Source organism: Rhopilema esculentum, chromosome 9 (assembly GCF_057945365.1).
Source record: "Rhopilema esculentum isolate cy_ngs chromosome 9, ASM5794536v1, whole genome shotgun sequence".
Classification (NCBI taxonomy): domain Eukaryota; kingdom Metazoa; phylum Cnidaria; class Scyphozoa; order Rhizostomeae; family Rhizostomatidae; genus Rhopilema; species Rhopilema esculentum.
In genome coordinates this window covers 8,992,586-9,256,107 of record NC_142823.1, presented here as the reverse complement: position 1 = coordinate 9,256,107, position 263,522 = coordinate 8,992,586, and the positions used below count along the sequence as shown (strand labels likewise).

Sequence of the window (263,522 nt, the reverse complement as noted above, 5' to 3'; positions counted from 1 at the left end):
TAGGCCATTAGAAGGTTAGGGTTTTAATAAAATTGTTCCTTAGTAGGATAGGACATTAGTAGGTTAGACCATTAGTAGGATAGTTCATTAGTAGGATAGGCCATTAGTAGGATAGGTTTTTAATAAAATTGGTCATTAGTAAGATAGGACATTAGTAGGATAGGTCATTAGTAGGATACGACATTAGTAGGATAGGACATTAGTAGGATAGGCCATTAGTAGGATAGGACTTTAAAAGGTAGGCCTCTAGTAGGATAGGTTTTTAATAAAATTGGTCATTAGTAGGCTAAGACATTAGTAGGAAAGGACATTAGTAGGATAGGACATTAATAGGATAGGCCTCTAGTAGGATAGGTTTTTAATAAAATTGGTCATTAGTAGGAAAGGACATTAGTAGGATAGGACATTAATAGGATAGGCCTCTAGTAGGATAGGTTTTTAATAAAATTGGTCATTAGTAGGATAGGACATTAGTAGGCTAGGACAATAATAGGATAGGCCTCTAGTAGGATAGGTTTTTAATAAAATTGGTCATTAGTAGGCTAAGACATTAGTAGGATAGACCATTAGTAGGATAGGACATTAGTAGGATAGGTCATTAGTAGGTTAGGTTTTTAATGAAATTGGTCATTAGTAGGATAGGACATTAGTAGGATAGGACATTAGTAGAATAGGTCATTAGTAGGATAGGACATTAGTAGGATAGGCCATTAGTAGTTTAGGTTTTTAATAAAATTGGTCATTAGTAGGATAGGACATTAGTAGGATAGGACATTAGTAGGATAGGCCATTAGTAGGTTAGGTTTTTAATAAAATTGGTCATTAGTAGTATAGGACATTAGTAGGATAGACCATTAGTAGGATAGCACATTGATAGGATAGGCCTCTAGTAGGATAGGTTTTTAATAAAATTGGTCATTAGTAGGATAGGACATTAGTAGGATAGGACATTAGTAGGATGGGTCATTAGTAGGATAGGTCATTAGTAGGAAAGGACATTAGTAGGATAGGACATTAATAGGATAGGCCTCTAGTAGGATAGGTTTTTAATAAAATTGGTCATTAGTAGGATAGGACATTAGTAGGCTAGGACATTAATAGGATAGGCCTCTAGTAGGATAGGTTTTCAATAAAATTGGTCATTTGTAGGATAGGACATTAGTAGGCTAGGACATTAATAGGATAGGCCTCTAGTAGGATAGGTTTTTAATAAAATTGGTCATTAGTAGGCTAAGACATTAGTAGGATACACCCTTAGTAGGATAGGACATTAGTAGGATAGGCCATTAGTAGTTTAGGTTTTTAATAAAATTGGTCATTAGTAGGATAGGACATTAGTAGGATAGGACATTAGTAGGATAGGACATTAGTAGGATGGGTCATTAGTAGGATAGGATATTAGTAGGATAGGCCATTAGTAGGTTAGGGTTTTAATAAAATTGTTCCTTAGTAGGATAGGACATTAGTAGGTTAGACCATTAGAAGGATAGTTCATTAGTAGGATAGGCCATTAGTAGGATAGGTTTTTAATAAAATTGGTCATTAGTAAGATAGGACATTAGTAGGATAGGTCATTAGTAGGATACGACATTAGTAGGATAGGACATTAGTAGGATAGGCCATTAGTAGGATAGGACTTTAAAAGGTAGGCCTCTAGTAGGATAGGTTTTTAATAAAATTGGTCATTAGTAGGCTAAGACATTAGTAGGAAAGGACATTAGTAGGATAGGACATTAATAGGATAGGCCTCTAGTAGGATAGGTTTTTAATAAAATTGGTCATTAGTAGGAAAGGACATTAGTAGGATAGGACATTAATAGGATAGGCCTCTAGTAGGATAGGTTTTTAATAAAATTGGTCATTAGTAGGATAGGACATTAGTAGGCTAGGACAATAATAGGATAGGCCTCTAGTAGGATAGGTTTTTAATAAAATTGGTCATTAGTAGGCTAAGACATTAGTAGGATAGACCATTAGTAGGATAGGACATTAGTAGGATAGGTCATTAGTAGGTTAGGTTTTTAATGAAATTGGTCATTAGTAGGATAGGACATTAGTAGGATAGGACATTAGTAGAATAGGTCATTAGTAGGATAGGACATTAGTAGGATAGGCCATTAGTAGTTTAGGTTTTTAATAAAATTGGTCATTAGTAGGATAGGACATTAGTAGGATAGGACATTAGTAGGATAGGCCATTAGTAGGTTAGGTTTTTAATAAAATTGGTCATTAGTAGGATAGGTCATTAGTAGGAAAGGACATTAGTAGGATAGGACATTAATAGGATAGGCCTCTAGTAGGATAGGTTTTTAATAAAATTGGTCATTAGTAGGATAGGACATTAGTAGGATAGGACATTAGTAGGATAGGCCTCTAGTAGGATAGGTTTTCAATAAAATTGGTCATTTGTAGGATAGGACATTAGTAGGCTAGGACATTAATAGGATAGGCCTCTAGTAGGATAGGTTTTTAATAAAATTGGTCATTAGTAGGCTAAGACATTAGTAGGATACACCCTTAGTAGGATAGGACATTAGTAGGATAGGTCATTAGTAGGATAGGTTTTTAATAAAATTGGTCATTAGTAGGCTAAGACATTAGTAGGATAGGTCATTAGTAGGAGAGGACATTAGTAGGATAGGCCATTAGTAGTTTAGGTTTTTAATAAAATTGGTCATTAGTAGGATAGGACATTAGTAGGCTAGGACATTAATAGGATAGGCCTCTAGTAGGATAGGTTTTTAATAAAATTGGTCATTAGTAGGCTAAGACATTAGTAGGATAGGTCATTAGTAGGATAGGACATTAGTAGGATAGGCCATTAGTAGGATAGGTCATTAGTAGGATAGGACATTAGTAGGATAGGCCATTAGTAGGTTAGATTTTTAATAAAATTGGTCATTAGTAGGATAGGACATTATTAGGCTAGGACATTAATAGGATAGGCCTCTAGTAGGATAGGTTTTTAATAAAATTGGTCATTAGTAGGATATGACATTAGTAGGATAGACCATTAGTAGGATAGGACATTAATAGGATTGGCCTCTAGTAGGATAGGTTTTTAATAAAATTGGTCATTAGTAGGATAGGACATTAGTAGGATAGGACATTAATAGGATAGGCCTCTAGTAGGATAGGTTTTTAATAAAATTGGTCATTAGTAGGATAGGACATTAGTAGGCTAGGACATTAATAGGATAGGCCTCTAGTAGGATAGGTTTTTAATAAAATTGGTCATTAGTAGGCTAAGACATTAGGAGGATAGACTATTAGTAGGATAGGACATTAGTAGGATAGGTCATTAGTAAGATAGGACATTAGTAGGATAGGCCATTAGTAGTTTAGGTTTTTAATAAAATTGGTCATTAGTAGGATAGGACATTAGTAGGCTGGGACATTAATAGGATAGGCCTCTAGTAGGATAGATTTTTAATAAAATTGGTCATTAGTAGGCTAAGACATTAGTAGGATAGGTCATTAGTAGGATAGGACATTAGTAGGATAGGCCATTAGTAGGTTAGATTTTTAATAAAATTGGTCATTAGTATGATAGGACATTATTAGGCTAGGACATTAATAGGATAGGCCTCTAGTAGGATAGGTTTTTAATAAAATTGGTCATTAGTAGGCTAAGACATTAGTAGGATAGGTCATTAGTAGGATAGGACATTAGTAGGATAGGCCATTAGTAGGATAGGTCATTAGTAGGATAGGACATTAGTAGGATAGGCCATTAGTATGTTAGATTTTTAATAAAATTGGTCATTAGTAGGATAGGACATTATTAGGCTAGGACATTAATAGGATAGGCCTCTAGTAGGATAGGTTTTTAATAAAATTGGTCATTAGTAGGATATGACATTAGTAGGATAGACCATTAGTAGGATAGGACATTAATAGGATTGGCCTCTAGTAGGATAGGTTTTTAATAAAATTGGTCATTAGTAGGATAGGACATTAGTAGGATAGGACATTAATAGGATAGGCCTCTAGTAGGATAGGTTTTTAATAAAATTGGTCATTAGTAGGATAGGACATTAGTAGGCTAGGACATTAATAGGATAGGCCTCTAGTAGGATAGGTTTTTAATAAAATTGGTCATTAGTAGGCTAAGACATTAGGAGGATAGACTATTAGTAGGATAGGACATTAGTAGGATAGGTCATTAGTAAGATAGGACATTAGTAGGATAGGCCATTAGTAGTTTAGGTTTTTAATAAAATTGGTCATTAGTAGGATAGGACATTAGTAGGCTGGGACATTAATAGGATAGGCCTCTAGTAGGATAGATTTTTAATAAAATTGGTCATTAGTAGGCTAAGACATTAGTAGGATAGGTCATTAGTAGGATAGGACATTAGTAGGATAGGCCATTAGTAGGTTAGATTTTTAATAAAATTGGTCATTAGTATGATAGGACATTATTAGGCTAGGACATTAATAGGATAGGCCTCTAGTAGGATAGGTTTTTATTAAAATTGCTCATTAGTAGGATAGGACATTAGTAGGCTAGTACATTAGTAGGATGGGTCATTAGTAGGATAGGATATTAGTAGGATAGGCCATTAGTAGGTTAGGTTTTTAATAAAATTGTTTCTTAGTAGGATAGGACATTAGTAGGTTAGACCATTAGTAGGATAGTTCATTAGTAGGATAGGACATTAGTAGGATAAGACATTAATAGGATAGGCCTCTAGTAGGATAGGTTTTTAATAAAATTGGTCATTAGTAGGATAGGACATTAGTAGGCTAGGACAATAATAGGATAGGCCTCTAGTAGGATAGGTTTTTAATAAAATTGGTCATTAGTAGGCTAAGACATTAGTAGGATAGACCATTAGTAGGATAGGACATTAGTAGGATAGGTCATTAGTAGGTTAGGTTTTTAATAAAATTGGTCATTAGTAAGATAGGACATTAGTAGGATAGGTCATTAGTAGGATAGGACATTAGTAGGATAGGCCATTAGTAGGTTAGGTTTTTAATAAAATTGGTCATTAGTAGGATAGGACATTAGTAGGATAGAACATTAGTAGGATAGGACATTAGTAGGATAGGCCATTGGTAGGTTAGGTTTTTAATGAAATTGGTTATTAGTAGGATAGGACATTAGTAGGTTAGGACATTAGTAGAATAGGTCATTAGTAGGATAGGACATTAGTAGGATAGGCCATTAGTAGATTAGGTTTTTAATAAAATTGGTCATTAGTAGGATAGGACATTAATAGGATAGGACATTAGTAGGATAGGCCATTAGTAGGTTAGGTTTTTAATAAAATTGGTCATTAGTAGGATAGGACATTAGTAGGATAGACCATTAGTAGGATAGGACATTAATAGGATTGGCCTCTAGTAGGTTAGGTTTTTAATGAAATTGGTCATTAGTAGGATAGGACATTAGTAGGATAGGACATTAGTAGAATAGGTCATTAGTAGGATAGGACATTAGTAGGAAAGGCCATTAGTAGTTTAGGTTTTTAATAAAATTGGTCATTAGTAGGATAGGACATTAGTAGGATAGGACATTAGTAGCATAGTCTATTAGTAGGTTAGGTTTTTAATAAAATTGGTCATTAGTAGGATAGGACATTAGTAGGATAGACCATTAGTAGGATAGGACATTGATAGGATAGGACATTAGTAGGATGGGTCATTAGTAGGCTAGGTCATTAGTAGGATAGGACATTAGTAGGATAGGACATTAATAGGATAGGCCTCTAGTAGGATAGGTTTTTAATAAAATTGGTCATTAGTAGGCTAAGACATTAGTAGGATAGACCATTAGTAGGATAGGACATTAGTAGGATAGGTCATTAGTAGGTTAGGTTTTTAATAAAATTGGTCATTAGTAAGATAGGACATTAGTAGGATAGGTCATTAGTAGGATAGGACATTAGTAGGATAGGCCATTAGTAGGTTAGGTTTTTAATAAAATTGGTCATTAGTAGGATAGGACATTAGTAGGATAGGACATTAGTAGGATAGGACATTAGTAGGATAGGCCATTAGTAGGTTAGGTTTTTAATGAAATTGGTCATTAGTAGGATAGGACATTAGTAGGATAGGACATTAGTAGAATAGGTCATTAGTAGGATAGGACATTAGTAGGATAGGCCATTAGTAGTTTAGGTTTTTAATAAAATTGGTCATTAGTAGGATAGGACATTAGTAGGTTAGGACATTAGTAGAATAGGTCATTAGTAGGATAGGACATTAGTAGGATAGGCCATTAGTAGATTAGGTTTTTAATAAAATTGGTCATTAGTAGGATAGGACATTAATAGGATAGGACATTAGTAGGATAGGCCATTAGTAGGTTAGGTTTTTAATAAAATTGGTCATTAGTAGGATAGGACATTAGTAGGATAGACCATTAGTAGGATAGGACATTAATAGGATTGGCCTCTAGTAGGTTAGGTTTTTAATGAAATTGGTCATTAGTAGGATAGGACATTAGTAGGATAGGACATTAGTAGAATAGGTCATTAGTAGGATAGGACATTAGTAGGAAAGGCCATTAGTAGTTTAGGTTTTTAATAAAATTGGTCATTAGTAGGATAGGACATTAGTAGGATAGGACATTAGTAGCATAGTCCATTAGTAGGTTAGGTTTTTAATAAAATTGGTCATTAGTAGGATAGGACATTAGTAGGATAGACCATTAGTAGGATAGGACATTGATAGGATAGGACATTAGTAGGATGGGTCATTAGTAGGCTAGGTCATTAGTAGGATAGGACATTAGTAGGATAGGACATTAATAGGATAGGCCTCTAGTAGGATAGGTTTTTAATAAAATTGGTCATTAGTAGGCTAAGACATTAGTAGGATAGACCATTAGTAGGATAGGACATTAGTAGGATAGGTCATTAGTAGGTTAGGTTTTTAATAAAATTGGTCATTAGTAAGATAGGACATTAGTAGGATAGGTCATTAGTAGGATAGGACATTAGTAGGATAGGCCATTAGTAGGTTAGGTTTTTAATAAAATTGGTCATTAGTAGGATAGGACATTAGTAGGATAGGACATTAGTAGGATAGGACATTAGTAGGATAGGCCATTGGTAGGTTAGGTTTTTAATGAAATTGGTTATTAGTAGGATAGGACATTAGTAGGTTAGGATATTAGTAGAATAGGTCATTAGTAGGATAGGACATTAGTAGGATAGGCCATTAGTAGATTAGGTTTTTAATAAAATTGGTCATTAGTAGGATAGGACATTAATAGGATAGGACATTAGTAGGATAGGCCATTAGTAGGTTAGGTTTTTAATAAAATTGGTCATTAGTAGGATAGGACATTAGTAGGATAGACCATTAGTAGGATAGGACATTAATAGGATTGGCCTCTAGTAGGTTAGGTTTTTAATGAAATTGGTCATTAGTAGGATAGGACATTAGTAGGATAGGACATTAGTAGAATAGGTCATTAGTAGGATAGGACATTAGTAGGAAAGGCCATTAGTAGTTTAGGTTTTTAATAAAATTGGTCATTAGTAGGATAGGACATTAGTAGGATAGGACATTAGTAGCATAGTCCATTAGTAGGTTAGGTTTTTAATAAAATTGGTCATTAGTAGGATAGGACATTAGTAGGATAGACCATTAGTAGGATAGGACATTGATAGGATAGGACATTAGTAGGATGGGTCATTAGTAGGCTAGGTCATTAGTAGGATAGGACATTAGTAGGATAGGACATTAATAGGATAGGCCTCTAGTAGGATAGGTTTTTAATAAAATTGGTCATTAGTAGGCTAAGACATTAGTAGGATAGACCATTAGTAGGATAGGACATTAGTAGGATAGGTCATTAGTAGGTTAGGTTTTTAATAAAATTGGTCATTAGTAAGATAGGACATTAGTAGGATAGGTCATTAGTAGGATAGGACATTAGTAGGATAGGCCATTAGTAGGTTAGGTTTTTAATAAAATTGGTCATTAGTAGGATAGGACATTAGTAGGATAGGACATTAGTAGGATAGGACATTAGTAGGATAGGCCATTAGTAGGTTAGGTTTTTAATGAAATTGGTCATTAGTAGGATAGGACATTAGTAGGATAGGACATTAGTAGAATAGGTCATTAGTAGGATAGGACATTAGTAGGGTAGGCCATTAGTAGTTTAGGTTTTTAATAAAATTGGTCATTAGTAGGATAGGACATTAGTAGGATAGGACATTAGTAGGATAGGCCATTAGTAGGTTAGGTTTTAAATAAAATTGGTCATTAGTAGGATATGACATTAGTAGGATAGACCATTAGTAGGATAGGACATTAACAGGATTGGCCTCTAGTAGGATAGGTTTTTAATAAAATTGGTCATTAGTAGGATAGGACATTAGTAGGCTAGGACATTAATAGGATAGGCCTCTAGTAGGATAGGTTTTTAATAAAATTGGTCATTAGTAGGCTAAGACATTAGTAGGATAGACCATTAGTAGGATAGGACATTAGTAGGATAGGTCATTAGTAGGATAGGACATTAGTAGGATAGGCCATTAGTAGTTTAGGTTTTTAATAAAATTGGTCATTAGTAGGATAGGACATTAGTAGGCTAGGACATTAATAGGATAGGCCATTAGTAGGTTAGGTTTTTAATAAAATTGGTCATTAGTAGGATAGGACATTAGTAGGATAGACCATTAGTAGGATAGGACATTAATAGGATTGGCCTCTAGTAGGTTAGGTTTTTAATGAAATTGGTCATTAGTAGGATAGGACATTAGTAGGATAGGACATTAGTGGAATAGGTCATTAGTAGGATAGGACATTAGTAGGAAAGGCCATTAGTAGTTTAGGTTTTTAATAAAATTGGTCATTAGTAGGATAGGACATTAGTAGGATAGGACATTAGTAGCATAGTCCATTAGTAGGTTAGGTTTTTAATAAAATTGGTCATTAGTAGGATAGGACATTAGTAGGATAGACCATTAGTAGGATAGGACATTGATAGGATAGGACATTAGTAGGATGGGTCATTAGTAGGCTAGGTCATTAGTAGGATAGGACATTAGTAGGATAAGACATTAATAGGATAGGCCTCTAGTAGGTTAGATTTTTAATGAAATTGGTCATTAGTAGGATAGGACATTAGTAGGATAGGACATTAGTAAAATAGGTCATTAGTAGGATAGGACATTAGTAGGAAAGGCCATTAGTAGTTTAGGTTTTTAATAAAATTGGTCATTAGTAGGATAGGACATTAGTAGGATAGGACATTAATAGGATTGGCCTCTAGTAGGTTAGGTTTTTAATGAAATTGGTCATTAGTAGGATAGGACATTAGTAGGATAGGACATTAGTGGAATAGGTCATTAGTAGGATAGGACATTAGTAGGAAAGGCCATTAGTAGTTTAGGTTTTTAATAAAATTGGTCATTAGTAGGATAGGACATTAGTAGGATAGGACATTAGTAGCATAGTCCATTAGTAGGTTAGGTTTTTAATAAAATTGGTCATTAGTAGGATAGGACATTAGTAGGATAGACCATTAGTAGGATAGGACATTGATAGGATAGGACATTAGTAGGATGGGTCATTAGTAGGCTAGGTCATTAGTAGGATAGGACATTAGTAGGATAAGACATTAATAGGATAGGCCTCTAGTAGGTTAGATTTTTAATGAAATTGGTCATTAGTAGGATAGGACATTAGTAGGATAGGACATTAGTAAAATAGGTCATTAGTAGGATAGGACATTAGTAGGAAAGGCCATTAGTAGTTTAGGTTTTTAATAAAATTGGTCATTAGTAGGATAGGACATTAGTAGGATAGGACATTAGTAGGATAGTCCATTAGTAGGTTAGGTTTTTAATAAAATTGGTCATTAGTAGGATAGGACATTAGTAGGATAGACCATTAGTAGGTTAGGTTTTTAATAAAATTGGTCATTAGTAGGATAGGACATTAGTAGGATAGACCATTAGTAGGATAGGACATTGATAGGATAGGACATTAGTAGGATGGGTCATTAGTAGGCTAGGTCATTAGTAGGATAGGACATTAGTAGGATAAAGCATTAATAGGATAGGCCTCTAGTAGGATAGGTTTTTAATAAAATTGGTCATTAGTAGGCTAGGTCATTAGTAGGATAGGACATTAGTAGGCTAGGACATTAATAGGATAAGCCTCTAGTAGGATAGGTTTTTAATAAAATTGGTCATTAGTAGGATAGGACATTAGTAGGATAGGTGATTAGTAGGATAGAACATTAGTAGGATAGGCCATTAGTAGGTTAGGTTTTTAATAAAATTGGTCATTAGAAGGATAGGACATTAGTAGGCTAGGACATTAATAGGGTAGGCCTGTAGTAGGATAGGTTTTTAATAAAATTGGTCATTAGTAGGCTAAGACATTAGTAGGATAGACCATTAGTAGGATAGGACATTAGTAGGATAGGTCATTAGTAGGTTAGGTTTTTAATAAAATTGGTCATTAGTAAGATAGGACATTAGTAGGATAGGTCATTAGTAGGATAGGACATTAGTAGGATAGGCCATTAGTAGGTTAGGTTTTTAATAAAATTGGTCATTAGTAGGATAGGACATTAGTAGGATAGGACATTAGTAGGATAGGACATTAGTAGGATAGGCCATTAGTAGGTTAGGTTTTTAATGAAATTGGTCATTAGTAGGATAGGACATTAGTAGGATAGGACATTAGTAGAATAGGTCATTAGTAGGATAGGACATTAGTAGGATAGGCCATTAGTAGTTTAGGTTTTTAATAAAATTGGTCATTAGTAGGATAGGACATTAGTAGGATAGGACATTAGTAGGATAGGCCATTAGTAGGTTAGGTTTTTAATAAAATTGGTCATTAGTAGGATATGACATTAGTAGGATAGACCATTAGTAGGATAGGACATTAACAGGATTGGCCTCTAGTAGGATAGGTTTTTAATAAAATTGGTCATTAGTAGGATAGGACATTAGTAGGCTAGGACATTAATAGGATAGGCCTCTAGTAGGATAGGTTTTTAATAAAATTGGTCATTAGTAGGCTAAGACATTAGTAGGATAGGTCATTAGTAGGATAGGACATTAGTAGGATAGGCCATTAGTAGGTTAGATTTTTAATAAAATTGGTCATTAGTAGGATAGGACATTATTAGGCTAGGACATTAATAGGATAGGCCTCTAGTAGGATAGGTTTTTAATAAAATTGGTCATTAGTAGGATAGGACATTAGTAGGCTAGGACATTAATAGGATAGGCCTCTAGTAGGATAGGTTTTTAATAAAATTGGTCATTAGTAGGCTAAGACATTAGTAGGATAGGTCATTAGTAGGATAGGACATTAGTAGGATAGGCCATTAGTAGGTTAGATTTTTAATAAAATTGGTCATTAGTAGGATAGGACATTATTAGGCTAGGACATTAATAGGATAGGCCTCTAGTAGGATAGGTTTTTAATAAAATTGGTCATTAGTAGGATAGGACATTAGTAGGCTAGGACATTAATAGGATAGGCCTCTAGTAGGATAGGTTTTTAATAATATTGGTCATTAGTAGGATAGGACATTAGTAGGCTAGGACATTAATAGGATAGGCCTCTAGTAGGATAGGTTTTTAATAAAATTGGTCATTAGTAGGCTAAGACATTAGTAGGATAGGTCATTAGTAGGATAGGACATTAGTAGGATAGGCCATTAGTAGGTTAGATTTTTAATAAAATTGGTCATTAGTAGGATAGGACATTATTAGGCTAGGACATTAATAGGATAGGCCTCTAGTAGGATAGGTTTTTAATAAAATTGCTCATTAGTAGGATAGGACATTAGTAGGATAGGTCATTAGTAGGATAGGACATTAGTAGGATAGGCCATTAGTAGGTTAGATTTTTAATAAAATTGGTCATTAGTAGGATAGGACATTATTAGGCTAGGACATTAATAGGATAGGCCTCTAGTAGGATAGGTTTTTAATAAAATTGGTCATTAGTAGGATATGACATTAGTAGGATAGGCCATTAGTAGTTTAGGTTTTTAATAAAATTGGTCATTAGTAGGATAGGACATTAGTAGGCTGGGACATTAATAGGATAGGCCTCTAGTAGGATAGATTTTTAATAAAATTGGTCATTAGTAGGCTAAGACATTAGTAGGATAGGTCATTAGTAGGATAGGACATTAGTAGGATAGGCCATTAGTAGGTTAGATTTTTAATAAAATTGGTCATTAGTAGGATAGGACATTATTAGGCTAGGACATTAATAGGATAGGGCTCTAGTAGGATAGGTTTTTAATAAAATTGCTCATTAGTAGGATAGGACATTAGTAGGATAGTACATTAGTAGGATGGGTCATTAGTAGGATAGGATATTAGTAGGATAGGCCATTAGTAGGTTAGGTTTTTAATAAAATTGTTCCTTAGTAGGATAGGACATTAGTAGGTTAGACCATTAGTAGGATAGTTCATTAGTAGGATAGGACATTAGTAGGATAAGACATTAATAGGATAGGCCTCTAGTAGGATAGGTTTTTAATAAAATTGCTCATTAGTAGGATCGGACATTAGTAGGCTAGGACATTAATAGGATAGGCCTCTAGTAGGATAGGTTTTTAATAATATTGGTCATTAGTAGGATAGGAGATTAGTAGGCTAGGACATTAATAGGATAGGCCTGTAGTAGGATAGGTTTTTAATAAAATTGGTCATTAGTAGGCTAAGACATTAGTAGGATAGACCATTAGTAGGATAGGACATTAGTAGGATAGGTCATTAGTAGGTTAGGTTTTTAATAAAATTGGTCATTAGTAAGATAGAACATTAGTAGGATAGGTCATTAGTAGGATAGGACATTAGTAGGATAGGCCATTAGTAGGTTAGGTTTTTAATAAAATTGGTCATTAGTAGGATAGGACATTAGTAGGATAGGACATTAGTAGGATAGGACATTAGTAGGATAGGCCATTGGTAGGTTAGGTTTTTAATGAAATTGGTCATTAGTAGGATAGGACATTAGTAGGATAGGACATTAGTAGAATAGGTCATTAGTAGGATAGGACATTAGTAGGATAGGCCATTAGTAGTTTAGGTTTTTAATAAAATTGGTCATTAGTAGGATAGGACATTAGTAGGATAGGTCATCAGTATGATAGGACATTAGTAGGATAGGTCATTAATAGGATAGGACATTAGTAGGATAGGCCATTAGTAGGTTAGGTTTTTAACAAAATTGGTCATAAGTAGGATAGGACATTAGTAGGATAGGCCATTTGTAGGTTAGGATTTTGATAAAAGTGGTCATTAGTAGGATAGGACATTAGTAGGATAGACCATTAGTAGGATAGGACATTAGTAGGATAGACCATTAGTAGGTTAGGATTTTAATAAAATTTGTCATTAGTAGGTTAGGTTTTTAATAAAATTGGTCATTAGTAGGATAGGACATTAGTAGGATAGGTCATCAGTATGATAGGACATTAGTAGGATAGGTCATTAATAGGATAGGACATTAGTAGGATAGGCCATTAGTAGGTTAGGTTTTTAACAAAATTGGTCATAAGTAGGATAGGACATTAGTAGGATAGGCCATTAGTAGGTTAGGATTTTGATAAAAGTGGTCATTAGTAGGATAGGACATTAGTAGGATAGACCATTAGTAGGATAGGACATTAGTAGGATAGACCATTAGTAGGTTAGGATTTTAATAAAATTTGTCATTAGTAGGTTAGGTTTTTAATAAAATTGGTCATTAGTAGGATAGGACATTAGTAGGATAGGTCATCAGTATGATAGGACATTAGTAGGATAGGTCATTAATAGGATAGGACATTAGTAGGATAGGCCATTAGTAGGTTAGGTTTTTAACAAAATTGGTCATAAGTAGGATAGGACAATAGTAGGATAGACCATTAGTAGGATAGGACATAAGTAGGATAGGCTATTAGTAGGATAGGTTTTTAATAAAATTGGACATTAGTAGGATAGGACATTAGTAGGCTAGGACATTAATAGGATAGGCCTCTAGTAGGATAGGTTTTTAGAAAAATTGGTCATTAGTAGGCTAAGACATTAGTAGGATAGACCATTAGTAGGCTAGCACATAAGTAGGAAAGGCCTTTAGTAGGATAGGTTTTTAATAAAATTGGTTATTAGTAGGTTAAGACATTAGTAGGATAGACCATTAGTAGGCTAAGACATTAGTAGGATAGGCCTTTAGTAGGCTAGGACATTAATAGGATAGGCCTCTAGTAGGATAGGTTTTTAGTAAAATTGGTCATTAGTAGGCTAAGACATTAGTAGGATAGACCATTAGAAGGCTAGCACATAAGTAGGATAGGCCTTTAGTAGGATAGGTTTTTAATAAAATTGGTTATTATTAGGATAGGACATTAGTAGGATAGACCATTAGTAGGTTAGGTTTTGAATAAAATTGGTCATTAGTAGGATAGGATATTAGTAGGATAGGCCATTAGTAGGTTAGGTTTTTAATAAAATTGGTCATAAGTAGGCTAAGACATTAGTAGGATAGGTCATTAGTAGGATGGACATTAGTAGGATAGGCCATTAGTAGTTAAGGTTTTTAATAAAATTGGTCATTAGTAGGATAAGACATTAGTAGGATAGGTCATTAGTAAGATAGGACATTAGTAGGATAGGCCATTAGTAGGTTAGGTTTTTTGATAAAATTGGTCATTAGTAGGATAGGACATTAGTAGGATAGACCATTAGTAGGATAGGACATTAATAGGATAGGCCTCTAATAGGATAGGTTTTTAATAAAATTGGTCATTAGTAGGCTAAGACATTAGTAGGATAGACCATTAGTAGGATAGATCATTTGTAGAATAGGCCATTAGTAGGATAGGTTTTTAATAAAATTGGTCATTAGTAGGATAGGACATTAGTAGGATAGGTCATTAGTAGGATAGGACATTAGTAGGATAGGTCATTAGTAGGTTAGGTTTTGAATAAAATTGGTCATTAGTAGGATAGGATATTAGTAGGATAGGCCATTAGTAGGTTAGGTTTTTAATAAAATTGGCCATTAGTAGGATAGGACATTAGTAGAATAGGGCATTAGTAGGTTAGGTTTTTAATAAAATTGGTCTTTAGTAGGATAGATCATTAGTAAAATAGGCCATTAGTAGGTTAGGTTTTTAATAAAATTGGTCTTTAGTAGGATAGGACATTAGTAGAATAGGGCATTAGTAGGTTAGGTTTTTAATAAAATTGGCCATTAGTAGGATAGGACATTAGTAGAATAGGGCATTAGTAGGTTAGGTTTTTAATAAAATTGGCCATTAGTAGGATAGATCATTAGTAAAATAGGGCATTAGTAGGTTAGGTTTTTAATAAAATTGGTCTTTAGTAGGATAGATCATTAGTAAAATAGGCCATTAGTAGGTTAGGTTTTTAATAAAATTGGTCTTTAGTAGGATAGGACATTAGTAGAATAGGGCATTAGTAGGTTAGGTTTTTAATAAAATTGGTCTTTAGTAGGATAGGACATTAGTAGAATAGGCCATTAGTAGGTTAGGTTTTTAATAAAATTGGTCTTTAGTAGGATAGGACATTAGTAGAATAGGCCATTAGTAGGTTAGGTTTTTAATAAAATTGGCCATTAGTAGGATAGATCATTAGTAAAATAGGCCATTAGTAGGTTAGGTTTTTAATAAAATTGGCCATTAGTAGGATAGGACATTAGTAGAATAGGCCATTAGTAGGTTAGGTTTTTAATAAAATTGGTCTTTAGTAGGATAGGACATTAGTAGGATAGGGCATTAGTAGGTTAGGTTTTTAATAAAATTGGTCTTTAGTAGGATAGGACATTAGTAGAATAGGCCATTAGTAGGTTAGGTTTTTAATAAAATTGGTCTTTAGTAGGATAGGACATTAGTAGAATAGGCCATTAGTAGGTTAGGTTTTTAATAAAATTGGTCTTTAGTAGGATAGGACATTAGTAAGATAGGGCATTAGTAGGTTAGGTTTTTAATAAAATTGGTCTTTAGTAGGATAGGACATTAGTAGAATAGGCCATTAGTAGGTTAGGTTTTTAATAAAATTGGTCTTTAGTAGGATAGGACATTAGTAGGATAGGGCATTAGTAGGTTAGGTTTTTAATAAAATTGGCCATTAGTAGGATAGGACATTAGTAGAATAGGCCATTAGTAGGTTAGGTTTTTAATAAAATTGGCCATTAGTAGGATAGATCATTAGTAGAATAGGCCATTAGTAGGTTAGGTTTTTAATAAAATTGGTCATTAGTAGGATAGGACATTAGTAGAATAGGCCATTAGTAGGTTAGGTTTTTAATAAAATTGGCCATTAGTAGGATAGATCATTAGTAGAATAGGCCATTAGTAGGTTAGGTTTTTATAAAAATTGATCATTAGTAGGATAGGACATTAGTAGGATAGGTCATTCGTAGGATGGTCCATTATTCGGATAGGTCATTAGTAGGATAGGCCATTAGTATGATAGGTTTTTAATAAAATTGGTCATTCGTAGGATAGGACATTAGTAGGATAGGTCATTAGTAAGATAGGACATTAGTAGGATAGGCCATTAGTAGGTTAGGTTTTTAATAAAATTGGTCATTAGTAGGATAGGATATTAGTAGTATAGGTCATTAGTAGGATAGGACATTAGTAGGATAGGCCATTAGTAGGTTAGGTTTTTATAAAAATTGATCATTAGTAGGATAGGACATTAGTAGGATAGGTCATTCGTAGGATGGTCCATTATTCGGATAGGTCATTAGTAGGATAGGCCATTAGTATGATAGGTTTTTAATAAAATTGGTCATTCGTAGGCTAGGACACCAGTAGGATAGGACATAAGTAGGATAGGACATTAGTAGGATAGCTCATAAGTAGGACAGGTTTTTAATAAAATTGGTCATTAGTAGGATAGGACATTAGTAGGATAGGACATTAGTAGGATAGGACATTAGTAGGATAGGCCATTAGTAGGATAGGACATTAGTAGGATAGGACATTAGTAGGATAGGCCATTAGTAGGTTAGGTTTTTAATAAAATTGGTCATTAGTAGGATAGGACATTAGCAGGATAGACCATTAGTAGGATAGGTCATTAGTAGGATAGGCCATTAGTAGGATAGGTTTTTGATAAAATTGGTCATTAGTAGGATAGGACATTAGTAGGATAGGTCATTAGTAGGATAGGATAGTGTTTATTAGGATTTGTCATTAGTATTAGGATAGTCGTTATATCTAACCATCGTCTTGTATCTTTTTCCGTCGATGATTGAGTTTACTTAGATTTGCTTTTAAGCCTATTCATGAATTATTCGTTTGCGACTGACTCTAAACTCTTTTTGTCGTCCTTTGTCGCTTCTCGATTAATTCTTTTACAGGGCTCTCGCTTTTATCTTTGAATATTTGGCTTTTAACATTTGATAGATGCCATGTAAGACGTGTCTGAAGTTCATCACATGTTGATCCATTATATGTTTATATTCATTTTTGAATGTCACTTTGTATATTTTTCCATTTTCGTATGTACTGTTGAATTTTCTGTTTAACAACTCTGATGATGGTTGGTTCCTATTGAAATATTTGTTGTTTACCTCTTTGTTGTTCAGATGAATGCACGCAAATTTGGTCATTCTACTTTGTGAAATATACAATTATTTTCTATCCATAAGGTTTGTATCATATATGTTATATGGTCCATGAAAATTTGAACCTTGATCTTTATAAACGGTTACACAAAAAGCTGGTAGGAAGGATTAAGAAAACATGTTTTCATCAAATCATTCACTATCACCTTAAAACGATTCTTTTGTATTTCCTCTACTTCGAATTCCATTGTATTTAATATATTTTTGTCCTTGATGTTTGTTGTTGTTTTAATTGGTAAATCTTGACATGCCTTGTAAGTTTCCTTTTTTATCATATTTGTTTCATATTTCTTGCCTTGTGTGTATTGGTTACATCATTCAGAATTTACTTTTATTCTTACCCAAGGTTGTTGAGTTCAAGTAACATACTTTCCTATAAAGCGTCTTATCAATAGGTTGCAAGCAGGGGCGGGGACTGGCTAATTTTTTTGGCCCGGGCAAATTTTGATCAAACCGGCCCACAAAAATAGCAATTAAAAAACTCCTCGGAAAATGCAAGTAAATGTTAGTCTGTGAAGAAAAAGTTTTTAAATTCAGTAATTTTCTGCATTGATGAATGCTGGTTAACAGAACATGTTAAATATGTCATTTGCTGATAAAATAGTAAATAAACAAAAATTTTAACTCATTGGTTTGACTTTCTTTCTAAATTCAGTAACTTATATGTTGATAATGTGATCGTTCTAGATGTCATCTAACAGATGTTTTTCTAAGAATATTAACATGAAGGACTCCAGGTTTGGCTGCGAGAAATTACTACGTAATCTGTTCTTTATATATTTAAAGTGGAAAAGTTTCTATCACACTCAACTTGTGACAAATAGTTTTCTAATCCTCCGAAAAACCACAATGATTTTCAGCAGCCCAAAAATATCGATTTGTCAATTTCTGACACCAAAAAGAAAACATGGGCACCCCTGTTGAAATTTTATCGTGTAGCACCATACCCCTGTTGGGCGGGGGTCCATTTGACTTGTGATAGTATATGCCTAATAAATTTACCATCGCTTGTATGAGTTTATTGAAAGGAGCAAGAGCAAGACCATGCTGTTTTTTGTGACGTTTGTGGCTTTTGCTTGATAAAAAAAGCTTTGTACCGTAGCTGAATCCTTTTTTAAGTCTCGCAGCTTTTCCTCACGAAATTTCTGTGCACCACCTTTGGTTGAAGTCTTCTTGCTCTCCCCTTGTTCTACGAATGTCCTCTTAATTGCTTCACATCACAGAGCAAATCGCTTAGTGAACTCTAATTTTTGGACTTTTAAATTTATTGCATTTAGCAATAGCTTGTGCTTAGGGAAAAACATGACCAGCTTCAAGCAAAAGCTAAGTAAAAAGACATCAGGGCAGGTTAAAATCTTAAGCCCCGGCAAAACGACTGGACATTTTCACTGAACAAGCACTGGACAAATGTCCAGCGTAAATGTGTTGCGTCGTTTTGCCATCTTGTCCAGTCTTGTTTTTTAGCGTTGTTCAGTCGATTTTGAAGGCAGCCAAAAATGTTCAGTGGACAGTATTAAATTTCTTTTGTTCACTGATGTTGTACAGAAATTGTTCAGTCGTTTTGCCACTCTACTGAACATTGTCCAGTTCGCGCACGCGCAATTGATTAATGGTTTGGATTTGGCGTCAATTTATTTCCCATATTCAAATCTTCATCAAACTTTCCTAGTAAGCACCGCGAACGAAATTGAAACAACGTTAAAATTCAATTCGACGAATAGCAGAGAAAGACAGTTCATTAGTAACGACGAGTCTTCTGATCAGATTAGCTTAAGTTCCGATAAGGAAAGCGATGTCAGACAGCACGAGGACGGTGATTTTGATGAACCTAGCAGTCCTAGCCACTTTTCAATAATACACTCTAATTCATACGATAATACGGTTAGGGCTATGAAAAGTGTATTTTCAAAGGTAAAGAGATGTCCTGTAGGCAGTTTTCCCACCCGCATTCTTCAACAGGGAAAAAGTTCACTGGACAATGTTCAGTTGTTTTGCCACCACCAATATTTTCTTGATGTCCATACTCTGACCAAGTGAGCAATGTCCAGTGTGTGACCAGTGCAAATGTCCAGTCGTTTTGCTGGGGCTTTATGTATCGCATTGAAACAGGGATGTTACAGTATAATATGTCGCCAAAAAGGAAACACCGTCAAGAGAAAATATAACAGAATGTCAATAACATGTTCCCTGAAGAAGTGTGTTTGGGATGCAGTGACAATAATGAATTCATAATTTTGATGGTTTTGGAGTACTCGCGTGTATATTTATTCTTTCCCACAAAGTCTCTGAAAATTCAAGGCAAACAGATCAACGCGTGGGTATACTTTTTTGCCTCGCATTCACTTTTTAAGCTAATTTTTTTGCACTTTTACGAACCGGCCCTTAAACCGACCGGCCCTACGGGCGATCGCCCGAATAGCCCGACCGGCCAGTCCGCCCCTGGTTGGAAGTATCCTATGTTTAGAAGTATTCTAACAATGTGTGTAACAATTCATGTGTTATTGAGACATGTCTACACGACTTCTCTATGTATTCCATAGTTCACTGACTGTCTTTGACTCCAGTTGCGTGGTGGCAGGGCGCAAATGGAGATAAGGGGCGCAAATGGAGATAAGGGGGTGCCAAAATTGATTGCTTGTAATATTCGGATAGGAACATCAAAAGTGATCGCACACGGATAGAACACTTTGCTGAACTTGCTGTGAACAGTCTAATAAAACGTGTGATTCTACAATCGAAGCACGTTGCGCTGGCATGACTCAATCAACATTTGTGTCATATGTTTTCGTGTTAACTATGTACGTGGCTTCATGTTTAGCACGCCAACTAACGAAGATTTTGCGTATGCCAAAAATTGTTTGTGTTAGTTTGCACTCGGAACGCCAAAAAGCCTGAGTGTATGCCAAAGATCTTCGGGCCAAAGTACATGGAATGCACCCTGGCAATCAATACAGCAGCTTTTTGTTTTTAACATTGATGTGTACCAAAGGTCACCCTTTCTTTCTTTGTCCAAAGCATGAATCCTTTTCTCCCAAATTTTTCCTGATTATAAAAAATCAATGTTTTTTCTGAGCATCGTCGAATTGTCTATTCTGAGCGGGGTAGTAATTTGTTAAATTATAATCTGGGAGATGCATTTTTAGCCATTCTGGAAGGCTTGATTTCAAAAATCTTATTTCTTTCACTGAACTTGTTTTTTTTGCTGTTGAAAGAACTTCTTTTTAATAACTACTAAAGAATAACAAACTTGAACCATGTTTGTATATCATACATCGTAAATATGATGACACTAGGCTGATAAAATCGCCAATAAGCGATGGCGAAATGAACTAAGGTTACTTTTAGTTAGAAAAACTAAGGAGCCCCAAAACAAAAACTTGTTCTATGTTATTTTACTCTAAAGCTGGTATTCTAGATATAATAAACGAGTTCCATTGGCCACCATCCTGTATGAAACATCAGTATTTTATGTTTTGCTTACCGTACTTCCTCCAAAATAGGCAGACCCTCAAAAATAAGCCAATTCAAAATAGGCGGATATTTACTGAACCACGATTGAGAAGGTCAAATGTTAGGATTACATAGCTTTTTGCCATTCTCGCAATTTTTGTCAAAAGCTATTCGCTAAATTTTGAATTCAAGTTGCAAAAATTGATTTCCCTTCTAGAAACACGTGCTTTTATATAACCACGTTATATAGATAGGGCGCAAAAATTGACTTGGCCACCCCAGGGGAAACATAGCCACCCCGCCACTGTTTGACTCTAAGTAGTCATAAAATAACCGACAACCAGCTTGAACAGGTTCACATTGGTTAGGGTCTCCGAACATGTAAATGGTGTTATTGTGCATTGTAAATACATAGTAAATCAACGTTATACATTTATTGGGAATCATACTGAATTCTTCAGAAAATATATTCTTGTTCTTGAGACTTTTGATGCTTGTTTCTATATTAACATTATTGAATTCGTTAAAATAAGAATCGAATGTATAACATATATTATCAACATTGACCTTGTTAAAACCAATTTTAATTTATCTATGTTTCACATTCTCAGTGTATTTATTGGTAAATGAAAAATAATTGGGCTTTCGGCCATCATTCCATTTTACATTGTCCATGAGTTTTCCTAAAACCAGCTTGTCCATTGAAAATACAGCCTTTACCATTCTCTGTTATATAATCTGTTATATCCATGTTTTATCTGTAATGTTTTTCAAAGAATGATTCCACCTTCCACAACATATGCTTTATCTATCCGCTTAGTACTAAATTTGACATTTCTTTTTTTCCTGATTGATTTGATAGGGTTGGTTATGTAGATATCCAGACATACATATCACACCCTATCTTTTCTTTTCATTAACTTATAGATCATCATTTAGAAGTAAGTTTTTCCTGGTTTAGAACAAAAAATTCTAATCAGGGGGCGCAGGGGGTGCGATTTTGCTTTTTATCACGTGACCCTATGACGATAGTAGCAGTAATATCCATACAATACATTTTCCTTACCATGGCATGTTTCTATTATTTGTAGACACTTCAATATAGCCTCAAATACAACAAACCTGCTAATGCTTGTATGGTCTGAAAATAGACAATTTACTATTTATTCTTGTATGAGATAAATACCATAATGGTGATCAATTGTTACATTTTTCATGCTCTCCGATATAAAGCTATTTGCTATTTTCTTAGCCTCACCCTCTCAAAGGGTATCAAAAATTTATTTTATGAAATCACTGAATGTATATGATTTCAATGCTTCTTTAGTTACAATCTTGTATTTTATTTGTATTTTCTTTGACTAATCGGCACATGTAATGTATTTACTAGGTATGATACTAGATTAGTGCTGTAAAACCCGGCTTCGATTTTAATGGGATTGCTATCTACATCGAGTTCTGTTTCATTTACATAGAATTCACCATGTAGTTTTAGATCGTTTTTACTGTCAAATGGTTCAATAAAGTCATGTATACTGCAAATAGGCATTTCATGTTTATTGTTCAATAGGATGCTTGGGTAACATTTAGCTACATCAATATTTACAGCGTCTTCTGGTATATTTACAAAGTCCTTCATTCAACACAATTGAAAATCCCTTGGATGGTATTCATCCAACACTTGCCGTGTATGTACATTGTAACTTGACTCAGTGATATAACCATTAAACTGTTTGAATGAACTTGTAGTAATTGATGTAAAGCTTTGATTTGTCCACTTGTAATCGTGAGTTTTGTATATGTTAAATAGCTTATTGCATATTGCTTTTCTTGTATCATATTCTTCATATAGGAGGTACATATTCTTTTTGTCATCAATAAAACCATCTAGAATACCATTGTTATTCCAATGTAAGTAACCAACATAGAAGTTATTATTCCTACTGTAACAATTCATAGCATCATTCATCTTCACATTTTAAGGTACAACGATAATATTGTTCTCTTTTACTAAATTATATTTTTCTCCTAATGAATTAATTTTTATAACATTCTCATGTCGTCTAGTCCGTTTTAAATCATACATGTTTTATTAAGTCTTACAACTTGCTACAACTTATTAAGTCTTAGACTGGAAAAGTGCTCGAAATCTAAACTGCACGCTGAACTGGAAAAACTCAAAACGATCTTCTTGGACAACGGCTATCCTGAAGACGTCATTTTATCTTATACTAAGGAGAAGATCGCAAGTTTTTCGGCTGTTCAAAAGTTTGGTCCGCAAAAGTGCCCAGTTTATTTGAAACTACCATGGATTGGTAACACTTCCTTGCGATTCGAGAGTCAGATTAGGCAAGCCATAACCAAATGTTTCTTTGTTGTCAATCCTCGGATTGTTTACAGCACTAGGAGAGCCCTTCCATCCATTCAAAAGGATTGCGTTCCTACCAAACAAAAAAGTTCCGTCATTTATGAATTTACGTGCCAGTGTGATTCTGGCTACGTAGGACGCACAACCCAAAGATTGGAGGATAGGATAAAACAGCATGTTCCTTCCAACATACGAAACAAAACTGCCCCTCAAAGAGAACAGCCTCCTCGATCTTGTAGGTCTAGAAACACTGTTAAAACAAGTGATTCTGCCATTGGTCAACATCTTTTAGACAACCCAGATTGTGCAAAACTCTATAATGACGACATGTTTCGGATAATTGGCAGAGCCCGGTCGTCCTTTCATCTAGCAGTTTTGGAGTCAATCTACATAAAAACGAAAAAGCCGCCATTGTGTAGACAAAAGGAGTTCGTTTTCTCTCTTGGACTCCATTGGTAATTTTTCTTTAGGCTCGCGGCACTGATTGGTCAACTATACCGGTCTTGTGCTTGCGTTTTTCTGATTGGCCTATTTCGATCCACAACTGGGTATATATTTTTCCATCGTGTTTTTTCGGAACCTATTCTGACGTTTTATGCTCTGAGGAGTGTCAGACGAAAAAGCTTTTAGTATGTCGTAAAATGTTTGCTTTTTTCAAAGCCACTATCAGATATGAAGAATCTTGGTATTGTTTTATTAATTCACTTTTACTACTACTTTTACAATCACCTTTTAAAGCGTACACATCTATCGCAGTGTTCCAGTTGAGATTCAACTTGGAAAAATGTAAAAAAAATCCTCGCGTAGACCGGGTTTCAGACGTAAATGACGAAAGAGAAGAACGATTTTCATTTCAACGATGTTAGAGACAATCAAGAAGTTAGGTTTGTTAAGATGCGAGAGAAACTAAGGACTAATTTCAGGGTTAGAGCAAACTTTGAAAATACGTTTTAAAATATATGCAGCCAAAGATCGGTAATTGTAAAATATTTCCGTCTATATAAAAAAATTATAACACGAGAATTACCGCGATCTAGATTTTCTTTAGGATGTCTTTCACCCTGTGTGGGACTGTGATGCAGCTCATTTTTCGAGATTTTACGGCCAAGGGGCCCGGAGAAATATATTTCTAAAGACGTATACCACACTCTACGCCACAAGTGTGAAGCAGTTCTTCAACTTCATTCAGCATTTGTTGTCAAATCAAAAAAATGGAAGCATTTGAGACGTTCGTGAAACAGATATAACAAAAACTAATAAACGATACAAGAAGACCATATTAAACGAAATATAGTTCTGAATATACAGTTCTATATACTTTCATTCGTAGCCCCTAAAAGAAAAAGATAATATTTTACTGCTATGTAAAAGCTTATACGAAATCGATTAAAGAATACGTTAGATATTAAAAGGAAAAATTAAATTAAAAGATTGTTAGTAAATAGAATGGAAAGTCGCTTGTTAAATAGAGTGGAAAGTCCCCAAGCCTCACCCGGGAAGATTAAATGAATAATAACTGCAAAGCTTTGTTATATCTTGTTCAATGGCCTTGGCACGGTTAGGTTTTGTACGGATCTTAAAAAGCCTTTTAGCACAGTAATCGCAAAATAAGTGATGCTAGCTTATTTCAAAGGCAAAAGTTGCCGGCTTTTCTCTAGAATTAAAAAACTTTGATGAAATAAGAAATATTTCTACATAAACTCCTTTCAAAAGTGATCTTGTTTATCTAAGTTCTCTGTAGAGTGCACCTCCTCATCAATCTCACCAACTCATCAACGTTTTAAACTCTGAAGTGGGTCAGACGAAAAGCTTTAGTTTACTCAAATGTTTGCTTTTTTCAAAGCCATTTTCAAGTTTTGTACCACCAAAAGATTGTTTGAATATGAAGAGAGCTATTATGAACACCTACTTGACCATGTGAGCAATGTCCCAGTTGGTTTCATTCGTCATACCAGATTCTATCGACACACCAGTCTCATTGACAACTGCAACTTCGAACTAAAAATCGTTGAAAACCAAACAATATCATCAAACAAAAGACGCAACTGAATTCTTCAAAAAACGACATCAAGTTGGTGGGCGGTTTCCACTCTTTAAACAGTAAGCGATTGAAAAACATAACAAACATTAAAAAAATGCAGACGTTTGAGTGATAGTGACCAATGTGTAACACACATAAAGGATTTATAATCTTTGCAAAGAAGGGCAACGTTTTCATACAAGAAATACATCGCTGTAGAAATTTTGGGTCATTCAAATTCAAGTGTTTCTTAATTGTTTTTTGCGTAGTGGAGAACTTTACTGGCTATATATGGTCTAAACAAACAATGGAGCTGCTACACTGCAATATATTATATGTGTGATTATCTATGCGTCTTTATCCTATCTTTATGGGTCTTTATCCCATCCCATTGCGTCTTTATCCCATCTCTATGGGTCTTTATCCCATCCCATTGCGTCTTTATCCCATCTCTACGCGTCTTTATCCCATCTCTATGCATCTTTATGCCATCTCTATCTGTCTTTATCCCATCTCTATGGGCCAACTGATTGGCCTTTTTTAAACCCTAAAGGCGGCAAGCTTGATATTCGTTCTTATCAATGAATGCATTAATTTAGAAGGCTTTCGAAAGTTGAATTTTTGATAGAGAAAACTCAACATGTTGTTTGCATGTGTGTTGTCCTGACCGGCTTCTTACAACTTCTAACAATTGTTTCTATATATTTGAACTGACACTGGACTTTGAAAAACATCTTCATTCCAGCACTTTCAGGAAAGGCTTGAAGTATCGTCCACTTATTTCTCGTCTTTTACCACAGTATTCTGAAATTAGCTTTGTTAATCTCACCATCAGCTATTTTGGCAAATTTGATAAATCGTCCAACTTATTCATCGAAATGCTTGATGATCACGGTCTAGCAACTAGCAACCAAAATCTTAAATTCCCTTAACTCCACAAACATTATTTTATCAAAGAATTTCCTTTTACGTAAATCGATAAATGAATCATGCAAAAAACCAAACCTTGTTAAGACTGCGTGCATCTCTATAATAAAGAACTTTCAAACAGTCCATTAAGAGCTTTACTGCTTCAGCTTGTGACATATTTCCATTCCTTTCAAGAGCGTCGCGTAATAAAGGCTGAAACGATGCATAATCTTAATTACATAAACGATGCATTATATATTTGTAACTGAAAAGTGTTATGAGACATTAGGGTTACTGAACATGGATTGAAAGGGCTAACTACGAAATAGCAGCTTTCAGTCAGTGATGGAAAAGACATCAGGGATGTTGCAACAGAGAGTTCTTGTAGCCTATCTTTAAACTAGCTAAAACTTTCATAGCAGCCAGTGACAAATAAAGCATATACGGTTACTGAACATTTGTATGAAGAACTGATAAGGATATGAGACGCAAAACTGCTGCGATGCTAGGTCTTCTGTTACAGTGATAAAATCACTTTAACAGTTATTACTCTACTATTACAGAAAAATAAGATAAGGAGGACTTTGCAAAATTATAAGATATGAGAAATATCAACAGACAGAAAAGATAAAGAAACATACTCTGGCAATGTAAGCTCCATATCCAGTTGCAATAGAGTTTTCTTGATACGCAGTTCCCAACTTATCAACGTAACCTAACAGACTGATAAAAGAAGACATATCTTACAAAAGACATATCTTACAGACATTTGTAATCACGCAACAGCCGGTAACAGGCATATTTTTTATTTCCGACATTACAACGAGGGCACATGTTGAATTTTGATCGATTGAAGAAAACATTTGTAACAGATTGAGTTATTCTTCAAAACCTCTGCTGAAAGTGAATGAACATGTTATGAAGTCAGTTTCTAATCGAAATGAGCTCATGTAACGACTCAGAGCTGTTTGAGCTCTGGAAAATCACAGCAAAAGATAAATCGTTATTTGCTGTATGTGAAGTGTATCATCAGTAAAGTCGAAGTATATCTATCGTTTGGAAAGAGCACAACAAGAGAAAGATTGCAGTGATCTTAGACAAAGGCAGCTAACAGGTTCTAGCGCTGCCGCCATTACGACTGAGAAATGAACAGAGTTGGTTTGTAACCATTCACGTTAAAATTGAATATTGATTTCTCAGTACAAGTAAGCCATGATGAAGAACAAATTGGACAGATTCTCCAAAGGTACACCTAGTAAGCCATCTAAAACAGGATTAATATTGAAAAAGAAGCATAAGATAAGACTGTGCTTTGTGGAAAAGAAAGTCGAGAGTGAAGTATTTGGATTTAAAACTGCAGCCTACCTTTTTCCCTTTTTGAAGCCAGCAACAACAACAGTATTCCAGAGAGGATTAAACTTACTCCGCCTTAAAACAAATCAGCATCAATTAATCATAAAAAATCAAATTATCTAAACAGCTGATAGATTCTCAGGCAAATTTATAATAATTAAACAAAATCATTACTGTTGCAATTATCCACAGTTGCAAATTAATCTGAAGCTTAAAGGAATAATTTAGCAGAGCAAAAGATGCATAATTAAAAGGGAATATAAGAACTAAGTTGCAAATTTAAAAAGAATTAAGGATTAAACAATAAAAGGCTTGAATACATAATCAGAAATCCAAAGGTTTTCATGAGATTTATATAAAAATAACAGAAAGGAAAACAAAAATTAAGGCTAAATTCAATGTTTTCTACTTTCTAAAATTCACTTTCATAATTTCTGTTTTTAAAATTTGCATCAAAAAAGGAGAGCTGGGTTGCTATTTCATACCGCTGATACATATATCTTGTGATCCATGAAAGAATAGAAGCAGGAGACAGGGAATAACCATCACCAATTACATCATTCTCAATCCTTCAAAAGAAATCACATTCTGAGAATCTGGCAGCATCTGCTCATTGTATTTGGAAACTCGGGAAAAGTATAAACATTTAGAGTATAAAATTAGCACAAGAGTTGAAATAGAATTTAAAGAAAAAATATGCATCCTGACAGAAACATCAACAAACACTTTGGAGCATTTCCTTTGTTCTGACCTACAACCTTTCAATCATCGATCAGCATAACCAGCGTTCTGTCCTACAAAATTTTTCAATATCAACATGATCAAATTTTTCATAAGACAGAAGTCTGACTTGATTCATTACCATGAATAAAAATAAAATGTATTAGATTTACATAACAAAAACTTTAAATAAAGAAAGGATAAATAGAAACATAAATTCTGAATTTTCCATGCTTACATCATCATTTCTAAAAATTCAGATAGAAATTGGAAATCAGCGTAATCCCCTGATGCTCCTATCACAGTTTCATTATTGACTCTAGATATCCTTGAAATTCCAGGAAATCTGGCCAATGAACCATAAGAGCCTAAAATATAAAAATAACTGTTGAAAACAGCGCAATATCTTAAGATCTGAAGGTGAATCTTCAAAAAATCACATCATACTTATCTTTAGCAAGATGGAATTGAATTTTGCTGACAGTGAAATATTTTAACAGGTTTAGCAAGAAACAATTTGAATAAAATATATCAAGATGACCCCATTGATCAAAATGTTGAAGTTCTAAAAATTTTGTCATGTCAAACCTCATAAGATGTGTAGTACAGCTAAAAGTACACAAAAGGGCATATACGGATCTACAGACTGTATGTTTAGCTGTAGAAGGTAGAAATAGGGAGGAATGGTTTGCTTGGTCATGCCCTTTAGGTTGCCTGAAAACACTTGTTTGGCTGTTTCAGTAAAAAGAAAATCGATTAAGATCCTTAAAACCCTAAGAGAGGATGTTGGTATTAGAGCTTCATTATTGAGGTCTACAACAACAATCAAAAATGTGAAACTTTTACACACTCTTTACTAGAAGCTACCAATTTTCAATTGCTCATCTTTTCTTAAACTTTATCAAATAATTTTGAGCAACTAGCTACTGTTTCTTTAGCACCTACATCCTTGCTACTACCAGTTTTCTTCAGGCTTTGCTGTTATATCACACATCTTTCGTACCCTTAGGTGCCTTATAAACAGGTAAACCCACTTCCAAATATTTAAAAATTGCTCAAACCCCCAGTCACTGGTAAGAACCCCCTTCTTATTTTTTGGCCACTGGCCTTGAAGATTGACCGGAAACATAATATCTTTGTTATAAATCCTCCAATCTGTCAAATAATCCTTATTTGCATTTTGCATCTTTATGCCATATTGAGTTTCGGTTGCATATTAAACTAGACTTTCCCAATCCCCTAGCATTACCTTTTCAGATGTTAAGATTTTCAACAAAGATGAAGAAATCCCATTATTATTTGCCAATTTATGAAACCAGCACAAAATCATACTGACATATTGAGTCAATGAAACAGCAATCATGTCGCTTGTAAAAATTTTAAAGCCTAGACATGATTACAACTAACAAAATATAGAAAGACAGCAAAAATGCAGTATAAATGAGGGGGCACTTTAAACTTTTAATCAGTTACATGAATATCATGCATTCTTCGGAAAGTCATGATACTGCAGGCGCACACTCTGGTGCACCCCTTCTGCTTTCCAGGTATGCAAAATATCACACCCCTACTTTTATCATAAGAGCAAAATTCATAATTATTAGTTTTGTGGGTTTTTGAGACAAGTTTAAATGCTTATTCTTCCTTGGTACTATTACTTCATTCCATTTCAAAAAGGCTTAGCACCTTGTCAGGATTGCAGATTAAACCACATTTTTTGAAATAATCATAGGACTAATCAGACAGTAGAGTCCCAGATACAAGTAATTTTATGGTATGACAAAGAATGTCTGGCCCCTTGCATTCTGCCTAGCTCCGTACAAATTCCCTAGGTATAACAAATCTTGTATATAACTAACTCTCTTTATTACAAACCTTATTGTAGGTGCCTTCATCATAATTTTCCTCGATATGATAAATTTTTTTAACCATTATTTTGGTGTACTTAATCATGGTGTCTATTTATCATTTTCTCGGTAGAATCATTATTGTCATTAGCAAAACCTGCCTCTGCTCTAAATCTTGATGTTGGGGAAACAGCATCAAATGATAAGATAACTGAGGGCAACAGGCAAGCGGCACTGATTGGTCAACCTATACAGTCATGTGCTCATGTTTCTGATTGGCCTATTTCGATCCACAACTGGGAATATATATTTCCTAGCGTAGAGTTTTCGATCTATGTTCTGACGTTTTAAACTCTGAAAAGTGTCAGACGAAAAGCTTTAGTTTACTAAATGTTTGCTTTTTTCAAAGCCATTTACAAGTTTTGTACCACCAAAAGATTGTTTGCATAACTTAGGGCATTATTTACCTATTCAGCAAAAACAACAAGCATTACCTAACATATCAGCAGCTATTGCAACTCCTCCATTGAACTTTACACCAAGAACTGATGTACCGGTCACTAGAGGCTGCCTAAAAGGGTAAACAAAAATGCAACAAATCATCATCCCTTTTTTGTAAATGATGTCTTTTTAAAGTTATATCTTTTACTCGTGATGTAATGAACATTTATGTTCATAGCAGGTCTATATCAGCTATTTTTGAGCTCCCATACACTCCAAACTACTTGTGAAATAAAAAATGTATGCATTTATCTATCATTTGAAGTCTCATCTGAAGCATAGAATCATCATAATAACAGTATAGAATCTTGTACAATTTCTGAAAACTATAACTGATTGAACATTCCAGTTTCTAATGTTAAAAATCTTTTGATGTTCCGCGACTGTACAGTTAAGTTTTTATTCAAACATTTAACACGCGCTACAGAACAGTCAGAGGACCTTGGGAGGACGGTTCTCTAAAAGTTGCTACTCCGAGTTTCACGTTTTTATGAATAACTATACTCACATGGTACGAGTAACCCCAAGTTCTGGTCTTGATAGTTGGTGGTGTTCTGCTGACATTTTGCCACCAATATTTGGCTCGAACGACATAAAATCTTCTCTGGACATCATTCTAATTACTATCGCAAGCCTGCAGTGTTCAGACAACACAACAGTAAGGACCCACCTTATAAAGACCTTGCACACCTTAGTCTCACTTCTGTTTGTGCTGACATCATGCTGCCTCCTTTCGAAAGTGTGACGTCATCAAAATTCTATTTAGAATTTTTTAATTTCAATTTCTACTGAATTTCAATTGAATTTCTACATAACATTAAAGATCATTTTAACCAAATAACATGAGATTGGTTGAGATATGGCAAATTAACGATTTGAAGTTTGCTAACGAATCACTGTTATTTTGCTCTGTTGATAAAGTTATGAACAGAGACCAAAATACAGAGGTTTTTGATGGGGAAAGAGCCAATACACATGTGGCCATATCTCTGCAAATTCGTAACATATTTGACTCATTTTTGCAGACAATCTTCTGATGGTAAAAAACTTGAAAATGGCTTTGAAAAAGCAAACATTTAGTCAACTATTCGTTATTTTTAAATGGATTTTTGAACCTTTATCCGTTAGGAACCTGCTATTCTCAGGTCTTCCAGGTTTGACACTTTTTATATTCTTTATTATATCCCAAAGCATTAAATGTTATTTTTATGTCCATCAAAGTATTGATGGTAGTAATTCTTTTACTCTCTCTTATTTCCTTTTCAGTGCAATTTCTAAACTATCAATGTTACTTTGAGAAATTCGGGAATTTCGCTGATTATAATTTCTAGAATAAATAACATTTGATACTTATCTTTCTCCGTATGTGGCAGTTAATCCATGGTTTATTTGCTAACTTTAGAGTTGACGTCATAGTATTGTTTACGATGGTTGGCGGCAAGAAAAGTTTTAGAATTATGGTGTCTTATGAATGGCCAGAAACTGTATCTAAAATTGAATTTGGCTGACGGAAAATCCGTGGCAATATATTTAAGCTTTGTTTTATCAACATGTCTCATAGTCTAGTTTATTGTAATGTTGACTTGAAATAGGAAAGTTCTTGCAAAGTTTTAGAATAACCTTTATAATGTTGCTCGTAATGAAACTTAGTTTTCGATTTCAAAATACCGAAAATAAGACGGAGGAAAAAAATAGATGAAACACGGTTTTATAAAAAACAAATTGAAATATCAACAGAAGAATTTTCAACTAAAAGCAAAATTAAGCATTTTTGTACAGTCGGAAAATTATTTGACAAAATCTGATCTTAAAATTTTTGGAAACAAACTGTTTTTCACAAAAAGACTAGATTTGAAAAACTTTGAAACTGGGCCGATTAAAACTAGTTTCCATGGAATTTATAACTGAATCTAGATTTTCTCTTTTTTAATAGGAATGGATTATCAAATCGATCAAACTTGAAGAACAAATCTGCCCGCTCTTCTCTCTCATATCCTCAAAAAGTTTCTTTGCAGCTCTTTCTTTTCCTTCAACAGCCAGCTGACTTCTCTCTTGTTGTAATGTTTCTGAGAAAGTTTTAATTAACAAAAAGCTAACGAACAAACAGTTACCAAGTTTGGCTATAGAAAAAAACGAAACTCCATCAAATTGTGCTGGCACCAAGTTATTCTGGACCAGGTTTCTTGATCTATTTCCTAAGCCAAATGTTACTCGTTTGACAACTTGGACAATGACCGATTTCTTCGATTAAATTCCAATATTCGATTTTATATATGTTTTCTATGACAAAGTCATAGCAACCAAGCTAAAACTGAGGGCATATTTTAGGGATTACTTATCAGGGTAACTTAGAGAACGATGTAGAACATTTTTTCCACTTTTGCCTCAACAATTTCTTTTGCCCTGCAGAAAATTGGGGGCCCCCCAGTTTCGCCGGCCCTGTTCTTTGAAGGGGGCATTGACAAGGCACCCAGGACGATGAGACGGGCTCACCTACCACCTGCAGGGGTAAAATCTAGCTTTACAAAGGTAAAGTAGATTTTGAATTACTGTTAAAGATTATTATTGACAATTTCGCATATTTTCCCTTCAAAACCTCATTTACACTGACCACTTTGGAGCCCTGTGAAGTACACCATGACGACAATTTGTTTAAAGCTTCTCAAGAGGACAGCCAACTTGAAGAGGAATACAAAAATATCTGATACTCGTCGTGACAATGACAAGACAGTCAAGGATACCCGGTTATGGCAACAAAGGATTCGACTAGCTCAGGTATTATAAACTGAAAAAACCACGGCTAAGAATTGACTAGGGTAGACCATTAAAACCATTAGGCCTGTATCTACCTACAAGACCTTTCTCCAAAACCGACTTCTGATTTGAAATCATCATCTTGAAATTATTTCATACTGAAAGCTTCACGTTGTTTGGACCGTTTGATTGCGAGTTTGTTTTGAATATTTAGATATTTCTTTAAATTTAACCGTGGTTTGCTCCTGTATTGAAATAATTTCACTACAGCAACAAATTAATTCCATTGAAATGTATAGCAAAAGCAAAATGTTGAAAATGGGGTAGCTCACTGTCTGACAGACGAAACAACATGAAATTTTCAGTTCAGTTCAGTTCATTTATTCGTTTTAAATTCCACTACATATAGACTCTAATATTAAACTACCTACAACATTTATAATAAATAGAATATAACAAAGATTTGAAAATACACTAGAGGATTAGCATGAATGGAAATTCTTAAGGAGGAACTCTCTCAGTAGCAAAGCTAATCAAGGAGAGAGCAGCCCCTTTTAAGATAATAATTTCAGAAACTGTATGCATAAATTATGACTGTCTATATTACACTTTCAATAATTATTTTCAAAGAAATCGGTTCTGAGCTTAGAACGAAAGACACTAACAGATGGTGACTTAGAACGAAAGACCTTTCAATATTTACAGGCATAGCCTATTCTAAAGGAAATTTGCTGCCGGAGCAACTCTTTGTTTATATAAAGAGGAGGACACTAGCCTACTGTTTAAAACAATAGAAAGTCACTTTGGCTGGAGGGGCAATTGCCCCCTAGTGAGTATGTTAAAAAAGGCCCTGTTTACAGGAACATCATTCCAGCCCTTTGCTCCATAGTAGCTTACTGATCTGAGGCCGTATTGACTGGTGTTTTTTCAAGTTAGAAAGATATCATCCTTGCCAGCCTGTCTTGTACCATATTGATGAACAGATTCCAAATATTTAAAGAGGTTATGGAGACAAGTGGGAGCGATTTTTGAACAGATTCATATACAAAACACAGCAATTTTAACTGAAAAAGATCATGCAGCTTTAGGATTTTTAAATCGAAAAAGATAGGAGCAGAATGAGAAGTATTCAGAAGAAATTTAAGTGTTCAAAAGAAATTGCCATTATAACCCTTTTCTGTAACAAGAACACTGGATTAATGTTGGATTTTCGCCACAAACCTTATAAAAGTTAGACTTCTCACCTTGCCACACATAGTTTCTGTATTTCCTTTCTTTGTGTATATATTTTTTTCGTAAGATGAGCATTTATTGTCCTCATAAGCAACTGTATTGTTACAAATTGGAAACAAATATTTGCTGTTAATTTCCAGTTTCTTAGTGGTCAAAATTGTCCTGGAAATGTAAAATGACCTGATCACTGTTGAATAATAAGGGTACAATAGAAGCAGACTGCATTGTTTATGATACATAGATATCATCTTGATTATAATTGACTTAAAACCACACAAAAATCTCATTCTCAAACCACAAAATTTAACACCATACCGATAATATGTTAATTTTTTTCTCAAGTTGGTCTTACCCACCATTTCAGTATTCCTCTCAATGATCCTTAGCACACCTCTAAAAACAGGAAGTAAATTGTTTATAATCAGGTGCAAAATTTTATTTCTGTTTGCCAGAGATGGTTCATTCGAAATATTTCCTACAATTGTCATCTTCATTGTGCCATAAACATTAGGGTGGTCAGAGCTGCACCAACATTTTTAGGGCCCCCTTGCCCAAGCATAGACAGGAACATGAAACTGAAATAAAAGAAATTTCATGAATTGTTGAAAATTTGTTGAAAACTGAAGGCTTTGCCTCTGTTGCTGCAAAAAATGTGATTAATCAAATCAAAAAATACATTTCTTGCAATGTATATAATGAAAAATATGATAAATTACAATTTTTTGCTCAATTTTTTTACCGATAGATATATGTTCTTAATCATCACAAAATACCTTGATTTACTTACTACCCGAGGTGGCACCATGATTTCCGCAAAAGGGTGAGAAAATTTTGAAGATTATCAAGTGATTCAAGCTTGGAGGAAAATGCACTCCTTGAACCATTTTTACCTGTATACAACATACATAATTGGATTGGTTTTATAAGTAAGTCAGTAACTTAATTCACTCTTTTAGCTTTATTAGGTGTGAAGTTGTTTTTAAGTGTAAGTTTTCAATGAAGTCACCTATCTGATATTAATAGATTTTCATCTGTCTTCAACAGGCGAAGACTGTAATGTTATTGATGTTACTGACAATAGTTTGGTAAGTAAGAAAATTTTGCATGTACCCAATTTTCCTATCATAGAGAGGCCTGTGTGTCTATCAGAAGAAAATCACATTCCTCAGATTTGTAAACACTTATCTACATAATGAGTAGTCTACTCAAATTGATGTGCATGCGCCTGTGTAATTTACTGAGGACATCCATAATCCTCAAGCGTTAGGTGTTTTTAAAGATGGTTGGTTGGTCCATCACATGAAAACGTAAGTTCAAGTACGAGTTAGTTAACGATTTAAGTTACTAGAAAAGACAATGATTGCTTATTATTGACCAAATACATGATCAGGCCTTCTTTATTGTCGATGAGATGCATTATCAGCTTTGCATGTGATTCTTTAAACAGTGAGTGTTCATTGTTTTTGGAAAGTAAAGTTAGCTGACCTTAATCAACAGGCCATCTTTTAATGGGAAGCTTAATCAGGACATGAAAACCCACCAGACCATGTGACCGGGCGGTCGCAGGAAATTTTTCACGAATACAATTCTACCGGAATTTTTTAAAATACACAATTTTGCAAAAAGGCACCTTTGTTTCTTTCATGTTCATCAAAAGAACAAATATTAAAACAAAACAAATGTAATTTATGCATGATTTTTGTCTTGTCGCAAAAAGGACAATTTTTTCGTGCCCTGAGCTCAATTTTCTGCCTTTTAATGTTTTCTTTTTGGTTTTTTTAATATATTCTCTTTCAACTTTGAAAGTTTCATAGTTGTGTATTTGTCTCTATGCCCTAAAACACTCATGCTATTCCCTACAATATTAAATCACATAAAGTCTAGCGCAAACAAGACATTAAAATTTACAGATAAAGATTTGAGGACTTTGAAGGTGACAGCTACTACATTGTTGCCATTAAAGCTCAAAGCTGCCATGATATCTTGATTCTATGTTTTTGCTTTGGCCCTTTGACACACACCCGTTGACATCGCAATGGTTTTCGTTTATTTTTCAGCCTCCAAACTTTTTGTATTACTCCTCTATAAATATACCATGTTCCTTTGCATGTTGCTGTTCCCACTCCTTATACAATGTTTTCACAGTTTTTATGTTCACGTTTTTTGCAGGAGCTTCTTTTAGATGAAGACGCCACGTTCATCGACTTTTTCAATGCATTTTTGGCCCTACCGGTAATGATTTTGATATAGCAGGAAATCATTGCACTTTTTTTCTCCTTCGTGTCTGAGTATATACGTCCGATAAAGCTGGAGCCAACTTTTCACATTATTGAAGCAGTGAGAACCAGTGGCAGCCCCAAGGAGTAGTACCCCCCCCCCCCCACTTTTGTTAAATTATGGTCTACATAATTCTTCAAAAAACGGATTAAAAAGCGCTGGGTAGGGGTGGATTAAATTTCCTAAGGAAACTTTAACTGGTACAAATCACTAAAACGGGGCAAATGGGGTGTGGTCCCACTGTCTGCGCCCATTACCCTCCCACTATACAATAATTGGCACCGCTACTGGAGAGAACGAAATCTTTCTGTCCACGAAAGTCAAGGGTTTTTTTGTTTAATGAAGAAGTATTCACAAACGCTTTAATGAAAGATACACTTGCTTGCCAAATGCTTTTAGAATCGTCGCCATTATATGTTTTGGTGTGCTGAATGCTCGAGCAAATGTTGACATGTAGCTGAGCTGCATTTATCTGAGTTGCATTCTCGATTTCATTTCCTGTCTGCTCATGGGAATAAGCTGCTTTATTCTATCCTGTCCTGTTTTGTAATTTTTGCAATTTATTCAGCCCAATGGTCCAACAAGATCCCTACACCTAGGAACAATAGTTGAATATAAATGGATATAATCCTGGATTATAAATTTACCTTTGGTCATTATTTATCGAGCGAAACGTTCTTCTGTTTGCTATATTTCGAAACGTTCTTTTGTTACGCCATCTTGAAATGATGATGTTTTGTTCTTATGGATCTTACGAAACATCACAAGCAATTTGTTTATATGCCACTGATTATGTTCCTTGTGTAGACATTCCCTGTTCGATTGCATTATAATGGAGACACTGGATGTTTCGAGGAGTTTAAGCACAAGCTAGCTGACGATGTCATAGACAACAATGCAAAGCAAGCAGCTTTGCTAAAAAGATGTCCTTTTTTCAAGAGTACGATCGACGAAAGAGGATTTAAAATTGGTTATTACGTCAAGGTAATTTTTCATAAGAATCATTTTTCATAATCTTTTTGAAAGAATTTTTTAAACATTACAGAATTTTATTGTGTTTTTCATCATTAAATTTTTTTTTATTTTCCAACATACAAGTTGGTGCTTGATGAGTAGAGGTAAATCACTAACAGCGTGTCTTTTCTTCATTTTAGATAATTTGTATCATTGTCACTTAGTATTATTGTCACTTAGTACCATTGTCACTTAGTATTATTACCACTTAGTGTCATCTTCATTTAATAATATTGTTGTCACTTAGTATTATTGCAAATCTGTATCATTTTCACTTTGTACCATTGTCACTGAGTTTCATCTTCACTTAATACTATTGTTCTTTAGTATTATTGTCACTTTGTACCATTGTCACTTAGTATCATCTTCACTTAGTATTATTGTCCCTTAGTATTATTGCCACTTAGTATCATCTTCATTTAATAATATTGTTGTCACTTAGTATTATTGCAAATCTGTATCATTACACTTTGTACCATTGTCACTGAGTTTCATCTTCACTTAATACTATTGTTCTTTAGTATTATTGTCACTTTGTACCATTGTCACTTAGTATCATCTTCACTTAGTATTATTGTCCCTTAGTATTATTGCCACTTAATATCATCTTCATTTAATAATATTGTTGTCACTTAGTATTATTGCAAATCTGTATCATTACACTTTGTACCATTGTCACTTAGTTTCATCTTCACTTAATACTATTGTTCTTTAGTATTATTGTCACTTTGTACCATTGTCACTTAGTATCATCTTCACTTAGTATTATTGTCCCTTAGTATTATTGCCACTTAATATCATCTTCATTTAATAATATTGTTGTCACTTAGTATTATTGCAAATCTGTATCATTACACTTTGTACCATTGTCACTTAGTATTATTGCCACTTAGTATCATCTTCATTTAATAATATTGTTGTCACTTAGTATTATTGCAAATCTGTATCATTACACTTTGTACCATTGTCACTTAGTATCATCTTCACTTAATACTATTGTTCTTTAGTGTTATTGTCACTTTGTACCATTGTCACTTAGTATCATCTTCACTTAGTATTATTGTCCCTTAGTATTATTGCCACTTAATATCATCTTCATTTAATAATATTGTTGTCACTTAGTATTATTGCAAATCTGTATCATTACACTTTGTACCATTGTCACTTAGTATTATTGCCACTTAGTATCATCTTCATTTAATAATATTGTTGTCACTTAGTATTATTGCAAATCTGTATCATTACACTTTGTACCATTGTCACTTAGTATCATCTTCACTTAATACTATTGTTCTTTAGTGTTATTGTCACTTTGTACCATTGTCACTTAGTATCATCTTCACTTAGTATTATTGTCCCTTAGTATTATTGCCACTTAATATCATCTTCATTTAATAATATTGTTGTCACTTAGTATTATTGCAAATCTGTATCATTACACTTTGTACCATTGTCACTTAGTATTATTGCCACTTAGTATCATCTTCATTTAATAATATTGTTGTCACTTAGTATTATTGCAAATCTGTATCATTACACTTTGTACCATTGTCACTGAGTTTCATCTTCACTTAATACTATTGTTCTTTAGTATTATTGTCACTTTGTACCATTGTCACTTAGTATCATCTTCACTTAGTATTATTGTCCCTTAGTATTATTGCCACTTAATATCATCTTCATTTAATAATATTGTTGTCACTTAGTATTATTGCAAACCTGTATCATTTTCACTTTGTACCATAGTCACTTAGTATCATCTTCACTTGATATCATCTTCACTTGATATCATCTTCGCTTACTATTATTGTTTCTTAGTATCATTGCCACTTAGTATCGTTGTCAGCAATAATAGAAAACCTATGCAGATAATAAAAGTTTACATAAAATTTGCTTCCTAAATTCATTCTGTTTCCCTGCAATGTCGCTAATGAAAACTTGATCAACTCATCACCTCATGATTTTTTGTGTGTGTGCTTTTTTGCATTTTCTTTGAATTCACTTTAAGAGCATCAAAACACTGATTATTTTAATTTTAACGCTGGTTTTTATGTTAATATTCAGTTCCTAGAGCGAGATGAAGGGATTATCTGGATAAAAGAAAACAGACTGCCTCTTTTTCTAAGGAGTGATCTGTATGCAGAATACAAACTGGCGAGGTTTTTGTCGATTGCACAGGTAAACCCACTTTCTCTTCTGCTTTTCCTGCTATTTTAGGTTATCCAGGGGCTGAAACATTCCAGTCCTTGCAATTTTGTTATTGAAAACCCTAGCAGGGCTTTCCTATACTCTGTTCTGTAGCATCCGTTGTTAGTTTTTATCTAACATTGTTAAAGTTTTGAAATTTAATAACCCCGTTTGCTTTTTTATTCAGACGGACTACCTTGTGAATATCCTCGTTGATTGGATGAGTCTACAAAAAGCTGCATTCGACAGCCGATCATTTCCAGCTTACAGGGTCCGTAGAAATCATGGAAGACTCCCAGGTCTGGCTGAATTTCAGAAACAACTGCAGTCTTTGAAAGAAGATCATTGCGATGAAAGCGTAGCCAAGTCTCAAGTATGATTTTTTCTTGATATGTGACTAGGCGCGAAAAATATCTCACTTCCATGGCAAGTGTTTACGACAGTGACAAGTCATTGCTATCAGCGCAGCCCTGAGTGATTTTATTTTATCAAAGAATCAGATTGACGGTAGCTTCACTCTACCTTTTGTCAAAGCCCACTGGCCAACCGTGTTTTGCAATGCCTTAAAGTATTGTCTAAATGATAATATCAGATGCATATGCAAAAATGCTGACGTAGAGTGCTGTCTAACTGAACAGCCATACTCCTATTGAAAATTAAACCAAAAGCGGCAAATTTTCTGGGCCCTCATTTCATTTTCTGGACCTTACCGGGAAATTATATTGAAGTCAGCCTCTTTTGCAGAGTAATCTAGTAGAGTTGGAGGCACTATGGCAGAGCAGCGAATGTTCAACCGGAACATTTATCTACTTATTTAGAGAGAAATTTTAACAAGAGGCCTTCAGTAGTTAGGGTCTGAAATTGTTGTATATAGCGTTCTCTCGTCACCAATTTCTGAAAATTGTTCATCGCCCCCACTACCAACTGCCCCTCCTTCAAATTTGCTATGGAAATTAACACTTCATTGCAAAAAGCTAGCTAATGCCACTCTCTCTGCGAAGGATTTCGTATAATTTATTTTTCTTGTTTGAGCCATTTCTTTTTCCTGGTATGTCTTTTCTGTTTGTCAATATGTTCTGCTAAGACTGGATTGTGTGAGAAGCTGATACCCGGGCTCCGTTCTTTTAGCAGCGCAATTTTGCTCTACTTTTAATAATTTTACCCCCAAACAACAAGAAGAGAAATCAAACCAAGAGAATAAAATTTTAAGCTCATCAAAGCTTTCCTATATATAGTTTTTTTCATTTATTTTATTCTCTAATATATCCTGCTGTGTATTTCAATCTTTTTTTTCTAAGTAATTATTCTTTCTCATATTGTAATTGAGTAGGAACAGACTTCAGGAACAAACTCTCTATGTAAATTTACTGCGAAATTATAGATTTATAGATAAGTGCTCTTTTGATTATCGTATTCATATTCTGCAGGATTCAAGCTGCGATAACGAGTCCGATGTATCTGATCTTGAAGTTCCAGAGGTTCTTGAATCCCACGCAAGAAGTTCTACTTACTTTGAGCGTAAAAGCAACGATGCGATAGAATCAGAAAGTCGCTCAATGTCTCAATCTTTTCATCAAACAGCTTTAGTTGAAAGTAAATCAAATAACGGTGAAGATGTTATCCAGCCAACAGGTGAAAACTCTGGGCTTGTTTGCAAAAACTGCCAGGATGAATCAGAACAGGATGTTTGTGAAAAGGGCGATGCGGAAGGCTGTAATCTGGGAAAATGTGCTCGCGTCACAACGGAATCGGATAATGCATCTTGTGACAAATCTGACAGTGTTCATTTCCTATCAATGTTGTGTTCATTAAGAAAAAGTTACACTGACGTTGCAGGTCAGCCAAAGCTTGCATTTTTGGAAACTGATACACAACCGGAAAGTGATCCACAATCGGAAAGTGGTCCACAACCGGAAAGTGGTCCACAACCGGAAAGTGGTCCACAACCGGAAAATGATCCACAACCGGAAAGTGATCCACAACCGGAAAATTATTCACAACCGGAAAGTACAAACAGAGATTTGGATGCGTTTGAGAACGTTATTGACCAATCTGCAGAAATTTATGGCAATCCACAGAGTATAAAAGCCTGTATAGGATCGGCTAATATGTCTCCTGCTGGTTCAGCATTTGATAATAAATCACTAGCTGATGCTGGCCCATTGATTGGACCAATGGGTACAGAGCATAGAAATTTAAACGTCAAAGTTTCCGAAGCTACCATTGAAACTCGAAATGTAACATTGGAATCTCTCGGTGGAACAGATTATAGTGAATTGCCTGACAATAATTTTGAACATATTGATATAAAAGCCCGTAACGGTTCTTCTGAAAAAAATCAAGTGGAATCCCATACTGCTAAAACAATACTGGAAAAACGATATTCTTTGCCATTCTGTGAAACAAGTAACTTACGCGAGCTTAAAGGAGAGCTTCCAAAGTATGGATTTGAAAATTCACGGCGCCAGTCCTTGCCCTTTGCTTCGTTTTTGCCATTTTTTCGAAAGCAGTCGATAAATTCTATTTCATCAAACGAGTCAAATATGCAACGCTTCAGCAGTTTTCTTGTGCAAAATTCATTCGAACTGTTAGATAAAGACACCCAGGATACCTTGAGGTCGTTTTACGAAGATTCAGGTATTTTTCATTTAATACAAACAATGCTTTTTATTTGGTAATCGAGAGGTTGCTTTATTTTGTCTCTTCTTCCAATGAATGTTTTTATGTTTTCGAAACGTTTAACTTTTTGAGAAGCAACTTAAAGCTAAGCTGTGATTGATAAGTTTTTCACCTTCTGTTTTGAGGCACAAGCAATTCCTGAATCGTTTAACAAACATCGCAACCTACACTGCTTCGTTTCCATCGACAACCTCATCTGTGACTACTGAATTCCTATAAAACACTCTTTTTTGCCAAAGCATCTGAAGAGAATTTCATTAGCAACCATTCAATAGACAAAAGCATTTCTTGAAACTAATTCAACCTGTATTGTTGTCATGAAAAGCCGTTTAGAAAGAAGTCGTTTGGTGTGAGGGGAGCCTTAAAATTAGTTGCTAAGATATAACAATCGATAATCTGAAACTGTCCATCTTACAAGCCACAGGATTGAATATAAAACTTGAGAAGCAAAAATCTCACCGTCTAAAAATGTTCAGATGCATATGGATGTTAGATATTCTTTATTCTCAACCCGTTCTGGCCATTGCAATAAAATCATTGCTCTTTTGACATTCCTCTCAATTATGAAGACAATGTTAATTCCATGGTCAACATTAAATGTTTTCAGATTCTGACGATGGTGATGATCATTGCGCACAAACTGAGAGTAAAAAAAGGAAGCCAATCGATATTGCAACAAAGCTTGGCATGGATGCTTTCAAGTTTTTTCTGGCTAATACACATGGCGAGAAATTGTTTATGCTGTGGATAGAAATTGAAAAGCTTAAATGTTGCGGTGATGCCACCGAGCAACACAGGTTTGGGGCGTTCTTTTGTGGAATCAAAGCCAGCTGTGTAGTGAATTTCCTTTCAATCCGTCAACGTTTTCTTCATTAGTCTTCTTTCTTCGTTTGATCTTAGATGCTTCTTTTCAACTTACAGCATGCTGCAAGAAATCAGACAGCGTTTTTTCAGAAGTGGGTCTGCACATGAAATTACCAATGCAACTTTGAACTCATGGAACATAACCAAAATCAGCGATATTGATCGCACTAAACTATTCAGCATACAGGCTATGGTTCTGACACCTCTCAAGTCCTACTGGTAAGTAATAATTAATAAGTAAAGATTAAAGTTAGAGATTATGAAACAAGGGACTGTGGTACTCCAAACTCAATCTGACTAACAAGGCTCTTTACTGTTAATAATTGTCGATTGTAAATTTCGGCGTTAATGTTGCTGATAGACTTAGTGTAGAATTTTTTAGTTTATTTTGGCGGTTTCTTAAAATCTTTTGATTTATATTAAAAGATTTAACCTAGTCAAAATGAAACATTTCTTACTGAGCTACCCTTTAAAGGGAAGATTGTCTTTTGCTTCAAGGACATTGTTCAGCTGGCTCTAATTTTTAGTCAGATCAACTACAAACGTTTGCTGTGACAACCATAACACGTGCAATGAGAAAAACAGATATCAGCAACTCGCCTCTGCTCCATTGTATACAATAAAATAAAAATCATAAGAAAATGCTATATCGGACATTTGATTTTGTAATTCAGCAGAATAAATTAAAGATCCTGCATTGTTTGCCAGTGTATCATTTTTGTCATTTAATTGATGCAATGATTTTTTTGCATATTATCTTGTTCAGACAATTGTGATGCGCCTCAGAATTTGATAAAATATTGCTTGGTACTTATAGAGGACAAGAAGCTCTGATTTCCGTGGAGTTTCTTACCACATTGTACTCTTTCATAATTTCAATAGTTTAATATCGACTTCTTTGAAAATATTTTTAATGCCCCATCGTGTCTGAAATTTTCTGCATTCACTTCTTTTTGGGTGCTCTAAAGCTTCTGCGTTTATAAGGACGGCCACTCTATCCTTTGATCTTATCTTTAAAACGGGCGGGGTGAGGGGCATTGCTGCATCTTTAAGATTGACCATAGGTTGAAGCTTAGAAACCCCTGACTTAGTTCTTGTCAAGTCTACTTTATGAGATCGTTCTAGCTGACACTTCTGCCACCGCATTTACCCTGAAAATCTGAAGGGTAGATAGAGCTCGGGGATATTCTTTGTCATATTGGGTAGGAGTTCCTTCAATAACAATATTTGGTAGGTGTTTGCTATAAAAACGTTGTTATTATAATTATTAATTTATTTCATTTTCATGGTTAGATGGCATTTTTTGCTGAATATCTAAAATTTCATAGCTGTAATGGAAAGTTTCGTGCATAACTTGACGATGTTTTGTACAATTTCGGTTTTTATACGAGATGTATTCTTTGCAGGTGTGCAAGATTTACACTCCATCAGAAGCACAAGCAGCATTCGCATGAAACTGAATTTATTTCCGAAGATCACAACTGTATGAAGACTAAATGTAAGACACATAACAAAGAAATGACGGATGTACCTCAGCGGCCAAACACCTGCTTCCCAAACATGAGAACAAGGAAAGAAGTGCAAGATACGGTGAGATACTGCATATTTCCTTGTTTCTGGAACGTTTCTAGAACGTTTGGAAACATAGTTTTCCCTCGATATTTTGCTTGTTTATGTTCATTCAAATTTATTTAACTGTACAAGCTCATGGCATGTATAAGAACAAACAATCAGTATTTGAATGGTCATCGATAAATAAATTTGTACTTTGTTCAACTGTTGCAACAATATAAACAAAACCAAAAAATATCTAAAGAGTTCAAGAAACTTCAAAAATATTAGAAGGAACAGAAAAATTAAAAAAAATCGAAAAATTCAGAAAAATCCAAAAAATATAAAAAAAATCAAGAAAATTAAAAAAATTGAGAAAAAACAAAGAAATTCACAAATATCTAAAATAATAAAAATCCCAAAAAAAATCCAAAAAAATCCAAAAAATATCAAAAAAATTCAAGAAAATTCAAAAAATTTAGAAAAATCAGAAAAATTAAAAAAAATCAAAAAATCAAAATCATTCTAAAAAATTGAAAATAGAGTCAACAAAATTTAAAAAAACCAAAAAATAAAAAACATTTAAAAAAAATCAAAAAAATCCCATAAAATTCCAAAAAAATCCCAAGAAGTTTAAAAAATTCAAAAAGTTGGATCTTTTGTATTTTACGTGCTTTTAACTGTAACTCTTTAATTTATAGATATGTCGAGCTTTAGTTCCAACGATTCAGATGTGTAATTCTAATATTTTGTAGGGCACGAGTAGCAAATCCATGTATATCGAAGCTAATCACAACGTCACAACTGGCTCAAGTTCTCACAACAAAAGAACGCGAAGCAAATCAGCGTACTCCCGCCTTGTTACGACTCCTAACCCCAAAGATGTCAACCTCAGCCAAAAGCAATTACAGGTATCTTTCCAAATGGCCTCGTTGTCTTTGAAGCAATTGAACCGACCAATATTGAACATAAACTAGCAACTTTTACATGTAACTTAAATTTTTTTCGAATTCAATTACCTGTTGTCTTTAAAAGTTTAAGAAAAAAGAAAAACTTTTTTTTCGCCATGTTTCGGCCTTGAAAGTCTTTTTGTTGTTTTTTTTGCTTTGCAAGTTTAATTAACATACGACTAACTGTAAAGATAATTATTTTAATTTAGGTTATTTTCTGATTTCTGCTCGCTCAACAAGTAAAGATGTATTGTAAACTTTGACAGATCTGGTGAAAGTTATACTAGAAGCCTACATTTTTCATGTTTTTTTATAAACATTTTAATAGAACTTTGTGAAGCCAACATCTGAAATGTTATGTGCTATCTAGATGTAAATCTGCCTTCTAATTTCTGTTTAAATTCTGTTTAATTTCTGTTAACAGTCATAATATCTTGCATGATCAAATGTCTTGCATGTTTTGTAGATGGTAACAACCATGGACGAGAGCTGTGGCTTCCGTTATAGTCCTTACAGCTCCTTCAAGAACGATGCTTCCAGTTCCAACGACAAGGCCTATATTCGTCTCTATATCCAGCCAATGCCGCCAGCCAATTGCAGAGCCACTACAGTCGTAAGGTATCCTGCAACTATGCGCCTCTTTTAAACAATCAAATTGAAAACGTGCTTCATTGCCAATTTGCTCTAGTCTTAGTCATAATAATAATCATAATAATCATGCTTTGTTATGAGATGTGCTTTAATTACTCCATAGATCATGCAGAAAACTCCAAAATGATGGAGGAAATGGAAATTTGCTTACGGATTCCTTAGTGGATTGCTTGTTGCATGAAAAGCATAGTGGCAGCTATTTTTTCAGACAGTTGCTAAACCAAGATGACGAGGCACGGCTAGATTTTGTTTCATTTTTTCCTTCTTTTAATGATCATTTTTTATTTAATCATCATTAGATCTACTATATATCTTCTGCTTTTTATATAACTTCTTGATGTTGTGTCCATAGTCTGAAGATTTAAATATCAAGAATAGTTTAGTAGACTGCTGCCAACTGCAAACGAAGGCGCTCTACCCTTCTTGGCAATATCATGCTCCCTTTTGTAAATCGTTAGAAAAGAACGTTCTACTCCACACTCTATAACTATTTTAGAACAAAGTTGACTAACGAATGTAAAAAAGGAAGGTATTATCATTTGAGCTTCGGAGTTCAAAAAGGGAACACAAGACATCTCCCTGGCTTTTAAATCCACTCAGATCTGATGGCGCCTTCACATAAAACTATGTTTTGCTTGTTTGTAAGCAACAGCTTTGTAGGCCATAGTTTTCTAATTTTTTCTAAAGTACTTCTTTCAACCGGTTTATCGTACATATATTAAAAACAAATAGTAAGGAGAATTTCTTAGGTACATCAGAATCGTTAATCGTCGTCAAAAATTTAAACTGCATAAAACATTGTATCAGCGAAACACTAAATTAAACCTTGAATGCAAAATAGAAATAACTTGTTCATATTTTGTTGTTTATTTCTAGCATGCCTTGAACTGTTACAACTTCTGGAAAGCAATTCAAGATTACACTGAGCATTTCTTTTCGGAGAGCTTCAGTGCCACGTTGATAAAACAAAAAGCCGGGGTAAGCCCAAAACAAGTTGACATCACCTCCCTTTTTAGCCAATTCTATCAATTTTGCTTTCCCAGCTAATTATTGTAACTATCCTTCCTTCAATTGTTTCGAAAAATTTTTGTGTAGACGTGAGCGTTTACCGCAAGGGAAGCTATAGCGGTGCTACCCTTTGCGTAAGTAAGCTCCGGGGTGCAGTTTAACGCCACAGCCATATCAGCCCACTCAATAATTGGAAAACTGTGGTATGTTCCCTTTATAACAGTGTACTGAATGAAAAGGAAAACGATGGGCACCCCTCCCCCCCCCCCCCGCCCGCTAGGCACTGCAGGCTAGCTTCTAGAAATCGCTAAGAACATCTACTGACCTAACGTGGCCGAAAATATTCCCTAAAAACGAACATAAATGTGTTATCGTGTAGAGGTGCTAGGTCTTCCATATTTTAGAAGGGTTTTACGATAGTATGTATAAATAGGTTTTACATTTTTGTAATATGATATTATTTTGAAAACTTTATAATAGAGGGCCACTTTGAAGTCCTCATTGCTGAAGGGTCACACTCCTAAGACACATGAAATAAAGTTATTTTGTGTAGTGAAATAAACTGATGTCGTTAGTCTTGTTAATCTTGGATCAAATTTTTGTGATATGTACGACCAATTTTCAGAAGTTTTTATACATTTTTTTCTTCCATCGTTTTTACACAAAACCAAGATCATCGCTCTCTCAGAGACATTTGTATTGTTTGTAAAAAAACATTCTATTCTCTAATAATAACAAAGTAAAGCAATCCTTGCCATATATCTATTTTTAGTTTGGTTTTTAATTTGGCTAGTTTGGTTTTCCATGAAGACAGAAATGTTGTATCTTTCATTATTTGAATAAATTTTCTGCAAACGTTGATTTTGAAGCATATCTTTAGCACGGTAATGTTCTCTAGGTAAAACGTTGGAAAATGTTTGCAAAGACGTAAATAGCTATTTTGAGAAACATTTATGTAAACAATAAACGGATTTACTCAACTTTCTTCTTGTAGTTTATATTCAATACATACATTATTGATGGCGGTGAAAAGAGTATTCGATGTGCTCCAGAAATTCGAAAAGAAATTTATGATGCTTTAGATCCACCATATGAAGATTTATTCGACCAAGCAGAGCAATACGCACTTGAAGTCCTTTCGCACGCATACAAAAACATTTTTTCTCATGAAAGCGACAAATACGAACAGGTAAAAACTATGAACACTTAAAGTTAGACATTTAAATATTTTTGGATGGTACATAATTTTAAAATAGCTTTGAAAAAAAAACATTTTCGCACGTACTGTAAGACGTTTTTTGTTTGAAACTTCTTCAGAAAGAATAATACCTAACATATGATACTGTCTTCGGGCAACATTTTACTAGCAAACCAAGATTTTGCAAAAAAATTATTGCAACATTGGCAGAGCAAGGCCATCGTTCCATCTAGCGGTTTATGAAAATGAAAATTAAAATCGCCAATTTGTGAAGATAGGATAAGTTCTTTTGTACCCTTGGATTCTAAAGGCAATATTGTATATAGTCATGCACCCATGTGAGGCAATTTTGCAATATTGCGATGTACTCGCGCTTCTTATCTACCTATATCGACCCACAACTTTGAACTTCTAAACTTCCACGTTCGTTTCGTATTCTGACGTTTTTAAAGTAAACATCGCTAGATGAAAAACATTTATATCTCTTTAAAAGTCTCTGTCTTCTTTAAAGCCATGCAATTTTAGAAAATTCTCACGAAGAGTTGAATTTCTGGAAATGATTCTAATTTCTTTGATAAATCTAGTTTTAAAAGAATTAAATCTTGTCTTAGATTTTATTGTTACATTAAAAATTTTCATATCTACTTTAGACTTTGTTAAATACGAGTTTGTTTTCCAGGTAAAGAAGATTGAGAAGCTCAAGCATCTTGACATCCGGTCAAAATTGAAAAGACCGAAGCACCGGCCCTATGAAAAGGTTTGTTTTGCTTGTTGTTTCTGCAAATGAAATGCGTTTTGCAGCACGATTCTATGTTAACATTTTTTGGACAGGACGGTCGAGACTGGTATTCTTTTTCGAATAGTTGGGCCTAACAACAAATTGCACAAATTGAAAAGTTGCACCGCCGACAGTTTAGCTAATAGCGATGATTATAGTGAGCTGTGAAAATTCTCCACCAAATTCTGATTTTCCTGACAATACAGTAGTTAATAGATACTGAAATGAGCTTGTGATTTCATTTTATCCTTTATAAAAAGTATTCTTATTTACAAGGTATTTATTTCACTCTTTTTTACTACCCTTCCTTTATTTTTTGAGGAACCAAATGAAAATTAAAAGCATATTCTTACCGTATTTTGACACCCTGATTTAGAGACTTCCTTATTCTAATGAAGAAAGCAATAGACCTTTCCCCTAATAACGTCATGACGCAATGCATTCTGGTACTTGTAGTTAAACCCACGAACATTTGTTTTTGATTTGTTTGACTTTTTGCGTTGAATAAAAACAGAACTTCAACCGATCGCCGTACAATACATAAACAAATGTTCGCGGGTTTAACTACAAATACCAGAATGCATTGTGCCATGACGTAATTAGGAGAAAAGAAGAAAAGTCTTTGATTAGAGAAATGGAATTTAAGCCAACGATGGTTTCTATAATTGGGCAAGCAAGGCTGTCTTTCGTTGTTGGTTTTAGGAACATATTTGTATATCTTTGATAAGAATGTCTTTGTTGCGTTGAAACTCATCTTCTAGCTGGGTCTCCACAGCCACCTTAACGGTCAAATGACATTGCTGTGCAGAAAAGGATCAACCAGGCGGATTGTTTCTGTACTACTGTAACGGTCAGGGTTCTTCTCATGAAGGTGAATAACCGGACAATACGAGCGTCACACTACATGTTGAAAGACAAACACATAAGGGGTTCGCTAACACAACAGGACTTAACAGAATATGTGACTTTAACACGCAACGGGAACATTACTAAATTGAATAAATATAAAATTAAAACCGTTAAACTACTGAGCCCGTCTTTATTCTGCTTCATATTTTCGTATACGTAAGGAAAGGAACTGTGGGTTTTTGATCTAATCAGTTTGTCACATTTAGCATAATGAAATGCCAATGTCATTTGAATAGGCTGTTTTGCTATTATTCATATGAAATATTTGTAGATGAAGACCAAAGACGCAGAGGAGGAAGATAGTCTTGAGAAGATTTCAGTTGATGAGGTCAATGTACCACTGCCAATTCCACTGGACGGCATTACGTTTGAATCCTTTGTGCGTAATCGAAACGACCTAGAGAGTTTCAAAGAATTCCTTGAACACGTTCATAGCAAGGGTAAGCTTTTCAATTACAAAATAAGGGTTAGTTTATATGCAGGCACGCACATAGCTACAATCCCGGACAAAAATAGTTGAGACTTTTCAAGAAAACGTTATGTTTCTCTTTCCTTTGAAAAATAGCTCCCCTCCCTTCTCCAATTCAATGTTGAATGCATGATTTTGAAGGAGAAATGATAGAACTACAAATCCAACATTGCTTCGGGAGGAAAGGGGGGATTCGAATTTACAGGGGCAAGGTAAAGTAGAAAATTACAAAAATTGCATTTTCTCTCAACATTTTTGTCCAGGATTATTGATGCTGGAAATAACGGCCCTATTTTTTAGCCAGAATCGCATTAGCATCAACTTTATCCTTCTCTATGAATAGGTCCTTTATGTAGCACAGCAGTTGTAAAAGTGATTTTTCAGTTTAGAAGTGCTACGAAAAAGCAAGTTGTTCTTGAATATTATGAGGTTTGTCTCGCTTGCTTTGTTAGCTAAAACGGAAAAGTTTCCAAGTTTCAATTTAAGCTGTGTTAAGAAAATGGCCCTTTTCATGTTTATTTAGAGTGATGACCTTCCTTGTGCTTTGATGTTCCGTTAGGACAATGATGTTTTTACAATTATTTTTATTAAGGGTAATGGTCTATTTGAACCATGATAATTTTTGAAGGTGAACACAGCTTTCTTTTTACTGTATTTCTGACGGTTTAATTTTGTTAACAAAAAAATATGCTTGATTTTCAGGTTTAAAAGATTTATTAGCGTGGATGGAAATGGAAAACTTTCGAAGGAGTTCCCGTCGAAATAGCCAACGAGACAACTATGCACGGTCGGTCAATTCAAAATGGTTAACAAACGACTACTTTTTTGGCCCAAACAGTCCTGCCACGAAAGAAGCACAGCAAGAGGTATTTTGCGATGAATTATTCTTCTATTAACCATTAGTCTGACAATCCTGTATTTAAAACTGGTTTAATGAGAATTTGAATGCATACGCATAAGGCAAATGAACACTGAAAATGGTATACAATATTTCGTACTGTATTAATCCAGTGAAGAATGTGTGAGGTAAATGGATGCATAAAGTCACTTGGTTTTTCACGCATTTCTGCCACCTAGTTCTTAAAGTTGAACAAACTTTCAACAATAAGGGAGTTCTGGTAAACGGTTCAAAATTTCTATGGAAGCAGCAAATATTAACAAAAATGACTAAGAGTTTTACAACAAAGGGTATTACTACAAAGTGTTTAATAACAAAGAGTATTAAAACAAAGAGTATTGCAACGAAGAGTTTTACAACAAAGTGTTTTACAACGAAGAGTTTTACAACAAAGAGTATTACAACAAAGAGTATTGCAACAAAGAGCATTACTAAATTGCTAGGCTGGCCTTGAAGTCCAGAATTTTTCGAAAGATTTTTTTTTCTCCAAGTCAAACAACTACGGCAGGAAACATTGAAAATGTCTGCATTCGCTTTGAGGAAATTGGTACAAAATACTCATTTTTAACAGAGTCAGTCGAAATCAAAATAAAGCAGTAGATAATCGAACACTGTTGAAGCTCCTCGCTGCGAACCTGCGCTCTGAAAACAAAGAATGCAGCATTTTAAAGGATCTGAAATTTACATTTGCCCTTAGTATGATCTATTTAAATTCCATGTAAGTGGTTTCTAAAAGAAAGGACATCCGTACGAGTTTCCAATTCTGTTAGACCATTTATGCAAACAACGAGTCCTGTTCCTTCATTCTCACCTTATCCAGAGCATCATCATTTGTCAACAGCTTTGTCCGTAATATTTTCATCATTCTTTTCCAGAACCACATTTTTGCAGCTTCAAGTCTTTTTCCCATAGTGTTATTCGTCGTCATTGACTCACATCCATGCAACAACACTGACCATGTATAACACTTTTACAGACACTGTCTAACGCTAAATCTTATCTTCCATGAACGCAAAACATTCTCCCTATTGCACTGTTGCTTTTCCTCTCAATTTCTTCGATAGGTTTTCCTTTTGCCATCTTTTCAACAAAAGCAATTTGTTTTATTTATTGCAGAATTTGTCGTAGCTGGCTTGTATATCCAATGCTCTTTCAAAAACACTTTTTAACTTTCCTGGCAGTTTAAAGAACCGGAGTGAGGAAAATTGATTTGTTTAAGCCAATCTTCGTAAGCAACCTGACCGCGTAAATCATGGCGACGTTGGTTTCCATAGAGAAACAGGCACCAATAATGCTGTAAAAAGATCCCAAATTTTTAAGTGAAATTGTTTCGTTTTTACAAATAAACCCAAGCTGCACTTGACTTTCGTTATTAGGCAAACTGTTTCCCGTTCTTTTAAGGTACAAAAGTTGGCTGGTGAAAAGGAGATTCCAAATCGACCACCATCGCCAATGATTTTAGAAGCACAAAAATACGTCAAAGCAAGAATAGAGAGAAGGTGGTTCGTTCTGTTTAAGGAGTCTTCAAATTTTCAAAGTAAACACAAAGAAAACAACATTACCGAGATGGTAGAAGATTTAATCATGAAAAGGAGGATGCAGCGGAGCGAGGCCGCATGGAAGGTACTCTTTTAGTCAATAAGATTGCTTTTTTAAAAGTTGTAATATTGAATTTTTTTTACTTGGCCAAAGTTATATTTCTACATGCTTATTTTTTTAGATTTTGAACAGTCGGTGGATTTCGGGGTCAAGAGATGTCATTGCGCTGCGTCAGCTTCTCATGGATCCAATCAAATGTCAGCAGTTTCGACAATTTCTTTCTTTAAAAGGTGACCTGATGGAACACAACGTTTATTTTTGGTTGGAAGTTCAAAAGTATAAGGTAGGCAGGTGTTGTAACAAACACCAGTCTTACAATTATCCACGTATTGATTGGAAGTTTCCCGAAATCATGAAACACTATTATGCCATAGCCCCTTTGTAAAATCGTTCTTATGTTTCTTCGTCGATAAGTACAAGCGTGATGAAGTCTCACGGTTAATCGAGATTAGCTTTGACATTATATCGTTTGCCAATTTGTTCAAAATGGTGATAATCGACGGCATGCAGAAGATACGTATTGACATGAGATGATTCACGAAGTCTCCGAGAGCCTTTATTAAGATTATTTGGCATTGATGATATTTTTGTAAAGCTGTATAGCAAGGTCTCATCTTTGCGCCAGCAATTAGTAAAATGGTTTTTGCAAACATGGACATCGATAATATTTATTGGTGTTATATTGCTTTGTGTAATTTTGCAAACTTGCTTAGGCTGTAATTTTCAAAACCTACTTTATGTGAATTATAACTTGTATCTGCTAGAGAGCTAAATAATTTGCTTTTGTAGATTGAATTAATGTTGACCGTGGCTTGAAAGTGGGAAACGTTGATATTTTAGGAGCTGTGTCATCGTCACGTAGAAGATGCTATTATCAAGAGTAAAGTTCAGGCGGTGGTTGATGTGTTTATTAAGTCGGCTGTTCCACCAGAGCTGCAGATTGATGTGCCAATCGAAATTGCAGAACGGTTGCACGAAAAGACAAATTCCAAGACTCAACAGTATGGTCCTTATTTATTTAGAGAAGCCCAGGTACTTATTTTGTCATCCTAATTGTCGATGTTTCCTGCATTTTCAGACGATCTTATTTCAATATACGGCATCGAGCACTTTATGACATACAGTAAACAGGAATTTTTGAAAGGGTTATTGCTAGTCTGTTTTAGATGCTATCGGAGAACAAGGCTTTGGATGTGTAAAATGTTGAAAAGCAGAAATGAAGAATGGAAAGGAAGTAGAGTTAACGTATTTTGTATTGATTGGACGAGTATTATCAGAACAATAAACAATAGCCAAACGCCCAGGGTGCCAGGTCAACACCCCTCCTCCCCCCTTCAAAGAAATATTTCAGCCTCACTTCTAACTAAGGGAATGGCAACAATTGAAAAGTAGGGAAAGACAATCTCGTTAGGTTTAATCACACACTAAGACTAGGCCATACAGGTTTTATTTCACCATACAGGTTGTTCAAAATCAAAGAACCAATCAAACGCGCAGTTCTTTCTCTCATCTGGAAAGAAATTTTTACTTTGGACATTATTTGACGTTTATGTTTTTACTTGTGTGGTACAAAAAGTGCTACAGTATGATTTGATATGTTTCCGCTCATCAGTGCTATTTTTAAATGTCGCGGTTCCACGAGCGCCGTTGCATATGCACGTATATATGAGCGCATAAAAATGATTCATCCGCCTACCTGGATCCGCCCACTTGGATCCGCCCCTGGCTATAACACTCAAAATACATGCATGTTCATTTAATCATCTTATCATTCTTCCCTTTTTAGACCACAGTCTTTCGTATCATGTTCAATCATTGGAAAGAATATGTCTCTTTTCGTGCCTCAATGGAGGAGCACAGGTTTGCACAGCATCTCGAAGAGCTCGTAAAGAAGCGCAAAGCAGAACTGAGGGCAAAACGGATGAATTCGGAGCGGAGAAGGCTGGTCAGGGCGGCCTTTGAAAAAAAGAAAAGGGAGCGAGAAGATAATGACAAGTTTAAAGGAAAAGAACATACCAAAGTTGATTTCTCAAGGTTGGTGATATGTATGTATATCGTGTTATCGTAACATGTTTTTATCCTGGGTAATTTGACTGGTGCCATGACCTTTGTATCCGTTTTAGAGAAAGGATGTGTACAGAAAGATGCAATAATCTTAGTAAGACTTTTCAAACGCTGCACATGTTGGAGTGTACACTTTGCTCAGGTCCGAGCCAAGCTCGTGCTAGATGGATATGCAAAGCTGTGGCTAGATTTCCAGATAAGTAGAAAAGGAATATCTAGAACAGGTAATTTTCTAAGAGAACTTTTGATAACGCAATGTTAAGACCATCAGAGGCAGACTTTGAGAAACTCTAGTGACAACCTTAAATAAAGATATCACCAGAGCAAGAGCAATGGAAAGGTCTTCCCCATTACCGAACATAAAAAACAATGGAGATTTTGAAAAGATACGATCCACAGCAAAGGACCGCAAAAAATGGAGAAGATTATCAGAAGTAGTATGCAGAGCTGCATAAACAGAAACAACATGAAACCTTCATGCCAGGACTGCGCAACTGCAATTTTATATTAATTAAGACCTACGGTAAATAGTTAATCAAAAAGACACGTGTTTGGGAGTAAAAGTCATAGGAGGACACAGCTCAATGGTTCTTAAATCCGTAATGAATGACGTAACCTTTTTTCTGATCTAGATCTTCTGTAGCAAAGTTACAAAGAATGAAATAAGTGGAATTCAAAAACGAGCATTGGAACGGTGTATAGAGAATACGCTTCCAATTTTGGAGAACTTCTAGAGGGAAGGGGTGCGATAAATGCAATACCTAGAAAGAACCTGCAAAATTTGATGTCCTCGACCAAGATTATTTGTAGGAATTTTAAACAAGAAAGATGTATTAGTGTACTTGATTTGTGTATTATCTAAAACTGTTATAATTAAGATCCATGCAAGCTGCCCACGCTGATTTATCGCCACCACAGAGTAAATTCCGTACAGAGGAAGTTTACCGTGGGGTGCCATGATTTACAACTTGCATTTGCCAATGACCATGTTGAATTTTCAAAAATACTTCATGATTATTATCATTCCTTTTGGCTTTGCTAGTTTTAGATTTACAAAAACATTAAAAATTCAAATGGGAATGCTTTTTGATATCGTAATTGATTGATTTTGATGTGCTTTTATTTCCTTGTTTTAGTTATCAAGGTCATGAGAAGGCATTATCCCTAATCAGCGAAGATGAAGAGGCAATCATGCAAGTGACGTCATTTTCCTACTCAAAGTTCACGGCGGAGGAGCAGCTGTCTGACTATGAACAGCGCATGCGCGAAGAGGGTTGTACCCTTGACGAGTATACTGAGGGGGACTTCACAAGTCACTTAAACAGCGAGAGGAAGTGTTACAGACGAACTTCGGGTACATGATCGATTGTAATCACTTTTTATTCGTTATAAATTTCATATTAGCTTTGATTTAAAGCTGACACCCTAGGTAAGGACAACTTTGTTGTGAGAGGAAGATAATATTGATTGGGAAGTCCGGTAGCATTACTTCAAAATAGACTACGTCTTGTCATTTACACGCCCATTGTGTAAGGAGCATTAAACATTGATTTGCTAAAAGATGCTGTAAATTGATAATAGCAATCGAAACTTGTAACAAATAACAAAACTCACACATTATCAATTCGTTAGACTAAAAGGCTTCAAAGGAGCTTAATAGCAGCAAGTAGAGCCAGCTAAAATTATTCTAGGGTTTTCAAAAATGCAAAATGTATTTGCATTTCAAATTTCAATTTTAGGGCTTGCGAGTGATGAAGGAAGAAGTGTTTCAGGTAAGCTTTGCTCAATGCATTCATCAATTTCCAAAATTAAGCACAGTAACTAAGCTTCTTCGTCGAATCATATCACCTTTACTTCGTCCTTTTCCCCTGATTTATTTTCGCTCGTTATATGGAAACTTTTAGAAATTCGATCAATGACCCACTTGTTGCATTTGTGATTTTTATATCGCTACCATATCGAAAAGTTGGAAACATTTTGAACAGATCATAAAGTAAGTTCATGGGAAAAGTGAAGAGATCTGCATCAGGCACCGTCTTATGATATCAATCCTGTTTGGCGCTGTAGCCCCCTCATCACACGCCTCATCACACACCACACGCCACACACCACACACCACACGCCACACACCACACACCACACACACCACACACACCGCACACACCGCACACAACACACCACACACCACACATCATACATCACACGCCACACACCACACGCCACACACCACACGCCACACACCACACACCGCACACAACACACCACACATCACACACCACACACCACACACCACACGCCACACACCACACACACCACACACACTACACGCCACACACCACACGCCACACACCACACACCACACACACCACACACACCACACACCGCACACCGCACACCGCACACAATACACACACCACACACCGCACACAACACACCACACGCCACACACCACACGCCACACACCACACACACCACACACACCACACACCGCACACAACACACCACATGCCACACACCACACGCCACACACCACACACCACACGCCACACACCACACGCCACACACCACACGCCACACACCACACACACCACACACACCACACACCACACACCACACACACCGCACACACCGCACACAACACACCACACGCCACACACCACACGCCACACACCACACACCACACACCACACACCACACACACCACACACACCACACACACCACACACCGCACACAACACACCACACACCACACGCCACACATCACACACCACACACCACACACCACACACCACACGCCACACACCACACACCACACACCACACACACCACACATCACACATCACACATCACACACCACACACCACACACCACACACCACACACACCACACACCACACGCCACACACACCACACACACCACACATCACACACCACACACCACACACCACACACACCACACACCACACACCACACACACCTCACACCGCACACAACACACCACACACCACCCGCCACACACCACACGCCACACACAACACGCCACACACCACACACACCACACACCACACACCACACACACCACACACACCACACACCGCACACACCACACACCACACGCCACACACACCACACACACCACACATCACACACCACACACCACACACCACACGCCACACACCACACACCACACACATCACACATCACACACCACACACCACACACCACACGCCACACACCACACACACCACACACCACACGCCACACACACCACACACACCACACATCACACATCACACACCACACACCACACACCACACGCCACACACCACACACCACACACACCACACACCACACACACCTCACACCGCACACAACACACCACACACCACACACCACCCGCCACACACCACACGCCACACACAACACGCCACACACCACACACACCACACACCACACACCACACACACCACACACACCACACACCGCACACCGCACACAACACACCACACATCACACACCACACACCACACATCACACACGACACACCACACACCACACACACCACACACCACACGCCACACACACCACACACACCACACATCACACATCACACACCACACACCACACACCACACGCCACACACCACACACCACACACCACACACACCACACATCACACACCACACACCACACGCCACACACCACACACACCACACACACCACACACCACACACACCACACACCACACACACCACACACCACACGCCACACACACCACACACACCACACACCACACACCACACACACCACACACCACACACACCACACACCACACGCCACACACAACACACAACACACACCACACACACCACACACCACACACCACACACACCACACACCACACGCCACACACCACACGCCACACACAACACACACCACACACACCACACACACCACACACCACACACACCACACACACCACACACCACACACACCACACACCACACACCACACGCCACACACCACACACCACACACAACACACACCACACACACCACACACCACACACACCACACACCACACACACCACACACCACACACACCACACACCACACACACCACACACCACACACACCACACGCCACACACCACACACCACACACAACACACACCACACACACCACACACCACACACACCACACACCACACGCCACACACACCACACACCACACACACCACACACCACACACCACACACCACACACACCACACACCACACACCACACACACAACACACCACACACCACACATCATACATCACACACCACACACCACACACCACACGCCACACACCACACACCGCACACAACACACCACACATCACACATCACACACCACACACCACACACCACACGCCACACACCACACACACCACACACACTACACGCCACACACCACACGCCACACACCACACACCACACACACCACACACACCACACACCGCACACCGCACACAACACACCACACACCACACACCACACGCCACACACCACACACAACACGCCACACACCACACACACCACACACCACACACCACACACCACACACACCACACACACCACACACCGCACACCGCACACAACACACCACACATCACACACCACACACCACACGCCACACGCCACACACCACACACACTACACGCCACACACCACACGCCACACACCACACACCACACACACCACACACCGCACACAACACACCACACACCACACGCCACACGCCACACACCACACGCCACACACCACACACCACACACCACACACACCACACACACCACACACACCACACACCGCACACCACACACCACACACCACACACCACACGCCACACACCACACACACCACACACCACACGCCACACACCACACACCACACACACCACACACACCACACACACCACACACCACACGCCACACACCACACGCCACACACCACACACCACACACTGTGATATATAAATAGTTATCAGACACAGGGTGATTTTCTCCCGAATCTTCGTGGCTAAGAAAATTCGTTTTTATTTAACTAGAAGACATTTTCTATTATGTTGATTTTTTGGACAGTCATGGACAATTTCACTCAAGATTTGTTCGCTTATGATATCTCGTCATAAATTAGCGTAAAAATATTCCGATTCCCAATCATTGTAAGTTATCTACATCAATAAATATCTCATGTTAATCTTTTTAAAGTAGGCATAGGCCTGATTTCTTTCTGTTTCCCTTAGAATAAAAGTAACATTCCTTTTTTAGGGATAAGTGTCAGAGTAGGAAGGAAAAAAAGTGGAGGCTTTTCCAGAATCAATGTCAAAAATTCTGTTGTGAAAGGTATTCAGTTTTATGATCAATGGTGTATACCCGTATAGATACAAAGTGATTTTTTGGAGAACTAGCATTCGTGATTAAAATTCGCGATTGTGTAGATTAACCCTCGAATAAAAGTGGCGTACAGTACCCTTTACTATACGCATTATTTGAGATCACAAAAGGTTGTGGTACGTTTTCTGCTAAGTCATGCACAGTATTGAATGCGGTAAAGGGCTATTGCTAAACCTGCCATCGGTGATGGTCGACTCTTTATAATAAAAGAAGTTAACTAATACTTGATCATGTTTTTCTTCCGTTATAGAAACCATTTACGAGTCTATCAATGATTCATCAAAACGGAAAACTTGCCGCGATGTTGTTAAAAGGAAGTGTTCTACTAACAGTATAAAGTCATTTTCCTCGAGAGCAAAAAGCAAGAGCCCCTTCAAAAAAGAGACTCCTTTATGTGGTTCAAATATTGATGCGCAGGAAGGGACACTTGCTGCAGGAAAAAATGCTAAGGCCAATGAACAGTCTTGGTACAGTGAAGGAATTTCAGTCGCTTCAAAAATAAATAAATCCCGCTTTGGGCAAAGCTTGATGCCGGGGCCTCGACGTACAGGGGCATCACTCACGATGAAATGCTTAAGAGAATTCGATAAATCGTCTGATGGTATGCTTGTGCGACTTGCTTCGCAATCCAAAGTTATTTCTTTCTATGTTTTTCATAGATTTGATTCATGATGATTTTGCCTCTATTGCAATCATGTGTTTCTTTGTGTTTTGGTTTTTTTCATTGTCTCTTACTTTCATTTTACTTTCATTTTTAAATCCCGTTGGTATTTAGCGTCCCTATTTACTAATAATAGGGGATACGAGACTGAGACTCATACAAGTCCGAGCGAACAGTGATAAGATTGGATCATATCAAAACATGATAAGATTGGATCATATCAAAACATGCATCGTTTTTAGCAATTGTTTATCGAGTAAACATTGCTTGTTTAACATGCGAATCTTCAAAAGACACCAAATTTGAACTTTTTTCAATGTAAGTATAGGTTAATTTCACAATTGAAGATTTGCAAAAGACCAAATTTGCTGCAATAGTGTTAAGAATATAAAGTTAATCAAAACATTCGTCAAAATATCTAACTAGTAAAAAGGTTCTTAACCTAAGAAGATCTTCTAAAGCCAAGTTGGAATTATACTCTAGGGCCAAACTGGTAAGATACACAAGAGCTTAGCTATGAAGATATCTTAGAGCTTAACCAAAAATATTCTCTAGAGCTAAGCTAGAAAGATACACAAGAGCTAAGCTGGGAAGATACACAAGAGCTTAGCTATGAAGATATCTTACAGCTTAGCCAAAAAGATCATCTAGAAGTTAGCAAAGAAGATACTCAAGGGCTCAGCCAAAAAGATTCTCTAGAGCTAAGCTAGGAAGATACTCAAGAGCGTAGCCAAAAAGATCATCTAGAAGTTAGCAAGGAAGATACTCAAGGGCTTAGCCAAAAAGATTCTCTAGAGCTAAGCTAGGAAGATACTCAAGAGCTAAGCTATGAAAATCCTCTATAGCTAAGCTCATATTTTAATATGTCTTGGTCGATTATAGAAACAATTGATATGACCATGATAATTATTTTCCAGGAAGGCCCATTAAAGCCGGCTTGCCCCTTATTCATATCAATGGAATCGACAAAGCAACTCGAGAAAAGGGAAATACCCACCATATTCAGGAGCAAAGGAGGCCATCCAGTGCCATGGTTCATCTTAATTCGGAAAGGTCTTTTCCAGTGCAAGGAAAAAACAAGGCAGGAAGAGAGAGGGCTGCTAATGACATTGTCACCAAGATAATTGTCACTTAAGTAGTAGTACCCTGTTAAATTCTATCAAACTAATATTAATATATTTTCTCTTCTCGAGCAACATTACAACATTGCGAAAAAAATCACAAGATGTTTTTGTTTGTTATTGTATATTGTATATGGGTAATTAAATGACGCAAAGTCAAATATTTTTCTTTTTATAACTATGTAATATATAAGAGAGTGGCTGTTGTATGTGATTTTCATTCGTGCTTTTTCCTTACTTGGCATTTACATTAGAAGAGTTAATCGGCAACCTGGCCTAGATTTGTAGACATAACATTATCTTTTCCCAATGCTCCTCCTCCCTATTATCATATTCCCTGTGATCCATGTGGCAAAGATCTTTTCTATTGTACAAATAAACACTATTTACAAAACTTTAATAACAACGATCGCCAAATGACATCATTATAAAGCCCAATCTCCAGTGAGAAAAAGTCTTACGAAATTTCGCTGCGAAATACTTCACGCGACAAATTCCTTTGAATGCTTTTGTTGACCTTACGACATTGGAATGTAAAGTTTGGAAGCGTGACAAAGGGATACGGAATGTGATTGGCTGCTGAAGGATTTCGCAAGCGAAAAGCGAAAAAATTTAAACTCATTTTAACTTTTTTTCGCAGAGAAATTCTTCGCGAGAAATCCAAGCGAAAGATCACTGCGCATGCCTAAGACGTATTTAACGCGAACTTTTTCGCATTTCGCTGATTTTTTTCTCACTGGGGATTGGGCTTAGCGCTAAAGATCCTTTGCAAAAACGAGCATCTTGCATACTTATCTGCAGCGATTGCTACTTACTAATTTTTAATCAGTGACTGCAAATCGGTGATTTCTTATCAGAGATTGCTCATCAGTGATTCCTAATCAATGATTATTAAGATTGCACTAAAAATTAATGATTCATAATCAGTGATTGGTAATCGATCACTAATCTTCAATTGCTAATCAGTGATTGCTAATCAGTAATGGCTAAGCAGTGATTACTAATCAGTGATTATGAAGTCTGCACTAAAAATCAATGATTCATGATCAGTGATTGGTAATCGATCACTAATCATCAATTGCTAATCAGTTATTGCTAATCAGTAATTGCTAGGCGGTGATTACTAATCAGTGATTATTAACCTTTCATTAAAAATCAAAATGATTCATAATCAGTGATTGGTAATCGATCACTAATCACCAATTGCTAATCAGTTTTTGCTAAACAGACCAATTCTGCATGTAATGACCAAATCCTGCCACTTCAGCGAATACTACAAGCATTTTGTTACTTTTGTTTCGATAAAATAATGACGGTTTCCGAGCCATTAATTACCTGATTGTTCCCAAACCTCTGGCAATTTAATAAGTTTTTTATGCATTTCAGTTTCAATCTTTTCTGCAGTCTTGGCATCAAAAAGGAAAGCAGTTCTTTACCTCGAGTCTGCAAAAGTTCATTGTAGACACCACTCCTTTCTATCGGAAATTTATATTTGCAAGTTATCATGATTTTGAGACACAAAACATTGTCCAATCATGATATCTATATGTCACTTGATTCATTTGCTCTATAAACCAAACAGCGTGTACAGCTTTCCCTATTCGACATCGAGAACTTTATGACAGAGCGGTAAACAGTAATTTTTCATGGAATTGGATCGAAATAGGTATTCTAGTTTTCTTTGTGTTAGTTCACTATGGTTTCCATACGGTCGTGATAATACTGATATTTTGTCTACATTTACTGGGAGAGGTCAGCAAGAGGAATTTCTCATTTTCAAAGGGTTTCCATAACCTTGATCGCTTTTTATATAATTTTTTGATTTTCTTGCTTTGATCAAAATCGTCCCTAAAGAAACGCATCTAGAAATATTGATTAAAAGTCAAAATTCCAATGCCGTTTTGAACTGTCAAAGCTAAAATTAAACCCTTAACGCGTATTTTTCGTTTATATTTGTTTTTTTCATTTTTGCAACGTGCTTTCTTCCGAAATGATTTCTCTAATTAAACGACGTTTTGTGCTGAAAGGCAAACAAAGCTGAATATTCATTATATAAACGGGAGTTATCGCCTGAAATATTGACTTAGACGACTAAGTTCCTTTCGCAAAATTTTCCGCTTTAAACCATCCCACTTTGTGTGATAGCTAAGGGAACGCTGCATTTTGGGAAGTTTTTTTCAAGTTTCCATAACATCAAAGCCGTTGAACAAACAGACACTATAGGCCTGAAATAAAGTAGAGGATTGTGGCAAGTCTCACTGCATTATGCGCTATACGCCTTTTAAATGATTTACTTTAAAAATTTATTGCTAAATCCCAATTCAGGTACAAGAAAAGAAGCTTACCTACTGTTCGCACAACAATAATCGAGTTCTCGTTAGACAGCCAATAGGCTTTTTGCAGCCGATCCTTAGAATGAGCAGTATGATATACGGAATTCGATATCGCTTTGAAACTGGGTTATGCTCAACTTGAATTTGGTCATCCTGAAAATGCATTATGACAGTTTTATATAATTAGGCTATAAAAGTTTTCATTTGTCTCTAGACCTTTAAAAAAAATTCAACCACCATAAAACAAGCGAAAAGTGGTTTAAACAATCTGGCTCAATCTACAAGAGTTGTAGGTTATCGCCAATAAATCATTTGTCAAAAAGACACTTAATTAAAAACTGCACGACGTAAAAACCTTTTCAGTGGAAGATAGTCTAACACGATTGATCCTTATCTTTACTCGTATTCTCTCATCTTGACACCATGTAAACGCTAACTTATTTTCTCAGACTCTTGACTGCTCGACAATAGCCAGGCTTTTTGCTTGTTGTAGAAGCTATTGATTTAGCTTTGGACCTTAATATCAAGAGTTACACTATGCCAGATTGCTATCGGAGCAAAGTAGCTTTCACTCTGCAGTGATAAATGAGATAGCATTACGATGTTCCGCTTGCTCGCACGCATGCATTCCTCTGCACTTCTGGTTCAGAATCGGTGTGCGTTTGCAATCTTACGCCTTAAGTCCACTAGATATAATTATTTTATGACCTTGTCAAACTCTGTGCTTTTAATAGATTCTTTGCCAATAAATGCTGCATAAAAAAGAGAAAAAAGACAAGAAATGGAGCCACAACAATTATCACGATTTTCCATTAGCATTATCCAACAACAAGCCCAAAATCTTTGTTTTTCACAGATGATGGAATTGCGTAAAAGCTGAAGATGCTAGATGAGAAAATGCTAGGTATCGGGACAGGGAAAACACTCTGATGTGGAGTGAGTACGAAATGATTTTCATATCACCTTCAGAGCAGAGCACTCCGCTAATCAGAACGTTGTGTACCATGTTGGTGCGGCAACTAAAATCCCTGTCTGGTTTGAAAACTGCTTCGCTTCGATAGCAATTCAGTATAGTGTATCCGGGATCTGAATTCTGGGAACTTCGATCCTCAATCTTTGCCTCTAAATTCGTCATTTAGATTTTTAGTGAGAGCGTAGCAACTTAGTGCATTAATGATTGACCTGATAAATTTCGATTTCCAGCAACTGCATCCTTTTCCGTGCTCAAGGTCAGCTGAAGCATACTTCACCACTGACAGTCGCAATGTTTAGCCACATTGAATGGAAGGGTACAACAGTTTTTATAATGTTATTAGCTAAAAATTAGAGAGGCGAGCAAGTGCGTGCAGTTTTATTTTGCCTTTTTGCATTAATACTCGACATGTTTTGTGAAACTTAATCTTTATCGAAATGTGTTTTCATAATCACCTTCTTTATTAGTGGAGCAACCAAGGGTGGGTGTTAACATTTGTTTCCAAATATCAAAAGGTGGCATTTTGCTTCCTTAAGTTGAATGTAATTCCCTAGCGTAGAGTTCTTGATCGTTGTTCTGAGGTTTTGAACTCTGAAGAGTGTCAGACGAAAGGTTTTAGTTTACTAAAGTGTTTCCTTTCTCCAAAGTCATTTTTATGTAACTTTCTGAAAACCGTTTTGCAAGCACTGAACTTTAAATTTTCAATGTATTAATTATAGTATTGAGATTTAAATTGAATATATAGATGATGTTTTCGTCGGCATAGTTACGTAAACATTGAATAAAAGTGGTCCTACGATTGATCTTTGCAACACCCGGATGGTAACGACTACTTTATGCTATGAATTGGTATGACATGGCATGGCATGGTGTGGTATGGTTTGGTATGGTATGGTACGGTATGGTATGGTATGGTATGGTATGGTATGGTATGGTAGGGTAGGGTAGGGTATGGTATGGTATGGTATGGTATGGTATGGTATGGTATGGTATGATATGGTATGGTATGGTATGGTATGGTATGGTATGGTAGGGTATGGTATGGTATGGTATGGTATGGTATGGTAGGGTATGGTATGGTATGGTATGGTATGGTATGGTATGGTATGGTATGGTATGGTATGGTATGGTATGGTATGGTATGGTATGGTATGGTATGGTATGGTATGGTATGGTATGGTATGGTATGGTATGGTATGGTATGGTATGGTATGGTATGGTATGGTATGGTATGGTATGGTATGGTATGGTATGGTATGGTATGGTATGGTATGGTATGGTATGGTATGGTATGGTATGGTATGGTATGGTATGGTATGGTATGGTATGGTATGGTATGGTATGGTATGGTATGGTATGGTATGGTATGGTATGGTATGGTATGGTATGGTATGGTATGGTATGGTATGGTATGGTATGGTATGATAAAATATTCTCAATCACGGACACTTTATATTCGGTCTTTCCTGAAGTTCCAGATTTTATCAGTTGACTCCTTGTGGTTTTCCGAATCTTGAACATTGCTAATGAGTCACCGGCAGTTGTTGATGAGTTTCTAGATCATTGCGTCTATATTTATTTTTGCTCTAAGTTTAATCATTATAAAACGGACAGAGCTCTCAGTCTCATGTTTTACTAATTATTCCAACAAATATGAATCAGGTTTTCACCGTTTTTTCCAATGTTTTATTAACAGACTAGCAAACAGGCGTAAAACATAACAGACAAGAACGAGTATCTGCTAATTTCCTCCTTCCTCTTCGATTGTCTTTGGTCAGCATAAAAGCAGTCACCAGGCATCCTCTTTCAGTTAGTTCGAACAAGACCAGATTGATTTCCTTCACTCTGCAGCATCATCTCACAGATAGCAAAATGAAAGCAACTTTGGTTATTCTCTTGCTTGGCTTGATTGTCATCTCACAGGTCGAGTCTCTCACCAGTGGTGGTCTTCAGATGTGGGGAAAAAGAGCTTTACGTGTAAGCATTTTGAGCATTGCATCTGTTTTAGTTTCATTTCAAATAAAACCTACAAATGTTTTTACCTTTAGTGTTGCTTTTAGATCTTCGATTTCCTTCGTTAAGTCAGAATCTAAGCGGCATTTGATATGCATATGTACAACTCGTTAATATAATTTCTTCAAGCCAAGTTAATCAAAGCCTGCGCGCGTTAAACAAATTGGAAACAGGTCAAGTGAAATTGTATATAGGAGAAGCTCGTCCCATTGGCGAAGACACAATGTGAGAAGATGATTGATCGTAGATTTCAAGTAACCGATACTAATGATTTTGAAGCAATCGATTGATTCAAAGTCTTTGGTGGAGGCAATGCTTTAACTTCGTCCATCATCGTGAACCACTGTGCGCTGAGCTGGGATTTCTCAGGTTTGCAGAAACTGTTCACATGATATTCTCTATGCGCAGTTTTATGGGTGAACTGTAAGCTATAAGCTACCTTTATATGTGTCAAATGCCTGTAAGTTTTTAAGGTTTTTTGAAATAACAATGAACTTAATCTCGATATTCAATTTTAGGAGAGGGCCGAACAAGCAGAGACATTGCAGAAAACCGCTTGTGCTTTTTGCAGAATGAACGTACATGTGTGCGAAAACCTCTCGCGAAGATCTGCTGAAAATGCAGAGAAAAAGTAAAGCTTCGAGCTGGCAATAACAACATCAGTGACTTATTTGTAACTAGCAGAATAGACTTGAAAAATGTGTATTTGAATGCATCATATCAATTAAAATGATTGAGTCCTCTATCTAACGCGTCGTTCATTATTTTCTTCCATTTGATGTTAAACCTTGCATCTTAGCCAATCAATGGCCATACAACATTTCTTATCACGAAGCAAATTAATTTCATGTTGTTTGCTCGTTATTCTATTTTGCTTTCGTTGTCCGATTCTCAAAATTTTTCATAGAATTCGTCTGTTTTGATTTCCTTTCATCATTTAATGCTTAAAGTGCTACTGACATGAAAAATCAAAATTTTGCAAAAGGTTTTTTCTTAGGCAGTTAACGTCACTAATTCTTTATCTGCAAATATTTCCTCAAAATAAGGGCCAAATTAAGTTTTTCGAAAAGAGTCTGGGGAGAGTGACGCATTCTGGTGTGGTATTCTATGGTTAACGAAACCCCAACGGAGCCTAGAAAACGTCCAGCAACCTAAGGTCGGGTGGGAATTTTCAGATTCAAACGTTTCAGCTAACGATGAGGAAGTCGTATCGGAAGCGAAAGAACAAATTTTGAAAAGAGGAACGTTGAAATGATGTTACAATACAGGACAACTTCTTATGGTATAGAAACTGTGAGATATTTAGGTCAAAAACTGTGGCAAACACTACCTCACAGTATAAGAGAGTCCCAATCATTGGCAACATTTAAAAAAGAATTAAGAGCACACCCTATAGAATGCGACTGTAGATTGTGTAAAAAATTTATTGCTGGGTTAGGTTTTATTTAGAACATTATACCTTAAACCTTTTTAATATTGTATCATATATTTTTATTTCATACTAACTCTTTATAGATAGTTGGCCTTAATTAGCTTCTTTATAGCTATCAGCCGTTCATTTAGTACGCCAACTTTAAACAAATTATTTATTATTATTATTTATTATTATTATTATTATATACAACCCGATGAGAATGATCCATTACCACCTTCCTCTCTGATGATGGGTGAACATGTGGTGGCGAAGCCGAGCCAAACATTCGGATTATAATTCGGATAAAGATAACAAAAAGTTATTTCACATCAAAAAATCTGGATCGATTTTATGTTGATTGTTTTTCTTTTCTTAACAAGACGCACTTTACATCCAAAGGTGAGCAGACAATTTTTTGACGCGGCCTAAATGTTCCCGTGAATTGACGTTCGACATGAAACATCACAACCTGATATGAACTGATCTTCAACACTAGAGACAAAGCAAGACAACTAAATCGACTCAAAACAACATAAAAACCACCTTTCTTCGAGTGTATACTAAAACAAAGCGAAAAATTACAATAATCGAATTCCCTGTACAACCTCAAGCTCCAAGGAAACTCCTATTTAAATACATAGAAAACCCCTAAAGACATTTGTAAAAATGTTCCGAATCGATTGAAATTTTGTAGAGTTGCTAAAATTAACGTGCATAAAATATATTTAGTTCCTCCTTGTTTTTTCTGGTTTTGTGAGAATATCTGAAACGCCCCTCGTTCGAGCTCCATACTGAAGCCTTATAACAGCGATCTCGTATGTCTGTTTTGTTTCCCCATATTTTATTCCCGTAAAACGATGCAAAATCGATTGGAACTTGGTAGGGTTGTTTTAATTCTTGTACCTAACGCGTGTTTTGGATCACAGGGCGGACGAAGACAATGGATTGAAACCGGCCCTGTGTCTTCTCTCTCATAGATTGTACCCACAATCGACGCTATTTTTTCCATCTTTCGGAAACTTCAGCGATTGATTTTTTGGAATGTGACTGTTATCCAAACAGCCAGTAGAGTTTAGTGCACCAGCACAACAATATTTGCCTTATTTAGGTCGTTTTTTGCTATGCCCGATCTCTGTCATCCTTAACCAGAATACGTCACAAATTCTTGGAATTCCTCTTTGGCCGCGTTTCTTTATTCGAACAAAAACTGGCGAAAACCAGTACTTTGGAGCTTGAAAAAATTATGTTAACGGAAAGTTAAAATTACACCACTCGATTCAGCACTGCAGGCTCTAAACTAAAATATAATAAATGTATTTTATGAAGTTTTTTCATGTCAGTTCCGCTTTAAGGTTACGGTAAACTTTTTCTGGATGAAAAAATCCATTTTTCGATTATTTCACATTCAAGTAGCTGAACTTTTAAGGCACACAATGATACAAATTTGAAACTAACAGAAATCTGAAAAATGGAAAAAGTCCCATTTAAACGAAGGTTTCCATAATTTCTTTATCAAAACTTTTAGTTGAGGCCTGAAATCTCTTGACCTGTTAAGCCGATTATCGTTGCTCTAGATTTCGAGAATAATAGTTTCTAGGTAATTTGTTTTAAATTGCATTCAGTTGAGAATTAGGAACTTTATTTGAAGTAAATGCGAGCAATCTGAAATTGTTTTACGTGTCTTACAAATCGTGAAATCCCTTTGTAGGAAAATAAATAGGAGCTATAATGGAGAAGATAAACCATGCGAATTGAGAGGGTAGAATGATTTTGGAGTCAGTTTGTTATGATTTTTTTTTTAAATTGAGCAAAAGTTGTGATCAATCATACCTTTGTTGGCTGACAAATTGAAAGATTTACTGATAAAGCACTTCTAGATAACGTTCATCAAAAAGTGCTTGATACTCTGGAATGCCAAATCCCTTTGCGATAACAAGCTGCACCAAAAACCAAAACAATCGATATGATCTGTTCTTTTTGGCAAGTGCTCGAAATCCTAAATTCTTTTTCGCTAAATTCTTAAATTATTCTCTTTATGCACAAGTGTGGACCAAAGGCTAAAATTATCATCTGGTTATCATATTGTCTTCAAGAGATATCTCTTTCATAAGAAAATTTGCTCTAGTTTTTGTGCCTATGTGAATGGATTAGAGACGACCTGAGGTTTTGAATGATAAGACACAAGATATGATTTGAATTCTCATTAAACTAGCAGAGAAAGGCTTTTCAAACCATCACTTGTTAAGGAACACGTACCTTTGTCGTTTCTCTCTCCTCCATATAGCCATACCCACAATTGAACAGTGTTTTGGTGGTACAGAACTTGAAAATGGCTTTAAAAAGCAAAGTTTTTATATCATATTGGCTAAAAGCTTTTCCTTCTGACACTCCTCAGAGCATAAAACGTCAAAATAAGGGTCCGAAAGAACACGATGAAAAATATATACCCAGTTGTGGATCGAAATAGGCCAATCAGAAAAACGCAAGCACAAGACCGGTATCGTTTGCTAATCTGTGCTGCATGCTTAAAGAAAAACTAGCAATGGAGAAAAGAGAAAAGAGCAAACGAACTCCTTCTGACTACACAAAGGCGGCTATGTCGTTTGTATGTAGATTGATTACTAGATGTTATAAACTTTCCCAATGTCTGTTTTATGTTAAATCCGTAAAGGCTGATTTTCACGAGGCGAATTTCGCAGCGAATTTGCGGCTACGTCGCTAAAGAAGGGATCAAGGCATGTGCAATTTTGATTTTTGATTTCGCAGCGAATTCGCAAGAAAGTAGAAAATAGCTCTACTTTTTCGCGACGAAATCTTTCGCAGCACCTAATAACCAGTCAAAGCAAAAGAAAATTTGCTTGATTTGTAAGAAGACAGTCTTGGAAGATTCGCCATGCGTGCAGTTCTGAAAATGGACGCCTTAAAGTTGAGTTTTAGGGGAAATCAATATATTGTTTCGCAGCGAATTCGCAGTCCCGTGGAAATCAAAAGATAATTTCGATGCGAAATTCGCCTCGTGGAAATCAGCCTAGAGGCATTCGTACTACTGCGAGGGGACATCTAAATTGCGGAGGAGACGATAGAAGACGAAGGAAAATCTATCGCCTTCTATCGTCTCCTCCGCAGTCTAGATATGCCCTCGCAGTAGTACGAATGCTTTACGGATGTAACATAAAATAAACTTTGGGAAAGTCTATAGATGTTATATTGAATTCTCATTAAACTAGCAGAGAAAGGCTTTTCAAACCATCACTTGTTAAGGAACACGTACCTTTGTCGTTTCTCTCTCCTCCATATAGCCATACCCACAATTGAACAGTGTTTTGGTGGTACAGAACTTGAAAATGGCTTTAAAAAGCAAAGTTTTTATATCATATTGGCTAAAAGCTTTTCCTTCTGACACTCCTCAGAGCATAAAACGTCAAAATAAGGGTCCGAAAGAACACGATGAAAAATATATACCCAGTTGTGGATCGAAATAGGCCAATCAGAAAAACGCAAGCACAAGACCGGTATCGTTTGCTAATCTGTGCTGCATGCTTAAAGAAAAACTAGCAATGGAGAAAAGAGAAAAGAGCAAACGAACTCCTTCTGACTACACAAAGGCGGCTATGTCGTTTGTATGTAGATTGATTACTAGATGTTATAAACTTTCCCAATGTCTGTTTTATGTTAAATCCGTAAAGGCTGATTTTCACGAGGCGAATTTCGCAGCGAATTTGCGGCGACGTCGCTAAAGAAGGGATCAAGGCATGTGCAATTTTGATTTTTGATTTCGCAGCGAATTCGCAAGAAAGTAGAAAATAGCTCTACTTTTTCGCGACGAAATCTTTCGCAGCACCTAATAACCAGTCAAAGCAAAAGAAAATTTGCTTGATTTGTAAGAAGACAGTCTTGGAAGATTCGCCATGCGTGCAGTTCTGAAAATGGACGCCTTAAAGTTGAGTTTTAGGGGAAATCAATATATTGTTTCGCAGCGAATTCGCAGTCCCGTGGAAATCAAAAGATAATTTCGATGCGAAATTCGCCTCGTGGAAATCAGCCTAGAGGCATTCGTACTACTGCGAGGGGACATCTAAATTGCGGAGGAGACGATAGAAGACGAAGGAAAATCTATCGCCTTCTATCGTCTCCTCCGCAGTCTAGATATGCCCTCGCAGTAGTACGAATGCTTTACGGATGTAACATAAAATAAACTTTGGGAAAGTCTATAGATGTTATATATACTAAAGTCTTTTTAGGCGAGTTCTAATGACAAATGATTAGAGTGGGTAAAGATTCAGAACAAGTATATGGCAGCCTCGACGTTTCATTCAGCTCGAATTCAATACTTTGATAAACTTTCAACAACCTTTGCTGCCTTCGTAGACCTTTGCTGACAGCCTTTGCTGACAACCTTTGCTGACAAGAGAAAATGATGAATGTCGGGCTCAGTTGGTTGGTCAAACATATATTATGTGCGTTCCGAAAACTCTAAGAAAGGATGGTCTGAAAGCTAGAATGTTGGGACATAAAATCTTTGAAATATAATGCTACAGATAATTTTTTTGGCAAATCAATGGCTATTGAAGTACCACAGATTTTGCAGTAGCATCTAGTCTCGTCTATTGTTCTAATCCGATGTAAAAAACTTAAGTCTTTGCTCGTTTTCACTCATTGCAAGATATCATTTGGTATTTGACACAACTCTCCAATTCTGCATATTAACATTAAACACAGTTCTGAGAAGTAAGCAATATGTTGCATTTATGGTTTTACAGCTGTCTTACTTTGTTAATTTGTATTAAGAACCATAAGGGACCGTTGTTAAAACCAAATTTAGTGAATTATGCTCTTTATAATGCCTTTCGACAAAAGTATTAAATTATAAATGAGATTATAAGCAAATTATGAGATTGTAAATGAGATTATAAGCAACATGTGATATTATAAATGCTATTTTTCATCATTTCAACCTTAGCACCAAAACCGCAGAGAAGGGCACTCAAATAGGGATATTATGGGGGCCAACGGGGGTCTGCCTTGTCATGGTACCCATTTCGCCTTGACATGCTTTATGAAATATTTATATATTTAGCAACATTAAATCGTTATAAAGGATCTGGGATTATTTTCTAGTTCAGAAATTGTACTCTGATATAAACATGACATGGCAGGGGAGACAGGATAGATTATATAAAAGGCCGCTTTCTAAAATGCAGTTATTGTTTCTAAAGTAAAACATTCGTCCTGAGCTGCAGTACAAGTAGATTATTGGTGCGGTCATTAAGTTTTATAAATTTACATGCGCACTATAGGCGCACAAAGTCGATACCACCAACAACTTATTGCGGGGACTCATAGCATCATTTCCGATGTCAGCACTTTTTAACAGCTAGGTTGAAATGACACAAAACGAGGCCCGACCCCGACACCTCTTCCCCCCTCAGCCTTAGTTGTAGCTATTGAACGAATGTATATATTTCATCTATTTGATAGCATACATAACACGATGACTGTGAAAAAAATGATCATATTTTCATTAGTATAAACGTCATTTAGGATTGTGTTTCAGGTATTCTTTTTTGAAATGGTAGAAATTCCTGTATAAAAGTACGATTTTAACACTCGACTGACGTTAAAAACTGCAGCTTTAGGGGTTTACCCCCTGGACTCCCACAGGGGCGTTGCCTGTTGACCACACCCAACGCCGCATACCGACTTCAACAGCTCAATCTACGCCACTGCTGTCCTCTATTGGTTTTCCGAATCTTGAACATTGCTAATGAGTCACCGGCAGTTGTTGATGAGTTTCTAGATCATTGCGTGTATATTTATTTTTGCTCTAAGTTTAATCATTATAAAACGGACAGAGCTCTCAGTCTCATGTTTTACTAATTATTCCAACAAATATGGATCAGTTTTTCACCGTTTTTTCCAATGTTTTGTTAACAGACTAGCAAACAGGCGTCAAACATAACAGACAAGAACGAGTATCTGCTAATTTCCTCCTTCCTCTTTGATTGTCTTTGGGCAGCATAAAAGCAGTCACCAGGCATCCTCTTTCTGTTAGTTCGAGCAAGACCAGATTGATTTCCTTCACTCTGCAGCATCATCTCACAGATAGCAAAATGAAAGCAACTTTGGTTATTCTCTTGCTTGGCCTGATTGTCATCTCACAGGTCGAGTCTCTCACCAGTGGTGGTCTTCAGATGTGGGGAAAAAGAGCTTTACGTGTAAGCATTTTGAATATTGCATATGTTTTAGTTTCATTTCAAATAAAACCTACAAATGTTTTTACCTTTAGTGTTGCTTTAAGATCTTCGATTTCCTTCGTTAAGTCAGAATCTAAGCGGCATTTGATATGCATATGTACAACTCGTTAAAATAATTCTTCAAGCCAAGTTTATCAAAGCCTGCGCGCGTTAAACAAATTGGAAACAGGTCAAGTGAAACTGTGTCAAGGAAAAACCCCGTCCCATTGGCGAAGACACACTGTGAGAAGATGATTGATCGTAGATTTCAAATAACCGATCTTAATGATTTTAAAGCGATCGATCGATTCAAAGTCTTTGGTGGAGGCATTGCTTTAACTTCGTCCATCATCGTGAACCACTGTGCGCTGAGCTGGGATTTCGCAGGTTTGCAGAAACTGTTCGCACGATATTCGCTATGCGCAGTTTTATGGGTGAACTGTAAGCTATAAGCTACCTTTACGTGTGTCAAATGCCTGTAATTGTTTAAGGTTCTTTGAAATAACAATGAACTTATTCTCGATATTCATTTTTAGGAGAAGGCGGAACAAGCAGAGACATTGCAGAAAACCGCTTGTGCTTTTTGCAGAATGAACGTACATGTGTGCGAAAACCTCTCGCGAAGATCTGCTGAAAATGCAGAGAAAAAGTAAAGCTTCGAGCTGGCAATAACTACATCAGTGACTTATTTGTAACTAGCAGAATAGACTTGAAAAATGTGTATTTGAATGCATCATATCAATTAAAATGATCGAGTCCTCTATCAACGCTTCGTTCATTATTTTCTTCCATTTGATGTTAAACCTTGCATCTTAGCCAATCAATGGCCATACAACATTTCTTATCACGAAGCAAACTTAATGTTGTTTGCTCGTTATTCTATGAAGCAAACTTAATTTTGTTCGGTTGATATTCACTTGTTTACTGGTTGTCAACTTCTCAGAACCTTTCAGAAAATCCGTCTGTTTTGACTTACTTTCATCAATGCCTAAGGAAGACTTCTTGAATTTTTAACGGAACGGTTGATGTGCGATGGCGATCTTTGCAGCGACCATTTCATCGTTACATTTCATACTATGTAGTTTGCTCTTTAGATTTAGAGATTTAAAGCTTGCAAATAGTTTTGTTATGAATAGCAGTAAGCTGAGTGCTCGGAAAGTCATATAAAATTAATGCTCACAAAATTCACTTACGCTGTATGTCTTGTGAATTTTGAATTTACTTTTGGAAAAGATGACCTAAATATATATAAATATGAAAATTAAGAGAAGAAAATGATCTTCAAGTTTTATGTGCTCGCGTCATTAGCCTCTGTTTTGAATGCATTGTTTCCCCAATCAAATTGAGGATTTTCTTATTAACCTTGAGAAAAAAGAGAGTTTTTTATGAAAGTGCAATAAAGGGTTAATGTGTACCTGTTTTGGGGATTATAAAAAAACAGCTTTTTCTGAATGAGCCTGGGTATTGCAAAGTTTGGAACAGAATTCTTTTTCGCAAACAGTTTTATCTCCTTTTAAAAAGTATTTCTTAATGTGACATGTTTCCACATTTCCATGCTATTGGCAAATGTTAATTTTTGAAATGCCTTTGAAAAAAGCAATAATTTGAGTAAACTAAAGCTTTTCATCTGACACTCTTCAGAGTTTAAATCAGTGCCCATTGTCTTTTGAGATTATAACCAATGGAGTCCTAAGGTGAAAACGAACTCCTTTTGATTGGTCAGCTTCAACAATCCTGTGCTCGCGCTTCTGATTGGCCTATTTTGATCCAAAACTCGCTTTTCCTAGCTGATTGGCCTAGGGTTTATAGGAGGAATTTCCTAGCTGATTCATAGCTAGCGCGTTTCTGATTGGCCTATTTTGATCCACAACTGGCCTTTCCTAGCTGATTGGCCTAGGATTTATAGGAGGAATTTCGTAGCTGATTCCTAGCTAGCGCGTTTCTGATTGGCCTATTTTGATCCACAACTGGGCTTTCCTAGCTGATTGGCCTAGGATTTATAGGAGGAATTTCGTAGCTGATTCCTAGCTAGCGCGTTTCTGATTGGCCTATTTTGATCCACAACTGGCCTTTCCTAGCTGATTGTTCTAAGATTTATAGGAAGAATTTCCTAGCCGATTCCTAGCTAGCGCGTTTCTGATTGGCCTATTTTGATCCACAACTGGCCTTTCCTTGCTGATTGTTCTAGGATTTATAGGAGCAATTTCCTAGCCGATTCCTAGCTAGCGCGTTTCTGATTGGCCTATTTTGATCCACAACTGGCCTTTCCTAGCTGATTGTTCTAGGATTTATAGGAGGAATTTCCTAGCCGATTCCTAGCTAGCGCGTTTCTGATTGGCCTATTTTGATCCACAACTGGGCTTTCCTAGCTGATTGTTCTAGGATTTATAGGAGGAATTTCGTAGCTGATTCCTAGCTAGCGCGTTTCTGATTGGCCTATTTTGATCCACAACTGGCCTTTCCTAGCTGATTGTTCTAAGATTTATAGGAGGAATTTCCTAGCCGATTCCTAGCTAGCGCGATTCTGATTGGCCTATTTTGATCCACAACTGGCCTTTCCTTGCTGATTGTTCTAGGATTTATAGGAGCAATTTCCTAGCCGATTCCTAGCTAGCGCGTTTCTGATTGGCCTATTTTGATCCACAACTGGCCTTTCCTAGCTGATTGTTCTAGGATTTATAGGAGGAATTTCCTAGCCGATTCCTAGCTAGCGCGTTTCTGATTGGCCTATTTTGATCCACAACTGGCCTTTCCTAGCTGATTGTTCTAGGATTTATAGGAGGAATTTCCTAGCCGATTCCTAGCTAGCGCGTTTCTGATTGGCCTATTTTGATCCACAACTGGCCTTTCCTTGCTGATTGTTCTAGGATTTATAGGAGCAATTTCCTAGCCGATTCCTAGCTAGCGCGTTTCTGATTGGCCTATTTTGATCCACAACTGGCCTTTCCTAGCTGATTGTTCTAGGATTTATAGGAGGAATTTCCTAGCCGATTCCTAGCTAGCGCGTTTCTGATTGGCCTATTTTGATCCACAACTGGGCTTTCCTAGCTGATTGTTCTAGGATTTATAGGAGGAATTTCGTAGCTGATTCCTAGCTAGCGCGTTTCTGATTGGCCTATTTTGATCCACAACTGGCCTTTCCTAGCTGATTGGCCTAGGATTTATAGGAGGAATTTCGTAGCTGATTCCTAGCTAGCGCGTTTCTGATTGGCCTATTTTGATCCACAACTGGCCTTTTCTAGCTGATTGGCCTAGGATTTATAGGAGGAATTTCGTAGCTGATTCCTAGCTAGCGCGTTTCTGATTGGCCTATTTTGATCCACAACTGGCCTTTCCTAGCTGATTGTTCTAGGATTTATAGGAGGAATTTCGTAGCTGATTCCTAGCTAGCGCGTTTTTGATTGGCCTATTTTGATCCACAACTGGCCTTTCCTAGCTGATTGGCCTAGGATTTATAGGAGGAATTTCCTAGCCGATTCCTAGCTAGCGCGTTTCTGATTGGCCTATTTTGATCCACAACTGGCCTTTCCTAGCTGATTGCCATAGGATTTATAGGAGGAATTTCCTAGCTGATTCCTAGCTAGCGCGTTTCTGATTGGCCTATTTTGATCCACAACTGGCCTTTCCTAGCTGATTGGCCTAGGATTTATAGGAGGAATTTCCTAGCTGATTCCTAGCCAGCGCGTTTCTGATTGGTCTATTTTGATCCACAACTGGCCTTTCCTAGCTGATTGCCATAGGATTTATAGGAGGAATTTCCTAGCTGATTCCTAGCTAGCGCGTTTCTGATTGGCCTATTTTGATCCACAACTGGCCTTTCCTAGCTGATTGGCCTAGGATTTATAGGAGGAATTTCGTAGCTGATTCCTAGCCAGCGCGTTTCTGATTGGTCTATTTTGATCCACAACTGGCCTTTCCTAGCTGATTGGCCTAGGATTTATAGGAGCAATTTCCTAGCCGATTCCTAGCTAGCGCGTTTCTGATTGGCCTATTTTGATCCACAACTGGCCTTTCCTAGCTGATTGTTCTAAGATTTATAGGAGGAATTTCCTAGCCGATTCCTAGCTAGCGCGTTTCTGATTGGCCTATTTTGATCCACAACTGGCCTTTCCTAGCTGATTGTTCTAGGATTTATAGGAGGAATTTCCTAGCCGATTCCTAGCTAGCGCGTTTCTGATTGGCCTATTTTGATCCACAACTGGCCTTTCCTTGCTGATTGTTCTAGGATTTATAGGAGCAATTTCCTAGCCGATTCCTAGCTAGCGCGTTTCTGATTGGCCTATTTTGATCCACAACTGGCCTTTCCTAGCTGATTGTTCTAGGATTTATAGGAGGAATTTCCTAGCCGATTCCTAGCTAGCGCGTTTCTGATTGGCCTATTTTGATCCACAACTGGGCTTTCCTAGCTGATTGTTCTAGGATTTATAGGAGGAATTTCGTAGCTGATTCCTAGCTAGCGCGTTTCTGATTGGCCTATTTTGATCCACAACTGGCCTTTCCTAGCTGATTGGCCTAGGATTTATAGGAGGAATTTCGTAGCTGATTCCTAGCTAGCGCGTTTCTGATTGGCCTATTTTGATCCACAACTGGCCTTTTCTAGCTGATTGGCCTAGGATTTATAGGAGGAATATCGTAGCTGATTCCTAGCTAGCGCGTTTCTGATTGGCCTATTTTGATCCACAACTGGCCTTTCCTAGCTGATTGTTCTAGGATTTATAGGAGGAATTTCGTAGCTGATTCCTAGCTAGCGCGTTTTTGATTGGCCTATTTTGATCCACAACTGGCCTTTCCTAGCTGATTGGCCTAGGATTTATAGGAGGAATTTCCTAGCCGATTCCTAGCTAGCGCGTTTCTGATTGGCCTATTTTGATCCACAACTGGCCTTTCCTAGCTGATTGCCATAGGATTTATAGGAGGAATTTCCTAGCTGATTCCTAGCTAGCGCGTTTCTGATTGGCCTATTTTGATCCACAACTGGCCTTTCCTAGCTGATTGGCCTAGGATTTATAGGAGGAATTTCCTAGCTGATTCCTAGCCAGCGCGTTTCTGATTGGTCTATTTTGATCCACAACTGGCCTTTCCTAGCTGATTGCCATAGGATTTATAGGAGGAATTTCCTAGCTGATTCCTAGCTAGCGCGTTTCTGATTGGCCTATTTTGATCCACAACTGGCCTTTCCTAGCTGATTGGCCTAGGATTTATAGGAGGAATTTCCTAGCTGATTCCTAGCCAGCGCGTTTCTGATTGGTCTATTTTGATCCACAACTGGCCTTTCCTAGCTGATTGGCCTAGGATTTATAGGAGGAATTTCGTAGCTGATTCCTAGCTAGCGCGTTTCTGATTGGCCTATTTTGATCTACAACTGGCCTTTCCTAGCTGATTGGCCTAGGATTTATAGGAGGAATTTCGTAGCTGATTCCTAGCTAGCGCGTTTCTGATTGGCCTATTTTGATCCACAACTGGCCTTTTCTAGCTGATTGGCCTAGGATTTATAGGAGGAATTTCGTAGCTGATTCCTAGCTAGCGCGTTTCTGATTGGCCTATTTTGATCCACAACTGGCCTTTCCTAGCTGATTGTTCTAGGATTTATAGGAGGAATTTCGTAGCTGATTCCTAGCTAGCGCGTTTTTGATTGGCCTATTTTGATCCACAACTGGCCTTTCCTAGCTGATTGGCCTAGGATTTATAGGAGGAATTTCCTAGCCGATTCCTAGCTAGCGCGTTTCTGATTGGCCTATTTTGATCCACAACTGGCCTTTCCTAGCTGATTGCCATAGGATTTATAGGAGGAATTTCCTAGCTGATTCCTAGCTAGCGCGTTTCTGATTGGCCTATTTTGATCCACAACTGGCCTTTCCTAGCTGATTGGCCTAGGATTTATAGGAGGAATTTCCTAGCTGATTCCTAGCCAGCGCGTTTCTGATTGGTCTATTTTGATCCACAACTGGCCTTTCCTAGCTGATTGGCCTAGGATTTATAGGAGGAATTTCCTAGCTGATTCCTAGCCAGCGCGTTTCTGATTGGCCTATTTTGATCCACAACTGGCCTTTTCGGGTATATAAGTTTCCTAGCTCAGAGTTTTCGATCTATTTTCTGACATTTTAAACTCTGGAGAGCGTCAGACGAAAAACTTTAGTTTACTCAAATATTTGTTATATTTTACTCGTCTAAATCTTATGAAATGTGAAGACCAGTGCTTGGTATTTTTTAGTGTTTTGAAACTTAAAAGTTTATTATATTGCGTTTTAAATATTTTTTTTTGTAAACATCAATTAGTTGTAGTTTAGCTTTTTTTAAGTGCCTAGTGTGAAGGTATTAAAAGTAAAATGAAATTTTAATGAAATATTGCGTTGGAATTTTTTGACAAAACTTTCATATCGATAATTAAAAGGCTCGTTTGGCACCTTTACATAAATTATAAGGGTATAATTTATTAAAACAAAGTTGTCATTTTATGAAATGACGCTTTTCTCTTTTCCACTTTCTGCAGCATACCACCTGCAGGAGTTATGTAAAGTTGCTTTAGGTTTCATTTTCTAATAATTTCCTTTTGCAATTTATGATGACGATTCAAAAACAGGGCAGTATTTCCCCTCTGAACTGTGGTCTTTAAAGACTCATGTTAATTTACAAGTTTTCGGAACGCAGATGACACTGACTTCTGCATGACCAATTAGTGGCGGCTCCAGCCTAGGATAAGTGGGGGAGGACAAAAGGTGTGTCAGGGACCACGCCCTTTTTTCCCTGTTTGAAACTTTTTTTTTCCGGAGGGAACATCTTTTGTCTCCCAAGAAATTTCATTTAAATGTGACGATCTAGATAACGTACATACCCCCTCCCCCAAGTTTTCTTATCAGGTTCGCAAAAATCTCAAGGAAAAACTTTCTGCAAATTTGGGGGGGGCTAGTCCCCCAATTCCTCCCCCGTTGCTCTGCCACTGTGACCAATACGTATCATTTGCACCATTTTCAAAATCCCTATTTTCATCACGGACTCTTAGGATCAGTTTTTCTTAAGTTTTGATGTTTAATAATCTTTGGTTTGGGTTGGGGTATTTATGTCTTCATTTCAAGATAAGACAAGGCATGAAAATCATCTAGGTCAGTTTCAAAAACTATGGCATTTTGAACACATCTTGGTTTATTCGTGAGCATGATGTCTATTGACGAGTGATCCCAAACAATTAATTCTGTTTCAAAAAGTATATTTACTCAAAAATCGAGTTAAAACAATGTTTGGATTATAAGCTCTGAGATTTCAAATCCCCCAATGTAACATAACACGGAATATTTGGTTGCGCTTATTTAACTGGAGCTGCAGCGAAAGAAATTTACTTCACCTATTTGAGGCATTTGTACTACTGAAAGGGATATAGAGTTGGTCAGGTGACCTAGATCTCAGCCTTGCTGCAATTACTGTTGCGCATTAGAAACTGTTAACCATTATCATTTCCAGCTGCAGAATGATCCTTCCACGTGAAATTGTGAATTTAGAAAACAATGCAGTATTTAGTTGGAAAATGAGAGGCTATCGAAAGCATTTTTATGCTGAGAAAGAGGCTAATCAGATTTTAACGTTTTCGATATGTTGAAGATTGACTGATGTTATAGTGAGTGGATGGCTACAGTGTCTGGGGGCTACTTTTAAAGTTTTATCTACAATATTCTGGGGCACTCTTCTTGAATTTAATCGTTTGGTCTTTCAAGTTGATATTAATTTCGTTAAGGCGTGAAATATAATCACAGTCCATAAGAGCATCTTTTATTTCATCGTTACGTCTCTTTTTATAGCCTTAGTTTTATATCATATTGTAAATTAGGTTAGGTTAGTAAATTTCTTTTGTTATTAGTATTAGTGCTTATTTTAATCTTTCAAACAGGTCAGGTTGAAAAACATATATATGTATGAGCCTTTAACCTGTATAAATATTATAAAATGAAAGAAATTCCCAAATTCTCCTTGATTTTTCGATTTAATAAGAGAATTGACAAAATGAATAGCATTCTACATGCGTGTTAAATATTTTACAATGTATCATGATCAAAATTTAACTTTCTGCATCGATTTGCGTGATCAATTAAAAGCTTAGGAGAAACCACGGCAAATAGTGTTTTAATAACATGAGACTTCCAGCCAAGCAGATTTAAATCAAAAGTATTAAATATTTTTCCTCATATCAGCTTTTGCCGCTGTATTTTATGGTTCTTTTGCAAGCTCTCTGTAGTTCTTGAGGTCTTTCAGCTCGAACTCTGCTTTAGTCATTCTTGGTTCGTAGCAATACCTCTGGTTTTCCATGCAAAATTTGCAGACAATTGTTTGAAGAAGTTCCCCTCTCTTTGCTTTCTGTGTGAAAAAATTGATGGCAAAAACTTTATTTTTCTGTAACTGCAACAGGGAAATAGGGCTCCGCTTATAGTTACGGGAGTGCTTAACCTTAGTCTGGTTGCATTCACGACATTTAACCTTAGAAACAAACATTCGGTTCTTAGTATGAGAGAGTGGCAAACAATGACAATTTAGCATCATGCTATTTGCAGAGTGACAAACAATGACAATTTAGCATCATACAATGCATGCTATTTGCAGTTGATCGTGGAGACGATTTGAGAATCTAAAAGACATTTTTTCATCAGTTTTAGAATTTAAATATATGAGCTCTCTTTGTTGATTTTATTTCGAAACTATCATTTTCTCCCAGTGTAGAAATTAATTACAGGATTCAAATATTGATCTGCATTCCATGATGATATTTTCAAGATTGAAGAGCATCGACAAATAGAGCATCGGCGAAAGGACCAACATTATTACAATGTTTTTCTGATAAATTCAAGTTTCCTTTATTGAATGTTTGCCTATTCACTTACCTCGTGTTGGCGTTTTCCCCACATTTGTAGCCCGCCACTGGTCAGGCAGTTCACCCCAGCAAGGAAATCCACACTGATCATAAACAACAACAAACATAACCTCTTATTCATAGCTGCTGTTGGCAAAGTTACTAAGATTTTGCTTCCACTTGGCAACAATTATGCTATAATACTGAGCTCATTGCAGCAAGGCGTCTTTTATACATGACGAATTTGCCGCAAATATTCTTGCTCGCTTGTTAAGCATCTTAATCGCAGCTTAGAAAAGAGTTCTTTGTTTTAAACGAACACGTTTTTTTACGCTCGACCAAGGCTTTTTTGAAAAATGCACCTAAATGTACAGCTTTTTTTAAGTGGGCTTAATTAACTGAAGAAAACAGATACAATTTCTTTTAAAACTACTGAGATTATACAAACTAGGGAAACAGCTTCACAAACAAACGAAGTGAAATGAATGAAATACAATCTAATCTGTTTGCATGAGACACTTCAAGTTCGTTTTTTCTGATTTTTTTCGTTTTCAGCGTATAAGCATTTGATAGATCTCTTTGAAAAAAAGATATGCTTCCAAGACAATTTGCTAGCCCGGGTAATTAATTCTAGAAAAACGTTTCTCCTTTAACTGAACAAAACGATGTCAAATTGGCATTTGGGTATCGTTATTGAGGAAGATAAAATTATGTTTGCTGGGGGTCTCCTTTCATGTCATCTATTGTTATTTCACAGAACTACGGGAACTGCCATTTATCTTGTTCAAGTGATTAAAGCAAACTTTAATCTTGAAAGTAAATATAGATACAAAAATTATTTTGAGCACAAACAGATAACAACGTTATTTGAAGTTTTGTTTGAATTGACGGCAAATCATCCCGCTATCTCTTCTTCAAGGTACAGTCAATAAAAGACTGCCTAATTTAAAATTCACTGGCGACAGTGCTTTCGATTGCCTGCATCGTGATTCTTTTTCTATTCATTTGTCGTCGTCATTTTTGCTCTGTTTATCGTCTAAAAACAAAACTCTGTTCAAATATCCTCAAAGCACCTCTTTATCTGGCTAGAAATTCGTCACTGCGTGGTACGCAGCTAATTTTGTAGAATATTTCATCTTTACCATCCTTTCCTCCGCATTTCCTCAGCATTTCCTTCCCATTTCCTCCGCGTTTTCTCCCACCCTATAAATATCGTGGCTATTTGAAAATCACTCTCGTGTTTGCAAGTCAACGAAGTTGCAGAATGGACCTTCTCAAGATTTCACTACTTTTTAGCGGTAAATAACTGCATTATACTAGTTTCTAGATTTACAGTTAAGAGTTTTTAATTTTTTAATATTTTGTTAAAGATTTGGGCCGATGGATTATGTTTTACCTTTAAATGCCCTTAAATTTCCATACGACATTTTGTTATTCCACCTTAGCACTGAATATATTATTGATACTTATCAGGACTCCATCTAGCGAAAAAGCAAATAGATAAAAGAGTGTTTTTAAATAGGAACAAGAGACGAGCAATCGAAGAATACACTCTTCCAACGTTACCTCTCTGGTGCCCCTCCAACTCAATTGCTTGTGAATTAGTGATTAAGCAAATTGTCGATCAACAAACAGGCTAATACGCAAGTTACTTTTGGTAGTTAGCTATCGAGAATTCATGCTACATGCTTTCAAGGTCTCTCAAGTTACAAATATTAAAAGTTACACGATAATATAATCATTGCTCCATTGTTTTGCGCATGTTAGCTTTACCTTTATGGTTCCAGCTTAAAATGTTTGCTTAAAAAATCTCTAATTGTTCACGTTGATCTCAAGAGGGGAATTTTCATGTTTTGCATATGCATTTATCGTTTTTTTAGCAAAAAAGCTTACAAACCACGAAAATGTTATTATGAATATGCACATGGAATCGATTCTAATATTCTTAAGTAATACTCTACTTAAGTAACGTGTTCCATTCAGCAACGCCAGTGGCCAATCGAAGGCCTATTTGTGTTTGATACTGAATCAAATATAATTTGATAACACATAATCTTTTTCACGATTCAAGTGACCCATATTAACTAAAAGGAGCACTGCATACGAGGTATCAGGCATTGAAGTTAACTTCATCTTCATTTTTAAAGTAGCGAAATTGACTGAGTGAATTGACATGATAATTTGCTCGTTTAAAAACCTTTTCATGCGTATTTTCAGTCGTATTAAGGGGATCTTTAATACGCAAACATTTCAATCGTCCTTAAGTAATTATAGTTACACAACGTTAGGTCTTGGCTGCCAATTAGCATCAATTTTCCAATCATCCTGGCATTAGCCTTTAGGCAACTTTGGACACGTTATTTTGAACGTTGAGATCATTTGACATTCACTTTATTCTATCATTCTACCGTTTATAAGCAACCTTTAAACCAATGGACTTTTTACATACAGTGTTTTTCTGTTCTTTCTCTCTTCTTATAACCGTGTTCATTATCAACTAATATGAATAAAGATAGTTTAAAAAAAACTTAAAATTGTACGTAAATAGTTTTTGGCGGTGCAGAATTTAAAAAATGACTCTGAAAAGAGAAAATATTTAAGAAATGATTAAGCTTTTCGTCTGACACTCTTCAGAGTATAAAACGTGATAAAATTGACGTTCATGAAAAGACTACTAATGTCGAAAGAGTACTGAAAGATGCTTTGACATCGATTATGAGATTGTCAATGTGCTCTGAAGCTTTTCATGTAAAGAGGCTTTTTCATGATTCCTTTGGGTTTATCGTAATATTATGGTTTGAGAATTTTGGCGTACTTTGTTGTTATTTTTAACTATATTTCTAATATTTCACAGTATTTCGTTTCGTTTCGTGTCGTTTCGCTGATTATAATCAGCTTTCTTTGGAACTTGGCTAGTAATATCGCATGATGACCCACTTGATGGTTTTGCAAATAAAGATATTCTCAGAAAAAATTATTTTGAAACAGGTTACAAACCGGGCTTGAAAATTTAAAAGTTAGTATCATGTATTAGAACGGCTTCAAAATTCTCAAAGAAGTTCATTTTGAGTTAACTCACTATTTTAAGTTTAAATCAAGTTTGAGGAAGGTTTAGCTGAGGAGAAGAGCAGTCAGAGGAATGTTTAGCTTTTGCGCATGAAAGTCATCACATCACATTTTGGGAATACTTCAGAACTAATTTGTGCCACACCAGACCATTTACCATAAGCCACACCATTTACCATGTAACAGTCAGCATATTTCACACTGTTACCCCTCTGAAATTTTGCAAAGCCGCCACTGGCTGTGCTCAGCTATATTGACCAAGATGAGGATTGACAGAACTTTCCTGCGTATGGTAAAATATTTGCAAAGGATACTAAGAGCATTTCCACAAAAAGAAAGATTTTTGGTTTTAAACAAGCCAAAGAAATAGAGCTAAACGTTTCCACTCAACCTTGTAGTGCTTTGCTTTCCTTAAAGTGTCTCTTAGATTATCTGCCATTTAAATATGATTCATCTTTTTGTAGGTTATTTGTTCACGAATGCGCAGAATTTTGATGAATACCTACGTGACTACTCTCCAAACTGCCAGAGCATGATGAAAAGTTACCCAATATGCAACGATGTCCTTATGCAGTACGTGTGCTTGAAGTCTTGTGCATACGAAAAGGAATGTAAGTATCACTGGTTGGTATATCAATATCATTTTACTGTCCTTTAAACTGCCACCCTATCATTTTACTGTCCGCTTAATACATCTTTCTTAGATGAATCAGATTAGGTACATTACAGCAAAAAGATGGAGAATTTTGTTTTCTTTCCTTTAAACTGCCAACTTTTAAAAATGCTTTCAAAATAAATTGATTTTTTGAGTTTGATACCCTTTGCTGAATAAAAATAAATTTGAACTGCCATTGAAATGAAAACTTTATTTATCTCAGTCCCACTTACATGCGGAAAAAGGCATGTTGTATCATCGCAATTTCAAGAAAACAACACAGCAAAGAGAGCAAGAGGAAAATATGCTGGTTCAAGAAAATTTAAGCTCGCGGTTCCTAAATTTGCTAAAGAAAAAAGAATCGTTGGAGGGACGGAGAGCGAAGAAGGGTCTTGGCCATGGCAAGTTGCTTTAATGTTTAAGGGAAAACAGCACTGTGGAGGAGCTCTGATTTCACCTGGTTGGGTTGCAACAGCCGCACATTGTTTTGGTAAGTCAAAAGTCTTTTCCAAAACTGTACATTATAGTACATAGTATTTAAAAAATACACGTTTCAGGATTTCCTGCAGCAAGTATGTTATTAAACCCATGAAAGTTACCAAATCAAATAGTTCTATTAAATTATAAAATTTTGCAGCCAGCTACAATAAATGAATAATTTGAGTTAAAAAGTTTGATTGCACTTTGGTAGATGATGGACACTTTTGTGTTGAACTATTTTTTAATAGATTCAGGCCGATTGCTTTCACCTTCCTTTTGTTTAATTTTCAAGAGAGTCTCCTTTATATTTCTAATTTGTAGGGAAATCAACTTCGAAGATTGCAAGCGATTGGAGTGTTGTCCTGGGTGAATACAAGCTTGCATCTACTGATAAATTTGAGCAATACAGACAAGTGAAGAAGATCATAATTCACCCGCAGAACTTCCGTTATTCGGATATTGGCTATCATGATATACCTGATGATTATGATATCGGTGAGAGGAAGACTGCATTCGTTACCACTTTCAAGCATTCAAATTCATTTCCCCACATTTATCGAATTGGTGGTTTCACGAGAAACACACTTTTCCTTAAATCAGTTCTTATAGCAACAGGATAACTAAAAGTTAACTCCTGGAACCACAAAAATCCAGTGTTCAGTTGGAAATTCAAGGACAACTTTAACTTAAGTTCTTTATATTTAAAATTTAAAAACCATTCAGAGCTAGAAACATCAGAATATAGGTCGAAAACTCCTTGTTTCTTTTCTGCCATTTTATACTCTGAAGGAAAGCTTAAGTATGTTTCAAAATGTTTCATTTTTTTAAATCCATTTCTAATTGTTGTACCACAAAAAGATTGTTTGGTGTATATTTTTCTTCACAAAGTAGTCAAGTTGTTCCTTAAGATTTGTCCTTGTCATGATCGAAACATAGGCAATTTGCTGAATCACTGTTGACCGCGATATTCTCATTTCTAGGCTTCTCTTTTTTCATTCTCTTTTCTATTGAATTAAAAGTATGAGCCTTGACTAGTTAATACCATGCCTAAATGAATAGAACCAATGCTGTAAATAAATAACAATGTATCCAAAATACAAACTATCACATTTAGGGTGCCTCAAGACTCCTGTCTTAGCCTGCTCCTATTTTTTATCTTTATAATTGCCTTACAAAGAACAAAGGTCAAAATGTTCAGATGTGGTTCAGATGGCAGAACCACTTCCCATTTCTCAAAATCTAAATCCAGCCTTAGCAATGCTATCAACTAAGACATTCAGAGAACGAGATTGCACTGATACGACAAAAAGCCAAAAATGTTGCAGATTAAAACATTCGTTGCCATTAATATCACAGCTATGCTGGTTAACAATAAAAACACAAAGATGGGAATAGCATATAATAAATCAGTTTACTTCAAGTTACTTATTGTATTTAACTCGGTTGAATTGAAATAAAAACGAAAACTTGATATGAAATGAAATTGAAAGTGTCAAAAGTTCTAAAAGCACAGCAAACATGATTTGAAACGTGAATCTGACATTGTACGAAAAATTTGTCGGTTTGTTTTCGAGAAAATAAGTCGTAAATTTTTTGCGAAAGTGTCAAAGCGTGAAATTGACTTGGTTTAAAGGCAATCTGTCACGACGTTGATTGATTATAAGAACAAAGGGATTAATTATTGTTTCCAGTCCCCTCTTAATTTATCGCATTGTAAAAAATATGGCGGAGCGCTGGAATTGTGTTTAGGCTATTGTTCCAGCTATTGTTCTCGTTAACCAATCCACAACGAGACAGATTGCCTTTAATTGATAGGGAACGCCACTTATGAAATTTTGTTCTCTTTTTTGACGACAGAGCTTAATGACACTTCTCGGCTATAGAAGCGTTTCTTCCTTTCATTTGCATTTTGGTTTAGGATAATGATTTGTCAACTTTGTTCTGCGGTCACAGCAAACTGCTCTGCTGTTCAGTGCTTACTCAAGATTTGAACTTTTTAACTAGGAAAGGAAGACAGAACAATGAGCTTGACATGCGTTTCATTTGTTTGTAGCTCTCGTACAACTGTCTCATGCAGCTGTCCTGTCCGACTGGGTGAATACCATCTGTCTACCGGATGACCTTGTCAGTTTTCCTCATGCAAAACAATGTTACATCGCTGGTTGGGGCAAAACACAGTGGGGAGGTTCACAGCCTGATGCGCTGAGAGAAGCAGTTGTTAAGCTTGTTGCAAGGACCACATGCAATTCTCCTGAATCCTACAATGGAAAAGTTCATCAACGCGCTATATGCGCTGGTTATGCTGATGGTGGAGTGGACGCGTGCCAGTATGACAGCGGAGGAGCACTAGCCTGTGAGTTCAATGGCAGGTTCTACGTACATGGTCTTGTCTCCTGGGGTATTGGATGTGCAAGAAAGTTTAAATATGGCGTTTATGCAAATGTCCCAATTCTTAGAGGATGGATAGTCGAGACAATTTTAAATGAAGAACCCACCATCAAAACGATTGCAAATCGATTGAATGATGTGTTTAAGCCTTTACTAAACTCAACAGAACTTTTTTGATAGTAAGACGGTTTTACACTGAGAAGACGTTTACCAGGACACGTCCTTTGTTGAATGTAGAAATAATGATGATGATAATCATAACAGGCTGAAAACATCAATGTGTGCATACTGCTATTTAGTCACCATAACTGAGTGAAAAATAAAACTCTTGTAGAAGAAAAGAGCGTTCCACTTGAAGGTTTATAGAAAGGCATTATCGTAAGGCAAAAGGGCGGGTTTCTCCACCACCGTAACCTACTCTGCCTGATCCTTGTTGTATATGAAATATATATCTATATGTAGACACCTCAATGCAATAAATACACAGCTTTTTGATAGTCAGCAACGTTTGAGCTAGATTCTCAGTCTTTTGTAAGGAGGAAAAGCCTATTGCTGAAAAAGGTCAAAAGCAAGTTATAATTCCAAATGTTAAGCTTTGAACGGCTGACCTAGGCTCAAACATACCCTTCATCAACCCTTCATCAACCCTGTTTGAAGGCTTCTCACTATTTAGGTCTTGAACAGATGCCAAGACACTTTTTGCTGTATCTCCGAACTAAAAGCAAAACTGTTCTTAGGCGACATACTTAAAAATCAAGATTATTTCTATATTAGATAGAGATTCAAAAATAGAAATATGCAATCTGAATATATCTACCACGCTTGTGCTACCAATTCTAAGATGGTGGGGGGGGGGGGGAGGCAGCAGAGAAAAATGACCTTGAAAACTACTTTAGATCTAAAACTGCTAGATGAAAGGACGACCAGAAAACATTGCTATTAACTAAAATGGCCTAAAGTATAAAGTAACACGTTCATAAAATTACCATGGTTGGTAACATTTTCTTTCCGATATGAAGCTCAAAATAACCAGGTCATGTAAAACTAACATCCAAAAATTGGAGAATCAAGCAGCATTTACTAGACCATCCAGACACTGCCTAAACTATAATGGCAACATGTTTCAGATCACTGGCTGAACAACCGAAAAATCAATAATCTACAACGCCTGCTAAAGTATTTGGAACACCCAGCAATTTGCTTTGCATTTCATATCTTTCATTCCTTTTTCTACTACTTCCGCTCCATTCACCCTAGAACAATGTTGATAATCTAGAGAAATGTCATAAAAGAAGCGCAAAAGAGAGTGCTTCCTTATACCCTAACAATTACAATCAAGAAAATGACTAAAAATCGTTTGTGTCCTTGCTGGATGCTTTGAATTTAAAAAATGATGCTTCAGTTTGTATGTTATTGGTTTAGGTTATTGAAAAATCTTTTTTCCTTGGAACAAGAAGGTTTTACGCCAAATTTCTGATGCTCCTGGCAATGCTGATGCTCCTTGCTTCACCAGTGGTTCAATTACCGCTCCATGACCAATTCAATCAAAGCTTTCTATATTCAATGCAGGTTTTATACAAAATTGTTACATACTCAGATAAAAACGAAGAACAGACCGTTCCCTGCATTGTTTGAAAGAATTTGAAAAGTCTTTCTAGGGTCTAAGACGAAACAGGCTTGTGTTACATGGAAGCTCTGCCCCTGGCTCCGATCAACATTTGGTCAGGTATCAGGTTCGTCTACGCTTTTGAGATGGCACCACTTTTGATCACCTTTTCGAAGCAATCCCAAAGAGCAATGTTTTCGTAAAAGACATTACAGGGTTTTCATTTCACCAAAATGATGTAGATGAGGACACATTATTGACTACTTCTTCGTAGAAAAATTATATTTAGCCGCATTATTGAGTTTTCAAGGTGCGAGTCAGTTTTCCTTTGTTATATATAATTTCTTTACGTTTTCATGACTTGGAAATTAGTTCAGATATCCAAATCATACCCATATAGCTAAATTTAAGGAATAAAAAGGGCTTCTACTACCTAGACATAGAAGCTACCAATGAAATAGGACGGTCCATATTTAATGAAACATGTGAAAAGGATGATTGATTTCTGTTCTTCCGCATCAGTGGCGAATGTAGTGGTTCTTGGAAGCTTTAATATGGAGACTGAGGACCAAGTTCTACACTCAATAATGGATGACCATAACTTCATTTTAATTAGCAACAAACATGGTTTTCTTTAGGGCCAAACATTTGAAATAGGTTTTGGTGACGTTCACCATCTAATTAATGCTGTTCTCAATACTACATCCATCAAATTAACCTCTAAAATGAACATTTGATGATCCTTTAAAAAGTTTAAAGAATAGTTTTTTGCCAAGAATAAGTAAGCTCTCTCCTAAAGAACACGACGATATTAACAATATTTTTGTTAGTCCCTTAACGAATGCACCCCTGATAGCAGGTGTTGCTCAAGGTAAAAATAAGCCACACATGAATAAAAACATTCTAAGGGCCATTATGGCGCAGATAATACTCAAGGAAAATTGGTAACTAAGGACTGGAACGATTTCAACAGGTACAAAAAGCAAATGAATCGGGTCGTTCAAATCAATAAATGGACGAAAAGAGATCTATTCAAGGAGCTTGATCTAGCTAAATTAGATAATGACAAAGTATTCAGGAAAGCGTTTAAACCAGTGACCGCGCACCACTCTAAAAAAGGAGGGGTTGAAATGGGTGTGACCGAAAATGTTTTGAGGCCACGCCCTCTTGAACGCCGGAAAACGCCCCTTTTAGAAAATGCTTGCTTATTTCTATTGAATTTTTATAAACAGTCTGGTTCAGAAAAGATATCAATAACTATAAAAATAGATAGAATTAGCTCGAGGGTAATAAAAAACCAAGCTAACCAAGTTAAAAAATACATCATATCATTAAACAAGATGAAATAACTAGAAAAAGAACAGGAATGGTTCTCAGTCAAGAAGAACTGCTACTACATAGGAGTAAACTATCTAAAATTGCGTTAGAGTAAACCTTCAAAAAAATTTGTAGCCTATTGTTGCAAAAAAGTGGGTGGGCTATAGCCCCTGCTAGCCAAATGGCTGCGCGGTTCCTGGTTTAAACCACTACTGTCGTGTAATGGCCCGAACGATGTGTCAAGAAAAACACTTGCAGAGAATGATACAGTACTTACCAGTCACAAGGATATAAGTAAATGCTTCAATAGCTATTTTTCTAATGCTACCAGGATGAAATATCACTGACACTCTCGATGTCGGAAAGCCAACTCAACCAAAAAAATCATTTTAAAATTTCAGTGGCTCATGACATTGTAAACGATCAAAAAAAGCATCGAACGGAAATGAAAAATTTAGCTTTCTTCCTTATAGTAATGTTGGTGTTTGGGATAAAATCACTCACCGAGACAGATCTAAGACGGTTAATGAGGATATACCTGTCGCTGTCTTAGAATTTCACTCTGTTTTGATAATGTAACAGCCATTGTTAATAAAATGTTAGAATCTAGACATTTCCCCAATAAACGGGAAACAAACCCAGAGAAAATGTCGGCATCGCCTCCTTCTTCGCGATCGCGATCTATCTCTGAAATGGGACAGAATTTTGTGGGAAAAGAATCGCGATCGGGTGTTTTCAGGATTAGTATCGGGGTGTATGATAAATCGCATTCACTGATCACTTGATCAACTAACTGTTCTATTCACCTCAATTCGTTATGGAAACGAGTTTCTCTCCCAGAATCCAATTCTTCACAGACCCGGAAATCTATCGATCCTTCCATCAATGGGTTTGGCTTGTGTTGTAATTGCATGGAAGAAAAAGGATAGAAAGACTTTCAAAGTAAGTGGTAAGTTTGCCAACGCATTTCGTATTAGAGGAGAAGACGTCAATAATGGTTTTTACACAATAGCTTTGCCAAATAGTCGAGCATGGGGAACTGGCCATGTAAAAAGTGTCGGAAAGGCGATAGGCCTAACAAATATACTCCAACTCAAACAACAGCCAATGTAGATAAAACAGAAGAACCAACTCCAACGCAAACACCGAGTCCGCTGCAACCAACACCTCCTTTCCCAGATCCTAGGGCTGAAGTTGTTGTCGCTATTTACCGCTATGATGGCAGAACTGACGATGATTTGTCATTTGAAAAAGGAGACCAGCTTGAGGTTAGAGACAGCACCGGAGATTGGTGGTACGCCCGTCACAGGAAGACCGCAAAGAAGGGATATATACCGTGCAACTATGTTGCCCCTTTGCAGTCACTTAAAGCAGAACCGTAAGTATAAATCTATTCTTTCCATTCAGTCAAATTTTTCAACTAAAAGTAAAACCTACCTGTTCAGACTGCATTCTCTGTGTTTTTGCACGGAGAACATATAAATTCTGGTATACGCATAGATTACACAGATTTGAATAGATTTCGCGGAGAATATATTCTTGCATAGATTGCTGTCTGGCTACCTGTCTTGTCTGCTTTGTGTGGGCATGAAATCTCAAAATCATTAATGAATTACTTCTTTTATTACAATGGCAAGTAATTTGGGTTTTGTTTGATACCATTATAATCTCTTCTGTATGATCTTTTCTAAATGGAGATCTGACATGAGAAAACGAAAGCTCTAAGTTACCTTACTGGTAAAAAAGTAAATGAAAACTTTCTAGAATCTGTCTAGGTGACCAATTTTTAGGAACAATACTTTTAATCAAAATTTGTTCCACGGAGTTTGACTTTTAGCCAATTTTTATCAACTTGTTGTTAATTTTAGCCAATCTTTCTGACTGACTACAATTTTTTCACACTGACTTACTCATCAGTAATTTTTACACTAACTTTCTCACCACTAATCCTAATCTATTAGTTTTGCCATGAATAAAAGCTAATAAACAGAGCATAAAATATTCAAATTTATTCAGATAATAGCGATAAGAAACACACTAAACACCTAATAAGAGTTTCCAATTCTCTGTAGCACCTTTTTCGCACAAATTGAACAAAGTCTTCTGTGATACCAGTAATATTATATTTATATCTGATCCTTCAGCAACATGGTGATAGAGATCTGGTGAACTTTAAGGATACTTTATTATTGTATATATTGTAGATTATTTAATGTTGGTTTTTACAATAGTGAATATACACTAATTAAGACTAACATGAAGCGATTTCAAGGATTGTGTAAGACAGTTCATTTACTGGAAAATGAGCATGCGCACTTGTTTTCAAGGAACCAAGTTTTGATCAAATTCTTAAATTGTCTAGTATTTTATGCTGTCTTTATTGATTCTGGGAGTGATTTCCAGATATTATGGTTTGTTGTCCCATTTACTGTGAGGTTTAGTGGCCTAAATATGTATACATATCTAAATATGAGTTAAATTGTTTGGAATAATTTCATTCATACAAAAGTAACTGCAGTACGTAATTATTTGAGTCTTTCATTATCTCAACTTTTCATGTCCATGAAGATAAGTGACATCTGCTTCTTTGAATACCATTCCTTACTTCTACTTCCTCAAAGTTAGGATAATAATAATCATATTTCAACCTTGAAGCTTAATCAGTAAAAATTGATTGATTGAAATTTTAGTAGGTAAAAAGGGACTTATTAAAACCGATTTATTTTAGTCATTTAGAGACTTATTTCTATCATTTAAACTGATGTATTGAAAATTAATGGGTAAAATGTGAATAAAATTTGTCAAGGGTTATATAAATTACAAACAAACCTATTGTGGGTGTTTATTATGGACCTAAGAGTAAGTGTTTAGGTATTACCTTTTGAAGCGTATGTAGAGAAAGAGAGGGGATGTTATCAAAAGGGGTGGGGGTGGAAAAATCAAAATTTTTGCATGCATACTATGTCAATCACCTCTCTTCCTGTTCATGATACAGAACCAGGTGGAAAAACCACATGACAAATCAGGTCAATATGATAACACACTGAAGCCTCATTATGACTTTTTGCAAGCAATCACAGAACAGATTTAATTTACTTCACTCTGTTGATATTTATTTAGTTTACATCTTTTTCGCTTATTTATTTGGTTCCTTTTTGACATGTCAAGCACTAGTCAATTTTATTTTGTATACCAGGGGTGGTCAACCTACCACCTATAGGGCCAGAATCTGGTCTGGGAAGAGAATTTTGTGGCCTGCAAAATGAAAAAGATCTTATTATAGTTTTTTGGTGGCAAGGATGATATTGCGTGAAGTGGCAAATATTGAATGTATATAATAAATTGATTCAATATTAAATCATCTGATACCTTCATCAAACCTGGGAATGATAAAAGGATTTGTTCACTGTCTGTTGTCAGGAATTTATCCTGTTTAAAGACAGGACAGAATCTTTGAAAGCAGAATCTTTGAAAGGACTGGGCAAAAGTTAACAAATGCAGCAAGAACAAATCTTGCTGGACACACTCATGGCAATTGAGCAGGCATCACTGTTGGCCCTATTTTGTCATGTCTCAGTTACCAGTGAATAGTCAGATAAAAAGGCCAGTGCTAAACATCGATTGGTGGACAATTCTTTTCAGCTTTTCCCTTTGCATTTACAATTGCAACAGTCTTATCTATTGTTGCAAACTATCTATCTAGAAGAAAGGTTTGTAATTGTAGTGTAATTCAATTTAGAGGAAAAGTTTTTCATTATTATCATATTATTATTTTATTAAAACCATATCATATTTGGTTTTCTTATTACCTTTGGCCTGCTTAAATAGAAATGCTTGAAGGTTATGACCCAGTCTCCAAAACGGTTGCCCACCTCTGTTGTATATATTTTTCAGACAAAGTGTAGGTTTGAGAATATAACCTCCCTTGCATTCTGTTGCGCCGTTGTGTAAAAAAGTGACAGTTTAATAAAATCATTATTGTACTTTTCTTATCCTGATAAAACTCAATCACTGCTTATATTTGAATTTTTTATTCTAGAATTTTTTTGTGTTTGTTTGTTTCTTTAGCAATCCTGGAGTTCTCCCCATTTGACTCTAACGAAAAGGCTGAAAATCACTACATTTGTCAAATATAGTTTGCCAAATTTTAATGAGTAGATATATATGTTGTTTTATGTTAATTAAGTTTTGATTTCTTTTCTTTCAGGTGGTACTTTGGGGATATTAAGCGACCTGAGGCAGAACGACTATTACTGCGACCAGGCAACACACATGGGTCATTCCTCATTAGAAAACATGATAGTAAGGGCTCCAACATTGGTGTTGATTGGTATGCTTTATCAATAAGAGATGGTGATCTTATTAAGCACTACAAAATAAAAACAACAGATAGTGGCAACTACTTTATTGCAAGGAGAGAAGAGTTTGTCAACCTTCATGCATTAATTGCCCATTATACTGATAGTTCTGATGGGTTAGTAACAAACCTACGAACAGCATGTCTTAAGGTATGTATATAGTTCAAATAAGGCATGAGTTTTTGTCTTATGATTTTGTCTTAAGAGATTGAGAAGTATATTGTAATTGATGACATGTCTTTATGGTCTCTTAGCAGAATTGTTTGCATTGTTGATTGATAACTTTTTGCTCAGCAGAGTAGATGGCAAAGGTGAAATTTTCTTGTTTTGTTCCATTGAAATCTTCTTTTTGTTGCATTGAAAGTTAGAAGCAGCCATTTTGAACTTGATAGACTGAGCAATACAAGACAGAATCTCCCTACCAAATTTTTTTGTATCATCGTAGGCAGTCACTAGTAGGGTATCCTAAGCCTTTTCAGGCCTTTTTGTAAAAAATAGCCCATATAAGTGACCCAAGGCTTGTGTGATTTGTCTTGCGCGAGCCATCACTTCAGGCAAAGATAACAAAGGTTAATAATGAAAATCAACAATGTTACAAGCATTCATTATGTTCATAAAAACCATATAATCTTGTTATAAGGTTCAATAACCAAATTGAAATGTGTTTTGTTTATAAATTTTGTGCTTAATGTGTTGGTCATATACTATAGACATTGCTCCAGGATGATCGCAAAATGTAGCACCAAACCCCTTTTTTGAAGACACTAACTGCCTAGACGATGCTCTCAGGGCCAATAAAGTTTAAGTACCATACACGACCTTTTTCTTCATTTCTTCAGTATCCCCAGAGTACTATTAAACATTTGTGGTGGATTTGACATTCAATTGTGTATTTCCGTTGAGATATGGTCAATTCAGCTTTCTTATTTTTCCTGTGTTTTGATATTCCAGATTTGCATTGTCTATGTCTGGAAATTTGTTAATTGATGAAACATTTATTTCTCACAATTTGCTGTTTTGCGTGAGCGATCAAATGTTTGTGTGGTTGGGCTTGCACAAGTGCCATTGCATCAAACGAAAAGGCCTGCCTTTTACATAACAGACAGTCTTCAATGATCAGGATTTTTCCATAAGGGCACCAACACTTGCTTGTGATGCCTGTAGACAAAGAAAGTTTGACGATTTCCATTAGTGGTAGAATGTCTACTTTGATAGCATCTGTAATGGTGGCAGACAAATTAAGCAAAAACCAGGCTTACAGATCCAACTTAGACTAAGAACGTGCTCACATGGATAAAAGGCTATGTTTTTTGTAAGCTGAGTCAATCATCTTGCAATTTTTTGGAATTGTTTTCCTTACAATTACTAGCACTTTTAACATATCAATAACAAACATCTAGCAGTGAAAATATTTTGATGCCTTCAAGGACCTATTCAATAAACAAAAGTAAGGAAGATAGTGACATAAGAACAGGATTTGTAAAATTATACCAAATGAAATTGTGAGGAACTGGAATTCTAAAGCTGTACTTTCAGTACCCCTATATAGAACTGTTGACTAATTTAATGCAAATAAAACGCTTTGCAGCTCTGCCACACATGTCTAAAGCAGACTTATTTTGATACATTACTTTTGATACAGACTTACATCGCAATCTTTAATTTGCCATATTATTTTCTTCACTATCAGATAGTATAAAGTGTTCTTAATTTTTATCAAGATTCTTTAAGTGCTTATTGTTAAAGGGCTTATATATACCAACTTTATCTCACACAGCAAAAAAATTTTGAGAGGAAGATAAGATGACAATGAGCCAACACGCAGCTATGGTCTCTCATTTTCTTCGATTAAGACAATGTATTTTTTATAGATTTTTGTCCAGGGACTAGGGCTAGTTTTTGTCGACCCCCTGCAATTTTTGTCTGTTCTTTAAAAACATTTATTTTTAGGTTTTACTTTTGGACACATTTTATGGATATTTATGTATTCCAAAATGAGTGCAAGGCTTGTCATTGTGACGTGTTTTGCAATCTTAAATATCATAGTAACTGCTCTTTGTTTGATTCTACAGGTGAAAAACCCTGCATGATTGCCTATTTTTTAACCTTAGAGCATCAATCTATTGTTTACTGCTAATGTCTCAGGTTTTCCTAAAGTAAAATTATATAAAAATCTTGCTTCAGTAATGCAACTCTTGCTTCAGTAATGCAACTCTTGCTTCAGTAATGCATCCAAAATTGTCCGCAAACGTTCCTTAGATATTTCCCTTACCAAAAGTTGCTTTCCCTAAGTTAATACTCTTTGTAAAGCGCAAATGTAGTTTATCAAGTTGCTGTGATTGTTAACAATTACTTATCTAGGGAGATGAACATTTTGCCATCCGATTAGGCTCCAAACCTCAGGTTTTCCCATCTACCAAGTTTTAATAAATTGGTTTTTATTTATTGAGGTGGTGTGCAATTTTTGCGGATGTTGGTGATTTGTGATGATCGCCGACGACTTAAAGATAATAAAAAGTAGCCTTTAAAAAGCTGTTGCTATCGACGTATGTCCTTTACCTAGCCTTTTCAAAATGTGTCCCAACATTTATTAATTTTGAAAAATTATGAATCCGCTTTTGCGTGCAACATTTCCTTAATTATAGGGAGAAGATCTTCCTGTCACTACTGACCTTTCCCATGAAACAGAGAAACAATGGGAGATTGATCGCACGACTCTCAAGTTTACAAAGATGGATCGTTTAGGAGCTGGTCAGTTTGGAGAGGTTTACAAAGGTCTATGGAACAATAAAATCCCTGTTGCAATAAAGTCCCTGAAGCCTGGATCGATGAAGAAGGAAAGCTTTTTGGAGGAAGCGGCCCTGATGAAGAGGCTGAAGCATCCTAACCTTATTACCCTTTATGCTGTTGTATCTGTCTCTGAACCGATCCTGATTGTAACAGAGCTGATGAAAAATGGGAGTTTGCTGGACTACCTTCGCAATGAAGGAAGAAGCCTTGAATTAAAAACACTTGTATACATGAATGCACAGATAGCACAAGGCATGGCTTTCTTAGAGTCGAGAAATTTTATTCACCGCGATTTGGCAGCAAGGAATGTTCTGGTTGGAGACAATGATACTGTTAAAATAGCTGATTTTGGACTTTCTAGATGCATAGATGATGGCGTTTATGTTGCTCATGTTGGAGCAAAGTTTCCCATCAAATGGACAGCTCCAGAAGCATGCATGTACAACCAGTTCTCCACAAAGTCTGATGTTTGGTCTTTTGGTATTGTCATGTATGAAGTTATCACACTTGGAAGAATGCCATATGCAGGAATGAACAATGCAGAGGTTTGCTTTGCTCTTTCATCATCATTTCTCATTTTTTTCCTTACTCCTTTATTAAGTTTTGTCACTGGTTGTCACAATTACTTCCTATTCTATCTATTCCCCGGTTTTTCCTTTCTTTTTCAACTGCCCCTTCCTTCTAATTTGTTGGGCTGACCCCGCTTATTTTTCAATGTACTTCCGGTAAACATCCTCAAAACCCCTTGCTTCCCTGCTCTTTCTTCTCAATCTTCAGCCTCTGTATTTTGTTTCCCGCACATTCTTCCACATATTTCAATTATTTTGCTTTCACATTCAGAGCTTTGCCCTTGGCGTTGACAGTTGCTCGTTTGCACCTTTTTATTGCTCTCGCAAACTCACTCCAATTAAGTTAAACATTTTCTCTCATTATTTTCCAACATTTTGTCATCTGTTCTGCAACTTTTTATGCCCTCCTGCATTGTACTCAGCTTTCCTCCTCCCATTTCTCTAATCGTTCAGTTAATGGTGCTGGAGTTCATTTACTTTGTCGAGATTCTTTACCTGTTTAAAATGTTTTTTATATTTTCTTGTCAATTCTTTTCAAATGATCAAGTTGCGTTGTTGCTCTCTTACTAAGCAGCGCTTTGACTCCCGTTGACCTAGAATTGTAAGCAGCATGGAAAAGCATTAAAATGAAAAAGTTCCAGCAGTTACGAACCTGGGATTGCTGAAACTTTCATTAGACTCCCTTTAAGCTAGTCACATCAATTACTTGCGCATTTTGGCACAGCAAAGACATTTTTTGTCAACTTGGAAACTAATGACAAATATTGAATGGTGAACTCCGTACTGTTTTTTCTATCATAGAAGAATACAAGCAAACAAGGGTATTTTTAGGTTTTGTAAGCTACTTCTGGGGAATCAATCGATGCCAGCATTGCAACGTTTCAAATGACCGTGAAAGCCAAGATGTCATATTCTAAGAATTTTTCTCAATTAACTACTGATGTCAGTCTCCTTTGGGTCTGGAAAAAGACATGAACTGGTATAAAGCAAATTTTGGGTGTGGCAGCTCGTCAGTGAGACTGATTTTTTGTTGTATTAGTTGTCGAGTGTCTCTTTACGACTCAGATTAAAGGGAAAGCGATTTATGGGACGGCACCAAACACCATCCCTGTTACCCTCTCCTATCTTTACGACATGCGAAGGTAGAATTGAATTATCTTTTGTTGCGAGATAATGCTTGAAATAAGCTGCTGATTTGGTCATGCTAATTTGGTAATCCTATTTGTAGGCCCTAGCCGCCGTTGAAAAAGGCTACAGGATGGAAAAACCAAGTGCATGCAGTGTGCAATACTATGAAATTATGACACAGTGCTGGAAGAAGAATCCAGAGGAGCGGCCTACTTTTGAAACTCTGACGTGGATGTTAGAAGATTACTTCGAGGACCAGCGGAAGTATTTAGATTCGAAATAGAAGAAGACTCTGAGAAAGCATATCATGTAGAACTCATACTTAGTTGCAAAAGTATTTTCGTTTTAAGGTAGTCAGTCCTTTGATTTGGGCTGGGTAAGAAAAAGTAGTTATCATTAAGTGTTTTTATATGAAACCCCCGATCCAGTTAAAATTTTTCTTCTTTCAGTGACACAAAGAAGGATCTAGTACAAAATTTTCTCTACCATTATGGCCAACTATTGTACGTTTTACCTACTCCAGTACCAAAACCCTTTATTTTCTTTGTGCGATCTTTGCTGAAGAACTCATTTCCGACAACTATGACACAGGGTACTGTATCATTTGGTTCTTTAGCTACCAACTTTTGATTTCCTTTTTATGTATTTTTTACTTCAAGAAGTCCTGTAATACAGTTCTTTAAAGGTGACAGAAGCAATTTATGAGCTTTTGTGAATTTTTAGAGATTTAGATTTAATTTTCATTGCTTGGTTTCTATTTCTGTGCGAAGTCGGTGTTAAATAACTCTTATATCATCTCGAAATGTAAATTTTTCAGACAATTTTTTATTTGTATCCTGATACCGTATTTGTTGGCATGACCATGAGAGTTTTTCTTGGATGATATCCCAACTTTTTCTGTCACTAAGCTTACCGAAAGGCAGTGTCACCTGAGTGAAACTTTAAACGAGAACATATCTAAACGAGCCACTTGTCATAACCAGCCACTTGCCATAACGAGCCACTTGTCATAACGAGCCACTTGTCATAACGTCTAAACGAGCCACTGTCTAAACGAGCCACTTGTCATAACGAACCACTGTCTAAACCAGCCACTGTCTAAACGAGTCACTGTCTAACCGAGCCACTTGTCATAACGAGTCACTGTCTAAACGAGTCTCTGTCTAAACAAGCCACTTGTCATAACGAGTCACTGTCTAAAGAAGTCACTGTCTAAAGGAGCCACTGTCTAAAGGAGTCACTGTCTAACCGAGCCACTTGTCATAACGAGTCACTGTCTAAACGAGCAACTGTCTAAACGAGTCACTGTCTAAAGGAGTCACTGTCTAAACGAGCCACTTGTCATAACGAGTCACTGTCTAAAAGAGCCACTGTCTAAACGAGCCACTGTCTAAAGGAGTCACTGTCTAAAAGAGCCACTGTCTAAACGAGCCACTGTCTAAAGGAGTCACTGTCTAAAAGAGCCACTGTCTAAACGAGCCACTGTCTAAAGGAGTCACTGTCTAACCGAGCCACTTGTCATAACGACTCACTGTATAAACGAGCAACTGTCTAAACGAGTCACTGTCTAAAGCAGGGGTCGGCAACCCGCGGCCCGCGGGCCACATGCGGCCCGCAAGGTACTATTGTGTGGCCCGGAAGGCCCCTGTTAACCTGTAAATAATGTGGCCCAATGCACCAGTGTCAGCTCGATATTGATTCAGTGATCTTAGATTCTTGCCTAGATTAGCATTCCTCGTTAACATTACTAGTCACTCGAACAAGCTGAAGAAGAAGCTTCAAGGCCATTGTCATTTTGTGAATGTCATGTATGGACATGTCATGTTCCTGCTTACATCTTTGGAAAACTCAGCTGAATCAACGGAACTTGGTACACTTTCCATCTTCAAATGGAGTTGATCGAGCTGCAGGGTACCAGTGAATTGAAACAAAAATACAAGGAAACTCAGATAATCCCGTTTTATATGGAGTATCTCCATGGTGGATGATGGTTCATATCAAGGTCTGGTGCAGCATGCCAAGAAGATGTGTTGCCTGTTTGGAAGTACTTCTCTCCTTTGCGAAAGCCTTTTCTCAAAGATGAAGCATGCGAAGGGTCGACTGCGATCTCGCATGACTGATCAGCACCTTGAAGGCAACTTGCGGCTGCCAACATCAACAATTCTGCCAAATATTGAGAAGTTGGCCAAGGACGTGCAGCACCAAGTTGCCCATTAGGTTCTTGTAATACACTGAACAGTGAAAATGTACTTTACATCTATGTTTGTATTTACGTACAGCTTCCACGTTACAGTACATTTTCCGATAAATACATTTTTATTGATTAGATTAGTAGTTAGGTAGAATTGGTATATATTAAAATTATACTGTATTTTGAGTTGCGGCCCTCGTATGCATTTCAAAAATCAAATTTGGCCCCCTGTTTTATAAAGGTTGCCGATCCACTTGTCACAACAAGCCACTGTCTATACGAGCCACTTGTCATAACGAGCCACTTGTCATAACGAGCCACTTGTCATAACGAGCCACTTATCATAGCGATCCACTTGTCACAACAAGCCACTGTCTATACGAGCCACTTGGTATAACGAGCCACTTGTCATAACGAGCGACTTGTCATAACGAGCCACTTATCATAGCGATCCACTTGTCACAACAAGCCACTGTCTATACGAGCCACTTGTCAATACGAGTTACTTGTCATAACGAGCCACTTGTCATAACGAGCCACTTATCATAGCGATCCACTTGTCACAACAAGCCACTGTCTATACGAGCCACTTGTCATAACGAGCCACTTGTCATAACGAGCCACTTGTTATAACGAGCCACTTATCATAGCGATCCACTTGTCACAACAAGCCACTGTCTATACGAGCCACTTGTCATAACGAGCCACTTGTCATAACGAGCCACTTGTCATAACGAGCCACTTATCATAGCGATCCACTTGTCACAACAAGCCACTGTCTATACGAGCCACTTGTCATAATAAGCCACTTATCATAGCGATCCACTTGTCACAACAAGCCACTGTCTATACGAGCCACTTGTTATAACGATCCACTTGTCATAACGAGCCACTTGTCATAACGAGCCACTTATCATAGCGATCCACTTGTCACAACAAGCCACTGTCTATACGAGCCACTTGTTATAACGATCCACTTGTCATAACGAGCCACTTGTCATAACGAGCCACTTATCATAGCGATCCACCTGTCACAACAAGCCACTGTCTATACGAGCCACTTGTCATAACCAGCCACTTGTTATAACGAGCCACTTGTCATAACGAGCCACTTATCATAACGAGCCCCAAGCTAGAAAAATTAACGTCATTACCTATCTGATTCGGAAATTAGCTTGATGATGCTGGATTTCCTGACTATATTCAAGATTGTTAATTCATATTTATTTTAACTACATCAGAATTTTTATATCCTTACCTAGAAACGTAAATGATCTACCTTTTAAAGGTGAAGTGGCAAAAGTCAACGTTTTGCCAAAATCTAATTATGTGAAGTTAGCAGAAAGGCGAAACAACAATTAAATTGACAGCATGCATTTAAATGGACAGCATACAATAACACTAACCTATCTGCTCTTGGAAAATCATCTCGACCGTAGTTTATGAAAGAATGATGGTTCCAGTCATGTACAATTCTTGGTTTGGATACTTGTGAAAACTTAATCTCGTGAAATGTTGTTAAGACTTTCGCCTATCTTTCGCTGGTTCTACGGATAGTTGTCGGTGTCCAAGAGAAAAGCCAAGAAAAAGAATCCCCCTAGCGCTCAGCAATCTCTATTCATCACATAATTCTCGTTTCTCTAGGCTTGAATACGAATACTACTGGTAATTTTACATGTTCTTATATGTTCCAACAAGGAATTACCGAAATATTCGACACCGACAACTATCCGTAGAACCAGCGAAAGATAGGCGAAAGTCTTAACAAATGGTCCACGTCGAGCGAAACGGATATTGTCTATGGTGAAATTTTTTGAAAAAGGAAGAAATCTCAAGGAAAAGAAAAATCAGAGGTGGCTACAGAGGGTACGTCTCTCAAATAATAGCAAAAATCGGTGATGAAAATGATGAAACAACGTTGGAAGGCCTCGTAACGCAATTGGAAGAAAAAAGGGCCACATTGAGAAAGTTAGACGAGGAAATCTTGGAACTGATTTCGGAAAATGATGACGAAGATGGAAGTCGATGTATGGCAGAAATAGATGACGCAGGGCAGTTTCTACAGAAGATTGACACTAGCCTCATGAAGCTGAAAAACAATTTAAAGGTTTCACGACAACCTCAAGCACCACCATCTCATGTCAACCTTCAGCGACAGGATTCGGTTCTTTCTAATGACAGTTTGGATTCCAGCGTTTCCTCCACGAAGTTCAACAAGGTTCGTGCAAAACTGCCCAAATTAGAGTTGAAGAAGTTCTCTGGACGCTCAATTGACTGGCCCGAATTCTGGGATGGTTTCCGAAGTGCAGTCCATGAAAATGAAAGGTCGGTCTGAAAACTGTCCGAGCTTTCAGAGGTCGATAACTTCGTCTATTTGCGACATTACATGGAGGAGTCAGCAAAAAAGGTAATTTCCGGATTTTCCTTGACTGAAAGAAATTATTGTATTGTTTTGGATCTCTTAAAGGAACGATTTGCCCAACCTACGTTGATTAAGCGTGCTCATATCAACGAGTTGCTGAATGCATCGCCAGTGTTTAACGAGAAGAATATTGGGAGGCTACGAGACTTATGTGACGGTTTGGAAACACACTATCGTGCCTTGCAAGCCATGGGGGTAGATGAAGACTCGTATTCTACGATTGTTGTGCCTGTGATTATGGACAAAATCCCTGATGCTGTTAAGTTGAATATGATACGTAACATCAGCGGTCATCGTGAATGGGTGATGGGAGACATGCCACGTGCACTCAGGACAGAACTGGACATCCGAGAACAGCACACGTCATTCTTCAAACAGGTTGGAAATCCATCTGCTGCGAAGGAGCGGTTTGACGTAAAACCAAGAATTCCAGGAAGAGCAACAAAAGCAAGCGCATATTTTGCACAGCAAGATGGCGGAGAGCAGAAATCAAAACAAGGGACGTGCGTGTTTTGCAATGGCAGTCACGAAGAGAAGGGATGCAGCGAAGTCAAGACAATCGAAGATAGGAAGAAAATTCTTTATAAACAAGGATACTGTCTTCTTTGCTTGAAACGAGGACATAAAGCCTACGATTGCCGCACCAAGGTTTTATGTAATGTATGTAGACGTAGACACCACGTTTCGATTTGCGATAATTATGTGTCTTCACATGAAGCCATCTCCATACAGCCCAATGCCCCTGGTAGTTTTAGTAGTACTGCTAATACCACCTCTTGTTTAGGTAGCATTGAATATGGGGGGAGAGCAGTACTGCATACGGCACTTGCATTTGTAAGGGAAGCAGGTAGGAAGGTTAAGGCACGCGTGTTTTTTGATTCTGGTAGCCATAAGAACTTTGTTACGCGTCAGGTTAAGGAGCAACTAGGCTTGCAACCCATACGCCAGGAGAAGCTAGGTATTAAAACCTTTGGGTCCCTGAATGTGGATGAGAGATCGAGAGAAGTGGTAAGATTAAGACTTGAGTCCACAGAGGGAAAGAAAGCAGGAGTTATTGAGGCATATGTGGTTGAAAATATTTCAGAGGTACAAAATGAGCATGTTGAGGTAATTAAACAAGATTTTAAACACCTTAAAAAGATATGGTTCTCAGATGTTTGTAGATCACAAGAAGTGCTTGCAGTTGACATTCTTATCGGAATAGATTTTCTGCACAGCTTGCAAGATGGTAAGACTATAAGAGGGGAGCCAGGCCAACCAGTTGCCATAAAGACAAAGCTTGGTTGGCTAATTTCTGGTCCGCTGAAAGGTAAGAAACTTAATTCAGTTGAAACCTCTAATGTCAACTTGATAATTCAACCGCAGAAATCTATTACTTTCAATTGTGCTGAACCTCTAGATAAAGATGTACACAAAATGTGGGATTTGGAGACAATAGGCATAAATAAAGTTGCTGAAATTTATGAAGACTTTCTTGATAATGTTGAGTTCACTGGCAAGCGTTACTCTGTAAAGCTTCCATGGAAGATGGGGCATAAACCCATCCCCACAAATGATTCAGTTAGTCTTTCCAGGTTGAAGTCACAAATACGCCGATTGAAAGCAACACCTGAAATCTTAGAAGGCTATGACAATATTATCAAGGAGCAGTTATATAATGGAATTATTGAAGAGGTTTCAGAATTAGAATATTCCACAAAGACATCCTATTTGCCACATCAAGCCGTAATCCGCCAAGATGCAGAAACGACAAAACTCCGAGTGGTGTATGATGCCTCAGCAAAAGAGGGCAGGTCAGGTACATCTTTGAATGATTGCCTTCATGTTGGACCCCCACTCACTCCGCTACTGTTTGACATTTTATTGAGATTTAGGGAGAATAGGATTGGAATTATAGCTGACATTGAAAAGGCATTCTTGAATATTGAAGTTGATACACAAGACAGAGATTGTCTCAGATTCTTGTGGGATGAAGACTTTAATGCAAAAGATTTATCTGTGATTGTGTATAGGTTCAGAAGATTGATATTTGGAGCTAATTGTTCCCCATTTTTGCTAAATGCAGTGCTAAGATACCATATTGCAAAATATGAAGTAGTTGATCCTCAAATTGCTACTAAACTTGCCACAAGCTTTTATGTTGATGACCTAGTGTCTGGAAGTTCAGATACGCAAGGCGGTAGAAAACTTTTTCTTTCAGCTAAAGAAGATATGAAGGCTGCTGGATTGAACCTCAGAAAATGGAAAACCTCAGATCCTATCCTAGCAAAAGAATTTGAAGAGGAGAAAATCATAACTGCGAGCCAAAATGTTTCTCCCACTGAAGAAACATATGCTAAGGAAACACTTGGCTCTGAGGAAGGACACGATAGTACAAAGGTTCTAGGTATATCTTGGAATATAGGAAGTGATGACTTCATTTTTGATTTCAGGAATTTCATAAATATTTATGAGGATGTAAAAGTAACTAAAAGAACCATTCTTTGTATAATTGCAAAACTATTTGACCCACTAGGACTTGTAAGCCCAGTCATTGTAGGTCTTAAGATTCCTTTCCAGGAACTCTGCAACTTGAAACTTGGATGGAACGATGAGGTACCTAAGGATCAGAAGGAAGTCTTTGATAGAATTGTGTCTGATCTAAAAGAAACTGGAAATATCTCTTTGCCCAGGTGCTTATATGGTAAGGAAACAGGTACTGTCAAATCTTGCTATCTCCATGGATTTGCAGATGCTAGTAAAAATGCATACTGTGCAGTGATCTATCTCGTCTATGAAACTGATGATGGTATTTTTTCTAGGCTTATTTGTGCAAAAACAAGGGTAGCCCCATTGAAACAACTCAGTATTCCTAGACTTGCGCTTATGTCTGGACGTATATTGTCAACACTAATGGACACTGTTTATAAAGCATTGAGCCCTCAGGTGAAAATTGATGGATGCAGATATTGGTTAGATTCAAAAACTGCTCTTTACTGGATCAACAATCAAGGGCTCTGGAAACAATTTGTCCAGCACCGTGTTAATGAGATATTACAGATCTCAGATAAAAGGAACTGGGGTCATTGTGCAGGTATCTGCAACCCTGCAGATTTAGGCTCCAGAGGTGTAACACCCGGTGCATTGAATACCAGTAGGTTGTGGTGGCAAGGCCCCCATTGGTTAGTTTTGGGGAAAAAACATTGGCCTAAACAATTATTGCTTTCTGATTCACAGGAAATAGAAGAAGAAAAGAAGAGGGAAACAAATGCTTTAGCAGTAGCACAAGACTCAGAGAGGCATTTTGGAAATATCATAGATGCTAAAAGATTCAGCACTTTGGCCAAATTGTACAAGGTTTCTGCATAAGTTCTGCGCTTTCTTCGAAACATAAGGCTGTCAAAGGAAGAAAGGCAAACAGATGGTTTAACTGCAACTAAAATATGCGAAGCAGAAGCACATTGGATCAGAGATACACAAGAACAAATGAAAAAATCAGGTAACTTTAAATTACTTGCTGTGCAACCAGGCAAAATTTCCAATTTTATTACCAAGAGATAACACATTTACTGATCTTGTAATACAAGATTGCCACCACAGAGTTGGACACATAGGTCTGAAGGCAACCCTAGCAGAACTGCGTTCTAGGTTTTGGGTTCCAAGGGGTAGACAATATGTAAAAATAATTTTGAGCAAGTGTATTGTGTGTATTCACAAACAAGGAAGGCCATATAATAGACCTATAGAAGGACCCTTGCCAGACTTTAGAGTGAAGGATGTGCCACCATTCACAAATGTTGGTATTGACTTTGCCGGTCCACCCTTTTACAAGGATACCTGTTGTACCTCAAGAGCATTACATCTTGATTTAGTTATAGATTTATCTGGTCCAGCTTTTCTAAAGAGTCTGCGAAGGTTTACTGCACGTAGAGGTACACTCATTAATAGTGATAATGCTAAAACTTTCAAATTTGCTGCTTAGTTCCTGAGCACTCTTGCTAAGAATCCTTCAGTATTTTCCTTCCTACAGGACAAAAGGATAACATGGCGATTTAATCTTGAGCGAAGCCTTTGGTGGGGTGGATATTTTGAGCGTCTTGTAGGATCTGTAAAGTCTTGTCTAAGAAAGGTTCTAGGGAATGCAAGACTAGGGAATGCAAGACATTGTTTTGATAAAAGAAGACAATTTGAAGCGCAACCAATGGAAAATGGGACAAATTGAAAATCTAATTCATGGGAAGGATGGAGTTATCAGAGGAGCAAAAGTAAGGACTTGCTCCAAGGGTAAGAAAGATTATTTAAATAGACCTTTACAGAAACTTTTTCCTCTCGAGTTGAAGAAGGAAGGGAATGAGAATGGCGAGGAAAGTAAGAATACCACAGGAGAAAGGGATGCAAGGAATGAGAGCCTCATCAGGGTTAGGCCGCAACGCGCAGCTGCTAAGGATGCTAGTTGGAAAACCCGCATTATGCTCGACTCATAGCTGGTCAAGGAGGGGAGAGTGTGGATTTTCCCAGCCCTCTTATCCATTTAGTAACCCTTGCTTTGCAGCATGGTTCCGTGTTAGTCATGTTTACGTAGATTCCACATTACGTGGTTGTATGCTTGCACTATCAAATGCTTAAATAGGAATGAATCATTGCTGTTTTACGCAGTATGTATTGTTTAGTTAACGTTTATACGCAAACTCCTCCTCATGAAATTGAGGGCAGTTAATAATTATCCAACCCGTGATTGTTATAAGTATTCACAGGACAAATTTACGTAAATTGTAAGAACGCTTGTTATTGGTTGATATTTCGGTAATTCCTTGTTGGAACATATTAAACATGTGAAATTACCAGTAGTATTCGTATTCAGGCCTAGAGAAACGAGAATTATGTGATGAACAGAGATTGCTGAGCGCTAGAGGGATTCTTTTTCTTGGCTTTTCTCTTGGACACCGACAACTATCCGTAGAACCAGCGAAAGATAGGCGAAAGTCTTAACAAATGTATAACGACTGTCAATAGAGAAAGTCCTGATATTATGTACTTCTATCTAGCGAGTCATATGTGCTTTTACTTTCTTTTAAGTTGGAAATCATACACTAGTAGCTAGATTAAAGCTGATTAAAACCAAATTAATAAATTAACAAATACCGAATACGATAACAGTAATAAATTCAAATTCAAATTTATTTTCATTAAGCAACATTTTTACAGCGTGTTTATTAAAAATATCTTTACTTATTGTCTTAAAAATAGAGAAGAATTAAAGAATTCAAAATAGCATGTCCGTGAGTGTGGCCTAGGACACCGAGATAAGCCTGAAAGGTAATCGAGCCCAGTGCCCTATTACATACGCTTGTGATATACATTAATATTATACAATCTGAATTTAAAAAAATTATAAGGAAGAGTAACAGAACAAAATTACAAGAAAAAATAGAAAAATTGCATGAAAGTGGAAAAGAAGGGGGGACACGGCAGCTTATAATTTAGGTTGAATTTTATGAGGTGAGATGAAATAGAGATTTTCAGATTTCATTAAAAAGGAGTGGAACATAGTGGTCGGTTGTATTGTATACTAATATTGTATTGTATTGGTATAATATAGGTATAATATTGGTAAAATAATGAATTACTAATAAAATACAGAAATGTGCAGTAGGTTCCCTGTCATTTTATAAAGCTCACTTGTCCTAAAAAGGTTTCCAATGCGCCATGAGCACAAAATCGGTGACATAGTTTTGATGCTTGCTGTGAAGGTGCTTATAATTGAGCTCGAGGTAATTTCTGTGGGAATTGAGTTCCATTCTTCTTGACATCTATAACATTCAGTGTCTAATCCGTATGCTGTAGTGTTTGGTTTACTTCTATGACTCAGTAGTATGTCAAGCTGAAGTGGCAAAGATGTTTTAGGCTATAGAAAGCCTGCAGAGTGCATAACACGATGTCAGAGTCTGGGGAAGACAGAGCATAATAACCGCTTTCATTGCAACTGAAAAATTTCGGACTCAAAGCCTTCGGACATAAAACTTTCTGGCTGTTTTTTATAATTATGGACAAAACAACTTTCGGACAAACAAGATAATCAGGCAGAAATGAAACCTGTGAAGGTTGCCAAAAATGTAAAAGAAAAGATGAACCGATAATGGTTTAGTTCATGATAAATGTATTATCTAATCTAGATCTTCAAAAGGGTTTTCTTGTTCCATCTTAGTGAGCAATACATCATCGATCCTTGCAATTTGAAGACCTTTTTTATCATTTCAGGGTTGTTTAGCAATCAATTCCGTTATTGATTAGGGCCTCCATACTCCTAGCATATCACTCTCCAAACTTTGATTTCAGGAACCTCTTGACCGTTAGATCCAGCGGCCAGAAATGAATGGTTAACTTTCGGACAACAAAGTGTTTTTGACAATTGGTCTGTCAAATATGTTCGTCCGCTTATTTGTGATTGTGGACTAAAGTTGAATAAGATAAATCTGTCTTTGGTGTGTCTGATGTTACCTGCAATCGCATCTGAAGAAGTAAAGCCAAACCCATAGAAGACCAGAGCTGTGACAGAAAGCCAGCGAGAGCTTAGAACATCTATAAGAGTGTTTAATCAAGTACATATGCAGTTCAACTTGTTTAAAAACATCTCTCCGCAGAAACACTGTAGTATTGGAAACATGTGGCCTTCGCTGGCAGAGACACTTGGTATTGTAATTGGATTTGAAACGTTTCATCAGTTCTTCTCTGGCCAACAATTTGAGGTGGAGAATGATCACAAACCACTCGAGGCCATTTCTGAAAGCTCCTCCGCGAATTCAACGATTTAAGCTGATACTTTCATTTATAAACCGAGAAACGAAATTGTTGTAGCTAATGCACTCAGCTGAAACTACCGAGAAATTGCTGGCAAAGCCACGTAGACAAAAGATCAAGCCATCTTATATTGTCCGCGATGAAATCACACTAGTGGAAAGTTTCGGTCTAAATCAGTTAAGTTTTAAACGAACCAAAAAGCATAGGAAAGTTGTTGTTGTTGTACTCGTTTTTCATCGACCATTCTCTTCTATCTTCCCATATGCAATATCATAAATACAAAGCAAACTAATCCGAAGCGATAAGTAACTACACAAATAAATGATTGAATACTCAAATGTACTGGCACACATACAAACTGTAGAGTAAGCAGAGGATCTAATTTTGTAGAAGTTTTGCATGAAAGACGGATCTAGGTTGTTCAGTTTCTTGAAACTTTCATTACAAAGACTCTCACACAAGAAACATGCATCGTACCCTTTTCTGATTTGCAACTAAGTCACTGTAACAGGTGAATCGATCATTGTATAGAAATCTAAGGGCACATTCTTGGATCTTTTCATTTTTTTGCAAAAATTTAGCTGATGAAAAGTACCATGCAAGAGGTCAATAATCAAAATTTGCGTTCACAGAGCTTTCAAGATTCAACAAGAGTTTTCCTTTCGTTGACAAATTTTGCCAGCTTTTACTCGGCCGTAGCAGTTAGCATCAATGGATGTGAGCTTCTCATCGATCTTCAAGCTTTAAAAATGTGAATGCAAAGTACCTAAGTGCAAAAGAAATTGTATAATTGTAGCTATTTTGAGAGAAAGATGGGCTGCATTTTCTCTCAGTGAAATTAAGCGATTTTTCCGTAAGTAACACAAGCATCAATGCCGACAAGAAAAGATTTTAACATTGGCTTGTAAAGGTAAGTTCATATTTGTTAATTACGTGGATAAAACAACTGGCATAAAAAATGATTGCCCTATCATTAAAATCCTCCTATTATTTGTAAATGTCCTTAACTCCTTATCATAAATTGCTATGATAAAGCTGCTGAGAAGCCAGTAAACATAAAGCTGCAGCAGAAGTATTTGATTCATCAAAAAAGAGTGTTTCATCTTACAAATCGGACTCGCTCAAAAATCACCCATTTTAATTGTAAGAGACGACGAAAGGACATTTGGCCCTCCGAAAACTTTTAGTAATTTCCTTTGGTTAAGAGCAAAAATGACTCAATTCCTCGATACTTCTAGATAAAATTAATCTGCATCAAATAGCTTTGAAAAGGGCAAAGCAAAAAAAGAAGAATCGCTGCTAAATGACTTGAAAGAACATTACTTTTTATCATTAAATATACTTAATACTGATTATTCTTACATGCTGCTTTACTTTTTAATACAAACTTTAATGTTTGTGTTGTTGCGACATGTAGAAAAGTTAATCCAAATTCAGAGACTTTTGGGAATACAATTTAAAGAATTATAAAGAAACTAGAAATATAAAATCATGGCTATTTCAAAATATCAATTTAAGTCATACAATAAATTTACAGGTCGATTCATACAGTCATACGAAAGAAACATTCCTTAGTTAAAGTTGCAATTTTAACTATTCGAGGAAACGACCCCCTCCCTAAATTTGTCATTTTTTTCTTCCTAAATGTCATTGCTTCTGTTTTTCTTTTAATTTAGGGCAGCTTTTGACACTTAACAATAATATTCAATTTACAAAGAGAATTTAAGCTTGGACCCAACCTTGAAAATTGTTATTGCGACTACTGCCATTTTTTGTTTTTAGTCCACAAGAACCGTATTGAATGTACAAGGCTTATTTTGTATTTTTGCTTTAAAAGGGCCTAAAAAGAGAGGAGCTTAAAAGAGGGAGAGGCTAAATCAGGCACCGCACACCAGTCTAAAAGTGGGTCAGCTGAAAAGTGTCCAGTTTCAATTTTGTCCTTTGGCATGGATGTTCCATAGTAGGAAACTAAATTCTAAAATCAACAAACTGCACGAGCGAGCCCTTAGGATAACGTATAGAGATCAGAAATCTAGCTTTGAAGGTCTCCTAAGATATGATAACAGGGTATCTGTTCATCAGAAGAACTTACAGATAGAAATAATAGAAATGTTCAAAACAAACCATAGCTTAAATCCTCCTTTTATGAAAGAAATATTTTGCCCACAAACCAACCACTATAACCTTAGAAATGACCGTGATTTTAACCTACCAAGAGTGAGATCAATCATGTATGGCTCAGAAACTGTTCGATATAGGGGTCCACAGTTATGGTGTACACTCCTAGACCCAGTCTCAATTAGACACTCGACAAACTTGATTGAATTTAAGACCAAAATTAAAGCTTGGAAGTATAAAGAGTGCCAGTGCCAATGTAGGCTCTGCCGACGTTTTGTAAAACATTTAGGTTTTATATGAAATTTTTAACCATTCTGTTTTTTGTAATTTGAAGTAGTTGGCTTTTATTAGCTATACTTGTAAATATTTTATCTCGTACATGTATAGCTATTTTAGTTATTAATAATTATAAAATGACAGGGTGTGACAAAAAAATTTGGAACGCCGGAAAACGCCACTTTTAGAAAATACTTGCTTCTTTCCACTTATTTATGTTTAAACAGGCAGATTCAGAGAAGATATCAATTACTATAGAAAGCGATTTAACAAGATAAAAAGACACAAAAAGTGTACAAAAAGGATTGCAAGTCGGAGAGTAGTACTGAAATATCTTAGCCTTTTAGAGAGCAGTACTGAAGTCTGAAGTATCTTAACCCTTCTGAGAGCAATATTGTAGTTTCTTAACAATCAGACTGTTACAAATAAACATGTGTATATTCTGAATATATAAAAAATCATTACCTTGTCAAGAATATCAAACTGGTATTGGCTAAAAGTTATTTTGAAAATGCAGCAATCAGGTCAGGAAAACACTTATCTGAAATACACGTATATTAAACTGTAAAATCAAATAAGATTTCTGGATGGCCAACGAAAATTGATACTCTACTCTTGGCATTCCGTGAAAAGTATCTTAGTGGTAGAAAGATTAAAGTCCCCATTTTGCCATTTTGTCCCTTTCGTTGTACTTAATAGTCAACTCCTCCTCTTTCTGTATATCTTTGATTGCCATTATTGTAAACGCATCGCCAATTGGAAAATGAGCGCAATTGAAGTCATCATCGTGGTTGAATAAACTGATTCTTAATGTCAACGCAGTTCCTCTATCCATTTCTTCCTCCAGCACACCCCATGGAAAACAATTATTGAAAATTACGTCATTGAAAAGTTCAGGCGTAAGCAAGCTTTTATCAACTCCAGCTTCTTCAGGAGTTTGTGGCAAGAAAGGCGGTACATCATAGCTTAGCTTGCGATTAGCCATCCAATCGAGGTCAGAAATCAAAGGCAAATCATCGGCCTTGGAGCCATCTCTCTTTCTATCCAACAGCAAAATTTTTTTAGCAAGTAACCCATTGTATTTGACCAGTCGAATGAGCTTATTTTCAAGATTTCTTTGACTTGAAGAAGCAGCGATAGCTCTACTTGTATCAATGGACACGTCAAAAGAGCTTTCATTTTTCTGTGACACGATTGGATGGTCAACAACAAGCAACTCTCCTTTCAAGATGCCTCTCTTAGCTCTTAATCCTCTTCCTTTTCCAGAGATGTAGCAGTGCTCCATTGTGTCAGGACATAGATAATCCGACGGCACTTTGACATTGCTGTTAGCTTCAGCAGCCTCTAAAGTTTTGGGAAAACTTTTGTTAAGGGCGTTGGCTACAACTCTATAAGAATTGTTTCTTCCATCATACAGATTCAACAAGGAGAGATCCCCCATTGCAGCCAACCTTGCTAACTCTAGTTCCCCCAGCGACGAAAACGCCTTGGTCATTGCAAACCTTGCTTGTTTGCGATGCTCTTCGTCTGTAGCAAGTTGAAAACATGCACTCGCAGCTGATATTGCAGTTTGATACATCTCAGTTTTCAAACTCACGAGAGCGGCTCCAATCAGCAGCTTGCAAACATTATTACAATCGCCCATCGCAGAAGTATAAATAGCTTTTGCTCTAGAAAAATCACCTTCCTTATATGCATTGTTGCCGTCTTCTCTGGAATATGGGCCAGCTACTTTCTCTTCCAAAGAGTGTTTGTTATATTTCAACAAGACCCGTTTCCAAAGACCATGCATCTTTGGGGCATTGTCCAATGTAAAACCAAGTTCATATGCTGCCTTCTTGTATCTTAAGCGACCCTTCTCGTTGTCCCGCTCCATAAAAAGGACTACAGCGGCATCCAAAAAAGCCAGCTCGTACTGCTTTAGCTTTAGCTCAGCCTGGCATCTGTTGTTCAAAAGCAAAAGGATATCTGGGAATTCCGCTAGGCCAGCGATATAGATATCAAACGCTGCTAAAAAATCTCCATTTTCGGTAAACAACTTGCCTTTTTCTCTAATTTGTTCGAAGTCAGCTTGCTGAAGAACGCAAACCTCTTCGGGACAATCGACTCTAATTCCTTGCTGGCTGTCTGCAAATATTTTCAAATATGGTTCAGCTATCTTAATTTTTGCATGAACGGGAAATTTCATTTTTGCAAGTTCAAATTTATTTCTGCAACTTGGCACCATGTTATAAAGCCCCAGCTGAATGATATCTCCTTGAGCATCCTCTAAAATAGTTGTGATGCCCTCCACGACAAATAGAGGTGTGATGATAGTACCCTCGATAAATTTCCCTTTTGATTTTTCAAAGAGTTTCAAGTCTTTTATAAAAACTCTTTGCAATGTAGAGAAGTCTGTGCAGTTTATGCCTGCAGTATTATAGTCTGCAAAATGGGTGCCCAGGGAAAACCCCTTTCGCTGCTGTTGAAATGTCAATATTTTTGAATGTTCAGCGAGTACAGTTTCACGAGGCATCGTCTTTCCCCACCTGCTGAAAGCTTCTGCAATCTTGTCCAAGTTTATCATAAAATGAGAAATTTCTAATAACTTTGCTGCTTCGATGAGTTCAGGGTATTTGATATTTGATGAGACCCGTTTATCATCATGGAAAAGTAGAGGATTCATACAGTTTAGAAATACCATCTTCATGGCCTCAAGTAACCTCTTTCTAGGTTCGTTATCCATATTTTCATATTGGATTACAACCTCAGGACAGCAATGGGTGTATAAGACGCTTTCCAATGCATGGTACCTGGCCATCACTGAAAAACATAATTATTTCATATTTAAAAAACAAGAGCAGGTAAGTCAAGTGTTTCAAAATACAGAGCTGTCTTAGAATGGGGCTACTGTTGGGGTATGCCTGAATGTTCTTTTCCTGCAGGAAATAAGATCAGTCAGAGGCAAAATAGTCTAATAAAATTACTCTAAAACTGCCACGTAAGTCAAATATGAAGACATACTTTTTAGCAGTTAACAGTTTGCTCCTGATTGGACCCCTCGAATCGCAATCCCTGATGGCTCCTTAATAACATTCATCAAACTGCAACCCATAATGGTGCTCTTACAAAAGAATTCACATTGGCAAAAAAATGAAATATCGAGGTGTAATCGCCAGGAAGTTGCAGCCCGGGTGACCCTGCCAGCCCTGGCAACCGTGCCAGCACGTCCCATATGCATAGGGTCAGAACAGTAAAGCAGTGACGCATTTACCCATGGGCCCACTGGGCCCCGGCCTAGAGGCCCCCTAAAATTCTTAGATTTAGGGGGCCCCGAGCAAACAATCTTGTGTTTGAATTGAGCTAGGGGGCCTTGTAAAATAATGCATTCCATTTAGGGCGTGCTCACAAGAATTTTAAGCTCGCTCCGCTCGCAGGGGGCCTCATTTTTTGCATTTAGCCCAGGGCCTTTAAAACTTTTGGTAGCCCTGGCTGGAGCTTTCCCCAATGCAATGACTGCGCTTAGTTTTTTGCTCAGTTTGCCATTGCCACTGAGCAATGGCAATTTCACAGTAGCGCGTTGTTGCTTTATGTTTAATGGCAGCAGATTTTGATGTCCTGGGAGTTTTAAACTCCAATAAAATCATTGAAAAGTTTTCAGCAGTTAAGTAAAGACGAAAGACATTAGCGTCATGAACCAAGGGGCAAGGGTAGTTTTATTGGGAATGTACTGAAATGCGAAATGGATGCAAGTTTATTCGCGTCTAATAGTTTTTATCTATCAAACTATCTAGTGAATATTATAGACAGGGAAATAACCGTAACTAACTAACCGCAGGTGTTGTCAAGGTTCTCTAAACTGTTTCATGATGCCAGTATGCCAGAGAATTCAAATCTGCCCAGTACCATTTCAAATTTTATTTCCGGTCACGTGACAAGGCAAAATTTCATTTCACGGTCAAAAAAAATTAAAAGTCATCTTTTTTAAATCTGAGGCAACCATTGAAAAAAGCATCAAAAGACATGAAAAAATATTTGATATGATGTTTATACTTTTAGAGATATGGACCATTAAACTTTTGATGATGACGTCACAAAATATCTAGCTTTGCCCAGTTCCTAATGCGTTAGCTAAATTTTTTTGTTAAAAATTGATATACATTTGTCAAAGCTCAAATTCACAAAAGAATCATCTGTTTGTTGTATCATCAAAAGAATAAAGCCAGGCCCAGACACTATCTTGGTCAGACACGGATGTATTTGACCAGACAAAAATGGAGGGGAGTACCACTTTGGGAAAAGGAAATTTTGATTACCAGTTTCGAGTTCTTTATCAACTGGGGATATTGAATTGTGATAGTAAATGGGGATTTGCGCTGTTTTGGAGTAAAATGGGGGTTAAATCAGGAGAAGTTCCTGCTTTTCTTTTGCGAAGGAGAAACATGGCTGGAATGACGTTTTTAACAATAAACCTGGTCTAAGCAGCGGAATATGGTAGAAATACGTTTAAAGTAGTAAAATGAGCTATAATTTGTCACGTGACGTCTAATTACCCCCATATCTTTATATGGATATCTTATTAAAAATTGGCAAAGCCAACTGACTTCCTCATCGGACATTCAACTTAGCATGCAATTGACTATCAAATCTATAGGAAGGGACTGTCGTGTTACTGGAAATATAAAATGGGACTTTTTGTTGCTTCGTCAACCTACATTGGTAGTATTAATTGGTCTTAAAGAATATTACTATCCTCATACAGATGAGATAAACAAGGAATCTTTCTGTGGAAATCAATTACGAAGATTTAGCAATAAATTATGATTTTAATAGGACTTAATGTACTTAATTGTCTTTCTTGAATCGAAAGGGAAAGAACTTGTCTTTTAAAGTCAGCAACTGAGTTAGCTTGCGTTTTTTCTTTAGCATGCAGTGGATGGACCAGTACTGGACAGTCAGAAAAATTAAAAAACTCCAGTACTCGAAGCAAAAAAAATATTAAATCTTGATAAAACTGAGAACAACAAAATTTTTTAAAATCCAAGAACATGATTGCCCTGTTGGCCTAGAATTTAAGACACAAGGGATAAAAATATACTTCCAACGTCTAAATACAGCATCGAAACGGAAGCGAATCTCTTGACGTTATAAAAAAGGTCACGAGCATTTCATAACATCATTCATGATATCATAATTGAGAAACTCTTAAGAAACAACGAGTATTGAAATTTCCAGAACATTGAGAAAGTGGAGTACTCAAAATCGACCTTTGTTTCTTATAAAAAAATGAGTGTAGTTATCTTCCAGTTGTGTGAAAGATATAGGTATGTATGAAACAGCCCAGCTCACCCTTGCAACAGGCCATGATTTTAGCTTAAGTGGAGGCATATAACAATCTTAATTTATAACCACCTGACCATTAATCCTGTACGATCTCTTGAGGTCCCCTTGAGGTCAGCGTGGGTCCTTTTGAAAAATTCCCCATCACTAAAAATCCCTTAAAAAGTGCCCTGTATTCGAAATATTCCCCTCAAAAATAAACATAATCATTCTAAACCAGGAATCAAATTCTTCGAAATTTATTGAGGTACAATATTAAAGTAAGAAATTTTCAATTATAGGAAAAAATATCTGCAGTGGTAAATTCAAGATATTGACAAGATAAGGAGCGAGTAGTTGTGATAAAACTTCGTGTAACTGGTCTCTCGACTCGACTCGAAAAAGTTGCGTGAATTTGTCGCAAAAATTTACAATTTTTCATTACATTTGGCATATTTTGTTGTAATTGTGAGGATTTTATGAAAAACTCCTGGTTTTGAGCATCAATTCGTTGATATGGAGTGGTGTTGTTTACGTCTAGAGGGCCTAAAGGATTGAATCTAATTCTGAGGAAAATCGAGTGAGTTCTGCCAGATAAAAAGAGCTTTCGTTGTCAAATAAAATCATTTCGGATAATTTACTTATTGTACTTTTTACGCAGAAAAGATTTTGAGAATTGCTTCTTGTTTTTGGAAGATATCGTTGATTGTTTCGTGCCCGGCAAAATACCCTTTTTCGACCATAGGGACCCCATATGTAGACAGGAAACAACGCGAAAGTTTCCCCCGCAATTCTCAGTTTTTTGTGTGTAAAAAGGTGCTAAAAGAATCATTTAGACAAGATGGCTTAGAAATGATAAAATCAAACATCAGAAATACATTTCAGACAGTTTTAGTCTTTCGTGGTTCGGATTGAATCTCATTCTGTATGTCATTCTCATTCTCTGTCTGAATAGCATGCGGTAAAAAGTTTCCGTTGCAAACCGAATCCAACGCAACGCCATAATTCGTTTATCGAATTTGTCCCAATACTTTTTGAACGTGAGTGTAATAACAGATTCGTTGTCAGGAGATCTGATTACATCGTATTCTGAAATAAAAATTTTGGGCTGGAGTGGCCTTTTAACATTTGAAATTGAAACAGGAAAGAACTGAACTTTGGCGATGTTGTACGAAAGTACATCTGTATGTCCAGTTCGTTATAATAAATGAGTGGTCAACCTCTCTTAGGCCAGTTCGTGGCGCAGTACCTGTGTTAAAGTTTTTTCATCGCGAAGATTACTATGAGAAATATCGTTATTAAACACTAACATCCCGCAAACGGCAAACCCACCCGTGAAAACAAGAGGGAAGTGAAAGTGCAGACAAATAATTATACCTAAACAATTTCTTACCTCTTGAGAAAATCTTTATATGCCTTCGCTTGTCTAGAACGTAAATGTTTAATTGCTCTTCTCTGCAAATCTTTTGGCAGTTACTGCGTTTACGAATCTATATAAATGGTCCTTTAAAACACTTCTAGGAAAACATTTTGGCTCGTCAGCCGGTTGCCAGGAGACCTGCCTTTGTTGAATAGCCCGGGAAGTGAACTTGCTGTCAATCACTTCGCTACCCGTCTTGCCTCGACACTGTCTGGTCGTGGCTTGAACTTTGAATAGGTCACTGCATTTCCCCTCTAAACACTTCTAGGAAAACATTTTGGCTCGTTAGCCGGTTGCCAGGAGACCTGCCTTTGTTGAATAGCCCGGGAAGTGAACTTGCTGTCAATCACTTCGCTACCCGTCTTGCCTCGACACTGTCTGGTCGTGGCTTGAACTTTGAATCGGTCACTGCATTTCCCCTCTAAACACTTCTAGGAAAACATTTTGGCTCGTCAGCCGGTTGCCAGGAGACCTGCCTCTGCTACCTGCCTCGACACAGTCCGCTCGTGGGTAATGTTAATAAAGACCCCACTCAACATCAGGGTAGCTTTGTTTCAAAAGTTTAGCAATGTTTTTCTTATGCGAAGGTTTCAATGTTCTAGAAAAGGAAGAAAGAGCAACCAAGAAGGGTTGTTGTTTGCTATCTAGCTTGGAAGAAGTCTCGGTAGGCAAGATTAAGGAAAGCAGTAATCCTTAAAGATGACTTTGATTTTACAAAATTCGGTGTTCCGTGAGAAAATTTTGATTTGTGGACCAAATGTGAAATGCACGATAAATAAGTACATTTACAAGATTGGCTTTGTACATACATACCAAGCGACAGACTTGCAAAATCAGTTTAAAGACCGGTGAAAACAAAGTAGTAGAAAACTCACTATTATTTTTGGATACCAAGACATCTAAAAATGGCAATGAATAGTTATTTTCAACCACTACAGTAAGATTAACCTCAAGTTAGCAAATTCCAGATTGCCCGCAGTCGAAAATGCTGACAAGAAAAAACTTGTAACAAACCCCTGTCCTTTTTGAACGATCTCCACAGTACTCTCTCATGTTTGAATTGAATCATTTATTATCTTTTGTCAATTCTTTAAAACGTGTGGCATTTAAGCAAAATTGCAAATTAGAACAACTTAAAAATGAATACACACCACAGGTATCAATCCCGATGAGGTTAAATCTAACTACCGTAAATCCTCGAATTGCCCCTCCCCCTTGTAAAAAAAGCCCCCATCCTAGAACTACAAATTGTCAATAAGCTTCCCCCTCGAATTAGCCCCCATTGCTACCGTACATCTTCGAATTGGCCCCCCCTCGGAAAAGCCCTCCCCTCGAATAAGCCCCCACTCTAAAACTACAAATTGTCAATAAACCCCCCCCCCTCGAATAAGCCCCCACTGCTACTGTAAATCCTCGAATTGGCCCCTTAAATTGGATGATTTTTGCCATCTTAGGTTGTCTTTGGCGTTTTATTGAGTTATCTTAAAAATACATACTTTTAGTAAAAATTAATTAAATGCTCATAAAGAAATTCCTGCTTAAATAAACGAGGTCTTTTAATAATGTCTTCTTAATGTCTACAATAATTTTATAAGCTCCCCCCTCGTACAAGCCCCCCCCCTTCGGAAAAGCCCCCATTCAAAAATAAATAATTCGAGAATTTACGGTATTCTAATTACTCATTAGACAAGTTTCAGAAAAAGCATTTTATCTACGGGGCTTAAGTTTAGTATATATCCAAAAATAGGATTTAATTTTGATTTCGTTAAAACCAAATTTAAGAACACCGACACCGTTAAATATAAGATATTATAATCACCCGACTTGATAAAGGTAAGAGTATCTTCATTCTTACAACTGTGCATACGTTTTCGAATATTTCACCCTGAATACATTTTAACCAGGCCACGATCAAAAACGGATTAAAAACGGGTCGAAGAAAAATGCTGTTTCCATTGACTCACTTTAATAACGGATAACTTTTAACCCAGTCTTGTTTTACCCCGGGCTAGGGTAATCGCTCTGATTATATCAACACGGTTCTTTCCATGATGTTTTTCCAGCTATACTAATATTCTTGATATTTTTCAGAAAAGAGAAAAAAGCTAATCCACCTCCTAGAGATAAATATTTAAACAGAAACTCATTACTGATATCATCAATTTTTTCCTTCTGGTAGTTCTCCTGAAATCCTTTATGGATTACCTAAAGTTCTTAAAACCGACTGTCCTGCTAGACCTTCACTCTCTGCCATTGGAACTTGCAACTACAAGGTGGAAGTTGATTTTTGTCGCTGCGCTGATCATGCGCAGCGTATAGGCCTTTCTCCATGAGCTGCAAATTATGCTATTAAATTGAATTGATAGACACCCAGTCTGTTGTAGCGTCCGTAGATGGAGGCCATAGCGAAACAAAGGTTAACAGGCAAATCTTGGCGAGTAGAGAAATCAAAAGAAAAGAGACCATGAATATCATTTCATTCAATAACTAAAGGTAGATTTCGTGGAAAACGTTATCAATTCATAGTTGATATTACCTACAAACTGGTCAAATTTTCTAATACAAATTGACACTAAAATACTTTTTACCAAAAAACATTCAAAACATAAGGAAAGATTATATTCGAACACAAATTATCCAAAGAACCATAAAAACCCTTACTGTAGCAAACAATAGAACTCTCACGAAAGGCTGATGCAGTCGCAACACCACGAGTCTAATCGATAAATTTCTTTCAGTTTCTTTCAGTTGAAAATCGTTGTCACGGCTGTTCTTGCGCGGATGCGCTTCTGATGGCGAGATTGAGGCGAGATTGAGGCGAGATTGAGCCGAGATTGAGGCGAGATTGAGGCGAGATTGAGGCGGGATTGAGGCGGGATGGCTTAATTTGATTAGACTGGGTAAAGCGCCTGCAAAAAGCGAGTTCCAAACAATACAGTCACGATAATAAATATCACTAACAAATTCAGCTCGGTGTCAATGCAAATTTATTACTAATAACTACTAAATTACAAACATGAATTCCAAAATGCAGTCTCTAAATTACTTCTATTCTGTATGAAGCTAGTGAATTGAGTGAATGGCTGTTCAACCCTAACGGGCAATGATACAAACTTCATAAACGTCGGAATTGTTTTTTCACAAATGGCATCACAATCATTTGATGGAAATGGCTTTAGTGTTATGAAAGCGTTCAAAAAGCCATTCCCAAAAGGGCGAGTAAAAAATGGGTAACACTATATGGTAACACATAAATGAAATGCTATCGGACAGACAGTATGCATTGCAAAAAAAAACTATAAAAAACGTATTAGAAACCCAATGATATTTAAGTTAAGTAAAGCAAGTCATGATTGCAACAAAAGAACAGAAAGTTACTTCTTTGACCTCACAGACCTCCAGCCCTCTTCTCGCTTCTGATCCTTGCTTAATGACCTTCTCGTCGGCGTTTTCTTGGACTTGTCTGCAACACTCTCCGCAATCGCTTTTTTCGTTGCAGTTCCTGTTGATGTTAACCTTGCAAAGACACCACCAACCGCTGGTCTTGTGGTTGGGCTTGGTGGGGGTTTTGGTACTGTTTCTCCCTCTTTTTTCTCAGCAGATAGCCGAGTTCTTGGCTTCACACTCGCAGTACCTGTGGGTGTCGAGGGGGCTCGGGGCTTCACTTCTTTAAAAGACCTTCGCCCAGTTCCGTACAAACGAGAGAACACATCCCCAGAGCGCTCTCGCGTCAACCTTGGTGCATCAACATCATCCTGAGAGTCTCTACTGCCACTTGATAGCCCACTACCAGATCTTCGTAACCGTGGTTTGCCATCATCTCCCTGAGACGGTGGTCTTCGCTTTGCTGCCGGCGACAATCCATATCCACTGCTCTTTACGTTGGAATAATCCATTCCGGAATACGAATGTATTTTCTTTTGTTCACGTTCTAAATCCGACTTCTGTCTTCTCGGAATTCCCGACCTTCGTATTTCTCCGGACGGTTCTCTTGAAGGCGTTCTTGGCTTTAACCCTGAACTTTCACGAGAAATACCTGGCCGTTTGAATTTAAAAGCCTGCATGCTTCCAGTCCCCGGGACGAGCATTGCTTCTCTCAGTTCATAATTCGTTTTTCCCTCTGCCCTACAAGGATCATTTTTCATCAAATAACCTTGTAACGTGTCCCATCCACCACCAACACGTACCATTACACTTGTTCTCATAAACCTGACCAACCTCAACTTTTGTGTTTCTCCGAAATAGTACTTCCCATCAGATATCTTTGTAATCTGGTATCTCCGTTGGCACATACATTTTTCTATTTCCGCTTCAATCTCGTAGCTAACACGTTCAGCGTCTGTTTTCGGCTTATCTTTCTTCTTTGGTGCTTTGTTTTTCAAGCTGTCTACGAAGTCTTTGTAACTTATCAACGAATGAACTTCTAGCATATTGAAAACCAATTCGATCTCCCATCTTTCAGTCACAAACGTCGTTTCAATAATGGCTTCCACAAACTCTTCACGATTCAGTTTGTTGTCCCTGTCAAGATCTTTCTTTCTCCACAAATCTGAAACTCTCGATTTCGATTCTCGCAACCACGTCTTGAATCTTTCTCTCCATTCCTCCCAGTTGAATTCAGCAGACGCCTTTTGGATCCTAATCTCGTCCAGTTTTGCTTGCAGTCTTATCAATCTGTCCATTAACAGCAACCAAAGATTCTGCCATCTTTTAGCAAGTTGGGTGACGGCTGGATTTAAGTATTCCTTAACAAAGGAGGCTTCACGTCCTCTGCTAGGAGCTCTGGTAGCTCGCTTTCTTTCCTGGCCGATTCTTTTTTTCGCATGCTTCGTTACTTTGTCATAATCGCTCTGTTTCCCCGTTGCTTCTTCCTGTAACAGCTTGTGCTCCTCAAATAATGAATGGACAACGTCATAATCGTCTGGTAATGGAATTTTTTCTCGATCAACTATCACGGATTCTTTGACAATGATCCAACTGCTAAGTGATTCAACCAACTTCTGCTCCATTAGCAGCTTTTCCAAGCCCTCCTTTAGCCTTGTCTCCCTTTGCCTGGCCCACCCAGCGACGTCATTCCATCTTCGCTTCAAAAATGCAATTTGATTTCGGATCGTTTGCAACGAACTGGGATGACAAAATCGCAAAATCACTTCACTTTTCTTCAATATCGCTCTCAGGTTGCTCTCCTCAATGTCAAGCTCTTTCTGGAAAGCCTACAAAATATTAAAAATTTGAGAAAATAAGCATCATACTCCAGATGTCTTCCTCTCTCGAAAATGAAGTTGGGACGAAAGCCTGGCAAAAAACGGGAAGTTTATCACAGAAACAAACATACGAGAAATAGCATGCTAACAAAGTTACCTGAAATTCCTCCATTTGGTTTCGCAATACAGCTATTTCGTCCGAAATAGGCCCTTGCTTTTTCAAAACGTCTTCAAGTTCGATGATTCTTCTTATGAGTGCCTGGCTGCCAGATTGCATTTCCTTTGCAAGAACAAGTGAGTTCATAAGCCGTTCCTGCTTCGTCACAGACATTGTACACAAAGCCTCCCACCTCAACTTCAGGTCGTCAAGATCTCGCTGAAGAGATTCGGGATCTTCAACATGCCGTTCAGCAACCATCGTCTCCCCAGTTTTCATAATTTTATCAAAATTACGTTGGCGACTACCAAGTTCTCTCTGGAATAGCTACAACAAATTTGACGTACATTTAACAAAAAACTTGTGTTATTTAGTAAACTTAATATTAAAAAAGATATCATAAAATCCATCACATCTATTCTGATCTAAACAAGCAATGAAGCAAATTCAGGCAGTCAGCGTGCTGTCATAAAAAAAGCACATAATAGAAGTGCAGTTCAAACGCTTACCTTATGGTGATGAATAAGAAGTTTGACAGTTTCTACGTCACCCATGACCGCCGTCTCAGTAGAGAGACCAGGCTCGACAGAATTCAACCAGTCAACAAGCGCCTGAACAGCGTCGTGAAAGAGTCCATGGAACAGCAGCGCATCCTCCAGTTGTCTTTGCCTATTTAATAGAGAATTAAGGTAAGAATCAATTACATGACAATGTTCGTATCATAAAACGCAGGGTAAAACATCGAGGGAAAATAAATTACAACATCAAAAGCGATCATCAAATTTCAGCTTTTGGATGTAAATAATTGGAGAAGCGAAACAATTGCCATTGATGATACTGGATAATGTGAGTAAAAAACACTCGTTAATCAGACACCAAAACGTACCTTTCAACAGATAGGGCACAAATTTCATCCCATTGCGTCCTTAGTTCAGAAATCTTCTCCTCGATAACTGCTCCATCGCCAGGGTCACTCTTCTCCACTAGATTCATACCCGTTTTCACAACAGCATTTAATTTTCCTTGGAGTGCTCCAATCATATGCTGCGAATCCTGTATTCGGAAAGGAAAAATAAAATTTAACAGAACTACGCTTTGACGAAATCAAACGAAATTCCTGTTGAGATGCAGAATATTGAACTTATCTCTTTGAAATAGTTAAAAGGCACCTTTTGCTGAATTGATAAAAGCTCCACATGAAACATAGCAACCTTAAGTAGTGTTTTGCATTGTATGTAATGGCGGCGCAAAGGGGAAATAAAGGAGACAGCCCCCCCCCCCCAGTTCTCGGCCTGGTATTTCGTATAAAGTCGACGAAAGTGGAGGTGTAACAGTATTTTGACAAAGTATTCTCTGTGTCTGATTCTTTCCCTTTGAATTTTTCTTTATGCAACCAAACGTTTGTCTTGGGCGTTTCTTATTGGAAAAAGGGCGTTCCTTTTGACGAAAGGGCATTCTCTTACAGTCAAGTATGAGACCTACAATTTTGTATATTTTGCGGCCAGGCAACGACGTACCCTGTCGATGTCTGCGGATTCGAGTCGTGTCGCTCACTTTTCAGGCAGTAATAAAGCAATTCGATAAACGATTACCAACCTTGTGCTTCCTTATTTGTGCACGCACCATTGATTTATCCTTTCCAATCGACTGGTCAGACTTAATACGGACAGTAATATCATCAAAACTTGTCACTAATTTTGCAGCGCTATCAAAAAACTGCGATGACAATTCATAGTTCTCTTCAATCGTTTCCTTTCTTTTCTTCGCAACCAAATTAAGTTCTTTCCATCTTTCCTCGATTTTCTGAATATCTTCATTCACCTCTTGTACTTCCTCTGCACTACAGCTTTCTGTTATTTTGTGACCAACCTCTCGCATCTCCTTGAACTTAGTGCGGTGTTCTTCTACTTCCTCTTGAAATTCCTATGATGCAAACACCATTTATAGCAACTAATTGCAATTTCGAAGGGGAGGTTTCAAAAAGGTAAAATCTTTTAACTATGATTATATCAAAGCTTTTAGATTTTCTAATAAGCACTTATTTGTGTACAAGAGGTTTTGTGACGGTCAAGATATGATTATATTCATAAGTTTATTCTAGCAACATTTAGGTTGAAAGTTCGTAATATCGATCTACAGCTTCAAGGGTCACAGCTGTTGGAAACTTCTGATATATATCTACCCTTCGATCTAGCATTCTCCACTCATTGATTAAGCATTTTCCTCCCTTCGATTTAGCAATGTGGACAATGATAGCTTACCCTAAACTGCAGCTTCTGCTTCTCGATGTTCTCCAAAAGGGTACTAACATCTTCAAATAATGAAACAGAGCCTTCAATCCTGGTAAGCCAAAATTCCATTTCAGTCACCAGATTATCAAACCTTTGGGCCATCTTGAAAGCGTTGTCGAGTCGTACAGACCGCTTTTCTGACAATGCGTTAACCTCTTTCCACAATGAAGACAGTTCACCCAAGGTAATTTGCAATGGGCGCGAACTGGAAACATCGCTCGATTTGATCACGATTGTCAATGTCTCCTCAATATAAGTGTAAATTGTTGTCTGCTCCTCGAGAACTTTTAAGAAATCCTGAAAGAATGTTACGAGGATTAAAAAATGTAAAAAGGATTAATTACAAAGGAAAATTCATAGCAAACCATTAAGATACCTATAGCCACTCGAAGCATCATTTAACAGTACATCCTGATTTAACAAAGCAGCGTACTCTAGAAACAGCAAATGGCAGGTTAATCCATATAGACATAAACACAAAATAACAAAAGTAGGGGTAAAATTACTTGGTGGTTTTCAAGCTGTTCCTTTGCTGTATCCGGTTTCCCGCCAGTGGGTTTTTTCTTCTTCAAATCGACGCTCTCTTTCGACAGCCATTGCAAGAGGTCCTTGGTTTGCTCTTGAAACAGACGGGACTCATCAAACGCATTCTCTAATTCAACTTGGTATGCAGAGTAGAGCGTCTTTATTTCTTCCCAACCAGAAGTAAGGTTCTCAATTTTGTCTTCTAGTGCTTGCTTCTCGTTCGAACTGGCTGTTGATTGCAGAAGGGCTGCGGCAGAGTCCTTGCATTTGATGACCGCGGACTCGTGCGCATTAATATCGTTTCCAATCACCTTGGAAAAACATTGATGTTTTTAACGCTGTATTCTAACCACATGAAAACAACAGATAAAGCAACTTACTTAACACGTAAAATTCAAAACAATATGCCAAACAAATTTATCCTAGACACTGTCGAATTTATCCGAGTTTTTTCACCTCACAGTCTGACGACCAGGACTTCGCAATCACCTCTAATTATTATTATAAATAGAGCTTAATTTCAAGAACTGTGACAATGATCTGCTTTCTCACCTTCAGTTTCTCAAGCTCAACTTCGATGATCTTCTTATCTTTAAGCAATGGTGGCTTCTTCTTACTCAAAACTGTGATTGTTTGCTTCATCCATGTAATTATTTCTTCCATGACAACAGAAAACTGCCCAAGGCGATAGAGAGTTTCTTCAAGCAGTGACTGTCGCTCGTTGATAGCTGATTGGAGCTTCTCCCACCTGGATTTGATTTCATCAATTTGCTCTTGAATAGAATCGCTGTCTTCATGGTCGATTTTATCCATCAATGCACTGGCCTTTTGATTCAGCTGCGTGATATCAATTTGTCGTCCAACTAGATCTTTATAACAGCCTCTGTTTTCAGTCAACTGTTGCTTCACAACTCCTACTTCTGTCCCTACGGGTGACTTGGCATCTAATTCTCTTTCGGATTTGGTTAACCACGAGTCTAGCTCTTGCACACTTTCTTCATACTGCTCGGCTAAGTGACGAATGTTCTCAAGCTCGGTCTTTCGCTTTGACCAAGTACTCTCAAGGGAATCCCAGAGGTCAGTTACCTCTGATAGCTGCTTGTGCACATCCAGTTTGTCAGCCTGACTTGCTTTCGCCACCAGGATAGGACTCACCTGACACAAAGTATTTATCACTTCTTCGTTGCTGTCAAGCTCATCTCGCAATGCATCGTGTTCCTTTTGGAGCCTCTCAATGGCTTGTGGCTGGAAATGAGGCTCATCTTGTGATTCTATCTTGTGTTGGACGTCCATTAACGTCTTCTTGAGCTGTTCTAAGCCAGGCCAAAATTTTCGACAAGCAGTAAGTCCATCATCCAATGCCTTTCTCCTGGCATCAGTTGCTTCTTTCACAAAAGCAACTGTATTTTGCAGCTTCTTCTTTTTGCCAGCCATTGACTTGGCAATTTGCGATTCGGGGTCCTGTTTCCTTATTTCTTCAACTGCAGTTTCTATGCGCTCCACAGGTTCAAAGTACTCAGATATTTCAAACTGACATTGTTCATGATCATTGATCTGTTCCTTAATCTGTTCTTCTTTAACAGCAATCGATGGAAGTGTTTTGCACTTTTCTTTATAAGCCTGAAATTGTGACAACAGCTCGTCTAGCGTTACCTGCACTTCTTCAGTTTTTTGGGCAGTTTCACCAATTTCAATGCCTTTATCTTCAACATCTTTGTGCAAAGCATTCCATCTCTTCTCACTATCATCAAGCTTCTCCCTAATACTAACTGACCCATGTCCAGGACCACTAAGCTTCATCAAATCTTCTCCAGTGGCCTTTAAACTAACAATCAAGGGCCGAAGATGACTGATTCCGTCTTCAAGGCCTTTGTGTTTTTCCTTCTGTACTTCAATTCCCTTTGATCGGCTTTCTCCAATATCTTTCAGGTACTCCTCTGTTCTTTTTAGACGAGATTGCGTTTCTTTATACATATCCGCAAACTGCTGTGAAAGCAACAATGCCTCTACAAGCTGAGCTTGTCGTTCTCCTGTCTTTCCTATCACTTCTTCGTGTCTGTATTTCAAGTTATCTATCTTCTCTTTGATAGCTGGCTCCTCATCCTCGTTACACGCCATTAGAAGCATTTCACCAGTATCAAAAACCTCTTTGAGTCTTGGCTCATTTGAGGCTATTTCTTTTAAAAACATTTGATGGTCATTAATTTGTTCTTTCACCTTTTCAGAGTCGACAGCAATCGGCTCAATTTTTTGATATCTTTCAGATAACTCTACCAGCCATGATGCCAGACTTTCAACATCTTTGTCAAACTTATCTACTTTTTCCTTTGCCAAGAACATGTCTCTTGCTTTCTGCTCAACAATAGCTTTTAGGTTGTCATATGTCTCTTTATCTTTATCTACCATACCCTTAATCTCCTTCGCATTTTCCTCATTAACAACTTTTTGCAATTTGGCTGCCACCGCAGCAACATCATCGACGTCTTTCTTCTTTGCGGCCATTTCTTTCTGCAGCTCTCTTACTGAGTTCTCATCTGCATCGCTCAGCTCTTTCAATTTCGTTTCAAATGAGCCAAACCATTCATTAATCTCTTCGTGCAATCTATGGTATCCACTGCTCAAATCTAGAGTTTCCTTCATTGTTTTGCTTACGGTGGCTCGTTTCTCTGACATTGAACCAAAGCGGTCAAATAAAGTTTGCATCTTTTGTCGGACAGTTTCCCTCTCCTCCACAGCACACAGTTCGTTCAGTTCACTAGCTCGCTTCGCAGTATCGTCAATCAGTGGCTCTAAATCTTTTAACTTTTTCCTAACATCCTCAAATCTTGTTATCTGCTCTGTAATTTCGTTTGGTCTTCCACTTGGCTTCCACTCGTCACTTTCTACAAGATTCTGCAACTCATCCATTTGCTCGATAGAATTTTCATACTCTTTTGTGAATTCTGTGGAGGTTTCTAAGACTGAGCCCATCCGCTCCATTCTAAAATTCACGTAGCTGTTTAGGGAATCCCAAAGCTTTGTTGCCTTGTCGAGATCACTCTCAATTTCTCGGTTCTTTTCATCTTCAGAGTCCTTTGCTTCAAGCAAGTCTTTGCCAGTATTTTGCAGCGATGTGACACTTGCTGCACGATCCTTGAATATACGAATTAGCAGCTTTTGTTCCATGATCTGTGCCTTCAACACATTTGGATCAAGTGCATTTATCTGCCTTTGTCCATCAACGAGCTCTTGCGTTTCCTCAAGCCATTCTAGAAGTGATTGTAATGCATCCTTGAATTTTCCGCATTTGACAAATGCCTCCTCGAGTTTCCCCTTTCTATCAGAAATTTGTTGATTTGCATTTAGCAGTCTGTTATTCAGTTCACTTAGAACTTCTTCCACCGGAGAGGCTTCTATATTTGGGCTTGTAGACTTAATGAATGATTGCAGATCAGTTAGGTTACCAACTTTCTCCTGCAGTTTTTCCATTCCTGTCTGAACATCTTTAAGTTCTTCCATTTGAGCATCAATTTCGTCTACCACGCTGCCAACTGCACTCTGTTCCTCAAGGGTCCTCTCAACAGCTGCTATTCCCTTTTCTGCTTCCTCGTGTTCATTGTAGAACTCATTCAGCCTGTTTATAAGTTCAGCAACATCGCTTAACTTCTTCGGAGTCCTTTTGCTCAACTCCTGGTACTGACTTTCCAAAGATGTAAGTTTTGCGTTGAATTCTTCAAATCCGAAGCCTTTCTCCGTAAGCTGCCTTCCTTTGTAAGTCAGTTCGTCGACAATGGGCTTCACTGTTTTTAGCTCAGACTCGACATCCCGCAGAGAAACTGCGCTGGCTTCAAGTTCTTGCAAGTCTAATTTTAGTGGCTTGTTCTTCTCAAACATCTCTACCATAGAATGTATTTTCGTCTCAGTGCTTGTTGCAGTATCTGTGAGACTATCAAGGTCGGCGATAACCCCACTGATGCTCTCTGCCTTTGAAGATACGGCATTGAAAAGCTCATCAAAACCTTCCTTCAATTCAGCAACCTCATCTCTCAGTGGTTTGCAGTCTGATGATATGTGTTCTTCTTGTATTTCAGACGCCATGTTATCCAATAGATCTAGTCTCGGTTCAAGGTCATCAGCCTGCTTCTGAATCTTACTCACATCTTCTGAAACCTGTCTTATTCTGCCTTCATCAGCCCCAGTGAAACTCAAATCACCTAGCTTAGCTTTTATTTTCTTTAATGTGTCTTCTACAGGCCTCTTCAAGTCGCCAAACCTTCGCATTTTATCCTGCATTGCCGCAATGGTCTCTTTTCTATTGAGCAATAACGACCCAGCCCTCTTCCACTTCTCTTTAATGTCACCTGATATCTCGTGCAGCTCTTCCACATCTTCACCACAAGCATCCTCCAGCTCGTCAATCAATGTTTCCAGGCGTTCCATATATGTTTTATGGTGATCAATATCTGACTGCACTGAATTTATCTCTTTTTGTTGCTTAGAGAGTTTCTCCCATTCACAAGATTCTGGTTCTAGAGTCATGAATCGCTTTTCATTTTCATCGAGCCATTTCAAAACATCATTCTTCTTGTTAAAAAATTCAACAGACAGCTCTTTCACTTTGGTTACATGGTCCTTTTCTGTATCAATTTTCTTGTCAACAGCGTCCCAAAGTTTAGTAGTTTCATCAAGATGTCCCTTCAACTGTTTCCACTCACTTTCCGTATCTAAAGTGTCTAAAACCTGTTTTCCAGATTTTTGAACGATACGGTACAACTGAAGCTCCTCCATGAAATCTTTGCCTATACTATCAATTTCTCCGATTGTCATTGTTATTCTGGCTGGATTTGAAGACAGCGGCTTCTGCTTCTGTTGTTCAATTCGTTCGTCAATGTTCTTCAATCGTCTTTCGAAATCATCAAACTGATCTTGGAAGGCTCCACATTCTTGCAGACGATCTTTCAGTTTCTTTTCCCTGTCCTCTAAATCTCCAATGACTTCCAAAACAGGAAGCTTAATAGCCTTGATCTGCTCCTTGATTTTTTCTTCCACATCTTCATCTTGCTTATTGAACAGGATTATATCGTTTGCATACAGCTCGGCCTCGCTGCACATCGTATTGACAGTTTGTGCTTCTACAAGCCACTCTTCAACCTCTAACAACTGCTCTTTGACCTTCTTTGGGTCCACAGCAACCGTTTCCTGTTTAACCGTTCTCTTCTTCAAGGCTTTTGTCTTTTCCGCTACATCATTTTCCAATTGGAAAAACTTTTTGCCGTTTTGAACGACCTTTTCGGTTTTTTCAATCTTTTCCTCTAAAATGCGAATCAATGAATCGTATGTTCTTGTAATATTGTCCTTTCTTTGACGAACTATGGTTAGGTTATCAGGTTTGTCTTCAATCCTTGTCAATTCTTCTCCCGCTTCGTCCATTTTCCCAAGATTCTTCTCTTCTGCCTGTAAATCTTCAAGCAAGATCTTCAGCTCTTGAACCTGACCTTCGCCTTTTTGTACATTGTCTGCAAAAGGTTCTAGGTTATCCAGACCCAACTGAACCTTCTTGAATAATTCCTCGAGTGGGGCTACCGTGCTTTCAAATTTATTTATCCCTTCCATGACCTTCGGGATCTTTTTGGATGCTGTTGAAACAGTTTCATTAAGAAGTGTCCATTGCCTCTTCACATTATCGACTTCTGACTTAAGCGGTGCAATGTCGCGGTCGCAATTCATTAAAAGTACATTGGAGCTGTCATTTATATCTGCAAAGCAATTCTTGTATTCCTCAAATTCTTCAGCGAGATCTGAAACGAGCTTTTGCTGTACTTCAACTTTTGGTTTGTCCACAAAAATCACATCAAGTTGCTGCACTTTCTTTTCTGTTTCTGATAACCATGGCAACAGCTTCTGCTTCGCGATAACATATGCGTCAGAATGCGGTACAATCTCTTCAAGAACACCCTTTCTATCTGTTGACTTCTCCTTTAGTTCTCTCCATCGCGATTTTATCTGTTCAAATTTATCTGCGAGCTTCTCCTTAGCCTCACCAGGCTCCATATTAGCAAGTGTACTTTCGCCAATAGCATTCAGCTTATCAAATCGTGGAACATTTCGTGTAATCTCATCATGAACAAACGCATGCTCCGTTTTTTGTCGTTTACACTGCTCTTTATCGGCAGAAACCGGACTTTGTTCAGTAAGGACCGTCTCCATTTTGGACAGCCATCGAATCAGCTCATCGGACTCATCCTGCATTTCCTTTGCTGACGTAAGGGAGGTCTGCAAATCTACTTTACGTTTCTCGAGAGACTCAGTCAGTTTTTCAATCGAGTCCTTAACTTTTCCGAACCTTTCTTTTGGCTGTGTGATCACTGTCGTCTCTTCACTGTAAACTTCAAAGAAATATTCCAGGATTTCTTCAAGTATCTAGAAAAATAATTACAGTATTCTCTTAGCATGCAAAATAGAAATAAGAAAATAGCCAGTTTGTTTATAGTTGGAAAATGAAAAATAGGTGACCGGGAATACAACAGACGAGTTCCCCAACTTTTCGAGTTCCAAGATAACAGAGAAAAAGCTCTGGTTCTTGCTCATTTTTAGCTGTTAAAAATATTGATGCCAGTTAACTAGACAGGCATTTCCTTAGGCGAAACCCGGTTTACATTTAAATGGGTGCGAAATGTTTCATTTTGTACTGTATTTGTACTGTATTGTATTCTATTGTGCTGTACTGTATTGTATTCTATTGTGCTGTACTGTATTGTATTCTATTGTGCTGTACTGTGTTGTATTCTATTGTGCTGTACTGTATTGTATTCTATTGTGCTGTACTGTGTTGTATTCTATTGTGCTGTACTGTGTTGTATTCTATTGTGCTGTACTGTGTTGTTTTGTTATGTATTGTGCATTTATAGTGTATTATGCAAAGTTCTTGAATATTTGTAATGTTGGGTGTCGAGGCAACTCGATGACGTTATGTTTTTTGCCTCCACCTCAACAATGATCAACTTGAGTTATTTTTGTATTTGTTTTTATTGTGATAAATATATGTTTCATTAATGTTAATGATAAATCCAAGGTTTCGTTGGAAATGACACCAACCTTGAATTTCAAGCTGTGTTTCACAATGTCTTTTTGAGCATCTTCAATCTGCTTCAGTCTCTGCTTAACATCATCAGGCTCTGAGCTACCATGCTCAACATTCTCCAAAATTTCAAAAATTTCGATTACCCACACTTCAATTATCTCGATTATTTCAACGAACTCCTTCGCTTTTTTCAGCTGTTCCTTCGTTTCCTTAAACTTCTCTTTTGCAGCATCTACTGTATCGTAATAATCGTCTCCAACTTTGTCCAACTCGGCTTCGATATCCTCAGCGTCAGACAGCTGTCGTATCAAACTCTGTCCGGCTCGGTTTAGAGATCGGACCTCAGGCTTTTTCTTTTGCAGTTTATCCACAATTTCCTTTTAAAAAATCAACAAAAAGTCAGAACCTATGAAATTTACGATATGTAATATTTTCAATTATATATGACCTATATATATAGGAGAAAGAGCTTTGTCGTAGATTAATAATAGTAACTTTAAAATATAGTAACTGTTCACTTGCCTGTTTCACTATGTAATTGTTTCATTGATTCGCTTATTATTCTAGAGACAATTACGTGTTAAAATTCTATAGACAAGAAACTTTGTTGAAAAGACGCAAAGACAAAGTGCAAAATCAGGCAATCCGCGAATTTTTTGTTTACAGTTGCTCCAACTCAAACTTCCGAAAAAAATCAGGACAAACTTTCGGAGCATATGCAAGATGATGATTCTCATTGGCAGATTAGCTGCATTTATTGATTTCTTAGGAGTCACTTCGTAAGCATCAGCGACCTTCGTGTCAGCGTTTTGAAATACGATTAGCGAGTGTTTTTATGCTACATAATAAAGAAAATTCTAGTAAGTTACTGGGTGACCACAAATGAATAATTAAAACCAAGAATAACTCTTTACCTCCATAATTTTAACTTGATCCTCTCCTTTCTCTAAATCAGTACCAAATGGCTCAACTTCGTCAATCGCAGATTTAGTCTCCACTAGCAGCTCTTCAATCACCAATTTCTCCTCTTCATACTTGTCAATCGCTTTGCTAATTCTTTCAAGTTTTTTCTGCCTCTCCTCAATCGACGACATTGCATTCGACAGGGGTACACGTGCAGCATCAAGGCGAGTTTCTATCTCTGTACATGCGACAGGATTCCCCCTGTTTTGCTCCAAAAGCTGCTTCGCAGTCCTTTGAGCAGCCTCCATCGCAGGTTTCAGCTCTGATACTTCACTCTCCATAATCTGGTTTGCAACAAAATTTTCCATTAAATATAGTTATTAATATTGTTATATTTATTGCGATATTTTTAGCCAACTTACCATACAACGGTTCATTCTATTTGTTTACCATTTGTGACTCGCCAAAGCCTTGTAATAAACTATTGCAATAAGCCATTAAGATTGTTCTAAACACTCAATTTATTTTCATGCTTGCGGTTAAAAACTGACAGCATCTTTTTTCCGTTAGAATATTACGCAATTTTCAAATACATTTTCAAACATCACCGCGCTATTGCAGACAAACGATCTTCGTCGATAACCGATGCCTTAACGATACCTGCTTGCCAAATACGATGGAATGCGCGATGCTTGCATTGGCTGGTGCTTTCATTCAATCAAAACAAACAAATATAATCAACGGCATACAAAGCAGTAGGAGGCCAATAAAAAGAACTTTTTTGCCAATCAGTCGGAATTAACCGAGTCTAAATTAACTACCATTTCAAAAAGGCAGCTTCAATGCAAAATCAAAAAACAAATGCGTAATGTTTCCAAATACAAACAGTATTGTACCTTGAGCTTGTCCAGTTGTTCTTTGACAGAGTCTTTTGTCAGCATAGAGGGCTCTTTGATGTCACGTGCCTCCGCATTCCAAGACTCGAGATCGCTCAAAGACTGATTGAAATTTTCAGCGGTTTCCAAGTAAACCCCTGTTTCACTCTTTCGATCCTCAATCTTTCGTTCAACATCCCGTATCTCTTCAAGAATTTCTTCAGTTTTCTCCTTTAGATCATTTGTTTTAGAAGACTCCGGAATACTTTTTCGCAACTTTAACACAATTTGTTTATTATCCTCCAAAAGCTTTCCAAATTCCTAAAAAGATGTTCATTTGATTACAAAATCGACCAGAGCTTATAAAAGCTTAAAATAAGCTACAAGATTTAAAATTTTCCGAGAGCCTTGCTCTGCAACAAAAAAAATCCCTACCTCACTTTTTGCTAAGAACTCTTCACCCTTTTTGACATTATCACCAAAGCGAATTGGGCTCGAAACAAATTTCTCAACATCATTGATCAATCCTTGAACTGGCTTTAATTCTTTTACCACATTTTCGACCGTGTTTTGCACTTGCTCTATCGCAGCGTCTTTCTGTTCCACAAACACACGTAGGCCATTCAATCTTGTTAAAAAGTCGTCTTTCTGTTCTGAAACTTCGTCGACACCATTTTCAACATTTAGATTCTTGCATTCTTCAAAAAGAGGCTCGCTTAACCGTGTGATGTTTTCGAAATTGAGTTTGTGCGATTCGATTTCCTTTTTCAGCTCCTGAATTTTAAAAAGTGAGTAAAAGAAGTTACAAAATGCAAAACCCTTACAAACACTACTCAGAACTGACTGGGGCAAAGAATTTCGATCTATAATCTTAAGTTCTAAAAATCATATACAGATAACAAAATATAGTGTAGAGTAAACAAAATATAGAACTACTAGCAACGGCAGATTTTCAAGGGCATTATACAGGCCAAATGAAACAAAGAAAAACTATGGACCTCTGACTGCTTCCTTTGCGCCTTCAAATCGCTTTCGTTGCAATCTATTGGCTGATCCTCCAACTCATCTTTCTTCTTCTCTACTTTCTCCAACCAAATGCTAAATGTTACTGCTTCGTCACTGTACTTTTTACTGTGGCTGTGCAGTGCATCAATGTCCTTGCATTTTACATCATTCGCTCTTCTCACATCAGACCATCTTTTTTCCGCCTCGTTTAGTTCTGCATTGAGTGAATCTCGTTGTTCGCCAGGCCCAAATTGTTCTGCCCTTTCGCGCCCATTGCGCATAACACGTTCGAAAACGGGGTGCTGTTGCCTAACATCTCGGTCGATTATCTAAAACAAAGCAGTACGGTATAACCACCTTTTTCTACGTGTGTCCCTGACGTAAAACATCATTGTTTACAATTGCTAAAAATCATTGCATTGATAATATAGACAGCATACAGAGTACAGACAGTGACGGCAAAATTCCACGAATATGAATTGTGAACCCCCAGGAATAAAGAGACGGGGACAGGGGAAAGCTAGCACTCCCTTCCCCGTCGGCACTCAATATATCTTGGTTTCCATATTAATGTCACCACTTCGTGGATTTCTAACAAAATGTCGACGTCCGCGATTGAAATAGGTAGTTTAAACAAATTTTATTGACTAAAAGCATTTCATTTCATTTTAGATCACTTTCAATTTCATCTTTCATTTCATTTTTTACCTAGAGTGGTGCATTTCAGCTAAAGAGTTGGTTTTCAATATGCCCTCTTAAAGTATGCACAACAGATGGAAACTTGATGTAGTTGGAAATTAGCTGAGTATAAAAGTAAATAAATTAAATATTCCTAAAACTTATAAATTTATATTAAGTTAACTCTCTATAAAATAAACTCAACCTGTACAAATTTCTCGAAAAAATTGGGAAAGGTTGCCTGCTTTGACCCAAAGGACAGGCTATTTCACAACTTTACCACCCACCCCCCCCCACTCCCTTAAAGGAGTACAGGGCATTGCACTCTCTAAGAAAACTAACGACAAAAAATTATGACTGAAATTCAATTCCAATGATGACATTTGAATCATTTTCATCATACTTCGTGGCAGTGATCGAACCGACGATGATTGAAAATTGATTAAGTGTTCTGTAAAATTAGGCTGCCACATTTAGGGCCTCGCATTTTGATTGAAAACAGAAAAACGTTACGAATTTCAAGAGACTCAGAGATCTTATTGAAATAAGTAACGATCAAAGCTGATCCTAACTTCATATGGAGCCTTTCAAATTTTCAAAAATAATCCGCGTAAATCTAGAGGGCAAAGAAAAATACAGTTTTTCTGTCCATTATAAACATCAATTGAAAACCTTTAACAAATAAAAAACAAAAATAAGAGAACGGTTTTTCATTTTTTGAACAATAAGAAGCTGGACAGAAACTTTCATAACAATGACAAAACAACAGGAATTCTACTGAAGAGCAGTTCTGCACTCTACGCTGTTTTGCTACGCTGTTTTGCCATTTTGAATCAATCTATTTTACAACACCGTACATCTTTTCAAAATGCTTTTCCTACAGGCTTCCTCTCCATACAGGGTTCTTTCTTGTTTTTTTTCTGCTCTAGGCTTCTGGATAGAAACAATTTTTGATTGTAAATAGACTGATTTAACAAGCCGTACCCCGTGAAAAAGGCCAAGCTCAAAAGGTCTACCTTAATCCGATGCAAACGAATAGCAAGTAAACGGTCAGTTCTTGAAGGGGATCAAGGAAACAACCTTTAAACCTACATATCGATGAAAAGATTACTTTCAACTACCTGCACCTACTCAAATTCAATGAATTATTAACAAAGGCTACACGTTTACAGTAAAACAGACGAGCGGATCAAACAGGTAAATTGTCGAAAACACTTCTAAAGCACATGGTCAAATCAACACACGTTTCCTACAAATAAACACATTGACAACTTTGGTACTTTTGAGTTGTTTTAATGCCCCGTTAATCAATTGTTTCAAGCAAGTTGAACAACTTTGATTCGGAGTAGCTTACTTTGCGTCTAATAGGCAAGCAAATGGCTTCACTTAAAGGCTGCCCGTTCAAGCTGCACTTACCGACTGCCCTTATCGACTGCCCTTACTGACTGTACTTGTGCCATCACGAAAACAGAGCCATAAAAATGATTGAATAAACAAATCGACCGGTAAATAAACGATAAAACATGCTTAATCTGCTTACGTTCTTCTTGACGAAACGCACTTACTATCTCAGATCTGAATGTAGTCCAAGGATTACGACGCTGAACTAACAGCACACAGTTTGAAGAATACGATGCTCTCTTGAAATGGTACGGAACGCCCATTTTAGCATGATTCCCGCAGCGCCACCTAGCCCTCTCTCTTGCTGCAGCCGGAGAATTCAACCCGAGCAAGCACGTCAAGGGTGATAGACTCAGCTGGTGAAAACAGGCTAGACCGAAGCGAAGAGCGTTCGGTTCATTTTTACCAGAATTAAGAAACAACAACAACAAATTCAGAAAGCATCCGTCGCGCTGTGGAAGCCCAAGTAAAGGAAAAGTACATTGAATTGGTCGCATAATGTCACACAGCGTTTAGATTGTTTCCAAAATCAATGAGTTGCAAAACAAATGCTAAGGATTTAAAAAATTGTTTTTCGATTTAAAACATTTTGAGCGGCGAAAAAATTTGAAAATGACATTTTATCCACTTCCTTGTATTGAGCCCCTGGCATATGACGTCATAATTTAAAAAAATATCGCAATTTGGCATTATTTTAACTTTTGGCACCATGACTCTAACTTTCCATACCGAAACTGGTAGTGAGTTTATGCTTGTAACTTACCCTAGCGTGAGGAAAATGTCATGGTGCTCTGGCTTCGTTAATATATGGTTGAAACCCTGCATTTGCAAATTAATCTTGTCTAACGGACTTCGATACGGACCATTTTAGATACTAAAACCAATTAAGCCAATTTCCCACCAATAAAAAATTATATAGACTGACATTTAGGCGTAAGAAATGCGCGACGTGGTCATAAAATAGCTAGTTAATCTTTTTCTAGAAAAGGCAAACGACCCCAAAAACTCAAATAAAAAAGGTTCCATGTAAACCGTGGACCAGCGTTCTGGCGTGTAAGTGTGACTTGGCCCGTTATTTGCCTTGGAGTAGGGGGACTATTTAATTCGCAACTTAAAGTGGCCATGCCAACTAACTTACTGACAACACCTGGGCACAATTGCCTAGATCATAACGAGGTTGTCGAGCCTCGGTTGTGTATCCTTTATTCCAATGGTAAACAAAAATTCGACTTTAGAAAGTGTCGTTTTTTATATCTTGACATTCGGTTTGGTATCACGAAAATACGTTGCTTGAATTGCGGATGTTAAGGTTGTGGGCATACATTTGAGCTTGTTTAAAGAGCAACGCTGATCAGACAGGATGCAGTCCCAAAGCCATGATTGCAGGCGCCATAGCATTGTCAGCCACTGGTCAAAGTAACGAGAAAACGAGAGTGACCGAAGTGCATTGAGAATAAAAACAGCATATCGTTAACGCACCTTTCTGCTACCACAACATTGCCCCATATCATGTAAACAATCGCCGTCTTTTGAAAATGTTTGTCGCTTTCTCGAAAATCAACATTTTCCCTTCCATTCGTGTATCCACCGCAAGCCACACGAGTTTTATTCCCTCTGCTCAAAGTGGACCACGATGACAGTTTAATTGACAGATGAACCACTAGGAAAACGGGGGGCGGTACTTTTTGACCAACTAGTTAAACGGGGGTGCTCAGTTTGAAGTCTCGTCCACAATTTCGAAAACATAAAAATAACACAGCTATGTTGGCGAATTCTGGAATAAAGCGACCAGAGAAAGCGTCTAAGGGGGGGGGAGCCCCTTCTATACTGAATTTTGATCTAACGACGTTGTATGATATATAATAAAATGTTGTATGATAAAAATGTGTCCTTATGATAAAATGCTGTTCACGAATCAGGCTCTGTTCGATTTAGGTTTCTTTCATTTTTAGGACAACATCCTTGATAACCGTTTAAAAAGGATTGCCAAATGAACTAACAGTAGCAGAAAATTGGCCACGTCTTTCACAAATATGATAGTCTATCAGCTGATCAAGTTTTTGTACCACGGTCTATGCAAAAAGGGCTTCATGGTAGAGGCGATATCAGTAAAAATCACCGTACGTAAAAATCACTAGGCTTCTTGCAAAATGATTGCTATGAAATGGTTAAGGAAATTGTTCTGGATGCCTCTATCGTAGAGCAGGAAGGTGGAATGATGGAAATATCCATGAAAAATTAAGGAAATATCCACTAAAAAATGGAAATACTCGAATCAAATTGACAAAATTTTACCCGGCGTAGAAACAGACATTTCAGCTTCGTTTTGACTACAAACTTTATTTTACGTTTTTTGTGTTCAGGCTAAGGTTAAGGTTTTGTGTTCAGAATTAGCCATACACTTAGTCCGAGTTTCCATAATGTTAGTTATTGTAAAGTAAATTGAACGAAAGTAAACTTATATAAGAGAATTGACGTAGTAAAGATATTGTCGTCTAGACGGCATGTGCAGATTAAAAAGCTAGAAAGCAAAGTTCGCCTCGCAAAATGTTACTTTTGCAAAAGTTCGCAGAAAACAAAGCAGCACTTACTTGATGTTCTTGCTTGACGAGTCTGAGCTCTTCAAACCTAGCATCTAACGGTTTCTCATTGGCTAGCCTCTTTTCCAAATCATCAACTGCGCCAAGAAAATCTTGAAAGGTCTTGTCGAAGTCCTGTGCATTTAACAAGAATTTCTGAAGTCGACTCCTGCGAAGATTGATTGCCGTAAGAAGGTTGCTGTGACTCTTCTCAATGTCCTCCGTTTTCACGAGTAATTCTGATTTCAGACTCGGTTCGTTGCCCAGGCAGTCCTGAATACGTTCCCCTGTTTTGGCAAGGTCCTCAATTAAAACTTTCTTTGTAGTAGCTTCATCTTGCAGTTTCTAATGAAAAAAAGATGATATATTCACACAAGTCCACCAAAGTGAGATTAACAATTCCTTACGTAATAATTACGGAAACTTTTCATTTTGTATTCTAGTTAAAACTATAAATACAAATCACACCATTACATAGGTAATTTATAATTGGCTAGTCTGTTTTCACAAAGGGGAGTAGCTCTTGGTTAGTCCGTGTTTTGTTTCTACAGAGGCATTAGAGTACCGAAGTGATGACGTCATAAAAATATATTTTTAGAGTTTCTGAATTTTGATCCCAGACCCTGAAAGAGCATCATAAAATACCTGAATATGCAAAATCAGTTAAAGGCATTACGAGTTGGCTGAGATATGGCCACTGTAGCACAGGCCCTTGCCCCATCAAACCTCTGTAATTTGATCTTGGTTCATAACTTTATGAACCAGGCCAGAATAACAGTAATCCGTTAGCAAACTTGAAATCTTTCATTGGCCATATCTCGCCCACTTTGGAACATATCTAACTAATTTTGCATATTGAGAGGTATTTTATGCTGTTCTTTCGGATTATGCGGACACATTCAAGAAATTCTAAAAATAGATTTTTGGTGACGTCACAATTTGGTAGAGATGCTTGAAAGTTTGGAGATGAGATAGCATTTCTGTTGATGATCAATGGACAAAGAGTCACCCATGTCGATGAATGAGCTGCCAAAGATATCAAGTGAACTGGTGGAAATATTGACAAACGAAACTGACTTACAATAATACGCTTAATAATATTCAATACAATCAGCTGAAGTAGCAACGAAGCAAAAATGTTTCTTAAAAGTAATGCCTATTCAGGAGGTTCAGTCTTCTATTCTTCTAGGAAAAGAAATACTAAAAATTTCTTGGATTAGCCAATCTTCGAGATTAACCGTAATATCCCTGTCAATGGCTGCTCCCACACAACAGCAACCAAAAGGAGATATTATTCTCGATAAGAACATTACATAATTTTGAGGCCCGTTCGCATGAAGAGACTAACCTGCAACTTGGCGAGCTCCTCCTTCATAGAACTAGTGTCTTTTCGAACCGGCTCCTTAGCGTCCAGATCTTTTTCAACACCTTCAATCCAGTTGGATATCTCTTTAGACTCTACATCGTATTTCTGCACCAATTCGGAAAACTTTGTCATTTTCGCCTTTGCATTTACTAAATCTTTCCTTCTTGAATCACTTTTTTCTTTCATCTCAGAAATTTTGCTTTTAGCAGAACGCAAAGTCTTCTGGTCTACAGATTTAATGATTTCTGAGTCAAGTGCATCAGCTTTTTCTAAGTCTTCTTGCATTTCTTCATACTCCTCCAGCAATGTCTATTTTGAAAGTAAACAAAATGCAACGTGAAGATAAAATTTTAATTAAAGATACTGCGATTAAAATTAAAGATAATTTTAATTAAAGATTTTGCTTAAAATCGCAAGCAATCTACAATCAATTATGAATGCACGCCTAAAATGCAGTTAAATGTCATTAATTTAACTAATTGCAAGAAAATGACTGCAAGAAATATTCAGAAATATATTTTAGGCTAATCTAAAGGGGGTGGTGGCAAAAATTGTCAGCTCGGTTCTCTCACAGGGGGCTTTTTCTTTCGGATTTACCTAGGGCTTCTGACAGCCTCTTCCGCGGCACTCGCAATGAATCGCTATAAACTTGAGCCCCCCCCCCCCCCTCATTCGAATTTATTGGCGTCGCCCCTGGTCAGCTAAGGAAGGTGTTGCCTTTGTCTTTTTCATATGTGTGCCTCTGCTTATATTAATAAGTTTTTTCTGTCATTATGATGAATGCTGATTAAAAAATCTAAAAAATACTATATATTTTCCTGCTTTCCATTTGAATAGACAATATGCCAGCAAGTAAGCAAAGATTCGATGGCTATGAAATGTTTGGCTGTGAAAAGTTCGAAAGGTCTAGATTTGCTAATGGCGTTAATTACCTCAATTTTCTTCACTTCTGTTCCAATCTTTTCCTCATTTGTACCGTAATACACCTCTACGTTTAGCGTTGCATCACATTTCTCAAGGAACTCTTCCATCAATTCCGTTTTCTCTCTCAACAAGTCCTCAAGTTCTCTTACTCGTTCCAATTTATCTAGCCTCTCATTGGCTTTAGCTTCTAACGCCTCGAATCTATCTGTGATGTCAGCTAACTCACTTTCCATTGTTTCCTGGCCAACGTCGCAATGTTTGGATAAAGAAGCTGATAGATCCTCCAGTTTTTCAAGTTTTGGTCGCATCTCCTCTATATCTTTGACTGCATGCTGTGAACAGAAATGACACACTCTTCACCAAACAGAATAATACATAGCACATGCATACAGATCTTAACAACAAGATTTCGATTTTTTGCTACAAATAAAAAACTTATTACAAATTACCAATTAGCAACCAGGAAATATTTTCGCAACACAAGGCGTCCAAGAAAAAAACCTTACCTTGATGTCCTTGATGGTTTGCGTCATCTCATCTTTGTTAAGTGGCAAATTGTCCATGTCCGAATTAAACAATTTACTTTCACGCTCTTGCAACCAGGTCTTAAATTCATCAGACCTTTCAAGGTAGGCTTTTGATAAGACTGTTGCCTTATTAAGCCTCTCGTTTCTTTCTCGCGCTTTTTCACTGACTTCAGTGAATTTTGTTTTCAATTCACTTACTTTATCCTTGAGCTTATCAGATTCTTCTTCAGGTACAGAGCTGGCAATGGAAGCACTAACCCTTTCCACAAGCCTTGCAAGCAGCGGTTCCTCTCCTGTGATATCTTCGTAAAGTTTCTGGGTGGAAAAATTGCGAAATACAATCAAACAACAAAGAAACTAACACATTTGGAGATGATTTTAAAAATGGACTGTTACCAAAGGTAAGGCTGTTTCAACTGGTTGGCAAGTTGATGCTTCCGGTCATTTCCATTGACAAGCAACAATTAAAATTTCATGACAAGGGTTTAAAATACTATGAAAGTAGTACAAACCTTATGATCTTTATTCTGCTCTATTAAAATGGAGGTATTGGCTGAAATTGGTCCTTCCTTATTCAAGCTCTCCTGGAACTCAGAGAGGCGATCATAAAAATCATCCACTGTGTCAGGCACAGTTTGCAGTCGCAACAAAGCATCCTGAATTTGGTTCTTTCGCACATGAAGTTTCTGGAGCATATCTTCCATTGGCACTTTAATCTGCTGCAACCGCAGTTCAGTGTCATTAGCAGTAATGACATCGCTGTTGCTATTGACAACCATCAAATCAGCCAGCTCATTTGCCTTTTCAAGATCATTCGTATGGCACTGATGGGCATCCTCAAGCGTCTGCAAAACCAATTTTGACGAGACGATAATGAACGAGAATCTAAACTAATTTGCAACTGAAAATTATATGTATTTTATCATTTTAAAAACAAAATCAGCTTGAATTTTAATTAAGCACTGATTTAAAAATGACGATAAGGAGCCGTATTCCAGCTGCCCGAAAGCAATCGTGTTCTCGGTGACACATTTTGCCATCACAAAAGGGAAAAATTTGAGTAGAAAGCGAGTGCCATTGATAGATCCATTCTTCAAAAGTTAATATCAGGCAAATTGATACCTCAACGTGTCTTAACTGCTGCTTCAGTTTTTCCAAATTGTTGGCTATCGGCTCTGTAAACAACGGATCAGTTCGTGTTGATTCAGTCCATTTTATCAGACCGTCCCTGATTTCATCAAATTCCACAATTCTGTTTTTCGCTTTCTCTAGCTCCTCCTTCTTACGATACAACCCTTCTTTGACTTTGGCCTGCTTCTCTTTCACCCTTAATGCATCTTTCTTGACGTCATCAGGAATTTCACTGTTTCCAATTACGTCATCCAAGTAATCTAAGTTCCAGCCGTCGTTTTCAACCTCTTTGATCAAAGCCTGTGATGCCAGAACAACAAACATTAAAATATCAAAACTCTATTTAAAAGGTGTACAATTATTTGAGATGCGGGGGAAATTTTTCTTGACGCAGAGCTATTCCAATGCTACAAATATGATAATTTTAAATTAATTAATTCAACCAAAATATTCTAAATTTAATTGTTAAAGTACACAACCTTTTTCATTTTGACAGAACTTGACAGTAGTCTTAATGCCTTAGCTCAGATATTCTTATGATAACTTTACAACAAGAGTAAACGATGTTATGTAAGGTAAAGTACTACTTTGAAATTGCAACGCTAAAACAAATTGTAATCCACGTTACTTTTGGGTCATGAATTTAGAATGATATATCAAAATTTCAGTAAAATATTCTACCATCATGGCCTAGGCTTATTCCAAAAAATAAAAAGCAACATAAACATTGTCAAAGAAATAAAGAAGAAATGCGTTTGTTCAAGAACTGTACTCGTCTTAAGTTCATTTTGGTTCCATGGTTTGTGATATGAAAAATTTTTCGACACGAACAGAGTCGTTACAGACTTTGAAAAGAAACCTCTGCATTAATGTTTACGTCGGTATCAAAACTTCATGCAAAGATAAACGCAAAGAAAAGGAAGCAACTCTCACATTAATTGTCTCCTCCTGTGCCTCTGTTTTCTCTCTATCATTTCCAACTGGCTCCATAAAATCAAGCACTCTCCCTACATCTCCACAAATCTTTGCCTGCTTGGCCTGGATCTTTTTCACCTCATCAAAGGCTTCATTGACCTTCAAACTGTTGTTCAATTTGTTGGTCACAGTCTTTTTCAGCTTATCATATCTCTCCTTCACAGCCGTCACTTCATCGGCCACGTCACTTCCATCACGCTCTGCCACATCAAGCAGTTCATTGTGCATTGAAACGATCGCATCCAAGTTTGCGTCTTGCTCGTCTATTTCTTTCTGAATTGACTAAAAATTGCAAAGGAATGAATTATTATTAAATAGAAGAATTTAGAGCTTATTAAAAACCTCTCTCGCCACAAAGAAACTTGGAAGGGAAGCATTTTACTTGAAATATGAAAGAGTATTATGCAGTGACCATATAATTTTAACTAAAAAGTGTTCTCTGTTCATTGAAATTTTGCAAAATACAATCAAAGCATTCGACTGTTACCTGAAAGCTGCCAACTGTCTTCCTCGGCTCTGCCAATGTCTCGACGCTTTTTTGCCTGTCACTTTCATGTTGAACCCTATTTTCAACATCAGTCAACCATTTCCTGAATTCATTTGCATATTTAAAATAAACTGCAGACGGTTTTTCTACTTGCTTTATTTTTTCACGCCTTTCTTTTTCTGCCTTCTTGATATCATCAAACCGGACACCAATCTTTTCGAACTTCCCAAAAATTTCATCAACTTTTTGCTTCTGATCTTCTTCGTCCATTGATTCTTTTATCTTCCTCTCGATGTTTCTGTAATCATCTTTCAATTCCTGCACATCATCAACGATGTATTCGCACGTTTTGCGCTGTTTTTCCAGAACATCAAACAAAGCAGAAACCGGCTTTTCCTGTTTTTGCCTAGCCTCAATCTTCTCTAGTTGACTTGAAAATTCTTCAATGACGTCATCAAGGCATTCTTGTTCCATCGATCTCCTTCTCAGCTGATCTCTTCTCTTCCTGAGGCGCAACTTCATCGCATCAACGTCCTTTGAGATCTGGCCAACTTGTTCACTAACTTCAGATCGTACAAGCACTGACTCAGGATTGTTTGAAACGACCTTTTCCGCGCTACTAGCCAGTCTATCCACATCAGACTCTCGGTGTTCGATTTCGTCAAGCAGGGCCTAGAACATTCCAAATATGTCAATTTACACTGTGAAAAACAAAATTGGCAAATCGAAAAATTCAGTGCCCACAGACTGTTGTTGTAAGAATGCATAAAAAATTCGAAACAAGATAAAAGGATCAATCAGATTTAAAACCACAATTTGCTTCCAAAGATAAGACTCTACAAGGTTTGCTGTAATGAAAACAATAAAAATTTATATCTAACCTAAATAGATAATTGTAATAATAAAAGGACCTAAGACAAAATATTAAAAAGGTAATAAAACAAGATAAAATCACCTCGACTTGCTGTAGCTGTATTGGCACGCTCTCTGCCTCTTGGGCGACAGCGTCCACTTCTTTGCCTTTCACTTTAAAATGATTACACCATTGTTCCAGCTCACTTGAATCCTTCAAGAATTCCCCGAGATCTAATATTTCTGAGCTCACATCTTCCTTTTTGCTTTCAATTGTTTTCTTAACCTCTTCTAACCGCTTCTTCCTGTGTAAAACTGTCGATGTTACAGACTTGGCGTCATCTTTTCCAATTTCTGCTGCAATTTCATTTGAAACTTCTTCACACGAGTTTAATTTTTCCTCTGTGACTTTGATTTGATCCAAAACATCTTCAATTTTCTTCCTACTTCGATTCCCTTCATCTAATACCAAACCGAACGGCTCACAGCTATCCCATGACGCTTCATACGCAGAAATGTCTTGATCTGCATGTCTCATTTTATTATCAAACTTTTCAAACGCTGCATGCAACTTAGAGACCTAAAAATGAAACAAAACCAGATCAAGCTTCAGTAAAATTAAACCAGGTTCTTCCGTTTTATAACAAACTCATTTTTAAAATTCAAGAAAAGACTTATTTAATGGCGTTGCAGCAATAACTGTGAGATATAAATTGTATCCTAAGTGTATTGTGTAAGATGATCTACATAAAGTGTAAGAAAAAGTGTAAGATATAAAATGAATCAATTTTGGTTCTAGTTCATCTAAAGAATTAGATTTAATGTTATTGATAATGAATAAAATGAAAGAGTTTTCTGATTACGGTCTGAAGCACGGCGCATCATTCCTATCTTACACTTACAAATACTGAAACTCACTTGATCATGCCGATTCTCAACGACTTCATCCACTATTTCAAATTTGTTTTCGAGGTTTTTACATTTCTCCTGAATAACTTCCTTGTCCTTTATCTCCTTAATCTTTGACGTCACATCTTCGGCCTTGATGCTTAACTCTTTCAAATGTTTCACCGGCGATTTTAATTCAGTGATTTCTTCCTTGAGTTCCTTCAGAAAACACAATGAAGAGCATCTCAATGCAGGATATAACCCGCAAAAACAACACAGAAAGATAGCAATAGAAAAAATACTCTGATAAAAATAATCGCACATGTATTCAAAAATATGCAGAAATGAGGGATTAGTTGAAGAATAATCCCGTCTAAACAGATGCATGAACGAGTTTGCATATTTCGAATGGCAAAGTGGCACAAAGTGGTATTGCTGTTGTAAAGGCTACGTTCTTTAACTGAGATAATAAATAGCACGCATTTTCAAAGATGGAACTATTTCTATCAACAAACAATGCATAAAGATGGGATTAGAAATAAATAAGAATTTCACTGCTAAGCTCATACTTCTATCGCAATCTTTTGCTTTGCACAACTCATAAGATCAGTTGGAGTATCCAACTGTGCACTGGCAGCACCGAGTTTCTCAAGGTTCGGCTCGACAACAAGTATTGCGGCATCTAAGGACTTGGCCACTGGCTGCAGCGAATCGATATCATTCTTCTTCTCATTTATAAAAGCCTCCAAGCTCTTCTTTCTTTTAGTCACTTCGTTTATGTTCTCTTCCACCTCTCTTCTCTGCTCCGGTGACATCGCGCCATACGACCTTTGGAAATCATCTGCAGCCATCGAACAAAGACGCCCTGTCTGAGAGACCTCTTTTTTCAGCGAGTCAAATGCATCAACTTGCTGACGCAGTACAGAGTATTTCATCGACAAAGGTCCAATCAAACTAGCACGTGTCTCCAGCTCATTCAGCTTCTCGAAAAGCAACGTACAGGTTTGGCTCAAATCAAGTTGACGAACAAGAGCATCATTCAGTTCAGCTTTTTTCCCTTCAATTTTCTCGGCTACGACTTTAAATGGATGCAAAACTGCAGACACTCTGCTGCGAATCTTTTCATTTGCAATTTCATGGTCTTCGGTCACGTTTCCGTTTTTGGAAATCATCCAATCCTCAAGGCCTTCAGTGTATTGAATCTTAGGTTTAATGCTGGTCAATTCTTCTTCAATTTCCTTTTAATAGAAAGATTATCACAAAGTTATAAAAATAAGATATTGAGGAAATTAATTCAGGTTAAGCAGGTGTAAAGGGTAGCATTAATCTCATTGAAACAGGATATGTTGTAACGAATAACGCATTATTGATGAATAGAAAACAACGCGACGTACTTCAAGGATGCCAATTTGATCCTTGATTTCATGTGATGTCGTTTTGGCAGGCCCTATTGATGCGAATTTATTGGTGATTGTCGAAGTTGATTTCTCGATGTTTTCAATAGTGGATAGAAAACTTTTCTGAACTTTCGATTTTTTCTCTTGCTCCGACTTTGCGATACAAATAACACGAGCGGATTCGTCCAGTTTCGTCGCCAGTTCTTTTGATTTTCTTTCAATAACCTCGTTCTCAAAGCTTTCGAGCTCCACTTCAAATTCATTCGATGCTCGAGTGACTTCTTCAAGACGATCTTCGATATCCTACAATAACACAAATCATCCTTAATCAAGATATTTGTACACGTGGGTAATGAATTTCATTAACAAAACGACATTAACATCTAAATCTTCATTTATTACCTTCCCTAGAAAAATGCTCCCTTAATTCCTCTATAAAAACAAACCCAAGTATTCTTCGCCAGATAGCAGATTGATACTGGGGAAACAAAATTTCTAATGGTCGTTTTGACAGAAGAAATCTAACTGAAAAACAAAATCTGGTACCGAAATAATTACCTTAATGCGATTCAACTCATTTTCTGTTTCATCAACATCAAATTCAATGGGACTATTCTGCTCATAAACGCTTTCAACCTGCAACAACACTTCCTCTACTTTCTCCTGATGGTTCGTATAATCTTGATGTATCTTTTTATCATCTTGCAAATTCTCGCTCATATTTTCTACTTGCTTCTTCAAATCAGCGTACTTTTGGTTCACTTCATCATTACCGTGGCTCAGCTGTATATTTCCATCTACTTCATCAGGGAAATCTTCGCAAATTGATTTGATATCTTCAAAACATTTATTCACACTGTCCAATTCGTCTTGCTTTGCCACGAGATCACGAAGAACATTCTAGAAAAAAATTGATTAGCAAAATCAACAACAATGAAACCGGATTTTGATAATTCATAATAAATTTTAAATTATACAAAATAATCAAGGTCATCCTGTTAGCCACTAACTCAAATTTAATCATAAAATCTAACTCAAATTTCAACTAGTAAGAGGTGCTACGAGGGTATTTTTACCTTGATTTGGGTTTCACGCTCCTTCAAAGTGAGTTGTGCGCTTTGTGGAATATCATCCAGCTTGTTTTCCGTTTCTTTTAACCAGTTTTCAAGCCTTCGTTCTTTCCCTTCGTATTCCTCGACCTTTGGAATTAACTGCGCACTAAAATCATCATACTTCTCAATGCTCTCCTCCATTGCGTCCCATCGATCGCGAAGGTCGTCTATTTGACGCTCGATCTGCTCCTTCTCATCGTCGCACATGCTTTCCTGCAGCTTGCCATCAAGGATCGCTTTTGTTTGCTCATAAACTGGTTTCATCGACTGCAGATCTCGAGCGTTCATCTTAAATACAAAAAGTATTTGAACAAATTAGCCAAGGCCTGTTCTCTGAGTTGCACATTAATTAAAAATAACTAAATACATTTGCTCAAAAGTCAAAATTAAAACCATAAAACGCTCCGTTTTTCTACGTAAAAAGAGGAATATTCATCTATTTTAATTTTGCAAGCAATCCCTTCACTCTTGGAATTAAACTCAAAAATTTCGCCTCTAGATTCATACTTTTTGCTCTCTTTGATAACCATATTAGCAATGAGATTTCAAATGAAACTTAATTTTAGAAAGACATTGACACTAAATTAATCAAGTTTGAAATATCATCAAAATATTCTAGATCAGTTGAATACCTTGCAGAATTCCGTGTCTTCATTAAGGCGTTGTCGGTTCACTACCACAGTTTTGTCTCTCTGCAATTTCAACTCTAGTGGAGACATGATATCAACGAAATTATCGTACACATCGGTGGCGTTTTCTGGCGATAAGACTGATCTTTCCAATTTCGTTTTCTGTTCCCTCAAGTTACCCTCTTTCTCATCAAAAAGCCCTGTGAGTCTTTCAATATCCTCCCTTAGGACATTTTTGACAGCTTCGTCATCGGAAGTTCTGGCAAGCCAAATTCTGCTTTCATCTGCACCCAACAACTGCAAGCGTTTCTGTCCGAGCTCGTCAAGAGAGTCCTAAACAAAGCAATAATTGCAGCTAGTTTAAAAAATGAATTTTCCAGTCTATCTAGTACTGATGTACTCCTTGCAATGGAGAACAATGCGCGCTATCAAAGGGACCCTTAAGATAGAAACGAACTGTCAGCTTTTTCAAAGGGAAGTTAGCTGCGGCTTCAAACTTCTTATTATATAAGAGTACGAAAATAGCCTATTGTTTAAAACAACGGAAAGCCACTGGGGCTGCAGGGGCAATCGAATATTTCCAAATAAAATAATCAAACAAGAGCTTACGTCGATTTTTAGAAGTTCTTCTCTCGCTCTGTTTCTTTCTACAGGCAATGTCTTCGAGGTGTCTTGAGTCGATTCCTTAACCCAACTTTCAACGTCCCCTACCACTGTCTTAAACCGCACGAGTGTGTGATGGTAGTCCTTCAGCATTTGACTGTGTAAATACAGCCGTCGCTTGCGCTCTTCGTACTCCCGTTTTACAGCTGCAGTTTCTACCACTATTTCCTCATAATCGCCATCCTTCAATTCAAGTTGCCTTTGCAAGTCGTCACTAACTAAACCGAATTCCTTGAGCACCTCATCACAAGTACCAAATTTCTTTGCAAGGTCCTGTCAAAGAACAACAGCTCGTTTTCACCAAAGAAACCTTAATGACATACACAGTTACCATAACAAAAACACATGAAAACATTAACAAAAACGTCGCGACAACCGAATGAAAACTGGAAGACGAAATGCAAATTTTACAAAAACTCACAAAACGAAAAATCATTGACAAATCAGAAGGACCAATTTGAAATGGGGCAAAACAGGGAGAGCGGGATATCTATCAAATTTTTGGCAAAGAAAACATACCTCAACCCTCTTCAACTCTTCCGCTGTTTTCTTTGTGTTTGTTCCATTGATCATGCTCTCTTTTAGAGCACTATCAATTTGTTTTGGCAAACCATCATGTACTTTACCATGGAGATTTCTGTATCGAGTGAATAACGTCAAAAATTCTTTACTTTCACTTTGCTTCTTTGAAACTTTTCTCTTCGTTTTCTCCCATCTGTCAACGTAACCATTTACCTTTTTCTCGTCATCTTCAAATTGACAATCCGGAACCTCTTTCTTCGCGGCGACCAAAAGCTCCTTGAATATTTTAACCATGTCTTGGTACAACACTTCATTGTCCTCTACGTCCTTCATGAGCACCTTCAAAAGAAAGAAAAAAACAACACTTCAGAATAACGACATCATTCAAGAAATTTTTCCATACAGAGCAACTGCCATCAGATAAAATGAAAAACGCCAAATCCATTATGAAATACATACTTTACTTTCCTCCACAATGGAAGGGATTGTTGCAGCTTCAATTGGAATCTCCTCCAATTCCATTGATTTCAATTCCACCCTCTTCAAAACAACAGCAAAAGTTTTCTCTTTGTCAGCGAATATCTTTGATGGTCCCAATAACTGATTTATTTTCGCCTTGTTGCTCTTAATGTCATTGCATACCTTTTCGTAGGTTACGAAAGAGTCTTTTATACGACTGTTCAAAAGTTCCTTTTGTCTCATCGACCTCGTTTCCTCGATTTTGCTTTTGCTTAATTCTGAGAACTTTTCCTGGATCGCTTTAAGCGACAGAGCTTCCGAATCGATGGCCTAGAATCAAAAATGAAAACATCAGCCTTTCTTACAATTTCTTTTCACTTCCACATTTTGCCTGTTGATTAGGGGGGAGAGGGGTCCGCATTATTGTCAAAACACATCTATCTTAGGATCAACATAACACCTCATAATATGGTATTCAAAATATAAACAGGTCTTACCTTCAGCATATCCTCTTGCCTAGCCAAGATTTCATAATCAAGGGTTGTGAAACTTTGTGCATCCAGTTTCTGGTTAATCTTAACGGCAGACTGTTCGTAATTCTCTCTGGTTTGATCCAGGTCCTGCATTTCAAGCACCGCGGTCTGAAATTTAGCTCTCCTTTCAACGAGGAATGCTGAAACTTCTGATAGAGGCTTCTTGATGCTGGCTATTTTCGCTTTTACATTGGCAACAAACTGTGGTTTGTCTTCGTTATTTGCAATCAATCGTTCAGCGGCGTGTTCTGCAGATTCCAACTTCATCTGCTGCTTTGCCACTTCTTCCTGCATTATCTGTGCAAATCAGTTGTATTTATAAATATTTTAATATTTATATGCATGTAAATGTGTATTCAAAGGACCAAGAAATTTTGAATAGGCTGACAGAAATCAGATCATTTCAAAGAACAATAACAAAAAAGCTTGAGTGTATGCTGCCCGAGCTGCAACTTGATACAACGAGCTCGTCTAGGTTTTGAAGGATGACGCTCAATTTAACACCTAGCTATTTTCTGTTCTTATAATCTTCAATCTGCAGACCATATTGAAAACTCTATTCAAGAACTTACGGTTGCATGGTCCAACTGATGGCTAAGGTCGTCCACATTGTCACTGTCTGATTTGATTTTCATAACTGCCAATGAAGTATCCTTTAACCAGCTCTCCAATTCCCCTGTCAACGAAACGTACTGTACGACCTGCTTCAGCTTGCTCTCATCCTTCTTTTGTTTCTCAGTCAACCTGTCTTTTACCACCTTCCACTTGTTTGTTGTAGTTTCAACGGTCTTGGTCCTTGGTTCGTCACCAGCCTTGTGTCTTGTTACTTCCTCGACGCGCTTTTCCGCATTTGCAACTTCTGCAACTTGGCCCTCGTGACTGTCCATCTCTTCCACTGAAAACTGAAAAGAAATTTACAATTGATAGATGTACCCAAAAACAAAGTCAACTTTATTTCATTCCATTTACTTACGATCGTTCTAGGTCACACTCAGTGGCGGACACTTGGGGGGGGGCGACCGCTTTAGAGGACAATGGTTTTTAATCTAAAACAATGGGAAATGTGACGTCATCTTATTAAAATAATAGGCTTGCCCCCCCCCCCCCAATATTTGATCAAGTGTCCGCCCCTGGCCACACTCGAATTATAATGTTGAAACATTTCTTAATATATATATATATATATATATACCAAAAATTGGATTTTTTCAGTAATCATTACTGCCCTTTGGCAAAATTAATTCATTTTGATTACGCGTAGGTAGATAGTAATGATGGTAATAAGCAGCAGCTAAGACAAAGTCCTCACATTCAGTTTCTGAAGGTAGTCTTCCATCTCAAGAACATCCCAGCTCATAGGCAATTCTTCCTCCAACTTCCGCTCGACTTGAACAATGAGCTCCTCCACAGGAGTAACAACAGATTCGTACTCTGCAAGGGCTTTTTCGACCTGTGACGTTTTCTTTGCTACTTCTTTCACATTCGATCTTAGTCTCTCCCACCTGTCAATCAAATCCTGTTTTTCCTCTCGCACTTGCGAAACATCCGCCGTGATTTTGTTTGTTTCATACGACTGAAATAAGGCATCGGCACAAGACTCGACATTTTGCTGCAGATGAACATGCTCGATAATGTCATCTTGAAGCACCTGAAACAATCAACATGATATTTAGAAACGATTGTAAATAAAGTAGAATGCTTAAAGGCATTGAGTCATAATAAAATGGATTGGGTATACCCTAAGTGCCAAAATCCGCTGAGATGTCAACAACGGATGCAAATATCACATGAAACAGCAGCGATCACGCCGAAACCAAACAAACCCCTATAAAGAAGGCCTATTTACCATGACTCAATGCCTTTAATGGATAGCAGAAAAGATTTGAGATTTCTTTGCTCATAGAATCGACAAAATTTTCATACCTTTATCTTTTTCTTGGTCAGTGTATCATCTTTTGCTTTTTCGATGTCGCTTAAAGCCTTTTCCGCATCTTCAATCCAGGGTGCAAACTTCAACACAGTATAGTGGTACATTTCCTCAAAGGGCAATACTGATGTTATTTGGATATGGTAGGCTGTTGCTCTTTTCCATAACGCTTCCCATCTGCTTTCAAACTCCGATACTTTCTTTGCAGCATCTTTTTTGCTCTCATCTGTTTCGCTGCTCAGCAAAGCACTGTCTGTACCATGCTCTGTTTTTTCCTTTTCAACCATAACGGCATCGCTCACTTGTTTTAAGCTCTGGATTTCCCTGAAAATTGGCTTGAAGTCTTCATGCTGCTTCCGTGCAGTCAAATACCTCGCAGAAACAGGTCGCAACCTATTTACCTTTTGTTCAGCTTTCTCAAGTTTGGCTCCGAAATCTTCTACTAGTTCCACGAAGCCTTTCTGCTGTATCAACTTGTTCTCTAACTCCTTCTTAAAAACACTGAGATGACAAGAGATCTTGTCAGCTGACTTCGTCACTTCGCCTATACGACCTGTCACTTCGTTGACAACTAGTGGGTTTTGGCGACTCTTTTCTATTAACCAATCTCCATAGTTCTTCCCATTTTCTAGCTTTACTCTAATATTCACCAATTCCATCATCGAATCCTGCATTTAAGAATATCAGTTGCTAAGTTGTTAACAGTTGCTAAATCTGCAAATCAGCGGCAAAAGCAGCAACAAATATGACCTATTTTATCTGGTTGTTTTAAATATTATTTAACAAACATCGCTTAGAGGCAGGGGTAGCTGTCAGGGGGTGCGGCTTGGCCCGAACCAATCAAGGTTAGAGTGGCCTGGTCCAAACCAGTCACGGTTGGAGTGGCTTGGCCTAAACCTATCAAATCATAGTACAGCTGTTTAACAATCATGCACGCGAGTGCAATCAAGATGGAGACGCTGCCTCACACAAAGGTTAAACGGGGGTATCAACATTTTATGATAATTATGGAATGGTAGATGTAGCCACCTGGTGATTACATACTCAGTAAAAGCACATAAAAAAACTAAATACCTCGACATCTTTGACGAGACTTTCTAACTTCTTTACGTCACTTGGCACGCCTTTCAACTTTGGTTCAGTCTTCTCTGTGAGGTTTGTGACCAATTTGTATGACTCTTTCACAGCATCACTGAACAGTTTGGCCTTGTTTAAAACTTGGTCAGAGTCGGACAGTCTTTCAGTCAACTTAGCACGGGCATTTCGGAAGCGCTCATTTAAGTGCACCTTTTTATCAGTAATTTCTTCATCTTCGCTTTCGTATTGGTCCATCAGCTTATGCAAATTGTCGGCGGCTTTGGTGAAGGCCTTCAAGTCGTTTTCTTGGTTATCGACTCGCGCAATGAAGCTCTAAAATGAAAACATTCCAAATCAAATTCAATAATCGGAATAAGGCCAGGCCTGCAATATACGACAAAGTAACTCCAGACACAATGATTAGTTCGTTCTAATGCTTTCAGTCGAGGGACCGAAACACCACTTGTAGTGTGTTATAATTCCTTTTTAATAAGAAACGAAAAGTAAGGAGAAGCAAAATAACAAAGTTTATTTTACCTTTAGAGTTTCAAGGCGTTGCGTGCACTTCTCTGGCAAAGTTGAGACAGCACATTTGCCATCGACAATGTCATCCACTTCTTCTAGCAAATCTTCTAGAACTCTTTCCTTATCGTAAAACACCGTCAATTCCTTTTCGATGTTTTCTGCTTGCTTTCTAACATCATTTAACTTTTCTGATACAACTTGGAACTTCTTACTGAAAAATGAGACCTCTTCTTTGACAGTTTCTTGATCTACTATCTGCTTGTCTTTTGATTCAGTCCCAGAAATATCCAGCAACATTTTTGCTGAACTCTTGCATCGTTCAAGAACAACTTTCCTCTGCTCACTTTCTTTAACCAAATCCTACGTAAATGAAAAGAAATAAATTTAAGACAGGAAACCTCTTCAAATCAAAAACCTGATAGAATAAATGATCGGTACGAAATTAAACAGATATTTCAGACAGAAAGACAAAGATACTGAGAGATGGTAAATTAAGAGGCAGGGAGACAGGGACAAATGAAAGATGGATAACAAAAATATGCTTCCACAGGAAAAATTGAGGACATCTTCCTGTGTTAGCGATAATTCTTATTAATATTTTAAACAAAACGGCAAATGCTTGAAATGATTTCCCACCTCAATTGCCCTCTTCTGCTGAACAAGGACTTCAAGACGACTTGATAGTGGCTTAACTAAAGCAATATCTTTGTCAACAGTTAGAAGCCATGGCATTAGCTTTTCACTTTCTGATCTATATACTTCTGCAGAAGGATGAAGCTTCTTAATAGAGTTTTGGCGACTTGTAACTTTCTTGTTTACAACATCCCATCGACGCTCGATGTCATTAATAGCTGCACTCAAAGACATTTTCTCTTTCTCAGCTTCCACATTTTTTAGTTTTTCTTTGACGTCTTCAACTACTTGCTTTACCGAGTGTTGCAAAGAGCTTGTTTCAAGCGTTATTGCCTGCAGCGAAAAAATCATAAAATCAATCTTAAAAAAAATCATAACTCCACATCTAAAAGGAGCCCCTTACAATTTCTAATCATCGCAAATGAATGATTACCACTAATTAAGCCCAATACTAAGCAATGCGGACATCTGGGGGCGAGGGGGGGGGGGGCCCAGAAAATTTGGAAGACAATGGTCTTTTTGCTCTAAAACAATGGGAAAATGTGACGACATCTGATCAAAACAATTGGTTTGCCCCCTACCCCAATATTTGCACAAGGGTCGGCCCTGATACTAAGATATTGCGGAATACAATGGAGTTTACATGGGAACTGAAGTTGCAATGCATAATTATAATTTCTAATGTGAGCATGCATAATTACCGAATGCTCTGATTGCTGGCTCCTCAAAACATGATAATCTGCCGAAATCGGTGTCTGGGTCAACAAATGTGCCTCGATCATGGAAAGCTCCTCTGAAACTTGGGCAAGCTCCTTTGTCACATCCTCCTGTTTGCCTAATTTGATTTCAATACTTTTCTGCTTTTCGACTATTACTTCAGATGTCTCAATGGTCCAGGTCCTTATGACTTTGATCTCACTTTCTTTGGTTACAATGGTCTTCAGAATCGTTGATGAGTCCCGATACTTCTTCTTTACCACGATGATTAGCTTCTCGATGATTTCAATGATAGTTATGATCTCCATCACGATTACCATGATTTCCTTCGAGAGGTAAACGAAAATATTTTGACAAACGGCCATAAGAAGCATAAAACAAACAGATGTTAAAACTTCAGTCAATTCAGCAACTGAGTCTCACAGATAGTATTGACGTAAAAGCAATAATTGAAACATGAAAACGACCATTCTACGCAAACCTTGCCATGGTGTAACTATTACACTCCCTTTTTTACCTAACTAAGCAACCACGTACCTTTGTAATCTCCAAATTCCTTTGTATATCATCCAATTCAGTACTGCTTTCATTCACTTCATTCTGCAGCTGCTCGATGACCATCTTGCGGTCTTCAATGGTCAAAAATAGGTTCTCCAGTTGTTCTACATCATGCAAATCTCTTTCGATTGCAATTTCCTTATCTTTAAGTTTTCGCCTTACGTCACTAAATTTATCAGCACAATTTCTACAGCCTTTCTTCAGGGACAGCACCGACTTGTCTGACACGTACCCTTCAATAGCAGTTGCAGATCGAGTCATGAACACCACTAATTCCTCCTGGCGATCAAACCCATTCAGGGTTTTCTGCATTGCAATAAAGAAAACAATCTTAGCTAACATTCAAACAAAATCATTAACAGATTATCATAGTCATATGCTATCAAATCTAATTGGTATTCTTAGCTGCAAGAGGAATCCACAGTCACGTTTATTTGAAGCAAATAACTTCATATTGATTTTCCCCGAATGGGAATGCAGCCTTCATTCAAGGTTTGGAATATTCTTCTTTAAGGTTCATTTTGGGCTGCTGATACTGGAGGGCGGCTAATGAATAAGGGCAACTGTTTTTGCCCTAACCCCAACACGAGGAACGTTGTTGGCAACTGTTTTTACCCTAACCCTAACACGAGGAACGTTGCTAGCAACTGTTTTTGCCTTAACCCCAACACGAGGAACGTTGCTAGCAACTGTTTCTGTAGAATGACATTGTAAATAAAATGGTTATTTCCTAAGAGTTTATAGACTTACCCTGATTTCATTTAATTGTTTTCGTCCAGTTTCAACATCGAATCCTGAAGATGACACAACTTTCAAGCAGTTTTCGCCACTTTTGATGACGTCTTCAAGAACCGATTTACTTTCATAATAATCAACGACACAAGGGTACAGACGTGAAATCTTTTCGTTGCGCTCCTTCACAGTGCGATTTATCTTCTGCCAGCGGTCTGATATGTCCTTTATTCTTTTGCTCGTCTTTTCCTTCTCCCTCCCAGGTTGCAGTGCGTCAGTTTGTTGCTGCCCGCGTCTCAACAATTCGCCAAAAAGAGCATCATGATTCATGATATCTTCATAAAGTGGCTAAAGAATTCAATGATGGAAATGTTTATCAGTGATGCTTTTATAAGTGGCCACAGACTACAGTTTCTTTTAAAAGGTCATTTAACAAACAAAAGGTCTAAATGCCAGCTAACACAGAAAAATATTCTTTCATTGGCATGCAATGACACCCATCTGCAAACAAAGCGAAATTGAGTTGCAATTAATCGTCGGAAAGCATTTTCACTACAAAATGTAACCAGAATGAAACGCTTGTTTCAACGCATTTATTAATTATTCAGGGCTTCTTTGGAACAAGATAACGCCACTTTGGTATAAGGGGCTTTTAATGGGCGCAATCCCTTAATAGCACTCACGATACCACCCCTCAATAGACCTTAAACTAACACCCCTCTCAGTCCTCAATGTAACACCCCCACAGTATCTCTATCAAAAAGACGCCCCAGGTAAATAAAATTGCTACAAAAACTCATCAGACCGACCATTTCTGTCAATATGACTTCTACATTTTTGTACAACGATAATAAACAAACCTGAAATTTTTCTTGTACGCTTTTAGTTTCCTTTACAGTAAATGGCAACACCTTAAAAGTTTCTAAGTTCTTTTCAGTTCCTTTCAACCATTTTTCAAAGTTATCAATCAGTTCCTGGAAGTCCTCTACTTCCGCGATGAATACTTTCAATTTCTGCAGTCGAGCCGACACTCGGTCGTTTATGTTCTCTACAACATTGTTTGTTTTGCTCAGTTTCTCTAGAATGTCGTCGGCAGTTGAATGTCTCCTTCCCCTGGTAAAAACAAATTGATTCAGAGTTATATGTGACTATCGAAACGAAAGGAAATGATTAGGACAATAATGAGATTTCGGCATGAAACTCGGAGTAGCAACTTAGAGCCGTCCTGTTCTATACACCAAGAAGGGTAGAAATAAATGTATGTAGCAAGACCAAAAACATTCTTTCTGGTTATCACCAGTCAACACTAACGAAACAAGGTTAAAAAAACAACATGGTTACCTTGCATCTGTTTCATAAAGATTTTGAATCAGCCATCGACTATTGTCCTGAATCAACACAACATTCGGTCTTTTGCTGTCAAGTTCCTTTCTTAGTCCCTGTTTCAACAAAAAGAAACGTTTAATTAGACAAAAGCTGCTATGAAAAAATGGGTTACAAAGCGTCCAAATGAGATAATGAAAAAACCATTTCAAGGCAAATCAACGCAGAGTAGAGCAATGCTTTAACCAAAAAATTCACACGAATTGCAGTTATGCTACAACAAAGAGAATAGCATGCACTTTATTATCACCATTCACATCCAAACAGCATCTTAAAAAGCTTTTTAAACTAAAATTAATCAAATAAATATAACATAAAAAAATAACCTCGTATTTAACAAGCTGTGATTTGAGGTGATCTATGTCCTTTGAAACTGGTTCTTCCTCTCCAAGACTATCCTCAATCTTTGGCCTCCAATCGTCAATTTCCTCAACCGCATCGTAAAATGCCTTTGCTTTGTCGCGCTGTTTCTCCAGTGCAAAAAGCTGCCCATCAGTTATTCTTATGATTTCTTCACGCTTTTCCAGGACTTTCTCACAGCGATCTGTTGCTGCTCTTTTAACAGGTTCATTTGTTCTAAATCTAGAGAGTTTCGCACTTGTTGCCTTGATATCGCCAAGTGTTTTCTCGTGTTCGACAAGCTCTTGTTTCAGATCCTAAAGAAAATTTGGACTCGCTCAACTGATATACACGAATAACGATTGCAAGAGCTTACAATGTTTCATTAAACAAACAGAATTTGAAAACATGAGAAATAAGCTTTGTAAGACGGGTAAGCACTTGACATACGACACTGGAAATACAAAAATTGTCATCCTCCAATTTGACATTTACATTTACATACCCTTAACTGTTTGATCTTCTCTTCGATGGTGTCAATATTGACAACCTTAGGCTTCTCAGACAAAATCTTCTCAGCTTCTTTGTTCAGACTTTCGACTGGTGCAATCTGGTCATTTTCTTCCTTGACCATTGGCTCTACCTCCTCAATCAACTTCTTTCTTTCCTCCGATATTTTCAACAGGCGATTAAATCGCGTAGAAGTATCCACAAGTTCTTCAATTATTTCTTTCCTTCCCGTGCCTGGTTCCAGACTACTGGGCAGCTTTTCAATTGCTTTTAATAAAGCATCGTTCGTAGCTTTGTGATTTTCTAAATCCTCAAGAAGGCTCTGAAAAAGAATCAAGCAAAAGATGAGTTTACATAGATCCTAATAAAAAAAGAAATGTTTCGGAAATCGTGCTAAACTTCTCTTCAAGGCCCTGCACGATAATTCAGTATGACCAAAACAAAAAACAACATCGCCATAACGAGTGTGCATTGTAATAAAATTCATGAAATTTAATTGTCCTGAAGAATATCGGCAGCAAAATGTTGTACTCTTATGATGAAATAATTGCTAAAAAAGATGGATAAGAAATGAAATATTAAATAAAAACATAAATTATTGCTTGGTTGGGGTCAAAACTCACCTCATGGTACGTTTTCTGTTCTTGCAGATCATCCAGTCGATAACTGACAGGGCTTGAAGACGAAAGCTCTCTTTCAACAAATGTCAACCACATCATATGTGATTCATAGTCTGGCAAATCCTCTTCGACATCTGCCGTTTTCATGACATCCTTCCAATGTCTTTTCAACTGGCATTCTTGTCTTCCAAATCTTAAAATGTGCTCCTCCACAGGCTGTAATCTAGGCTTTTCCACACTCTCCTTCCTTTTCTGCCAATAATTCACATAAGTAACCTTCCTGACAGCCGATTCGAACCGCCTAGGGATTTCTCTTTCCTTAACGGGTTTCTCTTGGGGTTTGAAATCTTCCTCGTCACTAAATTCATCCTGGAACAATTCCCTCCCGATGGCCTCCTTTTCATCTACCGTCATTCTTGGTGCATCAGTCATACCAAAGACTACATTACTGTCCAGCATAGGCTCTAATATGTCTGGCGTTGATTCCACATCATCTGTAAATGTGAATGGGATGAGTTCTTCAACTGCCTCGGCTTTTGGCTGGATGGTAGTGTGCACTTTTTCTTTGCGAACCTTTTGGGGCAATTGCTCTTTCTTGGTGCGATCAGTTGAAGGTCTAGCCTCGGGACTTGGTGTTCGTTTCTCATCAACCTTTGGCTTCTTCCCTGACACTGGCAACTTCTTCCCTGATACGGGCGATGTCTTCCCTGTTTCATCTACAACCGGGCGATCAGTTGTTGAAGGTTTAGCCTCTGGACTTGGTGTTCGTTTCTCATCAACCTTTGGCTTCTTCCCTGACACTGGCAACTTCTTCCCTGATACGGGCGATGTCTTCCCTGTTTCATCTACAACCGGGCGATCTGTTGTTGAAGGTTTAGCCTCTGGACTTGGTGTTCGTTTCTCATCAACCTTTGGCTTCTTCCCTGACACTGGCAACTTCTTCCCTGATACGGGTGATGTCTTCCCTGTTTCATCTACAACCGGGCGATCTGTTGTTGAAGGTTTAGCCTCTGGACTTGGTGTTTGTTTCTCATCAACCTTTGGCTTCTTCCCTGAAACTGGCAACTTCTTCCCTGATACAGGCGACGTCTTTCTTGTTTCATCTTCGATAGAGCTTTTGTTTCGCTGTGTAGGAGACTTTCTTGCAGCCTCAGGACTTTTCTTTCCTGGGTGTCTTGATTGGTCTTTTGGCTTTTCAGTTGCTGCCGAGACAGGCGCTGGGAAAAACGATAACTTGGCTTCCTCGACATCTTCTTGGGGTTCACATGGTAGTTCCTGGTCAACAGTTTTTTCGTCAGTGCTTAGCTCTTCTCCATTAGGTGAAATTATAGTGATTCGATAAACTTTTCGTGCAGTTATCACAGGAAGAGGGAGCTTTGTAATTCTTTTTATTACAACACCCTTTTTGTCTTTAATTTCCTCAGGCTCTTTAAAGCTTTCACTGGGCAACAAATAAGAAGTTTCAAGTGTCTCTTTCTCTTTTTTACCAGGTTCTTTGACTTTCCTTCCAACCACTTTGTAGTCCGTCACTTCGACTGGCTCGATAATCAACTGCTCTTCAGGACCCTCGGGCTTCCCATCAGCAGTTTTCCATTGCCGCTTGATTGCTTTCTTGAAATCTCTACAAACAGACTTTCTTTTGACGACACGAACATTTTCTCCATGCTCCTTTTTCAGCAATGTCTCTAGTTTCGGGACCAACTTCTTCTCCTTGAAATACAATGCTGTCCCTGCCTTTCCTTTCAATTTTCCCTTAACGACGTTTCGAACAACTGGCATAACAGTTTCCTGTGGCTCTTCCTTCTGTACAACTGTTGTGCCTTTGGGAATTTCTTTCCCATCTGAAAGAACTGCACTTTTATGAATAGATGTACTAGAAATTGAAATGGCTATAGGAGATGTTTTAACTCTATTTACAACGGTACCACGGTTGTTTTTGATCGTATCAACTTTTTCCACGTCCTCCTCGTACTGGCCAATAGGTAAAATGGCTTCAGATTGTTCTTTTATCGTATCCTGACCAGAAGTGGAACGTTCTATTATCGTAGAAAAGATTCTTTCAACTTTTTTCGGATGTTTATGGACGATTTCTAAACCACTTGGTATTTCTGCCTCAACAGCGTTAATTTCTTTGGCAAAGAACTTCTTTCCGTCACGAATAACAAATCTAGGCTCGGTGTCACTAATCGAACCCACAGGTAAATCCATAGTATGTTCGTCTTTCCTAACCTCCTCCAGTGCTGCCTCTGCCACAACCCGTTCGATCTTTGGTTTTGTTTCGGAATCTTTCAGCTCGGTCATTTTAAGCGTGTCTTCTGTGTGCTCGGAGCGTCGAATTTCCGAGCCTTTAGAAGTAACAAAAACAGTGCGGAAAACCTTCTTTGAAGTTACGGCAGGGAGAGGCTTCGAAACGATTTTTCTTACAATTTTTCCATGATTGTCTTTTTCCTCCTCCACTGTATCAGTCAATCCTTCGGGCATCTTGTACATAGGCTCTTCAATTTCGACACTCGTTTCATCACCTCTATCCAGTACTTTTTTTATGTATGTTACACTTATCGGCTCAACCGGCAACACAGCTTCCTCTATCGGTACACCACGATCAACCCCTTGCAATCTCTCTACTTGTTTGATGTCTATCTCTCTGACTTTTCTTTTTATCAACTGCACAGATCTATCTTTTTCTCTTATAGTAGTTTTCTCTGGGAGACCTTCATCTTTTGTAATGAAGACTCTCAAGGGCTTAGGGTCATCTTGATCGGAGATTATTTCATCACAACTGTCGCCAAGATCCACCACCTTTTCAGGCTCGATCTCTTTGCTTTGGTAAAGCGTTTCTTCCCCTTCATCGTCAACATTATATAACTTTTCGTACATACGCTCCCTTTTGATAAAGGTACCGTTCCGCGCAAACTGCTTCCCAGACATAAAAACAGGAATAATTGTCTCTGATGTTTCGATTACCCTTTCTGTGCCATCTTCATTCAAAACAATCTTTGTATTGTACACTTTTTCAACTTTGTTCGGCTCCATCTTTTCCGTACCTGCCATTTGGACAGCTACCGTCACATCTGTAGTGGCACTATCCTCAACTTCTGTAACACGACTAAAAGCTTCAACCATTGGCTGCATCTGCGTCCCTTGTATTTCTTCTTTCACAAAATAATTGACCTTCTCTGATTCTGTTACATTACTTTCTTCAGAAACTGCAAAGGACGTGATTTTCTTTCCGGTAACATCACTCAGTTGTGACTTTCCATATCCACTTTGCGTTGCTGAAGTCGAATAACTAATGTTTACTTTGTCATAACTGCGCTGAGAAGAATGCCTCTCCAGCTGGGGCACTTGGTCATTTTCATCAACATTCTCTTGCACACTTTGCTGAGTGCCATCAGGCGCAAGGACAATAACTCTTGAAATTCTGCGAGCCGTAATTACAGGCTTAGGTTCAAGTAAGATTTTCTTCACCACGTCACCTTTTTTATCTTTGACATCTTTTGACATCGGAAGAGCGTCTTCGGGGAAGACATACTTCGGTTCTTTCAACACTACTTCGTTTCCATCCTTGTCCTGCTCCTTTCTTTCAACCACTTTGTAGTCAATTGGCTCCACATACCGAATTGTCACTTCCTCAGAGGGCCTTTCCTTCATACCAGTTGTTTTATGATAGGTTCTTCTGTAAAACTTCTTCTTCAAGGTCTTAGTCACTTTTCTTTCCAATATTTTAAATCGCGTCCCACTTTCAAACTTTTCAGTCACATCAGGCTTTCCTTCCTCTTCTTCCTCGATGACTTCAAAAGGTTCAACATATTCAACATCTTCCACAACCCGTTCTTCACCAGCTGGATCTTCTATCATTTTCTTAACTTGACGTTTTATCACTGGTGCTTTGATCTCAGATTTTTCCTCGTTGATAACTTTTTCATCAACAATTTCTTCATGGCCAAAAGAATCGATCTTTGTTTTCCTTGTCAACTCTTTTTTGGTCAAATAATATACAGGCGTGACAGTAACTAAGACATCTCCCTTCTCATTCTTGCTTACCTCAGTATATTCGCCCTTCTCATCATCAGAGTCTGGGTACATCGGTGAAATTGTATCAGATTTCTTGATTTGCTGCTCAGTGCCATCGTCGTGTCTCACAACATAAGATACAGAAACTCTTTCAACAAGTTTTGGCTTGATATTTGGGATGCAAAGTTCTGATGACATATCAGTGGACATATCAGAAGCATCAATGAAGTCATCAACAGGGAGATCAACTTTCAACTCAGTGAGAGGAGCAACTTTCGAATGCTTTTTGAAGTCCTCAACCCTTTCTTGAACCGACTCCTCCTTTCCATCAGAAGACACAACAATGGTTCGAAAAACTTTGCGAGTGGTAACCACAGGAACAGCCTTCAAAACAATTCTACGGATAACGATTCCTTTCTTATCCTTAACATCTTCAACCGACTCCTGCAAATTAGGGCTTTCCGAAAAATCAACATCGACAAGTTTGAAACGAACAACTTCCTCAGGGCCTTCTTGCTTCCCGTCTGGCTTTTTCGTAACTCTTTTCACTGTCTTCCTCTGGAATGTTTCAACTACCTTCTTCGTGAAGATGCGCACACGCTTGCCTCTTTCTCTCTTCTCAGTTACATCTGGTTTCGAATCCTCTTTAGTCTCAGTGAATTCAATTGGTTTCACAGATTTCGGCTCTTCAACCACTCTTTCCCTTCCATCTGGTTGCTGCACTACACGCTTTACAATGCGTTTAATTACAGGTGCCTTCACCTCCTTGGTATCTTCTGGTTCTGCAACCTTTGTTTCAAGAGGCTCCTCACTTCCATCTGGCATAACCTGACTCTTTTTCACCAGCTTCTTTCTTGTTTCCAAAAACACTTCACTAGTTGTTATTCTCTTAGTCACACGGCCACGGCTGTCTTTAACTTCTTCAACCTTCTCGGGTTCTTCTTCATCCTCCCGGCCAACGTCATATGGTAAAACAGTTTCTGAGCTTTCCACCACACGTTCACTGCCATCTCTTTCCCTCAGAATGCGTGTCACAAACACCCTTTCAACATGTCTTGGTTCTTTGTGAGTGGTCTCTCTCCTAACAACAGTCACATCCTCAACTGGCAACAACCTTTCTTCTCTGCCATCAACAGTGACCTCCATGCCTTCGACAATGTCTTTCTCATCTGCACTAACAGGAACCTCCTCTTCAATCTCTTTTCGTGTCCCATCAGGTAACTGGATGATCCTCCTGACAATTCGTTTCCTCACAGTCACCGTCTTTCGAATAACACGACCATCTGCAGTGACCGATGTTACAGTTTCTTTCTCGGGTTCTTCTGGAGATTCCATCGGTGCTGACTCGTCTTCTACAACAACCATACGTGAAATAGGCTCTTCTGGTTCTTCTTTCAACCCTGAATCAGGCTTTTGCGTTGGCTCTCTTCTTGGCTTTCTTTCTGGCACCATTTCCGGTCTTTCCTCAGGCTCTTCTACTCTTCTTGTAACCTTTTCAGTTTCCCTGTCAATAACGAGATAGTCATCTCCTGCAGGTGTATCAACAGGTTCTTCCACCTCTTCTTCCACTTCCCTTCTTGTGCCGTCCGGCATGACGATTATTCTCTTAACAATCCTCTTTCTAATTGTTACTGTTCTTCTTATCTCAATACCATCTTTCGAGACAACTGTCTTCTCTTCAGATGGTAGCTTTTCTTCCCTCGGTTCACTTGGCAAAGATTCTACTTGACCAACGTCCATCAAGGTAACAACCTCTTCGTGCTCCTCTTTCCTTGTTTTAACCTCATCAACACCTTTTTCTTTTTCTCGTTCTTCAACCCTTTCCTGGACGCTGACTTCTCTTCCGTCTGGGGCAATTATGATTGTTCTATAGACTCGCCTCACAGTTATCATTGGAACTGGCCTTGTCGTCACTCTTCTCACCACATTTCCACGTCTGTCCTTTATCTCTTCTACGCTTTCTTTTGCATCCTCTGGCATTTTGAAATCGGGCTCCTCACTTGTTGAAACTGTTCCATCTGGATGATGAACGGTTTTTCGCACTATTCTGTAGCTGACAGGTTCCACTGGCTTTAAAACCTCTTCTTCAACAGGACCTTCTTGCTTCCCGTCTGGCTTTTTCGTAACTCTTTTCACTGTCTTCCTCTGGAATGTTTCAACTACCTTCTTAGTGAAGATGCGCACACGCTTGCCTCTTTCTCTCCTCTCAGTTACATCTGGCTTCGAATCCTCTTTAGTCTCAGTGAATTCAATTGGTTTCACAGATTTCGGCTCTTCAACCACTCTTTCCCTTCCATCTGGTTGCTGCACTACACGCTTTACAATGCGTTTAATTACAGGTGCCTTCACCTCCTTGGTATCTTCTGGTTCTGCAACCTTTGTTTCAAGAGGCTCCTCACTTCCATCTGGCATAACCTGACTCTTTTTCACCAGCTTCTTTCTTGTTTCCAAAAACACTTCACTAGTTGTTATTCTCTTAGTCACACGGCCACGGCTGTCTTTAACTTCTTCAACCTTCTCGGGTTCTTCTTCATCCTCCCGGCCAACGTCATATGGTAAAACAGTTTCTGAGCTTTCCACCACACGTTCACTGCCATCTCTTTCCCTCAGAATGCGTGTCACAAACACCCTTTCAACATGTCTTGGTTCTTTGTGAGTGGTCTCTCTCCTAACAACAGTCACATCCTCAACTGGCAACACCCTTTCTTCTCTGCCATCAACAGTGACCTCCATGCCTTCGACAATGTCTTTCTCATCTGCACTAACAGGAACCTCCTCTTCAATCTCTTTTCGTGTCCCATCAGGTAACTGGATGATCCTCCTGACAATTCGTTTCCTCACAGTCACCGTCTTTCGAATAACACGACCATCTGCAGTGACCGATGTTACAGTTTCTTTCTCAGGTTCTTCTGGAGTTTCCATCGGTGCTGACTCGTCTTCTACAACAACCATACGTGAAATAGGCTCTTCTGGTTCTTCTTTCAACCCTGAATCAGGCTTTTGCGTTGGCTCTCTTCTTGGCTTTCTTTCTGGCACCATTTCCGGTCTTTCCTTAGGCTCTTCTACTCTTCTTGTAACCTTTTCAGTTTCCCTGTCAATAACGAGATAGTCATCTCCTGCAGGTGTATCAACAGGTTCTTCCACCTCTTCTTCCACTTCCCTTCTTGTGCCGTCCGGCATGACGATTATTCTCTTAACAATCCTCTTTCTAATTGTTACTGTTCTTCTTATCTCAATACCATCTTTCGAGACAACTGTCTTCTCTTCAGATGGTAGCTTTTCTTCCCTCGGTTCACTTGGCAAAGATTCTACTTGACCAACGTCCATCAAGGTAACAACCTCTTCGTGCTCCTCTTTCCTTGTTTTAACCTCATCAACACCTTTTTCTTTTTCTCGTTCTTCAACCCTTTCCTGGACGCTGACTTCTCTTCCGTCTGGGGCAATTATGATTGTTCTATAGACTCGCCTCACAGTTATCATTGGAACTGGCCTTGTCGTCACTATTCTCACCACATTTCCACGTCTGTCCTTTATCTCTTCTACGCTTTCTTTTGCATCCTCTGGCATTTTGAAATCGGGCTCCTCACTTGTTGAAACTGTTCCATCTGGATGATGAACGGTTTTTCGCACTATTCTGTAGCTGACAGGTTCCACTGGCTTTAAAACCTCTTCTTCAACAGGACCTTCTTGCTTCCCGTCTGGCTTTTTCGTAACTCTTTTCACTGTCTTCCTCTGGAATGTTTCAACTACCTTCTTCGTGAAGATGCGCACACGCTTGCCTCTTTCTCTCTTCTCAGTTACATCTGGCTTCGAATCCTCTTTAGTCTCAGTGAATTCAATTGGTTTCACAGATTTCGGCTCTTCAACCACTCTTTCCCTTCCATCTGGTTGCTGCACTACACGCTTTACAATGCGTTTAATTACAGGTGCCTTCACCTCCTTGGTATCTTCTGGTTCTGCAACCTTTGTTTCAAGAGGCTCCTCACTTCCATCTGGCATAACCTGACTCTTTTTCACCAGCTTCTTTCTTGTTTCCAAAAACACTTCACTAGTTGTTATTCTCTTAGTCACACGGCCACGGCTGTCTTTAACTTCTTCAACCTTCTCGGGTTCTTCTTCATCCTCCCGGCCAACGTCATATGGTAAAACAGTTTCTGAGCTTTCCACCACACGTTCACTGCCATCTCTTTCCCTCAGAATGCGTGTCACAAACACCCTTTCAACATGTCTTGGTTCTTTGTGAGTGGTCTCTCTCCTAACAACAGTCACATCCTCAACTGGCAACACCCTTTCTTCTCTGCCATCAACAGTGACCTCCATGCCTTCGACAATGTCTTTCTCATCTGCACTAACAGGAACCTCCTCTTCAATCTCTTTTCGTGTCCCATCAGGTAACTGGATGATCCTCCTGACAATTCGTTTCCTCACAGTCACCGTCTTTCGAATAACACGACCATCTGCAGTGACCGATGTTACAGTTTCTTTCTCGGGTTCTTCTGGAGATTCCATCGGTGCTGACTCGTCTTCTACAACAACCATACGTGAAATAGGCTCTTCTGGTTCTTCTTTCAACCCTGAATCAGGCTTTTGCGTTGGCTCTCTTCTTGGCTTTCTTTCTGGCACCATTTCCGGTCTTTCCTCAGGCTCTTCTACTCTTCTTGTAACCTTTTCAGTTTCCCTGTCAATAACGAGATAGTCATCTCCTGCAGGTGTATCAACAGGTTCTTCCACCTCTTCTTCCACTTCCCTTCTTGTGCCGTCCGGCATGACGATTATTCTCTTAACAATCCTCTTTCTAATTGTTACTGTTCTTCTTATCTCAATACCATCTTTCGAGACAACTGTCTTCTCTTCAGATGGTAGCTTTTCTTCCCTCGGTTCACTTGGCAAAGATTCTACTTGACCAACGTCCATCAAGGTAACAACCTCTTCGTGCTCCTCTTTCCTTGTTTTAACCTCATCAACACCTTTTTCTTTTTCTCGTTCTTCAACCCTTTCCTGGACGCTGACTTCTCTTCCGTCTGGGGCAATTATGATTGTTCTATAGACTCGCCTCACAGTTATCATTGGAACTGGCCTTGTCGTCACTCTTCTCACCACATTTCCACGTCTGTCCTTTATCTCTTCTACGCTTTCTTTTGCATCCTCTGGCATTTTGAAATCGGGCTCCTCACTTGTTGAAACTGTTCCATCTGGATGATGAACGGTTTTTCGCACTATTCTGTAGCTGACAGGTTCCACTGGCTTTAAAACCTCTTCTTCAACAGGACCTTCTTGCTTCCCGTCTGGCTTTTTCGTAACTCTTTTCACTGTCTTCCTCTGGAATGTTTCAACTACCTTCTTCGTGAAGATGCGCACACGCTTGCCTCTTTCTCTCTTCTCAGTTACATCTGGCTTCGAATCCTCTTTAGTCTCAGTGAATTCAATTGGTTTCACAGATTTCGGCTCTTCGACCACTCTTTCCCTTCCATCTGGTTGCTGCACTACACGCTTTACAATGCGTTTAATTACAGGTGCCTTCACCTCCTTGGTATCTTCTGGTTCTGCAACCTTTGTTTCAAGAGGCTCCTCACTTCCATCTGGCATAACCTGACTCTTTTTCACCAGCTTCTTTCTTGTTTCCAAAAACACTTCACTTGTTGTTATTCTCTTAGTCACACGGCCACGGCTGTCTTTAACTTCTTCAACCTTCTCGGGTTCTTCTTCATCCTCCCGGCCAACGTCATATGGTAAAACAGTTTCTGAGCTTTCCACCACACGTTCACTGCCATCTCTTTCCCTCAGAATGCGTGTCACAAACACCCTTTCAACATGTCTTGGTTCTTTGTGAGTGGTCTCTCTCCTAACAACAGTCACATCCTCAACTGGCAACACCCTTTCTTCTCTGCCATCAACAGTGACCTCCATGCCTTCGACAATGTCTTTCTCATCTGCACTAACAGGAACCTCCTCTTCAATCTCTTTTCGTGTCCCATCAGGTAACTGGATGATCCTCCTGACAATTCGTTTCCTCACAGTCACCGTCTTTCGAATAACACGACCATCTGCAGTGACCGATGTTACAGTTTCTTTCTCGGGTTCTTCTGGAGATTCCATCGGTGCTGACTCGTCTTCTACAACAACCATACGTGAAATAGGCTCTTCTGGTTCTTCTTTCAACCCTGAATCAGGCTTTTGCGTTGGCTCTCTTCTTGGCTTTCTTTCTGGCACCATTTCCGGTCTTTCCTCAGGCTCTTCTACTCTTCTTGTAACCTTTTCAGTTTCCCTGTCAATAACGAGATAGTCATCTCCTGCAGGTGTATCAACAGGTTCTTCCACCTCTTCTTCCACTTCCCTTCTTGTGCCGTCCGGCATGACGATTATTCTCTTAACAATCCTCTTTCTAATTGTTACTGTTCTTCTTATCTCAATACCATCTTTCGAGACAACTGTCTTCTCTTCAGATGGTAGCTTTTCTTCCCTCGGTTCACTTGGCAAAGATTCTACTTGACCAACGTCCATCAAGGTAACAACCTCTTCGTGCTCCTCTTTCCTTGTTTTAACCTCATCAACACCTTTTTCTTTTTCTCGTTCTTCAACCCTTTCCTGGACGCTGACTTCTCTTCCGTCTGGGGCAATTATGATTGTTCTATAGACTCGCCTCACAGTTATCATTGGAACTGGCCTTGTCGTCACTCTTCTCACCACATTTCCACGTCTGTCCTTTATCTCTTCTACGCTTTCTTTTGCATCCTCTGGCATTTTGAAATCGGGCTCCTCACTTGTTGAAACTGTTCCATCTGGATGATGAACGGTTTTTCGCACTATTCTGTAGCTGACAGGTTCCACTGGCTTTAAAACCTCTTCTTCAACAGGACCTTCTTGCTTCCCGTCTGGCTTTTTCGTAACTCTTTTCACTGTCTTCCTCTGGAATGTTTCAACTACCTTCTTCGTGAAGATGCGCACACGCTTGCCTCTTTCTCTCTTCTCAGTTACATCTGGCTTCGAATCCTCTTTAGTCTCAGTGAATTCAATTGGTTTCACAGATTTCGGCTCTTCAACCACTCTTTCCCTTCCATCTGGTTGCTGCACTACACGCTTTACAATGCGTTTAATTACAGGTGCCTTCACCTCCTTGGTATCTTCTGGTTCTGCAACCTTTGTTTCAAGAGGCTCCTCACTTCCATCTGGCATAACCTGACTCTTTTTCACCAGCTTCTTTCTTGTTTCCAAAAACACTTCACTAGTTGTTATTCTCTTAGTCACACGGCCACGGCTGTCTTTAACTTCTTCAACCTTCTCGGGTTCTTCTTCATCCTCCCGGCCAACGTCATATGGTAAAACAGTTTCTGAGCTTTCCACCACACGTTCACTGCCATCTCTTTCCCTCAGAATGCGTGTCACAAACACCCTTTCAACATGTCTTGGTTCTTTGTGAGTGGTCTCTCTCCTAACAACAGTCACATCCTCAACTGGCAACACCCTTTCTTCTCTGCCATCAACAGTGACCTCCATGCCTTCGACAATGTCTTTCTCATCTGCACTAACAGGAACCTCCTCTTCAATCTCTTTTCGTGTCCCATCAGGTAACTGGATGATCCTCCTGACAATTCGTTTCCTCACAGTCACCGTCTTTCGAATAACACGACCATCTGCAGTGACCGATGTTACAGTTTCTTTCTCGGGTTCTTCTGGAGATTCCATCGGTGCTGACTCGTCTTCTACAACAACCATACGTGAAATAGGCTCTTCTGGTTCTTCTTTCAACCCTGAATCAGGCTTTTGCGTTGGCTCTCTTCTTGGCTTTCTTTCTGGCACCATTTCCGGTCTTTCCTCAGGCTCTTCTACTCTTCTTGTAACCTTTTCAGTTTCCCTGTCAATAACGAGATAGTCATCTCCTGCAGGTGTATCAACAGGTTCTTCCACCTCTTCTTCCACTTCCCTTCTTGTGCCGTCCGGCATGACGATTATTCTCTTAACAATCCTCTTTCTAATTGTTACTGTTCTTCTTATCTCAATACCATCTTTCGAGACAACTGTCTTCTCTTCAGATGGTAGCTTTTCTTCCCTCGGTTCACTTGGCAAAGATTCTACTTGACCAACGTCCATCAAGGTAACAACCTCTTCGTGCTCCTCTTTCCTTGTTTTAACCTCATCAACACCTTTTTCTTTTTCTCGTTCTTCAACCCTTTCCTGGACGCTGACTTCTCTTCCGTCTGGGGCAATTATGATTGTTCTATAGACTCGCCTCACAGTTATCATTGGAACTGGCCTTGTCGTCACTATTCTCACCACATTTCCACGTCTGTCCTTTATCTCTTCTACGCTTTCTTTTGCATCCTCTGGCATTTTGAAATCGGGCTCCTCACTTGTTGAAACTGTTCCATCTGGATGATGAACGGTTTTTCGCACTATTCTGTAGCTGACAGGTTCCACTGGCTTTAAAACCTCTTCTTCAACAGGACCTTCTTGCTTCCCGTCTGGCTTTTTCGTAACTCTTTTCACTGTCTTCCTCTGGAATGTTTCAACTACCTTCTTCGTGAAGATGCGCACACGCTTGCCTCTTTCTCTCTTCTCAGTTACATCTGGCTTCGAATCCTCTTTAGTCTCAGTGAATTCAATTGGTTTCACAGATTTCGGCTCTTCAACCACTCTTTCCCTTCCATCTGGTTGCTGCACTACACGCTTTACAATGCGTTTAATTACAGGTGCCTTCACCTCCTTGGTATCTTCTGGTTCTGCAACCTTTGTTTCAAGAGGCTCCTCACTTCCATCTGGCATAACCTGACTCTTTTTCACCAGCTTCTTTCTTGTTTCCAAAAACACTTCACTAGTTGTTATTCTCTTAGTCACACGGCCACGGCTGTCTTTAACTTCTTCAACCTTCTCGGGTTCTTCTTCATCCTCCCGGCCAACGTCATATGGTAAAACAGTTTCTGAGCTTTCCACCACACGTTCACTGCCATCTCTTTCCCTCAGAATGCGTGTCACAAACACCCTTTCAACATGTCTTGGTTCTTTGTGAGTGGTCTCTCTCCTAACAACAGTCACATCCTCAACTGGCAACACCCTTTCTTCTCTGCCATCAACAGTGACCTCCATGCCTTCGACAATGTCTTTCTCATCTGCACTAACAGGAACCTCCTCTTCAATCTCTTTTCGTGTCCCATCAGGTAACTGGATGATCCTCCTGACAATTCGTTTCCTCACAGTCACCGTCTTTCGAATAACACGACCATCTGCAGTGACCGATGTTACAGTTTCTTTCTCGGGTTCTTCTGGAGATTCCATCGGTGCTGACTCGTCTTCTACAACAACCATACGTGAAATAGGCTCTTCTGGTTCTTCTTTCAACCCTGAATCAGGCTTTTGCGTTGGCTCTCTTCTTGGCTTTCTTTCTGGCACCATTTCCGGTCTTTCCTCAGGCTCTTCTACTCTTCTTGTAACCTTTTCAGTTTCCCTGTCAATAACGAGATAGTCATCTCCTGCAGGTGTATCAACAGGTTCTTCCACCTCTTCTTCCACTTCCCTTCTTGTGCCGTCCGGCATGACGATTATTCTCTTAACAATCCTCTTTCTAATTGTTACTGTTCTTCTTATCTCAATACCATCTTTCGAGACAACTGTCTTCTCTTCAGATGGTAGCTTTTCTTCCCTCGGTTCACTTGGCAAAGATTCTACTTGACCAACGTCCATCAAGGTAACAACCTCTTCGTGCTCCTCTTTCCTTGTTTTAACCTCATCAACACCTTTTTCTTTTTCTCGTTCTTCAACCCTTTCCTGGACGCTGACTTCTCTTCCGTCTGGGGCAATTATGATTGTTCTATAGACTCGCCTCACAGTTATCATTGGAACTGGCCTTGTCGTCACTCTTCTCACCACATTTCCACGTCTGTCCTTTATCTCTTCTACGCTTTCTTTTGCATCCTCTGGCATTTTGAAATCGGGCTCCTCACTTGTTGAAACTGTTCCATCTGGATGATGAACGGTTTTTCGCACTATTCTGTAGCTGACAGGTTCCACTGGCTTTAAAACCTCTTCTTCAACAGGACCTTCTTGCTTCCCGTCTGGCTTTTTCGTAACTCTTTTCACTGTCTTCCTCTGGAATGTTTCAACTACCTTCTTCGTGAAGATGCGCACACGCTTGCCTCTTTCTCTCTTCTCAGTTACATCTGGCTTCGAATCCTCTTTAGTCTCAGTGAATTCAATTGGTTTCACAGATTTCGGCTCTTCAACCACTCTTTCCCTTCCATCTGGTTGCTGCACTACACGCTTTACAATGCGTTTAATTACAGGTGCCTTCACCTCCTTGGTATCTTCTGGTTCTGCAACCTTTGTTTCAAGAGGCTCCTCACTTCCATCTGGCATAACCTGACTCTTTTTCACCAGCTTCTTTCTTGTTTCCAAAAACACTTCACTAGTTGTTATTCTCTTAGTCACACGGCCACGGCTGTCTTTAACTTCTTCAACCTTCTCGGGTTCTTCTTCATCCTCCCGGCCAACGTCATATGGTAAAACAGTTTCTGAGCTTTCCACCACACGTTCACTGCCATCTCTTTCCCTCAGAATGCGTGTCACAAACACCCTTTCAACATGTCTTGGTTCTTTGTGAGTGGTCTCTCTCCTAACAACAGTCACATCCTCAACTGGCAACACCCTTTCTTCTCTGCCATCAACAGTGACCTCCATGCCTTCGACAATGTCTTTCTCATCTGCACTAACAGGAACCTCCTCTTCAATCTCTTTTCGTGTCCCATCAGGTAACTGGATGATCCTCCTGACAATTCGTTTCCTCACAGTCACCGTCTTTCGAATAACACGACCATCTGCAGTGACCGATGTTACAGTTTCTTTCTCGGGTTCTTCTGGAGATTCCATCGGTGCTGACTCGTCTTCTACAACAACCATACGTGAAATAGGCTCTTCTGGTTCTTCTTTCAACCCTGAATCAGGCTTTTGCGTTGGCTCTCTTCTTGGCTTTCTTTCTGGCACCATTTCCGGTCTTTCCTCAGGCTCTTCTACTCTTCTTGTAACCTTTTCAGTTTCCCTGTCAATAACGAGATAGTCATCTCCTGCAGGTGTATCAACAGGTTCTTCCACCTCTTCTTCCACTTCCCTTCTTGTGCCGTCCGGCATGACGATTATTCTCTTAACAATCCTCTTTCTAATTGTTACTGTTCTTCTTATCTCAATACCATCTTTCGAGACAACTGTCTTCTCTTCAGATGGTAGCTTTTCTTCCCTCGGTTCACTTGGCAAAGATTCTACTTGACCAACGTCCATCAAGGTAACAACCTCTTCGTGCTCCTCTTTCCTTGTTTTAACCTCATCAACACCTTTTTCTTTTTCTCGTTCTTCAACCCTTTCCTGGACGCTGACTTCTCTTCCGTCTGGGGCAATTATGATTGTTCTATAGACTCGCCTCACAGTTATCATTGGAACTGGCCTTGTCGTCACTCTTCTCGCCACATTTCCACGTCTGTCCTTTATCTCTTCTACGCTTTCTTTTGCATCCTCTGGCATTTTGAAATCGGGCTCCTCACTTGTTGAAACTGTTCCATCTGGATGATGAACGGTTTTTCGCACTATTCTGTAGCTGACAGGTTCCACTGGCTTTAAAACCTCTTCTTCAACAGGACCTTCTTGCTTCCCGTCTGGCTTTTTCGTAACTCTTTTCACTGTCTTCCTCTGGAATGTTTCAACTACCTTCTTCGTGAAGATGCGCACACGCTTGCCTCTTTCTCTCTTCTCAGTTACATCTGGCTTCGAATCCTCTTTAGTCTCAGTGAATTCAATTGGTTTCACAGATTTCGGCTCTTCAACCACTCTTTCCCTTCCATCTGGTTGCTGCACTACACGCTTTACAATGCGTTTAATTACAGGTGCCTTCACCTCCTTGGTATCTTCTGGTTCTGCAACCTTTGTTTCAAGAGGCTCCTCACTTCCATCTGGCATAACCTGACTCTTTTTCACCAGCTTCTTTCTTGTTTCCAAAAACACTTCACTAGTTGTTATTCTCTTAGTCACACGGCCACGGCTGTCTTTAACTTCTTCAACCTTCTCGGGTTCTTCTTCATCCTCCCGGCCAACGTCATATGGTAAAACAGTTTCTGAGCTTTCCACCACACGTTCACTGCCATCTCTTTCCCTCAGAATGCGTGTCACAAACACCCTTTCAACATGTCTTGGTTCTTTGTGAGTGGTCTCTCTCCTAACAACAGTCACATCCTCAACTGGCAACACCCTTTCTTCTCTGCCATCAACAGTGACCTCCATGCCTTCGACAATGTCTTTCTCATCTGCACTAACAGGAACCTCCTCTTCAATCTCTTTTCGTGTCCCATCAGGTAACTGGATGATCCTCCTGACAATTCGTTTCCTCACAGTCACCGTCTTTCGAATAACACGACCATCTGCAGTGACCGATGTTACAGTTTCTTTCTCGGGTTCTTCTGGAGTTTCCATCGGTGCTGACTCGTCTTCTACAACAACCATACGTGAAATAGGCTCTTCTGGTTCTTCTTTCAACCCTGAATCAGGCTTTTGCGTTGGCTCTCTTCTTGGCTTTCTTTCTGGCACCATTTCCGGTCTTTCCTCAGGCTCTTCTACTCTTCTTGTAACCTTTTCAGTTTCCCTGTCAATAACGAGATAGTCATCTCCTGCAGGTGTATCAACAGGTTCTTCCACCTCTTCTTCCACTTCCCTTCTTGTGCCGTCCGGCATGACGATTATTCTCTTAACAATCCTCTTTCTAATTGTTACTGTTCTTCTTATCTCAATACCATCTTTCGAGACAACTGTCTTCTCTTCAGATGGTAGCTTTTCTTCCCTCGGTTCACTTGGCAAAGATTCTACTTGACCAACGTCCATCAAGGTAACAACCTCTTCGTGCTCCTCTTTCCTTGTTTTAACCTCATCAACACCTTTTTCTTTTTCTCGTTCTTCAACCCTTTCCTGGACGCTGACTTCTCTTCCGTCTGGGGCAATTATGATTGTTCTATAGACTCGCCTCACAGTTATCATTGGAACTGGCCTTGTCGTCACTCTTCTCACCACATTTCCACGTCTGTCCTTTATCTCTTCTACGCTTTCTTTTGCATCCTCTGGCATTTTGAAATCGGGCTCCTCACTTGTTGAAACTGTTCCATCTGGATGATGAACGGTTTTTCGCACTATTCTGTAGCTGACAGGTTCCACTGGCTTTAAAACCTCTTCTTCAACAGGACCTTCTTGCTTCCCGTCTGGCTTTTTCGTAACTCTTTTCACTGTCTTCCTCTGGAATGTTTCAACTACCTTCTTCGTGAAGATGCGCACACGCTTGCCTCTTTCTCTCTTCTCAGTTACATCTGGCTTCGAATCCTCTTTAGTCTCAGTGAATTCAATTGGTTTCACAGATTTCGGCTCTTCAACCACTCTTTCCCTTCCATCTGGTTGCTGCACTACACGCTTTACAATGCGTTTAATTACAGGTGCCTTCACCTCCTTGGTATCTTCTGGTTCTGCAACCTTTGTTTCAAGAGGCTCCTCACTTCCATCTGGCATAACCTGACTCTTTTTCACCAGCTTCTTTCTTGTTTCCAAAAACACTTCACTAGTTGTTATTCTCTTAGTCACACGGCCACGGCTGTCTTTAACTTCTTCAACCTTCTCGGGTTCTTCTTCATCCTCCCGGCCAACGTCATATGGTAAAACAGTTTCTGAGCTTTCCACCACACGTTCACTGCCATCTCTTTCCCTCAGAATGCGTGTCACAAACACCCTTTCAACATGTCTTGGTTCTTTGTGAGTGGTCTCTCTCCTAACAACAGTCACATCCTCAACTGGCAACACCCTTTCTTCTCTGCCATCAACAGTGACCTCCATGCCTTCGACAATGTCTTTCTCATCTGCACTAACAGGAACCTCCTCTTCAATCTCTTTTCGTGTCCCATCAGGTAACTGGATGATCCTCCTGACAATTCGTTTCCTCACAGTCACCGTCTTTCGAATAACACGACCATCTGCAGTGACCGATGTTACAGTTTCTTTCTCGGGTTCTTCTGGAGATTCCATCGGTGCTGACTCGTCTTCTACAACAACCATACGTGAAATAGGCTCTTCTGGTTCTTCTTTCAACCCTGAATCAGGCTTTTGCGTTGGCTCTCTTCTTGGCTTTCTTTCTGGCACCATTTCCGGTCTTTCCTCAGGCTCTTCTACTCTTCTTGTAACCTTTTCAGTTTCCCTGTCAATAACGAGATAGTCATCTCCTGCAGGTGTATCAACAGGTTCTTCCACCTCTTCTTCCACTTCCCTTCTTGTGCCGTCCGGCATGACGATTATTCTCTTAACAATCCTCTTTCTAATTGTTACTGTTCTTCTTATCTCAATACCATCTTTCGAGACAACTGTCTTCTCTTCAGATGGTAGCTTTTCTTCCCTCGGTTCACTTGGCAAAGATTCTACTTGACCAACGTCCATCAAGGTAACAACCTCTTCGTGCTCCTCTTTCCTTGTTTTAACCTCATCAACACCTTTTTCTTTTTCTCGTTCTTCAACCCTTTCCTGGACGCTGACTTCTCTTCCGTCTGGGGCAATTATGATTGTTCTATAGACTCGCCTCACAGTTATCATTGGAACTGGCCTTGTCGTCACTCTTCTCACCACATTTCCACGTCTGTCCTTTATCTCTTCTACGCTTTCTTTTGCATCCTCTGGCATTTTGAAATCGGGCTCCTCACTTGTTGAAACTGTTCCATCTGGATGATGAACGGTTTTTCGCACTATTCTGTAGCTGACAGGTTCCACTGGCTTTAAAACCTCTTCTTCAACAGGACCTTCTTGCTTCCCGTCTGGCTTTTTCGTAACTCTTTTCACTGTCTTCCTCTGGAATGTTTCAACTACCTTCTTCGTGAAGATGCGCACACGCTTGCCTCTTTCTCTCTTCTCAGTTACATCTGGCTTCGAATCCTCTTTAGTCTCAGTGAATTCAATTGGTTTCACAGATTTCGGCTCTTCAACCACTCTTTCCCTTCCATCTGGTTGCTGCACTACACGCTTCACAATGCGTTTAATTACAGGTGCCTTCACCTCCTTGGTATCTTCTGGTTCTGCAACCTTTGTTTCAAGAGGCTCCTCACTTCCATCTGGCATAACCTGACTCTTTTTCACCAGCTTCTTTCTTGTTTCCAAAAACACTTCACTTGTTGTTATTCTCTTAGTCACACGGCCACGGCTGTCTTTAACTTCTTCAACCTTCTCGGGTTCTTCTTCATCCTCCCGGCCAACGTCATATGGTAAAACAGTTTCTGAGCTTTCCACCACACGTTCACTGCCATCTCTTTCCCTCAGAATGCGTGTCACAAACACCCTTTCAACTTGAATAAGTTGATTTTCTTTTGGTAACTCTTTTTCTATCGACGATAGTTTCACAGGCTTTATTTTCGTGGTCTTGAAAACGACTTCTCTGCTTTTATCTTCATCCAGCTTCTTTTCATCCTTCCGTCTTATCTCTATACTTGTGAAGGGACTTCCCTGGATTCCAGGTGTTTCTATCGTTGTTATGTTAGTTTCTTGATCAACGTTTATAGTGTTTTGCTGCAGTAAGAACGTCTGCTCTACTCCAGTAGCTACCAGTGTCTGCTCATGGTCGCCGTTTGATATAGTTTCGTCTGTTCCTCTCTCAATATGTATGGCTTTGCTGTCCACTGCACATTCATGAGGACTTTCAGTAAATCTTCTCTTCCGTGTCTCAGGAAGGATTGTCATGGACTAGGAAAAATACGGTAGGGAAGTTTAATAAATACTGCAAGCATTTATCATAATCATCTTCCACAGACGAAACTTTTAAGCACTTGAATAGAAGATTAAACTTTTAAGATTTACATGTGAAAACAACCTTTAACATATACCGAAAATCAAAATATATAATACTTGAGGTAAAATCATCCACACCAAAATAAAATTCTCATCATAGACTTATTCAATTCACAAATATGTCATTTGACCTTCTTTAACAAATCAGTTTTACTGCGACCAAAATTTGAAATGGATTGTCAAGCCTCGTTAGCTGAAATGGATTGTCAAGCCTCATGAGCGTTAGAAGATATATGACCGTTAAGCAATGATATTAGAAATCAGAAACTAGATAAGCTTGATAAACAAGAAATAAACCTCATCATCCAAGTCTTTGAATTTAGTTTCATCAAACAGAAGACGCAGAGTGACTCGGCCTTTCAGTATAGCAGTTCCTTGAAGCTTCTTGCTTAGCGCAGTCCATTTCTGATCGAGATGGGACTTGATTTTGACAATCTGTTGTGCTTCGTTTCCACCAGACTGAATCAAATCATTGGCAATCAAACGAACAACAAATATCAAACGTTCATAATCGTTTGCTTCTTCCATTAGTTTCTGTAAAAAAAATCAAAGAAATTCTGACGTTTCCCATGAATAAAATATTCTTCCCTCTACTGAACAATTTTCCAGAACTTTGTGGAGATTGTATTAATTACCTTTGCATCACAGCTTTTCACAATTTTGTAAACATAATCATATCTTATCACGAAATCTCTGTCTTACCATAAAATTAAAGGTGGATGAAATTTTTGCCACACTCATGTAAACCATAACGGTTGAGATAGTATGTCGAAAATAAAGAACACTGCAAAAAGCGGAGAACAAAATACATAGCACACAAGTAAACAATTAAAGATAGTTAATATTGCACCCAAGCATATGGCCTTATCGGGTACTTATGTTCGTTGTTGTTTGTTTTCAACAAGTTGCAGTTTCGTTATTCGCTACATTTAATCGAATTTTGTGCCGCAAGCATTACATTGGAGTCCGTCGAGCAGTTTGCTACTGTGGCCTTGTCTTTATTTACATATTAAATATAGTATAGTCGATATGCCTCAATTAGGCCCCTCTTGGCAAAATTCTGCCAAAACGTTCAGCGTGAAATAGAAACTTGAAATAAATTCGTTTCTTTGTTGACTTTACTACAAAATGACTTAGAAAATGACTTTTGCATGTTGACTTTACTACAAAATGACTTAGAAAATAACGAAAGAATATTTTTAGTGTGCCTTGTTTAGTTTGCCTAAACGTTGTTCTGGGACTGTGACAAAATTTCACAGCATTGCGAAAAAAGCGAGGAAATACTGGATAAGAGTAGTATTATTCACCTGGACATACTGCTCAACTTCAGTTTCTGTAGGCTTTTTCCCCACAAAAATGTTCACTTCCCTTTCAGTACTGTCCAACCAGTTTTGCAACGCTGTGACGTCACGATGAAATGATCTAGCGACGGCATCTTCCAGATGACGCTGTCTCTCGCCCGCCTGGAGGTTGATTTCCTCCCATTTGGCCGAAATTGAATCGACCTGATTTCGAATTAATTTCGCTCCATCAACGTCGTCACGATTGCCAACAAGATCATTGCCCAGCCCCAATACGTAGTATACATCTTGTGTTCCCTGTGCCAAGTCTTTCTGAAGAGCCTGTTGACATTCAATGGAAAATCTCTTACTGTTATGTTTTGAATATCGACAGATGAAAACAGACAAACAACACATTTTCGCAAACTACCTACAAAAAGGTGCAGGGTCTTTGAATGCAAAAAGGTGATTGCATGAGATTAACTTTGGAAAAACGCACAATTTTATGGAAGTAATAAAATAATTTAAAAAGTTTTACCCGTTGCTCGCCAAGCTGTTTCTGCAAAACGTCTAAATCGTCTGAAATGGGTCCTTGCCTCAATATGAACCCTTCAGCACTCTCCATCAGCATCGATACTTCATTGAATGCAATATTGTACTTATCAGTCTGAGAAAGAGTCACGTCGATGTTAGATCCCCTCGCCTCAAGGATCGTTACAACGTCTGTGAATCTCTCTCGGATTGATTTAACTTCCTCTTCGATTGCACTGATACTTTGGGGTTCTGTTGACATGGAAGATAAAGAGATTTAGACAAATCGATGTTGCTTGTCAGAAAAATGTGCAACTTCTCATTGACAACAACAACAATAAGAAACCAAGACAGAATTATAAAAAAATCAAGAGAGCTAGGGCGATATGTATGAAAAAGTAAGATGAAAACCTTGGCTATCGATCTTGACAATGGCTGCCAACTGCTTTGATATGTTGGTAAGAATTTCAACAGTGCCTTTTTGATTGTAAGTCTCATTAAGGAGCATTTTCTGTTCAGACATTTGCTCCAACACGATGTGAGGTTGAACAGAAACAGGACGCAGTGTTGTTACTTTCCCCTCCATTTTGTCCAACCACAACATCAAAGGCTGCTTTATACCATGATACTTCTCTGCGCATTTCACAACTTCGTCAAATCGCCGACTGTGGTTAATCAATTGGAGTGCCACAGCCTGCCAGTTCTTGTTTACACTGTCGAGTATCGGCAAGAGGTGGGACGACTTTCGGTCTTGCTCTAGGTTGACAAGCTCGTGTCCGCATTGGTTTATCAGCTGGAAATCGTATCTGTGCGATTCAACATCTTCGGTGATTCGCTACACAGAAGGATAACAACAGAAATGAATACATCATTCACAGTATACAAGTAAAACTGTAGCTAAATCTTTCTTTATATTACAACACTTTAATGAACAGCACTCCATCAACAAAGACAAGGATACTGTTAAAGAGTATAAAACAGTCATTACTCGTGCCAAAAGAATATAGATATAGGCAAGTGAGTTACACCATGTTAAAGATTTCCTTTGAAATTATACTAAATAACAAAATAAATGGTCGCGTATGCTAAAATAAAAAAGCAACAACGACAGGTTGAGCATATCTTAAATAAATGCAGCAACTGAGGACATTGTTTGTAAATTCCAATCAGACAGAATTCATCCAATCAACAAACTGAAATTATTTAGTCGCAGGAGAAAGAAAAGAGTAGAGTCTTTAAGGAGCTTACAAGAGAGTTGCGTATGCAAGCGTGATAGTTACTTCAAGTTGTTTTTGCACGTGAAGTTGTGTCCGTATGAAATCCCTTCCCATCCCATCCCTAAGGTCTTTAGAGTAGCTGTACTGTAGAGGTGATTTTTCATTCTACTTTATATAGAGTAGCTTATGATTTAGCTAGAATTGATAGCCTTAGCAAGAAATCTTGTATCAACTTTGACGATATGTTTCGCACTCCTTGTACCTTATCCGTTTTATCTTAATCGATCTATTTACATGTTTGCCATGCACATATTTATTCACAAACTGCTAAACTGACTAGTACTACTGTTATGAAAGACTCTTACAAGTAAATGTAATCAACTTCTAAATAAATGTTGTTATTTTCGGTTGAATGAAATCAATTAGAAAATTGAATGAACAACATACAGTCAGCTGCTCCTCAAACAGAATGATGTCAGTTGTCAAAACCTCGCCCGAGTCTAACCGCTTCTTCACTTTGATAAGCCACTCTTCAAACTGGACAACGATCTTCTGATACACAGATACAATGTCATCCTTCCTTCTTCCAGTTTTGAATTGCAACTCTGAAAAGGCTCGATTGATCTTCTGCATTCTCTCGTGATACTTCTGCGCCTGACCATCTCTTCTCTTCAAATTGTACGTCTCATTGAGTGCGTCTTGACTGGCTTTGCGGCCCTCTATGTCCAGAGACATCGTCTAACATAGAAAAATCAGCCCATATACTCGAGATTCCAACATTACTTATGAACAATGACGAAAGAATTATTAAATTAGCACTGAAGTTAAAGAACAAATGAAGATCGGATGCCAGGTTGTATGCTTGATATTTCCAACAATTGTATGCCTGATATTTCCAACTATTTCTAAGGCCTGGCTGATTCAAAGCTACAATTAAAGGTGATCCTTTGACACCCCCCTCCCCCCATGTCATTTACAGCATCGTAAACCATAGGCAATTCCCTCTACCATTGTTTACAGCTTGAATCATCGCTCCTAACCTTTCCTTCTCTTTCACACCACATTCCATCATAATTACATTATCCAAACACATCCTTACTCAGAACTGGCTCTGTATCCTCCACACGTTAAATAGGACGCGTTCGTCTGAAAACAACATGTTAGTCGAAGGATGGATGATTTAACGACTCCATTGATCGATACTCTAAATGTAGACTAAAACAGAAGCTGATGGCTGTTCCAAAGGAACCCACTTGAAAGCATAGCTTCTTCTTTGTCAAAGGAATCAATCTTTATATTATGTACGACTCTCTTTGTAGGAAACACAAGCAATAATAAAAATATGAAATATCTATTATTTGCTGTTGTTAGAAAAGAACTCAAACACACCGGTAGAGAGAGGTTATCTTGAAATTGGCAAAAGCTTTGGATAACGAAAAATAACATGGCGTGAGGAGATTGTATAACATGAAATAACCAAACCTTTATTTCTCTGATTTGCTGCTGGAGAATATAAATATCGAAAGTAACTGCTGTCATTCTTTCGAAAGTTTTCTTTGTCTGCTCGCTCCACTTGTACATAGAGTCAAGGCCATCTTTGAAGTTCTGAACGGTCACCAAAACTGTCTGCAGCCGGCTGTTCAGGCCAGAAAAGTTTACTTTCACCTCTTCAAACCGTTTCGCGATTGCTGTTGTCGTTCGAATCCAGGTACCTTTAATATTCAAAAACAATTTGTTAGCAATAATTTCGTTAGCCCACCTTCTACCAAATACAGTGATGTACTGAACGACAAACAACAATAAAAGACTTGTAGTTACCCATTCTAGACAAACAACTTAAGGCCAATGTGAAATACCTGGAGGTTGGGTGGTGACGTAGCAACCGACAGCATGTTCGATGTCTCGCTTGTCGAGGCCTGACAGAATTTCACCAGCCATGCGGATGCCGACGACTTCTACGTAATTCTCTTCTAACGCATTCTGAAAGACCTATGAAAAGATATCACGTAAAAACCAAGCTGGCAAGCAATGCATTCTCTAAACAAGATTGAATAACAAGGCTATGATCAAACAAGAAGGTATGATGTTACTGTTTTTTTCGCATACATACTTATTTGCTAAGATAGCTTCAACCTCTATCAAAACACTGATTGTAAAATGCTTCAAAGCCAGTAACAAACAGCTGTCAAATGCAACATGCATTAATACCTTGATTACTTCAATTCTCTTCAATATCTTCTTGGAATCCGAAGGCACAGCTTCCTGGGATTCCTTCGTAAACTTTCTCTCGATATCAACCAGCCATGGCATAAAGTTGTTCACTTTTTCATCAAACTCAAGATGCTTCTGCAATGATTCGTTCAACAAATTCCCCTTGAAGTGAATTGCTCTGATCAGCTTTCTATATCGGTCATTTATGTTATGCAATTTCTGCTCGAGGACCCATGTTTGTCCACTAGAACCGACAGCTGATGAAATTGCCTCAGGTACACTTGCAAGGTAATTTTCCAGCTCCTTTTGGAAAGCCTATCAGAATCAATATGATGTAATTTTAGATCACTATTGAATTTGATCTTTTTTCCAATAAAAAAAGTAGAAGAGTGTCAACGAAATGATCAAAGGAAAGAAAAACACTCAGCAGAGTCTTTTTCTGCAGAAGTGATGTCTACGTCCATGTTTACGTCTACGTCCATGTTTACGTCTACGTCTATGTTTACGTCTACGTCTATGTTTACGTCTACGTCTATGTTTACGTCTACGTCTACGTCTTTGTTTACGTCTACATCTACGTCTACGTCTACCAAATAATGCAAACTTCAACAAGCTGAAGGTTATTGCATATAACAAAAAGAAGAAATGTACAAATAGTGTAATTTAATTATTAAATAAGACATGCACTTCAATCCACTTAATCGTCATTGCAATTAAAAGCTCCTGCGCAACCGTCACGCTTTGCAAAAAGTGTTCAAAGAACTATAGGTACGCTGATTGACGAAGTTCCTATATTTAATTTTGGTTTTGTTGTTGCGAATGCTGTCGTTTTTATGTCTGATTTAACGTGCAGAAAACACGGAGCCAGCAAGAGACGATATTGCGTGACCGTTGCGTCTTGATGAATTTACTGACTGATTATAATTTACAAAAGTGCGTATTGATATAGAAAACTGGCAAACTTAATTAAGAGTTATACAAAGGAAAGGATATGCTCGATGGTTAACAATGGTGTGATGGATTAGGTTTAAATGACGTGTAATTAACATAGAGAATGATGAATATAGAATTACGTAGGTATGCAGAAGAAGCAATGATGGATTGTATAAAATGGCCTAAATTGAATCACTACAGAACCGACCTACAAACATTTTTTTAACTTAGTGGCTGATAGGGTTTCTGTGTATAAATATTATGTATAAATAATAATAATAATAATGGTCAATTTTTTCAAGACAACTGCCGCTAAGCATGCCGGTTGCACAAGAGCCTTTAACAAATAAGCGCCTTAGCAGCACAACAACAAGGATTGTCTGGTGATCAAAACCAATACTAATAAAAGGATAAAAACTTCCTCTGTTTAGGCTTAAAAGATCAACTGTTCTTCTCAAGTTCTATGAGAGTAAGGTGAATATTCCAGTCACAATGCTACCATTTATCACCTAGGATAATCATAACTTATTTTTAATTGAAGAAAATCATCATTTTAATTTAATTGGCTTAAGAACTAAATTTTTCTCAACAGCTTATGAAAAGAAAAGAAATGGCGGTAACGGGAGTTAATCTCCCTTTATTTGTTTGCCTGACTTAAAAATAACTGGATAAACTGATGCGGAAAGGACCCTGGGAAACACCATCCTTAATCTCAATGGTCGATTTTAAATCTCAATTAATATCTTCTGGGAAGACAAACGAAAAAAAATATCTTGAAGTATTAGAATGAGTCATCTTGTCCTGGAGTAAAAATGAACGTGTGATGAAGTATGAGTTCAGCTGCCTGAGGATCGCATTAAACGTGAAAGTCGGAGCTGCAACATAAAACCGCCATATTCCACAAACCACACACAAAGTTGCTACCTTTTATCAATTATGACCGCTAAACAGCAGTTGCCAGATAAGTGTACTAGACATGTGAGCGGAAAGGTAGAGAAACCGACCTAATGGGAGGGAGTGATGCTGCAAAAGATATTTATTAGGCCGATATCTGATTTGAAAACATGCAATTCATTCGCTGTAAACAGCAGATTTGGGCAGAATATTCCTGTTTACTTTAAAGTCGTTAATGGGGACAAGAAAAGCGCAAAGCTGTTATGGCAGTGGCTTCGAACCTACGCTTTGCATAGGGTCTGAACCAAATGCAACCTTGGCATCTCCGTGATTCCCATAAACAAGTGTGTGGCAAAACAGTTTTCCATTGAATCTCAAATGAAAATGCCGGCTTTATACCACGGCAGAATGCAGCTTGCACAGCTAGGTTTCACTCGGTCGACCTTTGGGTGCATCCAAATTGAAATGCACGATTAAAGAACGCGGGAGTGAAGATCTGGAAAAAAGCAATGCCGTATCCGCTGTCTGACATGGCTGAATAAACACTGCCCACAGCGCCATATTGAAACGCTCACAAAGCATTTGATATCCAATGGACATAAAGTACAACAATAATGTAACATAGGCCTGTTTCGTCTGGCCACCTGTGACTGGCAACAGTGCTTCGTTCAAAATGAAAGTCAGGACACATACCTTTGCTTCTGCCAGAAATGCCTCCCCATGGTGATTCACTTTCTGGAGATCAACTTCCCTTCGCTTCACTGCATCAACAAATTGCTGAAAGAAACCTCAAGGTTAGCTTGTTGACGAACACTGGTAAATAAATTATTATAATAACATACAGTCAAGGAGCAATCGTATTTCAAATAAAGTCAGTGACAGTTCATCCTAACAATCGTCTTCATTGCCTTACTCTCATTTCAATCAACATTATAATCGTCATAATATTTCTTCAAGACTTAATAATAATCGAAATACACCGCACTTTAGTGAATTAAAATTTGAAAACAAGAAGAAAACATTAAAATTCATTTTAGAAGCTTATTACAAATATGATTATTGTGCCATCGTCTAAAAATAGCTATTATTTATCTTTACCAAACTAAGATACGAGAATCAGAGTTTGCAAGCAAAGTTCTTCAATATTATCCCACTTGTGTCTTTAAAGCTGAAATCATGACTAGTTCGGCGGTTGACCGGGCAAGCTCACAGCATCGCAATACGGGACAAAATTTATCCCTTCATATCGAGGGGACAATTAACTATCCCGCTTAACCGGGCCAACTAATCTCATGTAACCAATGCATTTATAAATTGATTATGATTCGGGCTTATTCAATTAACAAAATGGAACGATGAACTGTCTGCTAAATTTCTTTATCGTTACTCATCGTTGACAAAAGTTACTATCAGTTCCTCTGCTGAAATAAGATGCACTGGGGAATGTCCAGATGAAATTGGATACCCAGTTTCATAAAAAGTATTTCATTGTTTAATTGAAAAAAATGAAAACGTTCTCCCCGCCAACCATGGTGGCAGCTTTCACTGAACCCCTGAGCAATAAAACATTTGCCTCCTCACTTGCAATAAAGTCGCCCCCCCCCCCTGAACTCTTCCCCATAGACTTGATGCTCTCATCTCAGCTGACGCTCAACACAGTCAATGTACCTGGCTGCTCGAACAATGTTCGGAAACACAACAACCCTCACCATGTTTAAATTTCAATGATTACACTCTTTTTTATAAGAACCAGAAAATTTAAGTTCAGGTTGACTGTTCTTAATTTTTTCGAAAATCTGAGGCTGGATTGTTCTTAATTTGTTCTTAAATTAAGAGGGTGTAAGCAGTGCTATTGCTAGCTTTTCCGCTCTAAGGAGGTGTTAAGGCCTCATTTGCCAACAAAGTGAGTGAGACAGCCTTAATTTGCTGACAAATTTATATATTCACCGAAATAGCACCCATATATCGCTAAAAATCCTTGATTTTGAGAAAAAACATTGTTCAAAGTTGCATTTTGCAGAAGCTCAGCCTCAGCTTGTTCTTAATTTGTTCTCAACTTTTGACCAGTTTTGAGGCTCGTGTTCTTATAAAATTGTTCTTATAAAAAAAGAGTGTACATGACAAGAACAACTTAGAAATTTCATAGAGCCCCCGTTGTTAAAATTTTACGACTACATCCCAGGTTGAAACCTGATATGCAACATTGGGATGCAAATGACGACTGTCTGCAACGTGTTTGAAATAGGACACTTTACCTGGTGCTTCTTCATCAGTTCTCGCACGCTCTCTGAATCGGGTGCGTTGATATGGAAACAAGCAGCCTGCTCCTCCGCAGATTGTAGCCATGTCTGCAAATAAATGAGAACATTGAGATGGTCAAGCAAACTCTGTAGCTGACAAGATTGGAATAATGATTGCTTTTTCATAAAATTCAATTTCTTTGATTTTGAACAGGCATCAGTCGCTTTCTTTTCCCCGTATTTTGTTAAAATGTGTTTACAGTTTTCAAAACAACGGCTGAAGGCATAGAATACTAGTTAGAAAAAGATATCAGAAAAAGGCTGCGGTGGATTATTGCAGACAATGAAACGGCTAAGCATAAGAGCAACATCCTGAAAAGAGCAATATATGTAAAACTCTTGCTAGATCACACTTTCGTCCGCCAGTTTATTTGGAGTGAACGAAGAAGGTTCTAAATTGCCGGACGCAGGGAAGCAAATGACCCAGTCCAGAACTACATCTATTTCGCAGAACTTTGTTCTTGGCCCTGTCTTATAAATATAACAAAAGAGAGGGATTTAGTTCGATGTCGAATTGGCTTAAATCTTAGTCTGCGCGCAGGCTACCTAAACCTGGGAAAGAATAAGAGACTTAAAGCGTGACGTGGAGAATGGCTTCTGTTCGGGGGGTGAATATCATTTCAACCACTATTGAGAATAAGTAGCATCCAGGAAGGAATCATGATTATGACTATGATTATTATCTTCCTTCGCAAGACATAGCTTTAAGTGGGCGCTTCATTAACTTCCTTAGCAAGACAGTGGACACTTATAGAGATCTTCTTTGATATCGACAGCAACGTCGCCAGCAATGCCAATACTACGTCACCGAGAAAGAGTCATACGACTGTTAGTTTCATTACTGCCAATCCATGCTAAAGGTCTTCAAATTTACAAGGCGAATAACATCACTCCTTATTCACTCATATTTCTATAAGAATATTTTTTATAAGAATATTCAAGCTCAAAATCATCAAATCTTTAAGAATATCATAAGAATATTGCTCAGCCTCAAGTGGCGTCTTTGTGTCTCCTTTCTTATGTTTTCAGCAGTTGCCTGCTTTGCAATGTCCATAGCAAGGAATCGCATGACTGTTATACATATCTCATCTTTTCGAAAAGCGTGCTTTCTGTTCGAGAGCGGGCGATGTTCCCCTTTGTTCAACGTTTTTACAACCTCCCTACAACGGACACCTCTCTACAAAGAAAACTCTCCAAAATTGACACCTCTCCACAACGGACACCACCAACAACGGACACCTGCCTACAACGGACACCTCCTCACAACGGACACCTCTCTACAACGGACATCTCCCCACGACGGACAACTTTAGAAAACGGACACCTCTCCACAACGGACACCTCTCTACCACGGACATCTCCCCGCAACGGACAACTTTAGAAAACGGACACCTCCCTACAGCGGACAACTCCCTGCATCGGACACCTCTCTAAAACGGACAGCTTCCCACGACGGACGCCTTTTGAAAACGGACACCTCCCTGCATCGGACACCTCCCTACAATAGACACCTCCCTTCAATGGAACTTCCACAATTGACACTTCCCCATAAAAGACACCTCTCTACAACGGACACCTCCTTACAACGGACACCTCTCTACAAACAAGGGTCCCACAAACTGACATAAATCCACTATGATTGTATCGTCATCTGAAAAACTCTACAATAGATCAAAGGCTCTTCTAACAAAAACTCTTCTAACAAAATTAATCATTTGCGTTGACCCAAACTTGAGTAAGCAATGTATTTGAGCTCATTTGGAGAGAGAAGCCCGACCCCCCGTCACATTCACAATTCCTTACACTAAACATCGCAATATAAAAGATATTAACACTTTTTAATTCTTTTTGGCAGATCTCCATTGTCCGCTCCTCGTCATCCCAGCACATTAGTAAATACTCAAAAACAATGAACTAAAGCTTTATTATTATTACTTTACAAATCCACGTCTCACTTAAAATTGCTGTAATTTCGCAGTAACTTCCTGTGAACAATCTAATAAAACGTGTGATTCTACGATCGAAGCACGTTGCGTGACCCAATCAACATATGTTTTCGTGCTAACTATGTACGTGGCTTCATAATGTTTTCTATTAGTTTGCACTCGGAACGCCAAAAAAACCTCGGCATACGCCGAAGATCTTTGGGGCTAAGTACATGGAATGTACCCTGACAATCAATATTGTAGTGTAGAGACTCCATCCCCGGTTTTGCGGTCACTAGGGCCGAGTCCCTTTAGATCTAGAACTTCGAACACGAGGAGCCAAGATGGCGATCTCCAAATAATAACATGAAGTCTCAAGCCTACTTGAGACATTATAAATTCAACACCCCTTTGTTATTTGTATCGATGTACACTCTGAGAAAAAGATCAACCTTTTTTTCCTAACGCATGAATCCTCCGCTCCCAATTCTTTTCTAAAAATCAATCATCAATTATTTTCTGAGCATCGTCGAATAGTCTTTTCTGAGCGGCATGGTAATTTTTTTGCCATTCTAGAAGGCTTGATTAAAAAATCTTCTTGCGCGTCGGACCCAACCATGGTGGGTCCTCCTCTGTCACTAAACTTGATTCCTAACACCCCACCCCCCCCCCCCCGAGATTCGATTTCGTGCCGCCGTCTCTGTCCGATTCAACAGTGGGGTTAAGTGTTTGAAACTTTCAAGTTTTTGAAAGAACTACTATTCAATATCTACTTGAGAATACCAAACTTGAGCCATGTTTGTATATCATACATCATTAATATGATGACACTAGGCTGAAAAAATCGCCCATAAGCAATGGCGAAATGAACTAAGGTTACCTTTAGTTAAAAACTAAGGAGTCCGAGACAAAGAGTTGCTCTACGTTATTTCACTCTGGTATTCTGGTATTCTGGATATAATAAACGAGTTCCTGGGGCCGCCAGCCTGTATCCGCCGCCAACCGCCGCCAACCATCAGTGTAATTGAATAGAATGTCTTTTGATTATTATTTTATGTTTTGCTTACCGTATTTCCTCGAAAATAGGCAGACCCTCAAAAATAAGCCAATTCAAAATAGGAAGATATTTACTGAACAACGATTGAGAAGGTCAAATGTTAGGATTACAAAGCTTTTTTCCATTCTCGAAATTTTTGTCAAAACTAATTCGTGAAATTTGAATTCAAGTTGCAAAAATTGATTTCCTTTCTAGAAACACGTGCTTTGATATAATCACGATATCTAGATAGAGCGCAAAAATTGACTTGGCCACCCCGCCACTGACTCCCACCCCATTGTATTGTAATCGTTTTTTAAACATCCATAACCAAAAAATAGCCCCACTGAAAGCCGTCAGCTGATTGGTGCAAAAAGTCTAGATGGGCGTCCATTCACAAGCGATAACAATATGATAACAGCAAGAGAAATCTTGGGACACTCCTTCTTCAACTGGTTCTCATGACTCACACACATTGAAGAATGATAAAATAGCTAACTAGGCGGTAACAAGCAAGACGAACAAAAGCCGTTTAGAACAGCTTTACTGCCCCATTTAACACAAGTTTTTCTCGAGGATCTCAAGCATGAAATATGACACAAGAATCTACTGGCAACCTGCTCATCTTGTTACAACGGGAATAGTACACCAACATTTTAAGCAAATGCATTCTTTTACCTGTCTTTTATCAATCTGGTTGAGACAATTTACAGACAATTTGAGGTGATAATAATTTACAGACAATTTTTGACGGTAAAATATTTTAAAAAAGCCTGAAAATATTACTTTAGAAGAAATAAGTATGCATTTTCAATAACGTTTCGAGAATGGTAGAATCGAACATGTTTATTTCGTTTAAGTTAAGTTAACACAGCGAGTTAAAGAGCTAAGAGCAAATTGGGTAGTTCCGATTTGCCTCAATCCCGACATTTCGTTTTTCGCCACTTTTTTCCTGATCAACTATTTGCAATGTCTTGACAGTTAAACGATGAAGGTCTACAGAGCGGCCTTCCTTATTTACTTCGCTTTTTGGCCTGTCGATCCAGTTAGAACGGGACTTCTATGAAATGGCCTTTCAAGTGGTTAGCGGGGATTAACTTAACGTCGCCTTCCATTTATGGAAACAAAACCGTTGATTTGTACCAAACATGAAACCGGACTTACACATCCGGTTTACATGCTACCTAATTTTGGAAGGCTGATCAGACTATGACCGAAGTTACAACGAAGCGAGCTAAATCAAATAAAATATTAAATCGAAATTGAAACCAAGAAATTGAATTAATTGACGAAGTTAACAAAAGAAATGAGCCCACCTGAAACTCGACAACCGGCCGCAATGGCGGAACTGACACGGTGTACATTTCCATTTGCAACGAAATTGTAGTCACTCGATCGCAAGTCGCTGGGCAGTACTACGGGTGAGACGCCCTTTTTGCGAATACTATCGTTGGCAGAAAAACCAGACAAATATTGGGCATGCACGCTTCGTTGCGCCAAAACCATGGCAGAACGGAACCCCCGGACGCTGCACAGACAGAGCAAAGAAATGCCCTATGGATCTTCATGAGAGTTACAGAAAGCGATTGTAATAGATGGAAGCCAGGACAATTGAGTTAAAAAAGATTTGCATAGGGCGAAGACAAAACGAAAACAAAGTGGAAAGTTTTATTGTACAGAGGAAAAACACCTATATAAAAAGGAACAGTTCCCGCCAACCAATATTAAGTAAAAACAACTGTCTAAATGGCAATAAAGCTGAAACAAAAGCCTTATGAGCATCCATAAAAAGATTATAAAATCAACATAGGTCGGTGTCAGGAAGGAGAGCATAAAGCGAACGACTATAATGTGCCAATTTGCAATAATAAAAACAATTAACGTGGCCGCCTAAGAAAAATATTTTAAAGATTTTTTGTGGATTTTTCTAGAAAAAAGACTTTGGTCAAGGTGCATGAAATTTCACAGAGTGATATACCACATCCACCCCCCAACCCCCTACCGATACAACCCTTCTTTAGTGTCAAAATATAGCCACATCTGTTCTTTTGGTAATTTTTGGGAGAATTTTGGGGGTCCCCTTATTGTTGAATTTTCATAGTAGTACAGTACTGACCGAGGGGCAATTCACTCTTGCAAATAGCGTACGAGATTTTCCTTAAAACAGAAGGATTTCCAGGGATTCTCATATAAAACAATAGGATTCTCACAAAAGGTGTACGAGATTTTCTTGGAGTGATTTGCCCCTCGGTACTGACAAAATGTAGCAGGTAGGGTTGCCGACGGGCTTTCAAAAGCCATGATGAAAAATTAAGAAACGAGGTTCCACTAAGGCTCATGGGCAAACTTTCCCTTCTGTCCTCATCTTTCAATGACCTTTGTAGATGATGTCCTAGGCCTGTGGCACAAAGGGGCCACGAGCATTGTCCATCAATTTTTCATCGTCCATCAATTTTTGTTCCCAGCATCAACGTAATTTTAGGTTTGACAATTCAATGACTACTCCTATATATCACTCTCAACAAAATTATTTTTATGAATTATTTCCTATGGAGTTTCTAATGGCGATCTCTAGCATTCTTTCATTTCAACCCGTCCAACAAGTTCGACAAAGGCAGCCTTTCCACTACCCCGGGTTAAAACAAAACCGGGTTATAAGTTATACGTTTTTAATGGAAACGGCATTTTTCTTCGAACCGTTTTGAATCCGTTACTGATCGTTCCCACTAAGCCAGGTTAAAATGTATCCAGGGTGAAAAGAATATTCCTTATAATAATCCTTCAATTTCTATCGTTGTTGGCCAATGGAAGCAACATCGACATCGAGGATTTTGTTTTTTGATTTTTGGCCCATCTCAATTTTTGAACGTTGCTGTTGTTGAAAGTGGGGAGATACCCAGGTTAAAACTGACCCACTCTGAGACCCGTTTTCAAACTTATCCGTTTTTCAAGTGAGTTAGTGGGAACGGATAACTTTTAACCCGTTTTTGTTCTAACCCTGCCTAGTGGAAAGGCTGCCAAAGATGAAATTCCAAACTCCCTTCAGACAAGAAATCATCTTCTGGAAACCTTCAGACTAGAAATCACACCCCCCCCCCCCTTACGTGTAGTAGGACTGTATATATATATAACCATAATATAAACTTTAGTTAATTATGAATGATTAGTCAGTTTGTATTCTCGCGACGAGTCGCACCATATTTCTGTCTTGCTCTTCGCTCTGACGACTATTCGAAGTAATAGGTACAACTAGACCTATTATATCCGGACACCCTTAAGACCACAGAACATCCCTCAGAATCAATCCTGCGTTGAAGAAAACCCTCCAGAAAAATACGATTTATGAGTGTCCAGACCTTCGTCGTGATCGGATGCCATGAAAACGACAGTTTCCCAAAGATTCTTTAAGAAATTTCTCTAAAATAGATAGCAAAAGGTAGAAAGGGGCTACTTTTTGGCATTTACAAAGGGTCCCAGCTAGTGGCGGACACTTGGGGGCGGCGGGGGGGGCGACCGCCCCCAATACTTTAGAGGACAATTGTCTTTTGTTAAAAAACAATGGGAAATGTGACGTCATCTTATTAAAAAATAGGCTTGCCCCCCCCCAATACTTGACGAAGTGTCTGCTCCTGGCCCCAGCTAAACATCCCTAATTAAATCGCTCTACATTTTCTACTGTTTCTGGCGTGGAACATGGAGGAAGCCTGCCGCGTAAATTTTTAAAACATTTATATACATATCAACACATGCTGCCGCTTACTTTTTCTGTGAGGTTGTTGTTTTGTACTCGCATCGCCTCAAACCCAGAAATCTTTACTATAGTTTTCAATAAAACGTTTAAACAAAAATATTTTCAAAACATCTTTCAGATTTATAATTTTCTTTATCATTGGTTCACCTAAAGGGAATCGAGCCACAAGTTGCGATGAAAAAGGGCGTTGCCCAAAAACAATGAGTTTTTGAGAGTATTTGAAGCAACAAATTGACTTTAGATGCTTAGAATAGAATTCAAGCGTGTTGGGGAGTAGCAATACCGCTACTTTGTGCCATGATAAAATTTTCCCACAGGCCAGCAGTGATTTCGGGTGAGAAAAGGCGTTCAGGCTTCAGTAACTTTTCAATTGGTAGATTGTGGCCACGATAAACGATAACATGATATTTTTTCAAACGAAAGGGAAACTTTAAGGGGTCTTGAAAAGTTTAATCGAAATTTAAAGGATACCCTTTCTTGATTGCAATAATAGCGGTCTGGCAAGGGAGGGGGGTTGCCAATTTAGCGATAAAGACCCTCAATTATGATTGAGATGAACTAATCATATCTTAAAATGCTAGAAAGTCAAAACTGAAACGTTTTGTGGTTTTTTTCTAAAAAAAGATAGCCGAAAATGTTTATATTGCGAGGCAAAGCCACACGCCTCGTTATCACTGTTTTTCGAAATGCTTCACCAAGAGGCTTAATCGCGTAATTCTCTTGAAGGTAAGCAAAAAAGAGGATTAATTACTTTTTCGATATAAGTCAGGCTTAAATTTTACAGCGGAATATGACATATTAATGCACAAAGGAAACAAGCTGTCGTTCCGTCTACAACTTAAAATGGCTAAACACTGCAATGTGTTTGATTTGCGAATCAGGTCTTCTTGCCTCAAAGTTTTATATGAAAGGAAACTACAATCTCAGGAATACTAGGCCACCATAAACGAACTGATCACTAAAACTGGAGGCAATACGCTTTACAAAACCCAAAAGAATCCACCCCCCTCCCCCATTTTGAAACAGCTCTTGGTCCCCTAAATGGCCACTATTCCAGTGGCTTAGGTTCCCTTCTTTGAATGGCATTTGACCAAAAAGGACACAGGAAAACGATGATCAATTTTGAACGAAATAACATATCAAAAAATGAGTTACGCACCATAAATGGATTGAGCGTTCCTTCGAATTTCATTAGCATGCCATGAATCATATCAAGCTTTTGATTTCTTCCTTCGCATTCAGACTGCAACTTGGCCCAGCGTAATTCTAGGGCAGTCATTTTACTTTCCAGATTCAGTCGTAACTCAGGGGTGAGCTTCGAACGTGCTCCTTGGAGAAATCGACGGCCACGCCCAACTGTGAGATCAACATTGTCCTCTTGTTCGTGCACTTCGGTTAACAAATTCTAATCAGAAAAATGAATGCAATTTAGTGATGAAAATGACCATCGAGATCTGTCCTGAGACTGTAATTCGAGGGGCAAATCACTCCAAGAAAATCTCGTACACTTCTTTTGAAAATCCTATTGTTTTATCTGAAAATCACTGGAAATCCTTTTTTTAGGGAAAATATCGTACGCTATTTGCAAGAGTGAATTGTCCCTCGCTGTAATTGGCAAGATACGTAGCAAAGGCTTGGCAGGGAGGAAAATTAAAGATTATTATAATTTTTATGCTTTATCAAGTACACGGTTGATGTGGTGGTAATAAATTTGTTTGACGAAATATCACTACGCTGCATTTTGGTTTTGAAGATCCTTTGGAGGAGCATCGAGGAGTCTCTCACTTTGCATTTTAAAATAACGGATGAAGAGAAAAATTATTTATTACTTCTTTCTGTTTCTTTTGGTTTTAAAAAACTTTACAAATAATATGCAATTGTAATCAAAATGGTCTTAAAGCGATGTTCCACTCTCCTTATTTCTTTCAATAAATTTCTGTATGGTATACATACATTTCGGCAATATTATTTTCATAATATCAACAACGAGAATATATTTTGATAAATTCCAACAAAGCTTTTAGGTTTTCTCCGTTTTCATAGAGTCAGAAAGGGCTGACAAACTGTCAGTCGTGGTTCAAAGAAGCGGGAAAATGAAAATATTATGATTGGAGCTAACTAAGCCTGCGTAATTCATTTGCTAGCAAAAGAATAATTCACCAAAAACACAGGCTCTTGGGTGTTTTATCTGCAATTTAATTTACATTAACGAGGCAGGGTGACGAATGTTGACAAAACACTAGCCATTTTACCGTGGGAAACCAAAACCATATCAGAATCGAATTAGTTTATGCAAAATCTGAGCGAATGGGCAACCATGAACACTGGTTGGATTAACATGCAACTGGCTCAATTAGAAAGGTCCTGAGCTTTATAATCCAAGTACGTCACATTACATTACAGTTTCAACACAAGAACAGACTGGAATGTTACGCGGGGGTTGGCTGACTAGCAGACAGACGTGATATCCCACAATGCAAAGCGCACTACACTTTGACGCCCTTTTGCATAACCCAGAAAGCAAAGCGGTGATACGCTTGAAGATGGCTAGGAAGGCTTGGGAAATAAAATAAATTTAAGTAGTATCCCCAACCTCTGACTTGCTTTGGTTTTTTTCTGGGGAAGATTTTCAAAGCTTGAAGAGATTGTCTGGAGAAAGGATGAGCAGTTCTCTACATCCATAACCCTTATATTCATCGTCAGTCTTGCATAGGTAGTTTCCCATGTGACATGTACGTAAATGGGTTGAATATCTGTCAGCACTTTGAGGCAATAGAAGCGAAAAGTGAATTAAAAGATTAATTAGAGATGACAAAAAGAAAGAAAGTGCTCGAAAATCCTGCAGAAAACACATGAAATAATATGCTACACGAATTGGGACCCAAATAAAATGTCTCGTTAATATTCAAAGTTTTTGAATATTTGGGTGTTGCCTTTGAAAAATTTTCATGACCACACCTATCGAACTAACTGTATGTGAAACTTTCATAGCCTGACAAGAGATTTTGACGAGAAAAAGTAGTCTAAGTTTAAACATGTTTTCGAGAACAAAGATCTAAAAGGAGAATGTGAAAGAAAAAACAAACTAGAAAGCTTCTAGATACTGAACAAATCTTAGATAAATTTCATAGATTATGATCATTGGTTCTCGTTTTTAAAACTGTAATGCTCATTTTTAAACATCTATTGGCAGTTGCTGCAATTTTACTTTTTCAATGCGACATCCTGTGTCCCTTTTGTCTACAGATTCAGAAATGAGACAAATGCTTTCAAATTCTAACGCTTAGGTTGAGCCGAGGGGCAAATCACTCTGAGAAAATCTCGTACACCTTTTGTGAAAATCTTGTTGTTTTATCTGAGAATCTCCAGAAATCCTTTTGTTTTAGGCAAAATCTCGTACGCTATTTGCAAGAGTGAATCACCCCTCGGGTTGAGCAGTAGCTGGACACGACATAGGGAAACCATATGCATTTATCAAGCACAGGGTTTCATCACTGTCAATGAAAAATATCTGACAGGTTAAGGTTCGCTTCCCTCGTGCAATAAGCTAGGGGCGTAACTAGCGGGGATTGTAGGGGGTGTGACACCCCTAATGCTGCATGAATTGAATACTTTCTACCTTGTCATATTTCCCGCGAATACCCCACATTAAAACTTCAGAGTCTGATTACAAGAAGAAAACATAGAATACAAGATGGATTCCAAAGCCTTTGCTACACGATATCCCGCGAAACGTTCGCTATCCGCAAATTTGATCTTTATTGTTCTGGTGTCTCCAGCGCAGAAAAAATACTGAACAGTCTGGATGATGGTGAGATGATGGTGACATTATTTTTATGATAATGATCATGATGTATATGAGGGGTGCTGACAGCCCCTGAGCCCCCTTGAGCCCCTTGTTTATGCCGAAAATTTGACAATTTCTACTTTTGCTAGTATCTTGCAACATTTTGCACAAGGGCATCCCCCCTACCCCTTGTTATTCTGATAGCAGTATCACCCCTGATCTATTTATACAGCATACTGCATCCAGACACAATACACTTGTAACAGTAATCCTCTTAGCTGATGGGGGCGGGGCGACCACGAGCCGAAAATACAGGGGCCCACAGTGACTTATGCGCTTCTTCCGTTATGGTCTTGATTGAATGGCAACCGGCATTATGATAGTACATTGCTTTGGATGTGAAACCACATGGCATTATGTCCAATCCAATTTATTTTGTAGCCCAATCCTGTTTATTTAAAGGCCCTCTCAATTCTAAACAAGGCTCCAAGAAACGGGCTCTTGAAGAAAGCAATGCGTCAGTCGTTTCGAGACTGCCAAATGACAACTCGGAGTTCGGACATGATCGCACAGAAAATCACAGGTTCCCAAAACTTATCCAATCCGAAAGATAAAGGGTTTGTCTGCAAACTCGTGAATGCAAAATAATATTTTCGATCATAAACTAACCTTGAAAGCTCCAATGTATCCAAAATTTCTTCGTCGCAGAGACGGCGAAAGATTCAGTGAATCAGTATCGGAATCGCTCTCCATTTTTAGCGCATTAGTAGGCCGTTCAAGGGCACGCGTAACACTTTGCTTCGTTTCGCTATTTCCTAAACCAGAAGCTATAAAATCGTGTTGTTGTCTACCTTGCTCTTATTGAAGATAGCTGGAGCGTGGAGAACATAAAATAGAATGTACACTCAGGCTAGTTACGACGGACAAAGAAACAAAGGAAGTGTTGAATCAAGGATAGTATCCAAGATAAAAGGAATGCGCCACAGATTCACTCTGATATCAAAACCAACATTAGGCACCAAATTAAGGCTGATACAATGAACTTTGTAATAACAAACAGAATAATGGTGTAGAAGTAAGGCTAGCTGTTGTAAGAGACGTTGTAAGGGCGGGTCAAAATGGTAATAAGCGGTCATAGCACAGAAATGGACGGAATAGGAACACGCCATTCACAAGGCGAATCTAATGTGAGAAGATTAACCTTGTCTGACTGCCTGAAATCGCAGCAGATATTATGGAAATATGAAATGCTACAAAAAGGAGCGGCTAAATATTGTGAGACGTCAATAGAAATTTGCCTTGAAACCCCCCGGCTCTTTCCCTCAATCGGATGATAGGGAGGGATAATTATTTCCAAAGAATAATTATTCCAAAGAGGATAGGAATTTTGCAAGAAAGAACGGCGATTTAATCGTTGCTAAGTGGTGCATCATTAAAGGACTAATTAGAAGGAAACACGCGAAATTCAACAACTATGTTCTTCGTTACTTCCTGTGAACTATTATCGTTGCTTAGATGGAATATTTCAGGCGATAAAAAAATTCAATATAAATTAGCGTCTTCAATGAATGGAAAATGAAGGTGGGCTAGAAATAGAGTTCGCAGGCATTGTTTGCCACGGAAAGGCTTTCTTGTGCATTCTGATAAAGTTGTTGCTTTTTGGTTTCATCCAAACAATATTCTGAAAACGCTGTTCATTCAACCAACTGCCAAGCGTAAGACCGCTTGTCATGAATAACAATGCTTTAACATGAAATAATAGCGAAATCCAAAATTGAGCACTGTGAATATGACCTTATAACAACAATTATCTTTGTTAAAACTATTTTCTGTTTATTCTAATTGCAATGTACTGCCTGATCACTACGGAAAAAGACGGGCGAGCGGTTGAAAAGCGGGAGAACGGTAGCCTGTGTTAGAGTACGACTGAAGGACGTGAGGAAAGTTGAAGAGAGCACGAAAGACACCCCTGGACAGCTGTCACATTGATTCACTTCTCTCTCCCGCCACATGAAATGATATGGAAAATGACAAGGACCTTTTGAAAATTTCGATAAATTTGCTAAAATTCAATTGATATATCAGCCAACAAAATGTCTCCTCATTTGTATAAAAACCCACGAGGAAAAGCTTTTGATTAATATTTTTCATCCCTGATTAACTGGTAGCTCGGCATAACCAAACGGTGAAGGAAAAAATTAGTACTATTATCATAAAAGCACTATCTTATACAAAGCATAGCATCAAAACTTATATACTAATTAACTAACAAAACATATCAAAAATATAAAAAATATAACAAAAATAACTAACTTGAACGAACATTTATTAAGTTGAATGGAATATTTACAACTCCCAAAAATTTTAGAAACTGTTCGATTCGATAATGCTTAATTAATATGTCTCATTGCATTAAAAACAGAACTCCTGCTCACATTTCATAATAAGGAGACCAGAATTGAAATCCCAGCTTTTGGATAATTGAACATGCATTGTGCTTCGCTATAGTTTAACCTTAATACGATCAAAACCCGAGTCTAACTTTGACCTGAAATCTAGGGGAAATGATCGTATCTCGAGGCTAAACGTTCGTAGAAAAAAGTCTGCAACTGCGGAACGAGGTACAAAATTCAGAACGAGGGTAGAAATGCGTCAAAATGAGCACGACAATTGACTGTCTATCGTTGGTCTACAAGAGTTTTTTGGTATCTAGGTTGTCAGAGGTACTGGTTGTTTAAAAAAATTGTCACCAACAGTTCGAAAAAATTGGGCAAATAGGGAGATGTCATTAAGGCTGACTGGCAATGGAGTAGAAGCAAATTTCAAGGGTATGAAATTTCCTGAGGGTACTTTGTGGGTGGATGTATTTTTTTGGGAAAAAAGCGGGCATGAAACCGAAATAAATCTTTGGAAAAGTTTTCTTAAATTGTTAGCAAAATCATTCATGTTCTATAGTTGCTCAAAACCAGAAAAGTCATATGCCTATGTTGAAAAAGAACAATCCAGGGCTGAGATTGCTCTTGGCAAAAAAGTGTCTGTCTTCTGACAAGAAAACAATTGTTGTGAACTTTTAAAATTTGGCGGATGAAATACATTTGCGTGTTTTTGTTACAGAATATTTTACAGTTTTTAGGGGGGTTAGAATATTTTGGTGCTTTAAATGATTTGCTTCTGCCCTGGTACCGGTCAATCTTAATGACAGCTCCCTTATTGAGAAAAATAGGTTTCTCACCTCGAAGTACTCTTTGTCAGTTTCCAAGCCCTCGTTGAATTTAAACTCCTGCTTGGCCAATTTTACTTCTGCCTTCTCAATAAAATCTAACAGTGCCTCGCATTTCTCGCCCCATTCCTTTGCTTTCTCCTCAGCCTCGGTTCCATCTCCGCTGAACTGCTCCTCCTCTTCGACGATTTCTTCCAGAATCAAGTCGATTCGTCTTGGCACTTCTTGTAACACAATTGCATGCAACCGTGCAAGTTCCTGCAACTGCTCTGCAACAACTTCTCGCCCGTCCCTCGAGTCCTTGTAGCGATCGTTATTGTCTTCGCAGTTCTCCAGGAATGATCGATATTCTTCAAGGCTATTTTCAAACACCTGAGAAATTTGACTTAAAAGATTAGCATCACTTCATGTTTGTTTAGGAGAAACCTACAAAAAATTTGATTGGCAAACAATTTAATTTTCATCAATATATTAAAAATGTAGCAGAGCCTAATACCTCGGATTCTGTAAGGAACTCCTCCCCAGCAGTGTACACCTGTTGAATTGGCTTTCGATGTGAATCAAGCTCTTCGTAGATAGCCTTTGAGGATAAGCAGAATGAATCAAACGGTTGTATGTTTAAGTACTCACATAAAAACGGTTGTATGTTTAAGTATTCACACTTTCTGACAGGCTTTTCGTAAAACAGTGACCAGACTATGTTATAAGATACTCAAAGCCGAACACTCTTTTCGGTGATTCTGCACCAGAAGATATCTGGTTTTCCGAAATCTTACTCTATTTACTGGAGAAACAGGGCTAAGAGGACGTCGCACCATAGAAGCAAGAGTTTCGTTCAAATGCAACCGGATTAACGACATTACCTCATACTCCTTTTTGAGTTTTGGAAGGTCCTCGGGGGCTTCGGGTACCTGGGCATCCAGCGTTTCCTTTCTCGTAACAACCCATTCCATCTCGGTGCGGATTTGATCTTCAAACTTAACCAACTTTGGGAGTATCCTTTCTAGTGTCTCTGTTCGTCGTTTTGTTTCATTCAGGGCGTTTTCCCATCTCATTAAAATCGTGTAAGTCTCCTTCAACTCGACGTCACCCAGCTCCTTCGATGCGTGCCTCAATCGCTCTACGTCTTCAGTTGATGAATCAAAATCCCTCAAAATTTCCTGCAAAAATATCAAACTGTAGAACCCCATAAATCTTTGAGGAATCTTTAGCCCCTTTAATGAATATCACTTCTGAATATCACCAGGTTATTTAAGCTAACAGGAATTCACAAGACGAAACTGACAATAGGCGTAAAATTCTGAATTCTGTTTTCAGAGGATTTAACTAAAATGGCGGCTCCTACCACATTAGCTTCGTGACAAAATACAAAACACAAACGCAATTATGGCCAAAAACACTAAAATTCTAACATGTTAGCAAAATCACTAGTTCGACTTGCTATAACGGAGTTCTTTCTCAATTTAGAGTCGTGCAGAAATTCAACTAGCCCAATCGAAGCGGAAGGCTGCTAGAATGAGCGTTTCCAGAATTTCTAAATAAAAATTTTTACTAATTTCTTTGTCACTGCCAAATGAGAAAATTTCTGCAATTAAAGTTTGACTGCCATGAACTAGTGCTACCTTACAATTTACCCTTAAAAGGGACGGCAGGTGCGAGAAGCTGAATAGCAGACGAGCTGACTTTTCCGAGTAAATTTCATGCTTTTGCTTAGAAAACTATGATATGAATCTTGATAAACGATATCAGATTTTTACAACAGCATCGATAAATGTATTAAATATGCATTGCAAAGATAATGTGTAAATTTGCTTATGATAAGCATCCTAAAAGACAGGTCGTGAAGCAAAAGTCACCTTTAATTTTGCAAGTCTGTGACTAACAACTTCGATGTCCATTGTAAATCCAGGCTGACTTATCAACTCGCTCTCAACAGTGCACAGCCATTCGTCAAGTGCAGTTGCAATTTCCAGGATTACCTGCGCTTGCTTCAACCTTCCAAAGCAAAAACTTCTAAATTAGAAGACCAAAACAGAAGAGCTTTCAAGTTTCAATTGACCGTACACTATTTCGTTAAATCACGGGTTCGAAATGTATATCAAGTATTAATGGGTTACAAAAGCATGGTTTTTGCAAAAATGCTTTTTACTGGTTTTTGCAACAAGACTAGCTAAGCACCAACGTAACTTTGTGCAGTTTTTCCAAAAAATAGGAGCATTAGCTTTCCCCTTTACTAGAAAGGAAATAAAAAGCGCGTCTGGGATCTATATATTTACTTAATTCGCCAGCTTGCATCCTTTTCAAAAAAATGGTGCTTTAGTTTTGGCTAAAAAATTTAAAAGCCAAATATTGATTAAAAATTGAGAAACCAGAAACAAACGAGTTTTGCTACTGCTTTGTCCAGAAAATAGACGAGATCAAATTAAAAAATCAAAAAGTCTTGTGGCTGAGAAATAATGACAGAGCAGTAGCATCCATAAAATAACTAGAAACCAAAAAATATTCAGACCAATACGATCAGTCTTTTGACCAATTCAATTGCGAGAACGCGATCACCTTTTGTCCCATTGCTTCAGCTTCTCAGAAACCAAAGACCATTTCTCAATAAGAACACCTATTTTATATTGCAGCTGCATGCTTGAAACTTCTGGTTGTTTTTCAACTATCATCTCATATTGCTGTTGTTCTTTCGTCATCTGTTGCAAAGTGACCTTCAAAAATAACATCTCTTATATTAGCCTAGCTCCCGTGACTAACGAGAAACACAATTCAAAAGCTGATCAAATATCAAGGTTCTAGGCTAATATGGCAATCTGGTTCTTGGATTTTACAAAATTCCGTTGTTCTCAGTTTTATCAGGATTTAATAGTTTCTCAATTTTTTTGCTTCGAGTACTGAAGTTTCTCAATTTCTTTTGACTGTCCAGTACTCGTTTCTTATAGCCAGTTTCTTATAAAAGAATAAGTGTATATCTACCAAACATAATACACGCAAAAAGCAACAAACAACATCAGAGTATGCTTTTAAATAGATCCAGCCCTGTGAGTATTTAAACCTAATCACTTGATTATGAGACACCCAGTCTCTAATTGGATTCGCGGCAAATAACGACTCCATTCAACAACATAGCCGCAAATCCGTTTAATAAATGGAAAATATAAACAAATGAACTTTAAAAAACTGAAATCTTTAAGATCGGTACTTTCAATCTCATATCGATATGATTGTATTTACGTCTTGTGGATAACCATATTTGTCAATAGGGGATCAATTGGTATCTTTGAAAAAATAAAGTTAATCCTTTGAAAAAACAATGTTATTGTGTTATCTGCCGCCATATTGGAGAAATAAAGATATTCCTCTATAAAAACTTACGACAAGTACCTCAATTTCTCTAATTTCGTCTTCACTCGAATCTGCATCCATGGCAACAATCTCTTTTGACCGGAGCCTCGTTTCAATAGACACCAACCAAGTTAGCAACTTTTCCACAGATAAATTAAGCTCCTAAACGGAAAACTCGTGCCATTAGTTGACCCTCAGCACAAAAGAATTGCTGTGTAACTAAATAATATCATTAAGCACTTGCATTTTCAAACAACCTTGAAAAAATTAAATGCATTGTGGGCATCTCATTTCCAAAGATGCAAAAGAAAGCTTTCTTCCTCTTATCATGATACAGTATAATCCGGTTATAACGTACTTTAAGAGACCAGCGTATTAAGTACGTTGTAACTAGGGTAAGTAAAAATTGACTAAAACCAAGCACACCTTTTGCCGGGACCAAGCACACCAGTATGTTATATCCGAAAGTACGTAATAACCGAGTACGTTATAACGGGATTCTACTGTAGTACATTATCAAAAGAATAATAACCTCTTCAAAGTCTGGTACTGCAGATTCCTGCGGCAGCTCGTCCTCCGCTTCAGGAACTTCTTCTCCGGGAGTTTGTTCAGCCTGATCTTCGGAGACAGCCAAAACCTCTTCTTCGGGTACGATATCCGCTTCGGCCTCTCTTTCATCCTGCTTTGGAGACAAAATATCTTCTTTCTCCCATTGCCTGTTTATAAAAGCGAGTTCTTCGTCCGTTTCTTCGTCATCGATTGGTCCAACATGCTGGCCAATTTCTTTTAACAGATCTTCAATGTCAACACTTCCCGAAGCAAAGAACTCGGGTTCAATGATCTATGAAGGAAGAATTCCCAACTAGGTTTAATGAACAGAATTGGAGCCCTGCTTTCTGCAGCAAAATTGAAACAAAATTAGCAAAACAAACTGTGGACAAACAGAATCTTGCAACTAGATCGCTTTCTTTAATATAATGCTATCTACAAACGGAAGTCTGCATGTCGAGACGGGCCTATCTAAGAGTTAGGAAGTAGCCACGGGCCTAGAACCGCCACGGGGGAAATAAAATGCATGACTAAACAGATCTTAATCCTGAAATAATGGAAGGATCCATTTAAGGGATCCTGGGTGAGCTTTACGTAAACGTCAAGGCTATCTAAAAGTAAAACTATCAAAATCCAAAATTCCAGATACCCAGATAATGCATTCAACTAAAAGAAGTACCTTTTCTCCAGCAACGGTGTGCACAACCTTAACTCCGGAAGGCGACTCTGATGCCGATAATGCCTGCTTTAGATGCCAATATCGATTCCTCCAAAGTGTCAGTAAATGCTTGTACTGGATTTCAATTCTGGGGAACAGAGCAGGTCATTACGTCAAGTATTTCTGGCATAAATGTCATGAGCGTAGTTTTGGACATGTGAGTTGACTTCAAGGCATTCGGAAAGAAATAATATGAAGTAGGAAATTTTGAAAGTAGAAACACAAACAGCTTAAAAATATGTAAAATTGTGAAGCAATTAAGATCTTGAGTAGTAAGAAATGGTGATACCTCGTTGTGAGATCTAGGGCCTCGGGGTCAGGTGCAGGAATCACAAAGCAGACTGATGGTGCCTCGAATTCGTCTTCATTTTTGTCTTGTAACTAACATAATAAACAAGAAAACATAATTAGCAATCAAAAGCAGCAAAGCTATCGAAAGATTGATCAACCTCGTTTACAAGTGACCCTCTTTTTGAAAATAACAGTACAAGAATTGAACACGGGCAGTGACTCAAGAGATATAAGCGTAATATGGCGCTTCAGCACGTGACCCAAAGCTGAAAGCAGCAACCAACAGTTGAACGGGGTTTTATGGCGGTTGTCCATAAAAAGAACAAATAAAAATGATTTAAGTATATGTCGTCACAGCAGAAGCAAGTGGGCAAATTTTTAGGTGCTTCTTTTTTTACTGTGAGTTTCGCAACAGGCTTTTTTGGTAGCAAATAATCTTGGAGATCGAACAAGATTCTGTGAAATCGTTCGGGGAATCAAATCGAAAGGAAGCTAGTAAGGTAAGAAGAGGGTGGCGTAATATTAATCCACAAAAAACGAAAGGACAGTGAAATGTGAAAAGAGCGTACGCCCGAGGCTAGTCTTTTTAAAACGAGAACATTCGTCATGGCGAGCAGCGGGGGCAAGTTGTCCCATAGAGTCGGTGTAATAGGGGCCTAGCTAATAAGGGAAAGACGGTATTGAGAAATGTTTGATACTGAAAAACACCAGCTGCCTTACGTTTTAGGATATTCACAGTCGTATGTCACAGCATTCTCACACGTTGAAAAAAGATGTGCACGCATTATAAGATTAGTTCTTCTATTCACATTCCTAACTTAGGTTACACTAAAGAGGAAGCGTATTGTCTTTAAATTACAACAAAACAGGTTTTCAGAAGAACATTTCCAATGAGTACAAACTGAAAGATTGTAACAGATTACTTGTAAGGTCGAAAAAGCAAGGAAGATTTGCCTTTGACTTCTTCTATTTGATAAATTACACACTGCTCCAAAATGTTAACGCTCAAATAGACTTCGTCAATCACCAAAATCGTAGCATCTTTGTATATTCAACCACTTTGATCAACAACATTTCAATGATATGTTTGAAAATATAATTTAAAAGGCTCCCTGTGCTTGAAAATCTGCCAAATAACCAATAGTCTCAAAATAACTCCAAACTCTTTAATATTCCCTTAAAATGAGAAGACTCGTTTGGATGCTGTTGTTGTTGCTGTCTCGAAAGCAACATGGCGGCCTATCAAAGGATCACACAAAATGATGATATGATCTGTCTACGAACGTGGCAAAATAAACCGGGATTAAGTCTCATTTACAATGTTTACTCATTCTTAGCGAATCACCGTCACATCCAAGCAATAAATTTGTAGACAATATCCAAACTCCAGGTTATTCGTATCGATATTTAAAACGCATAGGTATCCAGGTCAAGTAAGGGTCATGCGAAAGGGGGCTAGAGGGGCATGCCCACACACTTTTATGCAATACTTATTGCAAACTATTGCTAATCAAAATTCGTCTAATATCCGGCTATCTTCTTCAGAGTTCAAGGCACGGAGTCTTTAACATAGTATTTGAAAGGAGGTTATAACGGAGGTTATTTAAAAAGCAATGACAAATGAGAGAAGACGCCTTTGAACATGGCCTAAGTAAGCTCGAGGCAAGGCAGCACAACGAGTTAAAGATATGTCAACTATAAGCACATTTTGCAAAACAATCGAGCAATGTTGGTAGGTGCCTACTCTTCGTGAAAGAGGACAAACCTGCAGAAGCTTTGAACTTAGAACTCGCTTCGTTTTAGCTTGAGAGCTGGCCTAGCAAGACTGACTTCTCTGGCCTGTTGACCTGCCCACTAAATATGCTTAAACATATTTGATCATGCGTCTGAGTTATTGACAGTAGACGAACTCGACGAACAATTGATAACTTTCACACAAAGCAATTGATTCAATATTAATGAAATTGAGAATTCGAAACAAAAGCAAGCGTACAATGGAACAACTACACTGCGCAAATAATTTCACCTGTTGCAAACAAAACAGGAGACAATCAAATTTTTATCTCTTGGGATTTCGCGGTCTGGGATTTCATTAACATACGGAAAGGAGGGGTTTTCAAGGCCAGAAAATACAAAATAAGATACAAGCAAGGGTGCAGCACTCTGAAAAGAACCATAGTTGATATCGTGTGAAAGAACGAGAGGGCAAAAGGATATTTTCTAATAATACGCAAAAAATCCACAAAAGTGTGAGGGTCGTACAATTCAAGGAAAATAGGTAAGGGAAGGACACTTCAGCGGGAAACGCCCATCTCAGCGGGAAACGCCCATCTCAATTTTTTTAGAGGCTAAAGCCACAACATTAAAGCCAATCCCCGGAGTCTACTACTTTCCTATTTTCAATTCTTCCAACAGTTGTCGTGAAAAGAGGCTATATGTCAGAACCGAGGCTGTACACATACCCACGTGAAAACAAGATGATACCCTGTTTCATTCTCGGTGTTACAAAAATTTTCAATGCTTTTGTTTCTGATTATCTTTATGAAGAACAGCTTATTATGATTACAAAATTATACTGCTGCACAAGACTAGGCCGTGTAAACAAATGAAGCTCAAAGCAGACTACACAAGACTAGGCCGTGTAAACAAATGAAGCTCGAAGCAGACTACACAAGACTAGGCCGTGTAAACAAATGAAGCTCGAAGCAGACTCTCACCTTCCATTTGTGGTGGTCAGAATTCTCGTTAAGGTTATATTCTTTGTCACTTAACACTGGCACCTGAAATTAGAGAAAACGATAAAACAATGCACTAAAAACATATTTATTATTTATATTTATTTATGAATAACGCGAATTCATATATTACACTTGATTTCTGCTTTCAGTATAACAAAACCATCGAACCCCAGTCTTTTCAATATTCTTTTAAAAACAAGGCAAATCAGACATTTTCTTCAGGTACCTTCATTCATTCACCAGCCATCTTTGAGTGCCCCACAATAAAATATTTCCTGTTGCTATTATCGGGTTTAGGAAGTGGTTAACAAACCTTGAAGACACCTACTTTCCTGGGAAACTGAATATTTCGTAAGAATTGATGGATTTTAAGAACCCATTTGAAATTTGTAGAATTCACAGTGTCTGATATCGGTCGGACTTTGTCAGCCCTGAATATGTTTTCAGGGGGTACTTTCACATCCCACAATGCGCTGACCAAAAGCAATTATGTTTATCAAAAGCGCTGAACTAAACATGTTTTTAACTAAGCGTTTGCTGATAACATGGTAGGAAACTATTCTTTTCTTTTCAACTCAAAAGGAGTCTTCCCAAACAAATGAACTGCAGCCCTCTTTATTTAGTTTTGGGCGTTTAAAGAAAAAATAGCTGTGAGCCTTAGCTGATTCAAAACTTCACGCGCAGTCGTATGTTTATTGGAGCAAAGGCAGAAATTTCGACCGTAGGCGAGAGACTTAGAGCTAGAAGAAGTTTCAGGAATACATTAGGTCAAAATCAAGTCAACAAGATCATGTAAAAAGTCGCTCCATACCGTGGCTTGCTTATATTCACATGTAGAGACAACTACTTTTGGTTCCCTCAATGGAATTCGACGGTACTCCAATGGAATCACTCGCTTGCCCAAAGACTGGAGCGAACTCACGGAATCCTTTTGGTCCAGCAACTCTTGCTTCATGGCCTAGCACATCAAAGAATATAACAATTTTAAAAGAAATTTAGTCTCAAATTCTTACATCAAACAGATAAAATATACTCTCAATTTGCTGCAATCAGATTCCAAAAACCTGCATGGTTTGGAGATGTCTTCCTAAAGCTTTAAATCTTTTATTTGGTTGCTGTTATTTAGCCATTAGAGAAAATCACTCATTCATTCCAACTAGAAGTAAAGTTTAAAAAAAATATCTTGGGCATGTCATTTATCTCTCAAAAAATGCCCAACAATACTCAAACCTAATTCATGGCTTGGTTTTGGAAATACTTTAGACTAAATTAAACTGAATTCCTTTACTTCGTACTTTGATTAAGTACTACAGTTTTAGTTTCCGTGCAAGCTTCATGATGCTAGTGCTTGCGATTTTGTTTTTATGACGTCATAAAAGCAGACACTCTGTCAAGAATGTGGCCAAGATTAGCAAATGAAGTAAGAAAGTTTCACACGCGAGTATATTGCCTTAAGTTTTAAGTTTCATATCTTTTTAATTCTTTTTATCGTGAAATCTTTTATTCTGATATCTTTATAAACGTTTGCTTCAGCGGCCAAATTTGCCTGCTTTTCAGGGGGCCATGGCAAAACCTCATAACAATGTTTGAAATCTAAAATAAACAGGACAATTTACGAGGTTGAATAGCATAAAATTTTATCAAATGTTATTGTCTTTCATACACAATATGGTCGTAAAATCTACAGCACAAACATAAAACCATATGCGAAATTCTAGCCAGGATTAGGCATGGTGGTAAATTCTAATCTGAGCTCAAATAAATTTAGTATGAAGTTTGGAGAAATTCCCAAAACGAGGCCGTAATTTTGATTGGTGTATGGGCAATGTTGCGGCTGTCCTCTAAAGAGAGGCCGATGAGCAGCGGCAGTGTAGGGAAGGACAAAAACTTGTAAAACTGAAATATTGTCTGCGATTTCCAAGAAAGATATCGGTGCAATACATACTAAGATTGCGTGCGATGATTACAAAGAATAACATCATAGAATTGCACTGGTATGGCATGGACACAAACAACAGGTGGCAGACATCTATATTCTACCAAAACTTGAGTATCATATACCTTTCTAAACTGAATCATATCATTTAGCACGTATTCAATTTTTTTCCTTCGCTTTCTTTGCGAAGGAGCTTCAGGACCCCGCATGACAAAAGAGAAGTTTTCTTTCAGGCCACTTTCGGCGCGCTCGCTCAAACCAAGTTCCCAGACGCTTCGTGCTGAGTAGATGACAAGAATTGGGGGCGTTGTCCGAGTGATTCTGTTTACATTCTTAAAATGCTTTTGTGTTATGTCGTCTGGAATTGATAAACGTTTGTGCATGTCAGCTTTGCTCCAATAATTCGATTCTAAATAATTATAAATAATTCTTTCGTTTGACAGCTTCTGGTGTGGGAAAATTTTTTCCTCTTGAGGGGGCCTAGCATGTTCTCCTTCCACGTGGCTTGCTACAACAACAGAAGTTTTCCGCTTTCGCTTTCTTTTCGATCGTTGAACCAGAAAAAAAAGCAACAGTCCAACGATACCGAAAACGCCAACAGAAGCGGCAATCATGTTATCATTTCCAGCCATAATTAAACGTAAACACAGAAACTGAATCACGGTTTGTTGAAGACACGGTTTGTTTGTTTGTTGAATTGTCAGATATAAAATGTAACCAATTTTGTAAACATTGCTGATTTGTCACAGGTACTATGCAAAAGCTCTATTCCGCAATATTATTTGATTTAAAAATAAATCCAAAAGATTCTAAGCAATTCGGCAAGCAGTTTTCATTCCATTTGACTGAGCTTCACGTGGTAAACAGTGCATGCCCGTAGTCAGCATCATTTTCTTGAAACACGGCTCGCAGCCTCCAGCCTTTGTCCGCATTTAGGCTCACGTTTCTAACGATATTGCAAATATTTATCGTCGTAGGGCCTAAATGTGCTCGAAAGGTTGATGAAACTGTTTGGTCCAGTGGAAGTTCACATATGCAAATCTGGTCGCTTTTAATCAGCTTTCAAGACAACAAAGGCTTTGTTTCTCAAAGATAATATCCAAAGAGCCTTATCAATCGCAAGCTTGTAAATAATTCATGAGTTCGGGCAAAGCTGATAGACACCCGCAGTTACTTAAATTACCTCTTTATGTAGTTCGATTTTAGATTACCACGCGAAAAACAAAAGCGAACACTATTGAAATGTAATCGCCCAGTTCTGAACAGTGATATCGGGGATTAAGTTATAAGGTCGACGCAAAAATTAAAATGTTTCATTTGAGACCAAGTAATTGTTCGGTTCATATTACGGAGTGAGGATTGAACTCTACTAGGCCAATGAAAAAGCCCATCATTAATAAACCCCAATCTGCTCGTTAACTGCTTTTAGAATAACCTATTCCAAAAAACCACGAATGCAATTAATTTTCTTGATTGAACTTCTCGAGCGGAATACCAAACAGCGAGCAGAAATGACTGACAGTAAGTATTGCATTTCACTGTGTCTCTGAGACAGGGCCTTCACGTACATTTTTATCATAAAAAACTTGTTTGTTATAAGAATATAGTCTATAAGAATACCGAGTCTAAAAATTACTGAAACTCAAGAATAATTTAAGAATAGTGCAAGTCTCAAGCTTTGGTTTGTTTATTTAAGTTTTTTGAAAGCAAAATAAATCGGTATTTCACGCTATATGCCTTTAGATAGACGTATCTGGTCTTGGAGTCTTTAACACTATAGTGCAACCCGATTACACCTTATAATCTTAGGCTCAAAATAAACAAATTCGAATATATTGAGACTCTGGTAAATTAGGCAGTCCTATATAAAAACAGTATGAATGGAAATTGTCAAAAAATTTTAGAATTGTATGCAAAAAGGCATTGGGATAAAACACAGCCTTGTCTCTTGTAAAAAGAGGAACATTACTGCTTAAAGCAATATGTTTATATCGTTTATCAGCCTCGGTGGCACTAAACACATTGCTTTCAGCTCTGTACTTCTGCAATTAAAATATAAAAGAGCAGGTTAGCGCATTTTTAGCGGTATAAAATCACTCGAAAGTTTTCTAAACCACTTTTTGTTATTGAGTGAAAGGGCAAACCCCCGGCCTGATGACATAATGGTTAGAAATCTTGCGTCTGCTTACAACAAGGCTCGAATTATCGCCGATGACGTCAACCTAGAAACGAGACACAGTAACAGACAACACTAAATCGCTTTTCATTATTTTATCCATTCAAGACTGATATCTGGTTTCACGGTGGCAAACCCTTGGAAAATCTTATTTTCTTCTTCTTAATTTTATCAGCTTGTCCAGCTTCTCTCAGCCACCGAATCAACATGTCAGTGCCAAAGAATGTGCGTCAAAGAGCTCAGTCTCGAAAACACTATTAAAATTCTAACCAGAACTATCTTTAATCCTCAAGCCTCTTTTCCTCTTTAAAAAGTTAAAGGCAAATCGGTGGATTCTCTCAAAGATTTGGCTGTTTAAACTTGGTTCAATATGAGAAAGCGTCCTGAAGCCTTACTAATTAGGCATTTGGCAGCCTGCGTAATAAAAGCAGTTTTCTGCAGGTCTTCATTCAAGGTACATTGCACTCTAATTAAAATACTGCCAAAAAACATCAAGAAGTGAGAAAATTCTGAATTCACTAATTAACCGAAAGAGCGTCGTTAAATGGAAAATCCCCAAGAGGAATCTATCTACACTGGGCTACCACAAGGCTCTTTCCTTGGACCTGCGTCCTTTTTTATGTTGTAAACTTCATTTAAAAATCTGGCGGTCGCATGTTTGAAGGAAGCAAAAGCTTCTTGATTTGGTCAATTGGTGCTCAAAATTTGGGTTTCGTCTTTCAAGACTTTGCCTATATCTAGTGAATAGGTTATGAATGTTGCCAGGCTGAATATTTGACTGTTGAAAAACGCAATAAAGCTGTTACTCCTCCCTTGATCATCAAAAGAAAATCATTTGACTTTGAGATTCAATAAATAATATCAATAGTTGTCTAGAAATTGATAAAAATGTCGAGGAAAGTGCAACCTGCAATAGTGCAAGATAAGTCCTTCAGCAAAAAAAGATAAAACATTCTATAGAGCGTTATTGAAGACACGGTTTTCCTGTTTTAAGGATTGTAGGAATTTTTGTCGGAATTGCAATGGTAGGCTGTAAGAACTTTCAATGGAAATGCTTGGAAGTGCTGTACGTTCAATTGCCAACCGTTGAAAAATATTGCCACCCAATCATAGATGAACGTGTGTCCTTAAAATCGTCAAATAACAACCAAGGCTATTGTAAAAAATTAGCCATTGATGACCCGGCCGGTGATGAGAATTGACCAATGAGAACATCCCAGTGTTGAAACTCGAGTTTGGACAGGAAGAAAATGACAGTCTAAAAGAAACCTCTATTATGTTTTTATCTTTCCGTGCTGTTTTGGAATCTGCGTCAAGTGGTGGCGCCAACTTTTACAGAGTGGGAGGGTAATGGGCGAGGCCAGTGGGACCACGCTCTTTTTGCCTCGTTTCAATGATTTGTACCAGGCTAACTTTCTTTAGGAAATTTAATCTACCCGCTTTCTAATCCTTTTTCAGAAGAATTATGTAGACCATATTTTCAGAAAAGTGGGGGGGGGGGGGGGGTAATTACCCCCCACCCCCCCCCCCCCACCCCCATACCACCCCTTGGCACCGCCACTGTCTGCGTCTCCAAAACTTGTCAATCCAAGTCAATCCTTGCGTCTTTAGCAAACTTTCATTCTTATGACAAACCTTAAATCTATACCGACTTCATTCCTATCGAGATTGTTTTATCGATAATGCTATTATTCGATGCTTCTCCTTTCAAATGTCTGAAGTTGTACCAAATGGATCTACATCAAAGAAGGCCTATGAGCCTCTTAAAGGTTAGAAAGCGAAGAAAACAAACTACCATCAAATAATTTCTTCAAGAAGGGCATCTCGAGTACCTAAAGCTCTTCAATTCTATAGCCCTTAACAGTTTTAATTTTCAAGATAATCGGAACAAAATAAACGAATCCGTTGACAATGGAGTACAAGCGTTTAGGATCCGTCTTTGTGCTTTGGTTCCAACGAAAACCCAGATTTGGGTAACACAATACAACAATGATACTTACCCTAATACGAAAGATGAAACATTGGTACAGGCCACACCTTCCTACGGTTTCTTCCTATCCCACACTCCCCCAACCAAATCTCTATTATGAAATCATAATAGAGACAGGCACGAAACTTTTCAAAGGTGACCTTAAGTCCATCTTCACAAGAATATTACAAACCAGAATAAAACAATTGGAGTTTACGTGTAGCAGTATATAGCAACAGGCTGGAAACCTTGACACTGCCATACAACAGTCTTAGCGATAACTGTGCATTGTGAGGAACAGGTGAGGTCTCTCTGACAAAATAAGCCGTTCTCCTGGAATATCACATCGATGGAAAATGAAAAACTAATTGATCATGATCCAAAGGCAGCTAAAGATATTTAATGAAAACCTCTTAAAAATCCTGATTAGCTACCAAACATTGAAATCATAGTCAATGACAATAAACATTAACAAAATTGAAATCTTACTATGAAAATATAATCAAGTCTTTCTGATTCTAATCATTGACAAAGTAGAATTTCCTTGCCAGTAGTCACAGCTTGGTTCGACTTTATGCTGCATGCATTTCACATTAACAACCAATCTGAATAACATACCTTCATTTTTCCAATAAGCTCATTCAGAACCGACTCATTTGTAACCTGCAGTCCTTCGAACATTGATGTCAGCAAGTTAACTCTGACGGTCAGCCATTTTTCTATTTCATGTGCACTGTGATAAAACTAAAAAACAATTTTTTATCAAAGTGGCTAGCTTCAAATCTTTTGTAGGATATTTTGCAATAAAACGAAAAAGCCAAAAATTATGAACTTTTCATGTGCTCCAATGGATTTGAAACGAACCTGCACATAAACTTGGGTGTGCTCCATGTGCTTGTCCAGGGCCATTCGCAGTTGTAGCAACCAATTCCATTGCGTTGACATAACCTCGATGTAGGCCTAAAATGGTTGGAAAAACAAAATCGTTCACTTCTTCAAAGTTTATTGTGCAGATTTTATGCCAATTTAAACATCAAATTGATACTATGTTGAACCTAGAGATTCCATTGAGACATGCTGAACCAACTGCCAATTACCTAGGGCTTAAAAAAAATTTCGGAAGAAGTAAGATGTCGTACGCAGGACGAAAAAAACTGCGTACGTACGGACAAATATCATTTGTGCAGACTTTTCTGAAAACTTTGGAAAATTAACATACAAGTTTGCAACAAGTCTTTGTATTCGAAGTATCGAGCCGTAGGGGTCCTTGGCTTTGCTTTTTCAAGATACCAGTCTGCGCAATCGTTTCAGGCGATTTGCTTACTACAGTTCGAAATTAGGCTGAAGAAAAGTGTGCGGGGATGAAAAATGTATTAAGTTGGGTATTTTCCCATGCCTCTATCTTAGATTGTATTGCAGCTTTCTTTTTTGGTAGTTATACCATACGAAGTCAAACTTGTTATTATATTTTCACGTACGATTGCCTAATCTTCAGGTACGATCGTAAGTCCTTATTTTTATATTGTTCTCATATCATCCTGTCCTTGAAAACCTCCTACTTGCTGGAGCAATAAGTATGGGAACAGAAAGCTAGTTCACACGGAAGCCAGGGTTAATGCAATGTAAACCATTAAAAATAGAGTCCCAACCGCAATGGCTGCAGATCCAGGGTGCTGGTCGTTCATCAAGTCGTTTCCTTTCTGCGTAATCGCGTTGTAATTCGCTTTATGCTCCTTGAATTCATCGTCCCATTCCTGTTGATTCAATCAAAACCATAATGAACCCAACAATAATCCTCATGATTAATGAACACTTTCAGAAAATATGTTACAACTATCGCCAAACAGAGATATTTTTAAAATGGCTGACACCGATGAAAATTCGCTGCTGCAGTTGCCCGTCAAAGCTCATAAAAACAATGGGGCTCGTCTTGACTTTTTGGACAATGAAGAAGTTTTGGAAATGGTTGTCGCCGATTCTACAGATTACCATTCAACATATGCCATTTAATGAAAGAAACAATGAAGTCCATAAACTCATACTCATAAAGGTTCAAAGAAAAATTGCGAATTCAAGGAGACCTTTCTGTATTGGTCGATTTCCACCAGGTCGAGGCTTTTATCAGACCAGTCACGTGATACTTCGGTTTCCTCCTTCTGACTCATCCAGAGCAGTTCGTTGGTGGCTTCTTTCATAAAATGAACCAAGAATGTCAGGTTTCGCTTTCGCTTAATGCACAAATCCTGCAAAATAAAGGATTATTGACTTTAGTTTTTATAGGACCAACAGCTAAACTTATCAATATTGTGCCACAACGTTGTTATAAGCCTTGAAGCACCTTGAACTCACATTGTTCCATGTCATTAACACAGTAAATGCAATCCCTACTCATTAAAACGTAAAATATTAGTACCAGAGGCTCAAACTTAACCTCTTCTGCCATATTGGATCCCTGTGGTTGAACGTTCTTCAGAAATAATTTAAAAGTGAGAGGTGGGCAAAGAGCGCGCTTCAAGGGAATCGTGAGAGCGTTGTAGCGTTTGAAAATTGGCATTCGAGAGCTTGAAAATAAATCCATTAACTAAGATTACACGATAACAGATACTATAGAACACATATACCAAACCACACATACTCTAGAACAAGACAAACCAGGAAATACATTTAGGTACGATAATCAAGGCTGCAAAGATGCTACAAAAAGCAAAAAGCACGAAAATACAGCTACTGTGTAGTCAAAAGGAGTTCGCTTTCACCTTAGGACTCCATTGGTAACATTCTCAATAGGCAAGCGGCACTGATTGGTCAACCTCAACAGTCATGTGCTCGTGTTTCTGATTGGCCTGTTTCGATCCACAACTGGGTAAATATATTTCCTAGCGTTGAGTTTTGATCTATGTTCTGACGTTTTAAACTCTGAAGAGTGTCAGACGAAAAGCTTCAGTTTACTAAATGTTTGCTTTTTCAAAGCCATTTATAGCTTTTGTTAAAACATTTCATTTGCAGATGATACAGGAGGCCTGGTAAAGGATTACAAATATTACCATAAGCTTCGCATATGAAGCTCGAACTTCCTCAATCTTGACGATGATTTCTTGTGGAGGATCATTCATCTAAAGAGAACAGATTCATTAATCTAAAGAGAACAGATTCATTGATCTAAAGAGAACAGATTCATTAATCTAAAGAAAACAGATTTATTGATCTAAAGAAAACAGATTCATTGATTTAAAGATAACAGATTTATTGACGTAAAGAGAACAGATTCATTGATCTAAAGAGAACAGATTCATTGATCTAAGGAGAATAGATTCATTGAAACAGCAAGACATTTATTGATTGATTTTGATTGCTTTATGGAAATAGGTAATGGGGTGTTACGTAAATGCTATGTTTGGGCTGAGAGCAGAAATAAATACAAAACATGCGACGGTTTTCAAACGTAAGAAGTAAGCATATAATTCGCCAGGAATTGTCTTCCAAAATTAACATTAAAAACTACAAAATGACAAATACAAAATGAAAAAACTAAAAAATGAAGAATACAAAAGGAAAAAGCTAAAATGACAAAAATAGAAGAAAAAACTACAAAATACCTGAAGGCTGCAGGTTTTATCAACCTCGCTTTGAAACTGGTGAATCTCTTTATGAAGCTGGTCGTTTTCTTCCAAAAGTCTTTCGTTTGTTGGTAAATCAAAACCAAATTCGTTCTTATCCAAAATCGCCTTCGAATAAAAATTATACAGACATTGAAAATGGATCATTCGAATGAATGGTTTTATGAACTGAAAAAGCAAGAGCAAGGAAAGCTAACAACATAGGTCTAAATATCTGTTGGATTCATCTAACAGAGCTGTGATGTAAAGCTATACGAGATGCAGTAGTAGGGTCTGGGGCGAGTTGCCAGCTACAAAGCGATGTCAACTGAAGCAAAACCACTGTTTTAGAGAGGCCTCCCTTCTGCAACAAGAGGCCTAACGCCAACCAGCTATTCTAAGCAAAATTGTCACCTTTAAATAGAAGATAATTCACAAGCCACAGAAAGATCGGTTGTTGATGAAATTAGAATACTTTTTAATTTTTAAAGTCTTCATTTAATTTATCCAGTTTTCTGTTTATCAGCTTTTTGTATTTTAGCAAAACGCTTACAGTGAATAAAACTATAAAAAAAAGAGGTTATTATGTTCGGGCTCAAGACAGCTTTTACAACTTGAGTAAAATGCTCACTAGGTCTCTGTTTAGAATGTTTTTGGGAGGTAAGAAGTTAGGGAAAGGAGACAGCAACCGACTTTTGACGTTTGCTGCAATTAAGCGAGTGGCAGGTGTTGCTAGGAAAGGATTGGCAAATTGCTAAAATTGATATCCAGGATTGAATTGATCTCTAACGACCAGCATCTTAATCCATTGCACAAACAATACTGCTGGGAAACATATTGCCCACAAAGTGATCACTATGAAACAAATTACAGCAACAACAACCATTTGGCGCGAAAATTAGCAGCGACGTCAAGTTCATGCATGGATGTGTATGATTTCATGCACAACATGGTTCTGTTTTGTATGATAATAATACAATTAAAATTACAATTTCTTTTGCCAGGTTGAGGTGCGAAATAGTGCAACCAAAGCTCAAATCTAGCGCCCCCCTGCATTAGAGAAAGACGACTGTTTAAATAAAAGATGATAAGTGATAACTTGGATTGAATGACTATCAGTTGTGATTAAATTCTGGTGACAAAGAGAGACAAAGGTCCTGGTTTTGATCCAGGTATATCTTTACATGACGACGCGATCCATTACGAAGCGATCAAATACAAAGCGATCACATTTCAAAGACCAAGAGTCTATTCACATCAAGCAATTCAGTCCAATTTATCAATGTCAACCTGTCTTATCACTCATAGCAGGTTGTTTTTAACTAAGCCTACGCTATTAAAGAATTATCCCAGCAAAAACATCTTATGACTGCAAGTTTGTAGTTTTTATAATAATATTTTCATTACAACATTTGTGTTGTCCATTAGCCCAAATTCAATATTTTTAAAAATCAATATTGATAGTTGGGCAACGATAGCCAAACTTCTTTCAGTGAGAAGCAGCATGTTCTGCTATTTCACCTTCTGCATAGCAAATACCTGCTCAAAACAAACCGTAAACAAATGCCTTAATTGTGCAAATTAAAAACATGGCAGTCCTGATTTGAAACCCTTGGTAGTCAGTCATACTGGAAATTTAATAGAATATTTTTCTTGAAATATTTATATTCACAATTATGAAACATGAAACAATATTGCAAAAAAGAATGTAATGGGTAGCCATCTAGATATTCGCTGAAAATCCTTACTTCAGCTCATCCACTTCTATAAAGTGAAGAAACATTGACAACAAGTCCTTAAAATGAAATATATATTTCACGAAAGGTTTAACATACCTTTCTCGATGCAATCCATGACAAAGTAATTTCTATCTCCTGAAATTTTGCACTCGAAAATTGGTCTCCAGTTTGGCCAGGTTTCATTTTGACAGGCCTATTATCCTCCTCATCACTCGAACTTGAGATAACAGAGCCTGTCTTCCTGGTGCATGCAAAGATGCCGGGCAGCTTTACCCTGCTGCGTCGTTTTCTTGAACGTCTGCGTCGCTCAGGATCCTCCATTGTACTACTTGTTTCGCTCATTGCCTCACTCATTGCCTCGCTCATGGACTCGTCCTGCGCACTGGGTGAGCTTGCGTGCTCGGCCGGCGAGGCGGGTGTGCTTTCGGACGAGCCAGCCTCGCCCGGGCCTGCATCGCCAATCACACTTTCAGCCTCCTATGGACGCAGTGGTTATTATCAGTAACTAAACAACTGGGATTCGTAATATCAATCATCCACTTCAATTTGAGTGTTGTCGCCAGAACTGTTAAATATTGTGATTGTTGTGTGTCGATTTTCTGTACAGTAATTTTGATGCATGGGGGTGTCAAAATAAGACACCAAGACTTTAGGAGAGGGGGGGATAGTGGAGGGGGGTAGCAGGCAAATGAGCGTCTACTATCATGACCCATAGGGCATTTGGCAACCACATTTCCTAACTCGCATTATCTTTTTGGCAAACTCTCTTTTGAAATTCCTTGAAAGCGGAATAAACTGGGTTGGCTAAGTGAATCGATTCTTTACCGTGAGCAATTACGTAATAAATCAATCAAAGAAAACAAAAAGAGGCTAATGCGGCTAACGGTGAATCACCGCCCAAAATCGCACTATCAACACAACCAACGTGAATTTTTAATCACTCTCAAGATTCACAAATCGAAAAACATTTCACATATCTTGGGTCAGTAAAAATAAGTGATGCGTTCCAAAAACAATAAACTTGGTCAGCCATTATGGACTGGACGCTAACGTCGATCTGCGCTAAAATTTATTATTGCACAAAATTTGAGTTGTTTAAAATTGGTTTCAACAGAAGGTTCACACTATCACGTGACATCACTCCATCATATCATAATTAACACTTTAGATTGTCATTAGGTTAAATGTTACTTTTAAACATTAAGTCAATCGTTTGTTTAAATAATTTGTTAACTGAATGGGCGAGAAAGGGCGAAAGAAAAACAAAATCTATTCACTTTTAATATGATTTATTCAATATATTTATTAAGATTAGAATCAATTTTTCCCAAAAAACAATTTATCCATATCACCCCTGGTTTTCGATTTAGCATGACAGAAACAAGTATAAGATGTACTGCGTTTTATGGCAAACGTTTGGCGTTATTCGTTATGTGAATTTATTTTACACGCTTGATTAGTAAAGAGCAAACCATACATTAAAAAATCACACAGTTCCCGAAAATATCGATGTCAAAAAAGAATGGCCTTTTATGGTTCACACACAGTCACGCAGTTATGGCATTCATCAAGCACTCTTTGAGAATTCGTATCAAATGACTTTAATATCAGGCTCAACTATGCGTCAAGTTGCAACATGTATGATTGAGAAGAGTTGAAATCTTTTTTGTAGAGGGATTTCAAACTCCTTTTATAAGACTGAGAAACGCAAAGGGTCTGAAAAAATGTTTCCCTCCATTTCAGTCAGGCGTGTTTTTTTTTGTATAAGGAACAAGTCTCCATCTTACGCCAGACGGAAAACCAGGTAAAGTTTCATAAGAAATCACATCTGTATCGTCCTCAATAAAAAATCTATCCTAAAAATTTATGTATGAAATTTCGTAAGCATGGTCCAGAAAATGCACCTTTGATTTTCCTTTCTTCTCCTGCAACACGCCTGCGCCCTGCTCCAACCCAGCCTCTGTGAAAACGGCTATTTCATCTTCGGTCATTTCAGACTCCACCTTGCGAACACGCTCTGTTTCTTCTATCTCCTCCTCAGTGACATTGCTACGCACGGTCACCACTGTTTTCGTTGTCTTGTACTGCACGTTGTATCCTTCAAGGTCGGCAGCATCAAGCATAACACCTGGTTCAATTTCGATTTGAGAGTCAAACGGTTCATCGGAGACAGTCGTGTCTCTTGTAACTTGGATCTGGTGCCCGCTCATCCTCGACGTCCTTTTAAGTTCCATTGTTGTCTCCTTCTCAATAATGGTTGTGATACGCAGCTTCAGCAATTGCCAACGGCTCGCTATGTTCTTCACTCTGCAAAACAAAACATTCCCTTCACTGAATCTTTCGTATATCCAAGTTATTAGAGCATCAAGCAGCCATCAGAGGTTTCTGCTGCCGTCAGTGGTTAGAGTTTCCTTGTAAATCAGGCCAAACCAGCTATTTTAGCTTTAACAATGTCTAAACACAACAGCTAAAACAAATTGCAGTCTCCAAAGAAGGCAAACGCTGAAAAGACAAACCTGACTTGAATTTCCTCTGCCTCGTCGTGCTTTCCACTGAGCAAAATCTCGACATTAGCAATAAGGGTTTTCACCGTTGGTTCAAAAACCTAGAAAAAATTATGTGCAAGGGATAACTCAAGGAGAAACGTAGAAACGATTTCAAGTGCTACCATGTTTTGCTGAAATAAAGCCAACTAATAGAAAGAAATGAATATGTTTTTGGCCTTCTAGACTAGTAAAGCATTTTCGTTGAGCTTATGGCTTCCTATTAATGTAATCTTATACTTAATAAAGATTCTTAATTATCTTAGCATTTGGATCCTTAGCACTACGGTTGTTATCTAGTCTTCAATTGTCAACTCGTCTTCAACCAACCGAGATACACGTAAAAACCATACCATAAGCGCCTTGTCTAGTTGTATATGACGTCTTCGCACTTCACCAGACCCCAGCTCGTCTGCTTTTACTTCGATCTGAAGAAATATGAGATTTATTGATTTACTTTTAGATCAAGAACGAACTATCCAGCGCAAAACTTTTGTCAGTAGCTCTTTATTTGTTTCAGTAGACCTGTCAGTCTATCTATAATGGAGTCATCATTAAATTCCTGATGCGAATTTGCTGCAGGGCCATCAGTGAGCAGGTATTTCGATTCTCTCGTCTTACGGGGACCTGCCTCATTTTCAGTTGTGGTTTTCTAAGAATTTGATCCGATCGAAGGTAATTTCTGCAAAGGTAAACTTGCTGCCACATTTTTTACTTCCGCATCCTTGTCTGACAGTCAATCTAAATACGTGTCGATCTAAACAAGAACTTTTTTCTTCTGCTCTTTGCTCATTTTTGCTAGTATCAAAATGGTTTTAAAAAAATCAATAGAGGTGCCTGAACGTAAATCAGAAACAAATTCAAATGTCAATGTAAGTAAACATAGATTCTCTCATTGCATTGCAGACATTGCAGACAAAGGTTTCTCACCGAATTAGCCTCTTCGTCAATTTTGTCCAGAGCCTTTTCTAAAGCAGCAGCCTGTAAAAAGTCAAATAGTTTCAAATATTTTCAAAATCATTCCCAACTTGAAAACGCATGGTTCAATCTTAAATTGATAACTAAACTAAACTCAGCCTGCTGTAAAGGCACTTGAAGAAGCAAAGTTTTTTACCGATTGAAAAGAATCTGCTGCTTCAACTTAACAACAAAATAAGTAATTTCAGAATCCTGTCATATACTTCTGCTTTACTTTAACTTTTACCGTTGCAAGTAAAAATAACTGGACGTAATATGGTAGCCTGTGGTTATTTCTAGATAGCAACAAGCACAAAATATACAACATTTTTACGAAAACCCATAAAAAACGGATAATGTACATTGAATTACCTCTTTCTCTGTTTTCTCGGCAATCTTTTGCAGGTGCTCCAACCTGACGAAAATGGGACATAGAATGTAACAAGAAAATAAAACATGTGCTCCTCTGCATTAACAATTACATAACGGTAAGGCGTTTCCTTGCAATGAGAGTCTAAGCCAGAACGGCAAATCATCATCGAACATCTTAGTATGAAAATCCCCGATATTTCATTTTGTGGCACAAACATATATGCTGTAAAGTCTAGGTCGGAGTATAGAGAAAATCCATTTGTGAGATGATGTATGTGATTTTCGTAACAAAAACGTGCTTACTACACACTCAGCCACAATAGCCAACTAACTAACCCTTGAGGACATGTGCCGAAGCAGATTTATCACGAAAGACATGTCAACGCAGTGGTCGACGGGAGAAAGACTGGGAACCACCCCATACCCTGGACTCGATTGCTCCAACAATATACATTTATGCGTTGATATTGTAAACAGAAACCTAGAGTATGAGGCTGTAGTGAAATTAAGTAAAGTATATCTCTATTCTAGAATAAATAATTACTTTTTCGCCACTGAGCGGCTATTCAAGAAGACCACAAAACATTAAGACACGGCTAGAGGCTCAACTTTTCCGCACCTCGACTCATGCCTGTCCTGAATTATCAAACAGCTAGCTGAGCGGCGTAAAAAATATGACGCTAATGAGTTGAAGTTCCACCTAACGTTTCAAACCCTTCCTTAGCGCCTTTCAGTTCAAGTGATATTTTAATTAGGCCCCCACTCATAGTTTCAGTTAAAACACAAAAAGGCAAGATAAACAAGACATTCATCTTTGTACCAATCATTTAAAAAAGATGATAACATAAGTTGTGAAATAGGAAATACACGACTTAACAGGTTAAAGATACTACGTTATAAGTTGATACTACATTTCCAAGTAAAGTTGAAAACAACATCACGCGTTCTTCAAACCAAAAAAATACCCCAAAATCTGTAAAGCGTGCGTATCTTCGTTAAATGTTTATATGTGTTTGTACCCTTCATAAATCGGAATCCTAGATGGCTTATTATGCCTTTGTTTAAATGAACTTTCAAATGACGTTAATCTTGTACCACATGTGTTCAAACTCTCATCATGACAGAAGTTTTCCTCGGTTTTTACGAGAGATTTTCGCCTTTGAGCCTCGCGTCGTGAGTCTTTCGCAATCTCGTTGATAAGCTCATTCTCCTCAAGACATTCATCCATCACCGACAAAGACCCTGTTCGCATCCCATTTCTTAAACGACGCGATGCTTGCCTGTTTGCCTCCGCATACTCGATGTCAAATTTCAAATCCTTCACAACTTGTTTTTCATCCTCCATGTATTTTGAATAACTTCGCTCTAAAGATGTCCTGTGCTTCCAAAACAGAGTTGGATCATCCAGCCGCGGAGAGATTCGACTCAAATTCACCATGCTTCTCGCTGACTTGATTCTACCGCCTCTGCATTTTTCAGATATCGTCTCTAGATTTCCAAATGATCGATCAACACTGCTGCACCTCTCATACCTCCTGCCATCAGATGAGGTGTCTTTGCATTTATTGGGCATGCCAATATCGTATTCTTTAAACTTCAAAATGCTCTCCCGCAATGATCTCACCCAACTGCTTTCCTTGTGAATTCCCCTACTGTCTGTTCTTTTTTCACGTATAAGCTTTGGAATTTTGCTGTCAAATTTTTTCGGAGACCCTCTCGTAGTACTAAAGGTTCCAGAAGTTCCATTTGAACAATATGGTTTTTCACTTTCGGAGTGGCCCTTCTTCATGCTTGTCCCACTGTTGCGTCCTTTGTGTGTTACATTGTCTGTTTCTAAATCGCTTCTGTCAAAATTTCTCTGCATTTCCTCTGCATCTCTTACTCTGTCCAAGGTAGGTGCAAAACATTCGAAAACACCTGAATCTGCTGACTCCATTAACTGTAAGCTGTCAACTCCAGAACATGAACTGCTCTTGTAACGCAAATTTTTTCTATTACTCTCGTCTTTTTTGTAGCTTGATGAGCTTTCTGCCATTTTGTAAGTTGTCTTGACACCGGGGCTTCCGCTTTCGGTTTCTTTATCCATTAATCCCAGATTATCGTATTCTTGAAAAACTTCATTGTCTTCTTTAGGAGGTGAACCAAACACATGTTCCCCCTCTAGACCTGTAGTCAAGACTTTGTTTGGTACATCATTAAATTCCTGATGCGAATTTGCTGCGGAGCAATTAGTGAGCAGGTATTTCGATTCTCTTGTCTTACGTGGACCTGCCTCATTTTCAGTTGTGTTTTTCCAAGAATTTGATCCTATCGAAGGTACTTTCTGCAAAGGTGAACTTGCTGCCACTTTTTTTACTTCCGCATCCTTGTCTGCATATCCATCCAATTCGAACACAGAAGAAGTCACATCTGGATTTACAGCAAAGACGTTTGCGAGGGCTGCAAAAAGATTTTCACCAGAAACGCTCTCTTCTTCACTGGCAGTGATTTCCTCACTGGTGATTCCATCTATATCTCTAGCTTTTTCTTTTCTCACGATGTCTTTTATAAGCACTTTCAAGCTTTCAACAAACACGATAGCAAGATTTTTCCCCTTGTCATTAAGCTTCATGACTAAATCTGTCCGATTTTACTTCCACTTCTTCTTCAGCAAGTAAAAAGCTGTCTTGTCAACATATATGATTCCACCAATTAAATTTTATTTTAATATCAAACCAAGATTGTAACCACAAGTAACTTAAATCCAAATCTGCACAACGTCTCGAGTTCCCACAGCATACACTGAAATACGATCAAGAAGAAATCCTAGTCGCTTATTTTGTGCAGTTTCTGATGACAGACACAAGAACCACAGCTAGCCACTTCCTGCAAATTTTTGATTTGCTTCGTTCCTTTATGAAATTCTCGCAGATAAGTCGCACTTGAACAGCGCTTCCTAACAGGAGGTCTCTCAGGCCTCTAAAGCTCCAAGAAACTACCAAAATTTCTCCTCTCCGTGTACGTTTTCTACCAATACATATGTTAGGATGGCCAGATGCAGAATAACTAGCACGCAGTCAGTGAAATGAGCTTAAACAAACAAAGTCTCGCTTGGGCTTCTTTCGATTCGCGGCAACGTTTAGTCAGCAAACGCTCATTTACGCTTTGCTTCCGGAACACAAACCCTTGGTCATCCCCAGCCAAGATTTATTTTCGTAATCCAGCACAGTCCTAGCCAGCGATGGTTTCTTATGGTTTTTCCAAGACAGCGGGTGATTTCGACACGAATATTATACAACAGATGTACAACCGTGAACCAAGTGAAATCCTCTTAACATTAGCAAAGGCTGACACTAAAAATTCCACCACGCTTTGTGTACTTGAACAACAGCGACGCAGTTCATTTCTTCCAGAAACTAAATATTTTTATAAGTTACTGCATAAGTGGCGAGCTATTCTGAGCGATAAAACGCCGTAAATTATCCTCGAAATAAGTCTTTGTAAACCATCTGACCAAACTATGATTTGACTGAAGCAACTTCTAGCAGTTTGCATACACAAGTTACTATGACAACAGCGGCTAATTGCTGAAACAAGACTATTATTCACCATCAAACAATCGATGGACGAGAACAAAGACGGAATTCTCGTCCCATTTTCACAGAAGTAATCCGCCAAAACACTGGTTATCTGTATTGTCATTTCGTTTGGAATTTTGTTTAACTTGAACAGGCAATTAAATGTCTGCTTTTAAACAATAATTAATTGCCCCCTTTCGGGTTTGATATTTGCAAACATATTCACACTTCAAACCAAAAAGACAGGATCATAGATGCCTCCCTTTCAAACAAAAATTATTGTGACGGGGGTTGGGCGGCTTTTTTGTAATCAATTGACCCGTCGGGGCAGCACTTAATTAACCTTGTTTTGTTTTTATTTACACCTAGGAAAGTGCACATGTCGACTTCATATGCACCAAGAGATCTAAGTAAATCAGTTGCTTTTGCAACTAGGCAACCAAAACAAATAAAGTATGCCCTTGGTTTACTTCTAAAATGCTCCTTCAACCAGTAAAACGTCCAAATTAACAACAGCGATTGTATGCCATATCAATTCAAGCGCAGAGTGTTTCGTCTCCTCTCCGCCATTTTCGAAATTTAATTTCCTTTATTGAAGTTTAAATGAAATTTAAGATCCTTTTTAAAAATCATTAGTTATAACGAGCTTCCTTTTTTATCTGCCTCTCTTCGAAAGAGAGAGATACGAGGCACGATCAAAGTAAGTAGAATGCATACCTGGAGAGTTCGATATTTAACGCCTTGGTGCGTTCTTCCACCGCAATCAACAACTCTGCCCATAACTGCAAAGTCAATACAGAAGATATGAATATTGGGAAGACGTCAGTAAGTGGATACGAAGCAAATCAACATGCTGCGTTTACGCTTACGAAAATAATAACTTCTCATATGGCTTTGAAAGAAGCAAACATTTTACAACAGATTGGCTAAAAGCTTTTTCGTCTAACACTCCTCAGAGCATAAAACGTCAGAAAAAGGGTCCGAACGAACACGATGAAAAATATGTACATGAAAAATTTTTTCAAAGCCATTTTCAAGTTTTGTACCGCCAAAATACTGTTCAAATTTCTCATATATACACTATAATCACAGAGCAAAAGTTAACTGTGAAAAATTAAGTATAGCGGAAATAGAAAATCAGAAGAGCAGGTATAAAAAATCAATGCATTGAAAAACTTGTCTAACTTTCTCCAAAAGATTCGATCAAATGGTTGGATGGCCTAAGCATGATACGCTAAAGAAAATCAAGTTTCTTAAGTTATTCAATCTATATAATAAACTATTTGAGGTATAAAATTAAATTTTTTATGAGACATTTATCACTTAGATAGAACTCTATTTTTGTCTGACTCGGACCATGAGACAACGAGACCACGAGAAAACTTGGTATGAATGCTTTGATGCCAGCGATGAAATTCCTGCTTACCTCATCAGCCACCCTCGGATGCAATCCTTCTGCAACATCAAGGAACTTGATTTTTGGGTCATACATTGCCTACGGAGAAAAACAAAGAGTGTTAATTTGGTATTATCATTCTGTCTGAATCGAATAAAATTTAATTGAAAAATATTAGGAATCAAACATAAATATATAAGACATCTCTGGAGAAACTCGAAATAGTTCTTCTTTTGAAGATGGAAATTGCATCTAAACGTTTTGGATATTGCAGAACCATTTCGATTATCATCGCCCATTTGCTTAGAAGAAATGTACTGGAAGCAGAAACCTGAAGATCCCGGATAAGGTATTTGAGGCTCCTTCTCTCGTGGTCCTTGTTCGGCATTATTTCCACCTTCAAGAATTTGTGCTGGGCAACAATATCCTACAATTGGAAAAATAATTCAAATCGATACAAAACATTGATAAACAAATAGAATGTTTAATGCTTAAAATTGCAAATTTTTTAGTACAGCTCTTCATCAGCCAGTGATTTGAAGTCTCATTGTGCGATGAACGATGCTACTTTACATTCTGAACTGAATAATACTAAGGAAAGGCAAGGAAAGTCGCGAATGCATGTATTTCTTGCTGGCTGTAAAGTGATGGCTCTAAAAATATTACAAACCATGTATCAAATATAACTTGCACGAATGAAGACCAACAAGCACGAAAAATAAGCAATTTGGAGATACAATGCCTGCCAAAAGTACTTGGAACACCCACCAATTTACGCTGCATTTGATATCTTTCGTTCCTTTCATGAAAAAAATTTGCTACTTCCGCCCCCTTCCCCCTCAAACAATGTTGATGATTTAGAGAAATATCATAAATGAAGCGCAAAAGAAAGTGCTTCCTAAAATCCTAATCCGTTTGATGGTAAACCAACATTGTTCCGTGGGGGAGAGGGGGATGATTGGTTTTGACCTTGGAAATTGATGTCAGTGTTCCAAGACTTTTGGCAGGCATTGTCTGAAAATTATCTTGAAAACAGCAATCTGCGATATCAAAACATTGTGCTACCCTAGGGTTTTCGATGGTGCTGATCTCACTGCTACTAATGAAAATTCGAAATTTTCACTCTTTACCCAGTTAAAAGGGGGGGGGGGAGGGGGTTGGGACTCTGAACGATTGATATAGTAGATATCCGAGTATTGTTATTTGTTACAAAAACATTCTACTGATTTTTTCCGTCAATATCATTTAAATCATTATTGAATACAGTTATTTTGTGCAGAATTCGATCATCGGTTTAAGAAAACTATCAATCTTCAAAGGAAAAACAGTACAGTTTAGTGCTTTTGAAAAAGTGTTTTTTTGCTGAAAAGTCCCCTTATTTATGGTTTAATTGTTGATGAAAAAACAAAAAAATTCATGAGAATGTCTACAAACCATGCATGATATAAATAATTGCGAACAACATGCTGGTGAGAAACTGTTCAAATGGCTCAATTTTATCCACCATAACCCTCTCAAAACCATCTACGAATTTAATAAATTTGCTTAGACTATGCTCTTTCGCATTCACATGTGGCAACATGGTAGCGCTCATAGACACCCCATTCCCTATTATTTTCTATCTTCCCTTGTCCCAGTAATTGGAAAATGGTTTGTGCCAATTATAATTGTTCGTTTTCCATTGTTTAAGTATGCTAGGAATTGAAAGAACGCTCCTTTCCTAATGGGCACGTGATGTAGTATGAAAATGCCTATTGCCAATGGTTACCAACGGTCTACAGCCACGGTCTACAGATTTAAAATGTTCATAAAAATCGTATTTTTCAAAGAAAGTAGACGAAACCTCGTCAGTAGGTGTGCATGGCTAGTATAAAAAATATTGTAGGTTTTCAGATCGATACAAGTTGTAAAACTGAAGAAATTCAGGAAAGTGTCAACGGTCTACACTTTCTGAGAATTGAATTTGAAGTACTCTAGATCTTATTCTCCTTTTGAGTGTAGACCGTGGGATTTTCGTCATATTTTGCCGTTTTCTTCATGGAATTCATACAAAGGTTAATTTTATCTTTGAGGGGTATTATTATACACCTTTTGGGTGAATTTGGGGGCAAACCTCCCCCTGACAAGTCAGAAAATTGCGAAGAAACAGCCACGGTCTACACAACGGTCTACAAGCGTTCATTTCCGAGGGTGAGAGTTGCCTTGCGGGGCCTTGTCCTTCACATCGACGCGCGCTACATTCGATGAAATAAGATATTTTGTTGTGGCAAATGTCACGCAAACAAATACAGCAATCAATTAACGATGAAATAATCTGCCTTGCGCTTTATGAAGATAAAAGTAGCAGGTAGAGTCTAACTTAAAGGCCATTTTGGCAATGCAGTAACAGTAGGGAAGAGGGCTTTCTTTGTAGTGCTTCTGGGCCAAGCATTTAGGAGGGCAGGAAGGCGAGTGGATGTCAGTTTTATTTCAGTTCCCTTACCAACCAACATGGAATAGTAGATCAATCAGTTGGGAACTCTGATGTGGGAAACACGGGGTTCCTTTCTACAATTTAGGTAAACACTCTGAAATTTGTCATTTGGGCACTGAATTGCACAACAAGGGCCTATATGAATGACAACTTGTAAACCCGTGATAAAAGGAGAGCAACTACCCGACATAATTCTCAAATACGACCTTATCTATAATTAGAAACATGAAACAGAGGAATCGATGTCACTTTTATAAAATTGCATCCTTTCCATTTTTAGATTATTTTCTAGCTGCCACTCATATTTGTCTCCTTCATCTATCCCATTATTTCTTAGACAGCCATCTGGCTACGAGCCTTTGAAAAGATTCAAAATACAATCTTGATCCTATTTATTGGAAATCGATTTTGATTTTAGCAATTTTCACCTTAATTGAAATATGGCATTTAGTTTTATGGGGGTAGCTTACCCCCACCCCCGAAAAATAACAATACCCCCATATCTCCTTATCGGTAACACGTACGATGTTGAAAATGGCAGAAATGGAATCAGCACCATCAAAAACCTATAGGAGGATATTGGTTTTGGTGGAATATCTAATAAGCTTCAAAATGAAATTCAGACAATGCCTGCCAAAAGTACTTGGAACACCCACCAATTTACGCTGCATTTGATATCTTTCGTTCCTTTCATGAAAAAAATTTGCTACTTCCGCCCCCTTCCCCCTCAAACAATGTTGATGATTTAGAGAAATATCATAAATGAAGCGCAAAAGAAAGTGCTTCCTAAAATCCTAATCCGTTTGATGGTAAACCAACATTGTTCCGTGGGGGAGAGGGGGATGATTGGTTTTGACCTTGGAAATTGATGTCAGTGTTCCAAGACTTTTGGCAGGCATTGTACATATGAGTTATTGTGGTTGCTGTAGGACAAGGAGAGTAGCTTGAACGCTGAATATTCTAAGCAAGAAGTTGGAAAAATGTTGGGAAGATGTTGAGAACGAAGTAAAAAAGAAATGGACGAGACAAGATGAAAGGGAAACGGGATTCTCCAGAATATTGGGGGCGACCGCTTCCCCTCGCCCCCAGGTGTTCGCAAATGCTTTAGACAAATTTGCTTCGTTGTTAACATTAGAAAATCAGGTTTTGCTTTCTTCCTGCCAAACGTCACCTAGAAACGGCGACCATTCCATCACTGAATAGGCTGGGACACAAAAGGTATCGAAACCAACCTTCATTGCGAAAAGAGTGGTGGGAAATTCCCGGCTCTTCACGTGGCTAATCATATTCTTGATCCAAGTGATGATTTTCTTGGCCTTGGTACAGTACTCGAAGTAGGCTTGCTGCCTTTCCTAAAAATTCAAAACAAATACAAATACAGATATCAATTTTACAAAACACAACCAATTGGATCTAAGAAAATCTACGGAAAAATGCTAACTGAATATCTAGGCACTAATTCTTGCTTGAAGCCTACGTTATTTTTTGAATGAATGTAAAATAGTGTCGACAGGAATCTAAGAAAGTCTTTTATTCTTTAGCCCTTCATTTTCAGAGTTGATTTCTAATGAGGAGCTATCTCAGGAATTGATTTCTAATAGGGAACTATATGAGAAGTTATTAGGCAACTGTTGCCTGATGACGTAAGGAATAATTTGAAATCTCTTGAGGAGAGGATCTGAGAAACGTTTCTAAAAAAGGCATTTCTTTAAAATGGATGACGACAAGGAGAATGGTGGATCAAATCCCATCCAACATAAATACTTTCACAACAACAATATTTTGTTTGTTGCCCATGTTAATTGTAAAATGAACAGCAGTGAAATCATGAACGCCCAAATAAAATTGCGAGATAACTTTGAACGAATAAGGGCTAGCTTTATTGCGTCATCAAGACGAAAACTAATAAGAGGATTGGAAAAACTGGCAAAACTGGAAAAACTTGCACAAAAAGAAACTTATTGGGCGAGACACGGAAGTGGACATGATAGCAACGTGCAACAATTTACGGAGAAAATACCTCTTCACTCTGCATACGAGTTTGTGGGGGAACAGAGGGTAGCGCTCGGTATAGAGATGAAACGTAGGTAAGCACTGCCTTCTCGTCAACTTCTGCGCCAAGCATGTCTAGAAATAGATGATGTTAACAAGATAAGATGATAATTATCTAATACAACATTTCAAGCTGGGTTCAAAAACACGTCTTAAAGCTATCTCAACTGTCCTCCTGTCTTGCCTTTTATTCAAAATTGAAAAATCATTTTTCAAAATCAAAGCAAATTAATAAATTGTTTTTCAAATAAATTTATTTTTCAAAAATTAAAAAATTAATTCTTATTCAGGAGCAATGCTTTTGCACAAGCAAACGGCGGCCTTGATTCACTGACAGAGCAAAATAACGAGGGCAAAAAGGCATCTACAAAACTAAGCATGATACAACAACAGTATTCAGTGTAATTTGATTGGCAACCTTCCGGCTCAAGCAGCCCAATGACCCCAAGATCTCTTTCTGCAACTCTGAACAGGTAATCCATCCTGGCATCTGGTTTCAGGTTTCGTACATATGTGAAATCGATCAAGTCGGGCCTGCAAGGAATGCAGCAGAAGTCACTAATTGTATATCCTGCAGGAAATACCTTGTATGCGACTAAATGATTCTTTCCCCAATTGACAACAAGATAAGCACAAAGATCTAATTTGTTTGGGGTGCTTGACAAAAGGAAATAACTTGTATGCGACTAAATGATTATTTCCCAAATTGACAACAAGATAAGCACAAAGATCTAAATTGTTTGGGGTGCTTGACAAAAGCTTGTCCTAGTTGAAATTGACAGAGGGGCAAGCAAATCTAAAAGAGTTTGGTTATGTGTTTGCCCTTGCTTATTAGTGTTTCAAAATACCGTTGCAAAGTATCCATCTTGCAGAAGTATTGCCAGCTTGAAGCCACCGGCAAGCAGCTGCCAATATCCAGTTAAATCCAACAGAACATTAAAGCTAATATCAAAGTTTCCAATCACACATATACCTGTGCCTATGAACCACGGCGTTAAAGGCAAGACCGTCCTTCCAAGCCGTCGTGAAGTTCTCAATGCGCACACCAGGGTACCTGACAAAAAAAATAAACAAAAGCTATATACGTCTTTATAAATCCAAGGCCACTGTTCTACAATGCTTTATTGACTCTTCGGTTAAGATTGAAAGGGCACTGATATTCAGTTTTTCAAAACCGGAAACAAAGAAGGAAACAAGAACATTTAAAGACAGAAAAATCTTCATAAAAAACATAACAAAAACTTGATCATACCCATCCGCTAATTCCTTGCACCAAATTATCAATGCTTCCTTTGGCGTGAGTTGCTCTTGCTTGAAAATTTCTTTCACAGTGGAAACCTTTAAAGAGATCGATTTTTGAGAAATAAGAGGCGGAATTATTGTACAAGAGAAATAAATTATACTAATAAAGAGCTGAAAATATAAGAATAACGAAAAAAGAGGCAACAGTCCTCAAAAGAGAGTAGTAATTGTCGTTTAATCAGGATTGACCTGTGGTTGCGGGCACGAAATTCATTATGCACAAATTTGCAGGTGCAATTGGAACAACAAGGAAAGTTTGAAGTTAGCACAGAAAAGAAGAAACATTTATAATTGAATAATTTTCGTCAGGCACTCACAGAGAATGACCAAAGGGAAGCAAGTAATTATATCCAGATGCGAACCAAAAGTAATGAGAAGGGAAGAATGGCCCCAACAACCAACCCCCCCCCCAGCCATGTTGAAGGGTACTTTTTCCGAGAGAAGCAAGAGATCTTCTTCAAAAATGTCTTTTGTTTCGATATACAAAAATACTGAAAGATCTAAGTAAAAAGTCAACCTTCCTTAAAACGATGGCTTTAAATCTTGCTTCACCTTTAGGTGCAAATCTGTAGAAAAACACTTTGCATTGCTAATCTCAAACTGCGTTTACATTTTTCATGAAAATGTGCTTGAGTGGCCTAAAAAATTAATCAACTTTGAGCTGAAAGGAGGTATTGGTGAAGTTGGTCTGGCAACAGCAGGGGATACCTGAAAATGCAAGATAATTATCCAGATCAAGCCAAGAGTGAGTTTGGGATTTCCATCAACTATGTCGTCACTTCTTATGTTGACAAATTTCACCTAAACAGAAACAGAGATCTATAAGAACTGTTTAAAAGTATGTAGCTGAAAAGTATGTTGGATGACTTATATTTATAGTTTATTATACAAGTAAGATACAAAACAAAACAAATGCAACCCGAAAAATAAAAAAGTTTGATACCAAAAAATCAACTCCAATCTATTGCTATTTTACTTAGATTCAAATTCATTAAATATTGACCAAATTAGAAAAAATGAAGTTTAAATGTCATGGAACTGTCTTCCTCGTGAGGAAATAGAAAGCAAAATAGAATAACACACGGAGTCTACTTTAAGAGTATGACACTTTAATTTTAAGCCAACAAAAATTAATAAATAAATACTTGTCAATACACATCGACAGTTTTTTGAAACGCACTAAAGGCTCTTAAAGTAAGTTAAAACAATATTGCTTTTACGAAGAATATTTCAATTCTTTCAGTGCAATTAATAAATAACAACAATCTATACTTCTGGTTTTATTTTGGGATTTTCGTGGAATTCAAGTTACTTTGAAGCCCTTAAAGAAATTTCATCTCCCATCTACAATCCTTGCCAAAAGTCTTGGTAAACCAAGCTAAAATTTCGCATAACCCCAGTAGCACCCCCCTCTCCTCCTTGAAACAATGTTGAATAACAACAGTTTCAAAGCTTGAAATTCGTCCAATGTCAGTTTATTAGCTAGGACAAGTAATAGGCTTTTCAGCCAACATTGTTTTTGGGGGGAGGGGGGATATTTCTGTATCTTACAGCCGGAAACCTTTATTTCTTCAACATCTTTCATTGGTCGCAGGGTGTTCCAAGAACTTTTGTCAAGGATTGTAGATCTGCAGCATTCAAATAGAATGTATTTTGAAATAAGAAACCAAAATTTGCAAACCTTTCTTGATGCCAAAAGCCTAAGACATTGTTGCACATTCTGCATCTTATGCAGCCGCAAGCCAGACTTTTCTTTGAGCTGAAAAGAGGGAACGGGTGTAATGAATAAATTATCTGCAGAATTGACACATTCTTTAGTACAAAACGTTTCGAGTTTATCAACATTATGAATAGCAATTCAGAAACAGTTTGCAACGCAGAAGCCAAACATCGATTAATTCATTGAGGTCAGAAACAGAAAGATAAAGAGTCAAATAACATGAAGCACCTGAGAAGACAAAGTCTGGCAGTTAAAGAAGAACTAAGAACGTACCAACTTTTCCCCGCTGAGCAGCTCCAATAAGGTAACAAGAGCCCTTCCATCTTGCAAATCGTAGAAAATGTCATGGACTTCCTCGCCCACCTAAATGACATAAATCAATTCGAATATATAAATTGCAAACATTAAAACAGGCAAAAACATGGCGAAAGATTATCAAAGTACAGCGCTTTCATGCAAATTAATGAGCTACGTACCTTTCTGATGTGACTATTGATCCATTTTCTAAAAACTTTCTTCTGTACTGCATCCCTCTCATCTACGACAAAGAATAAAAAATTAGGCCATCAATATCCGAGAAAAATAACAGATTCGTGTATTTATACCTAATCGCTTGACTTACACGGGGGACTTCGCTTGTGGCTGTCTTCCTATTCAACTAAATGGTAGTTCTCTACCTGTCTACTCTGATAAAGGTGAAAGTCCCGCAGTATACGTCTTCCAATAGCGAAATATCATAATAAAAATATGATCTCACATTTTTCTGTACAGTAAAACAGTAATTTCAACGTGGCTATCTATGTGGATTTAGTATTCTTTAGCATTCTTTAGTATTTTTAGAGAATTTACACTGAGGCAAGTTTCCCGGCTAGCCGAATTTCCTGGCGAGTTTACATGTAGCCGGGAAACTCGGGCAGGCGGGATAAAATTTCTGCAAAATAATGGAGTGATATGTTTTTGATGCTGTTCAAAGGCGGGAAAAGAAAGTTTCGCACCAGGATGGTTTCAAAAAACATTTTCAAGAATTTGAGACCGATTTTGATGATGAACTTATTAGTTGGCCTGCTGTTCCAATGAATGGCAACAGGACAATCGTTGATCATAAAATTTTTGCAAAACAAAAACAAAATTGCAAAGAACAATCTGCCATGCGCCGGATCAGAGAAAGTCCCCGCTGATTGGTAGCACCGACACAATGACCAGTCCAAATATGGGCAGAAATAAAACTCGGCGAATGAAAGAGGGATGACGAAAGCAAAAATAATCGGAACATTTTGTCGCATCGGAAAAAGAAATATTTGCAGAAAGCATGCGTGTTAAGAAAGCAGTTTTTACCGAAATATAAAAACTGACGAAAAAAGGCTCTGCTAAACTTAACAGGAGATTTAAAACTTCTGAAGTTACGCAAACGGTATCCTTCCAATTATTATCTTCCTCAAATCAAACCTTAAAACAGCTGCAGGGGCGGCGCAAGCCCCAAAATAGTGGGGTGGACAATTAAGGGGTAGAGCTGATAAAGAGGTCTGTGTGAGAAGCTGGTGCAACAGCGTTATTGATAATCAAGTTTGACATATTTTGAAACCCTCAATAAAAGAGTTCAATTTCATAGGCAAAGGTTTAAATACATAAAAGCTATTAACATAAAAGCCAATTTCAGAGTGATTGGACCTGCGTGAGCAACCTGTGCTAGAAAACATTCAAACTACAGTTGAAGTGTCTTATTTCCGTTCAACCGATAATGAATTTTGGGATATACAGAACTGCTCCCTTCTTTTAAACCAGTTATTCGGACTTTCTGTTATCCATAAACTTGTCTGCAACCAATTAAAACACTAACATTTACAAAACAAAGACACAACTAAGTTTCTAAACAAAGCTTCCGACACTGGTTATCGATGAAATTGAAGATTTCCATCGTCTTTCATAATTTAAATAGCATGAGAACCTTGAGGAACAAGGGACTTTTAGCCACAGGTGAGGATTATGGCTTATCAGACTGAGAGAAAAATTGTCTTTTTGTCTCGACAAAATATCGCGTAAAAGGATTCTAATGCAACTTTCAAAACAGCTTAAAAACGTGAACCACTCATTTATTAACAGAAAACAAGACTCACATATGGTATCCCTCCCTTAAAGGCAAATATGACGGACAGAAATTTGTCAACTGTAAACATTTGCAACAGCGTTCGTCCTTACCTCTTAGCATTCGCTTCAAATACGATTTTTTAGCATTCGGCCACGCAATCCACGACTTCTTTCGAGCGCCGCCACTATTTCTACGCTCCTTCAACGATTTTGGCATTCTCAGAAAACCAGGCAGCAACGCAAGATGTTTATACGAGGCAGTTACACAAACTACATGCACACCTCAGTGTTCTAACTACCAGTTTACTACCACGACTTAATTCTGGATTTATGGCTGATTTCTCTTCAGTTCATCAATGGCACGATAAAGATAAGGTTCTACAGGTGTGGTGCAACAGAAATGTTTGTCAAATAAGTGTCGCGAGTGGATTTAAATGGTCAGAATGTGACAGACCTAGATGAAGCCTCTATTTACTAAAAGCGAAAAGTTCTTAGACAACTTTATTACCTTTATCGGCAGATTATGTCGACTCTCCCTTCGATCATTCCACGGTTTAGCATTTTTGTTCTTTTTAAGTTTATGAGCTCAATTATGATTCAAATTTTGCAATCCCTCTTAACACTTCTTAATGCTTACTCTCTTGTTCGGATCATTTCAGTAAATAAGAGTACGACTTTGTGCAACACTGAACCAGAAACACAAAAAGAAATTGCACCTGACATCGCTAGCCATTTTATGATGTCTAATTCGCTACAAAAAGTAACATTCTCAAAGGTCTTGGACACAAATAAATAACTTGCAAAAGAAAAGACCATAGAGAGGAGAATGCTAAGTGGAAACAATGATGAAAGATGTCGATAACCTGGAAGCGGGGATGAAATAATACTTAGATTTGGCTAAATGAATGGAAAATATCGTTGAATATTTCAAGCAATTTGTGGACTGAGGAATGTTGCACCTGCATTGGAAGACCTTGATGGTCAGTATCAATGGTAAATCATTTTTAGATTCTTGTACAATAGCAGTGAAATCATATGACCCTTTCAAGATTCAACAGCAAAACAAACCATCCCAGTAGCTCTAATACGTCTCTAGCCCTTGATTATATTGAAACATATTTTCTGATTCTTAAAAAATATTTCAATTTCCGTCTCAAAGTTGGTTCAGAAGGAAGCAAATGACAGCAATATGATAACATTTTTACGCTTTGATTAAAACTGGGCAAAAACAACCTGCGTCATGAAACCTGCCCAAAGCAGGACCCTGATTTGCTATTTAGCAATACGCTATTTCAATCTTAGCCACTTCTCACAAGTAACCCCCCCCCCTTTAATCAAAAGCAATACCACCCTGATGATAAAGCCCCCCACACAGGGGGGTATATGTTGTAAATATGTTGTAAATAGCGATTTAGATTAGTTTCTTTGAAGCTAGAGAGAACTTCGAATTAAAATAAGTACAAGCAAACAAAATTTGTGGTTATACAGTACATAATTTATATACACTTCATGTATCGATTTATGTACACTTTTGCTCTGATGAGGTCCCTTATGCTGGGGCGAAATATTAACCATCTCTGATTTGTGTGTTTGTTGTTGTTTGTTCTTGTCATGTTGCAGTATTCCTTATATACTACTATAATTTATATACCCAGTCGTGGATCAAAATAGGCCAATTAGAAACGCAAGCACATGCCTGTTGGGGTTGCCCAGTCAGTGCCACTGGCCAATTGAAAATTGACAAAATTTTACAGCATATACATAATTTCACAAAAACCTAATTATTACCTGTTCCAATGATTTTCAACTTATCAGAATGCACATTTCAAAATTACCTGGTTGGTTGTAATTCACTTAAACATATCCAAGAAAAACACATCTCTAGACCAAATGAAATCATTTTTTTAGATTACAAATCTCATAATCTAAAATTTTGCCTCAGATTTCAAATACCGTTGGCACACAAGACTTATAGTTCCCATTGAAAAAATGTTGTAGCACTGGAGTTAACAAGACCAAATTATATTTTAGGCTGGACATTTTCCCTGTCCATTCAGTCCATGATTTTATATCAACATTCTTCAAGCTTATTTGTTGAAGCAATGGGGTTCCACCATATTACCTGACAACTCTGGCAACAAAGACATCTATGCTATTCTGTTGCATCAGCTAATTTTAATGCTTAACAAGTACAACTGCCAGCGTCTATCAGAGGATAATAAGATTGGAAAGATGGTGCCTTGTGCATTTTTGCAAAATCATTTGGTGGTGATAGAAAATGGGACATCAGAAGGTAAATCCACACCCAAGCTCGTTACCTGTTGTACCACTAAAGTCCATTCTTTAAAATAGGGGCTAGTTAATTACTTAGAATAAAATATGTATTACTAGATAAAAATATATTAAATCGAATGAAAGAGCTTCTCTGCCTTGCATTTTCTGGTAACCTTTTTTGAGAAAATATTTGTCAATGTCTCCATAGATTTATTAAGATATATGAGTTTTTGTACAACATACTGATTGGGTTTTGCAGTGGCCCCTAAACTGAACATGAGCATGTTTGCTTAAAGAAGAAAACAGAGTTTTAATGACAAAAAATTAAATTGCATTGTGAGATATTTACTGATCACCACAAAGCCCCTGATACTGTTAAACATTAATTCTTACTAAATAAGCTTCCTTCATTTCATTAATTCTATTTCATTAATTTAAAGCAACTAAACTTGAAGATATGTTAAACATTAAACATTTATTTACATATATTTTTATAATTACTTCACTTAAACTTCCTTTACACAAGTCAGAAACTCGTCAAGACATTAGAAGTGATCAATAGAATTATAGAAAACCCTTTATGGATTAGAAACAATAAAATGCTTTATTTTTTTATAATATATAATCCATTTCTATTTTTTCCTTTGCGTGCTGGTTCTATCTTCATTTTTTGGTCTTAATTGAAAGCCCACTATTTCAACTCATACTTACAATTTGTAAAACAGTTCTGGTCATACAACTCAACTCTTCTAGTCATACAACTTTCAATCAAAACGTCCTTTTTGCACACCTACTTTGTGGTGGGGTCTCTTTATTTGCTCGCCTATTTAGAGAGCTCATACATAATCACCCTATCTTACTTAAATAATCACTTCCTTACTTTTTGTTGTAATTCTGTAATCCTTTGATGTACTTAAGGTTATTACAATGTTTGCAACAATTTGCATTTGATTTGTTTAGAAAGGTATGTAGGATTGATTGATAATCAAAATTAAACTTGCTATCAGGATATGAAATTGTAACTTTTGGCATGTGAAAAATCATTGGTTGCAGCCACTTAGGGGAAAAGGGCCTATGGCTATTGTGTTATTCATGTTAACACCACAAAATTTATGAATTCAACAAAATTAAGCATTTATGACAAAAAAGAATATAGTGTTTTGTAACACAGATGAATGGCATTTTGTGACAAAAATGGAAATAATTGTGCAACAAGGAGGAATAAGAATTTATTTGTGGAAGAAATATTAAGGTATATGTAACAAATAGAGGTTAAATTTTGAGACAAATTATGGTAGTTCATGACAAGATGTGGTAAAGTTTTAAAATAAGGTAGGTTAGAGATTTTTGAGAAGAATGTATAGTCCATGCTTTTCTTTTTTGCCAAAAATGATGAAGAGGTTTGTCAAGAAGAAGTGTTTTGTGGCCAAATGGTGTTTGGTTTGTGACAATGATGTTCTTTGTTCCAGGTCAAGAAGCATCATGACTTATTTATTACTCGGATCTTTCCATTGGAGTAATCAATCAAATTTGAGTAATCACATCAAAAGGGCGTGGTAAGGGGTGTGATGCCACCCCCAATTCTTCATGATTTGGTCGGTAAACCCTACAGTTGGTCCAAAAAATACTTGGTTGGACGGTCAAATAGTCTCAAATAGCACCTAAATTCTTCTTGATCTATGTCTTCGTCGGTAAATTGGATGATCCCCCACCCCCTCCAATCTGGAAGGTCAACCTACATCATGGCCTACCATGCTAGCTGATAATGGCCAGATAAAAGTGAGGATAAAAAAGAGTATGAAATGTTGTTTTTCAAACATACCATGTTCATCAAACTCTTTGATCAAAAAGCCGTCGACACAAGCCTCTGAGTCGCGACCGCCATCCCAACTCCAATCCATCGGACCAGCAAAAAATCACTGCTTCCGGACCATTTGATAACTTCCTACTACCCGTTTCATTCAATTTCGATCGCTTGCTTACAAATGCAGGGTAATCAGAATTCAATACTTCATGAAATGAAATCGTACGATAATGTAAACTAAGTTACAAACGCGGGCCAATTTCAGTTCACTAATTCAGCAAAATATCAACAACTGCTTCCCTTTCCGAAAAGAGCAGACAATGTGCTTATTGTGCAGCCTCGCTCGCATTGTGAAGAATGGAGCGCAACCGGGGGTCCATCCCTGCCTTCCCTTCCAAGAACAGATCTTATGAAATTTCATATTTTGCAAATGAAATCGACCAAAATGGATTAGACAATTGCTAATTATTTAAGGTGTGTAAACTTAGTTTTTGGGATATAAAAATTAAGATCCTTGGAAACAATAAACGAACTGAAGAAAACCTCTAAGGATCACGAGAAAACACAGCGCGTCTGCCAAATATGCAGTCAATAATTTGCATAATGCAATCTCTTGTTGCTTCAGCAGGGCCCATTCCACCGGGGGCTTGGGGGCCATGCCTCCCGACTGTTTTGCGCAGCAAATAATAATTTCAAAGCTGCAATAAAAGGGGGAAAAACTTTAGTCCCCTCCCCCAATTTTCAAAACCCGTGGCGTGGGCCCTGTTCAGGTTAGTGTATATTCGTGAATATACTGAGGCAAACTTAATTAACACAAAAATGCTTCAGAAAAAATTACCATTTTTCATTTCAAGAAGAGGCATTTAAAAATCAAAAGAACATAAGAGTGTGGAACGCCAAGACCCTTACGTAGAGGGATAGTGCTTGTTTGAGGGGGGGGCTTTCATCCTTGGCTAGCATCATGAGTTTGGGTGGCCGGTTCCTTTCCTCCCTTTATTTGCCACCCCAGTTGCCAGCGGGAACCCATTTGCTGTTTGGTGGACAAGAGGCGAGTCTCCAAACAATCAGACGAGCGTGGATATAAACCCTCCGAGCATGTCTTTTTAGTTATTTTGAGGCTTCATAAGTAACTCAAAATAACTGATTGTTCATTTAAAAATACTCCAATTACGGATGCTCGAATTAATGAGATTCAGACTAAGAAGGTGTATTTATTCCATTCTAAGGCTTCGGGTGCAGCCTTTTTCCAAATGTCAGATGACCTAAGAAAAGCAATGACGACTGCCGCTGGTCCTACTGACCCAATCTCCACAGCAGCACGGATTGACCTGTTCAACTTCTATTGAACATTTCAGCGGGGGCTTCTTTAAGAAAAAGATCACTGATTTTCAGTTCATATCGAAATACAATAATGACACGAAAGTTGCTTGTGATTCATACAAAGAGGGGTGGAAATCCACTGTCTAGACACAGAATATCACAAATGGTTTCATCGTGAATCTTCTATGGTGATTATGATTATAATGAACGGATGATTGCAGGGTCTAATTTGACTGTCTTTGTGAAAAGTTGCGAGTCCTGTGTATTTAAATCATAGACATACAGAAATGGCAATTGTTTACATACACGAATCAATGTACCTGCAGCAATCTGTTGGTGGGTGGGGCATGCTACCATTTGTGGGTGACATCGTACCAGAATCGTGTTCAGACTAGGTGATACAGAGCTAGCTTTGGGGTTGGCAAAAAATCCTTGAAAATTCGAGTCCATACTGGACCCTTTTGTTCATAATTGATATAATCTCTATTTTATCAATTTTAAGCTTCAGTGAATCCTATTTCTTTGATTTCCCTCGCTTTTAACAACAAAAACACACCTAGGCCCTTGTCAAGTTTCTTCGGATTGCTGTACAAAGCATTGGTGCCATGAAGATATAAATTGTTTGAGGGGCCAAGCTTGTTTGATTTGCTGTGAAGTTTTCTCTTGGATAAAAGCAGTAAATATAACCTCAACTAAACAGTAAATTTTCTCAAACGAAGACTGGCGGAAGGTTTCAGGCTTAGGTTTAGACACTGATTCTCGCTGATTTTTTGTTTACAGCGAGAAATTGAAAGCAGGTTGGTGAAGCATTTTACTAAGAAATTCTTGAATAAGAACAGCAGGTCGATCGACGTGAAACCAAAATGTTACCAAGTTGTGTCAGAGTTTTTCTCTTCGCTGCTTACGCAGTCCGCATTACCGATGTAGGGCAAACAAAACAGGCAGAATTATCCTGTAAATCCTATTACTTTGAATATTTAAAGAAAGCGAAAGTTTCCTTGTTAACACTGGCTTATAGAAAAAAATACATGCTCAAACCTGCGATACGATCAACAACAACATCAGCCAAAGTTATTGACTGGGCGCCTGGACTTCTTGGTCGTCGCTTTCCATTTCGGGTTGGAATAAGTATCTGAAACCGTGACATTTTGTCCCGCAGTTGGTATGAAATTCGTCACTTGAGGCAAGCCGGATGGTAACCGAGCTGCTAGGCCAGTGTAGGTTATAAATTCCAAACTATTATTCTGGGCATCGACACGGGCATTGAGCGATTTGCTTTGTTGACCAAGCGAACACAATAGCGACCAGACCGTTGTTTTATTAGGGCGACCTGAAGCTAAGAGCTGAGTAAATTGCAGTGAGAAGAGATTTTCATGCCTTGATAAAAATCACACTTGTGTAAACAAATAATGGCACGGTAAACCAGGCTTATTTGCCAGGAGACAGTGCGTCAACATATGCTTATAAAACAATTGTCTACATTTTTTTTATTGTGCGACTGCATTTCGTTTGTTAAATAACAAAAGTGTCCTCGGCTAATTACAGCAACATTTAAACGGTTATAATTTCTGTTTCATACAAAAATGTATTGGATTCCTTCGTATTAATTCACATTTTAAAAGCCGATTTTGAATAGAGGATTAATCAATGAAAGGGATCCCCGTCTTTAATCTTCATCACCAAGTAACCATTTAGTTTTCTTTGTTCCATCAAATGAAATAAGGTTACACAATTTCCATCACGTGGTTTTCATTAATTCACATAGATCTCATTTTTAATTATTTTCGCAAAAGCATTAATCTATGAATTCGTCTATGAACTCAACAATTTTTTTCTTTGCACTCCTCCTTTGAATAAAAATACAATAAAATTTTCCCAGCTTCATGCCGTGAATATACACTCATTTTTTTATAAGAAACAAAGGTCGATGTTGAGTACGCCAGTTTCTTAATGTTCTGGAAATTTCAATACTCGCTGCTTCTTAAGAGTTTCTTAATTATGATGTCATGAATGATGTTATGAAATGTTCGTGACCTTTTTTATAACGTCAAGAGATTCGCTTCCGTTCCGATGCTGTATTTAGACGAGGGAAGTATATTTTTATCCCTTGTGTCTAAATTTCTAGGCCAACAGGGCAATCTTGTTCTTGGATTTTACCAAGTTTCTTTGTTCTCAATTTTATCACAATTTAATAGTTTCTTAATCTTTTTGCTTCGAGTACTAAAGTTTCCTAATTTTTTCTGACTGTCCAGTACTCGTTTCTTATTGCCAGTTTCTTTTAAAAAAAATGAGTGTATTCTAAAAGTATTATAATTTTTTCAAATATTATATGATTTCTGGGAAACATCGCCTCTTGCTCTTGAATAAAAACCACGCTTTTTGAAAAATGAACTATGTCAGTCATTCGATTCTCTGTAGTTAACACTGCAAAGCAGGGGTGTAGTGCTAGGGGGCTGAGCCCCCCTTGATAATGCCGAAAATTGGCAAATTTTTACTAATTGCTATTGTTTTTTCGCAACATTTTCTGCAAGAACCCCCCTTGTTATTTAGCTAACACTACACCACTGCTGCAAAGCAGGCAGTTGCGGAAAAATGAGACACAAATATACCAGCTGAGGCTGAGCAACATTCTTATAATAATCTTACAAATTGGATGAATCTGAGCCTGAATATTCTTATAGAAAAAGAAAAGGCGTTTAAAAATCCAGAACAAGAAAATTTACCTGGCATGCTTAAAAATGATTGATTCGATATAATCTCAGCGTTCACTTGAAATTCTATGTAGCTTAGCCTGAGGTCCAGACCCCAAACTGAAAGTATTGGATGATCAGTGATGTTGTACGTGTTACACGTCGAAAATGAGCAAAATTTGATTAAATAAAAATATTGGAATCTGGGGTTCAAGCTGATGTAATTATGCTTCTTTTGTTTCTGTCGTTGCAGAGATCATTGGAAAGATACATAACTTTTTTAAACTTTAAAATGTTGTTTTTGTTTTTGATTGATGTCACATCGTTTTAAATTTAACAGAGCTTTCTGTATAAGCATCGTCATTATTATTTTATAATTATCGATTATTGTTTCTCGAAATTGCTGCCAGGGGTTTCCAGTGGTGGCACTAGCTAGTAAGCTTTGGGGAGGATACAAAAAAATTGTGGGGCTAGGCCTTTTTACCGATATATTTTTGTAACATAAAGGCTGCTGCCGCCATTGAGGATTTAATGTCACGAAAAGGACTTGAGCTGTAATCACTGATCAGTCTAATTTTGATCAACTGATCAGTGAATATCAGAGATGATTTATAAGGGGAATAAGTTGTTTGATGACGAAAGAATATAATTGCCCTTCGTCAATCTTTATATTTTTCTTACGTTGTTCAGGCAGTGGCAATGCCACGCAATTGTCTGTTGCTAAAACATTTCTATTGGCATAATGTTTCTTAGTTCAACTAACTTGTGCAATTATTCTTGTATTATCCAACTTCTATCGGGGCAGTATTTGGTTTTGAAAGGCAAAATCTACATTGGAGTCGAAATTATGTTAAAGAAAACATACATTATGTCCCTATTAATCACTGTCCACATGTTTGGATGTGCCACTATGGAAAACGTATTGAAAAGCCACATAGCATACAAGAGACTGCTCTAAGAATGTAGGATACTGAGACTTTGAATCTAATGACGATGATGCACTTGAAATAGGGACACGTCTTATTTTTACGAAATAACTCAGACCAGGTAGGCTCAGAGTTTTTTAACATTTTGTTGATTTGAGTCTCAGATAGCTATCAAATGAAATTAATAACCAGTACGACGATAAAGAAAAAAGACATATGTATTCGTCAACTTCTATTGGCTGCTATTGTCTACGATGTAGCAATAAGTTGACGAATACATTATGTCTTTTTCTTTGTCGTTGTATTGATTATTAATTTCATTATTAAGCTGCGATTTCCGAAATCTCAAGTTATTAAAGCCTTTTGTTTTAGCGTACCAACTTCCAGATTGAATTTTTGTGCCTCTTTCAGCAAACAATGAAGACACTTCATAGTGTTTCACAGATTCGAGGAACCGTGACAAAACTGTCGCGGTTCGCCCTTCCGTTTACACTAGCACTGTGGAACCCTGACGATTTTGCTCTGCTATCCGGAACAGTTTTGACCCTGCTTTGAAAGCGAACGAATTTTGTACCGTCACAGTTCCGTTTTTGAACGGGACAGTGTAAACACCTATCCGAGATGATTTTGTCACGGATTCACAAAGAGGTCTTTTGTATGGCTGTTTCAGGTAATCGAGGCTTTGATTGCGGCGTAACTACGTCGTCAAATTCTAAAGAAAAGGAAATTCTGAAGAAAAGACGATCACAGAAAAGGCTTGTATTGTTTCCCAGTCCAAGCCTTGATTGGACTTGGCAGTTTCGTAGTCTAAAAAACACTGAAAAATTAAAGCCACCTTGTCGTTCGTCCAAGTAAAGTTTTTATCGGCCTTCCACTCCATTTTAGCTCTCAATTAAATTTCGATTGTTGACTTCGGTGGCAAAATAAAAGCCTTGGTTGACTAAATACAGCTTCTTCTAAACAATGCTCTACCATTAAATTAAGGTCGTACCGGTACAGTGTAAACGGAACGGCTAAACGGAACAATTTGGAACCGCGACAGTGTAAACACTTGCGAACCGTAACGGTACAAAATTGTCCGTAACGTAACCGTAACGTAACGGTACAAATGGGACAGTGTAAACGGGTTCTAACGTTCGAATTTGTGATAATCATTTATTGTAATGATCAACGATCAACACGTATTTCAATTGTTCTCATTAAACGAATTTCAATCAGATTTGCATGTTAAAAAAATTTGAGAAACACTTCCCATGAGTTCAAAAAGCAACTTATTTGCAGCTTTAAAAATTTTTACTTCTGGTGATCGATAATCACCTTCCACCTTCTATGTCTGATTAAACTCTCACTAGTCTTTTCAAATCAGTATTAAAAATGTTTATGGTATATATTAAACACAATGCATAGAAATACACAGTATACGTTTAAACAGTGGTCTCCAAAACAAAAAACAGAGAAACAATCAGCGGAACAACTCAAATGGTATGGAATGCTAACCATGAGTTAAGGAGATTTATCCAGTCTTTTCCAAAGAATTGACTTGAGATTACACGCTTTTTTTCTCGGCGCTTTTATCGTTACAACGATAAGCACGAAAAAACCGCTACTGTGTAGACAAAAGGAGTTCGTTTTCACCTTAGGACTCCACTGATAACATTCTAATAGGCAAGCGGCACTAATTGCTCAACCTATACAGTCATGTGCTCGTGTTTCTGATTGGCCTATTTCGATCCACAACTGGGTATATATATTTCTTAGCGTAGAGTTTTCGATCTATGTTCTGACGTTTTAAACTCTGAAGAGTGTCAGACGAAAAGCTTTAGTTTACTAAATGTTTGCTTTTTCAAAGCCATTTACAAGTTTTGTACCACCAAAAGAGTAGCGAAACAAAAAATTCATAAAGAGCTGGTGTAGGTAATGATGCAATCACTGTTTGTAAATGGTTTGCATAGACACCCGTCCCCTGTTTGCATTTCTCTGCTGTTAGTGCATCGGGATCAAAGAGCGCTAAACATTTTTGTTTCGTCCCTCCTTACAAATGAGATCAGCGTTGATTTTTTACTTAATTTGACTTCAAAATCTTCATTCGTAATGAGATAATTAACGTTACTCAAAATAAATTAATTTGAAATAAATTACTACCTTACAGCACAAAGATAGACATTAATGAAAATAACAATTTGAATTGTACAACAAAGCTTCATTGTAATAGGGCTTAATTATTTGGTTTCCATTGACAACAAAGAAAATAAGAAGCTTAGGAGACATCATTGAGCCCTGAGGAACACTTAATATGAGCTGAAGAAAGAGCAGAGTGTTTTGAATGAAAAGAACAACATGGCTATTGAGCCAGATACTACAAAAAGCCGTTTGATGTTCAAACATCGTCCTAATTTATCCTCTATACCTACAACGCCTTTCCAACCTGTTTTATCATGCGGGTCCTTCTCACTCTTTAATACTAGATACAGGTATTTTATCATGTACTTTCTCACGCCGAAATTGAAGATATTGACCAGACTTGTTTAGATAACCGATCATCAATATTGAAATATTTTTGTGATGATACTTGTTCAACATGTTGGGTTATCACAGCTGAAAACAGTACCAACGCAGTTGTTTTTCAATGCAAAAAGGTTGTAAAATCAAGGAGAGAAGACCCGTACATAAAGTTTGAAGATTCAAGCTTTAGATTCTTTTAGTGCGAGAGAGCTTCTTGCTACTACTAAATTGTTTGAAATCTTTAAAATGAGCTAGAAGATATTATTGACAACGGTTCTGCAGTCAGTTGATACGAATCAGCTTAAGTTTCAAATTAAACTACTATACAACCTGTAAACGAGGAATAACAGAAACGAGGCTGCTCCTCCGATCATGAACAGTGGCGTAGCTTGACCTTCCAGATTGGTGGGGTGGAGGTCATCAAGTGTAAAATTTACCGACGAAGACAATAGATAGGGAAAGATTTAGGTGTTATTTCACCTAACGAGTTCATGGACCAACTTAATATTTACTTACAAACTTATAAAGTATTGGGGATTTCACCCCCCTTCAGCCCCCCCCCCCTGCTAGCTACGCCCCTGATCACGACAAAAGATGGCCTATTTGCCAGTTACATACTAAGTGTTTGAAAATTATATCTCGAAATGCTTCTAAAAACTAATCTATCATTTTATTAGATTTGATATCCTGTAAAGGAGGGTTTTCGAACAACTTTTAAAAAACTAAAACTATTTTACAACAAAAACCTGCCTTCCATTTAATCAATCTTTTGGCAAAATCTTCTCTTTGCCAAAAGAAAATTTCTTGACACAGAGGAAAATCTTTAAAGGATAACCTGTACTAATCGGGCATCATATAAGAAGCACTTTCATTCTCCCTTAAGAACGACTTTTGGGAGGCGAAGGTAAAGCTGCTTTCAAATTTTTAGAATTCTGCAACATTTCAAATTTGTAAATAGAGCAGCAAGACCAATTGGTATCGAGCTTCAAATGGTGAATCCAAGGATCAAGATACGACGGGGGGGCTTTGGGAGCCTTGCCCCCCCCCAAGAAAACTTAAGTTGCGTAAGTAAACTACTCCTATTTTGTAAAATGTGACTGTTTTTACACTTACTTATAAGGGCTGCCCCCCCAAACAAAAAGTTGTATCTCGGTCTTTGGGTGAATGGATTACCTTGCGTCGAACTTTGGCTAGTCAAGGACATTTTTAAAATAGGCCTGGCCTTTTTCAAACGTTTCTCAATCTGACCATTTACGTAAAGCTAGGGAAAATAACAACACTATATTACGTGGAAATATACCCTTAATCTATATCTTAATGTACATATTATAACTTACTAACAATCATACCTAACTAAAAGTTATTTTCTTAGTATAATATACACAATAAAATAATTTTAATCTAAAAAGTAGGTCATAACTTGAGTGACTGCAAGTCCATAAAAAATATTATCGTCAAACGGGTGGTTAACAATAATGGAAATGGCTCTTTAGAAAAGGCCCCTTAGAGGCATAGTTAAAGATTGGTAACAGTTACCAGAAAGATAGGTAAAAAACATCTAACTTTGCCAAAAAATAAAGAAAACCAAACTGGTCACCTTAAACAAATAAACATTTCTTTACTGTCCTATAATTTCCCTCTACAGTGCCTATATTAACGACTTTGTTCGTTTACCGTGGATTCTTCCTCTCTGGGAGCTTCCAAGAATTCCTGTTATTGTGTTTCACCCATTCCCTTCTCGTATGAGTTATCACTGGATCTTCTTCGTAGTCTTCCAAGTAAAAGTTGTCGTTAGCATTAGAGTAGTTTGGCTGGGGTGGCTGCCCAAAACCTGTTAGAAATGCACAGTCTCGAATTAAGCCTTACATTCATATTTCAGTTGTATCTTAAGGGTGATAAGATGAATTCGAACAGCGAGTATGGAAATGATTGACTACTGTAATGTCAAAGATTCATGTAAGACATTAACCAGTTGATTCTAACGAAACAGAATACATTCTGAGCCTCTTTGTCACAACACCTAAATCCAATTAATTACAGTCTATTAGACATTGAAAAATGCAATGACAAGTAAAATGTGCAACAGGAACCTTTTTGTCTAGCGGATATCATTTGAAAAGATTTACAGCCGTATTTCGGATTCAAAAACACATAAAAAATTTCCAAATTCTATTTAAAATATAAGCTACAGTTTCCTAGAGACGGGATCCTGAAATGTGTGCGTAAAAATGCTGTTGCTGCTGCAAAAGTTGCAAATGAATCAATCAATTCATCGATAATTTTTGTAAAAGTGATCACATGGAACCTGTGCTAAATGCAGAATTGACAATTCAAGAATTGTTCATGTTTAACTGATAAGCATGGTTAGGATATGCGTTCAAGCAAAAACAATGCTTACCCTGCGGTCCTCTTTGCATGCGCTGCCGTGGAGGCCCGGCTCTTTGGCTCATATTCAATGGCACAACAGTTGACCCTCGCCCAATTTCTCGAATGTGCATACAAGTGAATATGAGCATCATAATCTAGGTACAAAGACAGGGTCCAAAGTTTTACATAATGGCCTCAAAAGCTCAAAGAACTACATAAATAAATTATTATTTATGTAGTTCTTTATGTAGTCCTCCAATTTGTAGCCTATTCTACTGATTATGCAGATTTAGAGGTACTTCATGATGCTCTTTCAAGTTATGGGATAAAAAGTGACAAATTCGGTACTCTATAGACCCCGTTTACTTTAAAAAGGATCCAAATGGATCTGTGCCCAAAACTAGCATGGATAGGCTTTTCGTTTACACTAGACCTGCTGGATCCGTACTCGTTTGGGTCTGCTATCTGGACCGTGTGGGATCGCTTTCCAAGGTTTACTCACTTGGATCCGTTCCCGTTTGGGTCTAGTATAAGCGGTTGGAACCGAACCAAACCAAGCACACTTCAAATACGAGGCATGAAATTTTCTCCTTAAGAGGCCATTTGTTGGCGCCAAAATCTCGAATTCCCTGGGCCTCCGACAAAAGGGGCCAGGAGGGCCATGGTCCCTTCACTTTTTTGCAAAACAATAGGGCTTTTCAAGAATTATTTTTGATTGTCGGTGCTAGAAAGTCTCCCTTGCCCCCCCCCCCTTGCTTTCCAACCTGCGTCGAAGTCCATGATTCCATAAATCATAGAGATGGATGAGCAATACAAAAAGAAAGTTCTCCTTGTGCTTACAATGTAAGTGTCATGTTTTGAATTCTGGCTGCAGTATATTGTTTTTCTATGTACTCAACACAGGATTCGTCAGTTGAGACTAGCTATATCTATATTCCAGCACCGTTTTGTATTCCAGCACCGTTTGTAAGAGAAATTCAGGTTCTTCATCTGTCCAAGAGAAAATCTTTGATTTTGATTCACCTGCAGTATTCTTATTATTTTCTGATGTCATTGTCCCTGACTTTCACTCACACACTATTTAGAAAAATTGCCCGCCAAAACCGCTGAAATATTAAGGGGATCTTGTTCTTATTATAATTTGAATTCAAGTAGCCGAAACAGTGGAGTGGGTCCGTGCTACTTTAAAGGCGATCGAAATTGGATTCGTTTCAGTGTAAACACCAACAAAAATGGTTACGGATCCAAAATGGATCCGTACCCATTTGGATCCGTGTAAACGGGATCGTAGAGTACTGAATAATGACA

General features: G+C 37.9%; 8 protein-coding genes and 3 long non-coding RNA genes across 17 annotated transcripts in view; 6 read left to right on the top strand and 5 right to left on the bottom strand.

The window, feature by feature from the left end:
- Window positions 1-24,633: 24,633 nt before the first annotated feature.
- On the bottom strand, window positions 24,634-31,433 carry LOC135688931 (proteasome subunit beta type-4). 2 transcript variants are annotated; one of them, XM_065205996.2, is made up of 9 exons: window positions 31,272-31,433; window positions 30,757-30,833; window positions 28,654-28,783; window positions 28,181-28,264; window positions 27,708-27,770; window positions 26,984-27,065; window positions 26,439-26,555; window positions 25,323-25,411; window positions 24,634-24,746 (listed from the first exon to the last, which is right to left on the bottom strand). In XM_065205996.2, the coding sequence occupies exons 1-9, from the start codon at window positions 31,376-31,378 to the stop codon at window positions 24,734-24,736; spliced, it is 762 nt and encodes a 253-aa protein (XP_065062068.2). In that variant the 5' UTR covers window positions 31,379-31,433; the 3' UTR covers window positions 24,634-24,733. The 2 variants fall into 2 exon arrangements, with proteins under 2 accessions (XP_065062068.2, XP_088966222.1); XM_089110096.1 differs by lacking the exon at window positions 24,634-24,746 and having other exon boundaries at window positions 25,319-25,411.
- Window positions 31,434-33,377: 1,944 nt separating this feature from the next.
- Window positions 33,378-66,477, top strand: LOC135689187 (uncharacterized). Its single transcript, XM_065206339.2, has 27 exons — window positions 33,378-33,538; window positions 35,795-35,835; window positions 36,920-36,982; window positions 37,835-38,011; window positions 40,106-40,219; window positions 40,416-40,601; window positions 41,656-42,865; window positions 43,515-43,704; window positions 43,829-43,990; window positions 45,178-45,361; window positions 46,078-46,233; window positions 46,739-46,890; window positions 47,027-47,156; window positions 47,800-47,901; window positions 48,926-49,120; window positions 49,809-49,886; window positions 51,088-51,256; window positions 51,988-52,151; window positions 53,585-53,806; window positions 53,904-54,065; window positions 54,623-54,814; window positions 55,569-55,816; window positions 56,983-57,200; window positions 57,586-57,618; window positions 61,158-61,232; window positions 61,534-61,884; window positions 62,862-66,477. The coding sequence occupies exons 1-27, from the start codon at window positions 33,511-33,513 to the stop codon at window positions 63,077-63,079; spliced, it is 5,220 nt and encodes a 1,739-aa protein (XP_065062411.2). The 5' UTR covers window positions 33,378-33,510; the 3' UTR covers window positions 63,080-66,477.
- Window positions 66,478-68,166: 1,689 nt separating this feature from the next.
- On the top strand, window positions 68,167-69,129 carry LOC135689110 (uncharacterized). Its single transcript, XR_010516475.2, has 2 exons — window positions 68,167-68,348; window positions 68,903-69,129. It is a non-coding gene; the product is annotated as an uncharacterized LOC135689110 (long non-coding RNA).
- A 6,702-nt stretch (window positions 69,130-75,831) lies between these two features.
- On the top strand, window positions 75,832-76,794 carry LOC135689115 (uncharacterized). Its single transcript, XR_016144050.1, has 2 exons — window positions 75,832-76,013; window positions 76,568-76,794. It is a non-coding gene; the product is annotated as an uncharacterized LOC135689115 (long non-coding RNA).
- Window positions 76,795-84,040: 7,246 nt separating this feature from the next.
- Window positions 84,041-85,080, bottom strand: LOC135689118 (uncharacterized). Its single transcript, XR_010516476.2, has 2 exons — window positions 84,896-85,080; window positions 84,041-84,374 (listed from the first exon to the last, which is right to left on the bottom strand). It is a non-coding gene; the product is annotated as an uncharacterized LOC135689118 (long non-coding RNA).
- Window positions 85,081-86,061: 981 nt separating this feature from the next.
- Window positions 86,062-91,714, top strand: LOC135689114 (brain-specific serine protease 4). The gene is made up of 5 exons (XM_065206238.2): window positions 86,062-86,162; window positions 88,395-88,541; window positions 88,809-89,075; window positions 89,387-89,560; window positions 91,119-91,714. Exons 1-5 carry the CDS (start codon window positions 86,129-86,131, stop codon window positions 91,628-91,630), a joined length of 1,134 nt encoding a protein of 377 aa, XP_065062310.1. The 5' UTR covers window positions 86,062-86,128; the 3' UTR covers window positions 91,631-91,714.
- A 3,516-nt stretch (window positions 91,715-95,230) lies between these two features.
- LOC135689113 (tyrosine-protein kinase Src42A) lies at window positions 95,231-104,104 on the top strand. Its single transcript, XM_065206237.2, has 4 exons — window positions 95,231-95,754; window positions 98,584-98,884; window positions 101,380-102,069; window positions 103,322-104,104. The coding sequence occupies exons 1-4, from the start codon at window positions 95,408-95,410 to the stop codon at window positions 103,502-103,504; spliced, it is 1,521 nt and encodes a 506-aa protein (XP_065062309.1). The 5' UTR covers window positions 95,231-95,407; the 3' UTR covers window positions 103,505-104,104.
- A 2,039-nt stretch (window positions 104,105-106,143) lies between these two features.
- Window positions 106,144-124,008, top strand: LOC135687009 (uncharacterized). Its single transcript, XM_089109937.1, has 2 exons — window positions 106,144-117,232; window positions 117,268-124,008. The coding sequence occupies exon 1, from the start codon at window positions 107,799-107,801 to the stop codon at window positions 111,180-111,182; it is 3,384 nt and encodes a 1,127-aa protein (XP_088966063.1). The 5' UTR covers window positions 106,144-107,798; the 3' UTR covers window positions 111,183-117,232; window positions 117,268-124,008.
- LOC135689112 (uncharacterized) lies at window positions 117,436-123,838 on the bottom strand. The gene is made up of 2 exons (XM_065206235.2): window positions 123,697-123,838; window positions 117,436-119,807 (listed from the first exon to the last, which is right to left on the bottom strand). The coding sequence occupies exon 2, from the start codon at window positions 119,803-119,805 to the stop codon at window positions 117,658-117,660; it is 2,148 nt and encodes a 715-aa protein (XP_065062307.2). The 5' UTR covers window positions 119,806-119,807; window positions 123,697-123,838; the 3' UTR covers window positions 117,436-117,657.
- Window positions 124,009-126,192: 2,184 nt separating the features above from the next.
- LOC135689111 (uncharacterized) lies at window positions 126,193-255,104 on the bottom strand. Of its 6 annotated transcripts, none has more exons than XM_089109925.1 (93): window positions 254,768-255,104; window positions 246,723-246,784; window positions 246,520-246,609; window positions 246,208-246,285; window positions 245,235-245,327; window positions 244,477-244,562; window positions 244,198-244,278; window positions 243,643-243,758; window positions 243,193-243,299; window positions 242,405-242,524; window positions 239,031-239,126; window positions 238,730-238,798; window positions 238,021-238,085; window positions 233,747-233,789; window positions 233,348-233,398; window positions 232,771-232,845; window positions 232,391-232,479; window positions 231,779-232,181; window positions 229,971-230,351; window positions 228,136-228,264; window positions 227,584-227,652; window positions 226,621-226,782; window positions 226,189-226,293; window positions 225,404-225,499; window positions 225,158-225,283; window positions 219,270-219,416; window positions 218,438-218,500; window positions 215,719-215,810; window positions 215,391-215,517; window positions 214,695-215,003; window positions 214,202-214,324; window positions 213,374-213,528; window positions 212,674-212,812; window positions 211,681-211,977; window positions 211,314-211,397; window positions 210,830-211,189; window positions 204,970-205,215; window positions 197,054-197,146; window positions 195,492-195,575; window positions 192,969-193,286; window positions 192,617-192,749; window positions 192,243-192,472; window positions 191,208-191,498; window positions 189,955-190,378; window positions 189,551-189,795; window positions 189,040-189,354; window positions 188,030-188,266; window positions 167,891-187,627; window positions 167,263-167,589; window positions 166,745-167,074; window positions 166,377-166,474; window positions 165,896-166,148; window positions 165,054-165,383; window positions 164,283-164,609; window positions 163,730-164,071; window positions 163,032-163,361; window positions 162,408-162,755; window positions 161,868-162,203; window positions 160,790-161,461; window positions 160,176-160,514; window positions 159,439-159,768; window positions 158,831-159,163; window positions 158,334-158,663; window positions 157,872-158,213; window positions 157,299-157,625; window positions 156,693-157,022; window positions 156,025-156,348; window positions 155,507-155,848; window positions 154,946-155,251; window positions 154,121-154,789; window positions 153,582-153,770; window positions 152,767-153,243; window positions 151,812-152,483; window positions 151,283-151,606; window positions 150,341-150,649; window positions 149,731-150,063; window positions 149,198-149,533; window positions 148,700-149,023; window positions 147,750-148,076; window positions 146,414-146,746; window positions 141,737-142,072; window positions 141,174-141,512; window positions 140,760-141,059; window positions 139,875-140,207; window positions 138,975-139,337; window positions 132,453-138,299; window positions 131,882-132,211; window positions 131,346-131,672; window positions 130,681-131,007; window positions 129,971-130,137; window positions 129,594-129,753; window positions 129,085-129,411; window positions 126,193-128,936 (listed from the first exon to the last, which is right to left on the bottom strand). In XM_089109925.1, the coding sequence occupies exons 1-93, from the start codon at window positions 254,874-254,876 to the stop codon at window positions 127,098-127,100; spliced, it is 49,434 nt and encodes a 16,477-aa protein (XP_088966051.1). In that variant the 5' UTR covers window positions 254,877-255,104; the 3' UTR covers window positions 126,193-127,097. The 6 variants fall into 6 exon arrangements, with proteins under 6 accessions (XP_088966051.1, XP_088966053.1, XP_088966052.1 ...); XM_089109927.1 differs by lacking the exon at window positions 254,768-255,104 and adding an exon at window positions 252,428-252,742; XM_089109926.1 differs by lacking the exon at window positions 254,768-255,104 and adding an exon at window positions 248,443-248,705.
- A 4,921-nt stretch (window positions 255,105-260,025) lies between these two features.
- The window catches only part of LOC135688845 (tetraspanin-8), a 15,155-nt gene continuing 11,658 nt past the window's right edge, over window positions 260,026-263,522 (bottom strand). The window contains exons 10-11 of the mRNA XM_065205877.2: window positions 262,246-262,369; window positions 260,026-261,678 (exon numbers count right to left, since the gene is read on the bottom strand). Coding sequence (XP_065061949.2) covers window positions 261,518-261,678; window positions 262,246-262,369 — 285 coding nt within the window. The 3' untranslated portion in view covers window positions 260,026-261,517. The remainder of the gene's footprint in view (window positions 261,679-262,245; window positions 262,370-263,522) is intronic.

What these genes read in the sequence shown, in the direction of transcription:
- LOC135688931 (XM_065205996.2), bottom strand. Translation starts at nt 31,378, where the DNA reads ATGATGTCCAGAGAAGATTTTATGTCGTTCGAGCCAAATATTGGTGGC. An exon ending in AATAGCTGCTGATATGTTAG is followed by an intron (nt 28,784 to 30,756) that starts GTAATGCTTGTT and finishes TTTATATTTTAG; the next exon opens with GCTCTTATGGTTCATTGGCC. An exon ending in ACAAGATATATGTATCAGCG is followed by an intron (nt 27,771 to 28,180) that starts GTATGAAATAGC and finishes ATTTGTTTTAAG; the next exon opens with GCGGAGTAAGTTTAATCCTC.
- LOC135689187 (XM_065206339.2), top strand. Translation starts at nt 33,511, where the DNA reads ATGGCAACAAAGGATTCGACTAGCTCAG. An exon ending in GATGCCACCGAGCAACACAG is followed by an intron (nt 43,705 to 43,828) that starts GTTTGGGGCGTT and finishes TTCAACTTACAG; the next exon opens with CATGCTGCAAGAAATCAGAC. An exon ending in GGAAAGAAGTGCAAGATACG is followed by an intron (nt 45,362 to 46,077) that starts GTGAGATACTGC and finishes AATATTTTGTAG; the next exon opens with GGCACGAGTAGCAAATCCAT.
- LOC135689114 (XM_065206238.2), top strand. Translation starts at nt 86,129, where the DNA reads ATGGACCTTCTCAAGATTTCACTACTTTTTAGCG. An exon ending in TTGTGCATACGAAAAGGAAT is followed by an intron (nt 88,542 to 88,808) that starts GTAAGTATCACT and finishes TATTTATCTCAG; the next exon opens with TCCCACTTACATGCGGAAAA. An exon ending in AACAGCCGCACATTGTTTTG is followed by an intron (nt 89,076 to 89,386) that starts GTAAGTCAAAAG and finishes TCTAATTTGTAG; the next exon opens with GGAAATCAACTTCGAAGATT.
- LOC135689113 (XM_065206237.2), top strand. Translation starts at nt 95,408, where the DNA reads ATGGGGAACTGGCCATGTAAAAAGTGTCGGAAAGGCGATAGGCCTAAC. An exon ending in TACGAACAGCATGTCTTAAG is followed by an intron (nt 98,885 to 101,379) that starts GTATGTATATAG and finishes CCTTAATTATAG; the next exon opens with GGAGAAGATCTTCCTGTCAC. An exon ending in CAGGAATGAACAATGCAGAG is followed by an intron (nt 102,070 to 103,321) that starts GTTTGCTTTGCT and finishes TCCTATTTGTAG; the next exon opens with GCCCTAGCCGCCGTTGAAAA.
- LOC135687009 (XM_089109937.1), top strand. Translation starts at nt 107,799, where the DNA reads ATGGAGGAGTCAGCAAAAAAGGTAATTTCCGGATTTTCCTTGACTGAA.
- LOC135689112 (XM_065206235.2), bottom strand. Translation starts at nt 119,805, where the DNA reads ATGGCCAGGTACCATGCATTGGAAAGCGTCTTATACACCCATTGCTGT.
- LOC135689111 (XM_089109925.1), bottom strand. Translation starts at nt 254,876, where the DNA reads ATGTCACGGTTTCAGATACTTATTCCAACCCGAAATGGAAAGCGACGA. An exon ending in GAACGCTCAATCCATTTATG is followed by an intron (nt 197,147 to 204,969) that starts GTGCGTAACTCA and finishes ATTTATTTGCAG; the next exon opens with ACATGGCTACAATCTGCGGA. An exon ending in GCCAGCAATCAGAGCATTCG is followed by an intron (nt 163,362 to 163,729) that starts GTAATTATGCAT and finishes TTTTCGCTGCAG; the next exon opens with GCAATAACGCTTGAAACAAG.